At 47.6% G+C, this 285739-nt stretch overlaps 4 protein-coding genes and 2 long non-coding RNA genes across 33 annotated transcripts; 3 read left to right on the forward strand and 3 right to left on the reverse strand.

The window, feature by feature from the left end:
* Nucleotides 1-2065: 2065 nt before the first annotated feature.
* LOC147358476 (uncharacterized) lies at nt 2066-2602 on the reverse strand. The gene is made up of 2 exons (XR_015142330.1): nt 2467-2602; nt 2066-2244 (listed from the first exon to the last, which is right to left on the reverse strand). It is a non-coding gene; the product is annotated as an uncharacterized LOC147358476 (long non-coding RNA).
* A 1238-nt stretch (nt 2603-3840) lies between these two features.
* On the forward strand, nt 3841-23394 carry ACCSL (1-aminocyclopropane-1-carboxylate synthase homolog (inactive) like). Its single transcript, XM_086341219.1, is given in 16 exon segments — nt 3841-3992; nt 11306-11862; nt 13234-13293; nt 13752-13822; nt 14197-14266; nt 14475-14541; nt 15978-16075; nt 16328-16405; nt 16748-16848; nt 18030-18119; nt 18877-18922; nt 19022-19163; nt 21308-21450; nt 21537-21690; nt 22971-23060; nt 23063-23394. Coding segments are annotated over 16 exon segments (1917 nt in total). The 5' UTR covers nt 3841-3970; the 3' UTR covers nt 23191-23394.
* Nucleotides 23395-25905: 2511 nt separating this feature from the next.
* On the forward strand, nt 25906-46997 carry ACCS (1-aminocyclopropane-1-carboxylate synthase homolog (inactive)). Of its 9 annotated transcripts, none has more exons than XR_015142336.1 (15): nt 25906-26432; nt 27680-27970; nt 33328-33387; nt 35915-35985; nt 37183-37252; nt 37950-38016; nt 39932-40029; nt 40567-40644; nt 41375-41475; nt 42329-42418; nt 44110-44155; nt 44271-44439; nt 46156-46298; nt 46403-46556; nt 46699-46997. XR_015142336.1 is itself a non-coding variant. In XM_086341238.1 (15 exons), the coding sequence occupies exons 1-15, from the start codon at nt 26103-26105 to the stop codon at nt 46794-46796; spliced, it is 1839 nt and encodes a 612-aa protein (XP_086197364.1). In that variant the 5' UTR covers nt 25906-26102; the 3' UTR covers nt 46797-46997. The 9 variants fall into 9 exon arrangements, 7 of the variants coding, with proteins under 7 accessions (XP_086197364.1, XP_086197366.1, XP_086197365.1 ...); XR_015142337.1 differs by having other exon boundaries at nt 25906-26214; XM_086341238.1 differs by having other exon boundaries at nt 44271-44412.
* On the reverse strand, nt 31151-37846 carry LOC147358479 (uncharacterized). Its single transcript, XR_015142339.1, has 3 exons — nt 37539-37846; nt 31711-31789; nt 31151-31442 (listed from the first exon to the last, which is right to left on the reverse strand). It is a non-coding gene; the product is annotated as an uncharacterized LOC147358479 (long non-coding RNA).
* A 6971-nt stretch (nt 46998-53968) lies between the features above and the next one.
* On the forward strand, nt 53969-203388 carry EXT2 (exostosin glycosyltransferase 2). Of its 20 annotated transcripts, none has more exons than XR_015142331.1 (16): nt 53969-54142; nt 71684-72249; nt 74047-74136; nt 79301-79417; nt 85340-85535; nt 87744-87883; nt 88685-88778; nt 89047-89088; nt 123065-123196; nt 149540-149729; nt 159284-159450; nt 191988-192131; nt 193956-194021; nt 194344-194472; nt 196150-196232; nt 202716-203388. XR_015142331.1 is itself a non-coding variant. In XM_086341228.1 (16 exons), the coding sequence occupies exons 3-16, from the start codon at nt 71714-71716 to the stop codon at nt 202852-202854; spliced, it is 2199 nt and encodes a 732-aa protein (XP_086197354.1). In that variant the 5' UTR covers nt 53969-54142; nt 71097-71190; nt 71684-71713; the 3' UTR covers nt 202855-203388. The 20 variants fall into 20 exon arrangements, 16 of the variants coding, with proteins under 16 accessions (XP_086197354.1, XP_086197355.1, XP_086197346.1 ...); XM_086341228.1 differs by lacking the exon at nt 193956-194021 and adding an exon at nt 71097-71190; XR_015142332.1 differs by lacking the exon at nt 89047-89088.
* A 16141-nt stretch (nt 203389-219529) lies between these two features.
* On the reverse strand, nt 219530-269387 carry ALX4 (ALX homeobox 4). Its single transcript, XM_086341245.1, has 4 exons — nt 268838-269387; nt 236537-236847; nt 226228-226356; nt 219530-223798 (listed from the first exon to the last, which is right to left on the reverse strand). Exons 1-4 carry the CDS (start codon nt 269259-269261, stop codon nt 223469-223471), a joined length of 1194 nt encoding a protein of 397 aa, XP_086197371.1. The 5' UTR covers nt 269262-269387; the 3' UTR covers nt 219530-223468.
* Nucleotides 269388-285739: the final 16352 nt, after the last annotated feature.

Genomic DNA, 285739 nt, shown 5'->3' on the forward strand with positions numbered 1-285739 from the left:
CCCCCTTGCTTTAAGCCCCACCAGAAAGAAGACCCAAGGGCCTTCTTTCTACAGGAGGCCCAGACACTGGGCTTGCAATCTTGCTCTGCTTTTGCAAGGGAGACGCCCAAAAGAGCTGGGGGAAAGGGGCGGGGGGAGGGTCGGGGAGGGGGTGGAGGGTGGGAACGACAGGGTTCAGCAGATCTGAATCTCTGATCCTACCAGGAGGTCTTCTAGTGGTGCCACGCTGGCAAGGCGCCCAGCCTTTTTGAGCCTGGGGTCCTATCTGAAAAAACCGATCCTAGAGGACCCTGAGTCCAGGGGTCATAGGCTTAGGCGGAGATCATACTGCCCGCCCCTAGCGCAGTGCTTGGCTCGTCTGGGTCTACCTAGGGGCGCGCACCCTGCGGCTGGCCGGAGAGGGTGGGGCCTTCGCCCATCTTTCCTCCCATCCTCCCATCCCGGCTTTCTCTGCGTCTGCACAGGCCGCCACCCTGAGTTCTCTGCGCCTGGAGGGAAAATAAGAGTTTAGCGACCCCTCTTGGCGAATCCATGCTACACTTGTGTTTTCCACAGGGTCCCAGGGGCAGATGGTGGGAAACCGAGGAGGTTGGGGCGGGGAAGAAGGGTTTTCCTCTGGGCACGTCTTCGCTCCACCGTCAGCAGTCACCCGGTGAATACAATTGCTTGACTGGTTCCTTCATTGCTGTCCTCGGTCCCTCATCAAATAGTTACCAATAATAGTCAACAAACACTAACTAGAGAACCCCCTCTGTGCCTACAAAACTAAGAAGCCTGACTGTCCAGAAGGGGACCCAGACATTAGATACTTGTATTAATATTAGGGTATTCGTTCATTTGTTCCTTTGTCCATTCATCCACTCATTCATCCATCCACTCTCTCATTCATTCGTAAATATTGTGGAGCTCCCCTATGGGTCAAGTACCTGTTCTTTACATTTGAGAAACAGTTAAAAAAAAAAAAGCAATCAAAGACACTTGCTCTCGTGAACTTCATGTTTTAGAAGGGGGGTACTGAAAATAGTGCCCCTAACAAATAAGTATACAGCACATTTGAAGGAGAAAAGTACTATAAAACGTGAAAGATAGAATGGGGGGGAGTCGCTGCAGTGTGGTGGGAACAGGTGGCAGAATGAGGTAGGTGATCACAGTTGGCCTCCGAGAGAAGGTGATATTTGAGCAAAGATGTGTAGGAGGTGAGGCGCAGGGCAGGCATCTCCGGGGAACAGAGGTCCAGGTATTGGAAACCAGCTAGAGCAAAGGCTAGGAGGCACTGCTGTGTTTTGTTCAGTTCAGTTCAGTTCAGTCGCTTAGTCGTGTCCGACTCTTTGCGATCCCATGGACTGCAGCACGCCCGGCCTCCCTGTCCATCACCAACTCCCAGAGTTTACCCAAACTCACGTCCATCGAGTTGGTGATGCCATCCAACCATCTCATCCTGTTTTGTACTGTAGGCATAAGCAGAGAGGATGAGGATGCAGGCTGGGGCCCCTAAACCTGCCTAAGTCAGGGAGGAAGTGTCCTTAGAGGAGGTGACACGCAGGTGTTGCTGGCCAAAATCTTGGCTTTCTCTGCCCATCGAAACTGAATAAAAACTGTGGAGACAGAGTTTGGAGGAAACTGAAAGGTGGCTTTAATTCTCAGCCGGTGGAGAGGAGAACCCAGTAGGCTCATGCCTCAAGAACTGTGCCCCCCGCCTCCACCAGCCATGAGGAGTCTAGGGGCTTATATAAGGCAAGGGCTCGAAGTCATGAGTCGGTGATGAGGAACAGAGGTGATAGGATCTTGATTTCTTCATCTTGCATTGTTTCAAAGACAGTCGTAGCCTGGCGTCAGTAACCCAATAATTGAGTCTGGTATTTTGGTGGCTCTGTGGCCTTCTTTCTGATACATAACTACAAGGGGAAGGATGTTGAAAGGGTAAGCACCAGATACAGGATATATTTAGCATAGACTCAAGAGAAAAAATGTGAATTGTAGCTCTTGCAGAGTTACGGAGCAGAAAAGCAAGCTTCGTTCCAGACATGCAGAGTTCAGAGCAATTAAAGTAAAAGAACTAGGAATGTTCAAACCTGCTCACTGTTCTATTTTCTTTGTTCTCTGGAAAGGGAAAGAGAAAAACTCATTCCTCTTTTTTCATTTTCACTGTAACACAGGCACAGACTTGAAGGAGAAGCAGAAGTCTGCCAAATGGGCGGGTCTGTGAAACGCTTTCTGAGCGGAGGGAACAGCATGTGCGAGGGCCTAGAGGAATGAGAGATGGTGGTGAGTGGGCCGGGAGAGTTACAGGAGGCTGAGCTTTCAGCTTGCCTTCTGTTGCTGACCCTCAGGGAAGGCAGACCAGGAGCTCCAAATGTGTGGCGCTCATTCAAGTACACCATTCCCACCCAGCACCCTTCGTGAGGTTGGTTTCCTCTCCCTTCATCAAAGAGAAACCAAAGACCAGAAAGGCTTCGGTGGGTTTACCAAGGACACACAGGCGGGTAGGGCTGAGAAGACTGGAACCAGCAACCCCCCACCCCTGGTCATCACTCCAGTGCTTCCTCATCAAGCTGCCTGTCCTGCCCTCGGTTAACCCACTGCAGCCTGCTCGCAATTGTGGCCTCAAAGGTTAGTAGCTCACTTGTGCTTTAATTGAGATTTGCTTGCTGATGTTGCCAAGTATTCAAATCACCTGACAGTCCTGAGGGTCTACCCAGGCTCAGACCCTCGCCCACTTCCCAGAGCCCCCTCCTCCTTGTGAGTTCTCCAGGTGACGCCGATGCCTCCAGAGACTGAGAGCCACAGCTCCAAAGTGTGGTTCTTGCAGGCGTGGGGGCTGCTGAGCCCCACTCCGTAATAGTTCAAAGAAAGGCCATGTTATTCTCAATTTTTGGAGGAATCTGCATACTGTTTTTCATTGTGGCTGTGCCAATTTACATTCCACCTCTGGGTTTATTCAAAGAAAATGAAAACACTAGTTTGTAAAGATACACGAATGTTCATTGCAGGATTACATATAATAGGCAAGATATGGAAGCAACCCAAGTTCCATCAGTGGATGAATAGGTAAAGAAAATGTGGTACACACACACACACACACACACACACACCACACACACACACAACGGAACACTACTCAGCCATTAAAAAGATGAAACCTGTCCATTTTCGATAACATGGATGGACCTTAGGGGCTTCCTAGGTGCCGCGGTGGTGAAGAATCTGTCTGCTAATGCAGAAAACACAAGAGATGTGCGTTCGATCCCTGGGTCAGGAGTGTCCCCTGGAGGAGGAAATGGCAACCCACTCCAGTATTCTTGCCTGGAAAATCCCATGGACAGAGGAGCCTGGCTGTCTGCAGTCCAAGGGGGTCACAAACCAGTCAGACTCAACTTAGCAGCAGAGCACACATGCACTTGGATGGACCTTGAGGGTATCATGTGAAGTGAACTAGATGGAAAAAGACAAATACTATATGATTTCACTCATAGGTGGAATATAAGAAACAAAAAACAAAAGAGATGGACAAGACCAAACCAAATGAAACAAACATGTAGATACAGAGATCAGAGTAAAGGTTATTAGACGGGAAGGATGGCAGTGGGGTGTGAGTAAAGGGTATCAAGTGTGTGGGGATGGATGGAAACTAAATTTTTGGTGGAGAGCACACAGTAAGTGTATACAGAAGTTGAAATATAATGTTTTACATGTGAAACTTATATAATGTTATAAACCAATGTTACCTTAATTTAAAGTAAATAAATAATTTTAAAAATTTTGTAAAAAGAAAGGCCATTTAGGTAATTAAGAGCACCTGAGGGAGATCCCCTTGGAAAGGACAAGGTGGAGGTTGTTGCCCTTGAAACCATCTGCATGCTTAAAAGCAGAGCGCGCAGGCCCAAAGCAGTAAGCAGGCTTACTGAGAGGAGCACGCGGTGGAGAGGTCTCTGAGGCCCCCAATGATTAAAGGACTTTGACCAGAGCAGAAATGAGTGGAAACAAGGAGAGCGGTAAGAGCATGGTGGTTGGGTTGAGAGCTACGGATGTGGACTGAGACGGGGCCTTACGGGGACCCCCCAGTGGGGTGTGGCCAATGATGGACTTTGGGGCTTATGGATTCCTGATAGTGAGTGCCAGGCTTTGAGGGTGTGTGTACCCTTCCAGCAAGCAGCCTTGGGAAGGGATGGTTAAGAGGGAAGTGGAGCCTGGGGTTTGCAGACTTGAATTTCAAGCCCCCCTTTCCCATCCTGCTGCTGCTAAGTCGCTTCAGTCATGTCCGACTCTGTGCGACCCTATAGACGGCAGCCCACCAGGCTCCCCCGTCTCTGGGATTCTCCAGGCAAGAACACTGGAGTGGGTTGCCATTTCCTTCTCCAATGCATGACAGTGAAGACGCTCAGTCGTGTCCGACTCTTAGTGACCCCATGGACTGCAGCCTACCAGGCTCCTCCATCCATGGGATTTTCCAGGCAAGAGTACTTTCCCATCCTACTTGTTTTAATTAACCTCCTGCCTTTGAGCCTCCTGTTTTTAAGCCTCCTCCTTTAAGCCTTACCTGTAAAGTGAGCCTAATGGTGGTACCCTCATTTGTTATTTTTGTTACTCAGTTGTGTCCAAGTCTTTGTGACCCCATGGATTGTAGCACACCAGGCTTCTCTGTCCATGGAATTCTCCAGGCAGGAATACTGGAGTGGGTTGCCATGCTCTTCTCCAGAGGATCTTCCAGATCCAGGGATTGAACCCAGGTCTCCTGCATTGTAGGTAGATTTTTTACCCTCCTCATAGAGCCACTTTGAGGATTAAATCGGGCGGTGTATACAAAGAACCCAGACAATAGCCTGGCTCAAGGCAGTACCCAGTGTAAACTGTGGTTGATAATGTTGTGGTTTCAAAGGGCCTGTGACCCCCAAAAGCTTACACCATTCATACTCAGGCTGGGTATATTAGGGGACTGTGTTAAATTCAACAGGCTATGATAAATTATGTCCTTATTCACCCAATCTGCAAATTGTGGATAACTCTTACCTCCTAGCAGCCAGGATTAAGTGAAAATAAAGCTGCATGTGGTTGGGGCTTCTGGGCAGTCACTGAGCGCTCTCATTAGGTAAGTGGCCTGGGTTGAAAATGCTGGTCTAAGTTCATCTTATTTTGGTGCATGCGCTTTCTCTTTTTTTCCTTGACTAAGTTAGCTATGCTTGCATCTCTCAAGAACTGTCTCTTCATTTTCTTCTAGTGTAGTCTGCCAAAGTCTAGCCAGTGTGTGTGTGCCACGTGGGTGTAGCTGTGTTCCAATAAAACTTTATTTACAGAAAGATGAACTGAGGGTACTTCCCTGGTTCAATGGTTAAGACATCACTCTTCCAATGCAGGGGTCATGGGTTCAATCCCTGGTTGGGGAATTAAGATCCCTGCATGCTAAACAGCCAAAGGGAAAAAAAAAAAGATGAAATGGGGTCCTAGTCTATAACTCTACTAAATTCTCTTGGGAAAAAAAAAGATGAAATGGGGTCCTAGTCTATAACTCTACTAAATTCTCTTGTAAAGCATCTGTTAATTCTTTTGTGTCTTCCAAGTAGATGTTAGTAATCTGTAGATAGTGTTAACTCAAATTTCCTATTTTTAACTCTAATTTCTTTCCTTGCCTGATATTTTTGGCTGAGACCTCTGGTGAAATGTTGGGTATTTTACAGTGACCATGGGCAACCTTATCTCTTGTTCAGGATTTCAAACCCTTTGGTTTCTCAGCTAAGTTGGAGGCTGGCTTTTTGCCTGAGAGATGTCTTATGTTAAAGAGGTGGCCATTCATTGTATTGTTTAAATCAAGAATGGGTGTCTAATTTTGTCAGATGTCTTTATAGCATCTATAGATCAAGTGACTTTTATTCCCTTAGGATCTACTAATGAAAAGTTAATAGAAGTCATAGAATTGAACTTCCTTTCTCAATGTGACCCCACATGGTCGAAAGGTTATTTTATTATGCGGCTGGATTCTGTTTGCTAGGTGCTATTCAGTTTTAAGTATTGATAATCTAATCATTTGTCCATAGATTTGTCCATAGTTCTTCATATAAAATTCATCAAGTCTAAATATCATTGTTTATTTGATTATGAAATGCAGATTTTCCTTTTCTCTAGTTTAATAGCACTGGAATAATATACTCCTTTATATATATGATGAAATTTCCTTATGAGACCCACTGGGCCAGATATTCTTCAAGAGACCTAACTCTTTGATAATGTCTATGGAAACTGATTTGCTTAAGATTTTATTTCTTATCTGGGACTATGAATAATTAATTACATTTTTAAACTAGATTATCTATTTTTTCCAGACTTAATCATACCCATTAGAATAGTGCAAAATAGTCTCTAGTTCATCTTATTTCAGTGCATGTGCTTTCTCTTATTTTTCTTGACTAATTTAGCTATGCTTGTGTCTCAAGAACTGTCGCTTTGTTTTTTTCCACTATAAATTAATCATGCAAATATCCCTCTGCATAGTTGGGGCCTGTTCCCATAGTGGTCTTTACACTGGAAGGGCTCACATTGGAGATAAACTTATTTAGCTATTTATAATCTAATAGAGCCTTAAATTGGGCTTCCCAGATGACTCAGTGGTAAAGAAACTGCCTGTAATGCAGGAGACTTGGATTTGATCCCTGAGTTGGGAAGATTCCCTGGAGAAGGAAATGGTCACCCACTCCAGTATTCTTGCCTGGGCAATCCCATGGACAGAGGAATCTGATGGACTATAGTCCATGGAGTTGCTGGAGTCAGACACAGCTTAGTGACTGAACAGCAACAATAAAGCCTTAAATTAGCTATACCTGCATTTTAAAAACCTACTTAAATATAGCAAAATTCATAAGCGTACACCTTGAGCTTTGACATGTGGTTACAGCCATGTAACCATCACCCTATTAAGATATGTTAATATCATCTCCCCAGAAAGTTTCCTGCATCCCATTACAGTCAATTTCCCAACCTCCTCTCCAGGGAGCTGCTGTTCTGACTTCTGTCATTACTGGTTACTTTTAGTTGCCCTATAAGTAGAACTGTGCGGTATGGACCTTGTCTGGTTCCTTTCACTCAGTTGGCTTTAGCTTTTAAAGGTGAACCTACTTCCTCTGATTAGTAGTGTCTGTCCTCTTCCACCTGTCACTACTTGCTCTGATTAGCAGGTCCTCTGCAGTAAATCCAGCCCCTCTAGCGGGAGAAATTGGTACTGCCTGTCGAAGTGGAGATGTGTGATGGCTACAGGATTCCAGACTGGGAGTTATTTCCTTTCAGTATATTGACAATAGCATATCACTAACTCCAGGTTGCCGCTGTTGCTAATACCAGCTTTTGATCTGTGATTCCTTTTAAGATAACTTTTTTCTTGGCTGCTTTTGAAATGTTTCTTTGTCTTGTATTTTTTTGTTGCTTCACAAAGAAGCTACATATATATATATAAAATCATATAATTTATCCTAATTTGCATTTTTAACCTTCTTGATGCCATGCTTTGGTGCCTGGTTATTTGGCACTGATGAAACATCTTATTCAAGTGCTTCTCTTCTGCCCCATTTTCTCTTCCTTTGGGACCCCAAATGAGTATGTATATGTGTATGTATACTTTAGATTTTATATCTTTTATGTTTCTTCTGTGTCTTCATGCCACATTCTAGAAAGTTTCTCCAGCCTCTCTTTCCAGGTCACTAACTTTCTCTTTAGTTGTATCTAATGCCATTAAGCCTTTTCCATTGAGGCTTTAAATTTTCAAAAATTGTATTTTAACAACAGGCGATCTAGAATCTCCTGTTTCCTTTAGATCTATCATTTTAACTTCTAATTTTTGTCAAGTTTCAGGCTTGGGTTTTATCTCCTTGAACAGAAAGGCAATGTTTTTACAGTTGACTCCTAGCACCTCAAATCTAGTTGGTCTTCGCTGTCTCTGCTGGTTTTAGCTCATGCTGCTGATTCATGTATCTAGATTTTCTGTGTGCTGGATGCTGTATTTGAAAAGTCATCCTCTTGAGAAACCTAAAACCTCAGGTATACTGCTCCCAAAGCGTTTCTTTTCTTCTGTCCAGGGACTTTGAGTCACCAGTACTTCAGGATGACAGTGCTGTTGGATGAAGTTAATCCAGCTTCAGAATTTGAGACTTCTAGGGCACATTATGTGATGTGAATGTGCACAGACCAGGCTGGAGTCTGCTAGCGCTGGTTTTCTGCCAGTTCACTCTCTTCCCAGGAGTTCTGGGCTACCATCAGAGGGCTGAAGTTTAAATCTTGGTTTTACTATGGGACACTAGAAGTTCCTTGCCTTCATGGAGTTTCAATTTTACTTCCATTTGAGGTAAGTGTTAGGATTCCCTGGTAGCTCAGCTGGTAAAGAATCTGCCTGCAATGTGGGAGACCTGGGTTCGATCCCTGGGTTGGGAAAAACCTCTGGAGAAGGGAACGGCTACCCACTCCAGTATTCTGGCCTGGAGAGTTCCATGGACTGCATAGACCATGGGGTTGCAGAGTCGGACACAACGAACGACTTTCTCACCTGGTATGAGTAACTGGTGCCCAGACAGGAGAGAGAATTCTTCCAACATCCTACAGTTGGTGAGTGGTAACAGAATCTAGACTTCTCAAGGCTGCTTTTACCTGAGTTTTCAGTGTTGCCACTTGTATTTAGGGATCTATACCCCGATACACCTTGCTTCCCATGCACATAAGGAAGACTTGACAATCTTTATCATTATGTACTAGTTATTATGTAGTAATCTTAATTAGTACATTGAAAAGGAAGAATCTCAACTAGGTTAGGGTACTGAGACACCAGGGAACGCTGGTGCATGGCGAGGGGAAGGAAGGCCAGATGGCAGATCGAACTAAAAGGGCTTGTAGGGTACTAGAGAAAGAGGCGGAAGTATCCTCGTATGAATGGTATACCCATGTACTGGCATCCCGAATGAACAGGAGACTAGCTTCCTAGTTCATTCCCCATATTCATTCCCCATTCTCGATTTTTACTGTTTAAGATCTGTCTTTCAGCTCTTATCAGAGGGCACCAGCTGGGCTGGTTCTGAGATTCTGCTTTTATAGAAGTCCCCTGTGTATGCTTTGGGAGGAAAATGGTTTAAAGGTGAGAAATACTGAAACTACGGGTGTACCCAAGACATGACAGTGTGTGTATCACGACACCAGACAATTTAGGGCTGAGATTTAGGGACATTATGGCCTTTGTGGAACAATGTCAGTCACAATAGACTTTTCTTATAGAAAAGACCAGTCTTGGTGGAGGTCTGACTTCTTGGTTTTCCCTCAGCCTTGCTGCATACTCACTACCTTATCAGAAAATACATTTGCCAGGAAAATGTACTTTTTGCAGTTACTTGCCTTTGCCCCTGCCTGAGAGCTCTAATTCCAGCCAGTCTCCCTCCTTCAGTGCCTGTTGGCCACACTGACCTCCAGTTTCTGCCCCAGGCTGATCCCTGTTTCCTGTGAGCCTGAGGTCCCCAACTGAGGGCTGGAAGGACGCTGAGGGCCACCCACGTTCCTGGAGGACAGTGTGACCTTCTCACCTCCAGAATTGAGACCCACTGCAATGGCCCTGTTACTTCTAGGGGATGGAGCTTGGGCCAGAGCAAAGCTTTTGCTTGTGAAACAAGTGTTAGTCCAGGAATAAGAAAAATGTGTTCAATTTCTATCTAAACATTATGTTTCTAATAGCGGTGAGAGAAGTTCTCTGTATTACTGATGAAAGGTTGGCTTCCTAAGTCAAGACTCGGTACCTGTTTGTCCCATGGCTTCATCCGACTGTTGCTCCATCTTCCATAGCTTACAGTCTCCGGTCATGGCTGATCTCTTCACTGAGTCAGCCGCATCCCTGGGGTTGTGCCTCTCCTGCTAGGTACCTGTATGCCAGGCGGTGTGCTAAGGACATGATGATGAAGGCTGACTGGGGCAGATACTGAGCAAGTAACAAAATTAAGTGTCATCACAGAGAAGCACAGGTTGTCATGGGAATATCACAAGCAGATTAAAGACAGTTTAGAGAGGTTGGGCAGAGTGTCCAGTATTTTGAAGTGCTGGTCCCACAAACTGTAAAAGAAGTAACAAGGTTTTGCATATGTTGGGGGATGTAATGTAGAAAAACTTAGAAGATGGCATTTGGTGGAAGGTGTGCAAGTCTAGATTCTTAGAAAAAGGGATCTCAGTGACTCAGGATATGAGGATTATTTTACAATGAATGAGAGGCAGTGGTCAGCCTCACATTTTCATACCTCCTGGCTTCTTAATATCTGATTTTTTTTTTTTATTCTTCGACGCTTTACAAAGGTGTACAAGGTCTTATCCAGTATTTGGACTTCTTTTCAGACAGAAGGTTGGGCTGAATAGTTAGAGGTTCAGAACGTATAGTCTGAGGAACTTTGTTAGAACTGCAATTACTCAGGCTCCACCCCCAAACCTCTGAAAGAAAGTCCAGTGATGAGGACTATCATCGCATCCTTATAAACCCTCTAAGTGATTCTGGTGGACTTTAAAACTCGAACCACGTATCTTGCCCATGGTTTCTGGTGATGGATGTCCAAGGCAGCTGTCACTGTGAGCAGGTCGAAGGTGTTTACAGGAGGGATACAGAGTAGGAGGATGAAAGAACTGAGTTCTGAGCATCTGGCATGACCGACGTGGGGGGAAAATGGAAAAATAAAAGGAATGATGTTCTAGAACAAGCCTTGGCAAATTTTTTCTGTAACAGGCCAGATAGTAGCTATATTAGGCCTTATGAGCCATACGGTCTGTGTTACAACCATTCAGCTCTGCTGTTGTACAAAGGCAGATATAGATAACACATGAACAAGTGACCATGACTGTGCTCCAATAAAACTTTATTTACAAAGACAAATGGAAGGCTGGTTTGGTCCCTGGGCAGTAGTTTACTTTCCCCTAGTCTAGCAGAATGACTTAAGGTTTTGGTTTGTTGTTTTTATTTTTGGTTTTTGTGTTTAGCAGCAGAATCCCTTTTCTTCCTTAGAACTGTATAAAGCAGGAGTCACTCTGATTGAAGAATCCACAGCCTACCTCTTCAATTTCTCCTTTTTCTTGAAGTGGACCCTAAGGTTCTTCCTAAGAACACATATTAGTGACACTTAAGTCCAGTGCTCCAACGTCTGAGCTTGGGCCACTTCGGCATTGCCCTTGAGTGAGCAGATAGCCCTTCCTCAGCCAGTTTGGGCCTGTAAGAGGTGTGGCGGTAGAAGGAACTGGGGGCCAGCCTGAGATCATGCCTGGGCCTGAGGTTCAGGAAGTCTCCTTTGCTGCAGTGCGTGGTTTCTCCCTGCAGGTTCCAGGCAGCCTGCTGAGGCCAGTGGGAATACCCAGACTACAAGTGGCCCATCAGACACCCCCCACACGCCCTGTGTCCAGATGAGGCACCAGGCCCTCAGATACCGCAGCATCCACACCCAGCTGATGGAGATGGTGCTGACCTTGCAACAGACTGTGGAGGATCACATCGTGCGGCTGACGTCCAGACCTCAGCAGCAGGACCTGGCGCTGGAGGAGCAGTGGCACAGTCAGGCCATCAGGGAGCAGGAGGCGCTCCTGGGTCGCTTATTGTTCCAGATCGTCAGCTTCCTGCCGGCTGGGGCCCCAGGCGACCAGAGCGTCCAACCGCCTTGCACGTCCACGGACTCCAGGGGTGATGTCGGTGGTGGGCAGCCGGTCCAAGCAAACAGGCAGACTGGCCAGATGTTCTACCAAGAGAGCGATTTTGAAAATACAGTTATCAGCTATGACCTGTCCAACCGTGGGATTGATATCTCTGCCTTATACCACTTGAGCTTCCGGGACTATGACACCTACCAAGGAAACAAATACCACAAGGACAAGAACACCTTGGTGAGGATGGGGGACAGGCTCGAGGGCCCCCATCACAGGGATTTACTGAGTCCTGTGCCAAGAACTGTGCGTCCTCATTGATTCTTCCCAGCCCCATGGAGTAGGTGCTATTGTCCCCTGTAGGTGAGGGGGTGGGCACAGGAAAGTTGACAAGCTGGGTCTGGTTTCCCCTCCTGTCCTAGCTCTTATCTACGTGCAGTCACTGTGGTCACTGTGGTAAGTGAACCTACCCTTGTGGAACTCAAGTCTAGTAACAGATCTCAGCCATTGGGGAAACAGATGTGAATAACGTTCCCAAGAGCACCAAGGGGCTGCCTGCTTTGGGAACCAACAGGGAAGATGGTTTAAAGGTTGAGTCCGTCAGTCAGGTGATGCGGGTAAGGGAAGGGTCCTCCAGGAAGGAGGAACGGCATGGATGGAAGCTTCAGGGTGAGAAGAGCTTGGAGTGATTGGGAAAGGAGGCCTGTGTGGCTTGAGCAGAGACGGTGAGCGCCCTAACAGAGGTGTGGATGGGATCGGGCCATTGTAAGATGTTGGGATGTTATCCCAATGGTGATGGGATCAAGAAAAGGCTTCCAGCAAGGGAGGGTCCCAACAGTTTTCCAGCCAGGGGGCAGGGGACCATAGTAGCCTCCCCTTTCCTTCTGTTCCCACCCAAGGGATGTGTGGCCAATGGCCATCTGCTTTTCTGGGGCCCAAATGAGTCGGGTATCCTGATCGGCCTCTGAGGGGCTGTGCCCCTTCCAGGAACTTGAAGGGGCCCTTCCATGGATGTGGAGATGGCAGAGGTGATAGTGGCAGGGACTGGTTAAGGAGCCAGGCTCTGGGGCCAGATGCTGCTCATCACCAAGGGCATGTGGCTAGTGTAGTTTGTTCAACCTTTCTGAGCTTTACTCTCTTTCAGCGGGAGAGCAGAGGATTTTCTCAGGAGTTGTGAGAATTAAGGCAATTGACATGCACCACTTGGTCTAATGTCTAGAAAGTAGGTGCTCAGTGAATGATGGCTGGTACATAATATAACTATTACTACTTATGTTGTGGGTTGGCCAAAAAGTTCATTCAGTTTTGAATAAAAATAAGACACTTTTCATTTTCACTGAGAACTTTATTGGAACAAGGTACTCACTAACTGAATGGACTTTCTGGCCAACCCAATATATGGCTCTAAAGAGGGAAGTTTGCAAGCTGTTAAGATTTGGGAGAATTTGTGGAATATTTTCTGATATTAAGGTTGTCAAACACGGATTTCATTGCCTCATGGAGCAGGGAGACCTCCATTTGGGTTCATCCAGATGAGTAATTATGACCTGTTTAAAGGGGTCCACGGTGGACAGGGGAGGAGGACTGACCTTAGATTCCATCTATCTCCAGGGCTACATCAACCTTGGTACCAGTGAGAACAAGCTCTGTACTGATCTTCTGGCTGAGAGGGTAAGCCACGTTCCAGCCTGTGCTGCGACCCACCTTCAGGCCCAGGTCCCCCAAGAATGGGTCTCTTAGCACGTGGTAGACACAGGAATAAGACTTAGAAGTTTGAGGAAGGGAGTAGGGAAATAGCTTCTAGAATAGCACCTCTAACCTGCTGACTGGCCTCGCTGTGTTGGGAAGTTTTCTCTGGATGGGTGTGTGGTGGGTAAGCTGCCAAGGGAGCGTCTAGATCAAATGTAGGGTTGGGGAGGTTGTCAGACACTTCCTGGGGGAGATCTAGTGGTATAATCTTTGACACGAAGACTGAAGCCTCCATTCATCAGGGAGCATGTAGCATATATGCCCATTTCCCTCTGGGAGGCCCTGTGTTGTAGGGGAAACGCCCATGGGCATCCTAGGAGTAGGATGAAGCCTCTTGGGCATCCCTGGTCTGGCCATGCTCACACTCTATTTGTCCACAGTTGAGTCAGAGTGACATGACCTACGTTGATGAAGATCTACTGCAGTACACTGATTGGAGAGGGCAACCATTGTAAGTAGCCCCTGGACCTGGGGTCTTCTGGTCTACAGGCACCTGTCCGCATCCAGGGAAAGACTTCCAGGTTCTCTGCTGGGTGCCTCCCTATTGTGGGGGTAATGACTTCTAGAAAATGCCTAGTGTAGACTATCGGAGCAGGCAAGCTGGTGTAGTACAAACAGCACCGCTCTGTCATTCAGGAGACCTGAGTTTTTGTCCGTACTCTTCACGTCTGTGTCTCCTGGGGGGTTGACAGCCTCGGTCCCCTGTTCACCCTGTAAGGACCCTGAGGTTGCATGCTCTGCTCTTGTGAAAAGACTGAAGTCTAGGCTGTGGGGAAAGCCCAGGGCCGATCCTGGAACGAACGGTCTGTCCGGGTCTGTCCACAGCCTGCGGAAAGAAGTGGCCCGGTTCCTGACCTTCTACTGTAAGACACCTAAGCCCCTTGACCCAGAAAATGTGAGTTTCTTCCCAGCCTTCCTGACACCCTGGTGGAGGACCATATTCTTGGGGACCTCTGCATTTCCAGAAGAGCCTCTCAGAGTCGGGGCAGGGTGGAGGCCAGTGGGTCCTTGCTGAGGAGACTCCCCGTGGGGAGGGAGACAGGGGACCGATCTCTTTTACGAGGATTGGTTTTCAACTTCTGCCTTCTGTGTATCTTCTCCAGGTGGTCATTCTAAATGGCTGCTCCGCTGTCTTCTCTGCTCTGGCCATGGTTCTGTGTGATCCAGGTGGTAAGTCAGTGGGCTCTGCGCTCCCTCAGGGACACAGCCCCACGTGGGCAGGTGCGCATGGGCCCTGGGTCCTGAGGGAGAAGAGGGTCTTGACTGAAGACCTTTCCCCTGAAGTGCTGGGGTGCCTCCTGCACCGATTAGAGCATCTTCCTACTTTTTCTGCAGGAGTGAGGGATTTGAATTCCCATTTAATATGGGCATGTTACAGGCCTCCAGTCTGCCCTAGGAATGGTGACATCTGGAGCCAACTCTGTCTAGTATTAGTTGGACTTTTGGTCTCAACCCCAATACAAAGAGCCCTAGTCAACTGGCTTAGGCAATACAGATGTTCTATCTCTTCGACACACAGCAAGTTGTGTGTCTCTGGAGATTCCCAGGTGGCGCTAGTGGTAAAGAACCTGCCTGCCAATGCAGGAGACTTCAGAGACTCGGGTTCAATCCCTGGGTTGGGAAGATCCCCTGGAGGAGGGCATGGTAACCCACTCCAGTATTCTTCCTGGAGGGTCCCATGGACAGAGGAGTCTGGTGGGCTATAGTCCATAGGGTCACAAAGAGTTGGACATGACTGAAGCAACTTCAACAAACAAACAAAAACACCGAAATAAAACTAGGTTCTAGATCAAGTAAAGCTTGAGAGATCTGTTCTTGGTCTCCTTAACGATGCCTCTGAACAATGTGAAATAAGAATCTCAGATTTCTTGATGAGCCTACTGTATGGGGCACTTGTTACCAAGATGACCAGTTTCACTGGAAGGAGTGGGTCCTTGATTAGCTCATCAAGGAGGCCAAATAGATGGAAAGAAAATAACACATGAAGTCACCAAGCCTGGGAGACCTGAGCCACGTAGAGAGATGAGAGCCCTCTCTGTGTGAGCCCTCTCTGCCTCCAGTGTTGGCCTGGAGCTGACAAGACTTGCTGATGATTCATGCTCTACCTGTTGCAAGCCTAGCTTGAGTCCCTGGATTCCAAGTAACTTGCAGCAGTATTCTCCCCTTTTCTCTTCTAGTGTACCCACAAAGAAGAAACTTAAGGGTTTTGTTTTCCTAAGTAACATTTTTAAGAGTGGATTGTATATAGAGCACTGGCTTATCATAGCTCAGATGGTAAGAAATCTGGCTGCAATGCAAGAGATCTGGGTTCAATCCCTGGGTCAGGAAGATCCCCTGGAGAAGGAAATGGCAACCCACTCCAGTCGTCTTGTATGGAGAATTCCATGGACAGAGGAGCCTGGCTGGCTACAGTCCATGGGGTTGCAGAGTTGGACACGACTGATCGACTAACACTTACACTTATATATACAGAGCCTGTGCTGCAAAGCACTCACCCCCACGTAGGAGGGATTACACAGGAACCTTCTCTGAGGGGTGTGTTGCTGCTGATCTAGGGGACTTCACTGGGAGACCCTGAACTAACAGCACTGTCTCTCTGCTTCCAGAGGCCTTTCTAGTCCCCACCCCCTCCTATGGGGGCTTCGCCTTTAGTACCCACCTGTATGCGAAAGTCAAGCTGGTTCCTGTCCACCTGGAGAGTCAGGTCAGTGTGGGCCTCCTTCCCCTGTTCAACCGACCCAGGCAAGGGAATGGTCTAGGCATTGCCGAGGTGGAGGTTGGTCTTGCTTTTCTCCCGTATAAGTTATGGGAGAAGGATGGAGAAATTGGGCCAAAAGGGCACGTGGGACTAGTCCCTAGGTATGAAGGGAAAGGATTGTTCAGGGTTTCTAGGAATGAGGAATCCAGGCCTGGAAGCTTCCAGATATGTGGTTCTCAGGCTGGATCTGTTTTCCAGGTCACTGAGGCAAATGGCTACCCCTTCCAGCTCACTGTGGATAAGCTGGAGCACGCCCTGCTCAGGGCTAAGATTGAGGTGAGGTGGGAACCGGGTCTTCAGAGTGGGCACTGCTGCTCTGGAAAGGGGCTGAATATGGAGACAGTGGGATAACTTGTTCACCAAGACAGTGTGGGTGCCTTCTTCAAAAGAGGCAGTGTCCCAGGGCACATCTCCCGAGGAGCCCTGAGCCTGGCTGTGGGCCCCCAGAGCTCCTTCCTGTTCCCCTCTGTGGGCTCCATGATAGCTGCTCCTCCAATTGCCCACTGAGGCCTTGATGAGGGGTCCGATCCTACTCGGTGCCCTGGCCTTGACCTTCAGCAGAACTTGATGTGGAGGTGAAGGATTTGTGTTCACTTGGTTATGCTTGGTTCTTTTCAGGGGAAAAAGGTCAGAGGTCTTGTGCTAATCAACCCTCAGAATCCTCTGGGAGATGTCTACTCCCAAGACTCCATGATGGAATATCTGGAATTTGCCAAGAAGTATGACTCCCACCCCCTTGAGATGAAGTCCGTAAGAAGGGTTCCCATCACTCACAGTCAAGGAGTCAGAACCGGAAATAATATACCCTGTGTTCTCACTGTGTAGTACACTTTGTGCAGTCATGGACAACTAACTGAAATGGACGTGAAGGAAAAGGCACCCACGTGCTCACTGCTTCAGTCTTTGCCACTTCCCTTCTCGCCTTTGCCTGTGTGCACATATCCACGTAACAGTCATGAACCCTGTTACTTCCCACCCCTCGTAGCATAAGCTCTTCCTGCATCCATTTCCCAAACTCCTTGGCTTGAGGTGCCGAGGAAGGTGAGTCCCTCTAGAATTTTCCTGTCCCTGTTTCTAAGAACATGTTAACATCAGTTATTAATATCTCTGAAGTCTGGAAATAGCCTTCTTAGGGTAGATGATCTTCCATGGTCTAGAAGAAATGTGTATTTGAACTTCATAACGAATCCAGACCACTTAACGGCGGCACATGGGGACCAGAGAAACAGTGCTGGGGGTGCTCCCCATGCTGGCTCTAGCACGGACTAGGGAGGGATTAGCTTTCTAGCTCAGAAACCAGTTTCTTCCTGTGAGATAGAGGTAACAGTACAGCTTCAGAGCACTGCTGGGAGAATAAAGGAGACGAGGCAGGTGTGCACTTAGCCCACTTCATATCCCTGTTTGAACCAGACCCTAGGTGGGAGCTCTTTTTTAAAAAATGTTTTTGATTGTTTTATTAATTGTACTGGGTCTTAGTCGTAGCACACAGGATCTAGTTTTCTGACCAGGGATTGAATCTGAGCCCCTTGCATTGGAAACATGGAGTCTTAGCCACTGAACTACTGGGAAGTCCTGGGAGTGCAGGACCACACCAGAGGAGATGTCTCTGGGACGCCCAGCCCCTACCACTAGTCTCTACTTGATGGTTGAAGCGTGGGGCCAGATATTCTCATGCATGTCTCTCAGGTCCTGTTCCTTTCTAGTACCCCAAAGTCAGGACAGAAGGTCCCCTCTGGTGAAGGAGAGACCCCCTTCTACCTTACCACACCTCTTGGAAAGTTTGAATGGGCTTCTGGGGCCTTAGGAGTGTCTGATCTGTGTTCAGAAAAACCTAACAAATAAAGTGTGAGTTATGATTAGAGAGAGCCTAGATAATCGTTCTCTTTCACCCAACCTGCAGGTACAACCTCCACGTGATTGTAGATGAGATGTACATGCTGTCTGTGTTTGATGAAGCCATCACATTCCACAGTGTTCTGAGCATGAAGAGGTGAGTTGGTCTCGGCGGGAGTTGGGAACGAGAACCTTGAAGCCGCTGCTTTTGCAGGGTGAGTCCATGGGCAGTGCACTCCTTTGGCTATGAGCGAAGGACTGAGCCTAGAGCCTCCAGGAGTGTGAGAGTGAGCAAAGCATCATCTGTCCTCCAAAACGCCTTCTCTAAATGCCACTTTGTACACGAGATAGTTTAAGAAGAGGGTAGAATGAGCGTGGTCAAGTCAAGATGAAGCCCTACAGAAGGTCAGGGCTTCTTGATAAGTAGTGCACAGGGAAAGAAGAGAAATAGAGGAGAACCTTCTTAAGGGTTGGTATTTGGCCCTAGGACAGGATCCAGCAGGCAAAGCAAGAGAAGAGCATGCCTGGTGGAAGGAACAGTTTCACCAAAGGTGGGGCAGAAAGAAATAGGTGAACACATTTTAGAAATGTTTGGAAAGTCTAGAAATGGTGGCCCACTTGTATGAGGAGCCAACTGCCAAGAAGGTGGCTTTGGACTCACTGTAGGAAGACCCCGAGCCAGGCTGAGAGTCCTTGAGTACCTTCAGGGGGCACTTGAGAGGTCTCCCATCTGGTTCTGCAAGGATACCTTTTGTTGACTTCCTGGCTTAACTGGGGTAACTGTGTCTTGAACTTTGGGTCCCTAGGCCCTTCTGTCTAGGAAGGCCCTCAAGGCCACTTTCATCTTCCCTTCATAGACTGCATGCCATCATCCTTCAAGTATTTCTCCATCATCTTGACTCTTTCCTTTCTAGTTTGCCTGATCCCAACAAGACCCACGTGATCTGGGGCGCCAGTAAGGTGAGCCCCAGCCATCTGTCCTTGGGTGGGAAAGGAAGTGGAGCCAGGAGAAGAAGGCAGACCAACCAGGTATTCCCTTCCCTTCTTCTCTTCCTCTAGGATTTCTGCATCTCTGGCTTCCGCTTTGGCGCTCTGTATACCCACAACAGGGAGGTGGCCTCTGCCATGAGCTGCTTTGGCTACCTCCATAGCATCTCTGGCATCGCCCAGTACAAGCTGCGTCAGCTGCTTCAGGACAGAGGTACTGAGCCCCATCCCAGGCTGGACCTCATGGCCACCGGGAATTTCTGGGTCTGCATGGGCCTCTGACATGCCTTCAGTACACTGAGACCCTGTTCACTGTCTCGGGTTTAACAGTGGCAGGATGGGATGTTTATAGGAGGGCAGATGCAGCCGGGTATAGAAAGAAGACAGAGGTGCTGGTCTAAAACATTGACCATCTGAAAGCTTGTGCTCTGCCTGCAAAAGGGATAGTCAATTGTACTCTAGGACTTGAAGGTGGGAACTTCAGAGATTGGTCTTTACATGAAGGCCAATTTTTCCTCCCATTCAGGTGGCACAGTTGGTGAAGAATTCACCTGCCAATGAAGGAGATGCAGGTTGGATTCTGTGTCTGGAAGGTCCCCTGGAGGAAGAAATAGCAACCCACTCCTGTATTCTTGCCTGGAAAATTCCATGGACAGAGGAGCATGGCGGGCTACAGTCCATGGGGTCGCAAAGAGTTGGATATGACTGAGCACTGAGCGCAAACCTGGCTTATTTCAGGCAAAGATTACCAAAGAACAGCCTGACTCTTCAAATGTGATTTAACTTCATCTTCCAGGGTGCCAAAGGAGAGGCCGTTTGGGCAGGCTGGTGCTGCTATATCTATGGCACCTGAATTTACCTTCCCTCTTAGATCTTAAGTGAATGCTGGCTTCAGAGAGAATTTCCCACCTTTAATGCCATGGTTCAAACTTAGATAAGAGCTCCTTTTAAAAAATTCCCTGTCATTGAGCAGATGTCAGGCCCAAGGATTTAAATTGAGAGCAGGGATACATGAAACAAAGTTATCAGATAATCTGATTTAGAAAACAATCTGCTTTCAGCTTTGGGTGGAGAAACTGGTAGACAGGAGAAATCCAACTGGATGCCTCCCTGCAAGGTGCCAGGCCCTTTGATATTTGGTGGAAACCAGATTCCCAGCTTCTTGAACACTGGTTCTCAATCTTGAATGCACGTGGGAATTACCTCATGAAGTTGCTCAGTCGTGTCCGACTCTTTGCGACTCCATGGACTGTAGCCCACCAGGCTCCTCCATCCATGGGATTTTCTAGGCAAGAATACTAGAGTGGGTTGCCATTTCCTTCTCCAGGGGATCTTCCCGACCTGGGGATCGAACCCGGGTCTCCCGCATTGTGGGCAGATGCTTTACCATCTGAGCCACCAGGGAGTCCCTCCTGGAGAGTTTAAATACCGATTTGTAGGGAATTAGGGAATTTAGTCATTCAGTCGTGTCTGACTTTTTGCAACCCCATGGATTGTAGCCTGCTAGGCTCCTCTGTCCATGGAATTTTTCAGGCAAGGATACTGGAGTGGGTTGCCCTTTCCTTCTCCAGGGGATCTTCCCAATCCAGGGATCGAACCCGGGTCTCCCGCATTGCAGGCGGATGCTTTACCATCTGAGCTATTAGGGAAGCCCAATGTGTAGCTGAATCCACAAAGATTTTGAGTTAGCTGTCTGAGGATATAAGCTGGCCCATTAGGCCTTTTAAAAGCTCCCCAGGTGGTTCTAAAGTGCTGCCAGTGATGAGAATGGTTGTGCTAGGGTCATCCCCAAGCACACTGAGGTTCTTCACAGTCCATTTGTTAGGGTCTAAAGCAGAAGGTGAGGGAACTATGAGTAGCAGCTACTTGCCCGGTTGACAACAGCGGCATCAACTTTAGGGGACACCTCAACTTCTTGCTTCAAGGGTGTAAATTCAAACATAACCTTACTACACAACTATTGAGAAGCCCAGCATCCCCACCTCGCACAATGGAAGTGGTGTCGTGGGTGGTGGTGTTCAGTTGCTAATCGTGTCTGACTCTTTGTGACCCCATGGACTGTAGCCCTGGGATCCTCTGCCCATAGGATTCTCCAGGCAAGAATACTGGAGTGGGTAGCAATTCCCTTCTCCAGGGCATCTTCTCTACCCAGGAAACAAATCCACACCTCCTGCATTGGCAGGTGGGTTCTTTACCACTGAGCCACCAGGAAAGCCTACGTGTTAGGTATGATCAGTTCAAATACGAGTTGGACAGAATCAGCAGGCATGAAGCCCAGGGAGGAAGCATTTGGTCAGGAGCCCTCTGGCAGATCTCAGCCCTGAAGTATGTAACAGCTCTCTTCCTCCATCCACTCAGAATGGATTGACAATATATACCTGCCCAGTTATCACTTCCGGCTGCAGGAGGCTCACAGGTATGTCACTCGCAAGCTAAAGGCATCGAAGGTCCCTTTTCTCAATCGTGGCTCCGGCCTCTATGTCTGGATCAACTTGAAACAGGTGAGCTCTGGGAGTGAAGATGGAGGTTAAAGGGCATATCTGCCAGCTAGGTCTTGAGCTCAGGTCTGTCCGTCTCTCCTCCCCAGTACCTGGACCCGTGCACGTTTGAGGAAGAGCTGCTCCTCCATCGCCGCTTCCTGGACCACAAGCTGATCTTGTCCCCGGGCAAGACCTTCATGTGTAAGGAGCCTGGCTGGTTCCGCCTCGTCTTTGCAGCCAGGCCCCACCTGCTGAGAAACGGTGAGTGGAGCTGACCCGCCGGTCCTAGCATCCTTCACAGATGCCCCCGCCACTCCTCTGTAACCCAGGAGTGGAGTCGCCCCTTATCACCTTTTGCAGCCTACATAGCTCCAGTCCTTCTAGGCCCTCTGTTAGCACTTTCATACCTCTAAGTGAAAGTGAAATTCGCTCAGTCATGTCCGACTCTCTGCGACCCCATGCGCTGTAGTCCATGGAATTCTCCAGGCCAGAATACTGGGGTGGGTAGCCTTTCCGTTCTCCAGGGGATCTTCCCAACCCAGGGATTGAACCCAGGTCTCCCACATTGCAAGCAGATTATTTACCAGCTGAGCCACAAGGGAAGCCCATATCTTTCAGCTCCTTTGCAAACGAGGAAATGTTAGGCACTTGAAGTATATTATACTTTTGTTATGTCAGGTCTGTGTCTGTCATTGATGAGGCACTGGGACTGTAAGCTATCCAGAAATGGAGCTCTGCCCATGCAGAACTTGCCAGCTACTAGGTGAGGTAGGTAGCGCGGGATCTAGAAGTCCCTGTATGCTATACTGTGGGGTTGTGATTCTCCCCTGAAGGTTACAGAAACATGACAATCGTTTTATCTATTGCATCTCAACACATGCAGGTCACTGTTCTACCTGCGGGGCACATAGCAATGAATATTTATGTTACATATCTTTTGGGCTAATGTGGAAAATAGACCGAGGGAAGGGCCACTAGAGGCAGACAGAAAATAATGAGGCCAAGGCTATAAGCTGTTGCTGCTGCTAAGTTGCTTCAGTGGTGTCTGACTCTGTGCGACCCCATAGACGGCAGCCCACCAGGCTCCCCTGCCCCTGGGATTCTCCAGGCAAGAACACTGGAGTGGGTTGCCATTTCCTTCTCCAGTGCATGAAAGTGAAAAGTGAAAGGGAAGTCGCTCAGTTGTGTCCCACTCTCAGTGACCCCGTGGACCGCAGCCTATCAGGCTCCTCTGTCCATGGGATTTTCCAGGCGAGAGTACTGGAGTGGGGTGCCATTGCCTTCTCCAGGCTATAAGCTAGGTGACAGGATTTGATCTTGAGTCACAAAGGTAATCTAGCAGGCAGGGGCTGGGACAGTGAAGCCAAAAGAGCCATGGGGGATGTGGCAGGAAGACTTGGAAATCTATCCCCCAAAAGGGAAGGCTCAAGTTCAGCATCCCTGAACCAGAGGTTCTGCGGTGGTCTACCAGGACCTGCATGGATCTGGGGCCCATGTGCACTCCCGCTAAGTATTCCTCTGTCTTCGTTTGGACCCTCTAGCCATGCGTCGGTTCCAGCAGGTGCTAGTGGAGCAGGCGCAGGAGTGTACAGTGAAGCAACTGGAGGATGCAATGAAGGAGGAAGTGTCTACCCCCCAGCCAGAGGCTCCAGCCAGTCCCGCTCTCAGGAAGTCCTGATGTCAGCCTTGGATCTGGAAGGCTGGGCGCTCGCCTGGAGCCGTGACCAAACAGTGGGCTCCTCCAGGCATGAGTGCGTTTGACCCCACCATCAGCCCCCTTACGCGTCTGTCATTTTGGAAGCTTTACATCTTCTTAGTCTCTACGAGCCATTGCGTGTGTGCAGAATGTTTTTATGGGAATTCTGGTGGGAAAGCCTAGAGGAGGAATAAAGAGAGCTCTCTGGGTCCCTGTTTAGGTGGGTTAACTTTTATATTCTGTATCTAATAAATTCCATATTCTTTAAATTGCAGGCCTGTTTTATTTCACATTCTTCATGTGACCTTTTGGGAGCTAGATGATTTTTAAACTTAATTTTTAATTAAATTTAAATTAAATATTAAAGCAGGTAAAGCAGGTTATATGTGAAGAATACTTTCTAGGGCAGGCCAGAAAGGAAGGGAAATCATGATCCCCAATTGGCAGAGCATTTTCTAGGTATTGGATGCAGTGTCCCATAGGATCCTTACACGATCACACTCACCTTACACACGTGTGGCTACGTGGTAGAGTGAGAGTATAGTTTCAAATGTTTCTGCTTCCAAATATGAGTTCTCTCCATTTTTGCCTTTTTTAAAGGCTTTTAAAATGAGTCTCTGGTGATCAGCCTGAATGAAGTCTTCCGTTTTCATCTCTTCAACTGTTCAAATCATACCTCCTGAGCATTTCTCTGCAAAACCTTTGCACATCTGAGCTTTGGTCTGAGCATCGAAGCGGTGAAATGGGCAGAGCGGGGACTACCACCATTTTATAGATGTTGGAAGAACTATTAGCAGCCACTGATGGCTTTGATCAGTCACTTGGGTTTGGGATCATCCTCACTCTCTTGGGCAGCTTTGCGGCCCACCAACAAATCCTGATTCTTCAAGACTTTTTGACACCAGGCAAGTTTGTTTAGAAATAAACTTGATTAGTAGACATAGAAAGAGAATTCACTGGTTGCATGAATGAGTTCATGTGACCAGAAGAGATGACTTTCCTTCTCCTCAATATTTATGTCTCTTATTTTTCCGTTCTAATTTCATGGCCTAGAACCTCAAGTACAGAGTTGAATAAAAAACTAAGAACATTCTTGCCTTGTTCTCAATCTTAACAGGATTAAGTTCGGTCTCTCATTCATAAGTATAATGTTACTAGAAATATTTTTCATACTGCCTTTACCAGATAGAAGAATTTCCTTCAATTCCTAGTTTGCTGAAAGTTTTACCATAAATGTGTGTTCAGTTTTTACCAGATGTTTTTGCCTGTACCTTTAGAGATAATATAATTCTTTTAGTTATTAATGTGATGAAATTATATTGATTAAAACATGTTACAGCAACATCATAGCCCTGCAATAGCCCCATAGAGTCATGATACATCACCTTTTTATACATCGTTGGATTTGGCTTTGATGTTAAAATTTTTACATCTATTTTCATGAAGGATATTGTGTTATAATTTTCTTTCCTGGTATTGAAATGAATTTTTTGATCAGTTAATTTAAATGTTTATCAATTGTATTAATATTTTCCAAAGACCCAACTTTTTGTTTCATTGATTTTTTTTCCCCCATATGTTTCTCTTCTGTTTCATTTCTACTTTTTATTTCCTTTTTTAAACTTCGGGTTCAATTTGTTATTTTTCTAGCTTTTTAGTAGGGAAGATTAGACCAAAAGTTTTAAGCTGTTTTTTCTAAACGTAAGCATTTAAAAGTTACTGATTTCTCTCCAAGCATTGCTTTAGCAACATCGCATAAATTTTGATAAGCTGGGTTTTTATGATCATTCAGTTTTCTACTTTTCCTTGTGATTTCTTCAGTTCTGTCGCTCAGTTGTGTCCAACTCTATAATTTATTTAGCAAATATTTAGTTTCCAAATATTTGGGGTCCTTCAGCTATCTTTGTTAATGATTTCTAGTTTAATTCCTTTGTGATTAGAGAACAGAAACTACCAATTTCAATCCTTTGAAATTGAGACATTTTAGGGCCAAGTATACGGGGGCTTCCACCCATGGTGGCTCAAAGGTAAAGAGTCCACCTGCAGTGCAGGAGACTCGGGCTTGATCCCTGGGTTGGGAAGGTCCCCAGGAGAAGGGAATGGCAACCCACTCCAGTATTCTTGCCTGGAGAATCCCATGGACAGAGGAGCCTGGCCGGCTACAGTCTATGGGGTCACAAAGAGTTGGACACGATTGAGCCACTAACACTTCCATTCTTAGTTAATAACTTTTGACTTTTAAAAAACTGCTCTAGGTATTAATATATATACATGTATATATATGTATATATGTGTGTATGTATACATACATATGTATGTATATATGTGTATATGTATGTATATATATGTATACACACACACACACACACACACACATATACTGTACTGACGGATCCTGCTAGGTTTTTTTTTTCCATGGGAAAAGGAGACTTTTACTATTCAAGGCTCTGAGTGGGCCCGGGTCCTGGGAGGTCTAGTTCTTTTCCAAAGTCTCAGAATGTATAGGTCTAAGGTAGAGTTCAACAAGCGTTCTGTAGTACGAAAGGAGGAGGAGAAACGACAAAGTCAGGTCAATAGCTCTCTCAGTAGGATGTTTTAAGGATGCACACGCCTTAATTCCAAAAGGCTTTTCCATAGGCCCCAACAAGGCATATATTTGCCGAGTAACCCTGGTAACTGCCTTAAACTGGCTAAACTAAGGCCTGGAGCAGAGGGAGGCGCCCGCGTGTGTCGGGGCGGGGAGACCCGGTCTGGAAGGCGGTCAAGCGCGCCGAGGCCGTAGAGCGCCGCGGTGGCAGCAGGCGGCCCGCCTCTTCCTGGACCGGCTCAGGCCGCGGGCCGCCTCCCCTTCCCCGGCTTCCCCTCCGGCTTGGGCGGCCAAAGGTGGGAGCCGGTCTCGGGGAGAGAGGCTCTGGTGGGCCCCAGCCCCGCGGTGCGGCCCCTCGTGCGCCCCCTGCGCGGACGGGCCCTTGTGCGGATGCCTGGGCCCGGTTGCGCCCCGCTCAGCGGCGGTGGACGCGTCCGGGCGAGGACAGAGACCGCGCGTCCCCGGAGCCTCGGGTGCCGGCGCCTCCAGCTCCGCCGAGGAGGTGTGATACCCGCTTTGCAGAGCAGGGGGGCCCGCGGGGGCTCGGGCTCTAGGTCTCTCTGCGCAAGTCCCGGTCCTTCCGTCTCGAAGCCCTCGGCCCCAACTCTCACTTCCTCCCGGAGAGCGGGAGCCGGCTCGCGCGCGCTCGCCGTCCTGCAGGGGCCTTGCTCTCTGCCACCCGCCCTGGCCGCCCTCTCGCGGATCTCCGAGGCCGGCCACGTGGGTGTCCGGCTCTGAACTCTCCGCTGTCCAAGGCTGCGGGGAGGGGGATTAAGGGGGAGTGGGGGGTGGTGAACCGAGTTAAGGCTCAGGAGGCCCAGTCAGTTGGGGGAGGACCTAGAAATGACTTCATGGAGCAAAATTTAACCCGGGCAGCGCCCCCCCCCCCCCCCCCCCGCCGCGTTTCTGAGCCGCTGGTTGGTCCCCCATCATCAGGTGTTGTGAGGCTTGGGCATCAGGACTAGGGAAATTGGCAGGGAGTTTTATAATAACAGTTAATATAAATATAATTTACTGTACTTCGGCCATGAGTCAGGATTTATCCTAAGCCATTTACACCAACTCATATGTTTCTGTCCTCACCAGGGCTACCCTATGAGATAGTTACCGTTACACCCACGTTGCCCAAGAGGACACTGGCTTAGAAAGTGGAGTTCATACCAGAGCACAGGATCAGACCAGCCTCTCCCTGAGGCCAGAACTGCCCCAGTTTGGGATTGAAGATGGAATTCTAGGCGCTGCCCCGGGTCCCTGCACTTGCAGAGACCCCCATTTCCCTCCTCTCAGGCCTCATCCATTGTCTGCTCCAAGTCACCAAGTAATCTCATTCTGTCCTTTATTCCTGTTCACATCAGTCACCGCAAGACCCGTGGACTCCAGGCCCTTTCTGCCTGAAGTCAGAAAATTTTAACTTTTTTTTTTTTTTAATTGAGATCAGCAAGAAGGGAAAAAAGAAGCTGGTGACACGTTAGCCTGCAGAATCAAAGACTTCTCCAAACCTAAAGCAAGCAGAAGCGGCCATTAGTAGCAAATAAACCCTCTGCTTGTAAATCCTTTAGTAGCGTTGATGCCTTGAAGCGATTGCACACATGGTTACAACTAGTAGGGGACACAGGAAGTGATAACTATATAAACTTAAAGGAAGGGGAGATAGAGAGGGGGGAGGGCCCCATGCCTCCCAGTTCATTTTTTTAAAGATTTTTTTTGTATTTGATGTGGACCACTTTTTAAGCTTTTATTGAACTTTTATATTACTATTATTTTTTTTTAAGTTTTGGTTTCTTAAACCACACAGCATGTGGAATCTTAGCACCCCCACCAGAGATTGAACCCTCACCTCCCTGCTTTGGAAAGTGAAGTCTTCACTGCTGGACCTCCAGGGAAGCCCCCCCAATTCATTTTTGATGCTTGGTGCTATGAAAGGTCCTTGATCAGATCAGAGATTGAATGCTTTTGTTTTTCTGCAGATGTTCACCCTCCCTCAGAAGGAATTCAGGATGACTACCGCCTGTCCAGGTTCAGACTCCATACAGGGCCTGCCCAGTAACAAGGGAGATGGTCTGGAAAGAGAATGCTCCAGAAAACCCGACGAGAAGCTGCTGAAGTTCTATGGAGTGGGTGACCCCGCTGCCGAGCTCTCCTCCAGCAGCCCCTACCTGTCCTCTAGAGGCAGCGTCATTAAATGGTTCTGGGATTCAGCGGAGGAGGGCTACAGGACCTACCACATGGATGAATATGATGAGGACAAGAACCCCAGTGTGAGTGACACCCCCCTCCCCACTGGGACCCAAGAGAGAACTGGGGGAGGGTACCCCACCTTGAACGATAAGGCAGCACCCAGCTTGCTCTTGTCACCTTAGAGTTATGGACTTCTGACTTCCAGTGGGGTTTCCAGTGTTGCTTAGAGAGGTCCCAATATATTACCTGAATCAGAAAATGGCCCACTTATAATTAAGAGAAACTTGATTTGTGGGGGAGGAATTCAGAAACCATGGAGTGCTCTTATATGGCTTCTGATCCACAGCCCACCTATTCACCTTTAGAGCTGGGATAGAGCTAGGGTTCAGGCTGAAACTGTTTCACTTTAAAGTTGTATATTCTTAAGCTAACTACTTAAAGTCTTTGAACCTCAGTTCATTTCTATATTGGGGTAATAATACCTGCTATATTCTGTTCTGTCACAACTAAATGTTATCAGGTATATAAATTATTAGCACAGTGCTTCACATACAGCATTCGATAAGTGGTAGTTGATATTATTATTAATGTATTATTATAATAACATAATTGTTACACATTATAATAATGCAATTATTATAAATTATAATAATTATAAATGATAATCTAATCATTAAAATTATCAATAAAATTATTAATATTAAATATTATTTATAATAATTAAATTATGATAACTTATAATAATTGTATCATTATAATATGTAATAATTATGTTATTATAATATAATTAATTATAAATATTATAATAATTTATTATAACTGTTATAATTATATCAAATGATTATGATTTATTATTATAAATTATTACTAGCAATTAGTTATTATATGAATACTATAATATTATATATTATATTATATATAATTGTGTATATTATATATTATATATAATCATGTATATTATATAATAATTATATTTAATATATAATATAATTATATATTATTATATTATATTTATATAATATGATTTAATTATATAATATATATTATATTATATGTTATATTATATATAATAATATATAATTAAATGTAATCATACATTAAATATAATATTTATCTTATATAATATATAAATGATATATAATATATATATTATATATATTATAAGTTATAATGTCTCCTGCATTGCAGGCAGATGCTTTAACCTCTAAGCCACCAGGGAAGTAAGTTATAATAATTATATAATAATATATTATATATAACTATATAATATATTAATATACTATATATAATATAGTATATATAATTTATATATTATGTAAGAGAAATATTATATATTTAAGGTATGATTACATTTAATTATATATTATATATTTAATATAATATATCATATATCATTGTATATTGTATAATATAAATATCATATAATATATAATATAAATATATAATATATAATATAATATATAATATAATGCATATAATATATTATAATATATGATATACAATTTATAATATAATACATATATATTAATATATAACATAGTATATAATATATATTATGATATAATATAATATAATATAATTATGTTTATATAATTTATAATTATAATTTTGATTTATAATTATAAATATTATGATTTATTATTATTTTATAACATATATTATGATATATAATATGTAATACATATATTATGGGAGAAGGCAATGGCAACCCACTTCAGTACTCTTGCCTGGAAAATCCCATGGACGGAGGAGCCTGGTAGGCTACAGTCCATGGGGTCGCTAAGAGTTGGACACGACTGAGCGACTTCACTTTCACTTTTCACTTTCATGTATTGGAGAAGGAAATGGCAACCCACTCCTGCCTGGAGAATCCCAGGGACGGTGGAGCCTGGTGGGCTGCCATTTTTGGGGTTGCACAGAGTCAGACATGACTGAAGCAACTTAGCAGCAGCAGCAGCAGCAACATATATTATATATTAATATATTATGATTATATATAATAATTATATTATATAATATATTATTAATATATATTATACATTAATGTTATATATTTATGCAATTTATAGTTATATAATGATTGTAGTTTATTATTTATTATAGTTATATTACCATATATTATATAAGTATAACTTAATATAATATATTTATAATTATATTTATATAATTTCTAAGTATATAATTTATACTTATAATTATAATTCATAATTATATTTATATATTTTATATATTATTTATATATCATATACTATAAATATTGTATATTTAATATATGATTACATTTAATTATATAATGATTATATATTGTATTATATAATATATATAATATAGTTATATTATATAATCTATAATTATATTTATAATTTATAATTATAATTATATTTATTATATAATTATATACATTACATCATCGGAGAAGGCAATGGCACCCCACTCCAGTACTCTTGCGTGGAAAATCCCATGGATGGAGGAGCCTGGTAGGCTGCAGTCCATGGGGTTGCTAAGAGTCAGATACAACTGAGCGACTTCACTTTCACTTTTCACTTTCATGCAATGGAGAAGGAAATGGCAACCCACTCCAGTGTTCTTGGCTGGAGAATCCCAGGGACGGGGGAGCCTGGTAGGCTGCCCTCTATGGGGTCACACAGAGTCGGACACAACTGAAGTGACTTAGCAGCATATATTACATCATATAGATTATATTATATATAATACAGTATATAAAATAATACAATATTATATATTATTATATTATAATAATATATACTATATATAATACAATATATATGTAATATAATAATATATACTATATATAATACAATATATATGTAATATATATAATATATATAATAATATAATGTCTTATATTACAATATATAATATATATTACATATTATATATATGTATATGTATATATGTATGTATATGTATATATGCATGTGTATGTATATATGTATGTAATATATGTGTAATATATATTATATATAATAATTATAAATTATACATTATATATTATAATTATAAATAATAATGTATATTATATATTATATAATAAATGTATATAATATATATTATATGTTTACATATTATACAATATAGATATATATTTAATATATTAATTAATACAATTAATATTAATATATAATACACATATTAATTATATGCTACATTTTATAATATAATTATTTATGCTAATTTTTACTAGTTATTATAAATTATTACTAGTAGTACCTTCAGAGGTCAGAGAGCTGGCACAAATAAACCTTTAATAGTCTTTATTTATTGAGCATGTGCCAGGTGCTGGCACTCTTCTATATGCCAGAATTATAGCCATGAACGAAAATAAAGTTTGCCCTCATGGAGTGTATAAGTCTAATATGGGAGACGGGCAGTGAACAAACATAAATATATAAAATATGTTGTGGTTAGTGTTGTAGAGAAAAGTAAAGTAGGGTAATTAGATAGGGACTGGTGGGGTGGGCTGGGGATGTTGCTATTTAGGTGACGTGGTTGCAGAAGGCCACTTTAATATGGTGACATTGCGGCAGAGACCTGGAAAAAGAAAGAGATTGCATTGGTTATCTCTTGCTGTGTAACAAAGTGTTTCAGATCTTAGCAGTTTACAAGAAACAGATCACAGTTTCTGGAATTCAGGAATCAGGGTGGTGCTTCAGGCTGAAGATATTCTGGGAAGTTGCGATGAAGCTGGGGCTGTGGTCTCATCTGTAGACTTGGTGGGGCAGGGAAATCATCCATTTCCAGGCTCACTCACATGATTACAGAGTGGGCAGGAGGATGATCCCTTTCCAAGCTCACTCACGTGGTTATTGGCAGCCCTCAGTTCCTTCCCCCGTGGTATTCTCCATGGGGCTGCTTCATGACACAGCAGCTGGCTTCCCCTGGGTAAAGCGATCCAAGAGAGGAAGAGAGAATGAGAGATCAGGAGTGCCCAAGATGGGAGCCACTGACTGTAACCTAGTCTTGGAAGTGACATCCCATCACTTCTGCATGTTTGGTTTATTAGAAGCAGGTCACTAGGTCTACACACACTCCTACATGTTCCGCTCATTAGAAGCCAGTCACTAGGTCTATTCACACTCAAGGAGAAGGGATTATGCAAGGCCCTGCATACCAGGAGGTAGGGGGTCACTGAGGGCCATCTTGGAGGCTGCCTGTCACAGGGAGTGAGCTTTGTAGATATCTGGGGGAAAAGCATTCCAGGCAGAAGGAACAGCCAGTACAAAGTCCCCAGAGCAGTTCTAGGCACGGCAGAGGGGCTTACTGGCTGGAGGCTGGCATGAGGTCAGAAAGGAAATGGGGACAGGAATGGTACTAAATCTGTAGGGTCTCATGGGACATGGTGAGTCTTCTGATTTTAGACTAAATGGGATGGAAAGGGTTCAAAGGAAGAGCAGTGGGATCTGATTTTTCTTTTAAAAAGATGAGTTAGACTCAGACTGCTGGATGGAGGTTCAACTCAGGGAGAATGGGGATGAGGGAATGATCAGGAAAGGAAGGAGGGAAGCTATTGCAATAATGTAGACAAGAGAGACTGGTGGCTTAGCAGTGGAGGAGAACTGCTTGGACTGTGCCTGTATCTGCAGGTACAAGTGTCAGGATTCGGCGATGGATTGGTGGCAGGGAAGATCCTATAGGTTTTCTCCCTGGGGCGTGAAGAAACACTGCCTTTTATTTGTCATAAGCTGAGCCCAGTAAAGGTCTACTTTTTCATCCTTCCTCCTTCCCCATCCCCTCTAATACCTTAGGGGTCAGGAATTAGCTGTGCATGAGTTTTTTTTCAGGGAATGTATAAGGGGCAACTTGAGCTGTGCCTGCCCTCCTCCTTGTCCTATGAAAACAGTGCCTTATGGGTTTGGAATCTGGATGCTGTGTAATGTGGCATGGGTCCCCACCGCAGGGAGAATTTCCAGCAGCCCAGGGCCTCTGCTTGTTGTATATTCACCTTTCTTCCTGTTCCTGCCAGAGCACCAGTTTACTGCGTACACATTCTGGCAGCCTGTAAACTGAGCCTCTTGAGAGATTCAGGGTGTGCCTTGGGCATGTGGTGTCTTCAGGGACCTTCCCATCTTGTAGGGGAGAGAAAGCCTGTACATCAGTCTTTGTGACCTGGGATGGAAACTGACCAGTGCTCTCAAGGGGGGACAGCTAAAGCGCTTTGGGGTCCCGAAGAAGAAAAGATCCCTTGCAGGTGGGATTTTAAGGAGGGCTTCCTGGAGGAGAAGGCATTTGCACAGAGCTTTAGAAATGGGGAGATGCTATCAGGGAACCCTGTGGAGGGCAGCACTTGAGCAAAGACCAGGTGGGGTAGTGGGAAGGTCGAGACTGCAGAGCTCCACTTCGCTGCCTCGTGCGCTCCTGGAGCCTTCTGCTGGCACCCTCTGCTGTGCTTACGTGGCTCTGTACCTCTCACCTCCAGGGCATCATTAACTTGGGCACCAGTGAGAACAAACTCTGTTTTGACCTGCTATCCAGACGGGTAAGTCCCACTGCACCTCTGAGCGGCATCCCCAGCTCCGAGGGGCTGTCTTCTCTGGGATTCCCTGGAATGCTCCCCCCAGAGAGCCGGCTGCTTGCCTCAGTTGCCCCAGTCTTGGAGTCAGGAGACCCACCTCTGCCTTGGGGACCACGTTCTCTGCCATCTGGGGCGAGTTACTTCCTGACTCTGATTCTGCTGCTTCTCCTCTTCTGGCTCTTTCCCGCCTCAGCCCCTCCTGCTGGCTGGGTCCCTGCTCTCAGGGGGAGACACTCAGCGACGTGTGGTCAGTGTTTAATGACTGGCCCTGGGGCAGGAGAGGTCCTATCTGTGGCTTTTGCGGAGTCCCCCATAGTGTGCATACCCCCACTGTGGCTGATTCAGGGTCGTGCTGTGCTATCACTGCACGCAGAGCTGGGAAGAGAGGGGCACGGCACCACCACGTGGTGGCCCCCCATGCGGACACCTGGACAGGAAGAACCCCCGGAGCACAGATGGGAGCGAAGTGCAATAATGTCGACCATAAGCAGTATTGTCTGAGTACCTTTTCCCTTTTTTTTTTTTTTACTATGATTTGATTTACTATGATTTTTACTTATTTTTTTACTTTTGTTTTTACTATGATTGACTTACATAATTTCTATATAGTTTATATAATTTCAGTTTTGAAAATGACTGGTTTTTAGCACATGTTGAAAAATTGCTGAAAATGTAGTAAGCAGATTATTTTATTTATTTAAGTTGAAGTGTAATTGCTATACAGTATTATTTAAGTTATAGGTATATAACAGTGATGCACAATTAAAAAAATTTTTTTTAATTTAAAAAAAATTTTTAATTTTTTTAATTTTAGGAAAAATTTTAAAGATTATGTTCCATTTATAGCTACTATAAAATATTGACTATATTCCCCATATTGTACAGTATATCCTTGTAGCATATTTTATACCTAGTAGTTTGGACCTCTTAATCGCCTACCCTTATTTTGCCCCTTCCCCTTCACTCTCCCTACCCACGTATAGAGAGAATAATCAGATTTCTTGACTAGTGAGAGCCATCTCTAGCAAACCACGGGAACCACCTGTCTCTCGAGGCCTAGGAGTCAGAGTCTGGGGCTGTGGAGAGAGGGATACTTCACCCAAAGGAGCATGTTTCCAAAGGGGAACATCTGAGCCATGATGGGAGAGGGGTGTAGGGAGTGGACTTTAAAGCCTGTTCTACCCAAAGACATCTCCCCACCCTAAGGCAGCTCAGCGCCATCCAGTGGAAATAAAACGTGAGCCACATGTACAATTAAAATTTTTCTATTAAACAAGTACAAAGAAACTGGTAACATTCATTTTCATCATGTATTTTATGCAGTGCAACATATCTAAAATATGGCCACTTCAACATGTAATCGATATAAAAATTATTAATGAGTTGTTTTACATGTTGGTGTTGGTGTTGTTTAGTTGCTAAGTCGTGTCTGACTCTTTTGCGACCCCATGGACTGTAGCCCGCCAGGCTCCTCTGTCCATGGGATTTCCCAGGCAAGAATACTGGAGCGGGTTGCCATTTCCTTCTCCAGGGAATCTTCCCAATCCAGGGTTCAAACTCGAGAATTGGGGTGGGCCCTTTACCACAGAGCCACCTGGGTAGCCCCATATTTTACGTACTTATTTCATATAAGTCTTCAGAATCCAGTGTCTCACTTCAGGAGAGTCGCACATAAGGAGCCAGGAGCCACAGTGGCCAGTGGCCTCTGTACTGGCTAGCGTGGCTCTCAGGAGAGAGGGAGAAAGGGAGGAGGATGGAGTTATGGACACGTGGCTGATTCCCTCTATTCCATGTTGTTCCACCGCCCATGGCTCCTGCCTTTCCTCGACTTTGTGTGTGTGATGCCATGGAGTCCCTAACCCGGCACCGGGGCAGTGGAGGTGATCTGGAAATGGCCGCGTTTTCCCAAGTGTGAGGTTGAGCTGAGGCTGCAGGAGCACAGTGGCCTGAGTCCCTCCAGGACTCAGAACCAAGACCAAAATAGGGAACCCAATTCTGAGGCCTCTTCTGTCAGCCCACAGAGGAGCTGAGGGTCGAGGTCTCCTCCACCGCCTCCGCAAATCCACTGTCTGCTTTTGTTAGGTGGCGTATTGTATAAAGAGCACTGGACTAGGGCTCAGAAATTCGGTTTCATCTCAGCTCTTCCCCTTGCTAGTACTGTACCATTGCCTAGCCACCTGGCTGTTTTTGGCCACGCTGCATGGCTTGTAGGATCTTAGTTCCTGAATCAGGGATGGAATTTTGTGCCTGCTGCGTGAAAGCCAGGAGTCCTACCCACTGGACTGCCAGGGAACTCCCACACCTGACATTTTTAAGCCTCAGTTTCCTCATCTGCAGAATGGGCATGAGAATGCTGTTCCTGGCCTATCCCTGTCCCTGCCCCTGTTCTCTGGTGAGCAGCCCTTGGATTGAGAGGCCCCAGTGCTGCATGGATACGGGTGCCCGTGAGCATGTGCGGCCCTCAGCCCTGCTGTCCCCTCTCTGTCCCCAGCTGAGTCAGAGTGACATGCTGCAGGTGGAGCCGGCCCTGTTGCAGTACCCCGACTGGAGGGGACATCTGTTGTAAGTAGGACCTGTGGGCCAGTGGTTCTCACCTCCAGGGCGGTTTTGCTTCCCAGGAAACATGTGGCAACATCTGGAAACATTTTTGGTTTTTGTACCTTGGGGGAGGGGGTGCTGCTGGCTTTTACTGGGTAGAGGTCAGAGATGCTGCTAGACTTCCTACAATGCCCGGGATGGCCCCCACGGCAAAGAATGATCTGGCCCCAAACATCAACAGTGTTGGGTTGAAAAGCCTGCCCTGGGCTGAGGCCTGGTCCTGGAGAGCTGGCGGTCATGGGGTCTCATTGAGCATCTGCAGAGAACTGGTGCCTCCTGCCTGTCTCGCCCCCGCTCAGAGGCCCCCAGACTTGGTCTCTCTGAGTCTGAGGCACAGGGAGGGCCTTCATGCCAGAGGTCTTTGTTCCCAGTTTCTCAGTAGCTTTAGAGGAGCCAGAATCAGCTTGGGGACTCCTGTTGCTGTAAGATGGGAGATGATAAATGAAACTAATAAGCCTTTATATTTGTGGGGCACTTACTAGGGCCCAGATGCAGTCCTAAGGATTTAGTACTGGAGCAGGACTTGATTCCAAGGGTAATTCCAAGGCGCCCGCTCTTGTAATAATGAGGATGGTGGCCCTAGAGTCAGACCACTGGGCTTGAGCGTGGACTCTGCCGCTAATCGGCACATGACCTAATCCCTTCAAGCCTCGGTTTCTTTGTCTGTAAAATGGGAATAGTAGTAGTTGTGTTATAGATAAGAGTTTTATGAAGATTAAGGAAAATTCTCTAACACCTGCATAAGGTAAATGCTTGTAAATGTTAGCGATAACTATGATAATAGTTATTGTTATAATAATTATGTTGTTATACATTATATATTTTATTATGATAATGTGTTAGTATTATTATTATTACTATTAGCTAGATCTACATAGAGAGTGTTACTTGTGATATTCCTACAGTCTGCTGATTAGGTAGGTTGCGTGTCCTACAACTACTGGAATGAAAGTTTCCATGTATGTGGATAGTGTTGGGGCCAAGGAGGGAGGTGGGGGCCAAGGAATGGAGACAAATACTGATTGTATTCCCCTCATGGGAAGCAGAGAAGGGTGATGGCAGCTGCCTGAAGATGCGCCAGAGGAGCTTTGGGATGGAAGGGGTGGGGGAGGAGTTCAAGCCCCACTGACAATCACTGCTGTCTGTCTGTCTGATTTCCAGCCTCCGGGAGGAAGTGGCCAGGTTCCTGTCTTTCTACTGCAGAAGCCCCGCACCCCTTAAACCGGAGAATGTGAGTTACTCCCCTTCTCTGCTCTTTCCTCCTCTTCTGCTCCCTACCCAACTTCTGGCTGACCAGGGGTACGATGGGGTCACTTAGTTTTGATATGGAAATTAGGAAGACGCCCCTCCCTTCTTCCCCCTCACCCTAGATATTTAGAGTTTGGGTATAATTTCTGCAGGACTTCCCAGGTGGCTCAGTGGTCACGAACCTGCCTGCCAGGCAGGAGACGCTTCCAGATCCCTGGGTCAGGAGGATCCCCTGAGGAGGGCATGGCAACCCACTCCAGTGTTCTTACCTGGAGAACGCCATGGACAGAGAAGCTTGGTGGGCTGTAATCCATGGAGTCACAAAGAAGTCAGATGTGACTTAGCGACTAAACAGCGGCAACAGCGTAATTTCTGCCCTGCTCTGCTCTGTGGCCCCTCTTTGCCTCCACGCCTTCGGGCCGGGCTCTCTGAGTGACCAGCTCCCTCTTGCTTGCTCAGCGGATCTGGAACAGAGTCCCCACGAGTGAGCCACACAAATGGATTCGGCTGTTAGTCAGGAGGGGCCTGCGGGGACCCCCGTGGCTTTGCTGTGACAGTGCCCAGGTGGGCCCCCCGAGTTGCAGCCTGGCCCTGCCTCTGCGCCCCCCGGGATCCAGGCTGCAGGCCCGTGCTCCCTTCCGCACAGATTCATCTTGGTCCCGTGGACGTGTCGCCCTCAGGTGGTTGTTCTGAACGGCTGTGCCTCTCTCTTCTCTGCTCTGGCCACGGTGCTGTGTGAGGCGGGAGGTGAGTAGACCTTGGCCCTGGGCCTGCAGCTCCCCCACCCCAACCCTGCCCCCCGACCCCAGCTGCTGGGCCTGGAGGGCTGCATCAGATGCTTTTGCCCTAATAGACCGTTAGACCACCGCGGGGGGCTGAGCCCTGACAAGACAGCACAGGTTGGCAGTTCCAGGGGAAATCAAGGTGGTGCCAGGCTTCTGGGCTCTGCCTCTGTGACGACCTTGGCTTTTGCTCGTGCTCACTGATGGTACCCACAGCCTCACGTCACAGCGTGTCCTAAAGCAGGAAGAGAGGGAGGCTGGGCTTTGCCCATCTCTTTTTTGAGGGGAGGGAGGAAATGGGCCTGCTCTTTTCCAGGAGAGTCCCTTTCATCTTTCTGGCCAGAACGGACTCACAGACCCATTCCCAAAGCAGTCCCTGGCAAAGCGTAGGAGAACCCTGGTTGGTTTAAGCTAAACTTGCTTCATCCCAGGGGCTGGGGGAAGGTCCACTTTCCTTGGATTTCTTGCTGGTCATAGCTGAAAAATCTGTGTGCTCTCTTAGGAATGGATGTCTACTGGCTAGCCAGTGGCGCCTACTGCAAGAGCCATGGTCATTTCAAGGACACGTTGTCTGTAGTCGTGGTCAGGGTTGTTGGCTGCCAGGAACAGAGGCCCGCTCACACGAGCTTAACTTCTAAACTACTATTAGTAACTTTTATTGACCACATACTATGTTTTAGGCACTGGTCTAAGGCTAGGCAGTCTGTCATTTAATCCCCACTATAACTTCAATGAGATAGGTTCTGGGCTTATTCCCATTTAACAGATGAGGAGATTAAGTCCCAAGGGGTTGAGTTACTTCTCAGAATCACACACAGAGCTGTAATATTTTGAACCTAAAAGGAAGATTCATCGCAAGGATGTAACAGGCAGTTTCCTACCCATCCGAGAACGATCAAGAGTGGGAGAAGCACACACTCTCTGTCTGTCCCTGACGTGCGCGGTCCCCCTCCCTCCTCTTCTGGACCATCCTCAACTCTGTAGGGCCCCGGGTTGTTGACCCAGCTCTGACTCCATGACCTCTGCATTCAAGTGCTCATTCTCATCTCACAAGGGTCTTTGCTTTTTGGAGCAAAGTCTTGAGATTCAGAGAACGTGATGGGTGTCTGGCCAGCCGGTGCATTGGCTCCGGGGGTCATTTGTCTACCTTTGGTCCAATCCCTGTGGTCAGCAGAGGGGACATGTAGGACAAAGGCCACTCCTTCCAGACCTGGGAGTTGTGGGAGGGGGTTGTGCTGAAGGAAAGGCTGGGGAGCTCAGCCTGACCGATGTGACTGCTGCAGAACTGGGGCAGTGCCTTCACCTCTGCGTTAGAGCAGACCTTGGACATCATCTCATCAAGCCCCGTCCACAGCGAGAGTCTTCTGCGTGACACCCCTCCCACCTAGTGGTCTCAGCCTTTGGTTCAGTGTCCCCATTCCTCCAGAAGCAGCACGTCCTGTCTCTGGGCAGCTCTAGCCACTGTCAAGTTTTTCCGTTTGTCAAACCCAGATCATCGCCCTGCAGTTTCGACTCCTGGTTCCAAGTCTGTCCTCAGAGTGACCGAGCATGTCCTGTGCTTCTGAGGGACCTAAGCTTCAGTTTGCTCATCAGTAAAGTTAAGATAATAGCAGAGTGGCTGTGATGGTCAAACAAGATTAAAAAGTATTTAGCACAGATCCCCACACATAGTAAGTGCTCAATAAAGGTTAGCTACTAATTATTGGAAAAGGGACTGATCTCAGTGGATCCAAGCTTTAGGAAGAGTTTTGGGAGCTGAAAGAGAGGAAGCATACTCCCCGAGGACACTGAAGGCTTAGAGAGGCGTGGGGGGTCAGTGGATGGGGGCTCTGGGCATCCTGGCCAGAGGGTGACAGGCCCTGGCTCACTCCTGCCCCCAGAGGCTTTCCTGATCCCTGCCCCTTACTATGGAGCCATCACACAGCACGTGTATCTCTATGGCAACGTCCGACTGGTCTGTGTCTATCTGGACAGTGAGGTAAGAGTTTCTGGGACCCCCGGTGGGCCTGGACCTTCCTATAGGCCAGGATGTTCCTGCTTCTGAATTTGACAGTGGTCATGAGAGGAAGTCCATGCTGCAGGCTCTGGGATTATGGCCAGAAGGAGAATGGGGTCTCCCATTGGCCATGGCTGCCCTTGCCTGGGTGCCCTGGGGACATTTGATCTTTCAGCTCTGAGATCCCTAGGGTCTATGTAGAAGCCAAGGGCATCCCAGGGAGACCACACAGAAATGGTGGGGTGAGAACAGGGCAGAGCAGACCTCCACATGGAAGCTCAGGGACCCCAGTCAGAGGACCTCAGGGGGCTTTTCTCCAAACCTAAGAGCTGTGAGGCTGTCCCTGACCTGATGTGATGTGTGGGTAGCAGTTAGAAGGGAGTGACCCCTCACATCCTGTGTTTTCTGAGATTGTCCTAAGAGGAGGCTGGAGATGACAGTGGGGAGGTGAGACCCCAGCCTGCAGGTCCGGAGCGAGGTGACTGAATCTGGCTGGTGGTTTTTGTGGATCTTTTTCAGGTCACTGGGCTGGAAACACGCCCCTTCCAGCTCACAGTGGAGAAGCTGGAGATGGCCCTGCAAGGAGCTAATTCTGAGGTCTGGGGATCAAATTAAACCCAAGGCTGGAAGTGGGTGGCTCTGAGCAGGGCAGGGACCCCCTTCCTGTGGACCGATCTCCTAAGGAGAAGGGTTGAAACTCTATATTGGAGATGGGGATAGGGTGGTAGCATGGAACCATTCTGAGGGTCAAGAAGGAGCCTGCCCATAGAGGTCTTCCCACTAGAGAAAATCCCTGAGACTCTCAGTGTACAAAGAATCAACCAGGGAGCTTGATTAAAAACACTGCCCCCCACTCAGCCTGGGTCAAGCATGGAACTTGTAAGTCTGTGGTTCAACGATCTCTCTGGTGATTTGAATAGGTAGCCCCCTCGCTCTGAGGGGATCCTGAAGAATGGCAGAGACCAGTGGTTCCTGTCCAGTCCACTTTTCAGAAATCTATCAATCTATCTTTTTTTTTTTAACCTTGGTCATAGAAGTCATACATGACCACTGTGGGAATTTTAAAAGCACAACCTCCCACCCATATTTCTACCAACAAAGGCAACTTCTACTGGTGTTTGGACATATTTCCCTCTGAGCTTTGGTCTCTGCATTTGTTTTCTTTTATATCTGATACGATGCTGCAGATATGATTCTTTGCCCTTCTTCATTTCATGTTGAGTGGTGAACAGATTTCCCCGGGATCCTGCCCAGTGCCCGGCCTGTCCGGTGGGACTCTGTGGCCTTGGGGAGGAGCTGAGGGTCTCCTGCCCTACTGATGTTTCAGGGTGTGAAGGTCAAAGGCCTCATCCTCATCAACCCCCAGAATCCTCTGGGTGACATCTATTCCCCAGGGGAGCTGCAGGAGTACCTGGAGTTTGCCAAGAGGTGAGGTGCCCCACACTCATCCCACGAAGCCTGTGACAGGTTAGGGTTCTGATGTGAGCTTTGGTGTGGTGCCTGCTGCCCTCTTGGCCCCACTGTAAGTTTCTACCTGCTTCTACCCTTCCTGGCAGGAGAGTCGGGGGTGGGGGCGGGGAGCAGTGCTCTGGTGGGATGCTAGCTCTTTCTTTTTTGAAACAACAACGGTCGTTTGTTGCCCGTTCTAGGGGCCAGGCCCCTGCTAGCCCCTCACGCTCTCGCTTGTGTAATCCTTGCAGCAGTGCTAAGAGGTGCAGATATTGTCTTTATCCCAGTGACTGAGCCTCAGAGTGAGGGGCGGAGCCAGCTGTGAATCTGGGTCTGTCTGTACTTAACTAGGTGTGAGTGTTAGTCATTCAGTTGTTTCTGACTCTCTGCAATCCCATGGACTATAAGCGCCCCCGGCTCCTCTGTCCATGGAATTCTCCAGGCAAGAATACTGAAGTGGGTTGCCATTTCCTTCTCCAGGCGATCTTCCCAACCCGGGGATCGAACATGGGTCTCCTGCATTGCAGGCAGGTTCTTTACCGTCTGAGACACTTAACTGCCTCACACCTAACTGTGTCCCTTCTGTAGAGGTGCCTGAGGGCTCTGCCTTCCCCCACAGTGCTTCAAAAGCCCCAGTGTCATCTCTGTTTGAAAAAAAAAAAAAAGAAGAAGATGGATATTCTTGGAAAAAGCAAGTTCGGTAGCCCTGGGCTAGACTGTGGTCCTTCTGGATTTCTGACTCACTGCCATCCCACCCTGGGGGGGCGCATTTAACCAGCAAACCAAGCTCTCTCCCCGCCGCCCCCCCCCCTCACCCGCACCTGCCCTCCAGGCATGAGCTGCACGTGATGGTGGACGAGGTCTACATGCTGTCCGTGTTTGAGGAGTCCGCTGGGTACCGCAGTGTCCTGAGCCTGGAAAGGTGAGCTGACTCTTTCGGCCCCGCCCCCGCAGGGCAATTCCTCTGCCTTCCCCCTAATCCTGCAGTCCTCAGATCCCCCAGCGAGAAGGGAGGTGGGGCCAGTCGCTGGTTTTTAAACTGTTCTGTGGGGTTTCTGAAAGCTCCAAGGAAGAGTCTTAGGATTCCATGAGGGAGGGTTGGGAGGGTGGGAAATGGGCCTCTCTGCTGTTGCCTTCATCTCCAGAGTCCCTCCATTTTCATTCATTCCTTCAGCAAATACTCCTGGGGCCCCCTGCGTGTGCCAAGCCCTGCCAGCTATCCGAGCTTTTTTGTGTTAGATGCAGTTTGAGTCAAGTTAGACTTATTCTTGAGTCAGGCATGTGTAGGCAGAGCACCTGTGGGAATACTTGGAGCAGATCACCTGTCAAGCCTGCGCATCCGGCATTCAGGGATTCTGACGGCTCCATGTTTGTTTAGACTTTCAGCCCTGCTGAGTCCTTTTGTGTCTGGGAGAGGGACCCCTTCCAGGGCCCGAGAGCGGGCTCATGCCTAGCACTTGGAAGTGAATTGTCCGAGGAGACACGCACGCTGACAAAGCAAGAAACTTAATTGAGAAGGGGTGCCTGGGAGGAGAACAGCAGGGGATAGGGACCCAGGAGAACCGCTTTGCCACGTGGCTCGATATCTTGGGTTTTATGGTGATGGGGTTAGCTTTCTGGGTTCTCTCTGGCCAGTCATCTTGCTTGTGCCCGTTTTTGGTTCAATTCAAGGTCCTCCCTGGCAGCACGAGCATCTCTCAATCAAGATGATCTCCAGCGTGAGGGCTTCTGGGAGGCTGGAAGGACACATTATGGGCTGGTGTTTCCTCCCTCCTTTCAGCCGCTCCTGGATTCTTCTGGCAGGCAGTAGCTTGTCAGTTCCGTGTCCTTCATCAGGACCTCTCTCTTGCTGTGAGATAACTCACACCAGTGGCTATTATCCTGCCTGGCTAGGGTGGTTTCAGTCAATGGTCCCTTAACACTTTCCTTTGCTCTATTCAGCCAGTCCTCACAAGGCTCTGCCAAGCGGATGGCACATGGTTAGGAGACTGGGACTCGGAGAGACAGGGACTTGCTACCTACTGTGGGCCGGACACTGTGCTGTGCTGGAGATATGTCAGTGAACAAGAGAGACACAGGCCCTTCTTATGTGGATCTTATATTTCTACAAGCTTTAGCAACTAGATACACAGCTAATCATTTGATGATTACAAAGGAGGTGTCTGCGGAGACAGCAGAGGATCGGCTTGGGGTACCCAGTTGGCCTGGTCTACAGGGAGGTGGTCAGATGAGGTCTGTGAGGAAGTGATGCTTGAAGTATGCTCTGCATCAGAGGTTGGCAATATTTTTGGATCAGATGGCAAATATTTTAAGCTTTACGGGTCATATGGTTGTTCACTCAACTCTGGCATTATAGCGTAAAAACAGCCCTGGATGGTATGTACGTGAAAGAGTGTGGCTGTCCCCCATAAAGCTTCAATTCCAAGAACAGACAGCAGGATGGATTTGGCCTGTGGGTTGCAGTTGGCTGACTCCTGCTGTAAGGCATGTAGAGGAATTAGTGATTCAGGAGATGAAACCGGGTTTGTCCATCCATCTCGTCATTTGACCAACCCATCCTGTGAGTGCCCGCGGGTCTGTGTTGCCTCTGTTCTCACGCTGTGCTCTCTGCAGGCTGCCTGACCCCCAGAGGACCCACGTGATGTGGGCGACCAGCAAGGTGGGTTCCTGGCTGGCCTTGGGGGTGTCAGGGAGGTGGGAGGGCAGAGAGGTGGGTATAGCTGGCTTCCTCCAGGAGGGCTGGCCACACCACCCACGGTGCCTGTCTCCTGCAGGACTTCGGGATGTCTGGGCTCCGCTTCGGCACGCTGTACACGGAAAACCGGGCCGTGGCCACGGCGGTGGCCTCCCTGTGCCGCTATCACGGCCTCAGTGGCCTGGTCCAGTACCAGATGGCACAGCTGCTCCGGGACCGTGGTGACTGCCTGGGCCTGGCCCCTTGAGGTTGTGGGAGGGACTGGCCAGGGGTTGTGGATACTTCTCCCACGAGATGAATTTAGGGTGGTGTTTGAGAGTGCTGGCTCCGAGCCCAGACTGGGTTCATGCCCCACTCCGTCACTTCCTGACTACGTGGCCTATTCCTTCACCTCCCAGAGCCTCAGTTTCTTATCCGCAAAACAGGGATCATCATGGACTCTGTCTTGTAGGGATGGTGGAATTTGTCATTCAATTAGAATGGCACCTGGCATATAGCAGGCACTTAATCAATGTGGATTCATTATTCTTAGCTGTGAGCCCTGGGAAAAGAGCAGACACTATGATGGGAAAATTGTTATAATGGAAGTATCTCTCTCTATGCAGATCGGTTCTGTTCCTGGGTTCAGAGAGTGAGTTTAGATAGAAAGGTTACCTGTAATCGCCACCACTCACTGAGCCCTGCAAGATGCTCTCGATGCATCATCTCATTTGCCCCTCCCCAGAATCCTCGGAAGCAGGTGTACCTGTAATTTCCTCATTGGTTTATAGATGAGGAAAATGAGGACCAGGTACTACACACCTGTGGTAGTAGCTAAATTTAAAAAGATAGTGAGAGTATCAAGTATTGGTGAGGACGCAGAGCAGCTGGAACTCACATGCTGTTGCGGGAATGTAAGATGGAACGGTCACCTTGGAAAACAGCTGGGCAGTTCTTTATAAAGTTCGCACACGCTTACCAAATGGCCCAGCAACCCCACTCTGAGATATTTGCCCTTGCGTGTGTGCTAAGTCGCTTTGGTCGTGCCCAGCTCTTTGTAACCCCATGGACTGTAGCCCGCCAGGCTCCTCTGTTCATGGGGTTCTCCAGGCAAGAGTAGTGGAGTGGGTTGCCATGCCCTCTCCAGGGGATCTTCCCGGCCCAGGGAGATCTTTGCCCTCATGGTCACACAAAAACCTCTCCATGAACGTGAACAGCTGCTTTATTCATCATCACCCCGAACTGGAAACAACCCGAGCGTCCTTCTGCAGATGAATGGAGAAGCAAACTGTGGTTCACCCACACGGTGGGATACTGTGCTGCTCTAATGCCCATGATGACCCAGCACAAGGGCATTGTGCTGAGTGAAAGGAACCGGTCTCAAAAAATTACATTACTGTATGATTCCACTTACGTAATGTTCTGGAAAAGGCAAAAACTACAGTGATGGAGAATAGACCAGCAGTTGTAGGAAAGGGGGTGATGTGACTTCAGACAGCATGAGGGTGTTCTCTGGGGTCAGGGAACTGTTCAGTAGCCTGCCTGTGTGTGTGTGTGGAGGGGGTTTGGTTTACACAAATATACGTATATATTACAGTTCATTGAATTGGACACCGAAAACAAAGGTCAGTTAAAAAATGGGGAGGATCAGGGAGGTGAAGTTGTCCAAGGCCCTATAACTCGTCAGTGGCCACACTGAGATCTGGGCCTCGGCTGGGTGACTCGGAAGTGTCACTGTAATGGGTGCACCTCTGGTGAGAGTCTGGGTCCTGAGGGACTTTGTGTCTGGGGGCTCCTGAACGGCCGAGTACCTGGATTTAAGGTGCTTTTCACTGACTGTTCCTATCACCCCCAATCAGCCAGCGGAGTGGGGCTCACCCAGTCTGGGCAGCTCAGGGCCTTTTTCCCTTCAGTGCTCCGGCTCTCGGGACACAGTGGAGGGTTGATGGGAGGTTGATCTTCTGGCTTCTGTTTCACCCACGCAGACTGGATCAACCAAGTGTATCTGCCGGAAAACCACGCCCGGCTCAAGGCTGCCCACACCTATGTCTCTGAGGACCTCCGGGCCCTGGGTATCCCCTTTGTGAGCCGTGGGGCCGGCTTCTTCATCTGGGTCGACTTGAGGAAGGTGATGCAGGTGGAAATGCAGGTTGTGGGGTGGTGGGGGGGGGGCGGTGGTGAGAAAGCTCCCTCCAGCAGGCGAGCATCCCGAGTTCCTTTCACCCCTCCCAGTACCTGCCCAAGGCCACCTTTGAGGAGGAGGTGCTGCTCTGGCGTCGGTTTTTGGAGAACAAGGTGCTGCTGTCCTTTGGCAAAGCCTTTGAGTGCAAAGAGCCCGGCTGGTTCCGCTTGGTCTTCTCGGACAAGACCCACCGGCTTCGCCTGGGTTAGTGGTCTCGGCTCCTGACCGCGCCCTTCAGCCCACCCTCCTGCTTCTGGCCCCGCTGGGGCCCCAGCAGCCTGAGCTGGTTGGTCCGCACCCACCCAGCATCCATGCTGACCCTCACTTGCCCCTTCCCACCTCCCAGGGATGCAGAGGGTCCGACAGGTACTTGAGGGCCAACCCCAGCTGGCAGACGGCGCCCCTCCCCACCAGATCCAGGAGCCACGAGGCCCCCACAGGTGAGCTGGTCACTGCCTCTTGGCCACAGGGCCCCGCAGCCACTGTGAAGACTGATGCTGGACAAGCCATTTGCCAGGCAGATACCCTTCTCGGCCTTGCCCTTGAAGAAGATTCCTTGCTCCTTGCTCTCCCGGGGGCAGCAAGATGCGCCTTAAGTTGTGGTCCACCCCCTCTCTCCTGCTATTAAAACAGAACAGTGAGAAACCAGAAGCCTCTGCTGTGAGTCATTTACGGAACGGCGGAGGAGTCGTGACTGCTCCTCACGCAGCCCTCGGCACCCCCAGGACCTGAAAACAAACAACCTGTGCCTCCTTCTGATGGCGCCTTCAGTCTTCCGTCTTTATTGCCAGGGAAACAAATCAAAGGAACAGCACGTGTCAGGGAGAGCACGCCCCCCAAGAGAGAAAAGAGTGATAATTTCCAAAGTACAAGGAGAAAGGAATTAAATTGTTATGTTCAGTTCTCCTCCCCGCACGTAGGATGTGGGCGGCCAGCACACCTGGGACCCGGGGCGTGGGACCAGCCTCCACGTGGGATGAAGTGCACCAGCCCCTGGTGGGAGCCGGGCAGGGCGTCTCTGTCTCCAGGGTTCGGTCTTCCTGGCAAGGAGCTCCCTTTACTCTTGATCCTGCGCCAGAGTGACCTTGCCGTGACTGCAGGGAGATCAGGGGCCCTGAACTGCTCAGGGGACAAGCTGTCCCAGGCTGGCCTTTCCCCTCTAACCATGAAAGGGCCACCCACCCCATCCCCAGGGATGCTTTTGTTCAGAGCCCAAAGGAGCTTTCTGAACTGGCCTTAAAGCTGTATGCTTCAGGCCCCTTCTCTGGTGCTGGCGCTCCTGTTTGGAAAAGCTGTGTCTTTCCTTGTTCCTCTGTAAAGAGCATGTTGGTGAAATCAGCGTTTACTTTCTATAAACCGTGCTCTGTGGGTTAGGATTTTTCCTCTTTCTGCCTTTCACTGATCGATTCCTCTGCCCTGTCTTTTTGTGAATGCCTTGTATGCCTGGGATACCACGTGGGGTGATTTACAGGCAGCATTCCTAACTCTAACCACACTGGTAAGCTGGCATTATCACCCCCCATTTTAGAGATGAGGAAAGTGAAGTCGCTCAGTTGTGTCTGACTCTTTGCAATCCCATGGACTATAGCCTGCAAGGCTCCTCTGTCCATGGGATTTTCCCAGGCAACTGGAGTGGGTTGCCATTTCCTTCTCCAGGGGATCTTCCTGACCCAGGGATCAAACCCAGGTCTCCTGCATTACAGGCACTCTTTACCATCTGAGCCACCAGGGAAGCTGGAGATGAGGAAACCGAGCCCTAAATAGATGAAATGATGTTCCCAAAGTCACATACGGACAAAAACAGCAGAACCAGGATTCCAAGTCAGGTTGTGTGTGTGCTAAGGTGCTTCAGTTGTGTCTGACTCTGTGATCCTTCCTATAGACTGTAGCCCATCTGGCTCCTCTGTCCATGGGATTCTCCAGGCAGGAATACTGAAGTGGGCTGCCATTTCATCCTCCAGGGGATCTTCCCAACCCAGGGATGGAACTTGAGTCTCTTACATCTCCTGCATTGGCAGGCAGGTTCTTTACCCCTGGAAACTGTGTTTTGAAAAGTCATGACAACCCCAGTTTGGATGAAGGCCAGGTCAAACAGAATTTCCAGTTCTGATGTGAACATTTCTAACAACATTTCTAAGCCTACATGACTCTCATCAGGATATTTAAGGTTTGACATCATGTTTTCTCAGACTCCACCACCCTAAGTCAAAATGTAGGGCCTTCGTTTTTGCTTAGAGAGTCTGAAAAAGAATTCAAAAGAAACTAAGACTGGTAATTGCCTATAGGGTAGGGGAATTGGGAGGATGGGAAAAAAAAACAGTGAGAAGCTTTTTTTCTTTCACTTGGTTTGGTTTTCCTGGGTTTGTCTTTAATGCTTTTTGTTTTTAAAACCATATGAAAGTTGTACACAGTAAACAAAACAAAACAAAACTTAAAAATTCTACTTAGGGAAACCCCTAGGAGAGTTAAAAATACCATCTAGGTCTAGTACTGCTCTCAGATGTCTTTGGAGCTTCAGCTTAAACATTGCATTCTATTAATTTTTAAAACCTGTGGTAAAGTTTACCTACAGTGAACTGGACAGATATTCATTGTAAGACCCAATGGCCTTAAAAAATATGTACATCTGTGTAACCAATCGCCCCATCATGATGTGAAACACTTCCATCACTGCATAAGGTTCCTTTAAGCTCTTACTGAAGTCTCTCAGTCCCCTGCTGCTGTTGTTCAGTCACTAAGTCATGTTCGATTCTTTGTGACCTCCTGGACTGCCAGTCCCCTACAGGCTAATGCTATTCTGATTTCTACCTCCATGCTTAAGGTTTCCAGGTCAAAGGAATTCTATAGTTGTTCACTTTTGTGTCTGGGTTGTATCACTCAGCTTGATGTTTTGAGGTCTATACGTTTGTATGTGTCAGTAGTACATTCTTTTCTTTTTTGTCTATATAGTAATATCCCCCCTTCTACTCCTGATATTGGTGACTTCTGTTCTACATTTATTTTTATCACAAACAGTCTTATAATGGTTTTTGAAAATCCGTTTTACTAGTTTATGAGTTTTTCATGAGGAATTATTACTTTTGTTCATTCTTTCCGTTGCATACTTGTTTCCTAACTTAATTTCTTTTTTTTAGATGTTTATATGGCAAGTATAATTTCTGTATGAAGGAAAAATCATTAATTTTTCTCCTTTCTTCTGCCATTACTTTTCCCCCTTCATCTGCCAAAGCTCTTGTTATTCCCTAATTTAAAGAAAAAGTACAAAATATGTGCATGTTATTGTACATAAATTTTATCTCATAAGAAATAAGAACTGCAAAATACTGATCTCTAGTTCATTATATACTTTAAATAAAATATTCAGATGTAACTGCTGATACCTGCAACTTATTTTGAAATGCAACAGAAAAATGATGGATCAGGAAATAGACATGTGACAAGCACTGTAAAATAGAAATGGCGTAATATAGGTGGTGGGTATAAGGGTATTTGCTGCAAAATTCTTTCCATTTTTTTCATTTTGCCTTTCACCCCTTCACCCATCTCTTCCTCCCCCCACCCCCACCTCTGGCAACCACCATTCTCTTTGCTGTGTCTAGAAGCCGAGTTTTTTGTGTGTTTGTTTTGTTTTTAAGATTCCGTGTAAAATAACAGGGCTTCCCAGGGGCACTAGTGGCAAAGAACCCACCTGCCAACGCAGGAGACACAGGAGACACGGGTTCGATTCCCTGGGTCAGGAAGACCCCCTGGAGAAGGAAAGGGCAACCCACTCCAGTGTTCTTGCCTGGAGAATCCTATGGACAGAGGAGCCTGGGGGGCTACAGTCCATAGGGTAGCAAAGAGTTGGACACAACTGAGTGACTCACACACTCCTCTAAGAAAGATCATATAGTATTTATATTTGTATTTCTTTCACTTAGCAAAATGCCCTTGAGGTTCATTCATGTTGTCATAAATGGCAGGATTTACTTCTTTTTCATGGCTGAATACTATTTCATTGCATGAATATACCCCAATTTCTTTATGCATTCTTTGTCCATAGACAGGTTGTTTCTGTATCTCGACTAGTGGGAATAATGCTTCAGTGAACATGGGGGTGAATGCCTCGTTTTTAATTTCCAATTTGTTATTGTTATAGTTTTATACAAGGACTATTTGTTTTGATTTACCCACGAGTTTGTCAATTTCATGACCTCTTTACTTCATCTCTTTACTTCTTTATTTCATCTCTTTTATCTTGGTGGCTCAGACGGTAAAGAATCTGCCTGCAATGTGAGAGACCCAGGTTTGATCCCTTGGGTTGGGAAGATCCCCTGGAGAAGGGCATGGTAACCCACTTCAGTATTCTTGTCTGGAGAATCCCATGGACAGAGGAGCCTGACGGGCTACAGTCCATGGGGTCGCAAAGAGTCAGACATGATTGAGTGACTAACACATTTGCTTTCACTTCACTTTACTTCATCTCAGTTCTTTCTTCTGGTTTTAATATTCTTTTTCCTGAAATACATCTTTTAAGATACTCTGTTAGGAAGGATTTGCTGATGGTAAATTCTTCCTATTAGTATTTGTCTGAAAATGTATTTCTTTCTTATTCTTTTTGTAAAAACGATTTATGTATTTATTTATTCTGGCTGTGCTGGGTCTTCCTTGCATGCATGGGCTTGCTGTAGGTGCAGGAAGTGGAGACTGCTCTCTTGTGGTGCTTGGGCTTCTCATTGCAGTGGCTTCTCTTGTTGGCTAGCACAGGCTCCAGGGTGCATAGTCTTCAATAGTTGCCCCTTCTGGGCTCTAGAGCACTGGCTCAGTAGCTGTGGTGCACGGACCTGTCGCTCCGTGGCATGTGGGAATCTTCCCAGATCAGGGATCAAACCCACATCTGCATTGGTGGGCAGATTCTTTACCACTGAGCCCTACATCTAAGAGAACATTTGCTTTGCTCCCCAAACCCAATTGGATGTCATCACTTTCTCTTTTGAACTCTGTGGCATTTTGTTTATATTTTCCTTTGTCACTCTCCCTGCTCTGCTTTGACGAATCTTACTTGCGTCTTTGTTTTCTTTTTATTGAGCTCCTCCCAGCATCTGGGCACCCTTTAATTCATTCGAAAAGTATTTATTTAGCACTTTCTATGTGCCAGGCACTGTGCTTGTTTAGGGTTATAAAAAGTGATTAAGATAGGCAGGTTCTTCAAAGGTGATGCCTAACACTGGTCTTTAACACAGAAAGTCTTCATTTAATGAAAATATGAATAAGTAATTTAAAACATATATATATACAGAAAAAGAGAAAAAGAAGAAAGTGAACATGCTTTCCACTTATCCATATCTCAAATGTGGTGTATGTGTGCTAAATGTCTTATCATTTTTAAGGGGGATGTGGGTTTGGGGAGCAGAGCAAATGTTCTCTTAGATGTAGGGATGCAGAACGTGGGTTTCCTGTCTCCAGAATAGTCTCGTCCCAGTCTCTCTGGATCTGTGACAAGCAGGCATTACCTCACAGGAATATTCTTGGAATCTCTGTTGCTGCTGGAAGCCCCAATGTATATCTAGCTTCAGAATTATCCCCATGAATATTTAAGCTCTAAATGATGGCTTCCACCAGATGGTGCTGAGGTACAGCTGGGACCAGATGGATATGGATTCTGCAGCCAGTGTCTGTAGACTGCACAGGCTCAGTGGGGTCATTTCATTTACTTCTCAGTAACATCACTCTGCATTTTGATTGAATTTTTAAGAGTCCACTGACTGTCTTACACAGGGGTTTTGCTGTGCATGAAGGCTAGATCATGTAAATAATACAGAAAGAAACAAAATTAAAGTGAAAGTTTTTCCTCCTCTCATTTCCACCTCCACAATTAATTCCTCTAAAACTGTTTATTGCTTCTTGGCTTCTTTACATAAAAAATGATATATATATATGTGTGTGTGTGTTTATGTATGTAAATCCTTTATATATATAAAACATATATATATGCCTGAATCTAAGCATCTACCTATCTATATATTTTGTTCTCTGTTTCTGAATATATATATATATATGTATATTTTATTATATAAAGAGAGTCATAGTTGTCTACTGTTTTATTTTTTTAATTTATTTTGTTTCGGCCATACTGGGTGGCATGTGGGATCTTAGTTCCCCAATCAGGGATCCAACCATGACCCCTAAAGTGGAAGTGGGGAGTCTTAACCACTGGACTGCCAAGGAAGTCCCTTGTCTACTGTTTTAAACCATGTTTTCATATTAACATGTTTGCGATTTTTCTATACCAACATACATATGCATTCTCTCATTATTACATTCTCATAATTTATTTTGATTAATAACAAGCTTTCCATAGTGTATTTTGGTTGTGTTTGGGTTTTTGATATTATTAGACACAGTACTGTAATGAATATTTTTGAGAAAAGGTCTGTTGAGAGTATCCATAGGATAAACTCCATACAGAGGGATTGTTGGGGAAAGTTACTGGCATTTTATGTTTGATGAGTTCAGTTCAGTTCAGTTGCTCAGTCGTGTCCAACTCTTTGCGACCCCATGGGCTGCAGCATGCCAGGCTTCCCTGTGCTTCACCATCTCCCTGAACTTGCTAAAACCCATGTCTACTGAGTTGGTAATGCCATCCAACCATCTTGCCCTCTGTCATCCCCTTCTCCTCCTGCCTTTAATCTTTCCCAGCATCAGGGTCTTTTCTAATGAGTTGGCTCTGTGCATCAGGTGGCCATAGTATTGGAGCTTCAGCTTCAGCATCAGTCCTCCCAATGAATATTCAGGGTTGATTTCCTTTAGGATGGACTGGTTGGATTTCCTTGCAGTCCAAGGGACTCTCAAGAGTCTTCTCTAACACCACAATTGGAAAGCATCAATCCTTCGGTGCTCAGCTTTCTTTATGGTCCAACTCTCACACCCATACATGACTACTGGAAAAACCATAGCTTTAACTAGACAGACTTTTGTTAGCAAAGTGATGTCTTTGCTTTTTAATAAGCTGTTTACTGCCGCTGCTGCTGCTGCTAAGTCGCTTCAGTTGTGTCCGACTCTGTGCGACCCCATGGACTGCAGCCTACCAGGCCTCTCCGTCCATGGGATTCTCCAGGCAAGAACACTGGAGTGGGTTGCCATTTCCTTCTCCAATGCATCAAAGTGAAAAGTGAAAGTGAAGTCGCTCAGTTGTGTCCGACCCTTCGAGACCCCATGGACTGCAGCCTACCAGGCTCCTCCGTCCATGGAATTTGCCAGGCAAGAGTACCGGAGTGGGTTGCCATTGTCTTCTCCAATAAGCTGTTTAGCCATAGCTTTTCCTTCAAGGAGCAAGTGCCTTTTAATTTTTTTGCGTTTGATGGATACTAGCAAATTACTCTTCAGGAATGTTGCACCTTCAATACTGATTATACTCAGACTGTTACATTTCTGTCAGTTCTACATTTTTACAAGTGAACCGTTGTTCAGTTTGCAGTTTCTTTCGTCGTGGAGGAGGCTGCCGGTCCTCTGAATTTCCCTGGGAGCCTGAGCCGCACCCACCTGCCTGGGAGAAGCCCTGAGTGGTGCCCTGACTCCTCCCGTCCAGCAGGAGGCGCGGCCCCGGCCGCTCCCGCATGCGCGGTGCGCTGGGTGTCAGACCGCCGAGCCCAGTGGCCTGCCCGGGGCTCCCCCCGCTCGTTCCCGCACTCCCGGCCCAGCGGTGGCGGCCTGGAGCTCCGCGCCATCCCACCCGGGCGGCTGTGGCCCGCGCCCCGCGGCATGAGCCGGTGACCAAGCGCGGGGCCCAGCCGGAGGCAGCCGTGGCCGAGGTAAGCGCGGCGCGGAAGGGCCGGGCGGGCCCCCGATGCGGACTCGGGCCTGCCGGGGCCGCGGGATCTCCGGGCAAGCGCGGGCCGCGCGGAGGTCCGAGGGCTGCGGGAAACGACCTCCACCCCTTCCCGGCCGGGGCCACTCCTGGTGCTCTCCCGCTTGGGGGGCGCTTTGACTCCCGCCCCGCCTTCTCCTTCGTCACCCGGCCCCTCCCCGCACTTTGGTTGCTCACCTGTCTCCCTCGCTCGCTTCCTGCACCTTTCCTTTCTCCCCGGATCCTGTGGCTTCCTTTCCCGAAGGGCCCACCCTCTGCCGTGAACTTTGCCCACTGCCAGCTCCTCCCCGCGAGCTCCAGGGTTCTACTTCCTCCCGCGGGGGTGTTTGAGTTCTGGGCCCTGCCTTGGGCAGTGGCGTTCCGTGCGGTACCCGATGCCTCGGGCAGGACTGGATGCTCAGGTGAGCCGTGGCCAGCGGTGTTTGGGGCTCTGGGCAGCTACTTGAAACTCAGAGGTTATTTGGCGTTTTACATACCGGCGGTGGGAACTAGATAAGATGTATACAATTTTGAGGTTAAAGTTGCTCGGTGTAACTTAACTGGGAAGCGCTCATCTAGCCGTGTCCTTGATGTATTTGTCTGAAGATGTCTTGAAACAGAAATATGTCCATTTAAGTCCCTTTTCTCTGTCAGTTGCATGCCCTGAGAACTTAAACTGGACTTAGTCTGTAAATTTCAGAGCTCAAAGGCTATTTAGAGTAATAAATATATGACTCACTTTCCATCACTCCTCACTTGCAATGACTTTAAGCCATCTGGTTGCAAATGCTGGTATAAAACGGATAGATTTGCATCTGTCTAGTTATGCTGGTTAATTGAGAAATGAAAAAGGTGTATCTAATTCAGGCTTTTAAGGGTCACTGGAGGAGGCAGCTTCACCTGGGTGTTAAGAGCTCGGGCTCCAGAGCCAGACTGCCAGCCTCCAAATCCTAGCATTGGCATTTTCTAGTTGTATGAAGATGTAGCCTTCCTTGTTACACTTTGCCTGTTTGTAAAATGAGGATAATATAGCTTGTCACTTGAGACTGTTAGAAAGTCTGTGCTATGCTTAGTCACTCAGTTGTGTCCAACTCTTTGTGACCCAATGGACTGTAGATCGCCAGGCTCCTCTGTCCATGGGATTCTCCAGGCAAGAATACTGGAGTGGGTTGCCATGCCCTCCTCCAGGGGATTTTCCCAACCCAGGGATGGAACACAGATCACCCGAATTGCGGGTGGATTCTTTACCAGGTCAACTGCCAGGAAAGCCCGTTAGGAAGACTAAGTTAACACCAAGTTAACAAAGTACTTAAAACAGATCCTGGCATGTAGTAGGTCTGCAGTAAAGTTTAGTTATTAGTTCCTTAATTATATGCTTTGTATTAATTATAGTATAATTCTCACCAAGGGACACAGGGTTTTTTTGTTTTTATCATTTGAAATCATTTTTAGGGGTAATTAGTTTTAACAGAACTTTAATTATAAAGGACCCTATCAGGTAAGGCAGTGAATTGGAGATTTTCCTGTTTGGGCCAATATTTAGTTCCTTTGTTTTCAGGAACAGGTGGGTTGAGTTCCACCGTAGCAGGGACTCCAAGAGTTCAGCTTCTACAGAGTTTAAGAAGATGAGAGTCTGTGGCTGAAAACTTTGGACTAAGCACCGAGGAAAGGTTTTTCAGGCAGAGTTTAGGAATAAATAATTCCAGGAACAGAAAACGCGTCTCATCTTGACAGTCGAGTTGGAAGATTTTTCCAGTGATTCAGTGCCTGACCTCCAGCCAGATGATACAGTGTTTAGCAGGGACAAGCTTGGTGTGCTTCGAGAAGGCTATTGTTTGTAGGACTTTGCTCTGAAATTCTTATTTTGACCCATGTTGTGGTATTATATGGAACAAACATTCATAATTAGAAGATTCCTCTTGGTTCTTCCTCTTTGGGGAAACTCAGTGTTAGGGGAGAAGAGGACAGTCAGGGGTAAGTATGGAAAATTCTGTCTGTGGAATTACCTGGCCATTTTTCTCTTCTTTGGAAACTCTAATTCAAGAAAGAAGATAATCGAAGTTCATCACCATGTAATTACTCAAAACTTGGACCTTGAACAGTGTGTGCATTGACGGAGCCGGGAGGGATAGAGACACTCCCTTCATTCAGCAAAGATTTCTGTTTATGTGAAGTGTGTTCTAGACATGGTATTATTAGGTTGGTGCAAAAGTAATTGCGGTTTTGCATCGTTGAGCTTTGCCTTTTGGTTTTGGAATGCATTCTTAAATGTATTTAGCTATACATCATTTTAATGCTCATTTCTTGCTTTTTTTGGCTAATAAATTATTACTTGCTGTTTATTTTATATGTATTTTAGACTATGGAAAGGTTGTTAGACAAAAAGCAAATTCGAGTGATTTTCTTATTTGAGTTCAAAATGGGTCATAAAGAACCGGAGGTAACTTGTAACATCAACAGTGTATTTGGCCCAGGAACTGCTACTGAATGTACAGTGGAGTGGTGGTTCAAGAAGTTTTGCAAAGGAGACAAGCGCCTGGAAGATGAGGAGTGCAGTGGGGGCCATTGGAAGTTGACAGCGACCAACTGAGAGGATCACTGAAACTGATCCTCTGACAACTGCACCAGAAATTGCCCAGGAACTCAACATTGACCATTCTATGGTCATTCAGCATTTGAAGCAAATTGGAAAGGTGAAAAAGCTCGTTAAGTGGGTGCCTCACGAGTTGATCAAAAATAAAAAAAATCATCATTTTGAAATGTCATCTTTTATTCTGTGCAGCAACAACAAACTATTTCTCTGCTGGATTGTGAAGTGCGACAAAAAGTGGATTTTATACAACAACTACTGATGACCAGCTCAGTGGTTGGACTGAGAAGAAGCTCCAAAGCACTTCCCAAAGCCAAACTTGCACCAAAAAAAAACGGTCACGGTCACTGCTTGGTGGTCTGCTGCCTGTCTGATCCACTGCAGCTTTCTGAATCCTGGCAAAACCATTACATCTGAGAAGTGTGCTCAGCCAGTTGACGAGATGCACCAAAAACTGCGGTGCCTGCAGCCAGCACTGGTCAACAGAAAGGGCCGGGTTCTCCACCTGCCAGTGCCCAGCTGCACACTGCACAGCCAGTGCTTCCAAAGTTGCACAAATTGGGCTGCCAAGTTTTGCCTCATCTGCCATATTCACCTGACCTCTCGCCAACTGATTACCTCTTCTTCAAGCATCTCTACAACTTTTTGCAGGGACAATGCTTCTATAACCAGCAGAACACAGAAATTGCTTTCCAAGAGTTTGCTGAATCCCAAAGCACAGATTTTTATGCTACAAGAATAAACAACCTTATTTCTCATTGGCAAAAATATGTTGATTGTAATGGTTCCTGTTTTGATTAATATAGATGTTTTTGAGCCTAGTTATAATGATTTAAAGTTCAGGATCTGAAACCGTAATACTTTTGCACCAACCTAGTAGATGCTGGGAATATTTAGCAGAGATGAAGACTCTGACTACGAGAAAATGATGACCAGTAGAAGGGAGACTTACAGTTATATAACCAGTTAATACAGTCTGGCGAGTGCTGTAATGAAGCCTGTAAAAGCTATGAGGATGCTCACTGAGAGCTCTCTGTCCCTAAAGCTCCACTTGGTGAGGGGCTGTTTTTTTGTGTAAGGCTCTTCCTCTCATTTCTTCCATTAGGAGTTTTTATTCCACCTTCAGGACTTGTCATCTCTCTCAGCTGTTTTTCTAAGTGCTCACTTAACCAGGGCAGGTAAACCTCAGAAACATGAGTCTGTATCCCGGGGAACAGCTCTCAGTGGAGGTGGGGGGGAAGGAGAACGGGGTTGGATGGACTTTCGTGGATGATGCCCTTGCATGGAACGGTTCTCAGGTGCGTTTTTCAGAGGGACACCAGTAGGGGAGCCCCATCCGCCCAGCTCAGTATGGCAGCCAGCTCAGTAGCGTCCTCCTGGCTTCCCATTCTTCCCTGCCTCCGCTCCTTACTCCCTCTCTCTGGCTTTCTGGATTCGTCTTCTGCAAGCTACCTGCAGCCTTAGTTTGGCGGAACAAGGCAATGGCACCCCACTCCAGCACTCTTGCCTGGAAAATCCCATGGATGGAGGAGCCTGGTAGGCTGCAGTCCATGGGGTCGCTAAGAGTCGGGCACGACTGAGCGACTTCACTTTCACTTTTCACTTTGATGCATTGGAGAAGGAAATGGCAACCCACTCCAGTATTCTTGCCTGGAGAATCCCAGGGACAGGGAAGTCTGGTGGGCTGCCGTCTATGGGGTCACACAGAGTCGGACACAACTGATGCGACTTAGCAGCAGCAGCAGCAGCAAACTAAGGCTGCTACTGGAAGCGGCTATAGAAAGCAGGCCCTGAGAACAGTGTTGTGAGACTGGAGTCACTCACCCTAAGGTGGCACCCAGGACCCCTTTGGTGGGGGTAAGCGAGGTGTTGAGGACCCCCGGTGCCCTCTAGCATCGCTGAGCAGACTGACCAGTGGTGGGGTGAGGTTCAGGTCGAAAGGAAAGCATTGGCTAGGGCAGGAGCTCTTAAGTGCTCGAGCAGTGTGTGGACCAGGGTCAGGATAAGGCTGGTGGAGTTGGTTGGCCCTTGTTAGCTCCCTTGGAGGCCTTGAGGTGTGATCTGGCTCAGATTAGCCAGGTATCAACTCTGGAGGCACTGTGAAAGATGTGGTTCTGTGGCGGCATTTCCTGAAGCTGGAGGTGGGGAGGGCGGGGAGCACATTCTGTGTTGAAAACCAGGCCCAGAATTTAATCACAGTTGTGGCAGAGCTGCAGAGGAAGCTGAGTGCACAGCCTTGATGCGCCGCCTCTGCTAATGTCGGAGCCATGATAGGGAAGAGGTGGGACCCAGGGTCTTAGGATGGAGACTTTGGGTGGATGCACTGAAGAACTCTCAGTTTTCCTAGAGTCCCTGGATCGGCCAAAGTATTTCTCATTGAACAGAAGCTCTTCCTGCCTGACGCCCTGCAAAGCCCTCTCCGGAGCAGGATACCTTGCAAGGTGGTGCTTCTCCCCCCTTGGTGTTGCCCGCCCCTCCCTCAGATCTCAGCACCAGCTAAGTGGGGGAGTACAGCCCCTGCTGCTGGGGTGGTAGCTGTTGCATTGGAAGAGCTGTAGGACCTGGCTCCTGTGGACCAGTGGGAACTGGAGGAACACGTGGGCAAGAATCTTGACAGTGTCAGGCCAAGCGTGGGGTAGCGGGGACTGTGAAGCTGAATGGAGGAGACTTTTGGAAGTGTACTCCCCAGATTCAGAATGTAATGGCCTGGCAACGACAAGCTGGTTCTGATATGCTGCTGGGCAGGCTCTTGGAAGCTTGGACATGACAGTGATACAGTTGGTTCTCAACTGCAAGCGATTTTGCCTCCACAGGGGACATTTGGCAGTATCTGGGCATATTTTTAGTTGTCGTAACTGGTGGTTGCTTCTGGCTTCTCTTGAATAGAGACCAAGGTTGCTAACTAAACCCTCTACAGAACAGCTCCTCACAGACATGAACCACCTGGCCCAAAATGTCAGTAGTACTGAGGTTGAGACACCCTAGTCTGGAGTACATGAGATAAAGGTGCGGGAGCTGTGTTGGCAGAATATTGAGAAAGGGCTTAGAAGGTTCAGAGAGGTGGAGATTCAGAATAGATTTATTACCTGAGGCCAGAGGCTCAGCTCCTGCCTGTGTTCCCAGGAGGGTGGTCTCCCTTCCCTCTGGTGATATGAACTCCGATGAAGGGACCAGCATGTTTGAGAGGCTCAGTGTTGGTTCTCTTCTGTAGACCAGGATTGACTTTATGAGGTTTGACCATGGAACTGGGTTCCCAACTATCGTGAGGATGACAGGATTCTGAAATGGCAGAGGCTGGGTGTTGGCACTAACCGTCAGAGGCAAGGTAGACACGATATCCATAATAAGCAATGAGGCCCAACTCAAAACCAGTGTTTCTGGACCTGCTGTGATGCTAAGAGAGCCTGGCTTTCCTATAGACAGTGTAGACGGGTGGCCAACTAGGGTATTGCTCCACTGTATAACCTGAAAAAAAACCACAAAAGGCAAGAGCTGGCAGGTGGAAGGCTGGTGTCAGCTGCTGCAGTGGAAGAGGCACCTGGTTTCAGGTGTGAGCGGCACCCAGACCTGTATCCCATGGATCGAGGGGGAGGCTGGATCTCTTGGAAGAAAAACTTTGCCGCATCCCAGAAAATATAGACAGATACCCCCCAGTTCTTCCTCAAGGGAACTGCAGGTTCTTGTCAGACCTGTGGTACATCAAGGAAAGGATAATAATATCCAGATCTTTTGAGGGCTGTTAAGTACAGGGTGTGACCTGATGCTAACACCTGACAACTGGTAAGCAATAGTGGATAGGAGTCGGCAGATAAATGCCTTGGCCTCTCCTCCGTCTGAGGGACACGTGAGGTCTGCATGGTTCTGCAGAGGGCTCCTAACAAGCCCCCTGTTACCCAGCTTAATGACACACTCCTAGTGGCTTTCCCTGGTTCCCTCTCTCCCCTTGCTCTGTACTCTAGCTCCTGGGTAAAACAATCTGCACCCCCATTTTGGTCTCTGGTTCTTTTTGGGGGGGATTATGGGGAGACCCAAACTGTGACAGGTAGGAAGCAAGATGTGATGCCCAGGAGTCTAGCATGATAGGTGTCAGGCTCTTCTCTCCAGCTCTCCTGCTCCCCTCATGGGACCCTGGAGGTCATACTCCTCCTCTTGGAGTCCTGTGGCTGCAGGTCCCTGCCAGCACTTGGTGATATTTGACGCTGACTTTTTCCCATGCTCGTGTGTAGATGTCTCATTGTGGTTTTGCTTTCCCTGCCCATTAATTCGGAGAAGGCAATGGCACCCCACTCCAGTGTTCTTGCCTGGAAAATCCCAAGGACGGAGGAGCCTGGTGGGCTGCCGTCTATGGCGTCGCACAGAGTCGGACACGACTGAAGCGACTTAGCAGCAGCAGCAGCAGCCCATTAATTAGACTAAACATCTTTCCAGATGTTTCTGTGCCATTTTGTTGCCTCTTTTGTGACATTCCTGTTTAAATCTTTTGTCTAAGTTTTGTTTATTTTGGATCTTTTGTTTCTTATTACTTTGTAGGAGTTCTTTATTCTGTTTGCTATTAATAGCCTTTATTGGTTATGCATATTACAGATATCTTCTAGTTTGTAGCTTATCTTTTTATTTCCTTATGATGTTTTTTGATGAGCAACATTTCGTAATTGAAAGGCTGAATTTAATCTTATGATTTGCACTTTCTGCATTTCACTTTGGAAATCATTCTCTGCCTGCCATAGATATTCTCTTTAGTGTTCTAAATATCTTTAGCCTGTCACATATAGCTTTTAATCTCGAGTAGATTTCCTCCCCTCGGGCTGCTTTTAATATTTGTCTTTGGCTTTCTTTTCAGTGGTTTTATTTTGACATATCTAGTTGGGGTTTTGGTTTTTGTTTGTGTGTGTGTGTGTTTTGTTTGGTACATATTGTAATTGGAGTTGAGTATCTTGAATCTATGAGTTGATATCTTACATTATGCTTGGAAAAACCTAGCAGAAGACGGGTGGATTCTCATATCTACTTCCGCCTTCAGTCTTTGCTTTATCACACATCATGTCATCTCTGGCAAATGAAGGTGAAAAAATAACATCAGCATTGTTATAAAAAATAGTTTAGATCGTTTGAAAGAATCTTGGGGACCCTCTGGAGTCCCTAGACCAAATTTTGAGAACCTCTGACCTAAGATTTTTGGTATTAATATTATACTAGACTCCTAAAATAGGTTGGGGGAATAGTTCTTCTTTTTTCTGAACTTTGGAGTAATTGGTGTAAAATTGGAATTATTGTTTCTTGAATGTTTGGTAGAACTTGGAAAATCTTTTGGGCCTGGAATTTTCTTTATTGGAAAAGATTGTCTTAATTTTCGATTCAGTTTCTTTAGTGTTATGGAGCTGTCAAGGACGGCTATTTCTGCTTCCTGTTTTGATGTGGGATAGGTTAAAAGAATTTCCCCGTTTCATTCAAGTTTTTAAGCGTATTGGCACAAGTTCATTAATACCATCTCTTTTAAATACATGCAGTATTTAGAGTTATGGTCCCCTTTTCAGTCTAGGTATTGTGCTTTATTTTCTCTTTATCTTGATTAATCTTACCTGAATTCTGTCAAATGTCAATTTCTTTCTTTCTTTTTTTTTTTTACGTTTCACATGTTTCAATGCCATTCTCCCAAATCTTCCCACCCTCTCCCTTTCCCACAGAGTCCATAAGACTGTTCTATACATCAGTGTCTCTTTTGCTGTCTCGTATACAGGGTTATTGTTACCATCTTTCTAAATTCCATATATATGCGTTAGTATACTGTATTGGTGTTTTTCCTTCTGGCTTACTTCACTCTGTATAATAGGCTCCAGTTTCATCCACCTCATTAGAACTGATTCAAATGTATTCTTTTTAATGGCTGAGTAATACTCCATTGTGTATATGTACCACAGCTTTCTTATCCATTCATCTGCTGATGGACATCTAGGTTGCTTCCATGTCCTGGCTATTATAAACAGTGCTGCGATGAACATTGGGGTACACGTGTCTCTTTCCCTTCTGGTTTCCTCAGTGTGTATGCCCAGCAGTAGGATTGTTGGATCATAAGGCAGTTCTATTTCCAGTTTTTTAAGGAATCTCCACACTGTTCTCCATAGTGGCTGTACTAGTTTGCATTCCCACCAACAGTGTAAGAGGGTTCCGTTTTCTCCACACCCTCTCCAGCATTTATTATTTGTAGACTTTTGGATCGCAGCCATTCTGACTGGTGTGAAATGGTACCTCATAGTGGTTTTGATTTGCATTTCTCTGATAATGAGTGATGTTGAGCATCTTTTCATGTGTTTGTTAGCCATCTGTATGTCTTCTTTGGAGAAATGTCTATTTAGATCTTTGGCCCATTTTTTGATTGGGTCATTTATTTTTCTGGAGTTGAGCTGTAGGAGTTGCTTGTATATTTTTGAGATTAGTTGTTTGTCAGTTGCTTCATTTGCTATTATTTTCTCCCATTCTGAAGGCTGTCTTTTCACCTTGCTAGTAGTTTCCTTTGATGTGCAGAAGCTTTTAAGTTTAATTAGGTCCCATTTGTTTATTTTTACTTTTATTTCCAATATTCTGGGAGGTGGATCATAGAGGATCCTGCTGTGATGTATGTCAAAGAGTGTTTTGCCTATGTTCTCCTCTAGGAGTTTTATAGTTTCTGGTCTTATGTTGAGATTTTTAATCCATTTTGAGTTTATTTTTGTATATGGTGTTAGAAAGTGTTCTAGTTTCATTCTTTTACAAGTGGTTGACCAGATTTCCCAGCACCACTTGTTAAAGAGATTGTCTTTAATCCATTGTATATTCTTGCCTCCTTTGTCAAAGATAAGGTGTCCATATGTGCGTGGATTTATCTCTGGGCTTTCTATTTTGTTCCATTGATCTATATTTCTGTCTTTGTGCCAGTACCATACTGTCTTGATAACTGTGGCTTTGTAGTAGAGCCTGAAGTCAGGTAGGTTGATTCCTCCAGTTCCATTTTTCTTTCTCAAGGTCGCTTTGGCTATTCGAGGTTTTTTGTATTTCCATACAAATTGTGAAATTATTTGTTCTAGCTCTGTGAAGAATACCGTTGGTAGCTTGATAGGGATTGCATTGAATCTATAAATTGCTTTGGGTAGTATACTCATTTTCACTATATTGATTCTTCCAATCCATGAATATGGTATATTTCTCCATCTATTAGTGTCCTCTGATTTCTTTCACCAGTGTTTTATAGTTTTCTATATATAGGTCTTTAGTTTCTTTAGGTAGATATATTCCTAAGTATTTTATTCTTTTCGTTGCAATGGTGAATGGAATTGTTTCCTTAATTTCTCTTTCAGTTTTCTCATTATTAGTGTATAGGAATGCAAGGGATTTCTGTGTGTTGATTTTATATCCTGCAACTTTACTATAATCATTGATTAGTTCTAGTAATTTTCTGGTGGAGTCTTTAGGGTTTTCTATGTAGAGGATCATGTCATCTGCAAATAGTGAGAGTTTTACTTCTTCTTTTCCAATTTGGATTCCTTTTATTTCTTTTTCTGCTCTGATTGCTGTGGCCAAAACTTCCAAAACTATGTTGAATAGTAATGGTGAAAGTGGGCACCCTTGTCTTGTTCCTGACTTTAGAGGAAATGCTTTCAATTTTTCACCATTGAGGATAATGTTTGCTGTGGGTTTGTCATATATAGCTTTTATTATGTTGAGGTATGTTCCTTCTATTCCTGCTTTCTGGAGAGTTTTTATCATAAATGGGTGTTGAATTTTGTCAAAGGCTTTCTCTGCATCTATTGAGATAATCATATGGTTTTTGTTTTTCAATTTGTTAATGTGGTGTATTACATTGATTGATTTGCGGCTATTGAAGAATCCTTGCATCCCTGGGATAAAGCCCACTTGGTCATGGTGTATGATCTTTTTAATGTGTTGTTGGATTCTGATTGCTAGAATTTTGTTTAGGATTTTTGCATCTATGTTCATCAGTGATATTGGCCTGTAGTTTTCTTTTTTTTGTGGGATCTTTGTCAGGTTTTGGTATTAGGGTGATGGTGGCCTCATAGAATGAGTTTGGAAGTTTACCTTCCTCTGCAATTTTCTGGAAGAGTTTGAGCAGGATAGGTGTTAGCTCTTCTCTAAATTTTTGGTAGAATTCAGCTGTGAAGCCTTCTGGACCTGGGCTTTTGTTTGCTGGAAGATTTTTGATTACAGTTTCAATTTCCGTGCTTGTGATGGGTCTGTTAAGGTTTTCTATTTCTTCCTGGTCGAGTTTTGGAAAGTTGTACTTTTCTAAGAATTTGTCCATTTCTTCCTCGTTGTCCATTTTATTGGCATATAATTGTTGATAATAGTCTCTTATGATCCTTTGTATTTCTGTGTTGTCTGTTGTGATCTCTCCATTTTCGTTTCTAATTTTATTGATTTGATTTTTCTCCCTTTGTTTCTTGATGAGTCTGGCTAATGGTTTGTCAATTTTATTTATCCTTTCAAAGAACCAGCTTTTGGCTTTGTTGATTTTTGCTATGGTCTCTTTTGTTTCTTTTGCATTTATTTCTGCTCTAATTTTTAAGATTTCTTTCCTTCTACTAACCCTGGGGTTCTTCATTTCTTCCTTTTCTAGTTGCTTTAGGTGTAGAGTTAGGTTATTTATTTGACTTTTTTCTTGTTTCTTGAGGTGTGCCTGTATTGCTATGAACTTTCCCCTTAGGACTGCTTTTACCGTGTCCCACAGGTTTTGGGTTGTTGTGTTTTCATTTTCATTCGTTTCTATGCAAATTTTGATTTCTTTTTTGATTTCTTCTGTGATTTGTTGGTTATTCAGCAGCGTGTTGTTCAGCCTCCATATGTTGGAATTTTTAATAGTTTTTCTCCTGTAATTGAGATCTAATCTTACTGCATTGTGGTCAGAAAAGATGCTTGGAATGATTTCTATTTTTTTGAATTTACCAAGGCTAGCTTTATGGCCCAGGATGTGATCTATCCTGGAGAAGGTTCCATGTGCGCTTGAGAAAAAGGTGAAATTCATTGTTTTGGGATGAAATGTCCTATAGATATCAATTAGGTCTAACTGGTCTATTGTATCGTTTAAAGTTTGTGTTTCCTTGTTAATTTTCTGTTTAGTTGATCTATCCATAGGTGTGAGTGGGGTATTAAAGTCTCCCACTATTATTGTGTTATTGTTAATGTCTCCTTTCATACTTGTTAGCATTTGTCTTACATACTGCGGTGCTCCCGTGTTGGGTGCATATATATTTATAATTGTTATATCTTCTTCTTGGATTGATCCTTTGATCATTATGTAGTGACCTTCTTTGTCTCTTTCCACAGCCTTTGTTTTAAAGTCTATTTTATCTGATATGAGTATTGCTACTCCTGCTTTCTTTTGGTCCCTATTTGCATGGAAAATCTTTTTCCAGCCCTTCACTTTCAGTCTGTACGTGTCCCCTGTTTTGAGGTGGGTCTCCTGTAGACAACATATGTAGGGGTCTTGTTTTTGTATCCATTCAGCCAGTCTTTGTCTTTTGGTTGGGGCATTCAACCCATTTATGTTTAAGGTAATTACTGATAAGTATGATCCCGTTGCCATTTACTTTATTGTTTGGGGTTCGAATTTATACACCATTTTTGTGTTTTCTATCTAGAGAATATCCTTTAGTATTTGTTGGAGAGCTGGTTTGGTGGTGCAGAATTCTCTCAGCTTTTGCTTGTCTGAGAAGCTTTTGATTTCTCCTTCATACTTGAATGAAATCCTTGCTGGGTACAATAATCTGGGCTGTAGGTTATTTTCTTTCATCATTTTAAGTATGTCTTGCCATTCCCTCCTGGCTTGAAGAGTTTCTATTGAAAGATCAGCTGTTATCCTTATGGGAATTCCCTTGTGTGTTATTTGTTGTTTTTCCCTTGCTGCTTTTAATATTTGTTCTTTGTGTTTGATCTTTGTTAATTTGATTAATATGTGTCTTGGGGTGTTTCGCCTTGGGTTTATCCTGTTTGGGATTCTCTGGGTTTCTTGGACTTGGGTGATTATTTCCTTCCCCAGTTTAGGGAAGTTTTCAACTATTATCTCCTCAAGTATTTTCTCATGGTCTTTCTTTTTGTCTTCTTCTTCTGGAACCCCTATGATTCGAATGTTGTAGCTTTTAATATTGTCCTGGAGGTCTCTGAGATTGTCCTCATTTCTTTTAATTCGTTTTTCTTTTATTTTCTCTGATTCGTTTATTTCTAACATTCTATCTTCTAATTCACTAATCCTATCTTCTGCCTCTGTTATTCTACTATTTGTTGCCTCCAGAGTGTTTTTAATTTCATTTATTGCATTATTCATTATATATTGACTCTTTTTTATTTCTTCTAGGTCCTTGTTAAACCTTTCTTGCATCTTCTCAATCCTTGTCTCCAAGCTATTTATCTGTGATTCCATTTTAATCTCAAGATTTTGGATCAATTTCACTATCATTATTCGGAATTCTTTATCAGGTAGATTCCCTATCTCTTCCTCTTTTGTTTGGTTTGGTGGGCATTTATCCTGTTCCTTTATCTGCTGGCTATTCCTCTGTCTCTTCATCTTGTTTAAATTGCGGAGTTTGGGGTGTCCTTTCTGTATTCTGGCAGTTTGTGGAGTTCTCTTTATTGTGGCTTTTCCTCGCTGTGTGTGGGTTTGTACAGGTGGCTTGTCAAGGTTTCCTGGTTAGGGAAGCTTGTGTCGGTGTTCTGATGGGTGGAGCTGTATTTCTTCTCTTTGTTCAGTCGCGCTGTGGGGAGGGAGGGAGGGATGCTGCAAACAAATAACACTGGCGTGCGCTCGCAGTGCCTCAGCCACACTGGGTCTGCCCCCGCTCACGGCGCGTGTAGCCTCCCTGCCCACACTGCTCGGGCTCTAGGTTGTTCTGCCGGGAACAATCCGAGGCTGGCCCTGGGTTGCATGTACCTCCCAGGTCCAAGCCGCTCAGGTTCAGGCAGTTGGGTAGTCCTCAGAGGCGCAGACTCAGTTGGGCCTGAGTTTTGTGCTCTTCCCAGGTCCGAGCAGCTCAAGTGATGAGGTGTTTGGCGAGCGCCAATGCTGCGACTTATCGCCTCCCCACCACTCGGTTATCTGGGTGTAAAACCGGCACACCTTCTCAGGCAGATGTTAACCGTCCAGACCCCCAAGAAGTTTTAGTTAGCAAAGAAGCCTGCTTACAGTTTTATAGATAATGTCTCTCTGGGGCTGCGATTGCCCCCTTCCGGTTCTGGCTGCCTGTCACCGGAGGGGGAAGGTCTGCAGCCGGCTATCTCTGTTCAGTCCTTTGTTCTGTGAGTGGGCCTGGCGGTGTCTTAGGTTGGGGCTGGCTTTTCGCGTGGTAGATATCCCACAGTCTGGTTTGCTAGCCCAAATTATTTCGCTGAGATAGCACTCAGGGTATTCAGGCCAGACTCTTACTCTAAGCGATGCAGCCCGCGCCGCGCCTCCCTGCCCAGCCCCCGCTTGCTAATGGCGCGTGCAGGCGTCTGCGCTGCTTCTCCGCTGAGGGAGTTACCGTAGGACTCGCAATCTTCGAGTTTTAATTGTTTATTTATTTTTTCTTCCTGTTATGTTGCCCTCTGTGCTTCCAAAGCTCGGCACAGATTCGGCAGTGAGAAGGTTTCCTGGTGTTTGGAAACTTCTCTCTTTTTAAGACTCCCTTCCCGGGACGGAACTCCGTCCCTCCGTCTTTTGTCTCTTTTTTTGTCTTTTATATTTTTTCCTACCTCCTTTCGAAGAGTTGGATTGCTTTTCTAGGTGCCTGATGTCCTCTGCCGGCATTCAGAAGTTGTTTTGTGGAATTTACTCGACGTTTAAATGCTCTTTTGATGAATTTGTGGGGGAGAAAGTGTTCTCCCTGTCCTACTCCTCCGCCATCTTGGCTCCTCCCAAATGTCAATTTCTTTAGTCTTTTTCTCTTTTAAAAATTTAGCTTTACAGATCCTGTTTGGTTTTTAATTTGTGTTTTTTTTAATTACTTAATTACTTCTATGTTTGAATTTATTTTGTTGTGATAATATCTTTTTTTATGATATGTAACTCATTAAAATTTGTAAAGCTCATATTTGGATACAGCTTTTGTTCCCTTAGCCCCAGTTTTGTTATATATGAAAACAGTATGTTTTCACACTGTGGGTAATAGACAATTGGGTGGTATAATCATTGTAGTAGGTTATGGCCAGTATTTTAAAAAACAGTGATAGGATAATACAAGAATACAGTGTTCATCACATATTCTATGGCAAATACTGTGTACTAAGGTTAAATAAGCGTCGTTTTGTGAAACTTATTTCAAATGCATCTGTGTCTATGTTAGATCACAATACAGAATGTTGTTTTATTATAGGTTTTAGTAAAAAAAAAAAAAAAGAGTTTAAACCACTGTATTAAAAGGCAGTTTGTCTAACATTTAGTAAAGATTTCAAACCTGGCTGCCTAAAATAAACATGTGAGGGGCTTGCTATTTTGACACATTCTCTTTTTTTTTGACACATTCTGTGACCTTATTTTAGGCCTGCTGATACAGCCCTCCAGTGCTGGGACCAAGGACTCTGTTTTAACAAACTCTACCTGTGTGATTCTTACAGTTCGGGTTTTTGAGAACCACTGATTCAGGATATAGATAGACCTTGAGAGCCTGTTGGGCTGTTGTGACACGGGGCTTGTGGAGAGTACGGCTCCTTGCATGCATCTGTCCCAAGGCCGCCTCTTTTCTAGCTCCGGGGGGGACATGGGGAAGGAAGGAAAGCGATCAGATGGGTCCGGTGGTAGTAGGGGTCGGGGACCGCCTGGAAACATCTTGTTCGTTGTTAGGATGACAGAAAACATGAAATAGCTCTCGTGCCTGCATTTCTGTCATGGAATCGATTAGTGTATATTGAATGGCTAATGTATATACCCCAAAGATGATTATCTTTAAGCTTAAAATGTATAAACTTTCATACACTAGTCCATGACAATCATGTTTTTTTGATACATCCCAGACCATGGTCTCAGATACAGCAGATACAAGTTGAAATCATTAATGATCATTCAGCACATTTTACCCCCAAAGCTGATAATGATTGCAACATTCAGGGCTTGACAGGACCCTACTAAGCTAGGCAGGAAGCAGTTTTACCATGTAGGCATGATTGGAGAGAACTCCATTTAGCAACGTGAAAATGGTTCATAAACCCTAAGATGGTCTATGAGCTTTTCAATTGTTTTCCTTTATATTAACGTGTGCTCGGTCACTCAGTTGTGTCTGACTCTGCAACCCCATTGACTGTAGCCCACCAGGCTCCTCTGTCCATGGAATTTCCCAGGCAAGAATACTGGAGTGGGTTGCCATTTCCTACTCCAGGGGATCTTCCCAACCCAGGGATCAAACTCGTGTTGCTTGCATCTCCTGCATTGGCAGGTGGATTCTTTACCACTAGCGCCACCTGGGGTTTGAATAACTTTTCTGAAAGATCAGAGACTAGAATGAGACCATTTTGAAGATTGGAATCTTGACACAAGGAATGCCGAAGTCACTTGTTGCAGTGACGTGTCTGTGATAGATGAAGGAATCACGCTCAGGTGTGGGTAGGCATCAGGTGTTGGGGGGCTTGTTTGGTAAGGATCTTAATTTGTGGTCTACAGGGGCACTTTGCATTTTCAGCTGAGGGCTAAAGATTTCTTTTTATGTCTCTGTCCATGATGCATTGGCTGTTTCACTTTTTTCTTGCTATGTAGCAAACCACCACAAACCTTACAAACAGCAGCAACAATCGTGTGCTTGCTCAGGATTCTGCCGTCTCTGCAGAGCTCGTTGGGGATGGTTCCTCTTGGCTCCACGTAGTCTCTGCAGTCTTCCTGAGCTTCCTCACAGTGTGGCCCCTGGTCAATGGCTACAGGGTCTTTTAAAGCCTGGTCTCAAAACCCCCAGAATCTTCCCTTTGCCACTTTCTCTTGGTCAAAGCAAGTCCCAAGTCTAGCCCGGATTCGGGTGGAAGGGAAAGAGATTCCATGCTGTGAATGGACAAGGGGCATGCACATTCATCAGTGGGAAGAATTTTTGGCATCTGTCTTTAGAGACAGATCTACCTCGCTGGACTTGCTTTTCCTCCACCTGTCCTTTCCTCCTTCCCTGTTTCTTTCTTCATTTCTCCCTTCCATCAAAATGTGCCAACTATCCCCTTATTATAAAACATCAATATATATTTATTTAAAGATTAGTCTTTTTTTCTCTAATACCCTTTTCCCCTTTCTTGATATTTTCCTAGTGGTATTTTTACATTATACATTTTGTTATAGTTTTGTGTATCTCATTAGTATCTAAATTCCTCTAAGGTAGATCTTTGCTTTCTTCTTTAGGTTCTCTATGAGGTTTGAATGAATGAATGAATGAAAACTTTAGTATATCAAACAAAAGGCCAGTTTGTCCAGATGAAGCATCAGTTTTTGTTAGGCAAGTATTTAAAAAACAAAATGAAACTGTCCTTTGGCTGTTCCACTTCTAATTTTCCTTGCTTGGTCAGCGCTCTTCTTCTTAGGCCTGATATTAACCAGCTTATGCTTTCAGAGAATTTGTATTTATAGAATATATTCTATAGTAAATATATAGCATATTTTCACATGTACAAATATTTGTTTACTTTATCAGTTCAGTTCAGTCATTCAGTTGTGTCCAACTCTTTGTGACCCCATGGACTACAGCACACCAGGCTTCCCTGTCCATCACCAATTCCCAGAGCTTACTCAAACTCATGTCCATCGAATCAGTGATGCCATCCAACCATCTCATCCTCTGTCATTCCCTTCTCCTCCCACCTTCAACCTTTCCCAGCATCAGGGTCTTTTCAAATGAGTCAGTTCTTCGCAGGGTCAAATGTACTGGTCCTTTCGGGGGTCATCTGTCACCCTGAAGGCTTCATTTTTCTCTCTTCTCCGCTGGTAACCAGGAGTGTGAGGAGGAGGCTGTCGGGGTCATTATGTGCGCGTCGGTCAAGTACAACATCCGGGGTCCCGCCCTCATCCCGAGAATGAAGACCAAGCATCGCATCTACTACATCACCCTCTTCTCCATCGTCCTGCTGGGTCTGATCGCCACGGGCATGTTTCAGTTCTGGCCGCACTCCATCGAGTCCTCCGGCGACTGGAGCGTGGAGAAGCGCAGCGTCCGAGACGTGCCGCTGGTCAGGCTGCCGGCCGACAGCCCGGTGCCCGAGCGCGGCGACCTCAGCTGCAGGATGCACACGTGTTTCGACGTCTACCGCTGCGGCTTCAACCCCAAGAACAAGATCAAGGTGTACATCTACCCGCTGAAGAAGTACGTGGGCGAGGCGGGTGTCCCGGTGAGCAGCACCATCTCCCGGGAGTACAACGAGCTGCTCACGGCCATCTCAGACAGCGACTACTACACCGACGACGTCACCCGCGCCTGCCTGTTCGTCCCGTCCATCGACCTGCTCAACCAGAACTCGCTCCGCGTGAAGGAGACGGCGCAGGCGCTGGCCCAGCTCTCCAGGTATCCGCAGGTCTCCCAGAAACTAGGGGCAGGGGAGGGCAGAGCCGGTTTCCAGCCGCCGGCTCATCTCCTGTCTCAGGTGGGCACGTGGGTGAGCCACTGACTTGTAGGAGGACCCGCGCTGCGGGCAGGCAGCCGGTCTCTGCACCACCCTCTTGGGCCACTGCTGTGGGTTCCCAACTTCTTCTTCTTTTTTTTTTTTTTTAATTTTATTTTATTTTTAAACTTTACAAAATTGTATTAGTTTTGGCAAATATCGAAATGAATCCGCCACAGGTTCCCAACTTCTTAACATTTAGAAGCTAAGGAGGGCTCATCTTCCCAATCCTTCCTTTTAAATGTAAATGCCTTTCCCCACCTCCCCTCTTTATTACTCACATATACATATTCACTATAAAAAGCTTGAAAATACAGTTAGGCAAAAAGAAGAAAGTTAGAGTCATCCCATAAGCCTGCTTTTGACATAACCATTAATATTTTGATGTTGCTTCTCAGTCGTTTCTGTATAAAACATGTACAGGGGCACGCATATATGCATTTTAGTATGTATATGCACATGTATATACACATATCGGAGAAGGCAATGGCACCCCACTCCAGTACTCTTGCCTGGAAAATCCCATGGATGGAGGAGCCTGGTAGGCTGCAGTCCATGGGGTCTCGAAGGGTCGGACACGACTGAGCAACTTCACTTTCACTTTTCACTTTCATGCCCTGGAGAAGGAAATGGCAGCCCACTCCAGTGTTCTTGCCTGGAGAATCCCAGGGACGGGGGAGCCTGGTGGGCTGCCGTCTCTGGGGTCGCACAGAGTCGGACACGACTGATGCGACTTAGAAGTAGTATATACACATGTGTAGTTCCCTGGTGGCTCAGACAGCAAAGCGTCTGCCTACAATGTGGGAGACCTGGGTTCAATCCCTGGATAGGGAAGATCTCCTGGAGAAGGAAATGGCAACCCACTCCAGTATTCTTGCCTGGAAAGTCCCATGGACAGAGAAGCCTGGTGGGCTACAGTCCATGAAGTCGCAAAAAGTCGGACACGACTGAACGACTTCACTTTCACTTTCATACACATATGTGTATGTATAACATTTTGCTCACACAGCAAAGCGTATTCATTTTGCTGCCTTTTCCCCTTCATTTACCATGCATGTGTTTCCAAATAATTTCATCTTTGTATGTCAGTGCTGTATGACATATACACAGAATGTATATGTATTCGTTTTTACAGTTCTGTATGGGACTCCATTTTGCACACATTCCCTAATGTCCTTAATTAGCCTTCTGTGTTTCTTTGTGTTTTTGTAACCAAATGGTGAACACTGCAGTAGCGTTCAGATTTTCATCAGCGTAAGCAGTTCTGCAGTGCACCAGCTTGGAGGACACATGCCCTGGCTTTCCTTTGGAGGAGCCAAGCCAGTGCCCGGAGCGCTGTTGCGATCTCCAGGCATGCAGTTTGCCTTCCTGAGAAGTGACCCTGTTACAGGTCAGGGATGCTTGCTACTTGTTGTCCAGCTTCCTTTGTGGCTCATATGGTGAAGAAGTTGCCTAATGCAGGAGGCCCGGGTTTGATCCCTGAGTCTGGAAGATCCCCTGCAGAAGAGAATGGCAACCCACTCCAGTATTCTTGCCTGGAGAATCCCCATGGCCAGAGGAGCCTGGTGGGCTGCAGTCCGTGGGGTCGCACAGAGTCAGACATGGCTGAGCAACTAACATTTTGACTTGTCATCCAGAAACTGACTTGCCTGTTTCTTCATAGTTGATGCGTGAATTCTACATGTTTACTCTCTTATTAGGTGGGATAGAGGTACCAATCACCTCCTGTTCAACATGTTGCCTGGAGGCCCTCCAGATTATAACACGGCCCTGGATGTCCCCAGAGACAGGTAGGTGTATTTGGGGTTGTCCACCTGATGGGTTTCTGAGGATTAAGTCAATGTAGGACCCTTTTGTTCATGTGAAATCATATTTCTAAGCCCACTAAGACATAACTTTGTAATCAGAATTGTTTGTTCAAGTGTAAAATTGTCCTCGGTCTTTTCCTCCCTGAGACCTGGAAGCATTGAAACCTGCCAGAATCTGTCCTGAGAAACTAATGGAGGGTTAGGTTCCAGTGGAGCATCTTAGAGGTCTGTCTTGTCTTCTTAGTCCGGGTTATGTGCTCCTGAGCACACGGTCTTTCCCCTAAAAGGCCTGGTTCATATCACTGGCTTGTGTCAGCTCTCTCTACATTTGGGAGCATTAAGTAGAGTCTCAGCTCCTGAGGGGAGCAGGCGTGGACGTGTCATTGGAGCCTGTAACGTCCGGGAAGTGAGGCACTCTAAGTACCGCTTACTCTCTTCTTTCCTTCCTTCCTAATGAAACTTCCAAACAGGCAGAAGCGGCACGGGGTGGCCACGATGGCGGTTCAAGTTCAGGTACTGTGTATTTGGCCTTGTTGTACCAACTGTGTGGCTTCCTGGAAACCTCAGAAGGGAGGTGCCCCTAAGGTTCCTCTCCTAGTGCTTGGCCTGAGGCTCCGAAGAGAGCGGGAAGTGTGGGCCCAGCATGAGGGTCCTGGGCAGCAGCCACGGGAGGGGATTACTGCAAGTTCAGATATGAACTCATTTATAACCAGCTTTGTTGCAGTTGATGTTTAATTCTTGAAATCATTGTTACTGAAAGAGGTAAGAACAGCCTTAGGCCCGCTGTGGTCTCTGCTTACTTGAGGCCAACATCGTCATTTGTGAAAATCTACACGTAGTACTGCTTTTCCCCAGAAGATTAAGTCTAAGCCCTCTTTGCTTTTAAGTGTTTATCTAGAGTCAGTATTGAGTTTCTATCTGGAAAGATGATTATCTCTAGAAAAGACCCTAGCGCCATCCCTCAGCTTTGGTGTAGAAACCGTTTTGGACGGTAGAGGGCAGTCAGGCCACACAAGTTCTGTAGAAACCCGCTGAACACAAGGCGGTCTCTGGTTTGGCTCTTCGCCCCAGCGTTCCGGAGTGCGTTACTGTCTATGCGTTTGCTTGTTCTGGGAAAGTGAAATGTGTTAGGGGACAGAAAAGGGAAGGCAGAGAGGTGCTGGGAATGCAGTGTCTTCACCTGCTGTTCTGGGTTTAGTTTGAGGAGGGTTCATTTCTGTTTGGGACATGTCGGTTCTTGCTGACACTTTGGTATTTGTATCTGACTGGGAGAAAGATTTCATTTTTATCGAGTGCACATGTTACAAGGAGTTTCATTTCTCTGCAGGAGTGTCAAGTAATCAGGAGAGAGTTGAAGTTCTTGCTGGTGCTTAGGTGTTAAGGATCAGGAAGGTTAAATCATTTTCCCTGTGCGTGTATTTTTGGAAGTGATTATAGGCAGTCCTGTAGCAAGTAATGAATCATCAAATAGTCCTCGTTTATCTTTCCACGTGGGAAATTTCATTTTGAAGTCGAGGTGGTCTTCGGCTGGTTGGAGTAAGGAATAGTAGATTTGTTTGTTAATTTTTCTGATCCTTTGTCCTTGCTCCTGGATTCAGAGGAGGTAAGAACCATGCGTGTAGGATGGTTTTAGCAGCAGCTGCATATCTGGTTATTCAGAAATTAGAAAACAGGCTAGATTTAGACCGTTTCTAAGATGCCCCTGAAATCTAAAGTCATAAGTGTGATTTTTTTTTTTTAAGAATTATCTGACTCAGAAAAATGCAAGGACCAGGACTAAAGCAGATGTCAGCTCAGCAAATACATCTTTCATGCTGTGTGAATCTGTGTTTCTCTTTCAGTTTTTGAAAATCCTATGTGTGGTACACATATACCTTCTGGGTACAAGATTGAAACAGTGTGCAAGTATACAAAGAGTAAAGTGTAAAAATATGTTTTCAAATTTTCCTCTGGTTTTACTCTTTTACTGCGAGGTAATCATTGTTCTCAAATACTGTGTGTTTTTTGAGTCTTTGATGGATTTCTAGTCAAACACACACATATATTCACCTATCCATTTTAAGTCAAATGATAGCAAATTATACCTCTTCAATGCCTGACTTTACTGATCTTTGTTTTCTCAGCTATATTCTGTAATTTTATTACTACTTTAGATTTTTATTATCCTTTCTTTGCAAGTATCTCTCTCAAATTTCTACTTTTGTATAGGTGTATATTTATTTAAACTTCTTAGGGAAAATTTTAAAACCTGTATAAAAGAAGTGAGCCCCACATAACCACTGTCCAGCTTTGTTAATTGTCAACTTGATTCATCTGTGCTCCTACCTTCTTCCCACCAGATTATCTAGAAACAAATCTCAGATGTTGTATCATTATGTCCGTAAATCTTTCCATTTGAGACTGCAGAAGAAGTTTTTGTGTGTAACTCAGTGGCTCAGTCGGTAAAGAATCTGCCTGCAATGAAGGAGACCCCTGGTTCTATCCCTGGGTTGGAAAGATCCCCTGGAGAAGGGAATGGCTACCCACTCCAGTATTCTTGCCTGGAAAATCCCATGGACAGAGGATCTTGGCGGGCTGTAGTCCATGGGGTCACAAGGAGTTGGACACGATTGAGTGACTGATACTTTCAACTTTTTTCAAGGGCTTTTTAAAAAATATAACTACAGCACTAATATCATACCTACAGCAATTAACACTTAGTTCTTTAACATCACTAGATATTCACCAAATATCTAGCCGTTGCTCAGATATATATGTCTCATTTTCTTTTTTTACAGTTTGAATCTGTAAACAAATGAGGATAGCCAGTAGAGTTGGTCGGTTTTTTTTTTTGCAAAACCTAAAACTTGAATCTTTGTATTTGAGGGATTCGCAGGCCTGATTAAAAGGAAGCAAAAGATACACTTGCAGACAAACCGTGTTTAGCTCTGTGGATACTCAGATGGGAGGAGGCGAGCTGTGAGAGCATCTGGGGCAGACCCAGCGTAGGGACGAGGGTCCACAAGACAGGGAGGAAGAGGGCTCAGTGATGTCCCTGGGTCTTCGAGTCCCGGGAAGTGCTGAAGATGCTGGCGGACACTCCCAGCGACGGAGCACCTGGCCTGGGGTGAGTCGTGGTGCTCACAGCTATGCTTTCTTAGGTGCACCGTTCCCATTCAGTCTCTCTCAGCTTTGGAACAGATCTCCGATTTGGGAAAACAGAACGCGCTTCTCAGCAATTCACTTTTCAGTCAATGTAAAACACATGTGCTGTAAAGCAAGGGAGGCTTACACTATTTTCTCCTTGGTAATGTTCAGGAAAGCTTGGCAGAAGAAGATGCGGTGATTTGGAGTGGAGGTCTTGTCAGCAGCAGGGCCGGTGTGAGGCTTGTTTGACTAATTGCAGCGGTGGCTCCTCCTGAGAGCTCCAGCAAGATTGCATGTGCGTGATCTGTGACATGAGGCATGCTTCCGGTTACCTGCTTGCCTCCTCCCAGGGCTTAACCCCCTCCCTCAGCCCCGGAGCTCCAGGGAGAGAGTAACAGTGAAAGTTGGTGTCATGTACACCTGCTTCCTCACCACAGATGCTCGCCCCTTCCTCTGGGGCGTGGGTGTAATTACATCACCCACCACGCCGCTTACCTGGGCCGCCTGATGCTGGTATATTGGATCTGTGTTTCCTCCTCTGCACATCGATCGTGGGGGCCCTTGCAGTCTGCTTGCCATCATGGTCATGGAACCCACCCAAATTCATGTTGGACGGAGTCACTGCCGAATGCTAATCAGGAAAAATGAGACCGTATGTTGGTACTACGGCTAGTCATTAAGTTTTACAGAGCGGACTGGCAGCTGGAGAGGTGTTCCAGCCTGCACATTACCTCCCTAACCAGTTCTTGGTTTCATAAAGCTTAAACAAACAGATTGGGATTTCCAGGGGTGGTTTGGAAATCTTTGAACTTAAACTGGTCATGTAAGAAGGGAATGTAGGCTGTCATCAGGGCAGGGAGGGGATTGGTAGCAATCAAGATTGCAAAAAATGTGGCTTTGCAGTTCATACATTTTGGCTCAGACTGTGCCGCGCATGGACCTGGCAGCACTCTGCCCCAGTAAGTGATTTGATGGGCTCGGGGGCCCCCCGGGACACAATAACCATAAACGTTGGTGTGATGTACACCTGCTTCCTTTCTAATGAAGTGTCACTGTATTACTTGCTGGATCTAGTTAAAGCAGCGTGTTCATGGTTTTCTAATTAAGGAGAATAAAAGCTCGTGTGGGTGGACTTGCAGGAGAAGCACTCGAGGTCAAGTTCTGGATTCTGCTTCCTGTGGAAGCAGTGGGGTTGATAAGACTGAGTAGCTGGAATGGGTGGTGAAAGCTGGTAGAGGCTACACAGTGCACACGAAGCTTTGGGACGGCAGTGAAAAGAACTGATCTGGTGGGAACTGGAGCGGGCTGGGGCGCAGGCAGCGTGAGATGGGGTACTTTGCCGTCACCGTGGCTTTTTTTTTTTTTTAGCTCATTGTCCCCTGAGCTTCCGTCAGTGGGACGGTAAGTGACTGCCCCAGCCAGTCCTGTTGTTATTCGTATTACTGTAAATGTGTTTAAGAGTCAGGGCCTCCTCGGTGGCTCAGATGGTAAAGATTCTACCCGCAATGCGGGAGACCCTGGTTTGATCGCTAGGTCGGGAAGATCCCCTGGAGAAGGGAATGGTAACCCACTTCAGCGTCCTTGCCTGGACAACTCCGTGGACAGAGGAGCCTTGAGGGCTGCAGCTCATGGGGTTGCAAAGAGTTGGACGTGACGGAGCGACTAACACCACCACGTTCACCGTCTGTGACTTCTGGGAGAGGTGAATGGGATCCAAACAAGGTAGCAGAGGGGCCGTTCGCAGGCTGTCCTCCTGGCTGTGCTGTATTTTAAAATAGGGAAAGTAAGGACAGACTGCTTAGGACCCCAGAGGAAGGCGGGTGACTCCGGACGAGGATGCAGCGAGTGCCCCTGAGATGCTGTACAACGTTTAGCACTGTGTCTTTCTAGAAAAGTGACTTGGTAAACATCAGCTGTGGCTGATACTGTTATGAACATCCAGCTGCCCCTTTCCACAGAGCTTATCAGAACGAAGACTGTCTTTCTTTCTCACCGTTTGACAAAACCGTTTGTTTTTCAGGGCTCTGTTGGCTGGTGGTGGCTTCTCTACGTGGACTTATCGGCAAGGCTACGATGTCAGCATTCCTGTCTATAGTCCGCTGTCAGCCGAGGTGGACCTTCCGGAGAAGGGACCCGGGTAAGGCGCCTCGGGCACAGCCAGCGGTGCTGAGAGATGCCAGTGAGGGCCAGGGGGGCGGGTTGCACTGCAGTCGAACCATCAGTGACAGGCCGGGGTCCTTGAGGGTCCGTCATTCCTGTCCCACACCAACCTTATTTATCCTTCAGTTCTCTCTCTGTCTGTCTCTCTCTCAGTCAGTTTGCAGCGCTGTCTACCAAGCTCCCCAAATCAGAAATCTAGTTGCTGTCCATAAGTCTTTCCTCTCCCTTACTTCCTGTGCGGAATTCCAGGCTTCCAGAAGGAAAGCAAGTGTTCAGCATCAGTTCAGTTCAGTTCAGTCACTCAGTTGCGTCCGACTCTTTGTGACCCCATGAATCGCAGCACGCCAGACCTCCCTGTCCATCACCAACTCCCGGAGTTCACTCAGACTCACGGCCATAGAGTCAGTGATGCCATCCAGCCATCTCATCCTCTGTCGTCCCCTTCTCCTCCTGCCCCCAATCCCTCCCAGCATCAGAGTCTTTTCCATTGAGTCAACTCTTCGCATGAGGTGGCCAAAGTACTGGAGTTTCAGCTTTAGCATCATTCCTTCCAAAGAAATCCCAGGGCTGATGTCCTTCAGAATGGACTGGTTGGATCTCCTTGCAGTCCAAGGGACTCTCAAGAGTCTTCTCCAACACCACAGTTCAAAAGCATCAATTCTTCGGTGCTTAGCCTTCTTAACGGTCCAACTCTCACATCCATACATGACCACTGGAAAAACCATAGCCTTGACTAGACGAACCTTTGTTGGCAAAGTAATGTCTCTGCTTTTGAATATACTGTCTAGGTTGGTCATAACTTTCCTTCCAAGGAGTAAGCGTCTTTTAATTTCATGGCTGCAGTCACCATCTGCAGTGATTTTGGAGCCCCCAAAAATAAAGTCTGACACTGTTTCCACTGTTTCCCCATCTATTTCCCATGAAGTGATGAGACCAGATGTCATGATCTTCATTTTCTGAATGTTGAGCTTTAAGCCAACTTTTTCACTCTCCTCTTTCACTTTCATCAAGAGGCTTTTGAGTTCCTCTTCACTTTCTGCCATAAGGGTGGTGTCATCTGTATATCTGAGATTATTGATATTTCTCCCGGCAATCTTGATTCCAGCTTGTGTTTCTTCCAGCCCAGCGTTTCTCATGATGTACTCTGCATAGAAGTTAAATAAGCAGGGTGACAATATACAGCCTTCATAAATCCTGTCATTTGTACTGTTTTCCCCTGAAATTGAAGTTCCCACGCACCAGCCAAGGGCCAGCCTTTCAAAGAAGAGAGCTGCCAGGCCCACTGAGTTAAGTCTGTTCTGCACGGGGCACTGTGGGCAGCTAACAGGCGGAGGTTGGTGATGCCCTAAACTTCTGCCATGCCCAGGGCGGCCCCTCACCACAAAGCATCATTGGGTCCAAATGTCAGCAGTGCTGTGGCTGGAGAAAGCCTGGGGGACACAGGGTGAGCAGTCTTAAGATGGCTCAGACTAAACTCTCTTTATCATCTACTCTCCCGAGTGTAATCTAGGTCTCTAATGTTGGTTGAGGACTGGCACGTCCCTTAAGATTTAATCCAGGGAAGAAAACAGGCTGAAAGGAAAAGACTGAGAGAGATTGAAACGGAGAGCAAACCACTCTGAACAGTACAAATTACCTTCAAATAAGTTTCCAAGAATTACAAGCTTGCTCTGTTGGTGGTATTTTCTTGGTAACTTGATCTCTAATTTTTATGTGTAACTAGACTGAAATGACTATCCTTAGATGGTTTAAGGTTGCTGTTGATCTTTAGAGTCCTGAGACTCTAGAAACTAGAGAATCTTAAGCAGTCTGTCTTCCAGAGCAGCAGCAGGATGCTCAAGACACAGGGGGATGGTCCTCCCTGTGCTGGACAAGCGGTGGATTTCTGTGGCCCGATGCGGACACACCCCACTCCGTTTCCCCTCCAGGGTTTGCAGTTGGGCCCTGTAGTTGTGCTGTTTCCTTTACAAATAACACTCCTCTGCCTCAGGAGAGAAAAAAGAAAAGCAAAGACAGGCTCTAGGCTCATCACACTTTCCAGGGATCTGGGAGGAGGCAGTCTGGGTGACCTCACGGCAGCATTTGGAATCTGTTGCTCTTTGTGAGAGTTGCTTTTTAAGGGAATTCCCACATCTCTTGAGGGCTGCGTAGAGTAGCAAGGGCTTTGTTTTTATTTTTATTTTAAATCTCTCTCAATATTGTCCAATGGGAAGCTGAGGATTGTTGCTATTGATAGCTTCTTCTCACAGATGTGTTGGCCTCAGCTGGAATTCTCGTCATTTCTCTCTCTAAAAGGAACTAAATTGGGAGTTTACAACGGTTACTATGGAGGGAAACTTGGAGTTCTCAGCATGATTTTGCTGAACGTTCGATATCAGCCCTGCTGGGAAGAAACATGAAAGTCATAGCTGGTCATTTTAGTCCTCGAAAGAAAAACAAATCCACCTTAAGATTCTGTTTGCTTAAAACTAAAATGGGCCTACTCCACCAGCTCACCATCTGCCAGGTCAGAGCGAGCCAGCATGCAGGCAGGGGAACATTTTTAGACTCTTGTTCACATCTGCACATTTATGTAGAAAATGGTGGTGTTGGGTGGGGACCCACTGAGCGTGGTGACTAAGTGTCTACAATAGAACTGTGTTTCGTAACAACAAAATCAGCCCAGAGTCTTTCTTTACTCCGGAGTTTCTTTGAGCACCACGTGTTAGCATCTGTACTTGTTTCTCCGTCTTACGTAGATGGCTCCCTCTCTCTCTGTCTATGTGTATTGAAAACCATGCCTTCCCGTCGCTCTCTCCTATTCCATCCAGTGCTGCAGGGGATTCTGGCTCTCTCTCTTTCCGTAGCTGTAATTTCCTTCTCGGACAGTGAGGAGTCTAGCTCCCGTTATCCCCTGTATCTTGCTTGATCAACCCTGTCGTGCATGACCAGAGCCCTGTGGTTGCCTCTGCCCCTCACCGCGCAGGTGTCTCTGCACCCCACTTGGGCTCTGACCCCCTGTGCCGAGCTCCTGCTTCCCGTCGTCACCCCGGGGCAGGCCCTCTCCTCACCTTTCCTGGGCTCTGACCCCCCTACACTGGAGGGGTGCCGCCCGTGCCATCACCCTCCCCGTGCGCCTTCAGCCTAGGCTGCCCTCCTGCCCTGACTTGGCCTCCACATCGCAGGTGGGGAGGCCATGACTCCCTCTGTCCCGTCCCCGCTCCCTCTTTCAGGGATCTCACAGTCTGGGCCAGGCCACCTCCCTGCTCTTCCCCCAAGAAGTTCTCCCCCAGACGAGGACTAGAGCACTCCCAGTGGGCCAGCCCCACCGCACGGAAACGCTGTCTCCCCTCCAGGACGCCAGCACTCCACACCCGCCTGCAGGGACCCCCTCGGACACCAGCACGGCTGCTCCTGTTCGAGGCAGCCTGGAGTGCCAGTTTTGTGTTAGCGGCTCTACTTAAATAGGAAGTCTCCAGGGACCCAGCAAGTCCCAGCGCTCTGTGGCAGCTGCCGTAGAGCCAGCGTCTTGGGGACTGGAAAGGCCTTTAGAGGCCGTTTAGCTCTCACTTTGGAGAAGGAAATGGCAACCCACTCCAGTATTCTTGCCTGGAAAATCCCACAGATGGAGAAGCCTGGAGGGCTACGGTCCATGGGGTTGCAAAGAGTCTGACACGACTGAGCAACTAACACTAGTTCTAACTTAATGTATACCTTGTTACTGTGATTTCTTCCTGAAAAGTTTTCTGATTTGTGGTGAAAAAGACTCACCACCTCACAAGACAGCTCATCTTCAAATGGCGTGAGTTGTTGAGGTGGTTTCCGTGCTTGTGTTGAGAGTTTGACTGTCCATCTTCCTCCTGTTTTAAGCAGATGAGCTTGATCACAGAAGTCCTCCCTTTGGGATGACTGAAGAAGACTCCCTATATGTGATCTTCCCATCATACCTCTCCCCTCTGAAAACTGATGATTTTACAAAAGAAAAATGATTGAGGCTGAGGGCTGGGGGTAGAATTCAAGAGTCTGTTTCAGTGGCTAGCAGGTATGGGGTCACACAGAGTCGGACACGACTGAAGTGACTTAGCAGCAGCAGCAACAGCAGCAGCAGCCAATGTATTGTTCAGCAAAATGCAATTGAAGGAGAAGTTGTCCAGGATGAGAGAAGCCAGTCTGTACGGCTGATCCAAACTGTCTCCCGACGGGCTGCTGTTCGGTGTCTTTTTTACGTCTGCTCGCCTTTGCCCTGGGCTCCGGGTCTGCACTGCCGTCTGGGGCAGCTCTCTCAAGCAGGACTTTCAGTGAGGAAACGATCTGTGTTTAGTGGGGTGCCCACTTCCACATATAGCTGTTGAGCCCTTGAAATGGGGCTAAGGTGACCGAGGAACTGGATTTTAAAACTTTAATAGATTTAAGTGGTCTCATGTGGCTAATTGCTATTGAACAGTGACGTTCTAGGGGGTCTGCTTGTCCCTGTTTTCCCTGCCTGCCTTTGCTTTCAGTTCGACTGTAGAGAGAAATGACCGGAAGAGATGGTTCCGGGGACTTGAGGGCCATCAGCTGTGGTGTGCGCTGCTCCATTTGCTGGAGTCGAACTGATCTGCAGCTGGGAGAGTGTTCATTTCCTCACTCCCTGCTTGCTCTGTGTCTTTTGGGTGTGACGCTTAAAGCTTGGGAAAGATAGCACTCTCTCAGAGAGTGATTTCTTTTTGGCCACGGGTAGATGTGTAAGGTGTTCTCCAGCTGGACCCTCCAATTAAGCCTGAGAAACGAAAGGAAAATAAAGCAATTTCCCTTTCTTTCTCTCCAAAGCAAGAAGAAAAGAAGGTATGGGGTTGGGTTCAGACTAGAGGGTTTGAGTCCTTTCTTTCTCACTGCTTCTTGTTAGCTCCCCTGGTGGCGTTGCCTAGAGATGGCTGTCTTGGGTGTTTTCCTTGGTCTGTACAGTTTGAGGAAGATTTGAGTCCTGCTTCTGGGTTTGATGGGGGTTTCATTTCTTCTGGAGCCTGCTTTCTATCATTCCTTTCTTCTTCAGTGATCCCTGCTGGTTCCTTTGCTGAGGTCGTGTTTATTGCCCCTGTAACCTCTCTGCCTTGTGGGAATCTTGCCTTCTCGGAGAGAATTACTTACCTTCTGGTCTCCCCAGTGAGTTCACATTTTGTTTCTCGTGGAGATCTGAATGGTGCCAGACCCTTGGAAATCCTTTCTTCAGTCCGTTCTCTCTCACGCATCCTTGCTATCCGATGTTAAGACTGGTTCCATCCATTGACAAAGCCAGTTTTTTCCACTTGTTCTCCACAACCAAGTTTGGTCTTCCTGAATCCATCTGGCCTTGAGGATGGGGGCTGCCTTTCCCTGGAGCTCCCCCATAGCATAGGGTGCCCGTCAGCAGCCGGAAGTAGGCTGCTTTCACGGTCAGTGCTGTCTGTTACGACCCCTTGTTTTCCTCTTTGAAGGTTGCAGCCTGCTCTCAGCTGCTTTTCAGAGCAGAGAACTCAGATCAAACTAATGCTAACATTGGATGTTCTTCCAAATAATCAACCAGTCAGTCAGTTTCTCTCTTTACACACACACACACACACACACACACACACACACACACACTCTCACACTCTTAAAGCACGCTCCCTAAGCTTGGCCTATTATAAGCATTTCCTCAAAACGTTAAGAACTTTTCCTAAATGAACCCTTTAACAACGGCATGATGCTTCAGCATGTGAATGAGTCATTGCTTGCCTTCTCAGCATGTATAATAGTTTAAATATTCAGCAGTGCTGAGTGTAGTTTCCCCAGAAGTCAAGGACGTGAGTGAAGATGGGTGAGAAAGCACTCGTAGCCCTAAGCTCTAGACCCGAAGTTGGCCTCACCGTGACTCATGCAGCGGCGGCCAGGGTCCCAGTGCCCCCCGTTTTCTGCTTCGCAGGCCGCGGCGGTACTTCCTGCTGTCGTCCCAGGTGGCCCTGCATCCAGAGTACAGAGAGGACCTGGCCGCCCTCCAGGCCAGACACGGCGAGGCGGTGCTGGTGCTGGACAAGTGCAGCAACCTCTCCGAGGGCGTCCCCGCCGCCCGGAGGCGCTGCCACCAGCAGCAGGCCTTTGACTACCCGCAGGTGCTGCAGGTGAGTGCTCCGCCTGCCCCTCTCAGGGCCCGGGCTGGGGCTGAGCCCAGCCAGTAGGCGCTCTGCTCCAAGCTGCACTCGTCGAGCTCCCTGAGTGGAGAGCAAAACCGGACTGCTCTCCACTGCTGCCCCGTGGACTTCCGGGAGCTTCAGGGTCTGCGTGCCGTTAGTGCAAAGCCGCTTGGCCCATGAGCGTTCCGGCTCCTTCCACGAACTCATCTTACTGCAAAAAGACACACCCCGTAGATGTACAGAGGAGCCGTGTAGTCAAAGCAGGCACGTGTATTTTGCTTTTATTCCTATATTCCTTATCCAGCCCAGAGGAGCTTGCTTCTTTAAGCTGCAGCTTGTATCCTCCAACTGAGCCAGCTCGCCACGGCCACAGTAGTTCTTCCTGGGAGTGGGAGGTCTTTATTTTTTGTTACCGTTTTTTCTCTTGGTGTTTTTGCCTCCCTACATGTGTCCTCCTGGTGTCGTGGGAGTGCCAGCACTTTGTAACTGCAGGCAGAGTAGTCCTGTATTATACTTCTGTATTATAAGCAGGCTGTTTGATACTCCAAGAGCCAGGGGGCCGGGAAAGCAGAAATTGAGTTTTGTTCACTCTGCTGTTGTCCAGTCACTCAGTCATATCTGACTGTCTGCGATCCCATGGACTGCAGCACGCAAGGCTTCCCTGTCCTTCATCATCTCCTAGAGTTTACTCAAACTCATTGCTATCCAACCATCTCATCCTCTGTCGTCCCCTTCTCCTCCCACCTTCAATCTTTCCCAACATCAGGGACTTTTCAAATGAGTCAGTTCTTCACATCAGGTGGCCAAAGTATTGGAGCTTCAGCTTCTGCATCAGCCCTTCCAATGAATATTCAAGACTGGTTTCCTTTAGGATTGACTGGTTTGATCTCTTTGCAGTCCAAGGGACTCTCGAGAGCCCCAACAGTTCAAAAGCATCAGGTCTTTGGCACTCAGCTTTCCTTATATTTTAAATCTTTTGTTCGCTTAAGTATTTAAAACACAAATAGTTCAGTTCAAGGAGAGATCTTAAGGAGCTGGTGTGATTGTGTGTGATTTTTATTTTTTCAAAGTCTCCGAAGAGAACCGGCCTGTGCTGGGATTGTTAAAATACCTTCAAAAAGTGCTGCATCTCCTCTGGAATGTCTGACTGATAACAGTGGTGATGTGAGCAGGAGTATTTATAGTAACCTTTGTCTAGACAGGAAAAATGGTTATCAGCACACATGCCCACATCTGGACGCTGACTCTTCGGGGCCGGCTGAGCGTCCACCTGCCCCTCTGGGCGCCATGACCGGTGCCCCTTCTCCACCCCCTGCCCTTTCTCATCGCTTTCTCCTTTATCCCCAGAGGAATTTGGCGTATTGAGTTACTTCATATTTCTTCTGAACTCTCCTTTTCTCTAGCTTTAAAGATTAAGTATTTTTGCTTTAAAATTTTTTTTTCTGTTTTTCTCCTGGAGAGGCAAAAACTGGAAGAAACTTGAGTATTAGAGACGGGAGCTTTCCTTATTTTTTTCGGTTGACCTATTACAACCACCTTTTTTTCTTGTGCATCTCTCCTTTTCCCAAACAGGCCCACATCCAGTGGGTTCGAGGGAGTGAATGAGGAAGACCTTTAGTGAGGTCTTGCTTTTTGTTCAGTTGTATCTAAATAGAGCCTATCTGCCTTAATGTGTTTTCGAAGGCATAGCATTCATGAGATGAATGTCTTCTGTATACAAAGCACACTGCTGGATGCTGTGGGGGTAGGAAGATGAAAGGAGATTTGATGCTTTCTGTGTAGGGGGTCCTCTCAAGAGCCCGATATGCCCAGTCCAAATAATTCTAGTACAAGGCAGGCAGAAGTAAGTATTCTGAGCCCTGGGAAGCCACGGTGGATATACACAGCACCGCAGGGCTGAAAGAATCCAGTCCGTGGGAAGTCATGCCGTTGAGTTTCCAGAGGAAGACCTGGAGGTGGGTTGTGAACATTTTCAGAATCCAAGCAGCGGAGGCATTGCAGTGACACTCAAGAGTGGAAATCCAGAGCATTGCAACCTCTTCAGCTTTTCAGTCTCACCCTGGTGAGCTGTTGTCTTTTAGCATTTTCTGTGTTGCCTGGCTTCAGCCCTTGAGAGAACTTTGTGGTCTGCCAGGATCAGAGTAAGTGGATCAGCGGAACCGGTTTGTAATCCCCTCCTCTGCCTGTGTTCTGCAGGAGGCTACTTTCTGCATGGTCCTTCGTGGAGCTCGGCTGGGCCAGGCGGTACTGAGTGATGTGTTACGGGCCGGCTGCGTCCCAGTGATCATCGCAGACTCCTACGTTTTGCCTTTCTCTGAAGTCCTTGACTGGAAGAGGTGAGTGTTACCTTCTGATGAACCTTTATCCCAGGGTTCCTGCATGGATTATTTTTAAAGTCCCCCAGCAGTTGTAATGCATAGCTAGGTCTGAGAACTGCTCCTTCAGATTTTTTTTGCTCCATTTTCCATCAGGAGAGTTTGTCCGTGAACCTGCAGCAGAGGTTGGTCACCCAAGGCCTTTGGGCCGCATGTGGCATGCTGCCAGTGTCTGTAAATAAAGTGTTATTGCATCACAGCACACCCATTCATTGACACATAATCTTTGGCGGTTTTTGAGCTCCAGTGGCAGTTGAGTCCTGCAGTTTAAAATGACAGAGATTGTGTGGCCTTGCATATAGTAGGGCCTCCATAAGTACATGCTAAATAAATGAATGGATTGGGGAATACAGCCGAAGGAGAAGTCATTGTTGATTTAGAGTGGACAGTGATGAGTGAAGACGAGTGTACCTGGCAGGCAGAACTGGACACACAGAGGCCCTGTGGTCGGGCAGAGTGTGGTGTATTCAGGAGGCTGAGAGGGTACCTGTGTGGCCGGAGCACAGTGGGGAGTGGACGGAGGACAGGAGAGGCATGGAGTGGTGACGGGGAGGTGAGAGACGGAGCTCGGGGGAGCTCCTTTGCGCTGGTCGGTCCCGAGGAAGGGAGAGGAAAGAGGGACTGCTCACTGTGAGGACCGTGGGGCTGAGGGAGGCGCGGGGCATTGTTGCTTCTGCTCGTGAGACCTGAGCGGGACACACATGCAGCCGTGCTTTGTATGCAGGGCTGTCCATACATCCGCTGTCTCCCTCTCATCTCTAGAGCATCTGTAGTTGTGCCAGAAGAAAAGATGTCAGATGTCTACAGTATTCTGCAGAGCATCCCCCGAAGACAGATTGAAGAAATGCAGAGACAGGTAAGGGGCCAGGCAGCCCTGCGGGGGAGGGGGCGAGGGGGAGGTGAAAGGTGGCCTTGACTGCTTGGACGCAGAGCAGTATCCATGCCGCTGAGAGCGGGCATGGGATTGATATCCTCCACTGAGTCGGTCAGCCAGACTTAAAAGAGGAAAACAGCGTTAGGGAGTTGCATCAGAGAGGCTTGGAATAATAACTGTCAAAGATTCAGAAACACTCCTGAAGCAAGCCTGCTGTGACACTAATGTCACACCTCTGCTATGTGTTCAGGATGCAGAGCTGCCCATCTCTGGAAGGCCGTTTACACAGCAGGTGAGGGCTCTGGTGACTGAGACGGACATGGAAGCTGGTGTGTTTCAGGGTGATGCTTCTCAGGAGCTTTGACCTTGAGTGTTGTGTATCAGCTAGCCAGGGTCCCCACAGAGTACTGAGCAGAGTTTCCTGTGCTATGCAGTAGGGCCTTATTAATTGTCTATTTTATGTATAGTAGTGTGTATACATCAGTCCCAATCTCCCAGTTTATTCCTCTCTCCCTTCCACCCTGGTAACCCTGAGTTTGTCTTCTACATCTGTGACTCTGCTTCTGTTTTGTAAATAGGTTCATTTGTACTATCATTTTAGATTCCACATATAAGCAACATCATCTGGTATTTGTCTTTCTCTGTCTGACCTCACTCACCTCTAGGTCTGTCACGGTGCTTCCAATGGTACTATTTCATTTGTGTGGCTAAAACCCCATCGTATATGTGTACGGCGTCTTCTTTACCCGTTCCTCTGTCCGTGGGCATTTAGGTTGCTTCCTTGTCTTGGCTGATGTAAACAGTGCTACTGCGAACATTGAGGCGGTGCCTGCGTCCTTTCAGATCATGGTTTTCTCCAGTTCTTTTTCTTCTTTTAATGGATTTTTACAAGTTTTTATTCTCATCAAAATTATCTGTGTAGGTGATGAGCCGGAGAAGAGGTTTGGAGGGTTAGGGTTAGGCTGTAGCCGCCTCCACACACCCCTGTGTCTAACTTGATCGCAGGAATGAGCCTCAGGTCTCTGGGAGAGGGCAGGGCTGTCACCCGGCGGTGTGGAAGTGGGGAGGGACTCTGGCTTCTGACAGCTGCTTACACACGTCGTCCGTCTGTCCTCCTGCCCTGAGCTCCGCCTCTCCCCCCGAGTGTGCGCAGCGGAACGCAGGGGTTTCTCGGCTCCTCTCGGGTGCTGTCTTGGGCCTGTCGCGTCAGCCACCACCTGCTTTCCTGCTTCCACACTTTGGTGGTGTTAGCTCCTTCCCCGTTCTCTTTATCTTTGATTATGCCTTCATTTTAGGGTTTTAGGAGGGAGTTAGTGGATGTGTTCAGTCCACCTCTTTATTTTGGACCCAGCTCCTTAGACCAAACAGATGGTACATCACATAGTGGTTGAGTCTGTAGGTTCTGACCCTAGACTGCCTGTGGCGAATGCCGCCTTGGCCGGTTACTGACTCTGTGCCCTTGGCCAAGGCTCTGCCTTCTGTGGATCCCCATGACCTCATCTGTCAAGCATTTTGACATTCCGATTTGAAAACAAATCACATGTTAAGTTTAGCCTCCCCGTAGTCTATTTCCTAGCACACCCATGTTCAAGTTTCTGGGCTTCCCCATTTGTTGCTTAACTGCTGACCTCATCTGAGTTGTAGTGAATTAGAAAATCAGCCTAGAGATCTCTATAGTCTTGATCTGAACTTGGGGTTCTTACAACTCATGGGAAGAAAAAGTACTCCTTGAAGGGACCTGGTGTTTATGCTCTTTGTGTTTCATTTTATGGCATCTTGATTTGTTAACATAGTAAATAGGGAATCATCTGCTAAATCAGATATCATCTTTTATAGATTTATAAAAGGCTAAGAAAACACCAGGGAGGTGAAAAGGAGCAAATTCTGCCCGGTTATCTTCCCCACTACCTTCCTGTTGGGAAGAGAATCACTTAGTTTTTAGAGCAGAGCACCCAGGGCCAGCTCACAGAATGCACTTTTTCCCTGGGAACTTGGCTTAGGAACCACAGATCTGAGACAAGCCTTGCCAGTCTTTTCAAATGACAGGTTCAGAATCAGAACCATTGAAGCAGAGTGACTAAGGTTACTTAAAACAGTGTACTTTTAGGTTATTTGGGCTCTGAGAGACACATGTGGGGTCTTTAAAAGACTCTGGCTTGAGCCCTGTGTCGGTCTCTGTTAATTGTGTGACTGTGACACATCTGTGACCAAAGCTCCTCAGACTTCCTCATTTATGGAATCAAGGGTGGGCTAGATCAGCTTTCATGTTCCATTCAGCTGTTAAAAAACACTGTGAAACTCCTGTCCTTGACAGCATTAATAACTGAGTGATCATCTCTTTCCCATGACCACCTCCTGTCATGAGGGCCTGTTACTGTCTCTGGTGGTGAATAACCTGTATTATGTCCACTGGCAGAATAAAGGGGATCTCAGTACTTTCCTGGGCTTCCCTGGTGGCTTAGATGGCAAAGAATCCGCCTGCCATGCAGGAGACCCGGGTTCGATCCATGAGTTGAGAAGATCTCCCAGAGAAGGGACTAGCAACCCACTCCAGTGTTCTTGCCTGGAGAATTCCATGGACACACGAGTCTGGTGGGCTACAGTCCATGGGGTCGCAAAGAGTCGGATACGACTGAGCGACTCGCACTTGCAGTACTTTCTTCCCTCCCCTAAATCCCCCTTCTGCTTGCTGGTGCTCTTCTCTCTGCTACTTTCAGATGTTCTGAGATGCTTCGCTGCCGTGGCCCATTTAGTCCTGCTCCCTTTCTCTGAATAGTCTGCATCCCCAAAATGACCTCTTTTCTTCTCCCAATGTCAGATTTCTAGACTGAACTGATCTCAGCCAGAGGTGAGATTATCCGGTTGAAGCACTTCCCAGAGAGTTCGAAAGGATGACTAGGTTCCACTCCCAGATTCCAGTGGCACACCTGACTCCCAGATTGTGACACCTTGAAACGTCTGCACATGTTGCCAGACGCCTCCCAAGGGAGCAGAAGTGCTGTGCTTGGGAGCCGCCTTCCTGTTGATACCGTGGCCATCTCTCTAAGATTAGAGACAGCTCTTTTGTTCTTTCCAGAATGTGCTTGTCCTTTATCTCCTGTATCCCCTCCATTGATTCAGTCAGACCTTGGCAGGAGTGACTGAAAAAATAGCACACGCTTGGTTCTTGGAAGTTATTACACCTCAGTGAATTCTCTTTAGGGAGGTCCAATTTGAGTCTTTGTAAGACAGGGATAAACTTTTAGGGGAAAACCTGTTACATCAGTAGTTGATACCTTAGAACCCTGGGTTGCTTATGTTAGAATGAGCTGAGACTGAGGAGCAGAGGGTCGGATTTTCTTGCTCAGCAACTCAGGACCAGCCCGAGGGGCTGCACGCACAGTTGTAACCAGCAGAGGGCTCCATCCACTTTGAAGTGACTCATTTTCCTTCTGAGTAGCCGTGTCCAAGGAGTCCTGAGTGCCATGAGCTATGCTGACACCGTTCCTCAGAGCCGCTCTCTAGAGAGACCCGCTCCTTCCTGTGCTTTTTAGCACAGGATTCTGCTCTCCTGTGATGGATCAGAGCCAGACTTTCTGAATTTGACCCCTGAGATACGGGTGGGATCTTGGTGAGGACGGTGATGCAGCTTCGAGTTCAGGGGCTATAATCTGATCGATGGATACGTGGTGACAGCCCTTAACATGACCCAGGAGTTAGGACGCACCCAGAGAGGAGGGTGTTCTGCCTGACAAGGAAGCGTAACTTTTCCTCCTCACCTGAGATGCGACAGTGAAGCAGCCGTTAAAGTCATATGCAGGGCTAGAACCTGAAGTAAGAGCTGGACATAAGCTAAGACTTCTGAAGTACAGCCCGCATCTGTGTTATCTACCCCTGAAGACCAACAGCTGGCTGTGTTGGCATAGGTGGCATTGGAAGAGCTGGGGTGGCCTATAGGGCTTTCTGTGGTTTAGTTAGAAATCAGTTCCTTTCATTAATAGAAATTAATAGTTGCTTTTGTTGTTGTCCAGTCGGTAAGTCATGTCCGACTCTTTGCAACCCCTTAGACTGTAGCACGCCAGGCTTCCCTGTCCTTCAGTGTCTCCCAGAGTCTGCTCAAACTCCTGTCCATTGAGTCAGTGATGCCGTCCAACCATCTCATCCTCTGCTGCCTCCTTCTCCTGCCCTCAATCTTTCCCAGCATCAGGGTCTTTTCCAATGAGTCTGCTCTTTGCATCAGGTGGCCAAAGTGTTGGAGCTTCAGCTTCAGCATCAGTCAGAATATTCAGAATATTCAGGGTTGATTTCCTTCAGGATTGACTGGTTTGATTTTCTTGCTATCCAAGGGACTCTCAAGAATCTTCTCCCACATTACTGTTCAGAAACACCAATTCTTCGGTGCTCAGCCTTCTTTATGGTCCACCTCTCACATCTGTACATGACTACTGTGACCCCTACCCACACATGCCTAATAGCCATCCTGGGGATATGTGGGTATAAGGCCAAAGAAAGCTGAGAAGATGGTGCAGATTTTCCAAAGCATGTTAGTGGTCTGAAATGGGAGGAAGTCTGGGTTAAAGCTGTTAGGGACAGATTTATTGGGGAGGTAGTACTTGATGGCAGCCTTAAAGATGGAGGGTTCCATCCACTATCTTTCTTGTGTTGGAAGCCAGGAAGAAGTATGCAACTAAGTATTTTCCTATAGTCTCATGGAACATTCACGTCCCCAGTCTCCTTTGGAATCACAATGAAAAAGAGGGCAACCCAGGATATTGAAAGGCTGACTAGACACTGGACTGTATGGTTGGCAGTGTTTGTGTGGATAGGGAGGAAGGTGTAAATGGATCCTCAGTTTATCTGTTGAGTGGAGTTTCCAAACATTCTTTTATTGGTCAGTGGCTCCGCCAGCAGTGACCTCTAACCTCAGCCACACTAGGAGGTGGAAGTCAGGAGCCTGCCTTGCCTTTGAACTCTTCTTTGTACTCATTTGACTGGGAGCCTTTGAGGTGGCAGAAACATTCAGCATCTTCTTTGCTCTCTCTCCTTGAACGCTTGGCCAACTTAAAATACCAGTTTCTTTTCTATTACTGACCCATCTCAGCCTGCCTTCATATTTTTCCTATTATACTAAGCATACCAATTATTTGTTCTCCAAAGGAGTACGTGAAGATATAATGGGCTGATTGGGAAAAAGAACATGTCTGTCGAAGAATATGTGGTCCCCTCACCTGGCAGGACTGTTGTCAGGCCTGGCTGTGGTCGAGGAGAGAGCAGAAGAGACCACAGAACAGGAAGTGTGTGTGTCCACCAGTTCATGCACTTTATTCAGGGCAGAGACCCCACAGGAGGCTGCTCTTTTATCTTGCATGTGATTTCAGCACATCCAACTGTTTGCTTTCCATAGACATGGTAGTTTCGAAGTTACATCTTTGAAGGACAGAAAGACTGTAAGTGAGGGGCTGTGACATGGGGCATCTGCCAGTCAGGCATGAATAGAGAAGACAGAAAGGCTGTTTTAAAAATAGAACTTGGATGGAATGCTCTGTGAATAATAAATCCTGGAGAGGGTGTGGAGAGAAGGGAATCCTCCTGCACTGTTGGTGGGAATGTAAATCGGTATAGCCGTTATGAGAGCAGTATGGGGGTTCCTTAAAAAATTAAAGATAGAGCTGCAGTATGACCTGGCAGTCCCACTCCTGGGCATATATTTGGAGGGAAACATGATCCAAAAGGATACATGTGCCCCAGTGTTCACTGCAGCACTGTTTACTATAGCCAAGACAACCTAAATGTCTGTCGACAGAGGAGTGGATAAAGGTGTACAGATATACAATGGAATATTACTCAACCGTTACAAAGAATGAAATAATGCCATCTGCAGCAACATGGATTGACCTAGAGATTGTCATACTGAGTGACATAAGTCAGAGAAGGAGAAGTATCGTATGATATCCCTTGTATATGGAATCTAAAGAGAACTGGTACCAATGAACTTATGAAACAGAAAAGGACCCGCAGACTCGGAGGGTAAACCTAGGGTTGCCAAGATGAGAGATGCGGGAAAGAATAGCTGGAGAGTTTGGGATGGACCTGTACACGCTGCTGTGATTAGAATGGTTAGCCAAGGATGGCCAGCGAGGACCTACTGTTCGCAGGAACTCTGCTCAGTGTTGTGTGGTGGCCTGGATGGGAGGGGAGTTTAAGGGAGAATGGATGCGTGTGTATGTATGGCCAGGTCCCTGTGCTGTTCACCTGAAACTGCCCTAACATTGTGTGTTGATTGGCTATACCCCAACACAAGATAAAAGGTTAAAAAAAATAGAACTTGGGGCTTCTTGGCACTCCAGTGGTTAGCACTTCACCTTCCAGTGCAGGCTGTGTGGGTTTGATCCTCTGACTGAGGAACTAAGGTCTCGCATGCGTCATGGCCAAAAATCCAGAACATAAACAACAGAAGCACCATTGTAACAAATTCAGTAAAGACTTTTAAAAAATGGTCCACATCAAAAAAAACACAAAACTTAAAAAATGAAAACAGAACTCTCAGCACTCTGGATACATGGCAGACAGCAGAACGTGCTTCTCGATATCCTGGGTGTGTCCTCGTAAGACGGTAGAATTCCTTGGTTCAAAGAAATATGTACGTGTTTGTTTTGCATATTTGGGGTTTCTGGCATCCAAATGAGTCCTACCAGCACTTTGATTGTTGAATATAGTTTCTGTTTTGTCGCCTTGAAGCTGTTTCTGACGGAGCATCTTAAAATCGTGGAAATACAGAGATGGCTGTCCTGAGAACGCCCTGCAGTCTTTTCAGGGAAGGTTTACGTTTCGCGTATATAAACGTGTTTTTAAAATACTGGCTTTCGCGTAAAATATTTTCGAAAGTTTTCTATCTAAAATAATTTGCTTTTATTTTTTTAAAAGTGTTTTGTGATCCGCCTAAAGGCGTCGGCCCTCGGATGTCTAGGACCCCCAGGAACCTGGATGGATGTGTTCTCTGAGGGTCCCCTGCGCTTGGCTGTTGTGTCCGTTGACGGCTAGGTAGCAGTCTGTGTCCATTTCTCCCTCCCTCCCTGCCCCCAAACACACACAATTTACAAAGCAAACTTGTTAAACAGAGCAGTGAGACTAGGCAGTGAGAGGAGCGATCTGAATTTTTTTTAACGTGAGGAAACGGAAGAAGAGCCGTGAAGCGATGCTCCGGAGATCGCACGACCTGAGAGGGACAGACGGGGAACATACTGTTTTGCTGCCCACAGCTTTATTCAAATCCTAGAGCTCTGTGGCCTGGATTGAGGTTAAACGTCAGGATGAGCTTCCCAGCAATTCAGGTTAGCTGCTTATTGGATCGTCTCTCCTAAAAAGTGGTTGCCTGAGACCCTGGAGACTGGACACGTCTCTGGAAATATGAAGAACGTGGAAAAGACTTCACTTCTGATTTCCAAGATTTGACATTGTAACGTCTGTCACTCTTTCCCACTGCCCGCCCCCCCATACTGTGGAAATTGAAAAAAACTTTAATATGCATAAACTGAATTCTCAGGGCTTTGAAAAAAATGCCAAGTATTCCCTTCCTCCCCCTGCTCTCTAGTCCCAGCATGCCACTCCAAGCTCTGTTTGCCGATCTCTGCTTTCATACTCGCCCTTAAAAAAGCTACTGGATCACTTACCCGTCTACAAAACACGTTGACCTTGATCCTTGGCGTTCTCCTGGTGAAACAGACAACCGTGGTTCTGATACAAAGCCAGGCTCTTTGGCCAGTGGGAGAGCCTTGGGGAAGAGTGTGATTATGGGATATTTTGAGTTTCATAATTTTATTTCAATTTTGTTACTCTGTTGGAGTTTTCCTGAATGTATAAATCCATATTGTGAAGGAGATCAGTCAACTTATGTTTAAAGCAGGATAAAATAAGGGCTCATTTAATTGGAACTCTTAAGGAAGAGCATTTTTATGTGTTTAACTTTTTTTTTTTCAAGTTTAGCATTAAGAACCTTATTGGAAAAAGACTTTTGCCAAGTATCTGATGGGAAGCCAAGAAAAGCATTTTAATAGAACGGTCTCAAATTTATAGTACACCAGGGCCTGTAAATAAATTTCCCTGTCTTTAAGGTTGGGGCTGATTTGCAGTTATTTTGTATAGCTTCTGAGATTTAAATCCTCACAGTCCAGATGGGGAGACCATAAAGCTGCTTTCCTTGGCAACCCTGGCATACATTGTCCACGGCGAGCTCTGTCTGTAAATGCTCACTTACTGTATTGTGATGCCAGTTTGAATTGGTTTAGCGACTTTTCCTAGAGCAGCTCCCCCCACCCCAAATGTTCTCAAAATCTTGGAGAATTAAGAGTCCTTGATTTCATAATGCAGACTTGTCAAATAAGTATGTTTTAAGTACCGGCTTTTTTGCTAGAATTGTATAGGTATATTAAAGGAGATTTTTACAAAGGGGGAGGGGAAGAACACAGATCCTGTCCTCAGGGTGCTAGGGAGAGCACTTTCAGCAATAGTGAACGAAGAGGGCGGAAGTGCTGGCCCTCAGTCGTGCTGCGGAATGGATCAGGAGGCGAGAGCAGGCTTCGTGACCGGGTGGCCTCGAATAGGGTGAGAGGATGCTCTGAGAGGTGCTGAGCTCCGCCCAGAGGTTGGCTTCTGTGGGAAGGACTCGGTAGGTGAGGTGGAACAGCCTACCAGCCTGAGGGGGAACTTGAAATACCAGCAAGAGAGAACTTTCTAGGAAGCTGGAAGGACGGGAAAGTCAGTGACAAGTGGAGAGTAATGAAAAAATGCGCGAGGAAAGGGGAAAGCAGTATCAATTAAGGAGACAGGGGTAAAAAAAAAAAATCAAAGAGCTGGAAGGAACCTTAGAAATTATTCAGCCCTTTCTTCATATTTTGTAAATGAGGTGGAAGCCCTAGCGTTCAAGTGATCTTGAGGATGAATTGTTAGGGCCCGAGCCTCGCCTCGCCTGGAACCCAGGTCTGCTGACTCCAGCTGATGGATTCTGGGTGGAAGGGGGACCTTGTGTACTACAGTATTTTTCAATTTAGGGAGTCTTGAGTGGCATTTTATTTTTTAAAAAATGAAGGATAATAGGAAGGCATCAGAGTATTACCTAGCAAGGGTAAATCTTTCCTGAACTCTTTTTTTTGATATGTATATGTGCAGTGAGTGTCATTATTTAATGTATTTGTATGTTTCTTGGTGTGGGCCCCAGTCCAGAAAGTTTGAGGGATGTTGATAGTGAGTGGCAAGCACACAGGCTTTTGAGTTGAGGAGACCTGAATTTGCATCCCAGGCTGTGCCTTCTGTCTGCCAGCTTTGTGAGCATGGGCAAGTCACTTTGCCAAGCGTCAATTTTCTTATCTTAGACCTGGGGATAATAGTCCGACTCTTTGTGAGCCCACGGACTAGAACCTGCCAGGCTCCTCTGTTCATGGAATTCTCCAGGCAATAATACTGGAGTGGGTTGCCATTCCCTTCTGGGGATCTTCCTGACCCAGGGATCGAACCCAGGTCTCCTGCACTGCAAGCAGATTCTTTACCATCTGAGCTACAGGGACGCCCCCAATAATGCAATAGAGCAGTTGTGTTGTTTAAATGAAATCCTTGACTTAAAGCATCTAGAGGCCGGTCTGCCTGCTCTGTGTTGGCTGTCGTCTGGGAGTGCTCCGCCTGGGTCTAGGTTTGAACACTGGCAGGAGCCTCCTGGTTTGGAGCTTGGACTTCAGGAACCACAGTAAGTTACCAACGCGGATGTATTATGCATTTGCTTCTGGGCTTGGAAACTTGAAACAGAACTTATTCCTGTGGGCCTGGTGTGCTTTCTACATCTTGGAATAGAGGGAGGTTCCCCTCTCTGGTTTTCAGAATGGCTTATGAAAATCAGTGGTTCTTTAGCTGGCCTTAAAAAAAATTCATTGGCACGTTTGAGTGCCAGAATTCATAAAGCAACGTTTGGGTCAAGTACTATTACTTTTTCCCCTTTCCAGTGAGAACGATTTTCATACTGAGTCTTTTTACCCCGTCTTTTAATGTATCCTCTGCTGGATCTTGATTTTACTCATTTTTTTTGAGCCAGAAGATTAAAAAATAAGCATAAAGAGAAAAGTCAAAATCAGAATTGACATTTGGGTGGTGAACACTTGGAGAGTTGGCATTTTACTAGGTATGTACTAAAAATAAAGCAACTTTTTATGTGAATTTAAGAGGGCTGGTGAGATACCTCTTAGGAATAGCTGTTGTTCGCCTCCTACTGAAAGGGTAATGAGTTGTATCATCTGGTTTTCCTGGTTCTCTGCTGTTCCCCTAACCCCTGCTGCCCTTCCCCCCACCCCTGCTGCCCTTCCCCCACCCCTGTCCAGCCAGCTCCATCCCATGTTTGAAATCCCACTGGAGAGCGAGTCGAGCGCTTCATCCCTAGATGATTTGGGCCAGGGGCTAAAACACTGCCATAAATCTGCAGCTCATTTTAATGCCACGTTAAAACAGTGTGAGCGGCTGGTTTCCGTGGCCCCTGCCCTCTTTCTTTATGGGCTTCTTTGGCTCTTCTTTATAAAGAGGCCCTGTGGAGTCATTTTAAAGTTCTTATCAGTTTGCTGACAGCTATATGGGCCTTTCTGCTGAGTCCAGGAGCTCAGGCAGGCGTGTGAAACTTCTGATATTAAAATTGAAGAAAAATGCCAGGCAGAAGGGATTGGGGAGCGCAGCGGTGATTTGGAGGTGAAAGACTAGCGAGGTAATTAACCTCTGCAGGTCCGGAACTGCGCCCTTGGCCGGATAAGTTGCTCCTGGTTGGTGGGGGCAGGACAGCAAGGGTTAGGCCAGGGAGGGCTTTCCAAGGGCTTTTATTTTTATCCCCGATGAGAAATGCCGTTCAGCTGGCAGCCTGTGCTTTCAGGCTTCAGCAAGTGCGTTGGGCAGTCCTGAAAGGCTAAGGGAGCCAGGTTTACAATGCAGTTTTTTTTTCTTTTTCCTAAAGGCCGTCTGACTGGCTAGACCTCGGCTTGTGAGTCTCTGGCAGCTCCAGCTCACTGTCTCTGTCCACAGCATCGCTGTTATCGAATTTAAAGGGGCTTTCATCAGTCTGCTCCGCAGCCCCTTTTAGACCAGCTTGCTAACTCCCAGTGATCCTCGCAGAGTGCTTCGTGGAAGCGCCAGGCCCTCTATAAATGTCAGCCTGCAGCTTAGCCCTTCTTACCCTCTCAGTTACGGAGAGGTAGCCTGGAAGCCGCTCCTCCCTCTCCTCCACCGCTTTTCCTTTCTCTCTTTGCTGGAAAACTCTAGCAGCAGACAGCTGAGGGGAAGGAAAAACCATTACCTGGATCAAGGCCAGGGGCTTGATGGAGCCTCAAAATCTCTGGCATCTCCTGACCAGAGTGTTTTTCCAGGCATTTCAAAAAGTACACCCTCACCCTCCGCCAGCTTTCAGCTTTCCAGCCTTGATTCCAGGTGGGCTGGCTTGGGGGCATCATGCCCTCAGAATCTGTATCTGTCTGCTCCTCTTCTCCTAACTAAAGCGTTTAGGAAAAGGATAGTAGAGATAAGCAAAATCCGGTGGACATGTATTTTTAACTGCCTTGCACCCTTTTGGCGCAAACACATTATTTTTCCTTTTTCAAATAGTTTTGGACATGAGTACTTTTGCAAGTGTATTCAATTTAAAATAGTCATTTAACTTGAGGTTGAAGCAAAAGCAAAGAATTTTTGTAGTTAGTCAAATTATATAGCTGTTGATCTAGGATCAATGATTTTCATTGAGCAAACAATAAAAAATACCGGTTCGTTTTACTACTTGTGTGGAAGTAGCTCCTGTGGGGAGAGTAATTAGGTATGAAAACTGACCAAGTTATAAATCAAAATAAAATACCCCAACCTCCAAAGCAATCAAGCTACTTTTTTGAACATTTCTGACAATATCAATAGATATTTTGGTATTCTGAACAATATCAGTAGAATAAATTGATATTCTATAATTAGTTAAGTTTACTGAATCAGAAGTTTTTGCTTGTGGTATAATTTTAATAAATTTACTAAAAATATTTTACAAATAATGTACTGAAAGTTCTCAGTAAGTATATGATTATGAGCAGTCTTCATTGTACAGCCTTTGCAAGGGGTGTGGTTATATCATATGACCAGTTTCCTCTTTGGGCATTGGTTGCAGAGCTGGCTCTAGAGTTAGCCATGGGTTAATCCCTTGTAACAAGTCCCCAATATGGGGCATTGCTTTAGGAAATGGCCTCTCTAATAAAAGTGTTAAACATTAATTTGCAGCCTATATAAGGATTGTCTGACTCTTTGGGGCTGGTTTCCTACAGAGTGGAACTATTTGTGAAGCATTTCTGAGAAATAATTGCTCATTACAGGAAGTGTAGTGCAGGCTTTGTGAATTCATTATATATCTACTTAGAAAAATATCTAGGTTTGTTTACAAAAGAATAACTTATAAATTACCAAGTGTCGATACAAGCATTTGGTAAAGAATTCACTATTGTCAGGTCTTCAGTAAGAGTCAGACTGATCCATTAGATTTCTGTCTATATTTATGATTATTTTGTATTTGAATGTATTTTTCTGTCTCCCTCAGCATTGAAGAGGCTGAGAGAGTTTGGAGTTGCCTGACTACTTTGTAATAACACCATCTTGTAATTCCATGCTACTGTTCTTGGGAATGTAAGACAACAATTGTGTATTTATTTCATTTTATTTGACTAGATGACCTTTAATACTGAATCAGACCAGAATTGGTACAGAAATAGCTTCATATAAGTCATTTCTGGCAATGTAGTTCTCTCTCTCTCTCTCCTTATAGTTTAAAGGTTAATTTGTATTTAAATGTGCACTTATTTCCCATTTTGATAAGATTTCAGTAGTAAGCAAGCAGGTCATTTGTTATCTTTCAGAATTCAGTACTTTTTATTAAAAGGAGCAAGTGGTTTGTCTTCAAGTGTTTGAAGCCCATATATGTATATATATATATTGAAGTGTTCTGAATTCTCTGAATATATATTGGCCAGGTCTTGATGATTTTATATATATATATATATATATATATAAAATTTGTATTTTAGAGAGATCTTTGAGTTTTTGTTTGAAGCTACAGACTGAGGGTTGAATTCTCTCAACTCTCTTGCTCTCACTCAGATTCTTAGATGCTTTCTGGAGTGGGGAATGGGGACATAAATTTCTCTTGAGAATCCTTGCCGTGATGAACCTCTGCTATGCTTACTCATAGGTAAGAAAGGGCGCGGGGTAAAGATGAGAACCACTCACAGAGCAAGCGTAGCTCTTTCAAACTTCTCCCTCTGTTCAGAGTCCCAATTTAGGGAACGCACATTGGGGTTTCCACTCAGGATCAACAGGAGAGCGTGTCTTAATACCTGCCACATGATCAGACCAAGGCACTTCCCAGCTGCAAGCGGCTTAGGGAGGGCTCCCGTGGCTCCGGTCAGCTGGAACCGGCATTGGACCCACACTATTCTCAACTTCTCTGTTTCTGGGAATGTGTGGGGACAGTGGAGAGGGCTCCCATGCGACCTGACTGTGTCTGTATAATATCCACAGCCAGAAAAAAATAAATAAATAACCTGCTAAAGAATAGCTCCCCAGCCTTCTTTAGAATTGTTACTACCTGGGAAGCAGATGGAGGGGGGAACATGGTCCTGATGTGGCAGGATGTGGGATGAAACGAGCCCTCAAGTTCTGTCCTCAGTCCCTTCGCACATGCCGTCTGCGTGTGTGTCTTAATTAAAAGGGGTCGGCCTTTCAAGTGTGCCCGCTGCAGTGAGACTTGTTTTATATTTACCTTTTCTGATCAAACAAGCATACAGCTCTCTCCCTGTTTTGGTATCGCAAACATTGGGAATCTCACCCCAGGCGGATTCCTTTACAACGAACTGACCCAAGTTGTGCTCTTATTTATTTATTTTTGATGACAGATCCTGATTAAAGGTTTCCAGTCCAAACCTTTTAGCTGGTCCATGAACCCAGCCAGGAGAGAGGGCTGGTCAGCTGCTGATCGCCAAAGAAGCTCCCCGACCTGACCGAGGGAACAGTGTAATTCAGAGGTGTGGGTAACTGGGGAACCGGGTACAGCAGAAATGAATCTCTCGTCTCTTTGCTGAGAAGGTTTGACCAAACACAGTTTTATTGGTCAGTGGCTCCTGCTTTAGTAACCTCTCACCCCCATGGCTCTTGGAGGTGTAAGCCACTGGCCGGCCTTGCCTTTGAACTCCTCATGGCTCCTGCCACCTCAAAGACTCACAGTCGGAGCTTGTGTTTTGCTTGGGATCTCTCCTCACAGCAGGGCATCAGCAGTTGGGAAAACTGATCCACCCTTAGAGCCTTGACATATTTGAAGGTGATACCCCTGAGACTTGAAACCTATGGCTTTCTATTTCAGGAGCTGCCTGTCACATGTCAAGAAACACGACACAGGCTGCCCACTTTGCTCCTCTGTCCCTCCTGGCTTCCCATAGGACGGGAGATAGTAACATCTGAGCACACCCTGCAAGTATTCACCGAGTCCTCCCCTCATCTTCAAGCTCTTTTACCCATTTTTCTTCTGACTTGTCCCAAGTAGAGTCTATTTTGAAATAAGTTTTCTTTTAAATAAGGCTAAAACGTGCAAATCTAGCCCTCTTTGGTGTCTGGGAACTTGATGCAGGTGAAGATGATGCAGTGAAAGTGTCACAGGGCTTACATTGACATGTTCAGTCCCAGTGCGTCCAGGTCAGATGAGCCCTACCTTTAAGATGGCCCAGCTTCCTTTTAAGATGGGACACTCTCCCCTGTCTTCTTGAGTCATTCTACGTTCTGAAAAAACTAGATCTTGCAAGAAGAGAGAGAAATAGCATGGATTGCTTTCCCACATCTGCTTGGCTTCCAGCCTACGGAACAAGAGTGCGAGCTTTAGTGTTGAGAGGCGAACCAGGGACCCGTGGTTATTGGGTGACTTCAGTAAAGCTTCTTTGGCAAGAAATCAAACCTCATATTCAAAGAATATTGAGTTGAAAAATGCCTTCTACTTATGATGCCGTTAGCTTAGCAAAGGAGTAAATGATCTCCATTGAGTTCCTCTGCTTTCCTAGAATTCAGGTAGAACATTACTGATAATCCTTAGCAGAAAGAATACTCTGGCAGGGTCTTTTTCTGCTTCAGAGTAAAGGTTGAGTTTTTAGCAGGTACCCAGGTGTCAGAAATGGTAGCCCACTCCAGTATTCTTACCTGGAAAATCCCATGGACGGCAGAGCCTGGTAGGCTACCGTCCATGGGGTCGCAAAGAGTCAGACACGACTGAGGGACTTCACTTTTCTCTTCAGGTGTCAGAAGAGGCAGGCCTGGTTTTTCTGCTGTCTTATTCTGTGGTCGTGAGTGTGGTCATGAGCTTGCGCTCGACAAAGGGAAGGTTGACAAAGGGATGAGAAGTAGCATTTATGTTAACTCCCATGTCTGATAACTGACCTCATGAAAATCTGATGAGGCAGTTGTAGTTCTTCTCATTTTTACGAAGAGGGAAGGTGAACTTAGAGGCTAATGGCTGGTCTGTAGTTACAAAACTTTAGTGGCAGGCTTGGGACTGGGAAGAATTTGTAGCACATGATTAAAAAGTTCACTTTTCTCACCTTTCCTCTGGGGGCATTTGCCTTTTACACTGAGGTAAGTATGTCTTTGAGATGAGTATAAACCATCATCAATACATTAATTGCTGTATTGATGATGGTTTATAGGTTGCTTCTCCTTGCCACTATTTTCTGTTTTTTTCCACCTACTGGGAAATTTAGTTCTCCCATTTCTAAATCCTATTGCATGACTTAGAGGAAGGAATTTGAAATCCCCTTTCTTCACTTGCCTCTCTTTGTCCCATGTTCCAGTTCTTTCTCTGTATCCTTGCCCTGATGATAACTCAGATTTTTCAACTCTTTATGGGAATCAGCCGTGTTATATGATGTTATATGATGCCATGTAAGCTGATAAGGAACCTGTACATATTTGATTAGCCTTTGGGGAAAAAACCCACGTCGTCTAATTAAGCACTGGGAACTTAACTGAGCACACCGCCTTGCTGTCAGAAAGTATCGCTCTGGGCCTCACCCTCCTGACCTCTTCCTTACATTTTTGTCATTCTTCTTCTAAAAACATGTTTACTTCTCTATCTGGCTTTGCTGGGCCTTGGTTGCAGCACGTGGGCTCTCCTAGTTGAGGCATCTGAGCTCGCAGTCATGCCTTGTGGGATCCAGTTCCATTTGAACATGGGCCCCCTTCACGGGGAACCACTGGCCTACCAGGGAAGTCCCTCGTGATTCTTAACAAATATATGCTGGAACCGTTTTCTCTGGTAACTATAGGCGGAACTAACTGCATGTCCATTCTTTAATCACTCCCCATAAATATAAATATGGAGGCTGGAGATGAACAGAAGGACATCTTTGGTTCTAAATGGATGACATGTGCTTACGTATAGGCATTTTTTGAATTTTCTATGCAACTCTGTATCAAAATAGGATTTGAATGCTGGTCCACATACTTGCTTGTTTTCTAACCTTTGAATGACTCAGGGTTTTATGTGTAAGAGCAAGGTCTAGAACTCCTAGAAATAAGCACAAGTGGGTGTGCTCAGCTCTTCCTACGAGGCTTGGGCTGCGGCTGGTGTTGAGAAGCCTTTAGCGGTTGGTGGGAGCAGGCTAGGGGTGAGCTTGGCCTGGAAGACTGTGTAAAGACCTCTTCCTCTCAGCACCAGGAAAAGGGGATTACATTGAGGGAAGTTAAGGGATGGTTAACAAAAATGGTACGCGGGGAGAGAGAGAAAACTAGATTTAAAGGCTGAGTACTCTGCAGCCAGCCAAGGGGAAAGGCTGTGAGCAAGTTCTCAGAGTCTTCACCGAAGGGTGAGAAGGGGAAGAAAGGGCACCTTTTGCATGGCAGAGGTTCATAACCATTTGTCATTGTTTATTTGCTAAGTCGTGTATGACTCTTGCGACTCCATGGACTGTAGCCCGCTAGGCTCCTCTGTCTATGGGTTTTCCCAGGCAGGAGTACGGGCAGGAAGGGATTGCCATTTGCTTCTCCAGGGGATCTCCCCAGTCCAGGGATTGAACCCATATCTCCTGCTTTGACAGGTAGATTCTTTACCACTGAGCCACCAGGGAAGCGTTCATAATGATAGTCGCTATTATTAAGGTGATTTTATTTTTCTCTTCACTACCTATGTGCCAACTGGGTAGAGATTATTTTAAACAAGACACAACTACAACAAACCTACTGTGGATTCTGAATTCTGATATGTTTTTAGAAGGCTGGGAATGCGGAAGAATGTAAAAATAAAAATAAAATAGAGATTAAATCCTAGGAGAGATTAAAGTCCTAACAAGAATCATCAGGTTCTATATGAGATCCGAGGAGAAGAGCAAAAATGTGTTCATTAGGTGTGATACATTAGATCTCGCACTGGGTAGGGGCTGCATTTCACATTTAATATGGTTCTCAGCTGTTCCCCTGCAATGACACAGCTGAAAATAGAGGCCTTGCTGGTTAAGCCAAGTCTAGTCAGTCCTGCTTGCTGCTGCTGCAGGGGAAAATGAGACATTGAGAATGGCGCTCAGTCCCCTTAGTCTGCTCCAGTTTCTCGACACTCGGGCATGACTCTAGAGGAACTGTAGGATACCAGCGTAAAGAAGCCACGAGAACCCACGGAAACCTACTGCCCCAAATCTGGAGTACTTATGGGCCAAGTTTTCAAATCCTTGCCCTTGAGTGGGGCCCAGCAGATTTTGGTTTTTACTGAGGGCCACCAGAGAGTTTTCAGTCTAACTAGGAAGATAAGTATTTTCACCCCATGAGATAACAGTAGGGCAGAGAATAGATGCTGACTCTTGTGTAGAAATTGTCAGATGAATTGGAAAAGGGCCTCAGTATGCTTTCAAGGAGATAAAACTTGAAGCCCAGGTAGGATTTTTTGTTTTTTAATTACTAAATTTAAAAAAGGTATTTATTTAATTTATTTAGTTGCCCCTCGTCTTGGCTGCAGCTCGTGGAATCTTTAGTTGTAACTCAGATCGTAATGCAAGCTCGGTTCACGTTACTAAGAGTCACAGCATGTGAGCTCTTAGTTTCAGCACGTGGGATCTAGTTCACTGGCCAGGGATCGAACCCAGGCGCCCTGCACTGGAAGCTCGGAGGCTTAGCCACTGGACCACCAGGGAAGGCCCTTAATCACCAAGTTTTATTTTTCAGAGCAGTTTTAGGTTCACAGCAAAATCGAGCAGGAGGTAGGGAGAGTTCCCATACACCCTGTGTCCCCACAGACGCATAGCCTCCCACACTAACAGTGAGCCACAGTGGTTCATTGTTAGAGTGGAGCCTACACTGACACAGCCTTCTCTCTCAGAGTCTGTAGTCCTTGTTAGGGTTTGCTCTTGGGGTTGTCTATTCTGTGGGTTTTTAACAAACGTATAATGTTTCCTCCATGTCACTATTTCTAATTTAATTCCATTGCGGTCTGGGAGCAGACATCATATGACTTCTTTTCATGGTTGTTCAAGTATGCTTTATGGCCCAGAATGTAGTCTGTCTCGGTGAATGTTACATGTGAGCTTGAGAAGAATGTGTCCAATCTGCCGCTGTTGGATGAAATAGTCTACAGATGTCAATTATTTGGTGCTGTGAATACATTCAACTATGTCCCTTACTGATTTTCTGCCTTCTGGATCTGTGTGCTTCTGACAGAGGGCAGCTCTGGGAGAGGATTCATCTGTTTCTCCTTGAATTTCTACCAGTTCTTGCCTCATGTGTTTTGATGTTCTTTTGTCGGTTGCCTTGAGGAGTGTTATGTTTTCTTGGAGTATTGACCTCTTTATCATTGTGTATGCTACTGTTTATGTGTTGTGATTTTCCTCGTTCTGAAGTCTTCTTTGTCTGAAATTAACATAGCTACCTATACTGTCTTCAGATTAGTGTTAGCATGCTCTATCTTTCTCCGTCTCGTTTAATTTATGTGTATCTGTTTATTTAAAGTGGGTTTCTCATAGACAAGATATAGTTGGGTCTTGTTTTTTCATCCACCCTGACAAGCTTTTAATTGTAGTATTTAGGCCATTAGCATTTAAAGTAATGATTGAGATACTTGAATTGACATTGACCATGTTTGTCACTGTTTTCTATTTGTTGGCTTTGTTCTTTTTTCCTGTTAATATTTTTGTCTTCTACACATTTTATGTCTTTTGTGGTTTTAATTAGTAGTTTATATGATTTTATTCTCTGTGTTAGCATACCAATTACACTCCTTTTTAAATACTTTTTTTAGTGGTTGCCCTAGAGTTTGCACTTTACATCTATATCAAATCCAAATCCATTTTCAAATATTCCTGCTTCAGTGATAGTGCAAGTACCTTCCTTATGTTAACACAGTAATCCTGGTTCTCTTGTCCCTTGTATCGTTGCTGTCACTCATTTCACATATACATATATATATATATATATATATATATACACACACACACACACATAATCAAATTTGTTGCTTTTATAGATTATTATATGTTAGATCAATTAAGAATAAGGAAAATGACAATTTTAATTTTACCTTCACTTAGTCCCTCTCTGATGCTTTTCCTTTCTTTATGTACATCTGTTTCTGACTACATCATTTTCCTTCTCTCTGAAGAACTTCTTTTAACATTTCCTGTAAGCAGAAATACTGGCAACAAATTTTCTCGATTTTTGCTTGAGAAATTATTTATTTCTCCTTTACTTCTGAAGGGTTTTCCAGGGTGTAAAATTCTGTGTTGGTGCGTTTTTTCTCTTAACCCTTTATAGCTGTCATTCCACTTTCTTCTTGCTTGTGTGGTTTCTGAGAAGTCAGATGTAATTGTTACCTTTGCTCCTCTATAGCTAAGGTGTTTTTTTTCCCCCTGTGGCTTCTTTCAGAAAATTTTTAAATATTTGCTTTTCTAAAGTTTCACTATGATATGCACAGGTGTAGTGTTTTTGGTATTTATCCTACCCAGTGTTCTCTGAGCTTCCTGGATCTGTGGTTTGGTGTTTGGTATTAATTTGAGGAAATTCTCAGTCATTAAGTTTCCTCCCCCATTATATTTTTTCTTTTGGTGTTTGTATTATGTGTATGTTACCCCTTTTATAGTAGTCCCATGGCCCTTGGATATTTTGTTCTTTCCCTGCCTTTTCTCTCTTTGCAATTTTGGAAGTTTCTGTTGCAATATTGCCAAGCTCAGATTTTATCTTTTTAGTTATGAAAACTCACAAATCCAGGGACTGCACCCAAACTGTGTCACATAGTGTCCGTTGTCACATAGCCTCCGTTGCTACAAGAGGCTGGGTAATATAGTATTTTAAGTTGATTTTGTTAGTAAAGATGAACGAGATACCAGATACTGGGGAGGCAGCTTAATGTCTGTCTGGAGGACTAAGAATAATCTGGATGTGAGAAGTTAGGGTAGTGAGATGAGCTTTGTCTTTTTTTGATTGTGCTGGGTCTTCCTTGCTTTGCGAGGGTTTTCTCTAGTGGCAGTGAGTGGGGGCTACTCTTAGGATGCAGGAGCTCCTCACTGTGACGGCTTCTCTTGCTGCAGAGCACGGGCTCTAGGCACATGGGCTTCAGTAATTGCAGTGCTTGAGCTCAGTAGTTGTGGCTCGTGGACCCTAGAGCACACGGCTCCAGGAGTTGGGGCACAAGGCATGGGGAATCTTGCCCAACCAGGGATCGAACCCACGTCCCCTGCATTGGCAGGGGGATTCTTTTCCACTGTACAACCAGGGAAGTCCAGTAGAACGAGCTTTGCCACTAACTGTGTGTGTGTGTGTGTGTGTGTGTGTGTGTGTATTTGTGTGTAAAATCTCACTGGGAATTGCTGGCATAGAAGAGTCTTGTTCTTTGTTTTATTTATTTTACAAATTATTTTGTAGCTGGCCACTTTATTAAACTTCCTTATTAGCTTTGATGGATTTTTAGTTGATTTTCTAGGATTTTCTTAATAGAAAATCAATGGAAAGCTCTTGGATTTCTTTTCAAATACTCTTCCTTTGTCTGTTTTCTTATTAATTACTGCTACTAGATTCCTTAGGTTTTTTTTCCTTTCTTTCCCAAATTATCAGATTGGGGTGCTTACTTTATTTTTGGATGATAATTCTGTGTATATATCAGAGTAAAATTAAAGTATGAGATTAGAAGCAGTTGAAATTTAGAAATATTTGCGGTCTCAGTAGATTTCATCTCTAAGATTTTTAGTAAAAACTGGCTACATGCTTTTCTCTTTTCAGTAGCGAGGATATGTTATCAGGCTTCAACTTAACATTTAAGGCAAATGTCAGATTTTTTTGTTTAGTGGAATTATTCAAGAAAGAAAATGTTTTATACTTCCCTAAGCCACAAATACTTAGAGGCTTAAGGATTTTAATAGAATCCTGTTCTGTATATACGTAGACTAGCTGTGTGTGTGTGTATGCACACATGCGTGCACGCTACTCAGTGAATGGAATTTCATAGTTTTTAATTCTTTTAAACAACACTAAAAACAGTATGCTATTTCTCTGATACTACCTCCTCCGGGATGTAAAGCTTAATTATCTTCTCTTTGAATATGGTCTGAACATAGTGACTTGGTTCTAATGCATAGGCTATGAGATGGGGATGGTAACTTTACCATGGAGAAACCTGGAAGACCTCACCTTTAACTAGGTGATTAAGGTGAACTTCCCCTGTAATAAGTCACGTTGATACCCACCATGTGTCCCAGTTATGAAGGAAAGAGAAAGGCACGTCATCTGTGTAGTATTCTCCAAAATCCATAACCTCAGTCTTAACAGTTAAAGAACCTCAGACCAACCAGACAGAGGGACATTCGACAAAATTCCTGACCACATTTGGCAAGGTGTTAAGGTCATGAACTATAGGGAAAGATTGAAACTAAGGAGCCATGACAGCCAGAAGCAATGCAGTGTCCAGGATAAGATGCCGGATCAGAAAAATGACCTTAGAAAAAAACTAGGAAAATCCAAAAAGAAAACAAAAGTCTTTAGCTGAGTTAATACAATTAACCTAACATTAACATCTTAGTTTTGATCATTGCACCATGGAGATGAAAGAGACTAACATTAGGAGAACTAGTGAGGGTATTCAGAGCTCTCTGTTCTACTGTTGCAACTATTCTCTAAGTCAAAAACTGTTTCAAAATGAAAAGTTCAAAAGAAAGCGATTACAAGTCGGCCTGGTAAATAAAAACATTTTTTATATTTATCAAAAATTGTAAAGTGAAGTCTGCTACTGTTACCAGAACAGATGTCTGTGGCTTTGTGGAAGGGTCAGTGAATGGTGGGTGTGGGCGCCTCAGGTGCCAGGATCAAGTAATTGAGATAACGGGACTGGGAAGACCGTGGTAGGTGCCGGAGAAGTGCTTCCGGGGGCACCAGGGACAGGTCCTGGTGCAGGATGCTGGTGTGGCGAGGGCGAGTGAAGTCACTTTGTGAGTACAGAAGTGAAGAAAAGCACTCTCATGTTTTACGGAGGAAGGCATTTCAGTTCAGTTCACTCACTCAATTATGTCCGACTCTTTGTAACCCCATGAACCGCAGTACGCCAGGCCTCCCTGTCCATCACCAACTCCCGGAGTTTACTCAAACTTACCTCCATCGAGTTGGTGATGCCATCCAACCATCTCATCCTCTGTCGTCCCCTTCTCCTCCAGCCTTCAGTCTTTCCCAGGATCAGGGTCTTTACTAATGAGTCAGTTCTTCACATCAGGTGGCCAAAGTATTGCAACTTCAGCTTCAACATCACTCCTTCCAATGAACACCCAGGACTGATCTCCTTTAGGATGGACTGGTTGGATCTCCTTGCAGTCCAAGGGACTCTCAAGAGTCTTCTCCAACACCACAGTTCAAAAGCATCAATTCTTTGGTGCTCAGCTTTCCTTATAGTCCAACTCTCACGTTCAAACATGACCACTGGAAAAACCATAGCCTTGACAAGATGGACCTTTGTTGACAAAGTAATGTCTCTGCTTTTTAATATGCTGTCTAGGTTGGTCATAACTTTCCTTCCAAGGAGTAAGTGTCTTTTAATTTCATGGCTGCAGTCACTATCTGCGGTGATTTTGGAGCCCCAAAAAATAAAGTCAGCCACTGTTTCCCCATCTATTTGCCATGAAGTGATGGGACCGGATGCCATGAGCTTAGTTTTCTGAATGTTGAGCTTTAAGCCAACTTTTTCACTCTCTTCTTTCACCTTCATCAAGAGGCTTTTGAGTTCCTCTTCACTTTCTGTCATAAGGGTGGTGTCATCTGCATATCTGAGGTTATTGATATTTCTCCGGGCAATCTTGATTCCAGCTTGTGCTTCTTCCAGCCCAGCGTTTCTCATGATGTACTCTGCACAGAAGTTAAATAAGCAGGGTGACAATATACAGCCTTGACGTACTCCTTTTCCTATTTGGAACCAGTCTGTTGTTCCATGTCCAGTTCTAACTGTTGCTTCCTGACCTGCATAGAGATTTCTCAAGAGGTAGGTCAGGTGGTCTGGTATTCCCATCTCTTGAAGAATTTTCCACAGTTTATTGTGATCCACACAGTCAAAGGCTTTGGCATAGTCAGTAAAGCAGAAATAGATGTTTTTCTGGAACTCTCTTGCTTTTTGATGATCCAGCAGCACTTAAATTTAATTAAATTAACAAATGATTTAAGTAAAGAAAAAAATGGTGTGCTGATAAATCCTCAATATGTTGACCTCTTTTGCTTCAGAAATCTCTTATTTTAAAGCAGATAAACCCTATGGACCACTGAGTAAAAGTATCAAATGTCAGTGAGCTTCTCCTTTAGAAAAGCTGACAGCCTGGGGCTAGTACATTTTTATAAAACCTTCAGTCCTTGAGGATTGCCCCGAGGGGATGTTGTTGATTTTTGTTTTTTTTCCTCTCCCTGTTTCTGTTGTCAGTTAACCCTCTGGTTTATAAAAATGGAGTCAGCGAAAGAATAAACAAGAAGCCAGTCTTGCAGTAATGCTTCACTGGGAATCAGGACACCCTGATTATCCCTCGACCTCACCATTGTGTGTGTTTTCAGCTGCCAGGCGGAGGCTGTCCATGCCTGTCTCCATTGCCTCCAGGCTGGCCATGGGGTTAGCCACACCCCGGAAGTGAGGTCAGCAAGAAGGGCACTCGGCTCCCTGCTCAGGCCCTGTCACCTGCCCAGGAAGGTGGCCGGGAAGAGAGCCTGTGTGACCCTGCAGAGCTTGCCGTGTACGAGGCTCAGGGGCCGTCACAGGAATGCTCACTGGCTCCATTTGTCACAGCAAAGAAACGAAAAGGAGCTCGTCTGCCGGTGGTACGTTAAGTGCTTGGAAAGCCTCGGAATCCCTTTGGAAGTTTTCAGATTCACCTTCAGACACAGCTTTGAAAAATTAATCCATGAGGCGTGGAAATATTTTCCAGCCCTTCACCTGAGATAAATGTTCTGTCAGTGCAGTGAGCTGAGAGAAAATCTCCTGGCCTCAGATCCCCTGGAATCTCCCAGGTTGCTGCTCAGAGGCAGAAGGGCTTCTGCGGCCCGAACAGTGCAGCTGTTTCTCAAACTTCCTGAGGGAGAAGGCAAATGCTTTATTTAATCTGCCTTGGTTCTCTGTGCTTATTCAGTCCGTTTTATTGTTTTTCATTAATTTGGGAAAACTCTTAGCCACTATTTCTCTAAATGTATCTGTTGCCTTGTTTCTGAACCCCCTCTCTGGAACTCTGGCTCCAGGTACTGTTAGGACATTTCCATGTGGTTCTACAGTTCTTGGACGCTCTATTTTCTTGTACTCTCTTTCTCTTTGCATTTCGGTTTGGATCATTTCTTTTTTATTTCCAAGTTTACTACCGTATTTCTTTCCTCTGCTCTGTTGTGATAAGCACACTTGAAGAAATTCTATGATGGTACGCTTTTTATTTCTAGCATTTTCATTTGGTTCTTTGTTTACAGATAGTTTTCATCTCTCTACTGAATAAGCCCATCTGTTCATGCGGGTTGTCCACTTTTTCACTAGATTCTTTCACATGTTAATTATAGTTATTTTGAAGTCTCCATCTGGTAGTTCCAAACATCTTGGTCATCTTTCAGCCTGGTTCTATCAACAGGTTTATGTTATGACAGTGGATTGTTTTCTCTCGTATTTTGTTTCTGATAAACTTTGACTGAGTGATGGACTGTGTTAGAAAAACAGGAGACCTAAAGTAAATGTCGTGTCCAGCAGTGGGCAGACCTTCTGTGAGCCATTCGCATGGGAGGTTGACTCAACCTAGCATGTAACTGGGATGGGTCTGAGTTTTTCTGTCGCTGGACTTACCTTCAGCACCGCTGACTCCAGATGCTGCCAGTGGTCTCCTCGTTCTTGTGTGGGGCACAGGGTACTGGGGCTTTTCTCAGAGTTCCAGCTCCACCCTCCGCTTCCAGCAGGCCCTGCCCCCCTGCACTACACAGGGAGCCGTGCTCCCGTCGGCGGGTAGGTAGACTTCTGTTGCTTGTATGTGGTGCCAGACCTGTGGTGGGCCAGGAGGGTTCCATTCCCCTGGTCCGGCCTCAGTCTTGCAGGCTTGTTTGCTGGGGCCGTGGAGGGGGTGCTTTCTCAGTGTTCCTGGGGCAGCTGGAGTCTGCCCTTTGTCTGTGGGGGTCTGGGGTTGGAGGGAGTCTCCTACCCCTCCCTTGGGAGCAGAGGCTTTTGCTTCGACCCCAGCCACAGCTGAGCCTTCTAGGAGCTGGAAGGGTTCCTGCCCTCCCAGTGCGGGGCAGGCTGCCTGTCTCCCCCTCTCCCAGAAGCCGAGGATCTGCATCCGCCTTTGGGGGTGAGGGCTTTTCCTGCTAACCCCCCAGCAGGTAGAGATTTGGCTTTGGATGAAAAAAAAAGATTCGAGAAAGGGACAGGGCTTTCTCCCTGTGTGCCATTGAAGGAAATCTCTCTGGTTTCTTCTCCTGCCCCCATCTTTCTCCAGAACATCCAGCAGAAAAGGGCTCGAAAGTGAGTGCAGATTCTGCTTGTGTCCAGAACTCCCAAACTGCCCTACTAGCCCACACTCAGTTTGAAGAATTTGTTAAAATGTTAGCTGGTTTTGGTGACTGCCTTTATAGCAGCCACCCCTGCCTTCTCTGCTCTTCCCGAGCTGGAGTTGAGTGTCCCATGGCTCCTGGATGGCGCTCTTAGAAATTGGGTGTCCCTGATTGCCTTCTGACCGCAGCTCTCCCACGCGTCCAGGGCAAGTTACAGTGTTGGTGGTGTATCTGGTGGCTTTTTCTCATGTTTACTGTAGATTCCATGTTTCTTTGCGACTTTCTACATCCCAAGGAGAGGCAGATCTTTTATTTTGTGGCCAACCAGTGGGTGGGGGTGGGGAAGTAGAGTAATATTGGGGTACCTACTGATCCACCGTTACGTGTTTGGACAGCGTTGCCAGATGAGGTTTGACACAGAGGCATCGCCGGCTGGTGTATTTTTTAATTTTGTGGTTTTGATTAGAAATGTCCTTTTAATATATTAAAACGAAGTCTGTTGGCATGGGTCACATTCAGGAGATTCTGTTGGAAAGGGCAGTGCGCAGCTGGTTGCCAATGAAAGGGTGTTGGAGACTCGTCACTGTGCTTGGGATGCAGTCGCCCTTGGACTACTTTGGGGTCCTGGGGTTCTTCTGTGTAATTTATTCATGGTTAGATATCCTGGACACTTCCAGGTCAGACTTGCAAGGCATAGTTCTAACCACTGATTCTCTCTCTCGTGGTCTATACACACACAATATAAGGGACACCCATGGTCCCATTTCTGCTTTGCCATTCACCTAGAAACACGTTTTCCTTTTTTTTCCCCACTCAAATCCACTCCCCGCCCCATCTTTTCCCTTATAAAATTCTGCATGCAAGAGGTGATCCTTTTTATGAACTAACGGTTTTCCTCCTTTAAGGTCATGGGCTGGTGCTTAGAAGATCCAGAGAGTTCTGTGAGATGCCTGTGGTGCCTGTGAGGGAGATGGATTTGTTCTTTCAACAAACATTCGAATGTCCAGTCCTTGACAGGCGCTGTGCTAGGGGCTGCAAGACCAGTGATGAGCAAAACCAGATGCGTCCCCACTCTCACGGTCTGCAGAGAAGTGCTGGCCTCTGCCTTGGAAGCTTAGAGATTCAGGTAGAAGAGACATGTTAGTGGGTGAGATATTTTCCAGTATTAAGGTCTGTCATCCTTGTATTTATTTTTATTATACCTACCTCCCTTCTCTGACCAGTTGGATTCTTTTCCTGGCTTCAAGAATTGAAATGAATGGAGTGTAACCTTAGAATCCCTTCTGTCTCTCCTCTTCCCCCGTCTCCCTCCCTGCCCCCAAATCACGCGGAATGTAGTATATACTGTAAGTGACCTCGAGGGGCAGGATGGGTGCAGGTGTGGAGGAGATGTTCTGATTATCTGCTCTGCACAGGGCGAGGAGCTTTACAAACCTCATCTCATGGAACCTGCAGCTCCAAGAGAAAGGTAGTGTGATGTCCATCCCCTAGATTCAAAAAATAGAGAGGGTTAAGCTACTTAACAGAGAAGGCAATGGCACCCCACTCCAGTACTCTTTCCTGGAAAATCCCATGGATGGAGGAGCCTGGTGGGCTGCAGTCCATGGGGTCGCTAAGAGTCGGACACGACTGAGCGACTTCACTTTCACTTTTCACTTTCATGCATTGGAGAAGGAAGTGCCAATCCACTCCAGTGTTCTTGGCTGGAGAATCCCGGGGACGGGGGAGCCTGGTGGGCTGCCGTCTATGGGGTTGCACAGAGTCGGACGTGACTGAAGCGACTTAGCAGCAGCAGCAGCAAGCTGCTTAAAATCATGCAAGACACTCATCACCATGACTCTTTCTCCCATATTGTACTTGCTTCCTTTAAACACTTGTTATTGCTAGTCCTGTTGGCTTTATGTTACTGAAAATCAAAGAAATTAAACCACAGTAGCAGTTTTAGTTTGAAGTTTGTGTTTGCTTGAGATAGTTTTAAGTTGGCCCAATCCTTGCCTTTTGCTTCATGATTCTAATGCTTGAAAGTGTCATAGGAACTTTAGTTCCTGTGCTTTGAAATCTGCTTTTACAAAATTACTGTGGTATCAGTTTCATGAAGAAAAGTTAAATGCTTTGTCGGAGGTTGTTGGTATGACCTTTTCATATGACTTAGCTTTCAGCTGTGTAGATGCATAGAGTAGAGCATGTGGGGAATCCACAGGTTTGTGGAAGAATCCCTCATTTCAAATTTTCAGATAGAGATAAGTGTGGCCCATTTGATGGGGGGAAAAATCTCAAAACAAAATAAGTGTTTGCATGTAGCTCACTGGATGGGAATGGTGGTGCTTTCATGTATATCACAACAGAGCTGAAAACTCCTTCCTCTCTGCCAAAAAGTGGCCTATGCTGAGTCCTGGGGGGGCTGTAAAATATGCCTTCTAAATGCTGCAAGGTGTTAAAGAGGTCCTGCAGAAATAATTAAGCCTGTGAAGTTCACTTATCCTCAGGCCGAGACACTTGAGCTGTGATTATTGGCAAGGCTTGCTTCCTTTCCAGGAGAACTGCAATTTGGTGGACAGGATGAGATGATTTGAGACATCTTAAATCAGAGTCTCTGTCCTACACTTGTGCCTCTGGCTGGTATTCTAGGTGGATTTGTTCCCAGTCATTGTTTCATGTAAATCCCAAACGCTGCTGTCTCCACTGTGATTAAATGTGAACGCAAAGCTTTGGAATGCTCGAGTTTGAGTGTGGTGTGATTTGAAATTAAACAAACAAACAAACATATGACGATGAACCCATTTGGGTAGAAAAGGAGGTAAATATTTAAGCTGTGTTTATGTGTGGGCTCATGCATCTTGGTGCCTTGGTAGAGGACCATTTCCTTACTCTGTGCTGGTACTCTTCATATTCTAGAAGGAGGTAGAAGGTCTGACTTTAGAGTTAGGATTCACGGGTTGGATTGGTGACTTTGCCACTTAATAGCTCAGTTTCTCACATATAAAATGAAATTTGTATCTGCCACCCGACCCCCAAAAGTTAACAAACTTGGTTATAAAGAGCAGATGAAATCATGGGTACAGTAGTGCTTTGCAGCAGGCAAAACATTGTAACGTTTGTAAGGATACTAATGAGGAAAAAAAAAATGCCAGTTTCCACAGCCAAGAAATTCACAGTGTAGCTGGAGAGAGAAAAGTGGTCATCTGAAATGCCAGTAAAGCAGTGTTAGAACGGTGTATCAGAGAACTAAGCCATAAGGTAAAGGTTGTGAATGCGGTGGGATGTCTTAGTAAGGGAAGATTGTTGATGTTGGGGGTGCTCAGTAAAGGTTTCACAGAGAAGGTAGGTTCTCTTAGGCCTCATGAACTGTAGATGCTTTGGCTGGACGATGGGAGGGGAAGCAGCAGCATGGCTGAGCAGGAAGGAGACTAGAGTGAGTGGAGTGTATCTACGAAGCAGCAGCAGGCAGCCAAGAGGCCCCCCCTGGCTGTACCCAGATGGCAAACCGCAGGACGGCTCAAGTCAGATGCCCCTGGAAGCTAAATCTGTTTTTGATTTTCTCTGAATAGGAGAAATTCTCATTGTGATGCTTTGCCTTCTCCTTATTGTTAGTGGAAACAATAGTCGTCATATAACTCAGAAGTTATCCAAGGCTTTAACTAATAGAGGACTTGTCCAGGAAACAGACCCAAAGTCAGTAAGTCTAGACTAGAAAGTATCTTTTTTTCCTCTCCCTATTTTGGTTATGCTTCCAGTTTCTCATGCTAAACTTGGATATGTTTGGCCCCCTTGCATAAATGCAAACAGCCTCTGATTTTGAGTGGGATCGTAGGCTGAATGAAGCTGGAGAGGTCAGCGGCGTCAGCATCCTGCTTTCTTTAGGAACCGAGTTTAAACTCTGCTTGGATAAGAAACCGTCTTCTTTCAGAAGACTCTGACAGAGTGGCTGGTTTGGGAGTAACCCTCCTGTCAATAAAAGAAAAAAAAGTACAGAAGCTCATTATAATAGATGAAACAACAGTTCAGAGAGCAGCCAGGACTTGAGGGATAATTCCTGAGAGACAGGAGCACCCTGAGAATAGCTGCCTGTTCACTCTGATGCCATCCCCCGAGGACTTCTAATTCACAGTCATGGGTATGGGGACTTCACAGGAAACAGCAGCCCCACAGGGCTGACAGGCTGGGGTTAGGGGGTTCCCAGAGTATCTGGGATTTGAAGGACAAAAGTCTCAGGAGAAAGGGAATCATGGGGAAATAAACAAAAAACGAGCATGCAGTCTTCCATTAAGGTCTTTGCCAACTCCCAAGGTGCACACGATCAGAGCAAGACTCCTGGAGTCCCTGCAGAAAGAAGCGGCTGGGAGCCTAAGGAGCTGTGCAGCTATTTCAGTAACCATATATAGTGCTAATGAGACAAAGGTCCATGTTCAGGGCTGGCCAGGATGGAGGGGTCCTGGGAAATACCCCAGGCTTTAGTTGAAGGCCCAGAAGGCCACACCTTCAGACTATGGGCAAGCTGAAAAAAGTCCTGACAAAAGTTGAAGCTGATAGGATTAAAGTGGTCTGACTGCATTCTCTGTGCCTGCAAGCAGAATGTGTTATATTCTTAAGAGAAAGATAATATGGATTGTCCAGAATCTCTATAATTTTTAATGCAGAATATTGGTATCTAATAAAAAATTAAGATGCAAGTTAGAAATTGAAACCAAATGACCAAAATGAAGAATAAAAAGAGATGGCAGAAAGAGACTTAAAGTTTATTCAGATATTGGAGTTATCAGTCAGGAACTAACAATACTCAATAATACAGAAGTGAAGGAGGATTTCAACAAGATACAAAATCTTCTTAGCCAAGTGGAATTCTGGAAATGAAAAATATAAGAAGTGAAATTAACAGTTCAATACATGGATTTAATAGCAGTTTATAGACTTACACACACAAAGGATAAAGGATTATTGGAAAAGGATAAAGGATTATTGGACCAGAAGGAATATTAGTAGAAAAATACACAGATTGAAGCACAGAGAGGAAAAATACAGAAAAGAGAATAAGAGACATACAGGACATGGTGAAAACATTTTACATACATGTGTGTCTGGAGTTGTAGAAGAGGAGAGTGTGATAGAACCAACATTTTAAAAAATACTGACAGAGTTTTCTAGAAGCATCAGGAGACATAAAGTCACAGATTAGAGAAGCTATACAGTTCTCAGTAGGATAAATACAAAGAGCTACACTGAGGTACATCTGTGGACCTCTGTGGACAAATAGAATGAGCAAACACTGAAACTCAACTGTATCAGAAATTACATTAAGTATAAGTGGACTGTATGTACAACTGAAAGCCAAAGGTTTTTAAATGGGATAAAATATTAAAATCCATTTATATCTTTTTATGAGAGATAATCTTTAGACAAACTTTAAGGGCAGAAATTTGAAAGTAAAAATTTTGGAAATAAACACACATACACACATGCATACAGGCAGAGAGCAATCAATAAAGGTATAGAATATTTAGATAGTACTAAATAATCAACTTACTCTGCTTGACAAGTGTAAAACATTACACTCATCAACAGCAAGATACTCTTTTTAAAGTGCACGTAGATCATTGACAAAAATAAATAATGTGCCTGGCCATAAATCAAGTTTAAATAAATTGCAAGGTTTTGAAATAACTTGTATGTTCCCTGACTACAGTGCAAAGTAGAAATCAGTAACAGATAAATATAAAATCTGAGAGTGTTTGGAAATTAAACAGTATACTTCTATTAATAAATGCCCTTTGGGCCAAAGAAAGTGTTACAATGGAAATTAATTTTTTTTACTTAAATTATAATGAAAATGATATGTAAATGTGTGGGATGCATTTAAAATAGTGCATAGAAATAAATTTACAGCTTTGTATTTAGGTATTAAGAAAGAAGAAAGATTGAAATATCTAAACTTCAATCTCAAGAATCTAAATGCAGTATGGATTAAAGTCCCCCAAAACCAAAGAAAGTAAAAATAAGAGCAGAAAGGAGCAAAATAGAAAAAAAGTTAGGTGAAGAATTAAGTAAGTAAGATACCACATAGTTGCACTCATCTCACATGCCAGCAAAGCAGTGCTCAAAATTCTTCAAGCGGGGCTTCAACAGTATGTGAACTGAGAACTTACAGATATTCAAGCTGTATTTAGAAAAGGCAGAGGAACCAGAAATCAAATTGCCAACATCTGTTGCAGAGAGTTCCAGAAGAACATCTACTTCTGCTTCATTGACTATGCTAAGCCTTTGACTGTGTGGATCACAGCAAACTGGAAAATTCTTAAAGAGATGGGAATACCAGACCACCTTGCCTGCCTCATGAGAAATCTGTATGCAGGTCAAGAAGCAGCAGTTAGAACTGGACATGGAACGATGGACTGGTTCCAAATTGGGAAAGGAGTACGTCAACGCTGTATTTTGTCACCCTGCCTGTTTAACTTATATGCAGAGTACATCATGCAAAATACCATACTGGATGAAGCACAAGCTGGAATCAAGATTGCCGGGAGAAATATCAATAACTTCAGATATGCAGATGACACCACCCTTATGACAGAAAGCGAAGAGGAACTAAAGAGCCTCTTGATGAAGGTGAAAGAGGAGAGTGAAAAAGCTGGCTCAAAACTTAACATTCAAAAAATTAAAATCATGCCATCTGGTCCCATCACTTCATGGCAAATAGATGGGGAGACAATGGAAACAGTGACAGACTTTATTTTCTTGGGCTCCAAAATCACTTTAGATGGTAAATGCAGCCATGAAATTAAAAGATGTTTGCTCCTTGGAAGAAAAGCTGTGACAAACTTAGCATATTAAAAAGTAGAGACATTACTTTGTAAACAAAGGTCCATCTAGTCAAGGCTGTGGTTTTTCCAGTGGTCATGTATGGATGTGAGAGTTGGACCATGAAGAAAGCTGAGCGCCAAAGAATTGATGCTTTTGAACTGTGTTGTTGGAGAAGACTCTTGAGAGTTAGTCAGTCCTAAAGGAAATCAGTCCTGAATATTCATGGGAAAGACTGATACTGCAGCTGAAACTCCAATACTTTGTCCACCTGATGCGAAGAGCCAACTCATTAGAAAAGACCCTGATGCTGGGAAAGATTGAAGGCAGGAGGAGAAGGGGACGACAGAGGATGAGATGATTGGATGACATGGCTGACTCGATGGATGAGTTTGAGTAAGCTCTGGGAGTCAGTGATGCACAGGGATGCCTGCCTGCTGTAGTCCATGGCGTCGCAAAGAGTCAGACACGACTGAGCGACTGAACTGAACTGGAGATGAAGAAAATCAACAAAATGAAATGGAAAAGATTAATAAAATTGATAAACATCAGTAAGACTGATCAAGTACAAAGGGAAAACACAGATGATCAATATCAGGAATGAAAAGAGAGATATTACTACAGATTTTATAGGCATTAAATAGACATACATTTAGTCCAAACATTTAACAGTTTAAAGTGAACATATTCGTTGAAAAATACCACCTACAAAACTGACATGAAAATATGCAGAATCTTATGTCTATGGAAGAAAATCCATGATTTAAAATCGTTACCCACCCCACCCTCCCAAAAAAACACAAAACCTTAGATGGCTTTTTTGATGACTTCTCAGTCTTTCAAGGCAGAAATAATGCCAAACTTGGCTAACATTTGTCAAAGAATAGAACTTTTTCTACTCACTTTTCAACTCCTTTTATGAGGCCAGCATAACCTGACACTGAAATCCAATTTTAACATTACAGTGTTCAGCAAAAGAGGTCCGACACAAAAGAGTAAATACTATTTGGTTCCATTAATATGAAATTCCTTAGTGGGCTAACAGAAATCAGAGTAGGGATTACTCTTGGAGGGGTGAGATACTGGCTGGGTGCAGCAGAGAGGACTCTCCTGGGGTGCTGGAATGTTCTGTATCTTTATCTGGATAGTGATTATAGGAGTACTGAATGTACTTTATGTGCACTTTAGTAGTAATATTAAAAAAAAAAGACCATAAACTTGATACTTCATTCCCATGTAGTTTCTTTTCTGTCTAAATTGGATTCCATGTGCATTGCCTGCGCTCATGTCCTGTTTGACTGCCTTGGATGAATGCCCATTCTGATGGAGTTGCCTTGCACAGCAGGCAGGCTTTTGCCTTGGGCTTGCTCTTCTTTGAGAATAAGGAAATGACCCCGACGCAGAGGTGCCTGTGATGGAGCCTCTAGTTCTTCCCTCACTGCTCATTTCACGCAGTGTGGTTTTCTTCACAGGCACGGTGGTTTTGGGAAGCATACTTCCAGTCAATCAAGGCCATCGCCCTGGCCACCCTGCAGATCATCAATGATCGGATCTATCCATACGCTGCCATCTCCTATGAAGACTGGAACGACCCTCCTGCTGTGGTGAGTAAATGCTGGGGTGAGCCACGTCAGGCATAGGCCAGAGGCCAGGACGATGGAACATGTACTGGATTTGTAAAGGTGATTTAAGTTTGAGCTTTCTAAGATATAGGAGTGTGCTAGAATATGTGGGACCCAATAGGACCAGTTTTGGTCTTCCCTGTTGGCTCAGATGGTAAGGAATCTACCTGCAGTGCGGGAGACCTAGGTTCAATCCTTGGGTTGGGAGGATTCCCTGGAAGAGGGCATGGCCACCCACTCCAGTATTTTTGCCTGGAGAATCCCCATGGACAGAGGAGCCTGGTGGGCTACAGTCCACGGGGTAAGGAAAGAGTAGGACACAAATGAAGCGACTTAGCACACACGTACGCAGGACCAGTTTAATTTTGAAATGACCAAAGTAACAAATACTGAAGCAGCAGTTTGTTTTAAATGTGCTTAGGAAGGCAGTGTGTTTGTTTATTGCAGAAATAAATTGGGAGGCCTGGGTCTTGTTGGAAATGGAAGACTTCCTGATGACTTTTGCAATGGTGGTGCTTTGAACTCTTGAAAAGATTCTCTAAGCAATTAGTGATGGCTTATATTTTGAGCCCTGCCTCTTGTGCTTTATGCTAACTAAGTGCTTTGCATGGATGTCAATTAACATTCAGGCCCCTGCTAGGGGACATCATCAGCAAAAATGATAGAGAGGCATTAGGGATTGCTCAGGGTGACCGAGACCCCTCGGTCCTTCCAGCAGCAAGATGGGGTGGGCAGATGCTGCTCCCAGAGCTTCGTCCTTAATTGCAGGAGTCATGAGGTACCTGTGGCCTGGGAGGGACAAGTACCTGAAGCTGTGGGGGGCACAGTCTCTGCTCTGGGGCACACCTGCTCTCTGGCTCACAGACCCCAAGGCCTCTGCGTGAGAGAGCTAGACTCCTCTCCGCTGAATCATTGCTCTTCTCTTTGTGGCCAGCCGTCCTTGTCTCCTGACTCTACCCGCTCTTAACAGTGCTGTATGCTGCCACCTGGTCGGTCTTCTTTTTCCCTCCCCATCTCCCTCCTGCCTTTCTTAAGGGCTTATTGTGTGCCAGTGCTCCACCAGGTGCTGAGAAAGCAGAGGAAACCAGGCCCTGCCCTCAGAGGAACTCAGTGCTAACTTGGGAAGCCCGGAAGGAAGGGTATTGTATGAGTTGCCCTGCAGTGGAGCTGCGGATGGAATTCCCAGGGAGCCCCGGGCGAGGGCGGGCAGTGCTCCTGAACCGGGAGTGCCCAAGAGGAAGTAAAACCGTCAAGGCAAGTCAAACAGTAGCAAACACCTCCTTTCTGTTTTCCTTGAAGGAAGGTTTCCTTCTGTCCATCTCTTCCCTTGACTTCCTTGCCAAAGGTAACCTTCCAGAATGTTTGTGTTCCTGTATAGACATACTGTGTAATTTTAGAATACAAATGGGGTCACACTATGCATATTATTCTCAACCTTGCCTTTTTTACTTTAAAACTAGATCATGGGCTTACTTCCATTTCATTCTGTATAGGGATATTTCAGTTTTAAGGACTGCTGTAATCATGTTTTGGCCTTTTGGCTAAGATCACGTGTTGGACTGCTGTATGTGATCCCATCGCTTAGGTCTGTCTTACAGGCAGATCTGTTTTCAACAGTAATAGGGGGGATGCATATTATTGCATCCACACAGCCTTTCAGGTGTGTATGCACATAAATGTGTGAATGTATCTGTAGAATTAGTAATAGCAGAGAAATAACTAGAAGAATAGGCACACTTTAAGTGTTGATCAGTCAGTCTGTTCAATTGCTCAGCCCCATCTGACTCTTTTCAACCCCATCAACTTGAGTGTTGATAGATTTTAACAAATTGCTCTTTCAAAAGACTACACCAGTTTATAATTCCACCAATAACATTTTGGTTATTCTGCTTCTTCATGCCTTCAGTAACCCTGAGTACTTGAATTTTTGCTTACTTGGAAGGTTGATATCTCTCTCTGTTGCTCCCAGAATACAAATATAAATCCTATTTGAACTGTGATTGATAACCCTGACTTTTTAGATTGTTTTTGGCATGTATTCATTCAGTGGGTATTTCCTGAGTGCCTATTTTGTTCCAGGCAGTGTTCTTGGTACTTGAGATATGTCAGTCAACAAAGCAGAGAAAAATCCACGCCACTGGGGAGTTTACATTGCAGTAGGTCTTGCTATCTGGAAGCAAGGTTTGTCTTTCTAGTAAAATTTTAAAGCTTTCTTTATACTGGTCCTTTACAAGTCTTGCAAAATTTTTTCTTAGGTGTTTTATCATTCTTACACTCCGATAAAGGAATTCATGCTTTCTGACATTTTAGTTCCTAACTGATTACTTTTGTATGAAGACATATTGTTGGCTTTTATGTATAAACTTGTAATACTCTGATTGAGTTCTGTAATTGTTTGACTTTTTTCAAGTTGATTCTCTTGTGTCTTCTAGATGTACAGTGATACCTGCAAATGCTAATTATTCTTTTTTCCAACACTTGAACCTTTTGTTATCTTTTATCTAATTGCCTTGGCTGCTGCTTCCAGAACAATGTTAAATGACCATCATTTAATGTTGTTAAGTGTTAAAAGAGAAGGGCGGGTGTTGTGTGAGAAAGGGGGAAGTTAGATTTCCCCCTCCCCCAGCTTACCTGGTTCTCTGGAGGACAGAGATTCAGGCAAGTGAGCGTTAGATACAGGGAGGGGGTGGGCCAAGAATGATGAATTTTGGGGTTTCTGGTTCCATCCAGAAGGAGCAGCAAATTCAGGGGTCAGAGGGACAAGAGAGCACGGCGGCTTCAGGAACTTTGAGGGGGTCAGTGTAGCAGGAGTGAAGGGTTTGTGAGGGAGACGCAGAAGGTGGAGCCTTCTGAGGGCCCAGATTGCCAAACCCCTGGCATCTTAAGGGAGGTGCTGGAATGTTTCCGGTGGGTGATGGGAGATCAGCAGAGCACCTCCACAGAAGTCATGTGCTGAGATTGCATTTCGGGTCATTCTGACATCAGTGTGGAGGGTGCTTCTGTTGTAGGAGGACAAGGCCAAAGGCAGGAGACTGTTTCAGGAACCAGGTGAGAATTAATGGAGGATAAATGTGAGTGATGGGGCTTCCCTGGTGGCTCAGTCGGTAAAGAATCTGCCTGCAATCCTGGAGACTGCCTGCAAGACAGGTGACCTGGGTTTGATCCCTGGGTCAGGAAGTTCCCCCGGAGAAGGAAATGGCAACCCAGTCCAGTATTCTTGCCTGGAAAATCCCATGGACAGAGGAGCCTGGCAGACAACAGTCCACAGGGTCGCAAAGAGTTGGACACAACTTAGCGACTAGACCACCACCCAAATGTGAGTGATACCAGGGACCACCTGCCGTGCTAACTGGGAAGGCGTTTAGGAAGAGTGAGGAGGATGGTGTTGTCTATTGAGTGCGAGTACATGGGCATCGCGGGCCAGGTGGTGTTGGAGTCCAGGCATGGTCTGGCAGCAGGGCCTTCCACCGTCCAGCGCCAGGCCTCCTTTCCAGCCTTATTTCCTTCTGTTCCCTTTTGGGGAGCACTAGGTTTCTGGCTCCACAATGTTGTCCTTCCTGTGTTTGCTCTCTGCTTTTCCTTCCTGTGCCCTTGTGACCGTTGCTTCTTTCCCTGGACGCCGTTCTTCACCATCACCTCTGGTCTTATGCATTTTATTCAGGGGCCCTGGCCATGTACCCCTTTCTCCATGAGATTTTTCCTGGACCCCTTACAAAAAGTAATCTTTCCTTCTTGTAAATCTTAAAGCGTATTATCTATTTCTTTCCTGTCATTTAACATACATAGAAGTACAATTTCCTGTAAAATTTTAAGTTTCTTAAGGGAATTTCTGAGTTATCTTGGTATTCCTTATAATATTTAGAGCAATTTAATTCAGGTAGGAAGCCCTTTATACATAAAGAAGGAAGGAGGGATTGAGGAGGGTGGAATTTCCAGGACTTGAACCATCCAAAGCTCAGTCGCATGCTGACGTGACAGCCTTTATTTTATTTGACTTTCACCCTATTGGGAAGGTGAGAAAAGTGAAAGATTCCCTCTCATCTCTAAAGCAGACCTAATGAGGCTCACAGAGCCTGATGACTCGTCCAAGGTCGCATAATGGGCAAGTTGTGTAAACAAGCAGGAACCCAGGTCTTCTACCCACAGAGTGTCTTGACTGGCTTATGCAGTATTATGGGAGCCATTGAGCCTCCTCCAGGCTGAAACATTTCCACTCTTCTGAGCATATGGTACAAGCTTGAGACAAAGAAGATCACATCTGTTGCTCTGCGGGAGAATTCATACAGGTGGGATAATCATGACCCAGCTAGAGAATGTGGAGACAGTGGGCGCTTTCCTGTACTTTTATCTAAAGCTCCAAGAAAAGTGTTTGAGGATAAATGGTTGGGATTCTGGTCTCTGTCTTTCATAAGAATACAGACTAGGAGAAAATAGTATATGAAGTTTTATAGTTTTGAAATAGGCATATTTTAATTGAGGACAAAGCAGATTGCTGGACTCAATTTGGGAAAGAAGATGAGTATAAAAAGCATAGATCTGAATAAGCAACTGGAAACTATATTATTTATTTATTTATTTATTTTTCTTTCTTAAGGGGAATTTAGTGTTTAAGTTCTAGGAGCTCAGGTGATGAGAGCCCTGATTTAAAGCTGTAGGTTGTACATTTCTGCTTCTTCAGTGAAAGCAACTGACAGAAAGCCTGAATAGCATTGATTTATTTATAGTTAACTTCCCCCCCCCCCGCCCCTTCAGAAATACTTAACCTGTCCTAGATGTGGTTACTATGAGCCCAGCCTGCAGGGGAGTCTCCCCTCTAGATTCCATCAAATTTACCATTTCAGGCACCCCGAGGTGGGAGTTGGTGTGGATCTCAGTCAGTAAATCAAGGGTTGGCCTGGCTTTTTCAAAGATCTGCAGTCAGGGCCTCCAGCCATGGCTCTGAGCTTGCTCAGCTGGAGAGGAGGGCCGAGAGCAGAGAGCCCTTTTTTGGCCAGATGCCACTGCCTGAGTTTAACGTAAAAAAAAAGAAGAGGCTTGTGTGTGGATGGTGAAAACAGGGAGGGGTGGTGGCCGGCCGCGCAGAAACCCGGTGCCTGGGCCACCAGATGCTCTGCCGTCCTCATTTGTAACTGGAGTGGGGCCGATTGCATTATCCACCTTTTGCTACACTCTCAAGACGGTGAAAGCGTGTGAGTAGGTCATTCTGGAGCACAACTTTAAAGTGGCACAGTGGTCCAGTCTGGAGAGATGGGCCCTTTGTCTTGAATCTTCTCTTTGGAAGGAATTTCTTACCAAATGGAAGTTTCTTTGTGAGAGATGACACATTTGTTCTTAATCATTAAATTTTTTAGCTCCTCTTGTCAAGGATGCCTGCATTTTACGGTCTCTTGAGGTTTTCATTTCTCCCCCGCTGTTTTTTTTTTTTGCAAGTCTCAGCAAAACTTTACCATCTCCCCAAACACTCCCCGCCTGTGTCGCTTCTCAGGCGTGTGCCATTTCTGGTCTCCCCCTTGGCGGGCCTGGTGCCTGGATCTGGGCCTGGCCTGGGTGGCTGGGGGTCTCTTCAGACACCCTCCCCCAGCTTACCTCTGGTCGCCTGCAGGGCACGAGCTTGTCGGGAGGACACAGACTGAGGCCCGGGAGCATTGAGGATGCGGATATGGAGCGGGCCAAGAGCCGTGAGGTTCTGGATTTCTGGCCTGTGCCAACACAGCCATATCCTCTCGGTAAAATCACGTAGAGTGGAGTATTTTCCCATATTATTTTTGTACAGCGTGATTAGAAGGATCATCTCCACCTTATCACGCGCTAACGTGATTGAGTAGTGGTGGTGGTGTCAGTCGCTCAGTCGAGTCCGTCTCTGTGGACTGCAGCCCGCCAGGCTCTTCCATCCATGGGACTCTCCGGGAAAGAACACTGGAGTGGGTTGCCATGGCCTTCTCCAGGGGGTCTTCTCAACCCGGGGGTCAAACCCAGGTCTCCTGCATTTAAGGTGGAGTCTTTACCATTTGAGCTACCCAAGAAGGTAAGTTTTATTTACCTAGTTCCTTCTGGCAGTGTTTTTCACATTTGTTGTCATAGATAACACTAGTATAGATAACCCAGGCTTTTTTTTTTTTTTAACACGGACTATACTGGACCTAGAACAACAGAAAAGGGAGACAGCAGGGGTCCCATAGCTATTGACAAAAAACCTGACAAACTGACGAGGAAAGCGGGGAAGTGACTTAAAACGGATTGTTGCGCCCAGCATAAGAATAAGGCTGACAGCAAAAACTTGTTCCTATGAAATCTAGCCCGTGTGGCAGCTTCGCTGCAAGCCAGGCCTCAGGCGCGGGTTATATGCACTCACCTAGGCATCCTGTGGAGAAGGCAATGGCACCCACTCCAGCACTCTTGCCTGGAATATCCCACAGATGGAGGAGCCTGGTGGGCTGCAGTCCATGGGGTCGCTAAGAGTTGGACACGACTGAGCAACTTCACTTTCACTTTTCACTTTCATGCATTGGAGAAGGAAATGGCAACCTGCTCCAGTGTTCTTGCCTGGAGAATCCCAGGGATGGGGAAGCCTGGTGCGCTCCCGTCTCCAGGGTCGCATAGAGTCGGACACGACTGAAGCCACTTAGCAGCAGCAGCAGCAGGCATCCTGTAAGCCTGAGTCCAGCTTTTGAAGATAGAGGGGGAAGGCTCAGCAGGTGGGAGGCCTGTAGAAGAGCACTTGCTTGCATGGCAGTCCTCACCCACGAGGGGCAGGGTCAGAGCTGTGGACTCGGTGCAGCAGAGCCTGCTGCTGTCCCTAGTTCTTGGGGAAGCGGTTCTCCAATGTCAGGAGGTTCTCCAATGTCAGGATGTGTCAGAAGCTCCTGAAAGGCTTGTGAAAATGCAGATTGCTGCCACTCCATCCCTAGTCTCAGATGGTGTTGGTCTGGGTGAGGTCCTCGGATTTGCATTTCTAGCAAGTTCCCAAGTAGTGTCAATGCAGCTAGTCCAGGGGCTGTGCTTTGATGTGGGATTGGTTCACTGTGTGTGTCCTGACTCACTGCCTGGAGAAGGCACTCCCTCTCCCCCCATCCAGTGCCTCTTCTGCATCCCTGGAACTTGATTAGAAGCTTCCAGAGCCTGGGCTAAGCCCACATCTGTCTCAGCTACAAGAAGAACTCAGGGCTACCGGTACTTAGATGTCCAGACGGCAGCCCTTCTCATTCACAGAGGTTGTGGTTGTATAAGCTGCTGAAAATATCACTCAGCTGTAAATACTAACAAGCTATAAATCACTCTGCAGGCCGAAGGAGCGCCAGCTCAGATGCATGGAGCAGAACCCTGAGTCTGTTTAACTCCACTCCCTGCCCTTTAACATCCAGGTTGTGGAATGTGTCTCTGGAATTTGAACGCCTCCCCTGCTCACCCCCCTCCCCCAGGAGGCCTTTTTGGCTTATTTTCTCCCCTTTTTCCTCCCACTGCCCAGATATGGCTGAAGTATGTATGGAATTCAGAAATTTTAGCTTGAATTTTAAGTAAGTTTAAGCGTTTTGGAGTCTTTTGTTTTTAGAGGTGCCACATTTACAGGGTCACAGTTGCACAGAAGGTCCGCCTTCCTGCCCCCAATGCCAGGCCTTTCCTTGAGTTGCCTTCGCCATTGAACTGTTTCGTAGCTGTACTTGCTTCTGTGGAAACAAGCCGGACAGTCTCAGGTCATGGAGTACAGAAAGCCGAGTTGGGTTTGTGGAGCGAGAGACGCAGGAAGATCCTAGGAGCTTGACCCGGGGCCCCATGCCAAGAATTCTGATGGTCAGATAGTAACGTGGGAAAGACAAGGTCGCAGGTCAGATCCAGGTGGGGAGGATAAGTAAAGCACAGGAAGGGCCAAACTCAGGGGGGTGCTGTGGAGGGGGTCCTGTCAATCAGAGCATCCTTCCTGGAGAGGGAGACTCGTGTACCCAGGTTGCCACGTGTGCATGGCGACTCCAGTGGTGGCGGAGGTCGAGCCGCACATGCAGTTTCTCTGGATGCAGACCTTCCCCACCCACCCGGGCTTTTGTAGAGTTCACATTTATGACTCTGGCATTTATGAGGCAACACCTGTCTGCTTCCTTACGTCCCAGAGAGGAGGGCAGCGAGTGGAGTAGGTCCTCGGGGTCCATGGAGCTTGGTCTGGCAGCGGATGAATTGAGGACACCTTGGGTATTTTGGCAAAGCCATCCTTCACACACCAGCTGTCACTCACCGGCACATCCGATTCCCTTTCCCCTTGCTTCAGGGCCCACTTTCTTTCTCCCGCGAGTCAGTTTAAGAGGTTCAGTAGCAGAGGTTACTGGGAAAATGAGTTGTCGGGTATCCCAACATCAGGGGTAATGAATTCTATTTCTCGTATCCTATACTGTTTACATAGACATATCAATTAATATTTGAGTGTAATTTTTCTAATGAGAGGGTCATTACAGCTGCAGAGTAGCAATTTCCACATTGCTCCAGCTGGAGTTTGAGTCTTGATTTTTGGTTCTGTTTTATCTTTCAGCTATATTTCTTAATTTCATGTTTAAGAAAAAAATAGAATGGCTTAACACATGAATGGTTTAAAAAGTAAAATCATAAAATAACGCCTGTAAATTAAGGCCCATTCCCAAGGGGCAGCTGCTCTCAGCTCTCCTCTGATATTTATTTTCCTATCTTCTCATAAAATGCTGATAGTGCTGTTTTTTTTTTATTTCTCTATCTCAGACATTGTCTCTTTACTTCCATAGAGTTAGTGCTTTGTTTCCTGTTCCTGCCTCTTCCTCTGCACGTTTCTCTTCCCTCTCATCTTACCAGTGGGGCAGTGGCATCATTTTTCATTAGAGCAATGTTTATTGTTGCGTCATTAGGACTATATAAATGTTGGTGTCAGTGGGACCAAGTAGTGAAACATGGTTATGTTTCCTTTCTTGCATAACTTTTTTTCTTTTCCAGGGAGTAAATGCGTAGCTGTCTTAAAAACAAAACAAAACAAAAACACTCTCTTAGCTTTCCATGTTCCTATCACTGCTTTTTACTAACTTCTCCAACGAAGAGTGAAATGGTCAAGCGCAAGTGAACTATGGGCTGTCCCCCGCCTTCGCTCTCTTTCCCTCCCTCCCACCCTTCTCTTGCATAGCCCGCACCTGCAGCTCCAGTGTGGATTGACTGCTCTCTAGGTCTCCTGTACAGAGGTCAGCCTCAATTCTCTGTTCACCATGATTCTTGCACTTCTCTTCTTTTCTCTTCTTTGTTGGATTTTTGTTTTCAAGTTCTAACATCCTCTTTCTTTTTGTTTTTTTGTTTTTTTTTTAATCCAATAGCTTCCCCAGAAAAGGGACTGTTGGGGGGTAAATTTGCTGTCACCTTGCGTCTCTGAAAATGCATCTATTCTCTTTCACCTTGATGAATAGCTGTGTGCAGTGCTGTGCTTGGGCTGGTATAAAATTCTGGTCCACGTGGCTTTTCTTCAAAATTTCAAAGGCATTGCTTCATTGTCTGCTGATCTTCCCGTTTTAATCTCAAAAACCTGAGATGTCATTCTAATTCCTGATCCTTTTGTGTGAAACTGTTAATCTTCCTGGAAAACCCTGTGTTCTGAAACTAATGACGATACACCCTGGTATGAGTGTTTTTTGTTCACTGGATACTGATTTGGGCCCTTTATAAGGGAATTTTCACATTTTCTATCTCCCCCGCCCCGCCTCGTTTTCTCTATTTTTCGCTTGGTGGAACTTGGGTTACCTTGATGATGAATGTGCTAGACTGACCCTTGTTTTTCTTATCTTTTCTTTCTGTCTTAATGGACTTTTTGTTTTAATTTCTTAGATATTTTCTCAATTTTATCTTCTAATTTTTCATTTTAAAATTTTTGTTCACTTTTAATTTCTAAGAGTTTTTTCTTGTCTTCTACCTAATCTTTTTTATAGCTTCCTATTCTTGTTTTAAGGATACAGTACTTTCTCTCTCTGAAGATATTTGTGGTTTTGTTTTTATTTTTTATTGTTTTTATATAAATTTATTTTAATTGGAGGCTAATTACTTTACAATATTGTATTGGTTTTGCCATACAGAAACATGAATCCGCCACGGGTGTACACGTGTTCCCCATCCTGAACCCCCCTCCCACCTCCCTCCCTGTACCATCCCTCTGGGTCATCCCAGTGCACCAGCCCCAAGCATCCTGTATCCTGCATCAAACCTGGACTGGTGATTCGTTTCATATATGATATTATACATGTTTCAATGCCATTCTCCCAAATCATCCCACCCTCGCCCTCTCCCACAGAGTCCAAAAGACTGTTCTATACATCTGTGTCTCTTTTGCTGTCTCGCATACAGGGTTATCGTTACCCTCTTTCTAAATTCCATATATATGCATTAGTATACTGTATTGGTGTTTTTCTTTCTGTTTTTATTTGTCTTAAGCTCCGTGTATTGTTTGTTTCCTTTGAATTCCATCATCAGGGCTTTATTTTCTGTCTTTCACATTGGAAACTTTCTTCAAATACCTGATGTTTTTCAGCAGTCTATTCTTATTTGGGTGAGGCACTGAAAACTGATGGGAAGCCCTGTGTGCATGGTTTGGCTTGTCAACTTTTGGGCTTTACTGAGGTTTATGGATGGGGACTCAACTGTTTACCCCGTTGTTGGTACTCTTCAGTTCAGTTCAGTCGCTCAGTCGTGTCCGACTCTTTGCGACCCCATGAACTGCAGCACGCCAGGCCTCCCTGTTCATCACCATTTCCCGGAGTTCACTCAAACTCACGTCCATCGAGTCAGTGATGCCATCCAGCCATCTCATCCTCTGTCGTCCCCTTCTCCTCCTGCCCCCAATCACTCCCGGCATCAGAGTCTTTTCCAATGAGTCCACTCTTCGCATGAGGTGGCCAAAGTACTTTTAGGTTATTTCTGTTGGATTGGTTCACTGACCCAAAGGATAATCTTTCTGCCCTTGGGAGTAGGGCGAGGATGGATAGTAAGTCTGGGCTGCAAGTCTTTGGGGAGGAGAACGGGGGAAGGAGACCGGTTCTTATCCTTCATACAGTAGATGATCACTGAATCTGCCGTATTTGGTGTGGCGCCTCATCCTGCTGGCCGTCCGTTGTGTCTCTGGAGTGTGGGGTCTCTCTAGTTCATTTTCTCCAGAGAATAAACCTCCTGCTAAGATGCAGTGGGTGGAGAGGACAGGGAGGGCATTGACCTGCCTGTGCACGTAGGTTTAAGGGATCTCAGAACCAACTTTTCTTATTCCTGTTTTCAGAGTCCGTCCTCCCTAGACACCTAGGCCTTCCCATTTCTCAGTCTGCTAACCATCATCCTTGGAAGGATTAGCTTCCCATGCTTTGCTAGGCAGTTTATGTTCCTTTATCTGCCTTTTGTTTGTTTGCTTAAACAGACCTACAATTCTGTATATTTTTTAATTCTCTATTTTGACATAATTTTAGACTTAAATTTCCAAAACCAGTGCGTCGTTTCTGCACACCCTTCACTCATAGTCATCAAACACTAATATTTTGCCACCTTTCTTTTATTCTTTTCTGTGTGTGTGTAAGCACACACACACATATACATTCATATTTAGGTATTTTTTTCCTGAACCATTTGCAAGTTACAGATATGAGGCACCTTTACTCCTAGATCTTTCTCAGAAAATCACCCAAATTATCGCTAGTGGTAAAGAACCCACTTGCCAGTTTAGGAGACATAAGGGATGCAGGTTCAATCTCTAGGTCGGGAAGATGCCCTGGAGGAGGGCATGGCAACCCATTCCAGTATTCTTGCCTGGAGGATCCCCATGGACAGAGGAGCCTGGCCGGCTACAGTCCATGGGGTCACAAAGAGCTGGACACCGCTGAAGCAGCTGAGCGCACACATACAGACCTTATTTAGATTTTGTCAGTTATCTTCATTATGTCCATTACAGCAGAAGATTGCAGGCAGTCATTGTGTTCAGTTGTCATGTCTCTGTAGCTTCTACTAGAACAGTTTCTCGGGTCCTTCTTTGTCTGGCATGACAGTGGCCTTTTTGAAGAGAACATGTCAGTTATTTTGGAAGGTATCCTTTGATTTGGATTTGTCTGGTGCTTTTGTGTTAAATTATGCATTCCATTTCAAATTATTGAAATTCAGGTTAAGTATTTTTGGCAGGAATGTCACAAAAGTAATGTTGGTTCTTGGTGTATCACGTTGGAGGACACGTGATGTCGGTCTGTCCCATTGGTCGTGACGATAACTTCACTCAGAGCTTTCTCCAGTGGGAGGTTACTTCTTTCTTTTAGTGTGTCTTATTAGGACGTACTTTGAGACCGTGTAAATATCCTGTTACTCCTCAAACCTTTACTAGGGTTAGCATCCACCAATGATTTCTTGTCTGAATCAATTGTTATAATGGTTGCCAAATGGTAATTTTAATTCCCATGCTCTATCTGCTTTTGAGAGTGATTTTTATTCTTTAACCTGAGGGTTCATGTCTTTTAATCAGTGTTGGAATATTCTGCGTCATTTTCTTTTTGAATATTATGTATCTGTCATTCTCACTGATCTTGGAATCCTATTAAATGCGTGTTAGACCTCTTTAATTCTGTTGTTGTGTCTCTCAAGTTTGGTTTTTTTTCCCCTTATGTTTTACACATTTTTAACTCTTTGTGCTGCATGTTGGAAAATTTTTTCTCATCTATTTTGCTCTTTTCTTTGGCCATGTCCAATGTGTTTTTACCCATCCAGTGGGATTAAAATTTCAGTAGTTATTTCTATAAGCTCTGATTATTTTTCAAATCTGTCTGCCTGATCTTTTTTCATAGTATCTTTTTTTCCCTATATATTTTCACTTCCCTCTTTTGTATGTTAATTATTTGAGATACTCACTTTATATTCTCCAGTAATTCAATTTTAAAATTTCTCATAGCTTCTAATCCTGTCGTTTGCCTCCTGCCTGTTGCTCTTCTTGCATTATTTCCTTATATGTTTTGTAGTCTTGGAATGTGAGTTTCATCTCTGGTGAGGTTCTCTGTAGAGATCTTTGCCACCTGAGTGTAAGAAGGTATTTCTCCAGAGAGTTTGTTCTTGTTTTGTGGCTTCTGCCAGATGTTCCAGGAGGTATTGCAGAGATAAATCACTTTTTAACATTAGTTTCTCGGTCAGAGGTTTCCATACTGCACAGGGAGGGTCCATTTAAACCCCACACCAGTACGAGGGCTAGCCTCTGTTGGAAGCATCCCCCGTCCAAACTCAGGTTGAAAGGGACAGATGATTTTCTGTATGTCCATGTTCTAGGAGTGGCTTTCGGGACCACCTTTTTACTGATTGTACAGGCCTTCAAGGGTTCAGGCTTGGTATGTAAGTCCCACTGCCTGCCCCCTCTACCCCCGTGCCCAAAGCTGTGCTCCTCGCCAACGTGGGTGTGAGTGTCCACGCCCTGCGCCGCTGGGCCCAGTGACAGCCTCCCCGCGGCGCCTTCAGTTCTTTGCAGTTTGCTCATCGATTTGGGTTCCTGGCAACTTTCCATTTCCTGAATATTTTTTTTAAATTTTGTTATATTTTATCCTACGTTTCTGTCTGTTGTCCAGCAAGAGACGCTGTCTTTTTCGCCTCCCCAGATACGTTGAGCTCCTGTCCACTGTTGTTTCCTTGCCTGTTCTTTGTGCCCTGTGGGTTCATGCTCCCCCTCTTCTCCCCCCAGGAGGAAGCAGGGCTAAAACACAGTAGACAAAACATACACCTTATTGGAATTCCGGAGAAGTTAAGAAATGATTGCATTTTAGAGGCTGTTCTTTCCACTTTGTTTTGACCTTAATACTCCTGTCAGCTCACAACTGTACAAAAGCTTTGATTTTCTTGGTCATAACTGTGTAGGTACTTTGAGCTTGGAGGCCACAAGCTATAACTTAATCTTTCCCAAGAGTGTCTGTTTACCAAGCTAGTGATGTCTTCCTTCATACCATAGCTGACCTCTGAAATATAGTCAGCGGGCCACCAGCAAACATTTTTATGCCCAGGCCAAAGAAGGAGCCTGTCTTTCGAACTGAGTATTTCAGGTGTGGGATAGCCAGATGAAACTATAAATTTGTTTCACCTCTCATGAGAAGTAGTGCTTTGAGCCACCATTAGCATTCTTGAACACTTTGGATTATAGATCAGCCTGTTTGCTTGAATCAGAGAAATTACTAGCTTTTTCACTGAAGTTTTTTTTGTTTTGTTTTTGTTTTTAAGTGTTTTCAGTATACTTTTTAAGTAACAGATCCAGGGATGAGGATGGTGAATTTGAAGACTGTGTCTTAAGAATAATCCACATTTTTTACTATCAAACGACTGAACTGTTATTTTTAACATACAAAGTTAAGAACCAGTAAAATCAACAACATGTTGTATGTGCTCCTACTTTATTGTATTCACCCATTTAATTGATTAGACAGTATCTTAAACCATTTTACCACAGATGTATTTAGTGAAATTTATTACTTGCAGACTGATATAACTCATGAATTATTAAAAGCATCAGCATATGGAACCTTCTCTTTCTCATCTAGATTCTTTGAATACGGCTTAGGTTGAGCCATTTAACTGGCTTCTGTCCATCCCACTGATGGAAGCCACAGTCAGATGAGGGTTCTTATAAATGATTGGCTTCCTTTCCGAGCAAGAAGAGGATAAAATGTCAGCTTTTTCCTCTACTACCTGAAAAGCAATCAGGAGCAGCCCTCCCACTCTTCTTGACAGTAGTTTGGCTTTATAGAAGAAGGGCAGGCATTGAGCCAAATGTGAATGTCAGTGCTATATAAAGAAAAAAGTTAAGTAGCTAAAACTCCGATAGTAACTGGAATTTTTAGAGCAGTATTCAGATGGGTTTACCCTGTAAGCTTTCAGAAAGCTAATAATAACTCAGCCTGAACTGCAAGGTTTAATCCCTTCTTTCCTGGTGATGATCCCAGTAAATTGAAGTTACTTACCAAATGTCTCTTCACAGCGATTTGCTCATGTGTAGGACTGGGTTTAGGGGGTAATAATAGTTTCAGAAGAATAGGGTAGTGGTTAGTGACTGATTACCAATTACTAATCAAAGCCATTGAAAAGGACATTTTGGAATCAACCGGAGTTCCAGACCATTTAGGAGCCTGACATTGTGCTTTCTTATCTCTTTAAAATTTGTTATCCTTACCTGTAAAATGAACTATTACTTATTTCATAGGATTATTATGAGATAGTAGTGAAGTAATGTATGTAGGAGCATTTTGTAAGTGGTATTGATAAGGCTGCTAGTGTAACGTTCTATCACATGGAAACATACACTCTAGAATTGGGTGGGACTCTGGAGAACAAAACTGAAATTTACAGAGGGCACAGTTTTAGACCCAGATAGGCTCTGTTGTGTATTTTCTGTTGTTGAATCCTTGCATCCCCAAAGTCGCATTCTGCTAGCTCCATTCCTACAGATGAAGAAGGGGAGTCTTGTTTATTTTTAAGATCTGCGTCTCCATCATCCCATTTCATACATGAGGAAATGGAGGTCTGCAGAAGTGTGGTGACTTGTCTGACGCAGAGATTCTTAGTCCATCATTCCATCTGTTATAATAGGTTATGATGTTGTCGCAGTAATTGTTTTTGTATTGCACACAGACTTGGCCCTGAAATTAATCAGGAAATACAATAGCACCTAATTCAATTATTAGTGTAAATATAGAAAGACTTGTGTCACTGGCTTCTTGGTGGATTAGGTATGCTAAATGACCTTCCCAACTGAACAACAAAAATACTGAATGAAGTATGATAAAGCCTGTTGCTAAGTTGGGTGAAAAGTAAGATACTTGTTGACCCTAAACAAAGTGAAGCCAGGTGTCCTGGGAGGTGCTTTCACTGCAGACATTTGCAGCGTTCGGTGGCGTAGAGCCTCAGCCTGGTTGACTGTCTGAAGCAGGGAGCAGGGGAGCGGGAGAGAAAGTGTGTGGCCTGAGCAAGTTGGAGAATCTATCGGGAGCTTCCTGGGTGAAGCCAGGGAGCTAAAAGAGCCTCTTGAGTGAAGGGGTGAAGAAGCGCAAGTCTGTATTGACCCTGCTGTTGAGCACTGCATTCATAAGCCAGCTTCACATGGTTTGTGGTCCATGTTCGTACTACAGGTATAGTCCAAACAAACCGTGAGAGGAGAATTTCCTCGGAGGTGGCCCTGAGTTGGTGGGGCCAGCAGAAGTAGACACGGACCCTCTCTGTAGGGGTTCGTTTTCAGTCCAGCTCTCAAATGATGAACGTGTCTGTGGAAAATGAGCAGCTCACTGTAAAAAACAAAACAAAAACCCCACGATCAGAAATAAGGCAAACCCTATCAAGAAATAAGGCAGTATCACGAGCGAGAACCAGCAGAAACACAGCTGCAAGGCTTGGGCAAGCTCCAGAAGATAGTGGAGGACAGCGAGGCCTGGCATGCTGCAGTCCGTGGGGTTGCAAAGAGTTAGACGTGACATAGAGACTGAATGACACTTTAGATGATTAAATTCAAAGAAATGGTTTGGAATGCAGCCCAAAGAGACAGAAAATATTAATGAATTGAAGTTACATGGAGAACAGAGGGACAAGGTCCAACATATGTCTAATCAGAGTTCCAGGAGGAAGAGAGAGACAATGGAAAAGAGGCCCATTTTTGAAAGAATAATAGCTGACAATTCTCCAGAGCTGTTGAATGATAGTAGATCTCAGAGCTAGGAAGACCAGCAAACCGCAAGCAGGACAGTCGGAGTGAAACTGCAGTGCACTGAAGAAAAAGGAGCTTTTAAACACATCTAGATGTTCAAGCTCGTTTTAGAAAAGGCAGAGGAACCAGAGATCAAATTGCCAACATCCTCTGGGTCATGGAAAAAGCAAGAGAGTTCCAGAAAAACATCTATTTCTGCTTTATTGACTATGCCAAAGCCTTTGACTGTGTGGATCACAATAAACTGTGGAAAATTCTTCAAGAGATGGGAATACCAGACCACCTGACCTGCCTCTTAAGAAACCTGTATGCAGGTCAGGAAGCAACATTAGAATTGGACATGGAACAACAGACTGGTTCCAAATAGGAAAAGGAATACATCAAAGATGTATATTGTCACCCTGCTTATTTAACTTATATGCATAGTACATCATGAGAAATGCTGGGCTGGAAGAAGCCCAAGCTGGAATCAAGATTGCCGGGAGAAATATCAATAACCTCAGATATGCAGATGATACCACCCTTATGGCAGAAAGTGAAGAGGAACTAAAGCGCCTTTTGATGAAAGTGAAAGAGGAAAGTGAAAAAGTTGGCTTGAAGCTCAACATTCAGAAAACTAAGATCATAGCATCTGGTCCCATCACTTCATGGCAAATAGATGGAGAAACAGTGGAAACAGTGTCAGACTTTATTTTTTTTGGTTCCAGAATCACTGCAGATGGTGATTGCAGCCATGAAATTAAAAGACGGTTACTCCTTGGAAGGAAAGTTATGACCAACCTAGATAGCATATTCAAAAGTAGAGACATTACTTTGTCAACAAAGGTCCGTCTAGTCAAGGCTATGGTTTTTCCGGTGGTCATGTATGGATGTCAGAGTTGGACTGTGAAGAAAGCTGAGTGCCGAAAAATTGATGCTTTTGAACTGTGTGTTGGAGAAGACTCTTGAGTCCCTTGGACTGAAAGGAGATCCAACCAGTCCATCCTAAAGGAGATCAGTCCTGGGTGTTCATTGGAAGGACTGATTTTGAAGCTGAAACTCCAATACTTTGGCCACCTGATGCAAAGAGCTGACTTATTTGAAAAGACCCTGATGCTGGGAAAGATTGAAGGCTGGAGGAGAAGGGGATGACAGAGGATGAGATGGTTGGATGGCATCACCAACTCGATGGACATGGGTTTGGGTGGACTCCAGGAGTTGGTGATGGACAGGGAGGCCTGGTGTGCTGCAGTTCATGGGGTCGCAGAGTTGGACACAACTGAGCGGCTGAACTGAACTGAAACACATCTAGAGGAAAAAGAGGCTAACAGTGAAAAGGTCTGGCTTGCTCCTGTGACCCTCAGTTAGTCTCAGTGGCTCAGTTTCTTTGGATATTAAAGAGTCACAGTACCTGTTTACTCCAGTCCACCCAGATGTGGTTAGACCCCTTCCAAGACCAACATACAGAAAACTGATTTGTGAGGACATTACTGTAAGTAAATTGTAGGAATTCTAAGTTGATAATTTAACTATCTTAGTTTTGTCTACAGCACTGAAAGGGATTTCTGGCCTTCGATTTTCATCTCTCATGTGTCTGTTTAATGTCAAGTCAGGGAGATTTAGCCATCAGCATTCTCCTTATTTTTCAGAGCCGTCAGGTATTTTTTAATGGGTGGGATGAGGCAAAGACGCAGTGCAACAAATAGACTTCAGGCTTGTCCCTGAATCTTTTCCCTCTCAGTGTTAAGAGAGCCCGCTGGCACACATTCTTTAGGTCTCTCATCCTCCAGCTTCCCAAGTCAGCGCACACCCAGGGCAGTGCTGTGCTGCAGAGAGAAGCTGCAGAGGGTTAATGATTAAGGCAACGTGGGCCGCGTTACTGATTGCCCCTTTCAGATCTCCCAGCACCCATTAACATAAATATCATCTCACCATTTTGGACAGGGGACACCACCCTTATGCACGTTAGTAATGCGATGCTAATGCTTAACCCTTTCATTGCCCTCTCTGCTTCAAAGGCCTTGCCCTATGTCCATTGATAGGGAGGCTGTTTGAACCTCAAGGCAAAAATGAAAGGGTTAACTCCTTTTGGTTTTGCCCTTTGACCACTTCAGGATGAGAGGCATGATGAAATACTTTTCAAAGTCTTCAGTGGAAACACATCATGCATAATTGGAGCAAAAAAGAATAAATCAAAGCTTCCCCCCCCCTTTTAGTCTGGTAATTCATAATTGAAACCACATTGAGGTAAGGGTTGATAACTTCAAAACAACCATGAAAACTGCCCTTTCGATCAAGGTAGGGATAGGTAAGGCTGCTCGTAACCAGGGGCTTGAAAGCTTCTGTATAACAAGCCTGTCCTCTCCTTTTCCTTTCTCCTCTGACTTCTCACTTTTCTGTTCTGGCAAAATACCTTCATTTAAATCAAATGTGGGTTGACTCAAATATCTGCTTAATTCTCTTCTTGTCACAGGACGTTATACATAGTGACATAAAAAAAAAAAAAAACTCTGCTATAATAGGGGTTAAATTTTGGATCATCCTGCTTTGAATGTGATTCCTTCTGTGTGGGTTTTGCCTAGTGTAGGTTGAGAGAGTCCTTTCGTTGATATTAGAATGTGTATTTTATAATCCTCCTGTAGTTCCAGCAAGACCCTTTCAGAATGGCTCTAGCAGTTTGCCCACCAGCTTCCTCCACTTTCTGTAGGTAGGTAACTTTGGCCAGGATGGTTTTGGTTAAGGCTCGCGTAGGACTCCCATGACCTTTCAACCAAGGAAGTAAAACAGGATTGCAGGAAGGGCCCAGACAACTTCCCTGTGTGTGAGCCTGCCCAAGGCACACCTAGTTAATTGAGTTGGAATCCCCTGCTTGAAGGAGAAGACCCCTTTGAACTGGTGGTGGGCTTTAAGCCTGATCTCCCAAGGCTTCTCTTTCAAGAGATCCTGCCACCCGAACCCACAAGTCCGTCTCGCTGGCTGGTCTGTTCGCTGTTAATTCATTCACCAGGCTGCTCCAGGATAAGAGATGCGATAGAACTTCTCGAAAGTGGGCGTGGTGATGTGACAGTTGTCATGGCTGTCGTGGATTAAGTTAACAGTCTGAGTTTCTCAGCTTCCCTGAAGAATGTTTGTTCTGAGTGAGGAGTGCAGTGGGGGGAGGGTGAGTGGTGGAGGAAGGAGGTATTTGGCCTCAACGCGCCGTGCACACACTCCTCCTCTGGTATCGCCTCCCATCTTGGAGTGAAGAGTTTCACCGAGCATACCGGAAAGTTCCTTGAGAGCCAGGGTTCCGGGCTGCAGCTGCGGTAGCGGGGCTCAGCCTTCTCCTCTGGCCCCTCTTTTGCTGGGTGCCTGGTTTCGTGCCCCATCGTGCCGTGACTGAGATTTAATCAGGCCGCCGAGTTAATTGCCAGTGCTGTTTGCCTTTTCCCTGGCAGAAGTCAGAGTCTTGAGTAAATTATGGAGGTTTAAATTTGCTTGATTTCCTGCAGAAAGTGGGGTCAGGAGGTCCCAGACTGTAGACACTCTCTTTGGTCAGCCAGCAGGGGGTCAGTCCTTAACGGTATTTCAGAGGTGACTAAACGCTGTTTTTGAAATGTCCTTCTCCAGTAAGTTTTTTTTTCCTCTGGGGGTTGGTCTGTTGACCTTACCCTGGCGGACTGGAGTGTCTGTATGAAGGCACGCACCCCGTTAAAGCTGCCTTTCTCCTCCCCATCACCGGGCTCCAAAGGCAAATGGAATCATGTTTGCGGACAGAGAGGCACCCAGCACAGAAGCCCAGCTGCAGATCAGCATTTCCTGTTTCTGACCTTTTGAGACACAATGTGAAGGTAGCCGTTGTTAATTTATCAGTAAAACAATACTCTGGACAAGAAAGCTTCAAAACAAATCAACAGAAAACCAATCATGAGACTTAAAAAGAAACTTCTGTCGAATGGGCTTTTCATGATGTGGCTTTAGTCTTGAGTCTGAGGTCCCTTGTCCGTGCTCCCCTCCCTCCCTCCTCCCGACCTTGGCCCTGGCAGAGTCTGCCCCTGGCCAGCGAGGAAGCAGGTCTCAGCACTTGCCACTCAGCTTGCCCTGTAGCTGTTTGATTAGCTCCGTCCCCTTCTCACCTCCTCCAGGAAGATGGAGGTGATTCTGTGGATCTTCTGGGCCCACGGGACTTGAGGACCTTGTTGTTTGCGTTATAATTTGTCTTTTTACCTAGCTGTCTTCCCTACCAGATTCTGAACTGTTTGAGGAGAAGGAATTTGTCTTTGCGTCTTTAACCCTATTCTTGGCTTATAGTTTATGCTCAGGAAATGTTGACTGAATGAATGAGCACCAAAAATCATACTGATGGAAAGATTGCTGAGCTGCTAATACTGTTGTTTTGGCAGATGAGAATATGAATTGGAGAGAGCTAGTTTTTTGTGTTTGCTTTCAACTACCATTCCTAGTTTCCCTGATAGCTCAGTTCATTCAGGGCTTCTCGGATAGCTCAGTTGGTAGAATCCGCCTGCAATGCAGGAGACCTTGGTTCAATTCCTGGGTCAGGAAGATTCCCTGGAGAAGGGACAGGCTGCCCACTCCAGTATTCTTGGGCTTCCCTTGTGGCTCAGCTGGTAAAGAATCTGCCCGCAATGCGGGAGACCTGAGTTCGATCCCTGGGTTGGGAAGATCCCCTGGAGCAGGGAAAGGCTACCCACTCCAGTGTTCTGGCCTGGAGAGTTCCGTGGACTGTATAGTCCACAGGGTCGCAGAGCCAGACACGACTGAGCGCCTTTGACTGTCACTTCACTTTCCGCATCCCTGGAGCTCTGTGTTGAGCCCTGGGCTGAGGGCGCATGTGCATCATCTGGAGGGAGGTGCTGTCAGGCTCTCCATTTTACAGGTGAGGAAGCTGAGAGTCACAGAGGAGGTTTTCCACACCACAGTAAATGTCAGCATCCAGGGTCACACTGTTTATTAAATATCCTAATACACTTCTTCAGAATACTTAGCACGATAAGATTGTGGATGCGTATTTTAAAATGAATGAACTAAGTTGGAAACCATTTCAGAGCTTTGATGTCACTCATTTGAATGTACATTAGCTGTTCACACCCATGCACAGAGAACAGAAAGAACACAATTTAGGCTTCATCATTTTTAACAAGTTTTTGTTGAGTCGCACCAAGCACTGTGCTAAGCGCTGAGTGTTAATAGCGGTTATGACTCTGGTTTTCATGACGCTTTCAGGATAGCTAAAATATAATGAATAGGACAGAAAAGAGAAAAACTTTGAAAATAAAAAGTGTATTTGGAGAGGAAGAAGAATCCAGGAGAATCCAGGTGAACCAGGACCCCAGAGCATGGTCAGGTGAAGGTAGAGAGGAAGAAGGGATTCATTTAAGATCCTAGTGCCTGGAAGATAGCTCATGATCACTTAGCCACCTCCCACCTGTTTTTGAGACCTGCGGAAAGTGAATCCCAGGGAAATTGCTGTTCCCATAAGACCATCTGTTGGCTTCCTTTATCGAGTGTTTCTATGTGTCAGGCACTTTACATTTATTAGCTTGTTACTGTTATTAACAGCATCTAGATTGTTAAGAAATAATAAGTAAGACATGTTAATAATTTAGTTATTGTGTTAAGTAACACTACCTAGAAAAGAGCCTCCCTCATAGCTCAGTGGTAAAGAATCTGCCTGTAGGGCGGAAGACCCGGGTTCGATTCCTGGGTCGGGAATAGCCCCTGGAGAAGGGAATGGCTACCCACTCCAGTATTCGTGCCTGGGAAATCCCATGGACAGAGGAGCCTGGTGCCCATGGTGTCACAAAGAGTATGACACAACTGAGCGACTAGCACTTGTACTTGTGCCTAGAAAAGTTGTAGTTTTAACGTGATCTTATAGATTCAGAAACTGAGGTGCAAGAGAGGTTAAGCGCTTTGCCCAGGCCACACAGCTGGTAAGTGAAGATCCTGGGTTCTGATTAAGGACATGTGATTCTAAAACTGACCTCCAATGTGCTGGCTCACTTTTTGAAGGCATTTGCGTCAATGTTGGTGGCATGTCCTATAGTAAAGCGTCAGGCTCGTAACACGGTAGACCCATGCTCAGCGGTTTCTGTGTCGCCTCCATGTTCATCTCAGCGCCTGCGTTTTATGGGAAAGCGTTGGCAAGATTTCAGAGCTTGTTGCGCTTCTTTACGTGCCCTGTCTCCCCCAGTATGCTGCCGTTTCTGCTTCTCCAGTCTTCAAGCCCTGTTGGCACACAAGTGAGCGGTGTGGAAAAATTGAGAGCCAAGACAAGTTACTGTCCGTTTCCCACCCATCCTTCATCTCCTCCCACATCCCATAACCATCCGCTTCCCGAAGGGAGCTGGCATACCGGATGAGACAGGATCTGCTGTCTTGCCAGAGACTTCGTTTCTTCTCCTGGCAGTGCTGTGAAACCAGAGCTGTGATGCCTTTCGGGGGGTTTAAATTCCAAGGGATTCATTTTCTGAAACCAAGCTTTGCATCTCTCAGGGAATTTTCCCCCTCTTTTGAATGTCATAGAGGCATGCGAGTGTGCTGGCGTTCCCCACTTCTCCCGAAGAACAGACCTCATTTTGTTGGAGGTTTAATAGTTTTTCCTCCTGTGTTAGAGGTGTATTTACCTTTTTAAATTTATGTGCTCCCTTTGTGTCAGTGTTATGTATTTGGTGTGTTTTTATTCCATGTACCCTGTGAAATCATAGTGTTTAGGTGGGCTCTTACTTATTGGCCCAGATTTGATCATCAAGAATCAAGAAAACCTTCAGCATTTCTCTTCTCTTCTCTTCTCAGAAAAGAGCTACAAGTAATAAGCTCTGGAGTTTCCCACAGTTCCAGAGTCTGTAAATGGTGATGCTTACCTCAAACTGGGGAAGGACCATGAAACACCACATCCTGGTGTTCTGGAGTCAGACAGCCTGGGCGCTTTCCTGCTCTGTCATGTATACGTTATATGACCATGAACATCATTCACTATTTCTTCTTTCCTTTCTGGTCTGGTAAAGCAAATGAATAGACATCATTCACTATTTGTAATCCCACAGTTTCATCATCTGTAAAATGAGAGTGGTAGCCATCTATTTTGGGGTTGTCATGAGGCTCAAATGAGATAATATATGTACAGCACAGTGCCTCACAGTAAAGTCATTCAGTCTTTACTGAACTCTTTGGAACCCCATGGACTATACAGTCCATGGAATTCTCCAGGCCAGGATACTGGAGCAAGCAGGGATTGAACCCAGGTCTCCCACATTTCAGGCAGATTCTTTACCAGCTGAGCCAGAAGGGAAGCCCAAGAATACTGGAGTGGGTAGCCTATCCCTTCTCCATCAGATCTTCCTGACCCAGGAATCGAACTGGTGTCTCCTGCATTGCAAGCAGATTCTTAACCAACTGAGCTGTCAGGGAAACCAAAGTACTTAGTAAATCTTGACTATTTTGATATCACATATTAAATTATTTTACATACTTCTTTAAAAACATTTTTTGCTTTTCCATTTAAAATGGTGATTTTCAAGCACACGAGTTTTGTGTTGGGAGGGGTTGATGAGTGGGCTGGGTTGGTGAGGGCAGAGAGACCACGAACCTTGGTGATTAACTGTGACTTAGTAGCACAGGGCTACTTCCTGACTTCCGTTTCCATACAAGTCAGGAAACCGATGAGTAAGATAGGAGTAGAAAATGAAAAGGTGTTCCTGCAAAGGTGATCGGATGCAGGGTGGAAACACGAAGATCCAGGCCCCGTCCTAAAACCACAGCTTAATGCCCAAGAGTGATATTGTGGAAACAAAAAGTCAGCCTTAGGAGGATAGTCTTTCCTGTGGTGTCTCTTGGTTGTGAAATCTTAATTATGGCCTGTTGTGGACATTTTGGCGTTAATATCCTGATGACATTAGGACTCCAGGAATCCCATTCGGTCTCCTGGAGTTCCCATCCATGTGCATTCCATGTGCGTGTGTGCCTTTCCTGCCCCACACTGTCACATCTGGCAAACAGCTGCTGTCATATACGTGGTGATGGCTGTCCGTCAGTGATATGGATGGGGTTGATGGGGGAAACCTTGGAGATCCCAGAGTATGAAAAGACTAAGGAGCGTGAGCAGCCAGAATAACAGGCCATTTCATATTCAGCCTCCTCCTGGTGAAGCTGAAGTTAGGTCCTAAAGTTAGGCTTTTCATGTAAAAGCACGTGAATGTAAATGTAACTCATGCCACTGAAATGTACACTTAAGTTTGAAATGGCAGGTTTTGTGTTATATTTTACCAGTTTTTAAAATTTAGCAGTGTAATATACCAAAGCCATTGCATACCTTAAATAGATGCATTGTTTAGTACATAAATTATTGGGCTTCCCCTGTGGCTCAGCTGGTAAAGAATCTGCCTGCAATGTGGAAGACCTGGTTCAGTCCCTGGGTTGGGAAGATCCCCTGGAGAAGGGATAGCTTACCCAATCTAGTATCCTGGCCTGGAGAATTCCATGGACTGTAGAGTCCATGGGGTCGCAAAGAGTTGGACACAGCTGAGCAACTAAACCACCACCCCTCTGCTTCTTCTATTGTCTCTGTTTTCTCTGACTTCTTGTGTTTCTTTTTGTTCATTTGTTTTCTATTGTTCATGCTGAAGATGTTCTTGAAATGTCTGATTCTAGGATCTGTGGAAGCTCTAAAAAGCTGATCAAAAGCTTTTTGTTTAAGAGAAGCTTGTTACCTGGAGGGCTTTGCTGTGAGGTGATGGGGCCTCGCTGTAAGGTGATGCGGCCTCCCTGTGAGGTGATGGGGCCTCCCTGTAAGGTGATGCGGCCTCCCTGTAAGGTGGTGGAGTGGCAAGTAAACCACATGGCTGCTAGTGTTTGGGTCGCTAGAAGGGGAGGAAGCTGTAGAGCTCATCATTCAAAATTTAGGCTCTAACTGCATTTTCCTCTCTTCAGTACCTATGTTTCCATGTCTAGAGCTTTAGGTTTTTCAGAGAATCAACCTCCCTTCTGTAGCGTGGGTAAGGAAGAAGCGTGGTTTTCTGGCTGAGTGGGCAGGTGGTGGGAACGCTTGTGCCCTGAGCCTGTTGCTGCTCCTTGCACGTATTTCAGCTGTTCCTCCTGTGTTCGCCCTCCTCCTCTTACCTCGTGAGGCCCGCCGAGCACAGCCCCTGGGCCGTTGTGGGGCTGACAGTGGGACTTGGTTGCCTTGTTGTCTCGCCACCGCCTTTGTAGCACTTGGGTTGCAGCTCTCAGCCTTCTGCTCCGTCACCACTTCTCCAGCCCCTTTCAGTCTTTCAGAAGCATGTTGCTGCTGCTCATCAGCTGCTGTCTCTGTTCCCATTTCATCGTCTGGGTAGATTTATATTTTTTAATCTATTAATTGCCGTTTTAGTGGGTTTGGGGAGGGAATGGAGATAAACGCATGTGTTTAATCTGCCATGTTTAACTAGACATCTCCTCTTAGCTGCAAAGATTCTCTGGTTCTTTTTTTAAGGGTATCAGAGCCAAACTCAGTTAAAGAGCATCAGTGCAGATTTTGAGGTGGGGAAGACTTTGAACAGTTGCTTGCCTCTTGGATTGGTCATGGTAGAAACTACATCGAGTCTCCCGTGTTGCGGTTTATTGGTCATGCTGAGAAGGAGACCAGCACCATTGTTACTAGATCCTTCTCTGACCCACATTAATCTGTTCTCTTGCAGAAGTGGGGCAGTGTGAGCAACCCTCTCTTCCTCCCCCTCATCCCCCCACAATCTCAAGGTTTCACGGCCATCGTCCTCACCTACGACCGAGTGGAGAGCCTCTTCCGGGTCATCACCGAAGTGTCCAAGGTGCCCAGCCTATCCAAGCTGCTGGTCGTCTGGAACAATCAGAATAAAAACCCTCCTGAAGGTAAGACGAGCGGAGAGACGGTGTGTCCAGGAAAGGCCCGGTTTGGACGTTTTGTGTTCGTCTCAATGGGATCGAGTTTTTTTGATGGACAAATGATTTGCAGCCTTTGTCTTAAATGAACTTTCCTGCTTTGTCAACAGTAATGCCATTCCTGAGGCAGCATGACCCTGGTTTTCTCAGTCATCTTGTTCTTGTTCTAGGGTGGCCGGTTTAACTCTTAGCCCATGGCATGCTCTGTAGCCACAAGTGTTTGAGGGCTTAGGAATCAATAGGATCAAAGGCCATCAGCCTTGGGAAAACAGATCTCAGCTTCCCTCAACCCTCTCAGCTGATTTGTTTACATGAAAAGTCAGTTTAAAAGGCATTAGTTTTCTCCTTCCTTATCTCAGCTCTGATACTGTGCTCTTCTTCAAAAAGGACGGCCTCACCTCTGATGGGCAGAGTCAGCAAAGTGCGCCCTCCCAGGCTTGAATCAGCTCCTTAAAGTGACCCCTCACTGGAAGTTCCCACCAGCTCATCCGTAATCACTCTGTCCCTTGCCTTGGCCACCCCTGTAATCTGCTGACTGGCAGCTCGGGCTGAGCCTGTTTGATTCATTGGATTTGTTTTTAATTCAGGACGCATAATGTACGTTCCACCTGCATTTCGTTTCTCATTCAGTCCGTCTATTATGGATCCTAATCCCAGGGACTTCAAAGCCCCTGCCCTTTATAGCCTATTAAAGCCAGGAAGTTTCTGATGGATTAGAGCAAGGAATGAGTTTGAAGTTTGTAATGTGCACCACTATCACCGATAAGGTCTAGTTTATTGCCTGACAGTAGTATCTGCACTTTTTATGGCTGTTCCCGTTTAATTGGTTATCCTGAAGTCGGGATAGTCAACCTTGGAAAACCCAGTAGTAGATCCCTAGTCTAGGCTGGGAGAAGAATATACTTCTGTCTGTGAGGCAAATCAGGATTTAAATGCCCTCTTGAGACTTTAAAATTTTTTCCTTGGTGGGACTTTTGTTCTCTGCATCAGTACTTGCTTTTTAGATTCAGGGGGCCACAGTTTAGTAAACAAAGTAGCTCTTTTACGTGAAGGCCCATAGTACGCCCTGAGGCACACGGCGTTTATCGTTGTTGCTATTCTCATCTTTTGTGCCGGGTTGTTTTCCTCCCAACATTCTTGGATTTTTTTTTGTTTGTTTGACTCTCAATAAAGGGGACAGAAAAGGGTAGAAGAAAAAGAGGATGTTGGCACCTTCTCAGAGGGAGAGAGGATGAAACTGACGGGAAGGGGGAGGAGGAGGAGGCCGAGGGGACAGAACGGGACAGCAGGGAGGCTCTTCAGAGCCCCAGGTCCACCCAGAGTGAGTGGATCGGAGGCACTGGATTGCTCATCTGAGTCTTCATTCATAAAGGATGGGTTGTGTTTCAGAAGGAAGGCTGTGTGTCCCTTGTTGGAGCTGGAACAGCTGTGTGTCGTATCTGCAGTCACCCTGCTGCATGCCGAGGCCACCAGCTTCCAGGGCGGGAGCACCCCAGCTGCACCCCACCCTCCTGCCCAGACAGGCAGTGCTGCTGCTAAATGCAGAAGAGACGTCTCCTTAGAAACCCGGGTTAGCCACTTTGGGCATAAGGTGACTTATTTAATGTGACTTTGAGTCACTTCTTTGGAGCAAGTATCACTGCAAACTGTGAGAAAAGAGAAATAGTTTTCTTCCTTCTTGGTCTAAGGTCCTGCCTACATTGCTGTCACTAAAAGCAAGAGCACAAACCTAGGTTCTGGAGTTGGGTGTTTAGTTTTAATTTTTGGTACACCCTACCAAAGTGTAGTGGTGAATGTCATGACCAAGAGTGTAGTTTATTTTTGAAATATTTTGGCTCTAGAGAGGAAAGAGCCCTCAACTGATGAGGCCCAAATTTTGACACATTCAAGGGCCGGACCAGCTTTTTTTCTAACAGTGGTTTTTAGGTCAGGGCTCTGGTTCTGGCGTTGTGGTTGTTTGGGGAGAACATGAACTGTGTTTAATCTTCTGTGGGGTGTTTGTTCAGTTGGTAAATGGGGCTGTCAGCTCTGGCCCTCGTGCCAGCAAAGGCATCTGATTTTTCATGTACGGCATTAGTAACATATATATTTTTTAAAAGACAAGTCCAAGGCTTTGAAATATTAGAGGCAAAAGTGATGTTTTTCACTTTCTCTACATTTACTAAAATAAATATTGTGGTTAACATGTCTGCTGCTGGGAGGATTAGTGTAGGCAGAAATCCCTCCCCTCTACTTTTTTTTTTTTTCACTCTCCAACCCAACCAAATAGTATTTTCTTTTTGGTTACATTTAAGTCTAAATTGCTGGGTTTGAAGTTTAAGTAAATACTTAGACTAGGCAATAGAAATTTCCAGCGAGCTTTCGTCACGTTGGTTTTGAGCTCTGTCAGACGAAAGAGGCGAGCCACTGCCCTCCTCCGACCTCAGCTTTTCAGTTTCCCGGCTTGATGGATATAGAGGTTGTTAGGCTTGGCCCCTGGCCTCAGCCTGAAGGAAGCTGTTACATCGTACATTTCAGATAGGTTTAACTCAGCCTTCTGTTTTAACTGATTTCAGTTTTTAAATTTGAATTGATCTCAGGGAACTCCCCTATGGCCACCCCAGCTTCGGGTTGCTACTTCCACAGTTCTTAATAGGCAGGATGGGATTGGCTGAGCGTTGCAGGGCGGTCTGTCGGGATGGAGGCCATCGAGAAGCAGAAGCAGGAGTGCCCTTCCTTCCAGCTGAATTCAGGGACCGTGGGGAGTGAGGGTCTGGGGACCCGCTGTTCACCAGGCAGGTTGAGGACTTCTGGAGGGAGCTCAAGATTTGTACAGAGATAACCTGATGGTTGATTTTGTGAATCTGTGGTTGTGTTTGACAGTGATCCCCAGGATGGACTTGGGGTCATCGTCGGACAACCTGAACATTTCGTAGTACCTTTGCCAAGTTGGAGAATTCTCCTAGCTCACATGGCTCCTGGCATCCAACTTGGAGAAAACTGTTAATCAATACATGTTTTTTAAAAAATCCTTAACACAAGGAGTTCTTTTTCTCCAAGTTGGACTAAAGCTCAGAACTGTAAAGTTATCAGGTCAGCTGGCTCAGCTGTTTGTTTTTCATAAATTTGGCAATGTTTTTGAGAAATCTTATTTTTCAGACTACTTTGTGTGAATGGAAGGTGACATTTCTGTTTTGCCGGCTATAGATTTGCAGGATGAGACACAAGCTGCAATTCATGCAGTTCCATTTAGAGGTTAAAAGAATAAGGAAAAGACCCCACCTGGGCCAAGCAGTGGTGGAAGGACCCGAGGTTTCTAGCTGTGACACTGTTTCCTTCTGCTTGCTAAGGAGTCACCCCCTGTTCTTCTGTCTACACCGCTTCAAAATGTCAGAGGCAAAGTGAAGTTTGTAAGACTTTACAAGAATCCATTTGTGAAGATGCCTGGGTAAGGAAGATCTCCTGGAGGAAGAAAATAGCAGCCTATTCCCGTATTCTTTCCTGAAAAATCTCATGGACAGAGGAGCCTGGCGGGCAACAGTCCAAAGGACTGCAAAGAGTCAGACATGACTGAACCACTACGCACATCTGTGAAAATGAGAATGATACAGTGTTGTTACAACATGTATCGTGTACCTTTTATATCCAAGGAATGGGAACCGTGCTGAGTGCTTTACACGTATTGTCTCTACTGCTTATAACAAAACTGAAAGAAGCTGATATTATCCCCATTTACAAAAGTGAAACTCAGATTAACTGAGTAATTTGCCCTAGGGCTCCCCTGGTGGCTCTAACAGTAAAGAATTCGCCGGCAATGCAAAGACCCGGGTTCAATCCCTGGGTTCGGAAGATCCACTGGAGAAGTGCATGGCAGCCCACTCCAATATTGTTGCCTGGAGCATTCCATGGACAGAGGAGCCTGGTGGGCTACAGCCCATAGCATCACACAGAGCCGGACACGACTCAACGACTAACACGCACACGTCAGAGGTCTGCAGAAATGAACACAAGTCTCTCTGGATCCAAGCTCATGCTCTATGCCCCGAGCCCCACTGTGTCTATTCAGATTGCTGTTTAGCAGCAAGGAGATCATGCTTTGTCAGGTCTCTGATTTGGGATTATGCAGATCAACCAGGTTCTTATCAGGGTCTCGAAGAGAGGCAGAAAAATAAATCTTATTCTTTTGAAAGTACTAACGGAAAGAAAAATACAAGTCTTCTGTTCTTTCTCACTTATGTTTTTCTTTCCTACCTTGTATTCCTGTCCTTTTTTTTTTTTTTTCCAAACTGTATCAAAATCCTATATCAGAATTATCTTCTTTAAGGCAGGGAGTAATTATAATGCTTCTTTGGCTAGCCACTTTCTTGTTCCCGTGTTCCACAGAAGGGATACAAAAGCCCAAGGAAGTTGGATCCCCTCCTTAGAGGCCTGTTCTATTTGAAGCTGTGAAAACAAGCAACTGGGAGTTCTACTTGGAGTCCTTCCTTGTGGTCACAGTGGTTCATAGGGAGCTGGACCGTTGAGATGGAGACTTCTTTTACCAAAGCTGCCTTTGGCTCTCCAGGCCCAACTCAGGACAGGAAAAGGTAATCACCTTTCCAAGAAAGCCACGATTCATTCTACATTTCCATCTGTACCCATTTAGCTTTCCTCACTTGCTGAAACTTCCCTATCAAAGACCTTATCAAGGAAGGTTGTTTTTAGACATTGTCTTGAGTAATTTTCTGGCTACACATAGGAAAAGAATGTGGAAAACTCTCTGTTGAAGATGTGGTGCACACTCCCTGGGTGAGAGGGACTCTCATCCAGGGTCGAGAACATTGACACGTCACGCAAGCAGCTCACCTGTTTTCTAGCCTCTTTCTGTATTGCAGAAAGAGAGGCTGTTTGCTGCCTTGTGAAATTTCCTTGGCAAGAGTTCCATGTTTCTTGCCAACGGAACTGTTGGCAAGTTAGGTTTTTTCAGTTCTAGAGGATTAATGGCAGGGTTTCCGCTAGTCTCAAAGTGAACTTTGAAGATAAAAGCTGAGGACATGCCACTAGACTGTTGGAGTGATGTACGAGATCTAACGTGTGCCTCTTTGCCACCACTACCTAGGGTTCATCCTTTGGTCTGTAAATAGGCACAGACTTGCAAGGGAAAGCACAGCCAACGTTTGGTGGACGTTCTGCCACGTGCTGGGCACTGAGCTGCTAAACGCATTCCTGTTCCTCCTCACGCCTTGCCACAGGTGGAGATGGTGTCACTATCCCATCTTCATAGTCAAAGAAACAGGTACAGAATCACGGACTTGTTCAAGATCACATAGCTGATAAGGAATACAAACACCTGAGATTTGAAGCTCTTTCCAAAGACTGTTCTCTCTGTGAAACGTGACTGGCCATACAGCCCTCAGAGGTGTCTTGTTTGGTCCCTGAAGTTGGTACATTTCACGTGGAAGAGCACATAGCGTTGCTGAAGGCATTTCGTTCCATCAGAACATTCTTACCGACTTTGAGCCTGAATCGGTTTCCCTGTAACTTTCACCCAGGCGTTGGTCACGCTTCTAGCTTCAGAAGCCATAGAGAAGCCATTCAGAAGCCTTTCATCTGGGAACCCTTCTGATAGCCCTAGTGTGTTAGTCAAGGTCCAGGTGGGAGACAGAAACCACACAGCAACTTGACCAGGAAAAGTTCAAGTTTTAACTAGGAATTGTTAACGAGGACTAGGAGATTGGTGGCTAAAGGGTGAAGAGAGCTCCCGAGATATAGGAAATCAGCTTGGGGATTGAGAGCGCCTCCCCCAGCTCGGTCTGAGATTCAGACCCACTGCATGGTGAAGCTGCTCAGGTGCCACAGGCTGAGTCTGGCAAACAGGAAACCAGCAGCCCCTTTGGATACCCACGGAATTCAACGGGAAGCCATCCGGGGGGTGTTATTGGACTCAGAGGGGTACTGGCGAGGGCTTCAGTTCCTGAGGAACCACCTGAGGGCAGAACCTCAGCTGAGTTGCTGCTGAAGGTATCACAGAACTTGCCAGGAAACTGCCTGCAGAGGAGCTGCCAGACTCCTTCGGGAGCCTGTTGGGGTGTCTGTAGAACCTGCTGGGAGCCTCCCTTGGGGGTGCCGTCTACATGTGCTGGAGAGGGGTGCTGCTGCCTACCTGCTGGCCAAATACCGAAGGAGCAAGTGAAAAAGGCACACCGGAACCAGGAAGCAAAGCCCTCACCTCCCAGCGTCCCTCCAGCACCTGCTGCTGACGTGTTAACGTCACGTCAGCGGGCAAAGGGGAAATGGTGATGGGGCTGGCTGCCAGTATCACCCCCAGGGCAGTGAAGGGTGAATTTGGAGCTGAGAGGCAGTGCATGGCATATTCAGTTTAAAGAGATCCTGGATCCGAGGACCTGTACTGTCCTCGTCAACTCCGCCTATCTCCCAGTTTGTTGGTTCTTCTGTAAGTGTTTGTGTGCTGGTCGCTCAGTCATGTCTGACTCTTTGCGCCCCCACGGCCTGTAGTCCTCCAGGCTCCTCTGCCAATGGAATTCCCCAGGCAAGGATTCTGGAGTGGGTTGCCATTCCCTTCTCCAGGGAATCTTCCCGACCCAGGGATTGAACCCTGGTCTCCTACATTGCAGGCAGATTCTTTATCGTCTGAGCCATGCTGGGCAGCTCTATTGCAGTACCCAAATCTAAATACAAGGTCTCATACAGAGGTTCTCAAAGTGCAGTCCGGGGACTGCTGAGCATCCCTGAGGTCCTTTCACAGGGTTGGTGAGGTTGAAATTCTTTCTCTGAGAATGCTGAGTCACCCTGCGTTCCCACGCTTATATTTTTCACGTGTGCATAGTGGGGTTTTCCAGGGGCTGCCCAACATGGGATGACATCACCACTCTACTGGCTGATGGAGGGTGTGCTCGTGTGTCCTGGGTTTTAAAGTTTCCTTGGTTTTCATTCAGAATATAATAAATTGTGTGTGTGTGTCCCACATAAATAAAACCTCTTTGGGGATCTCAACAGTTTTTAAGAGCACGAAGGAATCCTGACACCATTTGAGAACCACTGATCTAAAGATAACCACTGATCTAGTTAGAGCTATAACTTCCTTCACTTTTAGGTATTACAATTTATTCATGTTTTCTAAGGATTTGGATTTATGACAGGGATTTCTTTTACTTAACTGGAAGAGGGAATGGGAAGCAGAGAAGAATAAGGATGATTGTTTTTGTTCCAGATTCAGAGAAACATGACATTTTCAAGCTGCAGTAAACGGTGCAGGTCCTATTTGGTCTTTGATGCTAAACAGACTTAGATTCAAATGCTAGCTGTATCATTTAGCCCTAACCCCAGCCAATGTACTTAACCTCTCTGAGCCTTGTGAATCCTACTCTGTAAATAATTTCTGCTCCATAGACTTGTCAGGAGGATGAATGACAGTGCACCTGTAAAGTATCTGGCATATACTGGTTGCTTAATGAAGGTTCCCTTCTCTCTCTCCACTTACTCTTACCCTGAGAAGAAGGGACCTGCCTAAGAACCCCATGGGAAATGCAGAACTCAGGTCTCCAGTCTCTTAGTCCTGTGCCTATCCATTTATTCTGAAGACAGTTTTTGATTATGTCATTCTGGACCAGGTTAAGTATTGATTAAAAGGGACTGACCCATTGGATCATTTCTTTGGTCTCCAGTCCTTTCTCAAACATGCTTTTTTTTGGAGTTGAACACATTTTTAGACCCTGAGCTTTTTCAGGCTGTGAAAGTATTAGTCGCTCAGTTGTGTCTGACTTTTTGTGACCCCATGGACTATAGCCTGTCAGGCTCCTCTGTCCATGGAATTCTCCAGGCAAGAATACTGGAATGGGTAGCCATTCCCTTCTCCAGGGGATCTTTCTGACCCAGGGATCGAACCTAGGTCTCCTGCATTGCAGGAAAACTCTTTACAATCTGTGTCACCAGGCGTTTTAGGCCCTAGGCTTATTTAGAACTTAAGGACTATCTTCTTCATATATATATATATATATGTATAGGAATATCTTCTTTAATTACAGGGCCTCGCACTTTCACAGGCCTCTTCCAAGAACCTAGGAGCACCTTACCTGGACACATTGTAAATTATGCAGAAGTAAGATATTTAATATGATGTCTGTTAGAGCAACCTTTTTTCCTCCTGATTTTCCCTCAGTCATACTTATCCTTCGGTATGATAACTTCGGAGTGGCCACAGGCATTTTGGGGCTTCAAGACTCACAAAACTAGACCATCCCACAATTATGTGTTGGGTTTCTGGAAGCAATATGATACCTTTCCGTGCTCATCTGACAAATGTTGTGTGAAGAACAAACTGCCCTCTGTAAAGAACCCTGAGGTCTGTGGACATAGGTCCTGTACCAAAGAAGTGTTAATTTTATTCTGTGCTAAATGCATCACTTTAAAATGAGGAACCTGAGGTTGAATTGCTTCAAAGTAGAATGGGAAAAATGTAAGGCGAGTCACAAGTTCGTGGGTCTTCAGTATACCAGAAAATCCCATGTAATCGGACCTAGAAATTTGATATTTACTCTGTAAATTGGTCATGATGAGAACCCAAATCCAGTGAGTCAGGAGAGAGCGGCTGTTGAGCGGTGAGGTGCTGAGTTAGGAAAGCTGAACTCATTCAGGGCAATGGTTTTGTGAGGGTGGCTTCGGCGGCCTTGGGAGCCATTGGTGGTGGAAGTGGGCACTCTCATCTTCTTTCAGCAAATGTTTCCCAGAGGGGCTGCAGGCAAGTTTGGGGCTGGGTGTACACACCCGGAAGGATTATGCAGAGGTGGCCAGGTGGTCGAGTCCTGGTGTTCAAACCATGGGCCTGAGAATGAGGCAGACAGGGCCCATGCCTGCTCCTGCCCTGTCCCTGTGACCTTCATCAAGTCGTTTGGCACCCCCCACCCCCACCCCCAGCCTCTCAGTTGTGCCTTGGAGCCTGTTTGTGGATTCTGGTTAAGACAGCATTGAGCAGCAGCAGTGTTGTAAGGATGTAGAGAGAAGAGAAGTATTTATGATATATTATAAAAATTCATCTTTAAGAATGCCCTCCTGTAGTTGTGCATGCGGTTATTGTTTTTTCCCCATATTCTTATTTATTTTTGGCTGTGCTGGGTCTTCGTTGCTGTACGGCCTTTTTCTCCAGTTACGGAGAGTGGGGGCTGCTCTCTAGTTGCAGTGCGAGGGCCCCTCCTTCCAGTGGCTTCCCTTGTTTCCTAGCGTGGGCTCCAGGGCGCACTGGACTTCAGTAGTTGGGGCTCCCGGGCTCTAGAGCAGCGGCTCAGTAGTTGTGGCACACAGGTCAGTTGCTCTGTGGCATGTGGGATCTTCCTGGATCAGGGATTGAACCCACATCTTGTGTATTGGCAGGCTGATTCTTTACCACTGAGCCACCGGGGAAGCCCTACGCCTGTGGATTTCATGAGAGTCACAGCTTTGAGTTGCTTCTTCTGTCTTATTTGTGAGACACGGCTTTTACCAGTTTATCTTTTCAAAGAAGTTAGAAGAGTCATAAATACCTTGGTTTTTTTTTTTTTTTCTTTTTCCAGATTCTCTGTGGCCCAAAATCCGGGTTCCATTAAAAGTTGTGAGAACAGCTGAAAACAAGTTGAGTAACCGCTTCTTCCCTTACGATGAAATCGAGACAGAGGCCGTCCTGGCTATTGATGATGATATCATCATGCTGACCTCTGATGAACTGCAGTTCGGTTATGAGGTAAGGAGGTCTCAAACAGTGTGTTTTCATATTTAATATTTATTGCCCATTATTGCTTGTCTTGCCTAATACAGAGGGTTATATTTCATTCTCTGAAGTTGTGATTTGTAATAGCACCCAAAAACCGTGCTTGGGAGTGTGGGTCACGAAGCTGTTCTTTAGAGCTTCGTGGAACCCCTATTCCAAAATGACAGTTGTGCTGACTGCCAGTTTGGGGAACTCCCAAGGAGGGTCCCAGGGGACGTCTTCAAAAGAGCATCTATGAGATTTAACAAGCGCTTTACTGATGTCTCCATGAAGAGCACTGCCCAGACTCAGGCAGCTGGGCATGGCCACAATAAAAACATCAGTAAGTGAAGAAGCTGGCGACACTGACAAACAGAAAGCAGACCCGCTGCTGGCTTGCCTTCTGAGTTTGAAGTGCAGAGGCTGGCTGCCTGTCTTTGGGGAGGAGCATTCTCTATCACCGTTCATTCAGGGAGGCTGATGGATTAGGCCGGGTTCAAGGGTTAAGTATGGAGACCAGGAAAGGTCTCCCCAGGGGAAAGTGCCAGAGCTGAGGCCTGGTGAAAAGCACTAGGAATTGATGCGTCCTGTCAGGGGGATGTCCGCGAGACGCGTGATGGCGACAGGCGGAGGCCCGGGGCTGCGGGGGCGAGTCGGGGGTATCAGAGCCAAGCAGAACAGTGTGCACATCAATTAACCACAGCCGGCACCAGGGAAAGTGGGGGCATTTATCCCCAAGACTCATCCTGCTTTGGGGAGAGAGGTAACCATCTTCTTTAGTTGACTCAGGATCTGTTAAATTTGAGGTTCTAAGAAATCATGAAACTTTATTTAATGAAGCCATATTTGGTACATGTGTTATAGAAATTTATTTTCTAAGCCTTAAAAGTGGATTTTTATTTCTTATTTTTTAAATTATTAAAGTAAGATAACACGTTTATAGGAGACTTAGAAAATACAGAACAAAGTTACATATAGTTCTGCTATATATTACAGTTCTTTTTTTAAAGTAGGTAAATTAAGATTTTTAGTTGGAGTTTCAATATCAGACTTTCAAAAATTAATAGAATGAATATACAGAACAGTAGAAAGATATAGTAGACCTGAAAGGCACCATGAACCAATTCAGCATAATTAAGATTCATACAACTTTCACACAATAATAGGATACAAATTCTGTTCAAGTTCCCATAGACTGTAAACTAGGAGGCATTGGAACATAGCCAGGGACATAAAACAAGGTGCAAAAATCTCATGGTCTAAAGGTATTGAAATCATAGAGTCTGTTCTCTTACCACTGTGGAATTATGTTAGAAATCATATTTTTGAAGATATGAAAATAACACCTATTTTCCACTGCAGCATGACATTTACCAAGAGATATCTTTGATTTAGCCATTAAAAGCCTCAATAAAGTTAGAAGACTGAAAAACAATACAGTTATTGCAGAGAAGAAAGCATTTAAATAAGAACTTAATATCAAAGATACTTTAGAAAACCTCATGTATTTGGAAATTCAATGTCCACTGAAAGTGGATTTTAAAGGGAAGAAATAGGAATCCCCCCTGTGACCACCAGCACCAAAAATTAGAAGCTCATATTCCCCCAGGTGTAATCCCATGGACTGTAGCTTACCAGGCTCCTACGTCCATGGAATTTTCCAGGCAAGAATACTGGAATGGATTGCCATTTCCATCTCCAGGGGATTTTCCCAACCGAGGGATTGAACCCAGGTCTTCCACATTGCAGGCAAACGCTTTACCCTCTGAGCCACCAGGGAAGTCCTTTTTATATATAGACATAAATAATTTAACATATATGGAAATATATATAAATAATTATATATAATGCATATTATATATAAATAACTATATATCAGTTCAGCGCTTAGTCGTGTCTGACTCTTTGCGACCCCATGGATTGCAACATGCCAGGCCTCCCTGTCCATCACCAACTCCTGGAGCTTACTCAAACTCATTTCCATTGAGTTGGTAATGCCATCCAACCATCTCATCCTCTGTCATCACCTCCTCCTCCCACCCTCAGTCTTCCCAGCATCAGAGTCTTTTCAAAGGAGTCAGCTCTTCACATCAGGTGGCCAAAGTATTGGAGTTTCAGCTTCAAAATCAGTCCTTCCAATGAACACCCAGGACTGATCTCCTTTAGGATAGACTGGTTGGATCTCCTTGCAGTCCAAGGGACTCTCAAGAGTCTTCTCCAACACCACAGTTCAAAAGCATCAATTCTTTGGCACTCAGGTTTCTTTGTAGTCCAACTCTCACATCCACACATGACTACTGGAAAAATCATAGCTTTGACTAGACGGACCTTTGTTGGCAAAGTAATATCTCTGCTTTTTAATATGCTATCTAGGTTAGTCTTAACTTTTTTTTCAAGGAGCAAGCGTCTTATAATTTCATGGCAGCAATCACCATCTGCAGTGATTTTGGAGCCCAAAACCATAAAGTCTGCCACTGTTTCCACTGTTTCTCCATCTATTTGCCATGAATTGATGGGACCAGATGCCATGATCTTTGTTTTCGGAATGTTGAGCTTTAAGCTCAACATTTTATAATTATATATAATGTATATTATATATAAAATGTATTTATATATCCATTGAGTATAAAAGAAATTGTTGTGAAACAGGCTGGTATGTGAATACCCTGGTCGACATCATTACTGGCCAGTGAAAGGCATGAATGTAGCTAGTACATAGACTCACCTTCCTGGGTTTATTTCCATTCATAGAGATGTGTTTCCTATCATCACACCTAAGGTGTTGGGGATTTTTCATACACTATCTTTCCCTTTTTTTAAAAAAAGCAAATTACTTATTTCTATAGCCAACTCATGGCAAACAGACCTGGTTTTTTTCTTGCCAATGTTTTCTCTCTCCATTATATATAATGGCTTCAAACTATATCCTTGTGTTTGTTTTTGTGGTAAAAGGAAGGTGGGAAATAGGAACATTTCAATGAGGAAAGGTAGCCAAGATGGACAGAGCGCTGCCTCTTTGCTATTTGCAGTCAGTCTAAATGAAGTCTGATAAAAGAAAGGTACCCTGGAAGAATTCCTTTCAACCATGGCTTAAAATCTTGGGATCTCAGGAATATTGCAGCCTGAAATCTCTTTCAACCTTGAGTTCATTTAGAGCGACAAAAAGTGTATTGATGAGAGGAAGTGCAAAACCCAGAGGAACTGAGCTTAAATCTTCATCTCTTCCCTCTGAGGCCCTGTGCTTACTCCACGTGACCTCTGAAGCAGTCAACTGTGGATCAAGAGGTAGGGGCAGGGACACCCTTCATCTCTAGTAACGGGGGTCTTCTCCAGATGCTAAGACAGGAGTAACTTCCCTAACCACCATCTACGTGCTGCTTACTGTGTTGCTACCGGTTTGCTGGCTGTTTACATACACCAGTGGAGACCAGTCCTGGGTGTTCACTGGAAGGACTGATGCTGAAGCCGAAACTCCAATACTTTGGCCACCTGATGAGAATAGCTGACTCATTTGAAAAGACCCTGATGCTGGGAAAGATTGAGGGCAGGAGGAGAAGGGGACGACAGAGGATGAGACGGTTGGTTAGCATTACTGACTCAGTAGCCATGAGTTTGGGTAAACTCCGGGAGTTGGTGATGGTCAGGGACGCCTGGCGTGCTGTGGTTCATGGGGTTGCAAAGAGTCAGACATGACCGAGTGACTGAACTGAACTGAACGATCTTTTCCCAAACCTCCTAGGCAGTTATTGGGTTTTGTTGGGTTTTTGTTTTTGTTTTTGTTTTCCCCTTTCTTTACTGAGACTAAGCAAGATTAGATGACTTCCCTACAGTCACACAGCTAAATAAGTGGGAGAGTTGAGATCTGAATCCAAGTTTGGGTGACACTATATTGTCTTCCTTGAGGATTTTACCATGTCAGAGACTACTGGTCCTCAAAAGTAGTCCTCAGAACCATCTTCTATCACTTGTCCATCACTAAATTACCTTGGTACTAAAGAAAACAAATTTATTTCTCAGGCATCCCTACCACTGGTGCTCTAGGGTGCTGTTGTAAAGTTACCTCTTGCATAATAATTAATACTATGAAAAAAGTTAGTGCTGGACCCAAGTTTCTGTTCTGTCACCGTGGATGACTTATGTAATCTCTCTGGGTTGTAGTTTATTCTTGCACAGAATGGTGCTGACAGTGTCTGCTTCGCTGGGTTCTTATGTGCATTAGATAAGATTGTGTAGCGGAGAAGGCAATGGCACCCCACTCCAGTACTCTTGCCTGGAAAATCCCATGGATGGAGGGGCCTAGTGGGCTGCAGTCCATGGGGTCGCGAAGAGTCGGACACGACTGAGCGACTTCACTTTCACTTTTCCTTTCATGCATTGGAGAAGGAAATGGCAACCCACTCCAGTGTTCTCGCCTGGAGAATCCCAGAGACGGGGGAGCCTGGTAGGCTGCCGTCTCTGGGGTAGCACAGAGTCGGACACGACTGAAGCGACTTAGCAGCAGCAGCAGCAGCGCCAGTGCACGGGCAGCGCTTAGAAAGTGCATGTTCTGGCTGGTGGGCTGCGTGCTCTGCTCTTTATGAGATGCTTCATCAGCTGCTCTACCATGACTGCTGCCGTCCTTCTCGTGATCCAGTGATTCATGGGGAGGGTTTGTGGTTGTTTTCATCATTCAGAAGGGATAGTGCTCTTCTGGGGAGGGTACCCAGTTTTGTGTTAAAATCAGAAGACAGAAGAGGATGGTACTCCTAAATCCTGTTTTTTTATGCCAAAGCCTGGGATTATTTTCATGTAGACTTGATGGATTAAGAGAATAAACAAATCAGTTAATAAAAATTTATGTCCTAGGGGGGTTATGTTGGAGCCCAGAATTACTTCTTTGTCACAGTTACCACTGTGTGTTAGGATTATATCTATCTTGTTGACTGTTTTTCGTCCTTCAGCACTCAGATCAAAAGAAGCTTTCAGAAAGTCTCCAGATTGGAGCACTCAACCTCTTTGTAAGCAAATAATTGTGAAGTGTGTTGTTTAGTGTCTGCTTTTCTTCTAGAATGGAAGCCCCATAGGGACAGAAATATGGCCGTCTTATTCATTGCTGTATCCTCTGTGCCTAACCCAGCTCAGTCCATTCAGCAGTTAGTAATATTTGATAAATGAACAAATTTTCATTACCAGCATGCACATGAAAGATAGGAGACAGATGATTCTGGCCCGCATGCCTTTCCACTTTACTGGGATCCATAACCTAGATGCAGCCGTTTCAGCAAACAGTTTGGTGTTTAAAATGTTGAATGTAAATCTACAATGTGACCCCACCATTCTTCCCATAGAGATTTACCCTAGAGAAATGAGAGCATATGTATACATAAATACTTGTACGCTAATGTAAGTTTTAGTGTTTGTATTTGCAGTGTTTATTTGTAAAAGCAAAAAACTGGAGGAAAAAAATCTTATCAGAAGTTGAATGAATGAACTAATTGTAGTGTCTCCATACAGTAGAGCACTAATTAGTAATAAGTAGATGAGCTATTGATATGTACAATATAGACGTATTTAAACATGATTATGCTGAGTGAATGAAGCAAGGTGAAAAAGAGAACATATTTTATGATTTCATTTATAGGAAACACAAACTAAATCTTCAGTGATTGAAAGATCAGTGGCTGCCTGGAGAAGGGTGGGGCAAGTCAACTTGATAACTTTAGTAAAATGTGTGCCCCATCGGTTCAATGAAAACTAGGAAACATTGCTCAAAGAAATTGAACAGCTTCATAAATGGAAAGATGTATCATACATTTGAATCCGAAGGTTCACAATTATTAAGGGGTAAGTTCTCCCCAAACTGATTTATAGATTCAAAGCACGCACAGTCAAAATCCCAGAAGGCTTTTTTAAAAAGTTGAAGTTGACAGCAGTTCTAATTGAAATGGAAACACAACGGACCTGAAAAAGCCACAAGCCAAAGTTTTAAGAAAGAAGGACAAAATTATAAGACGGCCTTATTTAAGACATATAAAGCTAACGTAATCAAGACTCTGTGGTGTTGGTGTAAACTTAGACGTGTAGATCAATGAAACAGAGTATAAAGAGTCTAGAAATAGGCTACATGTGTGGTCAGTCAGTTTTCTGCAAAAGACCCGAGTCAATTCAGTAGAGGTGGAATAGGCTTTTCACTACATAGTGCTGGAGCAATTTGATATCCATATGTCAGTTCAGAATAGATCTTGTCCTAAATACAAGAACTAAAACTATAAAAACTTCTTCAAGGTAACAGTGAAAAAAGTTCTAGTGTGCCTGAGCTAAGCAATGGTTTTTTTTTTTAAAGTAGGAGACAAATAACATAATTTGTAAAAGAAATCATTGCTGCTGCTAAGTCACTTCAGTCGTGTCCGACTCTGTGCGACCCCATCGACAGCAGCCCACCAGGCTCCGCGTCCCTGGGATTCTCCAGGCAAGAACAATGGAGCGGGTTACCATTTCCTTTTCCAGTGCTTGAGAGTGAAAGGTGAAGTGAAGTCGCTCAGTCGTGTCCAACTCTTCGCGATCCCATGGACTGCAGCCTACCAGGCTCCTCCGTCCATGGGATTTTCCAAGCAAGCATACTGGAGTGGGGTGCCATTGCCTTCTCTGAAAAGAAATCACTGGATTTCATCAGAATTAGCAACACTTAAAAAGACACTTATAAGAGAATAAAAAGGCAACTTATAGACTGGGAAAAATATTTTCAGTATATATAAAGAACTATTCACACCTCTCTAATGAGAAAACAAGTCAATTAAAGATTTGAGCAGTTACTTCATAAAATAAAATATACAGGTATAGACTAACATGGAAAAACTCTCCACCTCATCGTCATTAGGGCAGTTCTACAGTAAAAGCACAGAGGGTCATCACCATACACCCACTGCTGTGACTAAAGATAACTGCAAATGCTGACAGTGCTGCATGCTGGGGGGATGTGGAGCAGCTTAGAACTCTCGTACGTTGTTGGTAAAAATGAGAAGTGGTACAGCCAGTTTGGGAAAATGTTTAGCAGATTCTCATAAAGTTTAAGAAAAAAAAGTTTCACTTTTCTATGACCCAGATTCCAAAAGAAATTCATAGCGTCACTCATAATATAGAAAACCTAGATGAATCAACTTGCAAATAGAGAAACAGTATGGAATACCTGTGCTGTGAAATATCATTCAGCAATAAAAAGAAATAAACTCCTGATATATCCAGCAACATGGATAAATCTCAGAATTGTTATACTGAGAGAATGAAGCTGTGTGCAAAAGACCACTTACTGACATGTTCTGTGCATAAAATTCTAGGAGAAACTATGTTGCCACGGGCGAGGGCAGACCTGAGAACAAAAGAGCAGAAGGAACTTTTCACAGAATGGAAATGTTCTGCTCTGATTGGGATGGTGGTTATAGGACTGTGTACTTTTATCAACACAGACTTTGAACTGGTGATTTTTATTGTAAGTAAATTATTTTCCCAACCTGAAGAAAAATTGTGGAAAGCAGTTCTTAGGAGAAATTTATAACAAGTAAATGCATATAATAGGAGAGAAGAAAAGGTTAAATGCAGTCACCTAAATTTTGTTCTATTTTAAGGAGCTAAAAAAGAAGAGTAAGTTAAACTCAGAGCAAGTAGAAGGAAAGAATAAAGATAAATGCTAATAAAATCTAGGAAACAGAACAGAAAATTAATAGACCCCAAAACTGACTTTTTGAAAAAAATTAACAAAATTGATAAATCCCTAGCCAAACCACTCAAAACAAAGGAACACAACTTATCATCATTAGGAATGAAAAGGAATTAAGGAAAGGTTGTCATAGATCCTACAGGCATTTAAAGAGTATTATAACAAAGAAGGGCTTCCCTGGTGGCTCAGATGGTTAAGAATCTGCCTACAACACAGGAGACCTGGGTTCAATCCCTGGGTGGAGAAAATCCCCTGGAGAAGGAAATGGCTACCCACTCCAGTATTCTTGCCTGGAGAATTCTGAAAGATGACTGCCAGAAAAGTAGAGCTCATCAATGAATTTGGTAAAGTTGCAGGATACAAAATTAATGCACAGAAATCTCTTGAATTCCTATGCACTAACAACAGAAGATCAGAAAGAGAAATTAAGGAAACAATCCCATTTACCATCACATCAAAAAGAATAAAATGCCTCAGAATAAACCCACCAAAGGAGGGAAAGACCTGTACTTAGAAAACAATAAGATACACTTGAAAGAAATCAAAGGTGACACCAACAGATGGAGAGAGAGACCATGTTCTTGGATTGGAAGAATATTGTGAAAATGACTATACTACTGAAAGCAGTCAACAGAGTCAGTGTGATTCCTATCAAATTGCCAGTAGTATTTTTCACAGAATTAGAACAAAAATTCTTACAATTTGTATGGAGACACAAAAGATCCCAAATAGCCAACGCAATCTTAAGGAAGAAGAATGGAGCTGGAAGAATCGAGCTCCCTGACTTCAGACTATACCACAAAGAGATGGTCATCACAACAATATGGTACTGGCACAAAAACAAATATGGATCAGTTGAACAGAACAGAAAGTCCAGAGATGATCCAGGTACCTATGGTCACCTGATCTATGACAAAGAAGGCAAAATATACCGTGGAGGAAAGACAAGCTCTTCAGTAAGTGGAGCTGGGAAAACTGGCCTGCTTCATGTAAAAGACTGAAATTAGAACATTCCCTAACACCATACACAAAAATAAGCTCAAAAGGATTAAAGACCTAAATTTAAGGCTGGATACTACAAAGCTCTTAGAGGAAGACATAGGCAGAACTCTCTCTGACATAAATCACTGCAAGATCTTTTTCAATCCACTGCCTCGAGTAATGAAAATAAAAATAAACAAATTGGACTTAATTAAATTTAAAAGCTTTTGCACAGCAAAGGAAACCATAAACAAAACAAAAAGACAGTCCACAGAATGAGAGAAAATATTTGCAAACCAAGTGACCAACAAGGGATTAATCTCCAGAATATACAAACAGCTCATGCACTTCGATGTCAGAAAAACAAACAACTCAATCAAAAAAGTGGGCAGAAGATCTAATCAGACATTTCTCCAGAGAAGATGTACAGATGATCGAGAGGCACATAAAAACATGCTCAACATAACTAAGTAATCCAAACATCACTAGAAAAATCCAAATCAAAACTACGATGAGCTATCACTTCACATTGGTCAGAATGGCCATCATGAAAAAATTCAGCAAACAGTAAGTGCTGGGGAAGATGTGGAGAAAAGGAAACCTCTTGCACTGTTGGTGGGAATGTAAATTGGTACAACCATTATGGAGAACAGCATAGAGGTTCCTTAAAAAACTAAAAATAGAGTTACCCATGATCCAGCAGTCCGACTCCTGGGCATGTATCTGGAGAAAAACATGATCTGAAAGGATCGCACCCCAGCATTCATTGCTGCACTGTTTACAGTAGCCAAGACATGGAAGCAACCTAAATGCCTATCGTCGGAGGAGTGGATAAAGATGTGGAGAGATATATATACACACACACATATATATTTTTTTTCCCACATATTTATGTGGAGGCAGAGGATGGGATGGTTAAATAGCATCACAGACTCAATGGACATAAGTTTGAGCAAACTCTGGGAGATAGTGGAGGACAGAGGAGCCTGGCCTGCTACAGTCCCTGGGGTCTCCAAGAGTTGGACACAACACAGTGATTAAACAGCAAAGTATCACTGAGTTAGTGAGTCACACCAATAAGGACATGTAGTTCGTATCAGTGCAGTTTTCCCCATACCAGGCCAGCTGTAAAGATCATGTAGTTCGTATCAGTGCAGTTTTCCCCATACCAGGCCAGCTGTAAAGATCATGTAGTTCGTATCAGGGCAGTTTTCCCCATACCAGGCCAGCTGTAAAGATCATGTAGTTCGTATCAGTGCAGTTTTCCCCATACCAGGCCAGCTGTAAAGATCATGTAGTTCGTATCAGGGCAGTTTTCCCCATACCAGGCCAGCTGTAAAGATCATGTAATTCGTATCAGTGCAGTTTTCCCCATACCAGGCCAGCTGTAAAGATTTCATTGTGTAACTATTCCATTTTTGCCTCTGTGCCACTCAAACCCATTTGTTCGGAACCTCTTTTTGGTGAAGGTAAAAACACCTGAACATTTTGTTTCATATTTTAATATTCACAAATAATCCATATAGTCAGGAAAACAGAATCTATACTAATGGTTTCAATAGAATGGATTTAATGTATGAAAATTTCTAATACATGGTATTAGAGAGTTGAGAGGGCAAAAAGCGAATACTGAAAATACAAAGAGTTAACAATTCCAGAGTGTACCCACCACCCCTAGGATGGGAGAAGCAAAGGAAGAGAGGGAAGAGGTTGGGGTTGTTAGAACCTGGAAGCATGGAGGAGACGCCCCATCCCACTCCCTTCCTGCCAGAGCTGGGCCTTAGACCTCTGAGGGGGGTGGGGCCACTGGCTGCCATTGCTGGTAATTCCACGGGGTCAAGATGAAGTTGGTTCTGCCAGAAGAGGTTAGAACCACCTGCCGACATGGGTGAAATGCCACACTGTCGGGGGAAAGCAGGCAAAACAGAAGTAGTTTCCTTCTCCTTTGCTCCAGTTTTCTAACTTCTATCTGGTGCCCCTATTGACAGAACCTAACAGGAACTCACCTAGCAAAGGTGAGATGTTTGCTGAGTCTCAGCCCCCACATCACAAGGCAGAATCTAGGGTCTAGGAGCTGCAAGTCCACCACCCCTTTGGCTACTCCACAGCCCCGTGCACACCTTTCTGCGCATATCGCTACCTCCACGCAGCAGCAACTTTGTTCTTTCACTGAGAAGATGTAACTATCCTTTATGCAGAGAGAGGCCTCACGTTCAAGTCCCGATGGTCATAATTATCAACGTCTGTGTAATTCCTTCAATGAAAAGTCTATGAATTCCTTCTGTAATTTAGTCACAGGTCTCCTTAACATTTTATAACTTAATTAATACATTCCAGGCTTCCAATTCTGGACATGATTGAGCAAGCACATCCCACCCTGTTTCTGGAAAAGAAAGACAGACTGGTTAGGGTCCTCAGGACTTAAGAGATGTTCCAGCAGTTCCCTTGGATTTTTTTTCCCCTTCCTTTCTTCCTCCATTTCTCCCTGCCTCTCATATACCTCAGCCTCAGAGCTAGAGATGGCTATGGCACAGGGACAGGTAACATGCTAAACAAACATACAGACAACCATCCTCCACTTTCTCTTGTAAGGGCTGGGAAGAACCCAGAGATGCAGATGGAACCCTTCTGACCATACCCGCTTGACGCCAGGCAAACGCCACCAAAGAAGCCAAATGTACCCCTGCCAGCTAGAGGCTGTGGTTATGGAGATTGTCTACAGAGCCCTGCCATCCATCCCCATCCTGCACTAACCGGAGACAGGAGCAGAGACGGTGCTCCTGGCCTGCCCCTGTCCACTCTGGGGACTGTGAATGGAGCCCACCTGACCATCCATGTCCTCCATGAAGCGAATGTCAGTGAAGAGGCAGCTGCAGAGACTGTTGCGGGGTGGGGAGGGAAATCCAGCCTGCACCAGACAAGCAGGCAGCAAGAGGCAGCATCGCATCCCCTCCCAGCTAGAGTGGAGGGAAGGTCGCGTTAGGGAGGGGTTCTTTAAATCTGTGTGTGAAGTTCCGAGCACACTGGTGCTCCTCTCCCTTCAAAGCAGCCCCTGCATGAAACTGACTCGAACCAACACAAGAAAAGCTATGAGAACTAAACTGTGGTGTAGAATACTGCCCAGGCTCCAGAGTGGCCGCTGGGTGGCATACAAGCTGGGTAGACCAGAATAGCCCCAATATAGTCTTTGGAAATTAAATTGATATTCAGCCCACAGCCCACAGAAGTGGATCAGGACATGCATTCTGAACCTAAACTCCGTGCTAAAATTGAACACATGCAAGGCATCAGCATTGCATAGTAACACTCAACATGTTCAGTAAAAAATCCAACATTACTCTTCATACCAAGAACCAGGGAAATTGCAACCTTACTGAGAAAAGATAATCAATAGTTGCCAACACCAAGATGACACAGATGTTGGAATTCTTGACCAGGATATTAAAACCGCTATTTAAAAAAGAATCCTCTAATAAGCAATTATGAGCACTGTTAAGTGGAAAAATAGAAAGTTTCCACTTTCAGCAAAGAAACAGAAGATATAAAGAAAAACCAGATGGTAATTTCAGTACTGAAAATTTCAGTAACCAAAATTTAAAACTTGATGAGCTCAGTCAGTGAATGAAAATAACAGGAAAGAATTGGTGAACTTGAGGATGAAACAATAGGAAGTATCCAGTCTAAATAGCACAGAGAAAATAGATTGGGAAAAAAAAAAAAGTGAACAGACACTCAGGGACTGTTGGGACAGTCACAAAGGATATGACATTCATGTCATCAGAGTTGCAGGAGAGGAGAAAAAATGTGGGGCAGAAAAAATATTTGGCGAAATAATGGCTGAAAGCTTGCAAAATTTGTCTGTAAGGTCATTAAACTTATAGACTCAAGAAGCTGAGGAAACCACAAATATCCAAAGAATAAGTTGTATAAAGTATGTACCTTGTATGTACCGAGTAAATCCTGGCAGTAATTCTTGTATCAAATAGTCATCGGAAGAGAAAAGGAGACAAATAAATTGGGATGTATATGCATAAGGAAAGAAGAAAGGTTCATGGCTGCTACTTTCTTGCTTCTGCAGCTTGGTCCTGAGCAGCTACCCATCTCCTCTCCCTTTGTTCTCAGCCAGCACTCTAGCAGGTGCTGGAAACTGGGTTTACAGACCCAGTTTCTTCAATGGCTCTGGTACTATTCAGACTCTCTATTTCTTCTTGTGTTAGTTTTTTTGATAAGTTGTGTTTTCCAAGGACTCCGTTCATTTCATCTAAATTGTAAAATGCATTGCTATAAAATCATCCATAACATTATCTTGTTATTGTTTATAAATTCTATAGATTTTGAAATGATGTGTTCTTTTTCATTCTTGATAATTTTCATTTTCTCTCCTTTTCTTGATCAGCCTTGGTGAAGGAATGTCAATGTCATATTCTTTGCAAAGAATCAACTTTTGATTTTGTTATACACTTTTCTTTAGTGTTTACTTGTTTTATATTTAGTAACTATTCTTTTCTTGATTAATCTCTTCCTCAGTTTCAGGAGTTTAAGTTGCTGTTACTTTTCTAACTTTTTGACTTGATAGTTTAGTGATCTCAATATTCAGTTTTCTAATATATGCATTTCAAGCTGTAAATTTCTCCTTAATTAGGGCTTTAGGTACCGTTCCAGGTTTTGACTTGTTCTATTTTTATTATCAAGTTTAAAATATTTTCTAATTTCTGTTGTAATATCTTCTTTGACCCATAAAAGCATTAATATATTGCATACTTTTGTCAGTTTTTAAAATTATGTTCTTCTTATTGATTTCTGATTTGGTTCCACTGTGGTCAGAAAATGTACTGCATATGATTTCATTGTTTTGAAATTTATTGAGTCTCTATGGCTCAGTAAAAGGTCTATTTTGGTAAGTGTTCCATAGGCCCCTAAAAAGAGTAGATATTCTGCAGCTGAAGATTTAATGACCTTAGTAGGTCAGTTAGGTAAGGTTAGGTACATTGGCACCTTGAATATAATCAAAATTTTTTATTTGATTATTTTTATTCTTCTCTAGAATAGGCAACTTCGTTTCTTCTGATTTGGTTTGGGTGTGTGTGTGTGTGTGTTTCTTCTGATTTGGTTTGGGTGTGTGTGTGTGTGTGTTTCTTCTGATTTGGTTTGGGTGTGTGTGTGTGTGTGTTTCTTCTGATTTGGTTTGGGTGTGTGTGTGTGTGTGTTTCTTCTGATTTGGTTTGGGTGTGTGTGTGTGTGTGTTTCTTCTGATTTGGTTTGGGTGTGTGTGTGTGTGTGTTTCTTCTGATTTGGTTTGGGTGTGTGTGTGTGTGTGTGTGTGTGTGTAGCTTTTGTCATTTCTGTAGCAGTTACAATCACAATCTTCTTTTAAATGAAAAATGGTTTAAACAGTACTGAATATGTGGGAATCAAAGGGGAACCATGCGGCAGACCTTTCTTACTGTGACTCCAGAGACAGAGGCGCCTCCCACTTGGGAATTTTTCCGAAAGGGGCAGCCAGCGGCCCTCCAGCATCCAAGGTGGTTTTACTAGTCCTGCCTGGAGCCGAAAAACAGGCCAGATGACTTCCCCCAATCCCTCAGCTGTAATGAATCTAAGAGATCAGAAGTCAGGCAGATGTGTAAGGTGGGGTTTCATGTGAAATAGTATCCAATGCTATGCGTAGGAAGTGTCAGACTCCCTCTGAGGACCCAGGGGTATTTGGAGGTGGTGCCAGCAGCGCGTTAGGAGTGGAAGGGAGAACTGGCCGCTGCCTTAGCGGAGGAGAGTGTGGTGACCGGGGCCTGTTTGGATCATGGTTCTGCTGTCCCTCTTGAGACCTAACACGCAGGCTCAGGCCCCAGAGTCTCTCACAAACCACAGGGCAATCTCACCAACAGGCATGTCTCTCACCAACTGGAGGGCATTTTAAAGCAGAGCTGCTATTGGAGGGTTGGAAGCATCACTCCACAGAGATGGTTTTAAAGCACCAGGCTCCACGGGTTGCTTAAGGGGCTTGGAGCAGAGGCTGAAGGCAGCTCTGTGATGGCACACTCCCTGCCTGAGCTATGAGAAAGGAAGGCGGCCCCATGCAGGGATGAAAGAGCAGTGATGGGGGAAGATCTCTGCTACCTGGGCTGTTAGCTTGAAACCGGTCAGGACCTCTGGAATCCCTTTTCTGGAGGCAGTTGTTGGAGCCACAGCAGCTCAGCCAGCCTCTGTGAAACCGTAGCTCACGAAGGGAATGTTGAGGCTGTCCCAGGATCCGCCAACAAGGCTGCTGCACCAACCTGGTTCGGAGGGGATCCAAACCTCCGTGCAGCAGGCTCCATTCATAGCGCCCCAGGCAGAAAGCTCTCTGTCTTGGTATCAGAACGGGAAGGGAACCTTGGAGACCATTCTGTCACTTCATGCTTTATTGCTGAGAAAACTGAGATGTGAAGAGGTTAAGTTACTTCTGTAAGCTGTTAAAAGTACGTTGAATATAACCCTTTAAGGGACACCCTAGAACGTTCTTGGGACTGAAAGGCCAGATCCTGTAAGAAAGGCTTTTTTTTTTTTTTCCTTCCAGTGTCTGTGACTTGAGTACACAGACATTTGGATTAGGCAATGGCACCCCACTCCAGTACTCTTGCCTGGAAAATCCCATGGGCGGAGGAGCCTGTTGGGCCGCAGTCCATGGGGTCGCTAAGAGTTGGACATGACTGAGCGACTTCACTTTCACTTTTCACTTTCCTGCATTGGAGAAGGAAATAGCAACCCACTCCAGTGTTCTTGCCTGGAGAATCCCAGGGACAGGGGAGCCTGGTGGGTTGCCGTCTATGGGGTCTCACAGAGTCGGACACAACTGAAGTGACTTAGCAGCAGCAGCAGCAGCAGCCTGGGTATCATTATTCATTTAATTGGAAGAAAACACAGGGGTCATTTGCCTGTTTAAATGGGTCGTATTCCCTGTTGGAAGGCAAAGAGCTTTGGGAAATGTCACATTCTCTAGCCAGCCCCGAAATCAGAAGCAAAAGAGTGATCTTCTCTGGCCCTGCATGTTTCTGACTTGTTTGACAAGCTCTAGTGAGCTACCAGATGTGGAAATTCTTTTCAGCCTGGGATAATTTATTTATCTGTTTATGTATTTTACCAGGAAAGTATCTATTGAGTATCTTGATACTCATTTGCAAGGAGCTCCTGGGGGAACAGTAGCAGTGTATAGTGTTACTCGAATGTTTGATTCCCCCCACCCCCCGCCACGTCCGTCTGCTTTTATTTCAAACCTAAAGAGCTGAGAAATAAAATGCAACTTGTTCCTCCTCCCCTCCCCCGCCTTTCAGAGAGGCCGTTTAAAACATGTGGCAGAAAATGAGCCATGCAGACTTGGCTGGCTGTATGAACCCGGGAATTTATTTTTCCTTTCGTACTTTGATCCTCATTTCCAACCATAAAAATTATTAGTAGCACTTAAGTGTTGAACATTTTTCACCTGAGAGATGTGAAACACTCCTGGCCAATAACACTGGTTATAAAGTCAGTCGTTCACGTGGGGCTGAGAATTGACTATGAGCAGCCATGTGCTGTTTTGTGCACAAAGTGCTGATCCCTTCCTCTGCTCCTCTGCATCCCATAGGTGGCAGCCGCTGGGTAAACAGCTTGGGCGCTAATAAATTATAAGAATTTATCTGTGTTATTTTGTCCACAACTCCACAAGGTGATGGCAAGTAAAGAATCAGGAGAAGATAGCAAAATAGTGTGGAAGGCCCCACTTTTTTTTTTTTCTTGAGGACACGAAACCATCCCGAGTGGGTTTTCCTGCTGTAGAAGCACCAAGAGGGAAAGCACCTAAGTTAGAACACGCTGGGTGAGTGTGGGCGCATGGGGGACTTGAATGTCGATTGACGTGGTGGGGACGGAGCTTGCGTTTGGGTTGATGTCGGAAGCTGGGTTGGTTCACTCATGTAGGGCCAGGTGATGGACAGGCTAAGAGGTCAGCTGAAAAGTCGAAGGCAGTAAAGAGGTGTTGTAGGTTTGCAAAGAGGTATCTGGTCCAGGCAGTGAGATCACAGGATGAATTAGAGGTGACAGGTTGAGACAGGAAAAGGCAGTTAGATAATGGTCGTGGTAGCTTAACGTTCATCTGGGTTGAAGAACGAAGGGAGAAGGGAAAGACGGGCGCCGCCAGGGCTCGAATTTGATTGCTGATGAGGGAGCTTGGCTAGTTAGAGAATTCCAGAGCTGAGCCTCTAGTACCTAACAGTTACATTTTAAATAGAATCAGTTAACTTTAAAGGTCTCTATATATTCATCCAGGGAAAGATGGTATATTCTGGGATTCTAAGTAAACTATCCCACTTTTTCTCTTCTCACTAGAAGAACAGAAAGATGGAAACAACCTATCATAGACTTCATAATAACCTTTCTAAAAAGCTGGTGGGTAACTTCTAAGGAGGAAGAAAGTGTCACTGTCCTCCTGTGTGCCCCCGCTGAGCCGCCTGCAGCGTCAGGACCGCAGACACCGCGTCTTGGGCTGGGTCTCACAGACCTGTGGCTGTGGTCCTTCCGACGGAATTAACTGCTGTCCTTGCTAGACTTCAGCCCTAGAGTCCTAAATCTGAAACTGTGCTCAAGGGTTGTTGGGAATCCAAGGAGGGTTTTCTTTACGGTACTTGGAGCCACCTGTCTCATCCTGCCGTGGGCCCTACAGCAGGCCCCACCGCACCCTGTGGTCTCACCTAGGGCACCAAGAAGCTGGGTTCTTACAGCCCGCACGGATGAAAACAAGGCCTCCCTGAAGGAGAGCCCAGATGCAGATAACAGCGCGCAGTGGGAGCCAGCGCCACGGGTTCCCATCCCTTGGCACGTGGTCTGACCCAGTGGCTGCCTGGAAGGACTGGGGGCTCGGGTGTTCCTTCTCCTCTCCGGATGATGGGCTGTAGCAGCAGCGCCCCGTGGAGCCAGTGCAGGAGTCGGTCCACACGGCTGCTCAGGCGTCCCAGCGAGCCAGGCCTGTCCCTGTCTGGGACATGGGCAAAATCGAATCTTGCTAGAGCGGTTCTGGATCAGCATTCATTTGTACTGGGTCTACACTAAAGCTTTACAATAGCTAGATCCATTTTGCCAAAACTGAGCTTTTTTTTTTGGAATGTAATTGCTCTACAGTGTTGTGATACTTTACAGTGTTGTGTTAGTTTCTGCTATACCACAACATGAACCAGCCATACACACACACACACACACACACACACCCTCCTAAGAGCCTCCCTCCCACCCACCCCGTCCCACCCCTCTGGGTCCTCATGGAGCAAGAAGCTGAGCTCCCTGTGCTATTCAGCAGCTTCCTGCAGAAAGCTGAGCTTTTTGAAAACCAGAAGCTGTCTGGGACTTGCAGTGACTTCTCTATTTAGGGTCTGAAGAAGCTGGTAACTGGAAGCTGTCTGTGAGCCTTGTGTGTTACATCCGAGTGGGGGACAGTTCTCCCCGGAGTGCCTTTCTTGGGCCTGGCCGCCCTGCAGGTCAATAGAATGCGGACTGTTGAAAGGACATCTGTCTGTCCTTTTCCTTCCTTTTATTCACATGAAGCGTTGCCTTTATAGAGACTGTTGTCTCGAGACAAGAGAACGGGGTGGAATGGAAGGACCCACTGGTGAGGGAATGACTCGTTCTGTGAGGGTCCCTGCCCACCAGGTTCAGTCAGGAGACCCAAGGAAGACTGGGGTTGGAGGGAGTCGTCCTCCCTAGAGCATGACCTCCCTGGGGTCCTCGCCACATCGCTTCAGGCTCCTGGTCTCCAGCCTGTAGGAGCCCTGAATCCTCTGTTAGGCCTATGCTGTCTCCAGCCTGCACTGATTTGCACCCAGACTCGCGGGGCCTGGAGAGAGGCTAGTTCTCAAGTGCTGCGCTGTGCACGAGCTGCTGAAAGCAGACCCCAAGCAGCGGGCCCGAGCCCACGGAGGTGCTGAGAGAAGCTGCCATGAGGTTTGACCTCTCGGAGCTTTCCTAAAGCACCCAGTCCCCATCGGAGAGTAAGTCAAACAAATATTAAGGGAAGGAAATCGAATATGTCTGCTGAACTTTGAAATAACATCTGATGGTTTAAAAAAAAAAAAAGAAAAGCACCCAGTTGGGAATTACAATAGAGTGACACTTTTTCCTTCCCCACTGAGCAGAGTAAAACAGCAGGCCCAGAATTTGTTTGCCTAGCCGTTAATGAAACAGTAAATGGAGGACTCGGGCCCCTTATCCCGAAGAGGAGGGCGGTGCTGCCCACTGGCACGTCCGACCACCGAAGGGCGTCTCCTCGCAGTCTCCCATCCCACAGAGGTGATTTCGCGGTTGTCCGTGGAGCTTTGTGCCGGTGAGGGAAGAGCTCGCTGACCTGCCCACTCCCTGCCCTCTGTGCCCCCCGCGCGCCCCCCCAACCCCCACCTCACCATCTTTTCTGTCCGCAGCACTGGCAGGCCCACCTGGCTCTGCAGTTCTCTGCCTCAAAAACGAATGCTTGTAATGTGGAATCGTTATTTTAAAGAGGTGTTGGTCCACTTGATGGTTTAAAGAATCCTTTCCCTCCCCTTATTCTAAAGGAGATAACTGTCATGATATTCCAGCCCTGAGAGGATCCATATGTTTGCGGGTTATTGTTCCAAAACCTGCCTGTTGTTTCTTTGGGATTGATTACAGACCTTGGCTGCCCCAGGAATCCAGAGCTTCAGAATTTGGTTTATGATTTGGGGATAGGGGGAATTTGTCTTGCATGGGCTGCTTCTCTGCCTTGATTTTGATGGAGATGCTTAGAGGAGGTGTGTGGGCAGGACTTGGCATGGGACCAGGGGAAATGAAACCCACCACAGCTCTCTCAGGAGGGCAGTGCCCGCAGCCTCCGAGCAGGATTCTGTGGTGTGGTTCCTGAGTGTGAAGCTACACCATTCATCGCCAGTTATAAAGCTGCTTGCAAAGTCAGGACTTGGAAACAGTGGTTGGTGGGTGTCATTGCATTAGACAGAGCAATTCCTGGTTTTGAAAGAATAGAAAGAAAGAAAACTTTAAAGGAATGGAATACTCCCCTAATCTTAAACATGTCACACCTGGGAGAAGGAATCTCAAGAAAGCAAGGTGGCCAGTGGGTGTGATATATACAGGTCACTTCTCAGATCAGATTTATTTCTCGGTGCTCCAGAACTGGTGTGTACGGTTCACGTATGGTTCACACACGTATAATCGTGATTATAACTGCTACTGTCTGTTGGCTGCTTTAGAGTAAGAGTTGGCAGCCTTTAAAAGTAAGATTTCTAGGATCCCATCTAGACCTTTGGGTTGGGCTGTAGATTTGAGAAGTGGGGCAGAGGTCCTGATCACATGTGGACACTACCCCTAGAGAAGGAAGGAAGGGGCTAACTTCTTATAACCAAGGTCACTAATTACATCCACAATATAGATCTGGGGCTGGACTGACAAATTTCCCTTGAGCACGGCCCAACCAGACAGGCCTGTCCGCCTGCTTTGCTGGTGTCTGCCTAGAGCTTGACACATAGCGGGTGCTCAGGAAATACTTATTGACCGAGTGGACTTAATGTGATTGGACATTGAATTTTCTTTTATATAGTTTCTGTGAGTGAAATTATAAGGTGTTTTTCAAAGTTAAGTGATTCCATATTTTGTATTCAGGGGGAGATATCTGGTCTTCTCTGTGTTAACCTGCTAAATAGCAAAGAGTAAAACTTTGTACTAATTATTTATCTGATTGAGGGAAGTGGAGATCTCAGCTGAACTTCGTAATTTAATAACTTTCTTTTCCTTTCTCCCCTTAAAATTCATGAAGCTTTTTCCTTCTTCCCGCTTTACCACCCCCGACTTAACTCTTTTTTTTGTTGTTTTTTGTACTTTTTCCTGCATGCTTACCTTATTTCATCTTCAGTTTTTTAATGTATATGTCATTAGTTTTTCTAAATAGTAAGCTCCTTAGTAGCAAGATATATGCGTTATTTTTGTATTCACTCTTTGAAGTGTAATTCAGTCCCTAAAAATAGTTGGGGGCAGCTGATTTTTGCCCAAAGGTGCAAATGCAATTTGGTGGAGGAAAGACAGCTCTGTTACGTGATGCTGGACAAACTAGTCATCCGTAGGTAAGACTTTAACCTTGACCTAAGCCTCACATGAAATTAAAAGACGCTTACTCCTCGGAACGAAAGTTATGACCAACCTAGATAGCATTTTCAAAAGCAGAGACATTACTTTGCCAACAAAGGTCCATCTAGTCAAGGCTATGGTTTTTCTAGTAGTCATGTATGGATGTGAGAGTTGGACTATGAAGAAAGCTAAGCACCAAAGAATTGATGCCTTTGAACTGTGGTGTTGGAGAAGACTCCTGAGAGTCCCTTGGACTGCAAGGAGATCCAACCAGTCCATTCTAAAGGAGATCAGTCCTGGGTGTTCTTTGGAAGAAATGATGCTAAAGCTGAAACTCCAGTACTTTCTTTGGCTACCTCATGCAAAGAGTTGACTCATTGGAAAAGACCCTGATGCTGGGAGGGATTGGGGGCAGGAGGAGAAGGGGATGATAGAGGATGAGATGGCTGGATGGCATCACTGACTGGATGGACATGAGTCTGAGTGAACTCCGGGAGATGGTGATGGACAGGGAGGCCTGGTGTGCTGCGATTCATGGGGTCGCAAAGAGTCGGACATGATTGAGCGACTGAACTGAAGCCTCACACCTTATAGAAAAATTAACTGGAAGTGAATCATGGACTTAAATGTAAAACATAAAATTATGTAATGTTCGGGAAAAAAGTTGAGAAAAATCTTTAGGATCTAGGACTAAACAAAGAGAAACATGATTCATAAAAGGAAGAGTTGGTAAATTAGACCTCATCAGATTTTAAAACTTTTGGGCTATGAAAGGCCTTGTGAAGAGGATTAAAAGAGAAGCTGCAGATTGAGACAAAATATTTGCAAATGATATATCTAACAAAAGACTAAGCATCTAGGATATATAACTCTCAAAATTCAGTAGAAGAATTCAGTAGATTAACAGTAGAAGACGAACAGTCCAGGTGGAAAATGGACAAAGGACAGGAGCAGTGATTTCACTGAAGAGGATATGCAGATAGCAAATAAGCCCATGAAAAGAGGTTTGGCATCCTTAACCATTAAGGAAATGCAGATTAAAATGAGAATTATGTAACACCTATCAGAATGGCTAAAATTTTGTTTTAAATAGTGACTACAGATAAAGATGCAGAGAAACCTATTGAAGACGCTGAGAAACTGGATCTCTCGTACATTACTGGTATGAATGTAAAATGGTACAGCCACTGGAAAAATAATTTGTTCCACTTCTTATAAAACCAAGCATGCAACTACCATACGACTCTGCAGTTGCACTCTTGGGCATTTATCCCAGAGGCAGTAAAATTTATGCCTACAGAGTGGGCACAATGAATCTTCATCATAACTTCATTTGTAGTGCCAAAAAATGAATCAGCCCAGGTATCTTTCATGAATGAATGGTAAACCAACTGTGGTACACCCACACCGTGGCATACCACTCACCAGTGAGAAGGCACAAACCGCTGACATGGTACATCCACACCGTGGCATACCACTCACCAGTGAGAAGGCACAAACCGCTGACATGGTACATCCACACTGTGGCATACCACTCACCAGTGAAAAGGCACAAACCGCTGACATGGTACATCCACACTGTGGCATACCACTCACCGATGAAAAGGCACAAACTGCTGACATGGTACACCCACACCGTGGCATACCACTCACCAGTGAAAAGGCACAAACCGCTGACATGGTACATCCACACTGTGGCATACCACTCACCGATGAAAAGGCACAAACTGCTGACATGGTACACCCACACCGTGGCATACCACTCACCAGTGAAAAGGCACAAACCGCTGACATGGTACATCCACACCGTGGCATACCACTCACCAGTGAAAAGGCACAAACCGCTGACACACAGCCACTTAATCCCGAAAGGGCATATGCTGTGTGGCTCCACTGATACACAGCCTTCTTGAAATTATGAAATTGTAGAGACAGAGAACAGATTAGCAATTGTCAGAGGGAATCTGGATGGGGAGGATCTATAAAAGGTCAATAGGAGGGACCCTCGGTGATGGCAGTGCTCTGTATCCTGACTGTATCAGTGTCAATATCATGTGGTTAAGTCACACTGTAGTTTTGCAAGATGTTACCATTGGGGGAAACTAGGGAAAGATCCAGAGAAGGCAATGGCACCCCACTCCAGTACTCTTGCCTGGAAAATCCCATGGGCGGAGGAGCCTGGTAGGCTGCAGTCCATGGGGTCGCTAAGAGTCAGACACAACTGAGCGACTTCACCCCCACTTTTCACTTTCATGCATTGGAGAAGGAAATGGCAACCCACTCCAGTGTTCTTGCCTGGAGAATCCCAGGGACGGGGGAGCCTGATGGGCTGCCGTCTATGGGGTCACACAGAGTCGGACACGACTGAAGCAACTTAGCAGCAGCAGCAGCAGGGAAAGATCATACAGGATCTCTCTGCATTATTTCTTACAGCTACTTTTGAATCTACAGTTATCTCAAAACAAAATGTTGAATTAAAAAATCGTGAAAACTCAGTAAGTATCCAAGGGTTAAATGTGTAAATGAATTAATAAATAGGAACACTCAAATCTCTTCATCCCTATACTATGACTTGACTTTGCTGTGGGATTGCCTTTCTAGCACTTCATAGCAGGATTAATATCTCTAAGATGGGTGGAATACCATCTTACAATTCTTGAATTTTTAAAGAAAAGCTGTTGAGGGCATCATCTGTTTTGATGGTTTGGACTTTATTCTAGTTTTTGCCTTTTGTAGTAAACTGTCCCAAATCATTTTGGGGGATGTAGATGGGGTCGAAATAAATAAGGAATTTAAAAGAGTTCTTCGGCTTCTTGATTCTCCACCAAGATATTACGGAGTTTAGGCACATAAGGAGGGGACTATGGTGGATTAAAGAATCAGTTCAGAACCACATTTATACTTCAGAGTCAGCCAGGATTATAGTTTGTGGTCAATGCCGTTTCCTTCCTTTGCACAAGAAGAAGACAACAAGCCTGGCCAGTTCCACCGTGTCTTCTGTGACAGGAGAGTGATCTGAGTCCCCAGGGCAGTGGCTTGAAGTCACGAGAGTTTCTTTCTCTTGCTGGATGGAGCTGGTGTCTTTAGTCCCCAGTCAGTCAAAGCAAGCCTCACCAAGATCAACTTGAAATTTTGAAGGCTGGGTAATGGTTATTTACATTAGAAATAGAAGCTGGAGTGTCTGTTTATACCTCTTACAGGATTTAAAGAGAATAGCCATTTGGCTTATGATCATTGTTCTCCTTTTAGCTTCATTCAGTAATCCCCTGGGACTAGACTTAGAAACAGTATGACCCCCACTGGAGTTGAGGTTATGGAAATAAAAATGATTTCACGTTTAGTAGGTCTTAAGGAGCGCAAAATTTGAAAGCCCATGACCCAACGCTGACCCATGTCTTCCTCCTCCCATCCCCTCAAACTCACGTCACATCTCCCCTGCCTTTCTGTATTCTTTCTCAAGAGATTCATTGCCTCATGAAAAATACGCATTAAGTTTAATCTTCCGTTCAGCTGCTCTTTGCTTGTCCTTCCCTCCCGGCCCCAGAGTCTCTGGGTCCCAGGGTTCCAGTAGGTGCTCAGGGGTCCTGCGTGGCATCTCACTCACTTGCTCTGCAGGCTCATGCGAGTTCCTTCTCTCAGTGGGTGAGCCTCTGGCTTTCTCTGCTGAATGGAAACCGCGTTTGCGACGAGCCTCAGGCTATCAGAAGACAGCGCTGAGGGGAGCAGAAGGTCTTGTTGTTTTCCCCGCCACCTCTCTCTCCCTGTTCTGTTCCCTCCCTGCTCATTCCGCATGCATGTGGGACCCGTGACCATCTCTGCCCCCAGCTGAGCACATTGACACTGGTGTGACCTCAGACGCTGTCACCTGGCTTCCTTGACAAGTGAGGGTCTGAGCTGGGGAAGAGGAGGTGCTTTTTAGAACCACGAGAGCAGGCGACCACAAGACTTTAAGAGCAGAGGCCGGACGGGAAGTTAGGTGGGACCATGTGGTGTGACCTCGGGACCGCCGCCTCCTCTCCAGCCCTCATTTCCCATCTGTCCAGGGAGGGGATACCGGACCAAGTGACCTCTGCCGTCCTGGTGACCCGCGAGTTAGTGTGGACGGGGCTCCACAGCTTAGACTGCTGGAGCATGAGTCTCTCCTTAGCATCCACCAAAGGCCTGTGGGCCCTCCGTCCGGGGAGAGAGTGACTGTTGGAGCCCCCTCCTCAGTGTGTATGCATGAGACTCACTCAGTCACGTCTGACTCTTTGCAACCCTGTGAACCGTGTGTGTGTGTGTGTGTGTGTGTGTGTGTGTGTGTGTGTGTGTATCACTCAGTCGTGTCCGACTCTTTGCGACGCTATGGACTGTAGCCCACCAGGCTCCTCTGTCCATGGGATTCTCCAGGCAACGATACTGGAGTGGGTTGCTGTTTCCTCCTCTGCCTCTCCAGTGATGCCCTCCTAACAGTGGTAGTGGTGAAAGGTTTACTGGCACACAGTCCTCTTACCAGCTGTGGCCAGCCCTGGTCTGTCTCCTTAGCTTCGCCACTGCCCCAGGCCTGATGGAAGGGCTTGAGAGGAATGGTGATCATGTACCCCAGTGCCAGAGCACTGCGTCCAGCCAGACTGGGGTGAATAGGGCTGCTGCCAAAACCCAGAAGCCTCATGGTGCTGCTCTTGCTTTGGCTTATTTTAAGCAGAACCCCACCTTGGGTTGGAAAGGTCTCTGGGGCAGACTGAAGTGATCTGTCTAATAACAGGTAAAGCTTAATACACAACGCAGCATGTACATGAGTTTGTCAAAACCCATCAGCATTAGGGCACTCCAGATGACAGCTTCAGGGCTCACCGGCTCTAGGTGCCCAGCATGAACATTTAATGGTGTTGGTGATGGACAGGGAGGCCTGGCGTGCTGTGATTCATGGGGTCGCAAAGAGTCGGACACAACTGAGCGACTGAACTGAACCGAACAACCACCCTTGACGAAAAGTACCATCCACCATTGTAATTAAAAGCATGAACTGAAAACAAGGCCAGTCAGTCCCTCCATTCCACTTCATCTCAGGAAATTCCAAATATAAAAGGTGAGCTTTGTTCCCAGAGGGCCGAGAGTGAGTCCAATAACCAGCTCCTCTGTGGAAACCAGCTAGAAATTGGAACCCCGGCAACCTCCCCCTCTCCCACCTGGGGAGCACGCAAGACAAGCCCGACGGGAAGGATGGCCACTAACTCCGAGGTGTTCGCACGTCGGGTTCCTCGCAGCGCTGCCCTGACTCGCCTGTGCACGTGGCCACAGGGTGTGGGCTGGGTCATAGCGTTCTGTTCCGCTTTGCTGGTCAGGGACTGACACAATCAAGGGGATGTGTGCAAGGAGAGGAATGAATCCTAGCCCCGCTTGGGGTACCTTGGGCCCACCGTCCCCCATTTCCCTCACCACTTCTTAGTCCGTCTCTTGGTTCACGAGTCCCAGTACACGTGGCGTTCTTCTCACGCAGTGGCAGTATCCCTGTGGAGCTCTGCCTTTGAAAGTGTGATGACTGCAGCGGCCACTTCAGAGAGTCCCTTTCCCCCTGGAGCTAACCCGTGAGCTCCTCATCAGACATCCCAGATGGGCGCCACCTGTTGTTATACCTTCCCCACCCCCCCACCCCCCGACCCCTGGGCTGTTTCCTGAATCTGACTGTGGTTAGCACACACCCTGAGTTTAAAATGCACTCGCTTAGCTGGCTTAGAATATAGTGCATTATCCTCTTTTCAGGAACATTTGTTGGGTACCTGTATGTGTATGGCATTTTAAAAACAAAGTTAAATAATGCAGACCAGCAACTGATCACTGTTGCTGAATTAGTTTCCTTGGAAATAGGTTAGTGGGAAAGAAGATATAAGAATTTAGGCCTGAAAGTGCATTAGAGGTCATTTAATCCAACCCCTCATTTTGCAGAGGGCAGAAAGGAATCAGGACAACTTGAATAGGTCTGGGGCACAACTCATCCATGGCAGAACTGTTCCTAGGTATACACTAACCATGTCCTGCGGTGCGTTTTCTATAGGCAGTAGTCAGGGCTGCCTCCTTTGCCTTTTCAACAAAGGTAGAAGATCTTAGTTTTATCCTCTAGGAGTGGGAAGCCACAAAAGACCTCAGGAAGCTTACAAAAGAAAAAAAATATATAAGTAGGTAACTCTGAAAACAGACACATGAGCACAGCTGGCAGTCCAGAGAGGAGAGGAGATTTCCATAATCCAGGTAAGAAGTGGTTGGGACCAAGATTATAAAAATTGGAACGGAAGGACATAGGATGGCATTCTGTTGTTACCATCTTTGTTGGAATAGTGATATTGAAAGTAAAAAGTGAAAGTGAAGTCGCTCAGTCGTGTCTGACTCTTTGCGACCCCATGGACTGCAGCCTACCAGGCTCCTCTGTCCATGGGATTTTCCAGGCAAGAGTACTGGAGTGGGTTGCCATTGCCTTCTCCAGGAGATCTCTCCAACCCAGGGATTGAACCCGGGTCTCCCGCATTGTAGGCAGACGCTTTACTGTCTGAGCCACCAGGGAAGCCCTCTTTGTTGGAAGAGCGATATGGAATAGGCCTCAAATGTAAGGACTGTTTGGATTTCCCTAGTGGCTCAGATGGTAAAGAATCTGTCTGCAGTGCACAAGACCCAGGTTCAATCCCTAGGTCGGAAAGATCCCCTGGAGAAGGAAATGGCAACCCACTCCAGTATTCTTGCCTGGGGAATCCCATGGACAGTGGAGCCTGGAAGACTGCAGTCTGTGAGTCGCAAAGAGTAACACACGACTGAGCAACACACACACACACACACATGCACGCACGCACGCACACACACACACGCATGCACGCACAAGGACTGTTCAGATTACTGCCAAGCCCCTGATCAAGGTGTGGGGTTTGTTTTAACAGACATGGGCCTCTGTCTTCAAAGATGTGTGCAATTTAAAATAGATGACACTTTATACAAAAGATGTTGATAGGACAGGCAAGCAGTTGAATGATGGCTTTGTGACTTGAACATATTAATAGCTCTGGGAGCACTATTACTCCAGCTATCGGGATGTAATGTGAAGTTTCAAATGCCTGCACTACAATATATAAAGGCATCTGTTAGTAATGACAAAAGGCTGACCCCAGAGCATTTCCCCGAAGTAAAAAGAAAAAAAGTGGAATTAGGGCGGGAGGTGGGGAGCGATGAGGGAAAGGGGGTCGAAGTCGGGTTCCCGCTCTCTGGCTGGGAAAATGCTTTACTGTATACCTAATCGGGCTTCGTACTACACCCGGGCTCTGGGAGAGAGGGCCCGTCCCCTTCCGTTCCGCTCCGTTTTGATCCTGCAGTCAGCTGCAGAGTTATAGATGAAGTGACAAGGATGGTATCTTGATTGCATCCAGCTGCCTGGAGTAAGTCAAGGGCAGAGAGGCCCCGCCTGAGGAGCCGCGCTTGCCGAAGCCTCCAAAGGCGTCTGAGAGCCAGGACACCGTGGTGCTTTCAGAGCGGTGACATTCAGCGTTCTGTGACCCAGTGTCACCAAATTAAGTGTCCCCAGAGAGAAGCCTGGTAAGTGGCTTGAGCTCACAGGAAGAGAACTGAAATCAAAACAGCCTTTGACCCTAAAACTGAGCCTGTGTTGTTATCATTGCTGTCAACTAGGGGCTTGAAAAGAAGAACCCCTTGGGAAGGTGATTTCACCTTCCTTCACATGGATTAGAGAGCCGTGCTGTGCTGTGCTTAATCGCTCAGTCGTGTCCAACTCTTGCGACCCCATGGACTGTAGCCTGCCAGCCTCCTCTCTCCATGGGGATTCTCCAGGCAAGAATGCTGGAGTGGGTAGCCTTTCCCTTCTCCAGGGGATCTTCCCAACCCAAGGATCAAACCCAGGTCTCCTGAATTGCAGGCTGATTCTTTACCATCCAAGCCACCAGGGAAGCCCAGGAATACCAGAGTGGGTAGCCTGTCCCTTCCCCAGGAGGTCTTCCCAACCCAGGAATTGAACCGGGGTCTCCTGCATTGCAGTTGGATTCTTTACCAACTGAGCTACCAGAAAGCCCCAGATTAGAGAGTTGACTCAAATACATGTGGGTGGGGGGAGATGGGATTCAGCTTCTATCCAGCAGAGGTGCCAACTGAATGGATGCCCCCCACCCTGCCCCTTCTCCTCTACCTTGCCTGTTGCTGGTGCTGAGTGCAGTTGCTTGTGCTCGTAGCCCTCCAGAAACCTCTTTCATCCCATTGAGACGAATTGATGATGGTGGTTGTGATGTGGCTTGAACAGGCAGGTGCTTGGTGCCAAGCAGAGAAACCTGGCTGTGCACTTTGGTGGGGTCTACCCCAGTCTGCAGGCCAGATAGAAGTTAGGACCCACAGCCTGTGTTGTGGCTCCATAATAGTATTATATTAATCTGCTGAAATACAAACCCCAGAGTAGAGAGAACACAGCCGCAGCATTATACATCTGAGGAAATGTTTGACACTGATTCATTTGTCTGCAGCTATTATGATGACGCCTGTGGCCGATTAGCTCAGTTGATTACAACATGGTGTTCATGAGGCCAAGGCTGTGGGTTGGAGGCCTGTTAGGTGAGCTGGTTCCACACAAAGGAAACCTCTTTCCGCCATTCCAGACCACGTTCAAGATCCCAGTCAGACATCCCATGAAAGCAGATAGACGATCACAAAGACTGGGCAAGAGAGTGTAATGACTCAGCAAATGTCCCTTACCTGCTCCTGGAAAAGCGATTTAAAACACGTGCTTTAGCGATGGTGAGTTGTTACTGTGGTCTTCTCACACAAAGGCTATCACGTTATTACGAACGATGACTGGTGATCAGTACTGTTGCAGGCCTCCTTTCTGAATGAAGAAGTGTACTAGCTCTGGCTGTGAAGAAAACAGGAAGGGGCTTTGGTCCCCTTCTTTCCTGCTCAGCTTTTTCCTGCTGAGGTTTTGCCTGTCCGTCCGTGCCTTCAGCAGGTGTGCGTGGAAGGCTGTCATGCGCTCTGTACTTGGAATGCCACCGTGAACCTCTGTCCTCATGGAGTTTAAACTCTGCAGGAGGAAAAGAGATAATAAAAAAAATAGATGATAAATAACCAGTGCAGTTTCATGAAATGGAAGTTTGATGCAGAAGAGCATGGAGTGAGGGGTCTAATGAAGAATGGCTGGTCTGGGATGGCGTTTACCTTGGATGGGAGGGTCTGGAAAGGCCTGTCAGAGTAGGTGATAGTTAACTAGAGACGTGACTGATGGGCAGGAACCAGCCTTTTGAAGAGCTAGGGGAACAGCCCATCTGAGAAATAGCAGGTGCAGAGGCCTTAAGGTCTAGTCACGGTTGAAGGACAGGGAAGCCCCTGACTCGTCGAGAACGTGGTAAGAGAGAGGCTGGAGGGAGGAAGGCTGTTTAGAACATGCGGAGGAGTTAGCGTATTATTCTTAAGAGGAAGCCATCTTTTGTTTTGTTTTATGGGTGGAGCATTTTTTAACGCTCTTGTCGAAGGGGATGTTATGGATTGAACATGCCTAAAAAAGGTATTCCCTTTACCTTTCACCAAAAGTCTTCCCTGGTGGCTCAGACAGTAAAGCATCTGCCTACACTGTGGGAGACCCAGGTTCAATCCCTGGGTGGGGAAGATCCTCTGGAGAAAACAGTGGCACCCCACTCCAGTACTCTTGCCTGGAAAACCCCATGGACGGAGGAGCCTGGTAGGCTGCAGTCCAGGGGGTCGCTAAGAGTTGGACATGACTGAGCAACTTCACTTCTTCACTTCAAAAAGCTGAAATCCTAATCCTTAGTAACCTTACTGGAAATAGGGTCTTTTCAGAGGTAATCAAGTTAAAGTGAGATTGTTAGGGTGGGCCCTAATCCAGTTTATCTGGAATCCTTATAAAAAGGAGAAATTCGGACACAGAGGCACACACTCAGAGAAGAAGTCCCTGTGAAGACAGAGGTTTGGAGTGGTGCGTCTACAAGCCAAGGAATGCCGGAGATTGACAGCCACCCGCCAGGAGCCGGGGGGAGGCAGGCAGGATCCTTTCCCCGGGTGAGATGGCCCCACCAGCACTTTGACTTCTGATTTCTAGATTTCTGTTGTTTTAAGCCACCCACTTTATGTTTTAAAGCAGCCCTGTGCTCGGTTGCTCAGTCATGTCTGACTCTTTGCGACCCCAAGGACTGTAGCTCACCAGGCTCCTCTGTCCATGGATTTTTCCAGGCAAGAATACTGGAGTGGGTTGCCATTTCCTACTTCAGGGGATCTTCCTGACTCAGGAATCAAACCTGCATCTCTTGCGTCTCCTGCATTGGCAGGTGGATTCTTTACCACTGTACCACCTGAAAGGTGTGGGCAGGCGGGGGGTCCTAGCATGCTGACTTTGGGAAAGCAGTGACGCATCCTCCCTGGTGGGGCAAGCCTCTGGGTGCTGTAGCATGCATGACCATAAGACTTAGATACATGTGGGTAGATAGATAATGAATATATATATAAATTAATAGGATGGCACCGCTGGTTGAATTACCCTGTAAAGCATACCCTACTCTTCTTTTAGAAATAGTCCTTTTGGGGAGGCTCTGTAAATGATGGTTTGGAAGGGCGGGGGTGGAAGCACACAGACTGGAAGCCTGCTGCAGTGACCCGGGAATCCACAGTGACCCGGGAATGACGGTGGTTTGAGCTGGGGACAGTGTAGCAGAAGCAGTAGGAGGGCGTCAGAAGTAGAGTCAGCAGCAGCTGCTAGAGGACTGGGTGTGGAGAGAGAGGAAAGAAGGAGGAAAGGCTGGCCCAGATAGTTTACTGAGGCAGGAAAGACTGAGAGGATGGCTTTTCCCAGGCTGTGGAATCAAGAGTCATGCTTCGGACATATTAAGTCTGAGGTGCCTGTTGTTAATCCAGCTGAAGGTATTAAGTAAGTAGTTGGTTGTATCAGAAACATTCAGGGCCAGACCTGCATTTAGAGGTCTTCAGAGTCTAGATGGTATTTAAAAAGACTGAAGCTAGATGTTGCTTGTGGGGAGAGTTTAAGAGGAAACTCTCCGGGACTAGGCCCTCAGGAACTCCACTGTGTAGAGGTCTGGGCGAGGATGAGGACTCCGTGGTGCTGAGCAGAGGCTCCAGGACAGCTGGTAAATTGTCAGTATTCACTAATGGTTAGTAGTTTAAAGGCTAAGGAAATTGTATGGAAATACATGGAGGAAAGTACTGGATGTACCCCACCCTTGTATACCAATTCTGTTTAACAAAACTATATCTCAGAGCCTTTCCAAATGTGGAAATAAAATTTTTGTTTTCAGTAAAATCAGGCAACATCTCTATGCCTAAGGCTTCCAAAAGATCGTAAAAAATGTCTTTGTGCTCCAGATAGGTTTTTTTTCTTTTTCAGAAGCAGAGACTTTGTAAGTTTCCACAATCATCAAAATTTACCATAAATCATGGTTTCATTTATACTTCATTTGTGCGTTCATTAAGAGTGGAACCTATTTCACTAATCGCCTGTTGAGAGATTACATACCTTGGCGCAATTCAAGAAACTGTTAGTCTACATTACTTGAAATTTCCAAATACAAACCCGAAAGTTTTAGAGGAAATTAGAATCAACATTTATCTTTGAATGTTGGCAGAAGAACTAGCACCTGTTGGATCGAATTTCTTCAGAAGCCCATTCTGCTCTTAGTTTGTGAAGATTTGAATGCAGGGATTCTGTCATTTAAAGAGCTGAGCACTGTACTTGCTTATTGTCTGAACTGGGGATTGATTGCTGATGTGTTTCTGTCCTCAGGTCTGGCGAGAATTTCCTGACCGGTTGGTGGGTTACCCGGGTCGCCTGCATCTCTGGGACCATGAGATGAATAAGTGGAAGTATGAGTCTGAGTGGACCAATGAGGTGTCCATGGTGCTCACGGGGGCAGCCTTTTACCACAAGGTAAGGTGGGGACGAGCCTGAAGCAAGTGGGGCCGAGCTGACGAACATGAGAGCATGATACTCATTTTGTTTCGCCGAAACTAAATTTCGCCAAGTTTAGGGAAAATGTTCTGTTCAGAGAGCTTAGGAAGGCCATGCTGTGTGATTTAAAAAAAATAATAAAGTTATTTTTCTAATTATTAAAGTATTACATGCTCAAATATGGAACAAATTTATTGTATAAGAAAAATCACTTAAAGTTCTATCATAGGATTGCTGCTGCTACTGCTGCTAAGTCGCTTCAGTCGTGTCCAACTCTGTGCGACCCCATAGACAGCAGCCCACCAGACTCCCCTGTCCCTGGGATTCTCCAGGCAAGAACACTGGAGTGGGTTGCCATTTCCTTCTCCAATGCATGAAAGGAAAAGTGAAAGTGAAGTCGCTCAGTCGTGTCCGACTCTTAGCGACCCCATGGACTGCAGCCTACCAGGCTCCTCTATCCATGGGATTTTCCAGGCAAGAGTACTGGAGTGGGGTGCCATTGCCTTCTTGATCATAGAACTAATGGTAGAGAAACTACTGGGTTGGCCAAAAAGTCCATTCATATTTTTCTGTAAATCTTATGGAAAATAATGAATGAACTTTTTGGCCAACACAGTATTATTATTTAGGTGTTTTTTCCAATTTGTCTTTTTTATTTATTGATTCACACATACAGTCATAAATATTCTCATTAGCTTTTTTGCATGTATTATGAGTTTTTTCCTTATGTCATTAACATTTCTTTATAAACAACCTCTACTTAACATAATTGCTAATATACCATTATATTAATATTCCATAGATCATATACAGCTGTTTCTCTGTTATTGGATATTTCAGTTCAGTTCAGTCGCTCAGTTGTGTCTGACTCTTTGTGACTCCATGAATCACAGCGTGCCAGGCCTCCCTGTCCATCACCAACTCCCAGATATTTAGGTTATATCTAATTTTTTTTTGCTAGATAATGCTTTGTATCAAATCCTTAAATAATGATCAGTATCCATTTTCATAACTGCCTATACTTATGATCTTTATGATAGATTCCTAGAAGAATTATAAACATTTTGGGGAGGCTTTGTTGTATATATTTGTAGGTTCTCAGTATCGTTTGTGCCAGTTTACATTCTCACCATACTCTTTCTTGCATGAAATACATTTTTTAAAAAAATCAAACTTAGCTATTTTGCTAAGTGAAAATTGATTTTATTGATTTCACTTTGATCACGTGGGGTTTGCGATTCCTTTTGTGTATTTAGCCTTTTGTATTCCTTCTGAGAATTGTTGCTTTATGTTTTTGACTCTTTTTTATTAAAGGGAGAGATTGAAGGGTATACATTGGGCTTTAGAATATTATGTTTGGTGGTGGAGTGCTCCCTGGGAGTGTGTGGCTTAATTGAACAGTAATGACTCGTCATTTGTCAGCAGTGGCATAAGGAATTGATGTCAGGAGAAAGATGGGTTCAGCCCAGTGCAGTTAAGTTGACTTCACTGTATTTATATCGGCTGCATGTTGTGATCTCAGCACTGCTGCCCTCATATTTTTCAGGGCTCTCGATCCAGAAATGAGTTTTTTTTCCTTAGCAAAGCATAAATAAATATATAAGGTTTATAATTCTTGGGGCTATGATAGACTGATAAATGCCTTTTTGGCAGATGTATTTCTGTATTTACCACAAATTTCTGTATTATTTCATACATGTAGGTTATGGTAGTTTTGGAATTGCCTCATTTTTGTTTTACTTTAACAAAGAACATGTCTGCAATGTCAGTCCACCATCAATATATCTCTGTTGCTATCTGCAGTCCATGGGAAGAAGATGAAAAACGGCGGAGCACTGTGACTCAGAGGGAAGGATTCAGTAAAGCTCAGTATGTAGTGTGTCTCTGAACGATGTTTATTAAACACATCTGTTAATCAGTCCAAAGGGCCTGCATCTTACAGGGACTTCATACTGTACCGTATGTTCCTCTGCTTACAATAGGTGATTTTTTAAAGAATGACAGTGTTAAAGACAGTTGGTCACCTGACCAAAAGCATTCTAATACTTCCCTTGGCCTTTGTATTGATCCAACATTGTGACTCATCTTATGAGGGAAAGCTTGTCCCCCTGTCATGGCTCAGTTGCTCTTTGTATATCAGCCATAGGGAACTGCTATTTGAATATGTCTCCTCTTTTGTCTCACCTGGCAGTATTTTAATTACCTGTATACCTACAAGATGCCTGGGGACATCAAGAACTGGGTGGATGCTCATATGAACTGTGAAGACATTGCCATGAATTTCCTGGTGGCTAACGTCACAGGGAAAGCTGTCATCAAGGTAGGAGGCATCTATGGCCAGCTCTGGGGCACATCTTGGGCACCTTTCTGAGTCTCCAAAGTGTTCATAGCTATAAATGAAACTTGGAATAGATGAACTTTCAGCTGCCTTTTAGCTTTAATATTCTATGATGGATATTTCACATTGTGAAATTGAAGCTCAACGTATTTTCTTTTGTTATATAAAATTTCTTTAGTTATAGTTTTTTAAGTACCAGGATCAGAAAGTAAGTCTATAATGGTTAATCTACAAATTGTGTTTGTTTCAAAAATGTAATTTTATTCTCAACACTGATTTGGAATCTAGTTCTTGTAAAGAATGCAATTATGTCTTTCTTAAGGTAGCTGATTTTTTTAAAATAAATGTTGAAAAGATAGTATACTTTGTCCAATTATACTGGTAGTTGTCCTAAACACTGTTTTAAGACAGTGATTATCAATTTTTAAAAGAACCTTTCCCATAGCATATTAAAAGCAGAGAGTATGTAAAGATCATGTGGGGATCTTTGTTTCTATAATAGATGTCTATTCCTAAAATGTAGGTCTTGCCCAAATCAGGGCCCTATAAATGTAGAAAAAGTATACTTCTTTATATCAGTGGAGTCATCTTGACCTTTTTTTCTTTCTGGATTAGATTCCACATGTAAAAATGGCCAATGCTTCTAGGCCAGAATCCTATACTGGAAGCTTATATTGGAAACGTGGTATGACATTCCAGAATGATTGCTCATGCTATTAATATTAATTGATGAGAGAAGCCAGATTAAAGCAGTGACTGAGAACAGAGGAAAAGTCACTGTCCAGACTTGATCCAGTCTTTACACTATCCCTCGGCTCTCTAAATAGCTCAGTGAACAGCTCACTGCAGGGACAATTAAAGAATGTAAATTGCAAGACGAGTTTTAAAAGAACTCCTCTTATCTCCAAATTCATTTTTTGACATTCTTCAAGACATTCTTTAGCTGTGCCTTTACTCTGGACAGTAATTCCTCGAGTCTGTATACTTCTTAGCCGAGTCTCAGCTTAGCCGGGTCTTAGCTTTCTTCCCCGCCCACCCTCTACTGTTTACTTATCTTCGCTGGGTTACGATAGCAGCCTTCCCTGAGTTTGCTAGAAAAATATTCGAAGTTTGAGGTGTGGGGAAGGTGGTGGGGAGAGTCAGGGAAAAGGATTCAGAGGGCAAAGGACCCCTGGATTTTTTTCCTGACTTAAAGGGGTTGCAAAATAACCTGACATCTTCAAGAGTATGGTGCCGCCCGTAGCTTTTGCCATTAGCTGGAAGGAGAAAGAGCGCCTGTTGGAACTAAGGTTACGGTGAAAGTTATGGGAAGCTGTATTTCATCGCCCTTATGGCTGCAAGAACAAATGGTGTTTATACAAGGACCTTGGCAGTGAGAAAACAGTCATTAAACAGGAATTAAGGAGCTTGTCATCACCACTTCTTTTCAGTTACAGAAGGCAAAAGCCCTCCAAGCCTCTTTTATTGGGCCCTTGTGAGTTCTGCCTTGGCCGAGCCAGACAGAATTGAACGGAGGAGCGGTGAGGGGTGTGTGTGTGCGCCTGGAGAGGGAGCAGGCATCTCAGCTTACAGAACAGAAGCATGCAGAGTGGCATCACAAGCATGGTTTTATTGTCCTTAGCACTGACCGCCGGGTATATTTTTGTGCTCCTCTGGTAGGTAACACCACGAAAGAAATTCAAGTGTCCTGAATGCACAGCCATTGATGGGCTTTCGCTCGACCAGACGCACATGGTGGAGAGGTGAGTGGGCCTCTAGACAAAAGTCTGCCCTGGCCTCTGATCCCCATTTCCTGCTTTGGGCCTGTTTATGGGACTTTGTTGCAGATATAAGGACAGCAGCTGGTAGCCATAGTCACCTCCTTTTGCACGTGGGAATTGGGTTAGTTCAAGCCCAGGTCACCCAAAGAATTAATTTGGAATGCTATTCACTCAATTTGTAATGGCTGGAAGGGTCTTAAAAATATAGCTGGCCTTAAGCTCCAGAAGCCAGATTCTCCATGTGGACTAAGCAGTTAACCATCCACAGTCACTCAAGTGGAAGTGAGCTAATTCCAAGGAAATCCTGGGTTGTTTTTCAGGGTAGTATCTCTGTGCTACAGTAAAAGTTCGATTAGAGACAATTATTAAACCAAACCCACCAGAGGCCAGATTACCTTTGTGGACACACTAAAACACCTACCAAGAGCAGAATTGAAAGCACAGCTCTTTACATTTCAGAGAGCGAAGCAGGGCTGCTCTGAAATACCTGCTTTATATTGATTCGGTCACTTAGCCAATGAGCACCCATTTCTGTGGATGTAATACAGGGCCTTGTAGGTGAGCATGAAGGAAGTGGGAGATGTCTGTCTGCCCTCAAGACCGTCTCACTTGTGTCCCAAAGGCCCCAAGCTTCAAATCTCCTGAATCAAACCTAATTCTTCCAAAAGGCAGCCTCTTACATAAGACAGCGAGCTCTGGCAACCAATGGCATTTTTGTCAAGGGACCAGAATGCATTCAGAGAATGTTGTGATAGCTGTCAGAGTGAGATATCTAGTTCGGGTCTCCCTGGGTCTCATGCGTCTGCGTGCAGCACTCATTTCTGAACCCTACCAGCTGCATCAGGGTCCTTCAAGCCTGGAGGACGTTGTACAGGGGGCTGTTTCAGTTGGCCTGGACCCTTCTATAATGCTTTACTCCTTCTTACACATTCTCTCTAAATAATCTCTTTCATATGTAAATATCTTACCCAAATGACTTGACTTTTACCAACTGTCAATATGAAATTATAGACATTATCGATATTATTATATATCACAATATATATTATATATATTATCACAATATATATATATAATTATATATCACAATAATATTGATACAATTATCGATATTATTGTGACTTTGAAATATCTGTCACTGGTATCAAGTAATCACCTAGTCAAGGACAGTGACATTCCTGACACAGCTCATTTGGAAGAGACCCCAATTATAGTTCTGTGGCTGCTGCTGCTAAGTCGCTTCAGTTGTGTCCGACTCTATGCAACCCCATAGACAGCAGCCCACCAGGCTCCCCTGTCCCTGGGATTCTCCAGGGAAGAACACTGGAGTGGGTTGCCATTTCCTCCTCCAATGCGTGAAAGTGAAGTCGCTCAGTCGTGTCCGACTCTTCGCGACCCCATGGACTGCAGCCTACCAGGCTTCTCTGTCCATGGGATTTTCCAGGCAAGAGTACTGGAGTGGGGTGCCATGTTAGAGCACATGAAATTGTTACTTAAACCTACCCCCATTCTGTGTTGAGAATTTCATAGCATTAAGCAATTAGTTTGATTGGGCTGAGTTACATGGTGGGGTTTTATGGTCTAAGAAGAATTGTATTTAGAAAATTTCACCCAATACTGGCCTTAAAGTTCATGCTAAAGCTGAAAAACTGAGATAACAAATGCAATGAGAAAGATTTAAGTTAGGTATAATTATTATTTAACACTGAAGTAAGTAACTAAGGGAAGTGTGGAAGCTTCCTCTCGGGAAAAGGGTTTTGAAAATAGACTAGGCACTGCCCAGATGTTGGTAGGCTTGATTTTATCAGATTTTTATAATTAACAACAGTAGATAACACACATGTGTATGTGTGTATCGAACCTAATCCGAAGCTATATGTGATAAGTCAAAGGAAGGCTCAGAATGTTGTAACTGGTCAGAGGAAAGAAAAGTGACTTCTTACTAGGTTAGTCATTATGAATGATTTTGTAAGAGGTGGCACTTGAAGTGAGCCTTCCAAGATTGCTAGGATTCCAGCTCCAGGCAGGAAGAGGAGATCCTCGGCAGGGGAAACCGGATGGTCCAAGGTGCATTTGGCAAGCAGTCAAGATAGCCAGTTTTGTTAGAGCAGAACATCCTGGCCTGTCAGTGCCAAAGGGCTTTTTTCTCTAGGTAAGCCATGGAAGGTTTTTGAATAGGGAAGTAGTTTGATTAGAGTATTGTTTTAAGATTGATTTGGAAGGAGTACATAGAATGAAATAAGGGTGAGATTGAAGAAAGAAGAACAGTTAGAAGGCTTGAACTAAGTTGAGTGTGGAGAGGAAGGGTTGAAGTAAATTACACGGTTTTTTCCTTTTTTCTCCCAAAGGAGACTGTGCTAGCATTTGATGTCCAGCTGAATGGTGTGGGGAGGTCTTGGAGGAGTTGACTGAGATAGGAAGAATGGTAGTACCTTTAACGGTGGAAATAATATGATTAGGAGGGATGCTAAGTAGGGGAGGGGAGGACATGGATGTTGTAGCTTTCACAGTGTAATTAATGAGGCCAGGAGATTTTAATGGTGTGTCAAGTTGGAGAGCAATAAGGCAGGTGCGTTTGCGCTCTTACCCTCTGTATATGCAGATATAGATATAGAGCAAGCAGTTGGAAATATAGAACGAGGACTTAAGAAAAAGATTAAAACAAAGATGGAGATTTGGAAGGCATCCGTCCAGAGATGACAACTGATTGAAGAAAAGCTATGGGTAGAATCTTGAGAAATTCAGACAGTTAGGAGACAGAGTAATTGAAAAGAGAGAAGCAGGCACTAGAGAGAGGCCAGGAGAGAACCAGGGTCTCCAGTGCCAGCAGCATTGGAGACTTTGGAAAAAGTAATGCGTAGGGTGAGGGGCTGAAGGGCGGTAGCATGGGAGCTGACAGTGAGGACGCAGGGTCAGTGACAGCAGGCTCCCCTTTGGAGAAATGCGATGGAGAACAGAAGGAAATCGGTCTTGAATTAATTGGAAACTGCGAGCAAAACTATTTGGATTAAGGTTAAATGACTGAATTATTAAATAAGACACTTAGGTTGGGTGGGAGGGGGGTATGATTTAAGCCCTACTGGATAGGCCAAGAGATGGAGTTACAACTGCAGAATTGTTCACTTGTTTCGAAATAGTTCCCTTTGCGGAATCTGCATTTTTGCACAAAACGGTGAGAAGAGTTAACCGCTCTGTACGTTCTGATCTTGTGTTGAGTTGTGTGCTTCAGTAAGCTTATTTATTCTTATGTTTGGGGTCTGGGATCAGAAATCTCAGCTGTGGAGGAGAGTACTTTAACTGCCCTTCCTCCATTTCCAGGTCCTGCTATTAGTTAATTTAAGAAAAAGAAGATTTTGTAACTTCTTTTTGCCCAGTAGCTTTACCCACGTCGAGACAATATGGCAGACAAACAATGCCGATTTAAGAAACAAACGTTGTATTTTGATTCAGGTCAGTCTTTGTTCAAATTATGAATTAGCCATTTATTAGCTGTCTGACTTAAGGAAATTGACTTACCTTATCCTGAACTTCCAATCATTTCATCTCTGAAAATAGATACATTAACTGTCATATTACTGTATCCATTCAGGAATTCAACAAATATTTATTGAGCATTTTTGTATCAGTGCTAGGAAAGTCTGTACCCTGGGGCCTGGCAAGGTTAGTTCACTTCCCAATTTCCCCAGCACTGACCCTCAAGCTCCTTGTTACTTTAGGTAATAGTATGAGTTTGAAAGGAAAACAGAAAGCCATTAGTCTTTTCTCCCCAGCCCTTGCAGCACTTCAGAGATAGACATTGGCTGTTCTTAGCCTATCTGTTGGTTAGAAAACCAAGCTAGGGGAACAGTTACTGACACAGTAGCTGGACCCCCAAGAGAACAACTCAGGTAGACCCACCAGCAACCAGCCTGACTCATAATCTACCCTAACTTGTTCCCCACCCCAGGTCCCCTGCATGAAATGACGGTAGGAGACACTGTCGGTACCTGGCAGTCGAGGACTTGTACCATTCAGCATGGCAGTCGCTTCTCCAGGGTGGGCTGCGTGGAGAGAAAGGAGGACTCAGTAGCCTAGGTCAGCCAGGGGCAGCTGTCAGCAAGCCGAGCTGGCCTGAGCCCCAGCGGCCTCTCGCCTGTGGCCCGGCCCGGCCGGCCGGTCTAGTTACAGAGGAGATGTTGTCCTCGGTGCTCCCCAGGAGCCCGTAGAGCCACCAGCCCCTGCCAGGAGCCGTGAGTCTTCTTTCATCCATCCTCGCTGGCACCCTATGCTGGGCACGGCTGGGCTTTGCTGGCCGGAGTCCACAAGCAGAATCACTGGAAACTACAAGAATCTGTCCGTGTTTACAGGCAGAACAACTGTCAAAAGTGAGACCTTGGGGAGATTTGACTTAGTCTGCCGCTGTCTTGACCCCATAATTTAAGGTGAGAAGAGCTGTTGGCCGGTGCTTGCTTCCTATCATTTTATTAAAACCTCTCTCAGTCTTTTCCCCAGTCTCCTGTCATTTTGGAACCTGAGACTGCGACCTCCTGGGTCTCGAAAGACTGCCAACAGGAGGGGAGCTCAGTGATCTGTGGGCCATTGTAGAATGTGATAGAAAGACCCAGGCCTCTCTTAGCAACACAAGCCTGGGTTTGAACCCAGCTCCACCACCTTCCGGCTCAGGGTCCTTGGGAGAGTCCCTTAGCCTCTCTCAGCCCAAATCTCTCAAACCACACAAACCTTCGGGCTTATGGAGGGGGATACTTAAAGGAATCACTGGGTCGTGGATGTAAATTAGCTGGCACTTAATAGGAAATGGCAACCCATTCCAGTACTCTTGCCTGGAGAATTCCAAGTTCAGAGGAGCCAGAAGCCTGAAGGGCTACAGTCCATGGGATTGCAAAGAGTCGGATACGACTGTGCCACCAGCTTTCACTTTTTCAGTAGGTGCTTAACAGTTGTTAATTTCCAGCTTCTCTCTTTGGACCCTAGAATAATGATAATAAATAAATGTGTCTCCTCTCATAGTGAAGACTTCAGCCTCAGCAACCAGAGTGCCTGGATTTGGCTCTGCCCTTTCCGGTTATTTGGCTTTGGTCCTGTCTCTGAGTCTCCCTGTGGTGTGCCTCTGTCTCCCCAGTGTGCCGTGGGAAGGATAGGAGGCCTGCCTCGTGAGCTTGTTGTGAGGGGAGACGTGAGTAACTAGTGCACGCCAAGCACTTTTAACACAGCCCGGAACATAGCGTAAATGGTAGGTGCCGCTGCTCTGTGGCTGTGGGCACAGTGATGTTATTAGCTGGAAGAGCTCACAGTGAGATGGTAACACCTTCTGAGCAGCAGAATAAGTGCAAGAAAAGAATTGACAATAACTGGCTTCTTTATTAATTGGTTTCTTGCTGAAGCTCAAAGGACTCAAATAAAAGCTGTGGACTGAAATAGCTTGAAGCAAGGCTTATAGTCTCTCCGAGAACAGAAGAGCCTTGCTGTCTGTGTCTTGAAATTTGGCCCTTCCCCGGGAACCGGTTCTCAGGTGCCATGGGCCTGACTGAGGAGAGAGAATACTGACCTCGCTGAAATCCATCCTTGAGGTCCCCTTAACTTCAAAAGCGGTCTTTGCGGGCTCGTTTTCCCCCTTTGGTCTGACGCCGAAATGTCCTCATCACCCGCTGTCACACTCAGTTGGCCTGATTGACCAGAGCCCTTTCCTGCCCGTGTGTCTGAGCCGCTCCCCTCTGAGGGGGCTGCTCACGAGGTGGGGGTGAGGGGCTGCACCTTCCCCTCACCCTGTGGTGCTAAGTTGCTTGTTGCTGTTGATTCTAACACGAGAACAGCTACAATTATGAAAGCTGTCCAGTGTGAACTTCAGCTCTCACAGAGGAGCTTATGGAAGTGGACTGATAATTCCCAGAGATTGCCACTCTCAGCCCTCGATAGATGTTGGTTGAATGCCTGAAGTGTTGTTTGAAATTGAGGTTCACGGCCCCCGTTGTCTCCTCTGCCTTCCATCGCCCCACATGTAAGAGCCTTCCTTCTCCCTTTTAAGCTCAAGCGAGCTGAAGCCAAGATCCAACCCTTTGCCTCCTCCCTTTGCCTTCTCTTCAGCTGGCAGGGATGGGGTTAAGGCTTGTTGGCAACTAATCCACCTAGGTTAGAGGCCTGCTTGTAAGGAGCTGGAGGAATGACTGGAATTTGAGGGGGAGGGGAACGATACTCTGACCTCTGCAGGCCCATGGCCTTCGAACAGCTCAAACAGCATCCCTGGTTCCCTTTCTCCCTCTGAACTAATAGAGTACCCCCGATCACTTTGTTCCTCCACAGCCTCCCAGCCGTGGGAAGAACCCGGGAGCATGCTGGGGAACCTTGCGTTTCTCTGGCCAGTGTTGAATACGATATATTTTTGCTCTCAGCTCTCAGCCTCTTGAACGTTTTCTTTGTTCCCCACCCCTGTCCCTCTCATCTGCCCCACTGCCCTCCCCAATTCCCCAGGTCCGAGTGCATCAACAAGTTTGCTTCCGTCTTTGGGACAATGCCTCTTAAGGTGGTGGAGCACCGAGCCGACCCTGTCCTATACAAGGACGACTTCCCTGAGAAACTGAAGAGCTTCCCCAACATCGGCAGCTTATGAAGCAGGCCGCTGGTGGAGGTCTCAACACGAATGCCGGACAGAGGAAGAGAACTCGGCCCCCCAGCCCTCTGACCCCCGGATTTCAGAGTGGAAGACTGGCACCTCCTCGCCTGAAGAGCAGAGGCCCCAGGAGGACATCTGAGCACCTCTGGCATCCTCTGATGCTCTTAATGGGTTTTCTGAAAACTCTAGGTGGAAGCCTGTGGCAGGCTCCAGGGGAAGGCCAGATCAGGCTTTCTTTGTCTCCAGCTCCAGTACAATGATCTGAGAGGAACTGTCCCTGGCTCTAAGACTGCTGAGAAACCTCCAGCAGATCTGTGATATCATGTAAGAGCTACCTGACTCACTTTTTGTTATTTCACATCAGTGGGTTCTTCAGAGGAAGAGCCACACCCAGAATTTGGTGCACGATCCAAGCATCTTAGTGGCATTTGATGCCTTGGGAGCACCAGCTGCTGAGTTGGGACCCATAAATTCCATGAAACTCTGGTTTGGCTTTTGGATATGATTAAACTTATTTTTTATTCCGTTTCATACTACGTCTTAAATATTGACTGTGGAACTTCATGCGTATGTAACTTGCATCTTCTGACCTCAACTGCAGCCTCCTTCCCAGGTCTGGGAAGACAGTCGGCTGGGAGGCGTGTCTGGTGCCATGTGTATCCAGCAGAGAAGAACCTCCAACTACAAATATTCTTAGTGTCCCCAGACCTACAAAGGAGTCTCTGTGCTTGCTGATTAGATCTAGATATCCTTGGGGGAAAGCAGAGGGCCTCTCACAGCCATACGCTGAGTCGCTCTGCTGGTACCACATTGTAAAATTGAGCGAGTTGTGACCCTCGTCCCAAGGGGATGCCAAAATTTCCCTCATTCTTTTGGTATAAACCTAACGTTAGCCAGGGAGGCTCTGGCTAATGTTAAATGCTGCTATAACAACTGCTTTGCAATAGTTGCCGGTATATTTAAATCGTTACATTTCAGCATTTAGTAATACTGCACATGTGTGAATTATACCTCTTTAAGCTCAGTTGATGAACAAATCTACTCTGGCAAATGTTAGATGTTAAGGATTCGAAACAGATTTATCTGACTCTAATATTAAGATTAGCCACAGTTTGGGCTTTAGCCATAACATATGTCCCCAGAACACAAAATACATAACAATTTGCTTGGAATATGGATATAATTACTGAAACTTAGTTGTGTGCCCGGTCCAAGTCACTAAACCACCACTCATTGTTCTGTTGAGTGACACGGAGGTGAGCTGGTCTCATGCTGGTGTTTTCATACTTGCAGTTTTAAAAGAATCACTTCAAATGTGTTCCCATGGACTTTGAGAGGCCAAAGAAAATTTTCAGAAGTAGCACAATTGAAAGTGGAAATCTTGAGTCTGATCTTTCATATTTAGGCCTGGTGGGATGGCAGGCTGTTCTTGGCAGAAGGGATAAGATAACATCTCCAGGTCATTCATTTTGCAGTTGCAGACACTGGAGCAGTGATTTATTCATGTGTTGCTGCTGTGAACACTGGTGCTTAATCAATACTTTTGATTTGAATAATTATATCCTAGTCAGCAGGGGAGATGGGAAGGCATTTTGGCCTCGTAGTACTGGGGGTGATACGATAGAAACCAAGAGAAAGGGGTTTTCTCTTGTCACGCAGATACCAGTAGCTGACACGGCGAGTAGGAACCTCTGATCTTTCCAGGGGTTCCCTTGCTTGTTCTCCAAGGTTTGGGGCAAGTGGAAGGGGAGGAGGACCTCACAGTTAAATTCTAGCTAAAATCTAAGAACTGTGCTGACATTGTCTACTGTGTGATGTGTGTTGACGCACACCCTCGGCATGTGTTAATAGCGCTCTGCTCCTTTCAGACGACCGGCTGCACTGCATTAGTGGCTGCTTTCTAAGCCACCTCCCCCTCTCAAAAGGGCCACCTTTCCTCCTTCTCCTTCCTGCCCTCCTTCTCTCCCTCTCTATTATTCCTTTGATTCTGGAAGAGAAATGCTTCAGTAGCAGGTCATTGGGGGCCCAAGGGGACAGAGCCAGTGGACCTTTATCACCTTCTCAGAAGACATTGGTCTTCTAAGGGCATTAAAACTCCATTTCGAGTACCTAACTACCCCCAGAAATATTGGGGGTTAGATTTTGCACCATAGTGTACAATTTTCTTTTATTATTATTATAGAATAAATATTACATCCTAGGCACTGAAAGCAAACCTCAAAGCTTCTGTCCTAGGGAAAGAGAGAGGGTACAGGTCACAGGGAAAAATTCAGGACAGGAGTATAGCAAGTGCTCTGATTCATGGGTTCAGAGGGGACTAGGAGCTCCACCCCGTCCTGTGTGGGTGTATTTCTGAGCTGCTCACCAGCAAGCCTCACTCATAAGCTTGGGCCAGGATCATCTGCCCTTGGGATGCCATAGGTTCTGGTTTCAGAAGCGGAACAATAATGCTAATTAAAATGTCATGTTCTGGCCTACAACAGACAACAGCTGGTTTTAGATTAAGAAATCTTTTTTAAGGAATTGCATCGTACTGGCCTGCACCGACGATGAACCTGAGCTGGCCCTGGCCTTGCCACTCATGTATGTACTAAGTCGCTAGCCTTTGCCCTCAGGGACCTAACTGGGATGGGCCGGGCTGCGTGGAATGCCAGTGTTGACTGGTGCGTGCTCAGTTGTGTCCGACTCCGTGACCCCATGGACTGTGGCTCACTAGGCTCCTCTGTCCGTGGGATTACCCAGTGGGTTGCCATTTCCTTCTCCAAATGCCAAGGTTGGAAACCCTTTTTTGCTAGTTAAGTTTAGGTAGCTGTACATATTCTTATCTGATGTATTTTAGCAAGGCTCACACATGTTTAGGCAAAACCCTCCTTTTCTGGGAAAATTAAAGAGGAAAATATCCACTTTTGTCCTCAGACTCTCTGGTTCCTTCCTGCAAGTGATGCTATCCTGTCTCTTCTTACTTGGCATCGTGAAGGTCAGAACTCTGGCTTCTCTGCTGAACCTTCTATGCTTCCAGCTTGTGGGTTTTAGGAGTTTCTCTGCTGCCTCTGGAGAGAGTGGCCATCATCCTGGCCTGTGCTGACCAGGACCGGGAGCTGGAAGAGGCCACCAGCCTCTGTGCTCTCACTTGCCAAAGGGTGGCTGGTAGCTCTGTGATCCGGCTTCCTCCTGGGACAGTCCCTGAGGATCCTTGCCACTGAAGGGCCGCAGGCTCCTGGCCACGAATTCTCAAGGTGTGATTGCTGGACTCAAGTCCAAGACCCCTTGGTGGTCGAATTAAGAAGTCAATGAAGCAGAGTCTGGGTCAGGAAGTGGTTCACTCCTGGGGGGACTCTTCCTGGCTCTACAGTCACAGAACCCGGCCAAGAGGGTGGAGGTCTCGAAGGTTCCCCATCGTCTAGCTTCCCTGAGCCTGGTGGGTTTCCTCTGCTCTCCCAGTGGCGGCTCCGGGGTAAGCTGTTTTCTCCAGTTCTGTTGGTCATCTTCTGCTGCAGCAGCCGAAGCCGCAGTACGCCATTCCCCGAGGAGCCCTGGCTCGGGGAGGCAGAGGCAGAAAACACCCAAGTGGCCCCACGCCACTTCCTGAGGAGCCATCCTGGTGGAAGTGCCAACCGGATTGGCAGGCAGCGGCCGTCGAGGGAGGCTCTGGAAGAGACTTGAGCTTTCCACTGAGGGCCCGGAGGCGCGTGAACCCTGGAGGCTGGCTGCTCACCTCACCCCAGAGCTCTGTCCCAAGCCCCAGGGCTCCTGTGCTAGGCCAGTGTTTGCTTCTAAATGAAACGGGGGCAGCTTTTGGCCCCACTCTGCCAGCCAGGCCCGGTGAGATGATCTGAACCGGTTTCACTGAGCTGCTCCTGACAGGACAGTGAGGCAGGCCAGATTCTGCTCTCACTTATGAGGTTTTCCTCTCTCCTAAGCTAAGGGGTTCCCTGGTGGCTCAGTGGTAAAGAATCCACCTGCAATGAAGGAGGTCCAGGTTCAATCCTTGGGTCAGGAAGATCCCCTGGAGAAGGGAATTCCAACCCACTCCAGTATTCTTGCCTGGAGAATTGCATGGACAGAGGAGCCTGGCGAGCTACAGTCCGTGGGGTCGCAAAGAGTCGGACATGACTTAGCAACTAAACAACAGTGACATCATCCTAAACGAAGCTCACAGCCTCTCTCCCACCTCCATTAAATAGACTGTCAGGGCTCCCCAGCCTCAGGCGGGCTCCCCAGCCTCAGGCTTTGTGATGTCCAGGTTCTCTCCCACCTCCATTAAATAGACTGTCAGGCCTCCCCAGCCTCAGGCTTTGTGATGTCCAGGTTCTCTCCCACCTCCATTAAATAGACTGTCAGGGCTCCCCAGCCTCAGGCTTTGTGATGTCCAGGTTCTCTCCCACCTCCGTTAAATAGACTGTCAGGGCTCCCCAGCCTCAGGCTTTGTGATGTCCAGGTTCTCTCCCACCTCCATTAAATAGACTGTCAGGCCTCCCCAGCCTCAGGCTTTGTGATGTCCAAGTTCCCTGGGACAGGGTGTGGGCTGTCTAGGCAACATTGTGCTACAGCTTTTTCATGTCCAGCTCACCACTGCTTCCAACACAGGGCAGGTGATGGGGCAGCTTGCCCCCTCTCCCAGCTTTGCAGGCATCTTTCCTTTTCAAGAAATTGTTGAGTCACCCACCTCTGTGTCTGGCATCTCAAATTTAACAGCCTTTGTAGGGTAGAGTTTTTTCCTTTCTTCTGCTCCCAACTGGTTGGGCCCATGGTTACACTTCTTTGCAGCCTCCCTGAAGGGCAGAGCTGTCAGGCAGAGACGAGGAAAGGGAAGGATGTCTGGGTGCCACTCAAGAGGTACTAGGCAGCTATGTCTGATAAGAGGTTTTCCCAGCAAAGCACCTGCTCACCCATAGCATCTTGGGAGCTGCCTGTGGAGACAGCTGCCAACGGAGCTGGGACTGGAATCTGCGTGTCTTGGACCCAAGCCTCCAGCCACTCCATCCACCCTTCAGAGCCTTCCCTTCACAGAGTATCAATGTGAGCTCTTATTTATAGCCGCCAACTTCTATCATTAACTACTATGCCCAAAGAATGTCTGGTTTTCTGGTAATCACAGCTGAAGAACAACCAACTGGTTACTGACCAAGATGAGGGAATAATTCAGTCATTCGGTTTTCTAATTGTTCATTCACTCATTAAAATGTACTCTTTGCTAGAACCTGTGCTGCGTCTGAGACAGAGTGGAATAAAACACAGTCTTGACCTCCAGGAACTTGGGTTCCCCTGAGAGTTCTTGGCTCTGTAAGATGGTGTGAGTCCATCAGAGGCCTAGGGCTCCACACACGTACGTTTGAGTCCTGACTGCGCAGGAAGAGTCCATTACGTGAACACCATCTTCGCTGGTGCCCAGAGGACGCAAGCATTGTTTGTTTCCCGTTCTCATAGCGCCTTCCTTTGAGTTGAGCCCTGGGCCTTCCTCGGCCTTGAGGGATTCCACTCCCTTGCCTTACTTTCCTCAACCAGAAATTGAAGATGGCAAGAGTGCTTCGACCCGGGTGGGTGAGAGGCAGTGATGTATCAGATCTCTCCCCTCTCTTTACCCAGAGCCCTGGCCAGATTGTACCTGGTGGTGCTGGCAGCCAGCCCTCTTCCGGCCCCTATTTCTGCTCACCCTGTTACCAGAGAGCCTGGGGGTCTGGATCCTATCCGGCCCCGTCAGGGTAGATTACCAGATGAGTGGCTCTTTTGCCCCAGTGCCTTTCCTGTGCTATAAATAAGCCCCGTGTTTATTTTCTAATGTTATTGAAATGAGCACTTGGGACTGGGGCCTCTTGACTAGTCCGGAGAGCGTCCACCCGGTGCCTGGTGAGGGCCCTGTGTGGCTGGCTGCTGTCTGAAGCTATTTGGAGTCCTCCCCCTGTGTTGTGGATGTGGCTTCATTTCAATAGTAAGGGCTGTATGCAGCCCTGTATCTGCTGATTTTCAGGTTTCAGCTTTCTGCCAGCCTCACTGCCTGCTTAGAAGTAAAGCTGTGTTTCTCATTAAGGGGATAACAGCCACAATTGAGATAATTAACGAAAATTGTATATTGGTGGCAGCAGGTCCTATAGGATTTCCAATAGTCTACCTAGTAGATCCTGAGGGGCTTTACCTTCATCTCCTCCCTTCTGCCTACCCTGTGCCCAATCTCTGTTCTTGTTTTCTGGGTATAGTCCCAGTAATTTCTCTCCATACAGCCTTGTTCTTGTCAGCAGTTTGGTTTGATGTACTGACAACTTGACCCAATGAAGATTTCGTTAACTGCCTCTTCTCCAAGGCACAGAAGATGCAAGGATTTCCCCCCACCACCACCACCTTCGCAAAGTATCTCCCATTTGCTGGTTGTACCTTGGATATAAGATGAATATCCATTAATAACAGATAGACGTTCCCTTTAGTACTATGGCTGCACCATCTCAGTGGGACAGTGCTGAGACAGAATGGAAACGTAACAGCCCAGTGCAATGTCTTATATGCTATGTGGTTGTCTAGGAACTAGGAAGTGTTCCGAATTAGGATTTCCTCAGGAGTGGTTTCGGAGAAGGCAATGGCACCCCACTCCAGTACTCTTGCCTGGAGAATCCCAGGGGCGGGGGAGCCTGGTGGGCTGCCGTTTGTGGGGTCGCACAGAGTCGAACACGACTGAAGCGACTTAGCAGCAGCAGGAGTGGTTTCTAGCTCCTTCAGGCTTTGATGATGCATCAGACATATCCAGTGAGACTGAGCAGGACACAGCATTGTCTATCAGAACTTGAGCTAAAGATCGTTATCTACTGCTCAGGAGGGATTATTCTGATAAGTCACTCGGTAGAGAAATGTTTGCATGAACAAACCAGAACCTATAGCCTATTCATGAGCAGTTACATCTAACAACCAGATTTAATTCACTTTCAGACATGGAACCAGAAGAAAGTGAATTTTTACTCATGTGTTTTTAGTCTATTGACTCCTAAAGATCCTTTTCTCTTAAAAAGTAAAAAGTCTTTTGTGATGGATTCATATTTATTGAGCGCTTATTATGTGCCAGATACTGTTCACAATTATGAAGACGCTGCATTGAACAAAGTGCCTGCTCCTGCTAAGCTTACATTCTAAGAAGGAAGACAACCAAAAAAAGTAAATGAATACAATTTCAAATCGTAAAAAAATGCTATGAAAAGAACAAAGCAGAATAAGGGGAGATGGTTAGTGACTTGAGCATGCTGCTGCTGCTGCTGCTAAGTCACTTCAGTCATGTCTGACTCTGTGCAACTCCATAGACGGCAGCCCACCAGGCTCCCCCGTCCCTGGGATCCTCCAGGCAAGAACACTGGAGTGGGTTGCCATTTCCTTCTCCAATGCGTGAAAGTGAAAAGTGAAAGTGAAGTCGCTCAGTCGTGTCCGACTAGTAGCGACCCTGTGGACTGCAGCCTACCAGGCTCCTCCGTCCATGGGATTTTCTAGGCAAGAGTACTGGAGTGGCTTGGCATTGCCTTCTCCATGAGGAGATATTTAAGATGAGTTGGTCAGAAGTGGCATTTAAACACAGATCTCAGTGTTGAGGAGTGGAGACGGGGATGAGCTAGTATAACGCCCCTCAGATAGGAAAAACCTCAGCTTGCTTTAAGAACAGCAGGAACTCGTGTGTGGCTGCAGTGTACTGGGTGTGGACAGCAGGGTAGAGACGGTGCCAGGAAAAGTAAGTTAGGGCCAAATTGTGTTGGGATCATGCAGGACAGAGGGGTCCTGGGTTTTTATTGCGAGTGAGATGGGAAGACACTGGAAGGTTTTAAGCAGGGGATTGGCATCCGAATGGGATTTTTGTTTAAAGAGTCATTTCGGCTGTTATGTGAACAACAAGAATGGAAGAAAGGAAATAGGCGGCATTACAGAGAGAGACGGCGGAGGCTTAACTAGACTAGGGTGGGAGCAACAGAGAACGTGAGGCGTTCCACTGGGAACAGAATCTGTTGGGCTTACTCACGATTTGGTTATAGGAGATGAAAATAGGATTCACAGCTAAGTACTAGGTTTTTGTTGTAACCAAGTGACACAGTTCAGTGAAGTAGAGCCGACTGGGCAGGGTAAGGACAGACAAGTGTGAGAGGGGATATCAAGAGCTCCACTTTGGATGGGTTAAGTTTGAGATGTCTTTTGGTCATCTGGTGGTACTGCTATTTAAGCAGTTAGATATCTAGAGCTTAAGGGGAAAGTTAAAACTGAATATATAGGTGGGATGTAAAACCACAGGATAGATGAGACTACCCAGAGAGTCAGAATATGTAGAGACAAAGAGGACTGTGGCCTGATTTACGGGGAGAGAAGAAAAGAGGAACCAGAAAAGGAGATTGAGGCATTGCCAGTGAGTTAGGAAGAAAACCAGGAAGAGATCTGCATGACAGACTGTGATGAATTAGAGATACACATTGTAAACCCTGAAGCAATGGCTAAAAACAGTTTAAAAGGAAGCACAGCTAATAACACAATATTGGAGATAGAGTATGATAAAAAATATTCAGTCAGAAAGAATGGATTGAAGAAAAAAGTAAACTAAGAATAGACGGGACACAAAAAAGTAGGAGACTAGACTTAAACTCTAACATGTTAATAATGACATTAAATGTAAATGATCTAAACGTTATAATTAAAGGAAAGAGACTTTCATTCTGAATTAAACATCAAGGGCGTTCATATGCTATCTCTGAGTAAAGCACTATAAAATACAGTTGAAGTAAAAGAGTAGAAGAAATTATACCAGACAAATATGAATCACAAGGAACTGGAAGTGATTTTATCAGTAAAGGACAAAATAAACTTCAACACAGGAACATTTCCAGGGAGAAAGAGGAATAATTCATAATGTTAAAGGTGTCAGTTCATTAAGAAGACATAACAGGTAATTCTAAGTAAGGTAGGCACTAAATAACAACACTTAAAAATATATACAGCAAAATTGACAACTGAAAATAGAAAAATCCACAGTTATATTTGGATGTCTCAGCACTCCCCTCTTAGTAATTGATAGAACAAGTGGATGGAAAAATCAGAAAGAGAGAGATGACTGGATAATGCTGTCAACCGCTTTGGCCTAGTTGACAGCTCTGGAACACTTCACCCACCAATAACTAAGCAGATATTCTTCTCAGGTACACAGACAATATTCAGCACCTGTGTGTGGCACCATAAAAAGTCTCCGTTTTAGAGGAAATGAAAATACAAGTATGTTGTCTGATCACAATGGAATTAAATCAATAACTGATATCTGGGGGAAATCCCTAATAGAAATTAAATAACATATTTCTAAATGCATGGGTTAATAAAGACACAAAACAAATTAGAATGTAACTTTAGGTGAATGAAAATGTGTCTAAATGTGTCAGGTGGAGTGCTCAGAGATCTGTTCTTGAAGGGCTAGTGTTAAGCAGAAAAAACTAAAACTAATTATGTAAGCTGCTACTATAAAAAAATTGAAAACAGCAAATTAAATACAAAGTAAGTGGAAGAAAGAATAAAGACAAGCTTGGAAATAAACAGAAGATGGACAAACAATGGAGAAGAATCAACTAAACAAAACCTGGTTCTTTGAAAAGACCAACAAATACTTTAGACTGTTCCATGGGGAAAAAAAAGAGTATATAAATTTACCAGTATCATAAATCAAACGGGGAGCTTTGGTACAGATTCTAAAAATATTAGAAGTGAAATACATGAGAAAACTTTATACTGATAAAATCTACAACATAGATGAAATAGTTGCAAACTTTGAAAGACACAGAGTGATAAAAACTACCTCAAGAAGAAATAGAAAAATCTAAATAGCCATATCCACTAAAGCAGTCAAATTTGTAATTTAAAACTTCACACAAAGAAAAACCTAAGTCCACATAGTCTACTGACATATCAAATAATTAAGAAACGACACCAATCTTACACAAACTCTTTTCAGAAAATAGAAGAGAAAGAGATGGGTCCCAGCTCATTTTATGTGGCCATTATTACCCTGTTATCAAAACCAGACAAAAATCTTACAAGAAAAGAAAACTGCAGACTTAAAGCCCTGCTGAGCATAGACACAAAGGTCTTTTTAAAAATTAGCAAGCCAAATCAACATACAAAAAAGATAATACATGGCTAAAGAATATGGAAGGAAAGTTATGACCAACCTAGATAGTATATTCAAAAGCAGAGACATTACTTTGCCAACAAAGGTCCGTCTAGTCAAGGCTATGGTTTTTCCTGTGGTCATGTATGGATGTGAGAGTTGGACTGTGAAGAAGGCTGAGTGCCAAAGAATTGATGCTTTTGAACTGTGGTGTTGGAGAAGACTCTTGAGAGTCCCTTGGACTGCAAGGAGATCCAACCAGTCCATTCTGAAGGACATCAGCCCTGGGATTTCTTTGGAAGGAATGATGCTGAAGCTGAAACTCCAGTACTTTGGCCACCTCATGCGAAGAGTTGACTCATTGGAAAAGACTCTGATGCTGGGAGGGATTGGGGGCAGGAGGAGAAGGGGACGACAGAGGATGAGATGGCTGGATGGCATCACTGACTCAATGGACGTGAGTCTGAGTGAACTCTGGGAGTTGGTGATGGACAGGGAGGCCTGGCATGCTGCGATTCATGGGGTCGCAAAGAGTCGGACACGACTGAGTGACTGATCTGATCTGATCTGATCTGAAAGTATATGAAGTTTGAAAATGTATTTTATATTTGAAAATGTAATTCACAATAGCAATAGAATAAAGGAGAATAGTCATATGATTATCTCAGTAGTTTTTAAAAAAAAAAAAAAACAGAAAACATATATCCACACAAAGACTTGTATACAGATGCTCTTGGCAGGTTTGTTCATGATAGCCAAAACCTGGAAAAAACTCAAAGGTTAAACAGCAGATGAGTGCATAGATAAATTGTGGTATATCCATACAATGGAATACATCTAGGCAATAAAGATAATAAACTACTGAGACACACACAAGGATGTGTTTCCAAAATAGGTGAGCAAATAAGCCGGACGTGAAAGAGTGCATACTTCACATACATAGCTTCTATACATACAGGGATTCCCTGGTGGTCCAGGGAAGGGTGAGGTTCACCCTCAACTGTTCAGTCTTACGCAGTAGACAGGACCCTTAAGGGCTTCTCTCCTGTATTAGTTTGCCTGGGATGAGGCTCAAGGGAACTTTTGGGAGTGAGGAGAAGGTTTTATATTTTGATCCTGGTGATGGTTACATATATATATATATTTGTCTAAACTCATCCAACTCTACATGTAAAGTTGGTGCGTTCTTATCTAAGTAATACCTCAATAAAGATGATTATTTTTTCAGTGATAGTTAAAAACTGTCATCTTTCACAGTTCCTTTGCTTTGTCATGGACCAGCGTCCCTTTTCCCTCCTTTACCTGGAGGTTTGCTTAGGGCCTCAGGGTCCAAGCTGCCTCCAGTTCTGTTTAGTGTTTTCTATCGTGTTTTGACATGGAATGCAGATTTGCCAGCCATCCAGCTGATATTTATCAAGTGCTTGCTGTAATACTCTACCAAATATTGCAGATAAACAATGAAGCCGTTTCTGCCTTATAATCAAACTAACACAGGAGATAAGTCCCTAATAGTCCTGTCTACTCTGTAAGACTGAACAGTGGAGGGTGAATGCACGCATTCCCTGCTGTGGAAGGAGCATGCGATCGCTTCTGACTTGGTGAAGGGGTGAGACTTGAGGTGTACTTTGGAGAATTCATTGGTAGAGACAGGCACTGTGTGGATAGGGGTGTGCTGGGAGGTTGGGCAGTCACTTTGACCTGAGGGAGGTGAAAGGAAACAAGAAGATGAGGAAGTGTACTGATACCCTAGATTTGTAGGAGCACTAACTCGAGGTTGGGACTTTACAAATTATGGCGCTGGATAGGGGTTTAGGGCTAGACAAAAGAGCTAAAATGTTTGTGGGCAGTGTGAAGGCTTTGCAGATGATTGTTCTGGTTGGGAGCGTGATCAGAGCTAGTCTTAGGCACTCCCACTTTGGCATCAGCACAGATGAGCGGGTGGAGCAGAGAGGGACCAGGAATGGGACGTGACCACTTAGCAGTAGCCTAGGTGATAAGTGACAAGGAACTGAGCCCAGTGGCTGCTGGACTCATGTGGGAGCTTGCTGGACCTGTTGAGATGCTTTGGGATATGAAGTTGAGAAGAGCAGTCACTTCACCCATTTAACACATACCAGCCAGTCTTCTTGTTACAGACTAAATTATATCCTCTGTAAAACTCATATATAGAAGCCCCAACCCCCAGTGTGACGGGATGAGGAGATAGGGCCTATGTAGAGGTAGTCAAGTTTAAGTGAGATCATAAGGGTGAGGTCTTAATTCATTAGGACTGATATCCTCAGAAGAAAAGGAAGAAATAGCAGAGCTCTGTCTCTGCATGAGCAAAGACCACGTAAGGACACAGTGGGAAGGTGGCCGTCTACAAGCTAGGGAGAGAGGCCTCACCAGAAACCAGGTCTGCAGACACACTGGTCGGAGCTTCTAGCTTCCTGCAGCTGTGAGACAATAAATGTCTGTAATTTAAGCCACCCAGTGTGTGCTCTTCTGTTACAACAGCCCAGACAGACCAATGCACTGCTCACCACCAGATTCCTCACCACCTGCCTTCCCAATTCCCATAAATAGAATATTGAGGGTTCCTGGTGCTTTATATTCTGATGACATACTTTTGTGAAACAGTACCCCAATCTCTGGCTTCCTTCTCTTAGCCGTTCAGGTACAAGTCAACCCTGCTGGCCCTTCCCAACCGTCAGCGTGTGTAATTCCTCCTGTCTCTACAGCTCTTAATTATTTCCAAGTATTTTAACTCGTTTGGATTTCATAACCACTTGTCTCACTTCCTATGACATAAGCAGGCAAGAGTTGGTTTGACCCCATTTTACAGATGAAGAAATTGAAAATCGGGATTTTCGTGGCTTGTCTAAGATAACCAAGAGGAGTTGCAAAGTCAGCCCATTAAATCCAGCTCTCTCACTTCACCACACAGCTTCCTGGCCTGTGCTTTTCTATGACTTTGTCTGGAGAGAGCTTTCTGTTCAAACCTGTCTTGGAGTGGAGATGTGGGCTGCCTTTGGGCTTCCTTCTTCCCTACCTTCCTTTGTCCTCCCAGCATGCACACACACACACACATAAACACACACATTTATTTTCGTTCTCTCTCCATAGTGTAGCTTGGCCTTAATGTCATAGGAACAAGGAGCTCCTCCTTTTCCCGCAGAGCCTAAACATGACAGATCCCCTGTGGGTAGAGGACAAAGAAGGGATGGGCAAGGGGCTTACGATGCAACCAAAAGAGAAACCTCGGAAGGCGTAGCAAGAACACTGTAGCCCCTGGGCTGTCTGAACCGCATCCTGGCCAGGGCTCTGGGGGGCATCTCCTGCGGGCCCCACAGTGGGTTTGCTCCCAGCTAACAGTTAAGGCAGCACCTTAACACATGGTATGCACATGGTCATAAACCGAAGCTCCTTTCGGAAGTTTGCCCTTCCTCAAGGCTGTTGGTCTGTGTTGGGCTAAAAAAAGAAAATCTGTTTGGAATCACAGAATTCCTGGGAAAATGTCAACTCTCACACCCCATTGTCTTTGGAGCTGGCATGCATCTTCTCACTTCTGAGCCCTGTTTTGAGGGGCGGGGCTGTTTGCGGAGGGCCTATTGTTCCTGAGCAGCTAAGCATGCAAGTCTGGGCCTGTGTGTGTGTGTGGAGAAAGACCACCACTACCGTATCACCCCCCACCAGCCGAATCAAGGATTTCTGCTGAATCACAGAGCAGCCCGCTTGTGGCGCCCTGAGGTTGGCAAGTGTTCTTGTAGCAAGACCTGGGACAATGGGATTGGTGAGAAAGATTCACTGGTGGTTGAGGCAGAGCAGAGGTGGGGAAGGAAGGTTTAGAGCATGAGGGTTGTCGAGGGATGACAGGGGGAAAAACAGGCTTTGAGCCCAAGGATAAATGGGAAAACCTCTGAGATGAGCACTCTCAGATTACAACAGCTAGCCATCTCGAGGAGCTGGCCTCATGCCACCCAAACCCCAAGAACACTGAAGAAGTTAGGCTTCCTGTCCTGACCTTGGCTCATTGGGGATGCATATGACCCCTGGAGGAACAGGATGGACAAAGTCCACAGACAAGCGGAGGCTGTGAGTTCACACCAGGCTCATCTCTAGCCTTCCTCTTCCTATCCTGAACCAAAAACAGAGCCTCTCCGCATTCCTACCTTCCCATTCATTCTCCCAGTGAATTGCAGTTACTCAGTGTACTAATCTTCTGAAGGATTCATTCACAAACAGAATTGGCCTGTCTTTTCTTGGCACTTGGAAGGCAGCTGGGGCAGTCAGACAGATACATAAGATACTATTATAAACAGTTCTGTGGGAGCATGGAGCCGCAACCACTGGCCTGGGGGTGGAAGTTGGGACGGGGCATAGAGTTAAGAACTTCACGTAGCACATTCTTATTAGGAGGAAGCCACAGAGGATGACCAGGAGTCCTCCTGGTAGAGTGGGCTGGTGACAGGGCGCAGGCATTCTAAGGAAACAGATGGCAAGTCTACCACTGTAGCCAAGTGAAAGGCCCCAGATGGTTTGGGGAAGCAATGAGTGGTCCTGGCACCCAGACAGGGAAGGGCTGAGCCACAGCTGATGTTCAAGGAAGCCCTGCTGACAGGGGAGTGTCCTCCCCAGCGATGCTTCTTGGAGGCACACATCCCAGGAATGGGTTACTTGAGTCCCCAGGGAAGACCAGATGACCCGGCAGCCATCCTGCCCTTTGGTGGGAGCACTCATCTGGACTCCAGATACTGTTGGGGTTGCTAAGCAAGGATTTCAGGCAGGTGGCTTCCCATGCACAAGAAATTTCTCCCTCTGCTTCCATTCCCACCTTGGGACTTGGCAGCGACTTGGTGTGGAGAGTCCAAGAGCTGCCATGACCCTGTCAGATGGCAAGGGTAACTTTTAAAAACAAGTTCCTAGTTAAAGTCAACCTAAAGCCATCTGGGTCTATAGTGAATGAAAACTTACCCTAGAGGTACGGTTGCAGAAAAGGGGACCCCTTCCAGGGCCCAAGAGTGGGCTCTTGTCTAACACTCGGAAATGAATTGTCCAAGGAGACACATGTGCTACCAAAGCAAGAGACTTGGGACGGGGCACCCAGGTGGAGAATAGCAGGGTAAGGGAACCCAGGAGAACGGCTCTGCCATGCAGCTCAGTCTCGGGTTTTATGGTGACGGGGTTAGTTTCCAGGTTGTCTTTGGCCAATCGTTCTGACTCAGGTCCTTCCTGGTGGCACCTGCATTGCTCAGCCAAGCTGGATGCCAGTGAGAAGGACTCTGGGCGGTGGCGGGACAGGTGGCAGCTCCTTTTGGCCTTTCCAGAACTCTTGCAGTTGGTGATGGCTTGTTAGTTCCATGTTCCTTACTACGACCTCCTGTCGTAACATAACTCTCACAGATGATTCCTAGCCAGGATGGGTGGTTTCAGTCAGAGTGCTTCCCCTAACGGAACCAAATCTGAGATGTGGCTCCAGGAAAGCAGCATTTACATAGTCAGAGAAGATGAAAAAGAGTTTCATGTCGGACTCAGAGCTGGTAGCCGGAGGGTGATGTCTTTCTCTCGGGAATAATCATAGCCCTTCATGTATTGCCACATCAGCTTACAAAGCCCAGGCATGGGCCATCTCACGCATACCTCCCCACGAACTGGTAAACTGGGCAGAGACAGGCTTCTTCCCCTCCTTCAGATGTGAGAGTTGATGGTCAGGCAAACAAGGATGCCTCCCCTTCAGCATACAGAGGGGTCCCTGGGAGACTAACTGCTTGAGTCACCTTTAGGCTGGAAAGCAAGGAAGCACCTCTTGCATAGCAAAATCCAGGCCTCCAGCTTGGCTTTATAATTAGTATATTAGTGCTTTGCTTTAAAAAATCCCCAGGCCTTACCTCCTGCAAGCTGTCTCAGCCACTAAGCGTTAGAGCTGGGACAGAGACCTGCCTCTCCTGGAAGCCTATCCTGCACCATTTGTCCCAAGCAGCCAGGTCTCCCTACCCTGACCTCCATGCCCTAGCTGGCCCCTCGCTTTCAGAACAGACCCCGGAAACCCAGATGGTACCAGTGATATCGAGGGGCCGTGATGAGCGCGCTGGAGACGCAGGGGCGGCCCCTGATTTCCCTCCGCTGCTTGTCTGCCATGGAGGCAGGTCCTCTGGGATGACTGGGGGGGGGGTGCTCCAGCCCCTCGCAGGCCATGCGCCCCTCTTTGTGCAGGAGCCCTGGCCGGCCACCTGTTGTTAATCTAGCCCTGGTAATCCATTCTGTACTGTGTCAGCAGTTCAAAAGGGCATTGTTAGTATTTTTTGCCGACTTCAATTAACGTGAGATTTCAGAGGCCCCTCTGATCACATTTCATCTGTCACAAGTTAGGAACAAAACAGACAGGTTCCAGTTGAGGGGAGGAAGGAGAAGGAGTTTATTGCAAACAACAACCAAGCGGACAGTGTGGGCCGTGCCCAGCCAAGGGTGCTCTGCGAACGCGCAGCAGCGCCCACGCTCCACGCGGCCCCACGCCTGGACCCCGACGCCCCCTCCTCATCAACAGTCCAGCAGTCCTCCCCTCCCCCCAAAGATGTAAGTGCAATAACTTACTTTAAAAGGCAAGAACTTTTTTTTTTAATATTTTGCTATAATGTAGTTACATGGTGGTATAGGCAGTAAAACTTTATGGAACCGACTTCCTTTTTTTATACATTTTTTTTTCTGAATTTTTAATGTCTTTTTCATATATACTTTTAATATTCCACCCCAGGCCATTAAGCTAAAGGAAAAGTTGCATTTATACAGGGTTACAATATCTTACAAGGAGAACAGTCATTATTGATTGAGGTTCATGTTCCTTCCAGCACTCAGCTCTCTTTTCAACCCACTGCACACCAAACAGACTATTAGACATTGAAAACTGTCCTTCAAAATCAGTAGTATAAAGGCCTAGCTCTGTGTGTGTAAGTGCAGGGGAAGAAGGGACAGGGCAGGGCAGGTTAATGTTTGGTTGACTGGGACACCTTTCCTCCCCCCCAGCATCTTTACAGACATCACGTGGGCTCCCGGGAATTTGAGGAGTGGAGTTTTCCTTGTCTTCCCAGTTTTCTCTTTTGTGGTCATGGATTATTATCCTGGGGGCCCGTTTGCCCAGCCATCCTCAGTCCCCAACAGGCCGTCAAGCAGACCGGAAGCCCCAGAACTGTCCAGCCCAGGGGGAGAAAAGCCGCAGAAGCAGGATTCATGGTCGTTTGCATGGAGGAGTTCCTCTCGTCGACCCAGCCGAAAGACGGCAGAGGGGACACTGGCGCTGGGCCCGATGTGGCCGCGGCCACGTGTACTGGGGACCCACCTCACGCTTGCTACCGCCACCCTCTGGCAGTGTCTTTGAACCAACCTGGCCGCCATGCTTCCCCACGCTGGGGGCATGGTAGTGAGAGCCGAGAATCAAGTATAGTGGAAAGAATTCAAGGAAAGTTCCAAAGCCCGTGTCCTCCAAGTGCCGTCGAAGACTCGGGGACAAGCCTCTCCGTGCGTCCCCGGAGCCCCCTCTCCCCACGCTGCCCTGGGAGCAGCGACGGCATCTGAGGGTGGTAGCAGCACCGTACTGTCAAGCCTTGGCCGCCGAGACTGGTTCCCAGCAGGATTCGGGGGGCTGGCAGCGTGAGGAGGCTGCCCGGGGGCCTGCCAGCCACCCATTATTTCCGGTTTTGTGTGGCCATCTCTGTTGAGATTTTAGGCAAAGAGCAAAGGAAACCCCACCTCTTTTAGCTTATTGGCTTAACAGTGACCACCGGAGCCATCCACTCTCCCCTGTACCTGCCTTCATGAGACCGCGCTCCTGAGGATGCCGCCAGCCCAGAGAGTCACACCCAAGCTTGCTTTAGTCATCACAGGAGAGGCTGCGGGGTACCTCCCACCCCAGCAGCTGAGAAGGCAGAAGGCCTAGGCCCAGCCCCCCACCCTGGGGAGCTCCACGCAGCATCAGTCATCAGAGCCCCTCTCTTAGCTCTGCCTCAAGTGAAATGTGGCTCAGGATGATGACCTTCCCCACTGGGGACTGGGGTCATCTCCGTTGTGAAGGGATTGGGCAGGCTAGAAGTTTTCTGATCCCTTCCCGCTCGGCGATTCTGTGATTGTTGGAGTGTCAGGCAGGCCCTAGGGTCTGGGACAGGCCAAGGGCAGGCCTAGGGGCAGGCAGCTGCCCGTAGGGAGATGCAGAGGTGTTTCAGGCTGACATTTTAATCCTAAATACTTAGCTGCGTTGGTGGGACGGGCGGTCAGTGCCAAAGAGCCTTCTTCTATCGGAAGATTTTTCTTCTCAAGGTTTGGGGTGGAATTTGCCTGACTGAGGTCTGGCCCAGGTGGAAAGCAGACACACAGCGGAACTGATCGCCAGAAGTCCCTTCCAGAAGGTTCCACTTAAGAGCCGTGTCTCTCCCTTCCCTCCCCCTCGGTGTCTATCCTGGTTCTCTCTCTCTGTCTGATTCTCACCCAGGTGAGAACATACCTCCCAGGTCTTTCCAGCCATGATGGCATTTAAGGAGGAACTGGGGGGACTGTCTCCATCCTGAAGCCATTTCTTCCTTCCTTTTCCTAGATTTTGGGAGTCTTGAGTTGTTTCAGCCAAGCTTAGAACTAGAAAAGGCTTCCTAAGAGTTATTCCCAGATCCTCAAACATAGAAAACACTTAAAGCTAAGTCTCCAAGAACATTCAATTCAGTGTCCAAGATGCTTTTCACTTCGAGAAGATCAACTTTAGAGCTACGATTCCCAAAGAGGTCTGACTCTTACTAGGGGGAGGTTGAGGCCAGCTCCTTCCATAGTCCTGTTTCTGGAGCACATGAGGACTTGAGACACAGCTGGAGATGGCCACGTCCCCAAAAACCTAAGCAGGTCAAAGGGGGAGGGTCTCACCCCTCCCCACCCACCCAAGAGGCTGTGCTGAGTCCAGGCCCCTGGGCCTGGTAGACCTAGCTCTCCTCACTGACAGGATTGGGGTAGAAGGGATAAAAAGCAGACCCTTCTCCTCGGGGATACCTGCAAGGGGGGCCTCCCAGTGCTCAAAAGGCCGGCCTTGGAGGATGGGTACCCCATGCCCCGAGCTTAGCTGACCCCTGGGCCCTGGAGCTGAAACTCAAGCTGCAGGCTGCATGTCAGACGGAAATGCAGCCCCCCTGAGAAGGAGGCCCCTTCCTGCAGGCAGGGAGATTGGCTTCCAGAAAGCACTGTGTCCAGAACAGAGCAAGTGACCCCAAGGAGCTCAGCCCCACATGAGCCCTCTGGAGGCCAGAACAAGGGACTGGGGTCACCCATGCCACAGGGCAGAATTGCCAGGGCAGGCGCTCTCTGCCCTACGCCCAGAGGACTGCACAGAAGGCTCTGGGCAGGTGTGATGCAGGAGGCCGCTAACCGGGAAGGCCGTCTGAGGCCGCGTGGGGGCCGACCTGGTGCCCGGAGGCCGGGTGAGTGTGCCCTCGTCGTCTGCCAGACCCCACAACCCGCTCTGGACCCTCTGGCACCGTGCCCCCAGGCCCTAGCGGCTGTGTCAAGGTGCGAGTCCTTCTGCACCAGGACACTGGCCCAACAGCCCCAGCAAGTGACCAGGATCTTCAGATTCTACCTGGAGGGGCCAGACTGGACAGGGAACAAAGCTACCCAGACCTGCCCCCTGCCACCATCATCCTGCCTGAGGTGGGGCGTCAAGGTGGCCGGAGAGCCGACGTGTGTGCACGAGCCCCTGCCTCCCCAGGACGCCTCCCTGCAGCCCTCTCGGCTCCTAAAAGCGTGCTTCCAGCACCGTGGGGGCCGTGGGCGGCGGGTCTCCTTCCCTGCACTGTTCACCCAGATCCAGAGCCTCAGGGTCCAAGGGGGCCAGTGTGGCTGGGTGACGGCGGGCTCCTTCGGCTCCAGCTCCTCTCTCTCTGCCCTGTCCCTCCAGGTGCGTCCAGCACAGGGGACAGTCAGCAGGACGGGGGCTCCTCACGTCCAGGGTAAAGGCGAGGTGGGTGCCTTGGGTCTAGGAGGTTGGAGTCCATGGGCTTTGAGGGAGAGCACAGGAGATGGGATGGCAGAGGCTGACTGGGCAGGGCATCTGTTCTCCAGACACGGTCACCGGGCTGGTGATCGGGGACCACACAGCAGAGGGAAGGACGGACTTTGACGGCACCGTAGCCACAGCTGGTCCGGGTGGGAATCTAGCCTCAACTCAATGGTCAAACCGGGCAGGGCGGAGGAGCAGGAGTGGGGAGAAAGGGTCTTCAGCTTATAATGGATGCAAAGCTGCAAAACTCGTGCCACCTGGCTGCCTCCACTGCCTCTGGCCGGGAGCAGGGGCGCCTGGCCTCAGTGCCCGCTGCCCCCTTCCCTCCCCACAGTCCCCGGGGGCCTCAGACTTGGGGCGGCTGAAAGTGCTGAGGGTCAGGCTCCTGGGCCCAGGCCAGGTGCCTAAGAGGGGAGTTGAGTGGGGGGCCCGGGGGCCTGGGGAGCATGGGCATGGCCAGTGCCACAGGGCAGGGGAGGGCGCAGGGATGGGGCGGGGTGGCCCTGTCATGTGGCCCAAGAGATGGCCGCGCTGTGCTCCTTGGCCTTCATGCGGAGGGCCGCGATGCTCGAAGTCTTGCGGTCCGGCTCCCCGTTGAGCTCATAGCCGTTGAGGCCCGGGCTGAGGCCTGCAGCTCCAAACAGGCTGCCCATGTGCGTCTGGCCCACGTGGCTGCCAGCCCCCGAGACGCTCAGGAAGTCGGTGACGCCACTGGCCCCGGAGCCGGGGGGGTGGGCGTGAGGGGACATGCAGGCGGGCACCGGGTCACAGGGCACCACACAGGCCGGCACGGGCGAGGCGGCCCCATTGTTGCCGATCCAGGACGGGTTCTGAATCTGGGGAGAGGGGAGGGAGACGCGTCACAGGCTGGCTGGACACAGGGGTGCTTTCCTGTCCCACACGGGGGACCTCTCTTCACTTACAAACCCATCCTGATGATAAAACCATTCCTGAGTGTTTACCTGGGAGGCTCTCCAAACCTGCCTGGCCACCTAGCCCCCAGGAGCCTCGGGGTTTTATGCTCTGGTTCCTCCGTTCCCAGGTCCAGGAGAGCAGTGGACAGAAACTCCGTTTTAAGGACTGAACTCCGAATTCCATCAAGAGTCCAGTGAAAGGGTCGTCCTGGGGCACGGCTCACCAGCTGAGGGCAGCCCCTGATTCTGTTTATTTATTTGACCACACCACTTGCAGATCTTAGTTCCCTGACCAGGGATCGAAACTGTGCCCCCTGCGGTCAGAGTCCTCGTCATTGGACCGCCAGGGAATTCCTGGCAGCCCCGGATTTTAGACGCAGAGGCAGACTCTGTCTCTCCATCCATGGACCCATTTAGGGTCAGCACCTGGGCCTCACCCTGCTCCGGCTCCTCCCCAGGCCCAGCACGCCCTCGTGACTTGATCCATGGGAGGGGACACGAGCTCAGAGAGCTCTGGCATGGCAGGGCTCCGAGGCTGTCCACTCTGAGAGTGGACGTCGGGGGGGCCTCAATTCTCTCAGAAGCCAAGGTCAGTAGTGGAGGTCCTAGGGGCCGGTGCCCTTGAGGCTTCAGAAGTAACTCAGGGTCTGAAAGGGCTGCCTTGAGAGGTGGTAAGTGGACAGATAGAGCCAGGCGGGATGCCCACAGGCTCCAGGCTGGGGCAGAGACAGGTGGAGGAGGTGGAAGGTGCTCGGGCAGCGGGTGAAGGGTTGAACTGGACACTTTGTCTTCTATCTGCGTGGCTAAAATCCTTTCCCCCTCCCCAGCTTCCAGTTTAGACCCCACTTTGCCCCAGCATTTATGCGGAGGCAGAACTGGGGACTCAGCCAGAAATGCATCTCTCCTGGGTGATGGGAGGCAGGGGGGTTGGTGGGCAGGATGGGCTGTGAGGAGATGGTGCACCTCTCGGCCATGTGAAAGGGCTTCTCAGTGGTCCTGGAGCAGCTTCTGCCGGCCTGCCCCCTGCCCCCAGCGTTTGGAGTACATTCAGAGAAGTCTGTAATAATAGGAGTGACAAGGCGGCCATGCCCCCAGATGCCATGGTGACTGCAGTGACAACAAGAACTGCTTGCAGGTTCGGGTGATGGGGACCCCCTCTCTCGAGAGGCCTAGGGGATGTGGTGTGTGCTGCTGCATGGAAAGAATGAGCATGAGCCCCTCTGGTGTGTGAGCTCGGGCAGCAGAGGTCAAGGCCAGGGAGTCCGGGCTGGAGGTCCATCCTCCCAGGGACAGAGGGAGGCTGGCTGGGGGGACGGAGAGAGGAGAGAAAGATATGGGCGGGCCCAGGCTTGGAGCAGAAGGCGGAGGCCACAGCACAAGGAGGCCTGAGAGGGAGGAACCGGCTGCCTTTGCAGGGCAGGTTGAGGGGCGTCAGGATGGCACTCAGCCCCAAATGCACCTCTCCAAGGGTCCTGGCTGCCTGACTTCACCTACATCGCTTCCCGTCCCTTGACATCCCACTGAGGACCCAAGTGCCACCAGGAAGGGGACTGAAGGACAGCCGTGGAAGAAGATGCTCTGGAAGGGATGGGAAGAAATGGGCCAGATGCCTGGGAGAGCCACAGACATACGAAGCAACCTTCCTAAAACCATGTAATTCACAAAGCACTTTTGCACAATCTAACGTAGACCTTCCAACAACCTTGTGAAAGAGCTGAGGCAGGTGCTTTTTTTTTTTTTTGGCCACATCGTGTGGGATGTGGGATCTTAGTTCCCCGACTAGGGGTTGAACCTGAGGCCCCCCGCCCATGGAAGCACAGAGTCTTAACCACTGGCCAGGGAAGTCCTGAGGCAGGTTCTTTTAAAAGACCCAATTCCTAGGTGAAGAAACTTGAGGCTCAGACATGTGACTCGCCTGAAGGGAGAAAGCTCTGGAGCTGGGATGACAGCCTAAATCCTGGGTCTGAGAATCCCACGTTCATTCCAGCCTTGCCTCACTCACGTCCTCGAACTTCAGGAACCCCTTCTTCTAGGAAACACTCTGGGTGGCTCCCGGTGGCCTGGAGGGCCCCTGGCCTTCAGCATTCCTCGGTTCCGATGCCCGTCACCAAAGTGGCCGAAGGAAAAGTCATTCTCAAGCTTCTCCCCCAGTCTCCCCTTCCCTGAAGTCCAGCCAAGCCTGGGTCAACGCTTATGGGGGGCAGAGAGAATTCTGGGCCTCCCACATCCTGGAGACACAAGTGCACTCCTGGAACGGGCCTGAAGCGGGGACTTAGAGCCCCGAGCTCTCTCTCCAGGGAAGGTGTTCCTCCTAAGGGCCCCAGAGCAGGCAGCTGGGGGCAGGGACTCACCTGGGCATAGTTTTCCGCTCGGGTGAGGAGGGGCAGCTCGTAGGCTGTGGAGAAGTGGGTCCGAACCTGCTGCATTTGCCCGAAGCGTTCCCTCTTCCTCCACTTGGCCCTCCGGTTCTGGAACCAGACCTGCAGGACAGAGCAGTTGTCGCTGGGGTCAGGCCCGGAGCTGGGGCCCCCGTGTTCGAGGCAGCGCCAACCTTGCCCTCGAGCCCCTCTGGCTGTAGTTATAAGGTCAAGACTGTGGGGCTACAGATTACACATCTGCCTTGGTCTCTGTGCTCAAGAGCTGATAATCTGGAAGGATCGACGCTGAGAGCCGGGAAGGCAGTTCACACCCCAGTCGTAGGCGTGACTTCGGGCCAATAGGTTCCTTTTTCTGCGGTTCAGAACCCAGAGCAGGCAAGTGTCACAAGCACATGGAACACGTCACCAGTCATCTCAGCGGTCAAATAACCAGCCCTGACATGGGGCGGCCCAGTCCTCTGGGGCCACAGACTACGGCAGAATCTGATGACAGCCGTGAAAGCTTCACCAGAGAGTCATTCTCCTGGGTGGCCAAGTGGTAAAGAACCCGCCCGCCAGTGCAGGAGATATAATAAGATGCCAGTTCCATCCCTGGCCCAGGAAGATCCCCTGGAGGAGGGCATGGCAACCCACTCCAATGCTCTTGCCTGGAGAGTCCCATGGACAGAGGAGCCTGGTGGGCTACAGTCCACGGGGTCACAGAGAGTCGGACAAGACTGAGCGAGTAAGCACACACAGAGGATCACACACGTGTGGTTTTTCCATTGTTTTCCACTTCCTGAATCCCCCATGCAGCCTTTTGTGGAAAGAGTCTGGACCCCCTGGGTTACAGCTTCTCTGGGAGACAGGGCTTTAGCCAGGCTGTTGGAGGACAGTCAGGGACAGCTTTGTGGAGGGAAGGTGGGGGCTGGAGGAACAGAAGTCCAGGCTGAGTTTAGAAACGGCCCGGCCACGCCACCAGCTGGGAGAGTGATGGGAGGGGAAGGATGGTGGAGTCAGATGGTAGGGGCCCTCAAATGCCAGGTGGGAGGGTCACCTTGGTGTTGTGAAGAGAAGCTGCTGCAATCTCAGGCCCCCAAGAGCAGCGTGATGCCAGGGAGGAGGGGAGGCCCAGCTGTCACTCAGCACGGGGGTGGCACATTGGCTTGACCAGGGTGCTCTAGGGGAGTGTGGTCTCTGAGTCAGGTGTATGAGCCAGGGTCTTGTTTATTTTATCATACTTAGGAAAAAAATTGAGAACCTTCCAACAAAAGCTATTGGGCTTAATGGAAGCTTCCTTTGCAGGAGCGTTTCTGGCAGGCTGAAAACTTTCCCAAGGCTCGTGGGCAAGAGCTGGCTTTGGGGTCTGCCACCCCTGCAGGTGACTTGGGGTCTGGGGAGAGGGTGACGGGGACCAGGGAGGATGGGAGAGAGGGCGTGAGCAGGCTTGACTTCAGGCTGGCTCACAGGCAGGCTCCAGAGCTCCTCAGAGGGAGACTCCTGGCAGCTCGTCACACACCTGCCCGCTGACTCTGGTGCAGGGCACGCCCCTGGCACCACGGCCCAGGGCATGGAGCTTCCTGGGAGGAGGGGGGCGGAGCCGGGCCAGAGGGCTTGGCCCGCCCCCTGCAGGGCAGCACAGAGGCTGCTGGGCCCCTGGGCGCCTGCTGGACTGCCCCGCGTTTCCAAGGGCCTCAGTTTGTGCATCTGGAAACTGGGCCAGCATCCGTGTTGCCGGCTTCCCGGGGGCTGTGCCTCCGAGGGCCGCAGGCAGCTGGAGGGCAAGTGCTGTCTCTGAGTTTTCAGAGGACTTTGCCCTGGTTTATTTATAGCTCCCTTCCAGCTGTCTTTTTCAGAAGAAAGAAGTCAAAAAAGAAGCGGTAGGTGTGGCTCATGTTGGTGTGGGGAGGGAGGGGGGGGAGGGAGGGTGAGAATGCACCTTCCCAGCCAGTATACAAGCATCACACACACACACACACAACACACACACAACACACACACATACACATAAAACACACACACACAACATACACACACACAGCCCCCCAAGGGAGGGTGAGACTGCACCTCCCCAGCCAGTATACAAGCATCACACACACACAACACACACACATACACACAACACACACATACATACAACACACACACAACACACACACACAACATACACACACACAGGCCCCCAAGAGAGGGTGAGACTGCACCTCCCCAGCCTGTATACAAGCATCTCACACACACACACACACACACAAAACACACATATACACAACAAACACACACAACACACACACACACAACATACACATAACACACACACACCCAAACACCCCCAAGGGAGGGTGAACTGCACCTTACCAGCCAGTATACAAGCATCACACACAGACACACACAACACACACAACACATACCACACACATACATATACCACACACACCACACATACACAGCACACACACACAGCACACAAACACAGCACACACACACACACCACACACACACCACACATACACACAACATACACACAACACATACACACAACACACATACACATAACACACACACACACACCCAAACACCCCCAAGGGAGGGTGAGACTGCACCTTCCCAGTCAGTATACAAGCATTACATACACAGCACACACACACACAACACACATACACACAACACACACACAACACACACACACACACAACACACATACACATAACACACACACACACACCCAAACACCCCCAAGGGAGGGTGAGACTGCACCTTCTCAGCCAGTATACAAGCATTACATACACACACACACACACACACATACACACAACACACACACACACACCCAAGAGAGGGTGAGACTGCACCTTCCCAGCCAGTATACAAGCATCACACACACACACACACACCACACATACACACAACACACATACACACACCACACACATACCCAAATACCCCCAAGGGAGGGTGAGACTGCACCTTCCCAGCCAGTATACAAGCATCACACACACACACACACCACACATACACACAACACACACACACACCCCCAAGAGAGGGTGAGACTGCACCTTCCCAGCCAGTATACAAGCATCACACACACACACACACCACACATACACACAACACACATACACACAACACACACATACCCAAATACCCCCAAGGGAGGGTGAGACTGTGCCTTCCCAGCCAGTATACAAGCATCACACACACACAACACACACACATACACACAACACATGCATACATACAACACACACACAACATACACACACACAGCCCCCCGAGGGAGGGTGAGACTGCACCTCCCCAGCCAGTATACAAGCATCACACACACACAACACACACACATACACACAACACACACATACATACAACACACACACAACATACACACACACAGCCCCCCAAGAGAGGGTGAGACTGCACCTCCCCAGCCTGTATACAAGCATCTCACACACACACACACACACACACACACACACAAAACACACATATACACAACAAACACACACAACATACACACACACAACATACACATAACACACACACACACCCAAACACCCCCAAGGGAGGGTGAACTGCACCTTACCAGCCAGTATACAAGCATCACACACACACACACACACACCCCACACACAACACACACCACACACATACATACACCACACACACCACACATACACAGCACACACACACAACACACACACAACACACACACAACACATACACACAACACACATACACACACAACACACATACACATAACACACACACACACACCCAAACACCCCCAAGGGAGGGTGAGACTGCACCTTCTCAGCCAGTATACAAGCATTACATACACACACACACACACACACACACCACACATACACACAACACACACACACACACACACACCCAAGAGAGGGTGAGACTGCACCTTCCCAGCCAGTATACAAGCATTACATACACACACACACACCACACATACACACACCACACATACACACACCACACACATACCCAAATACCCCCAAGGGAGGGTGAGACTGCACCTTCCCAGCCAGTATACAAGCATCACACACACACACACACCACACATACACACAACACACATACACACACCACACACATACCCAAATACCCCCAAGGGAGGGTGAGACTGCACCTTCCCAGCCAGTATACAAGCATCACACACACACACACACCACACATACACACAACACACACACACACACACACACACACCCAAGAGAGGGTGAGACTGCACCTTCCCAGCCAGTATACAAGCATCACACACACACACACACCACACATACACACAACACACATACACACACATACATACACCACACACACCACACATACACAGCACACACACACGGCACACAAACACAGCACACACACACAACACACACACAACACATACACACAACACACACACAACACACATACACACAACACACACAACACACTTACACACACAACATACACACACACAACACACATACACATAACACACACACACACACCCAAACACCCCCAAGGGAGGGTGAGACTGCACCTTCTCAGCCAGTATACAAGCATTATATACACACACACACACACACACACACCACACATACACACACAACACACACACACACACCCACCCAAGAGAGGGTGAGACTGTACCTTCCCAGCCAGTATACAAGCATCACACACACACACACACACACCACACATACACACAACACACACAACACACACAACACACATACACACACCACACACATACCCAAACACCCCCAAGGGAGGGTGAGACTGCGCCTTCCCAGCCAGTACATAAGCACGAGCATCACACACACGCACACGCACACACACCCCCAAGCGGCCGGCATTTCTTTCAGCATCACTGTTCCCCATCTTGTGCGGGAGAATCAGCTCTCCTGTGTGCCCCCCCTCCCCGGAGCTGATCCCCTCCCGGGCTGGGGCCTCAGCCGCTGTCCCAGAGCCTCCCGGGGGGCCCCCCTTTCCTCCCAGGGCTCCTGGGGTCCAGGCCCAGGCCGCCCACTGGGAGCCAAGGGCGGATCGGGTCTCCTCTCCGGGACGCTGAAATGGGATCCCCCTTTATCAGTGGCCTGGAATGGGGGACTGGGGGCAGGATGAGAGAATGAATCAGAGGCGCTTGTTTTCATTTCATGTTTAATTTCCTGCAGGCTTAGCTCAGTCTTTCCGCTCCTTCCTCAGCCTCCCAGGGTTTTCTGGGCAGGAGGGGAGGCCAGGGGGAGGGGAGAAGCCCACTGGAAGCATCTAGATATACGACTGGACTGCTTTCTTCAGGGCTGAGGAGAAGCCTAGAAAAAAGTGAGGTTGCCACTGTGGTGGGGGCCGCCCCCTTGAGTCTCTGTAGACTCAGGTCCTACAGTGGGAGACACACAGGGCTGGCAAAGGGGGCCTGGGGGTGTGGGGAGGAGCAGAGCAGGGGTGGTGGGAAAGGGGGACGGGAGATGGAATGCCGGCGGGCGGGGCGGAGCGGGGTAGAGGGGCGACCTGGGTTATCTGGGAAGACAGATGAGCTGGGGGAGAGGCAGCTGAGAGCGCTCGGCCTTTGGGAAGGGAGTGAAGAGGGTCAGGCAGAGGGGTTTCTTTGCAGGTTAAGATGGAGATCGTGGGAGGCGGCACGGCTGTGGGGAGCAGGCTGGGGGGAACAGAACTGCCCACCTCCAGCCCCTTCCTCCCTGGGGCCTCACCCTGCAGACAAGGCTGGAGCTTTTCTGCCCAGATAAGGCTTAAGCTCCATTAGCTTCCTGGTCTTCACTCTCATCATGCATAAACTTGGGTGGTGGCAGGGGTATCCTCCCGGGCCCCATCTGTGCTCACATTCATGGGCCCCCGAGGCTTAGAGCATCCTCCCATTTCTGACCCTTGGAGCCTGGGGTGCTGACAGCTGCGCCCCTAGATGCCCTGGGCCTCAGGCTCTGCAGCCCGTAGGCTTGTCTCCACTGGGCAACCCTGGGCAAGAGAAGGGACCCAGAGGCCCCAGCCTTCCCTTCAGTGCGTCACAGCAGCCCAGGACCACCCCGCTCCTGGCCCACCCTGGCCTGGACCCGCTCAGCACGGGCCTCTCCCCAAGGAACCAACTGTCTTGGCGGAGGCCCCTGCTAACCGCAGCCCATCTGGGGCCAGGGCGGGGTGGCTCAGGGCGGGGAGGCCTCTGCCTTATTGTCTTCAGACACAGCTGCGTAGATTGGAATCCCAGACAGCACAGAAGAGGCCCCTGCAGCCCCCTGGAGCGGCTCCAAACTCCGGGTTTCTTCCCAGGAAAGGTCCATCTCGGGGGTGGGGGGGGCCCCCGTCCCTGTCCCCACCGTCACTCTGTGCCGGGCACCTGGCTTCCCATCAGCTGAGTATGGGCCCCCAACAAACTCATCAGAGGCAAGCAGGGGGTTCCATCCCCACCTCCCCCCATCTCCAGGGCACTGCCAGGCGCAACCCAGAGGTCTGACGCACCTGCCAATCCCACCAACCCTGCTGCCTTTATACAAAGTAAAGTCTCAGAACAATTAGGCACATGTTCCTGGTGAGGCAAACTACAGGAAAAGCACTGGAAAGGGCTGGAACTCAGGGTCCCTCATTCTATTCTCAGCACGGCCACCCCATCACCTTTCCTGAGTCACCTGGTCACAGGTGATGGTTTCCTGCCTCTGGGTCTCTTCCTCCTCGATAGCGAATGAGAGAACGAGGTGGTCCTCTCCAGCACTAGCCTTCTAGAATTCTGCCGTCTCCCCCTGAGATGATAAGACAGGCAGCACATCACAGTTCCCCTTTTCGCTTTGGCGGCTGGGAAGCTCAGCATTGAAATTTGCGCTCAGTGAAATCTAGGATCCTTAGCTTAGCCTAGGTCTTTGACATAATTACCTTCCCATTTCATGACACTGTTATTGTTCGAGGATGAAGATAAATCTTTTAAGTGTAAGCTGCCCCAGCTCCTTTTTGGAAGTAGGCATAAATGTGTGTGTGTGTAGAGAGAACACTCCTGAGCTGTATTGTGGTGCCTGAAGAATGTTAAACATGCTCTGGCGTCATTTCGTGTGTGGTACCAGAAGGATCATCCTATCAATGCTAAGCGAATTCTACTTCTGGGCACTCCTGTCCATTTGTTAGGGACACACATGTGTGCACACAGGTGTACATGTGTATACCTCACAGAAAACGGACAGTTCATTTTGCATCAACACAGCACCTACAGGAACATCCCATAGCCAGCTGCTCTCTCTCCACCGACTCCTTACGCTCCTCTCAAATCCACTGGCTAAGCTGAGGCCAGAGGCTGGGGTTCCTGTCCAGAGTCTGGGGTACCAGAAGTCTCAGGTGAGACAGTGGGTGTGAGAAGGTTTCTGGAACCACAGTGAGGCCTCAGCTGCCTGTCTTCCTTCCCCAAACACTCACTGTGAGCTGGAGAGGAATAAGGTGGGAAGCTTGCTTTGGGGAATTTATGAATAAATGAGCTGACCGTTCAGAGTCCCCTGGCGTTTCTGGATGGCTGTGTATTCACTGGCAACTACCAGTCTCTTTTACACTTTAGCCGTTTTAGATGATCTCGTTTCTGGACCATGCTATTAATACAAATGTCTCTGCCTTGTTAAACAAAGACTGGTGAGCCTTTTATTGACACCGTAGGGGTTCCCTGGTGGCTCAGATGATAACAACTTGGCCTGCAATGCGGAAGACTTGGGTTCGATCCCTGGGTTGGGAAGATCCCCTGGAGAAGGAAACTGACTACTCACTCCAGTATTCTTGCCTGGAAGAACCACAGACAGAGAAGCCTGGCAGGCTACAGTTCAAGGGGTCTCGAAGAGTCGGACACAACTGAGAGATTTTTCACTTTAGGAACTCTACTTTCCTGGTAGCTTAGGTGGTAACGAGTCCTCCTGCAGTGTGGGAAACCTGGGTTTGATCCCTGGGTTGAAACAATCCACTGGAGAAGGGAATGGCTACCCACTCTAGAATTCTTGCCTGGAGAATTCCACGGACAGAGGATCCTGGCAGGCTACAGTCCATGGTGTCACAAGAGTCAGGCGTAACTGAGCGACTTTCACTTCACTTCAGAATACTCTGCAGAAGATTCTTTAGTGAAAAAAGGCGAGAAGGGGCACCCTTGGGGTCTGCTGAGTAACAGGGCTCTCAGTCCTGGCACCGAAAGGACCCCAGCTGAGCTTGCTGCTTTTTTAAAAAGACTCCTCTTTGCTCTTAAGCTGTTGATTTCTATAGCCCACGGGAGAGGGAAACACTGTTATCTGCAAACACTTGATTTGCTATTTCAACATGATTTGGGCTGGGAAGGCAGGCCGAACGTGGCGTTCATTTAGTGTTACGCTGAAGCCTGAGCTTTATCTTGTCATCTATGGTTGGGGTGCTTAGAGGACTTTGCATCCTCTCTGGTTTTTCCTTTGTTACAATTTCATGCAGGGAGGGGAGACATACCTCTCTGGACAAAGGAGGTCAGTTGGTCCACATATATTTATTTTTTGCCTTTTCTGACCTTAGTTCAGCCTTCTCTAATTGGTGGGAATTATAGTGATGAAGAATCAGACCGTACCTGCCCTCATCATATTCTAGTGAGATGAGACAAACAGATGACATAATTTAAGCCAATCATAAATTCTAAGATAAAATAGCACAACTGGTAGAAGGTGACCTGGTTTGTTTGTGTTGTGTTAGGTTGAGTTGTGTTGGGTTGGGTTGAGCTGTATGGGGTTCCACTGTGGTGCACTGAATTGTTTTGGGTTGTGCTGAGTTCTATTGAGTTGAGCTGTGTTGGTTTGGGTTGTGATTGGCTGTGTTGAGTTGCACTGGGTTGGGTTCTGCTGGGTTCAGTTGAGCTGTGCTGGGTTCTGTTGTATTGTGTTGGGTTGAGCTGTTAGTTTGGGTTATGTTGGTTGTGTTGGGTTGTGTTGGGTTCTGTTGAGTCGAGCTGTGCTGATTTGGGTTATGTTGTGTTGTGTTGTGTTGTGTTGAGCTGTGTTGGGCTGTGTTGAACTCTGTTGAGTTATGTGTTGATTTTGGTTATGATGGGTTGTATGTGTTGTGTTGGGCTGTTTTGGGCTCTGTTGAGTCGAGCTGTGCTGATTTGGGTTATGTTGTGTTGTGTTGGGCTATGTTGGGCTGTGTTGAGCTGTGTTGGGTTGTATTGAAGTCTTTTGAGTTATGTGTTGATTTTGGTTATGATGGGTTGTATGTGTTGTGTTGGGCTGTGTTGGTTTAGACTATGTTGTGTTGTGTTGGGTTCTGCTGGCCTGTATTGAGCTGTGCTGGGTTCTGTTAAGCTGAGCTGTGTTGACTTGAGTTGTTTGTGTTGTGCTGAGCTGTGTTGGGTGTGCTGGACTCTGTTGAGTTGAGCTGTGTTGATTTAGGCTATGCTTGTCTGTGCTGGGCTGTGCTGGGCCGTGCTGAGCTGTGTTGGGTTAGGTTGCAGGGTGTTGTGTTGTACTGAGCTGTGTTGGGTTAGGTTATGGTGTGTTGTGTTGTGCTGAGCTGTGTTGGGTTAGGTTGCGGGGTGTTGTGTTGTGCTGAGCTGTGCTGGGTTAGGTTATGGTGTGTTGTGTTGTGCTGAGCTGTGTTGGGTTAGGTTGCGGGGTGTTGGGTTGTGCTGAGCTGTGCTGGGTTAGGTTATGGGGTGTTGTGTTGTGCTGAGCTGTGTTGGGTTAGGTTGCGGGGTGTTGTGTTGTGCTGAGCTGTGTCGGGTTAGGTTATGGTGTGTTGTGTTGTGCTGAGCTATGGTGGACTCTGCTGGCCTGTGCTGGGATTAGTGTTTTGGTTGTCGGGTGATGGTAGGGGGCAGTAGTCATGGTGATTGGGAAGACTTCTCAGAGGAGGCATACTGAGCTGGGACCTGAAAGATAGAGGAGGAGGCAGCCAGCTTGGGCAAAGAGAAGAGTTGGATTGTCTTGGTTTCTGCCCATGGGGTGCCATGGATGTCTTGTAAGTTCATCCTGTTTCCTTTCTAAGAGGTAGGCCTTCCAGAGCAGAGACCCCTCATCATCATCACCTCCTTCACGAGAGAGCCTGGACTCACACACCACACAGAACTCAGAAGCATAGCTGACGGGCTGCCTGCCCCTTCCCTGGGAGCCCCGCCCTAGCCCCTGCCAACCAGAGCATGAAGCAGGATGGGGAACGTGAACAAAAGCAGACCTGCTCTGGTTACAGCAGGGGCGTGAGGGGCGAGCTCCTTGAGCTGAGGTGAAGAAAGCCCTGGTGCGCCTGGGGATGGGCAAGCGGCCGTCTCGGGCCACCGGCGGAAGGGGCCAGCCCCGCTCTCCCCGCCTTCCCCGGCACCCTCACTGACCTGCACGCGGGCCTCGGTGAGGTCGGTCCTCATGGCCAGCTGCTCCCGCGCGTACACATCGGGGTAGTGGGTCTTCTGGAAGACCTTCTCCAGCTCCTCCAACTGGTAGCTGGTGAAGGTGGTTCTGTTCCGCCGCTTCTTGCCCTTGTTGCTCTCTGAGTCGGCCTTCTCCATTGGGCTGGGGAGGTCGGCGCTGGCCCGGTCCTGGGGCCCCTTCACCCCAGCTTCCTTCACACTGAGGTAGCTGCTGTCCATCCCCACCGTGTCAGAGTCGGGTGGCAACTCTGGCTCGCCCAGGGAGCTCTCTTTGGCTGAAGGGGGAGGAAACAAAGTCAAAAAAGCAACGGCTGAACCCAGCTCGAGAGGTAGGAGGGACGGGGGAGCCATTCCCTGCTTTTCCCTTCTCGGGGAAGCATGGGATGCAAGGTCTGGAGGCCTGGGTTCTAATGTCATTAACGTGCTTTGTGACCTTGGCTAAGTTTCTTTCCCTCTCTGAGCCTCTTCGCCGTTACGTCAGCATGGGCCCCTTTTAGCACCGTGTCCTGTGACTCTGGGCCAGCCAATCTGACCTCTATAACATTTACCCTCCACCCCCACTGACCCGGGGCTCCTCCCTCTAGGACTCCCCTTGCCAGAACTTCTCCTTTGGGTGTTGAGGATGTTGTCTCAGTCCTTCAGACTCAAAAGCTCAGCCAGCAGCCATGTCTGGCCCAACTGGCCTTAGGGTGAGAAGGAGAGGCTCCTCCTTGCCTGGCCTGATTCTGTTTGGGGTTCAGCACCCTGCCCCCTCCAGGTGGGGGCTGTGTTTACTAAGGAAATAGGGGGTCCTCCCCGTGACATGCCCAGGATGCTGAGCTGGGAGGCCCAGCAGATTTACACAAAGCTCATGGCCCCGGGGCCCACAGTCACCGCTGTCTAGCAGAACGGGACTCTGCCGGCTGATTCCTGGACGCTCAGAGCTGGCAAGGACCAGTTATCCAGTGCAGGTCAAGGTGAGGAGACAGAGGGAGGGCAGGGAGGGCGAGCTCATCCTCGTTCAGATAGCCCCATCAGTGCCCTGGGCAGACACACTCGCCCCAGGGCGGAGGTTAGGGGACAGGCCCTGCAACTGGCCTCAGGGTGTGAGTCCCCCCCGTGTCTGACTCCTGAGCTGTGTGCTTGGACCTTTCGCTGAGCCTCTCTGTGCCTCAGTTTCCCCCTCTATGAAATGAGGGCACAGATACTTGGATCTCCCTCACAGGGACTTCCCTGGTGGCTCAGACGGTAAAGCGTCTGCCTACAATGTGGGAGACCTGGGTTCAATCCCTGGGTCGGGAAGATCTCCTGGAGAAGGAAATGGCAACCCACTCCAGTATTCTTGCTTGGAGAATTCCCATGGACGGAGGAGCCTGGTGGGCTACAGTCCATGGGGTCGCAAAGAGTCGGACACGACTGAGCGACTTCACTTTCTTTCTTTCCTTCTTTTCTTTCAAAGGGTAGCTGTGGGATTAAAACGTCTTACAGGTAAAGTTGCTCCCTGTTCTGGTCTAGACTTGTGAGCAGCAGAAGAGTCTAGCCCTGGAAGAGTCCTCCCAGTGGGCAGGCCCTCCCTGGAGTCCCCCAGCCCAGGAGTGGGTGCGGATGGGGTGCGAGTCCCTCTCTGAGCCAAATTCCACTGGGGACTCTGACTTTTATAGAGTGAAATAACATACGGGATAATAAGACATGTGTGGGGAGCATTGGATAAAACTTTTCATGTGTGAAAGCTCTGATCATAACAAGCATTTGTGGTCTGTATGGGCTTCCACCATTCTGCCTTTTGGTCTCCTCCTCTGGGAATAGATCTGAGCCCCAGGTGTTAGGTGTCAGGACGGTGGCTCTAGCCCCGGTCCCTTGATCCTGACCAGATCCTGGGGCCGAAGCTTCGGATCCGTCCTCCTCCCTGGCACTCTGTGTTTACTAGGGGCTCTCTTATTGCTGGGGGCTGAGAGGGACAGGCTGCCCAAGGCGGTGAGGAAAGGGAGTGGAGGTGAATGCTCAGAGTGGGCCTGGAAGCAGCTTCAGGAGGCTGTTCCTGAGGGCCACTGGCAGCATGGGTGCCAGCAGGCTGGGGGGCCGGCCCTTGGGCACCACGGATGACACCCATGTGAGTCCAGGCACACGCAGACTGCCACGGCTTTGGTGACAGCGTCATGCAAACTGCAGCTGGCAGCTGGGCTGAGAGCTTTCAGCAAAGATATTTATCTTCCTGGCAGACAAATACGTTTTATGTTTTGGTTTTTTTTTTTTTTTAAAGAGAAGAAATCCCACCCAGTCTCACCAAAAATAAACATCTCTGTTATGCAACCTCCTGGAGGCCAGACTCGGGGAGCAGGCAGTGGCTGCAGCCCCTGCCCCTTCTGCCCAAGCCCTGCTGCCCAGACCCCATCCCATGACCCCAAGGACCCTTCCCGTATCCTCTGGCATCCAGCCTGGGCTCAGGACCACCCCACACAGCAAAAGGGGCTGGGCCGAGCAGGGGAAACTCCATGTTATAAATATCAAGGGACGGTAGGGACTAAACTCCTTGTGTTAATTCAGGGGAAACGGAAGCCAGACAGAGTAAGAAATGTGCCAATAGGGACAGGGTGCAGCCTCTCAGCTCTGGGTCAGTCCTTCTCTTCTACCCCGTGGTCTTGGGGCCTTTCCCAGGGAAAGAGGGAAAACCAGAAGGAATCCCCAGGGCCTCACGTAATCAAGAGGTGTGGTCTGCGCATCAAGGAGGCAGAGAACCAGTCCCCGAGGATGAGAGAGTGAGGATGTGGCCCCTGGGAGAAGCCCACCCCCGCTGAGCTGGTTCTAGGCTCACTGCGGGTGGAGCTGGCTGAACACCCAGTCGTCCAAGTAGAGAAGCTTCCCCACTTCCATCCACCCACTGAAAGGGTAGGCATGGGGGGACAGCATGGTGTGGGGCGCAGCATGGGAGACCCCAGGCCCAAGGTGCGGAGATCTGCTTCATCCCAGCTCTCCCAAAATCTGCCTGTGACCTCAGAGGACGCCTTCCAAGTGCCAGAGCCTCCCGTGCCGATGGGAGCAGGCAAGCCCTGTCCGCAGTGGGGAGAGCAGGCAGGAATGGCATCTCGGCCCTGTAGGGCAGCCCTCCCGCCTCAGTCTCCAGTGGGACCTTCCCCTTGGGACCTGGAGTGGGGAGAGGCTGGGGGCATATCTGTCCAGGCAAACGTCAGCTAACTAGAAAGGCTTCAAGATTTCAAGACGGAAGGGATTCTGGCAAACCGAGGCCTCTCTGGCCCTCGAAGAGGGACGAAACCTTCCAAATCTCAAGTCTTGATTATTCTTGCTTTAGGTGGCTTAGGCGGTAAAGCGTCTGTCTGTAATGCAGGAGACCCAGGTTCGATCCCTGGGTTGGGAAGATCCCTTGGAGAAGGAAATGGTAGCCCACTCTAGTACTCTTGCTTGGAAAATTTCATGGATAGAGCAGCCTGGTAGGCTATAGGCCATGGGGTTGCAAAGAGTCGGACACGACTGAGTGACTTCACTGACTTCACTTTAGGTTCTGAGGCTTGGCCCCTAACTGAGACAGCAAAGGAAAATTCCCCAAGGTTCTGACCCAACCCATTAGAATGACAAGCCAAGGTACTCATCCCTAAAGTGCCAGGCTTGGGGGCATCAGTTCCCACCTCCTGCCACCCTATAAGCATCTGCACCCAGTGCTGTCACTCAAGCTTTGGTGACGGAGCTCATCGCCCCCCAGGACCACTGGACCGTCTGTCCAAAGGTCCAGCCTGTGTCTGATTCCTGCGGTCTGGCTCATTGGCATGGGTTCCAAACCTCCATGGGCCTTCCCCAAGGCAGCCCTGCGGACATCTGGAGATGGCTACCATGCCTCTGAGTGTCCCATCCTCCTGAATAAATACAGCTCTCACTGCTGTTCTGTAGGAGGCCCTGAGTTTAACAGGCCCGTGTGAGACAGGTGAATGCCAGGGATGGGATGGGTGGTGGTGCTGGGCTCTGGGCAAAGCCAGCAGATCGCTCTCCAACTAGAGGATCCAGAGAGGCTGGGTAGAGACTTGGCACCATGGCCCGAGACCTGGGCCTGGTCAAGATCCAGCTTGCTCCGTAAGGCCCTCCTCAACAAGACGGCCGCTGAAAACAGAGGGCCTGAGACTCAGGCTGACTCACTCCTGAACAAAGGAAACCGCTGAGCTCCTTGCTCTCCCTCACCTCCTCCTCTGTCCACCTGCCTGGAACGCCCCTTTTTTCCAGCTGACCTCCAAGGTCCAGTCAAGCACCAGCTCCTCCAGGAAGCCTTCCCAGACTGCGGCAATCATACAGACCCCCTCCATCTAGTTGCTGCCTATGTTTTAATCAAACCCTGAAGGTCCAGCTTCTCCTCAGGGAACCAGTTCCCTGAGGGCTGGAACCTTGGGCCATTTGTCCCTGCTCAGCCCAGGATGGGGCAGGCAGGAGGTTACCGAGGAATCAATGGCCAATACAAACATTATCGAGCTCTCACCCTGTCCAGCTACCTCTGTGTACTCACTGGCAGGACCTACAGGGTACGTGCAGAGACGTCTGCTGAACAAACACATCCTCGGAGACAATGGAGAAAGCTGGTGAGGGTGCATGAAAGAGAGGCATGCAGTGGGTAGTGCCTCCATCGGAACTGACAGCTGAAACAGGAGGAGGAGGTGAGATCACCGAACGACAAGAGGGGAAGCGGGCAGACCGAAAGGAGGCAGGAGGAGGAAGGACAGGCAGACACAGATGATGTCTCCACGCAGTGAGCAAGGGGGACACGCTGGGGGAGGCCACGCAGGAGCACCAAATGGGGGCTCTGGAACTGACGTTTCCAGAAACCCAGTCCAGGATCTGCCAGGAACCAGCTCTGCATTTACTGCACTGCCACACCAGGAGACAGGAAAGGCCCCAGCTAACCCCTTTGCCGGGCGCGCCTTCTTGAGGCCACATGGCATCCGCTGCTGGCATGAAGCTGAACGACAGACCTCACTAGGACCAGGCCACCTGCCTGCCCGGCTGGCTTCCCCCCATCCTCCCTGGAGCAGCCCCTCATGGTCTCTGGCCCCGTCCAGAGCGGGAAGGGACCCCTGGGCGGGCTTTGTCCCAGGCTTTGGGGGCCCAAGACAATGTCCTCGCGAGCTGCAGCTTCCCCCGGAATGTCTTGATCTGGAAATACATCCCAGACTACCCAGAGGAATCATGTATTGTGCACAGAACGTCGAGAATCCAGAGTGCCTGCCCCCCGGGGAGGGATGCACACCCTTCAGAGACTCCCATGACCACTTCTGATGAGTGGGCGGCGTTTGGTTCAAGGCTTACTGTTCATCAGGAGTCACAGACACCCTTGAGCCTCTGCCTGTTCTCCTCCTGGGGAGGAGGCCTCGCCTCTTCTGAGGGCCAACTGGTCTGTGCCGGACAGCCTTGGCTGTTGGATTTTAAGAGCTACAAGAAACGGGGTACCTTTCTTCATTCTCTTGCGTGCATGCTTTGTCACTCAGTCATGTCTGACTCTTTGCAACCCCATGGACTGTAGCCCACCAGAGTCCTCTGTCCATGGAATTCCCTAGGCAAGAATACTGGAGTGGGTTGCCATTCCCTCCTCCAGGGACCTTCCCGACCCAAGGATCTAACCCAAGTCTCCTGCATTTCTGGTGGATTCTTTACTGTCCGAGCCACCAGGGAAGCCCCTTAGCTTCTATCTACTCATCCTGGTTGAATCCTAGGGTGTTGCTCCAACCTAGTCTAACCTTTTTTTTTTTTTTGACATGAAAGGCCTTGAAAGATTTCCAAAGTTCACCTTAATTTTTTTTTTTTTTTCATGACTGTGATTTCAAGAGAATTATTTCTGTGATTGTGATTTAAGGAGAATGAGCTTCTGAAGCCATTTGGGGAGAGGCTGCTGGAGCCCTTTCTGCGTGTATCCCTTTCTTGTGCACGGATGTGCGCCTTCGGGCATGTAGCACAAGCCTGCTGTTGTGAATGGGTGTGGGCAGCATATGTGTAGTTGCCTGCGGATAGGTCTGCGGAGCGTGCAGGCTTGTGTGGTCAAGGGCAGGCACACCAGTGGGCGTGTGTGCCAGTGGATGTGTGCTGCTGTGTGTGTCTGTGAGTGAGCGTGAGCCTGCAGACAGCCATGGGTGGGTCTGGACATGAGTTGTGTGTGTGTGTGTGTGTGTGTGTGTGTGTGTAGCTGTGCACACACTCTGACGTATGGAGCGTCTGTCTAAGGGGCTGGAGTAATTTTATCCTCCATGGTTTTGATTATATCTATTTTTCCTCCAAACATCTGCTTTGTGGGGGACACACCGCTCGCCCTGTTCTCGGGTGAGCCAGCCTCACACGCCCTGTGGCAGTGTGCACAGCGCCAATGCAATCTCCTTAAAGAAAACAGGCCAGCGTGAGGCCCTTTCCTGCTGTTTAAAGGGCACCAAGTAAACCCATCGCTGTCCAAACAGTTGTGCGGGGGTGGGAGCAGAGGTTAAAGGTGAGCCATCGATCACGTCCCCAGCCCACCTTATCTGCCACTGGGCTCTGTCCCGAGTTCAGCTTGGATGGCCCGAGTTTTAGGTCCAGGCCCAATAAAATACACCAAAGGGGGAGCCCATGCTGGGGCGACCTTTCAGCAAACACACGTGGAGCTTATCTGTGCGTACCGGGCCGAGATGGACTGTGTTCCTGTCCGGGAGGAACTGCCAGGCGGAAGAGGAGAGGTAAGCCAGGGACTCAGCCAGCCACCCACGAGGTGGGGTAGGCACTCCTGCCACCAACACACACCCACCCAAGGCCCAAACGTGCTTCTCCAAACAAGGCAAGTCTGAGAAACTGTCACACGTCACAGGAGGCTGAGACATGGAGGACTAAATGTGATGTGGTTTCCCGGACAGGGTCCTGGAACAACAGTAAAAAGCACATTAGCGGAAAACTAGTGAAATGGGAATAAAGCGTGGCACTTAGCAGGTAGATGGGTAAACTATTTGAATGGACATTTCACCCAAGAAGATATACATCTGGTGGTTCAGATGGTGAAGAATCCGCCTGCAATGCAGGGGACCCAGGTTCCATCCCTGGGTTGCGAAGATCCCCTAGAGAAGGGAATGGCTACCCCATTCCCTTGCCTGGAGAATTTCATGGACAGAGGAGCCTAGGGGGCTACAGTTCACAGGATCCCAAAGAGTCAGACAAGGCTGAGCAACTAACAAATATAATAACCAGCTCAATGTATTACCAATTAGAGATTATTTACTAGGGATATTCATGAGATATGGCTACACACCAACAGCGATGGAAATAAAACTGGATGATACCCAGAGATATCAAGGAACTGAAGGGCGTGGAACTTGCTTCCATCAGTGGTGGGAAAACAGCGCAGCAGTGCCTTATACCATGAAACACACTCTCATGGCTCGAGCCAGACATCCCACTGCTAGGCATTCGCCCTCAAGAGACAAACACTTCTTTTCAGGGCAAACCTGTATGCAAATATTTATAGTGGCTTTGTTCACAATCGCCTCAAACTGGAAACAGCCCAAATGTCCTTTAAACCATGGAACAGCCATGCAATGGGATACTACTCAGAGATAAAAGGAGCAAGCTAGTGATGTGAACTATGGCATGGATGACTCTCAAAGACAGCATTACTGTCTGTAAAAGAAGCCAGTCTCCAGAGGTATATGGTGCCTGGCTCCACTTGTTTATTGCATGCCATTCTGGGGAAGGTAACCGACTCAGTGGACGTGAATTTGAGCAAACTCCAGGAGACAGTGGAGGACCCAGGAGCCTGACGGGCTACAGTCCATGAGGTCACGAAGAGTTGGACACGACTTAGCAACTGAACAACAAACAAACAAACAGTCCAAGGACAGAGAGCAGATCGCTGGTGGCCTGGGGCTGGGCTGGGGTGGTTTTAACCCCAAAGGGCTGGTGTATGGGACTATCCGATCCTGTATCCCAGCTGTGATTGTGAGTACACGGATCTGTACAGGAACGTGTTCAAATTCATAAAATCATGCTCCTCAGTTTAAATTTTCAGCATGCTATTTAAAAAATAAAAAATATGCAAACTACAGGGCTTCCCTGGTGGCTCAGGGGTAAAGAATCTGCCTGCCAGTGCAGGAGACACGGGCTCGATCCCTGGTCTGGGAAGATCCCACATGCTGTGGAGCAGCTAAGCCCATCTGTCTGTCTGTCAGTTGCTCAGTCGTGTTCGACTCTGCAACCCCATGAACTGCAGCCAACCAGGCTCCTCGGCCCATGGGGTTTTCCAGGCAAGGACGCTGGAGTGGGTTGCCAAACTGCAACATAACTATTGAGCCCGCGCTCTTCGAGCCCGGGAACCTCAAACGCTGAGCCCACGTCCTGCAAGTACCGAAGCCAAGGTGCCCTGGAGCCTGGACTCCACGAGCAGAGGAGCCACCACGGTGAGAAGCCCGCACGCCGCAACAGAGAAAAGCTCGTGCAGCAAGGAAGATCCGGCACAGCCAAAAATAAATAAAAATCTTAAAAAAATAGAAAATATATAAAACTATAGAGAAAATACAAAATTGGGTTTAAATATAGTGAAGAAAAACTAAGCAGGTAAAATGTTTGTATGTCTTCACCCAAAAATCTCACCTCTAGGGATTTAAAGACAGAATTATGGATGGGCACAAAGACTAACTAGAGGGAAAGTTCCTCGTGGCATTATTATACGGGAAAATTGAAAATAAGCAAAATCTTTATTAATAGGAGATTGGCCAAATAAAGGATGATGTTTCCATTAATGGGAGATCCTTCCTGGCTTTCTTTATTCTACACACTGTTTCTCTCTTGGTATTTAACACCTATTATTTTGTATTTATTTGTTTTTTCCTTCATTTATTGTCTCTCTCTCCCTTCCGTAAAACAGGGAATATATCTGAATATATTTGTTTGGCTTAGCCTTTTGGTTTAATGCCTAGTATTGTGGCTGGTATGCAGAAGGGGTTCAATAAACACTGATGAAAGAAACTGATGTCCAAGAATAGCATTTATTACCTGAAAGTTGTTCATGTCACAGTAAGTAAAACTTATTTTGAAAAAAGGGGAGGGGAGGATGCGGTGTCTGTTCTTAGAAAATTCTAGCAGTTTCCAGAAGTAAAGAATATCAGTATCTGGGTTTAGTTGCTTTTTTGTTTCTAGTCTGACTTAATTTTCTTATTTGTCCTACCATAAACAGGAATTTCTTTCATCATTTTAAAATGCTATGTGAAAGCAGCAACTAGAATCCTGAATGGTGCCGGCTCGGTAGGTTTGGGACTGGGCTGTGTGATGGGAGGTGGAGGGAAGCGCTGCCGGGAAGCAGAGGAGGAACGGCAGTGATGCTTCAGAGAAAGGCCCCTTCAGCGGTGGGACTAGCTACAGTCCTCACAAACTGGGCACCGCCCCCCACGGCTCTGAGGCCTCGTGGGTGCTGGAGAGTCCCAGAGCTCTGGCTTATGTTCAGACCTCACCGGTTCTTCTGCCCTCAGATCACCACGCTCCACTACAACCGGAGACAGTGTCTAAGACGCACACTCCTGGTCTAGGGCCACCCTGTCTAACCCAGAGCTCTCCTTGTTGTTGTTCAGTCGCTAAATCGCGTCCGACTCTTTGCAGCTCCATGGACTGCAGCACACCAGGCTTCCCTGTCCTTCACTAGCTCCCGGAGTTTGCTCAAACTCATGTCCATTGAGTCAGGGATGCCACGTAACCATGTCATCTTCTGCCACCTCCTTTCCCTCCTGCCCTCAGTCTTTCCCAGCATCAGAGGCTTTTCCAATCAGGATGGTCAGATAGAGTACAGGGTGCTCAGTTAAATTAGAATTTCAGAGAAACAGGAGTCACTTTTTAAGTAAAAGCATGTCCCAAATGTTGCATGGGAAATACTTATGCAGTAAGTCCCCTACGAACAAACCTTCAAGTTGCAGACTTTCAAAGATGCGAACGTGCATTCCCTCAGTGTCAGACCCGAGTGAAACTGCAGCTTGGCCCCCCCCATCTCCTATAGCTGACGATCCTTCCGCTCTACCGTCTCCCACCTCCTGTCCCTCCTCCAGCCAGCAACTCTTCTTGCCTGTGTGCTGGAGGCCAGCTCCTCTATGCCAGCTGTTACACTGTGCTACTGCACTTTTCAAGGTACTGTACTGGAAGATGAAAAATGTTTTATTTTTTCTGTTTGTTTTTATGTATTGATATTATTTGTGTGAAAAGTATGATAAACCTATTTCCATACAGTACTGTATAGCCGATTGTGTTCGTTGGGTATCTAGGCTAACTTGCTTGGACTTACGAACCAAGTGAAGTTACGAACTCGCTCTCGGAATGGAACTCGTTTGTATGTAAGGGACACAATGTACTGAACATTATTCATTGTTTATTTGAACTTCAAATTAAATGGAACATACTGGTTTTGTTGTTAGATTTTTATTTTATGTATTTATTTTTTTTGCTAAAACCGCCAATGCTCGAGTCAGGCTGACTATGGCATTCAGGATTCCCCAGGCAGGACCGGCCACCGTCCCCCTCACAGACTTACGTCTTGCCACACCCGCCCCTCCACCTCGCTTCCGGTCCCGCTGACCTGCCCGCACGCCCCCAACACACTGCTCGAGCGGCTTCAGGCTTCCCCACCCTTGCATCCTTCTCGCTGGGACGCCCTCTGCCCTTCGTGCACCTGGCTAACTCCTACTCTCCCTGGGTATCTTCCTCTGTAAGCTTCGTGGCTTTCCTCCCCACCCCCACTACATACAGTTATCTATGTTCTATATGAAGACAAGCCCAAAGAAGAAAACTATAATACATAAACAGAAAAGGGAAACATAATTTTTTATAAAAGTCTTTTGTAAAACCTATCACTGCCCTGTACATCTTTCCATCCTATTCTATATTCTTCTGCTAATACATCACTTTTAATGGCTGCATAGTATTCCATTGCACTGACAAACTCTATTTCCTTTCCTCAGTCCTTACTGTTGGGTATACGGACGGTTGATTGTTTGAAATAGTAACAGGCCTGTGATGAATACCTTTATAGTTAAGTCCCTTGACATTTTTGTGGCAGTTACCTTTGCAAAAGTTCCAAGAACTAGAAATACTGAGTTTGGTCACAGTCACACCTTAAGAGCTCTGATAAGTGTGTCTGCTAGAAATGTGCCCATTTTTTCAGCATGCCTGCCTGCTTCAGGACAAGTACCAATCATTACACTGTTTATAAAAAGCTTTGCCAGTGTAATGGATAAAAGTGAAATCTCATTTGAATTTACATTAAAAAAAAAAACAAATTTGGGCTTCCCAGGAGGCTCCGGAGAAGGCAATGGCACCCCACTCCAGTGCTTTTGCCTAGAAAAATCCCATGGAAGGAGGAGCCTGGTAGGCTGCAGTCCATGGGGTCGCTAGAGTCAGACATGACTGAGTGACTTCACTTTCACTTTTCACTTTCATGCATTGGAGAAGGAAATGGCAACCCGATCCAGTGTTCTTGCCTGGAGAATCCCAGGGATGGGGAAGCCTGGTGGGCTGCCGTCTATGGGGTCGCATAGAGTCGGACACGACTGAAACGACTTAGCAGCAGCAGCAGGAGGCTCAGTGGTAAAGAGTCCACCTGCCAACGCAGGTGACATGAGTTCGATCCCTGGGTTGGGAAGATCTCCTGGAGGACGAAATGGCAACCCACTCCAGTACTCTAGCTGAAAAAAGTCCCACGGACAGAGGAACCTGGCAGTCTAGAGTTCATGAGGCCACAAAGAGCCGGACGTGACTGAGGCCGAGCATGCTCACACACACACAGGCACGTATTACTAGTGAAGTTAACCTTTAATGTGTTGCACTTCTTCTTTTGTGAATTCTTTCTACTGAGCTTCCAAGGTTCAGTGCAAAGGTGTCTCCTTCCTCTCTGACCCCAGGGTCGGGCTTCTCTCTTAAAGGCTGAATTCCCCACTCTGAAGCACAGCGGTGTGGTCTGGCCTCCCGTTCGACCGAGAGCTGTTGGGAATAGGGCTGCCCTGATGCACTTCGGGGTCCTGAACTGGGCCCCGGCTCCTTCTGCCTTGGTAGCACCAGGCAGCTCTGCATGCCCTGCTGAGGGCGACAAGGGCACCCAGAGGAAGGGGGCCCAGGACCATGAGGCTGGGCTCCAGAGCAGGGTGGGGGGCTGCGATCCCCCAGCACACACTGCTGTGGGGTGGCTGTGGCATGGGGGTGGACCTTGGTCCTTGTGGGGTGATGGGGCTCAGAGAAGCCGGCCACTGGGCAGGTCGTGTAGGACCAAAGCCTCATGTAGCTCCAGACACTGCTATGGCCTCAGGCAAGGGTTTTGGCTTTTCTGCTTCTTCACGTCAGCAAGCCCTGCCTGGTCTCCTGCCAGGGAGAGGAGAGGAGGGTTACAGAGGAGGTGCAGCCCTCTCCAGGAAGCCAAGACTGGGATGTTCTCCTCACCCACAGGGCAGGTTTGTGCGGGCCCCTGCGTGAAGGCTCTAAGCACCCCCATCCTGCCGGTCAGGATCAAGGCTGCAGTAGCTCACACTGGCCACCAGGAGGCACTGCAGTCCCAAGTACCTTCCTCGGGGCCAGAAGTGAGGCCCCAGGGCCCCCGCCGCAGATGCTTCTCCGTTTGGTTAAAGACCCAGGCCCCCTCCCGGAGGGTTGGCCAAACAAGTGGTGATTCAGCCCTACTATGTGTCTCTGATATCCCAGCCCTCCACACAGCGCTAGGTGAGGAGGGTCCCTGCCCTTCTCCACAGAGCTCTTTCCTCCTCCGGCTCTGAGGGTATTCACGTTCTTGACTTGTATCAGTCCCCGTCTTGAGCGTCCTCATTTTACAGATGGGCAAACTGAGGCTCAGAGAGAGGGAACCCACTAAACGTCACCAGCCACTGGGCAGCCGGCCTGACCCGAGTTGATTAGTTCCCCCCAATCTCTTCCCTTTGTGGAGACCTGAGGGGCATCGCTGGCCCTCCGGATACTGACAGGTGAGCCATGCCCAGGCTACCCGACCCTGGTTTTGCCCAGTCGGCTGTCCAGGCAGCTCGTGGATTTGTTGCTGGCTCCTCTGTGGGCTCTTCCCCAGGGAAGCTTCAGCAGTCGCGGGGACTGCAGGCCCTTCTTCCCATCACTCCACACTGAGGGGAGGGGTTTCCTGTGAGCCAGAGGATCGAGGGGGCTCCCCAGGATCAGGAAGGAAAAGGACTCAACCCTGGGCTCTCACTACACACCAGGAGCTTCATGGTTTACTAACATGCTCTCACTGCTGCTGTTTACAACAGCCATGTGAAATATGCCCATTTTACAGCTGCAGAGACTGAGGCCAGAGGGCGTAAAGGACTTGTCTAAGAATGCACAGCTGCTGAGAGGCAGGATTTGAACCCCAAGCCTGGGGCATCTTCCTCTGGGCCCTCCTGGAGTGGATACCCAGTGTGGGGCTGGGACAGGGCAGCCAGGAGACAGAGTCAGGGAAAAAGGGGGAAAAAAAGTGGGAGCCACAGGAAAATTCCTCCTCTCTGATGCCTCTAAATCTGCCCAATGTATCCAATCTTCAGTGCTGGCCCTGGTGAAACTGTCCTGATAGAACTTCATAGAACATCTGGGACCTCCAGTGTGCACCAAGGCCTTTTCTCGGGACCTTGCTTTCAGGGTCACTCCATCCCTCAGTTTACATTCAACTAATTTTTTCTTTTCCTCTTCCTGACACTGGGTCTGGATTTATATTCAATTCTCTGCTAAATACCGAAGTATTTAAAAGTAAAAAGGCTTATGTCTGTGACTTACCCCCAAACAGTTCTGAAAGAAATAATATGTATATGTGCATCTGAATATATATTAATATATACATACAGAAAGAACACAAAAGAGAGTGAGGGCAATAATGCAAATATGGTAAAACTTTAAGATATGGAGGATCAGTGTCAAAGGGATCTGGGAATCCTTTGTATTCTACATTTAACTTTTCCTGGTGTCTGAAAACATGTCAAATGAAAAGCTTTTAAAAAGAACAAGAATGCAGACAAATGAGAAGAAACCACTTTAACCAGGAATCCAAGTTCTGAAACCGGCATTTGTTACAGTTTGAAACAGGACCCAGACTAGAGTCTAGTAAGCAATCTCTCTGCCTCCCTCTCACCAGCACCATCCACAACTTCTACAAACGGGCTTGCACGCTGAAATCAAAATCACAAGGCAGATCAACTCAAGGGACAAACGTTTACTCCCTAGTCCTATGGAAACCCTCATTTCCATCCCCAGAAGCAACCGGAGACCCTATTAAAACATGCGGTTCTTCTAAGGCCGTAGGAGGCAGTATTTTGTTAGCTGAGGTCAAGCTATCCTTGGGACTTAAAAGTACTTGGTACTGTTTGAGCCTATTCTAATTTCAGCTCTCTTACAGTTAGTCCAAACGGGTACGGTTTCCTTGCATCCAAAGAGAAGTGGTTAAAAAGGAAGCCCACCGACAATAGCTGGCACATGCAAATGACCCGTGTTCATCGGTGATGAACCTCCACACAGAGGAGGATTATTCACCCTCAGAAAGGAGGGAAATTCTGGCACCTGCTACAGCACGGATGAGCCTTGAGGACATTGTGTTGAATGAAACAAAGCAGTCACAAAAAGGCAAATACTGCACGATTCCACGTACATGAGTCCCTGGAGCTGTCGAGTTCAGGGAGACAGAAAGTAGAACAATGGCTGCCAGCGGCCGGGGCCCAGGAGGGTGCGGAGTTGGTGTTTCATGGGGACAGGGTTTCGGTTTGACAAGATGAAAAGAGTTATGCGGCTGGATGGTGGTGATGGTTGCACAACATTATGAATGCTCTTCATACCACTGGACCGTACACTTAAAAACAGTCATAATGGTAAATTTTATTTTTACTTGTATTTTAAATTTTTTTTAAAAATTGGAGAGAAAGAAAAGAAAGTCCACTACTGGCTAGGGTCCCTGCGGGCCTTCATCCGGCCTTCCTTCAGTCCCCACGGTCCTCTCCGTACCCCAGCTTAGGCCCCAGATTCTTTTCTCTTCTCTTCTCCCTGACACTGTGGCTTGGGTTGCGTCTATTCATTGCACTCATTCCTTGGTTGACTTGTTTGTTCATTCACCAAGCACCTCCCCAGGGCCTCCCTTTAGACATGGCCTCACCAAAGGGACAGACGACACCACGGCCTGACGGCAAGAGCCCTGTGACCTGGGCAAGGCAGCCTCTATGGGAAGAGTGGCCGGTGCTGGCTGAAAAGGTCAGGAGAGGCTTTAGCAAGGATGTGAACTTGACCTGAGTACTGACATCTACAGAGGCCTTGACAAGGCCCGGTAACCACATTTTATGGCAAAACAGGACACCCAGCTTTCAGCTGAACTGGTCCTAAATTACTAAGTGAGAAGCCCCAGGGGCCCTCCCCCAGGGCTGGTGACAACAATGAGACAATCATACAATTGCTTGAGTTGCAGCAGTTCTGACCCACTCACTGTCTCATCTGATCTCCTCAGATCCCTAAGAGGTCCGTGATGAGGAAACTGAGGTCCAGAGAAGCTTGACTTGCTCAAGATCACAAAGCGAGGAGGGGCAGAGCTGGGATTTGAACCCAGATGGTCCGACTCCAAGCCTGGTGTCCCGTCCACGGCCTCTCACGTGTCTCCTGGACACAGGCAGGCAGTCTTGGGGGGTGGGGCGGGCACTGGCTGACTCGGTCTTGTCTTTGAGTGACACAGTTGAGCCTGAGGAGAAATTTCCATCTCAGAGGACTAACCTCAACAGAGCTCTGGGGTCACCGAGTGCTGGTTTTGGTGGTGTAGTTGCTCAGTCGTGTCCAACTCTTACGACCCCATGGACTGTAGCCTGCAGGGCTCCTCTGTCCATGGGATTCTCCAGGCAAGAATACTGGAGTGGGTTGCCATTTCCTTCTCCAGGGGATCTTCCCGACTCAGGAATCGAACCCAGATCTCCTGCACTGCAGGCAGATTCTCTACTAACTGAGCTACAAGGGAAGTCCATGGGTCACCATGAGAAGCCCCATTTATGATCTAACACTTGGACATCACCTGGTGCTGTTCTCTGGGGTGGGCTGGGGTCATGACCTCAGTCAGGGACTCTAACTACCCCTGTGAACAGCCCTCCTCATGGACACTGAGGTTTCCCAGCTCCCCGCTTCCTGGCCCAGCCCCCCGCTTCCTGGCCCAGCCCAGGTCTCATCCCCAAGCCCTGCCTCAAGAGGCTGGAGGGGATCCAGAGACCCAGCAGGGGAAGGGGCAGCGGCCCAGGCTGGGTCTACTCCCAGAGAAACGGAAGGAACCTCCCCCATTCTCCCTTCAGCCCAAAAAGAAGCCCCAAAGCTCAGGGGCCACCCTGGGCCACCCCTCCTCTTTCAGGCAGGATACGGAGACCCCCGAGTGATCACATCGCCTGTCAGTGGAAGGACTGTCTTCTGATTTCAGATCAGCTCAGTGGTCTGCCTGCCCCTTGTCCCCCTCTACCTTTACAGAACCATGTGGCCTTGGGCACGTCCTTATCTCCTTGATCCCTCAGAGCCTCCTTCTCTCCTCTGCTTCAGAAAATCTGCATTCCCAAGCATCCCCTTGGGGACACTGTAATACCACCGTTGTATCCAAGGGAGGCAAGATGGAGAAGCTCAGATCCTGCTCTAGGTGAAATGAATGAGGAGTCCTTGGAGCAGGACGGACTTGGGTTGACTCCTGAAACTGCCCCTGACTTGCTGCATGCATTCATTCAGCAGCATTTCTGGAGCGCTAGTTATGTGCAGGGCAAAGCTCCAGGAGATGGAAACAAAGTCCAAGAAAGCATGGCCCCTCCCTTACAAAAGCCCTGCTTCATGAAGGAGGCAGTGATTATGGCGGTGGAGGCGGAGAGGGCAGGGGCATCTCGGCCAGCCTGGCGCGGGAAGCAGTGTTTCTGGGGCCTCTCCAGATCTCTAGGCAGCGATCTGGTTGGAGGGGTCTGTCGAAGCTGTGTACAGCTAGCTCTGTGCATACGATGAAGAAATGTCAGCTCTCCCCATCAAAGAAATGGGGAAATTTCTCAGGGAAATTGTTTAGGAGGCTTCCAAGCCACTCATGCCTTAGCAAAGTGACTTTGGCCTCTGTGTGACTGGGTTTCCTCATCTGTAAAGTAAGGGGGAGGGGACCCACCTCCCAGCATGTTTGTGGGCTCTCAGTAAGGCCAAGGGCGAGAAGGCACACCTCTGCCTGACACCCAGCACGCTGTCTGTCAACGGGAATCCTCCACGGGAGATTAACACACTTATTATTTGGAGGGAAGTTAGGCCAGGGCGGGAGGAGACCGCAGAAGAGCCCCTCAAGCTGCAGTGTCTCATCCTCCCCCTGCCCCCGCCCCCGCCCCAGGTATATGCTCTTCAGCTCAAGTTTCCCCAGCTCCAGCTGCCCAGAACATTCCACAGACCTCCGTCCCAAGCAGCTCCCCCCACCCCAGTCCCCTTCCAATCAAGGCTCATTTCTACGTACATATAACAGAGAAATAAATGGGGTGAAACACTGAAACTATTTTGTTTGTCATTTGTTATAGATATTTAAAAGTGCTAGCTGATGTTCAAGAAAGCCCCTTCCATACATACATTTTGACCCAGGCTGCAACTTGTAGTAGAGGCATGAAAGGAGGACTCTAATTTTAAGCGCTGCATCGAAGACAGTGTGGCTTATGCGCCAGTTGACAAAGGTCAGAGAGGCTGTGAGCTCCTTCCAAAAACCTCGCTCCTGCTTAGACACTTGGTAACATCTGGACGACTCTCCTATGCAGGCACACCAATATTTAACGGCTCCAGAAGAATTTTGTCTGTGGGGGCCTTCGCTGTCCTCCACCCAGCATACCACCCAAAAGCTATCTGGGGGTGGGGAGTGTCGAGAGGGATCGTTCCAGAAATGAACCGCCACTCCCACTGGCGCTGCTGTCTGCTGTCATATAGAAACTAACCTTGGTGATTCAGGGCTATGTCAGGGCCCTTTCTGCCAGAGAAACCCAAATCACCTTTCCAGGCCCGAGTCTGTTACCACTTCCTCTTTGTAGATTTCCTGCCATGCCCTCCTCCAAACTCTCCTTCTTCTTCTGTGAAAGTCGCTTAGTCGTGTCCAACTCTTTGTGACCCCATGGACTATACAGTCCATGGAATTCTCCAGGCCAGAATACTGGAGTGGGTAGCCTTTCCCTTCTCCAGGAGATCTTCCCAACCCAGGGATCAAACCCAGGTCTCCTGCACTGCAGGCAGATTCTTTACTAGCTCTTCACGAGCCACAAGGGAAGCCCCCGAACTACTCCTAATAATTCAACTGCTTTTCACAAAGCATTGCCAAGTGTGGATGCATGGCACCCTCCACCATTAGACAGTGTCTTCATCACAGGCAGGGAAAAAGTCTTGTCAAACTCTGGTCCGCACATCTGGCACTCAAAAACTACCTGCTGAACAACCAACTCAACAGATACCTGAATTAAATGAATCTGGTTAAGTAACTAAATGTCTCAGTCTGTGGAACGACCACATCGGCCTAGAGAGAATGTTTTTCCCACCAAAATCAAGGGTTTTCTTCCTCCAGATGTGTTCATGGTAAACTAAACAATCATTTACAAGCCCCAAAAGCAAGAATATGTTTTCTCCCCTTGGACAAGAAGGGAAAAATTATGGCTGGATCAATTGTGAGGTTGCCAGTTAAAGTTTTCTGAGGTTGATAAAGATGGATAAGATTATTCAGGGTTTCCCAGGTGGTGGTAGTGGTAAAGAACCCACCTGCCAACACAGGAGACATAAGAGATTCGGGTTCATTCCCTGGGTCGGGAAGATCCTCTGGAAGAGAGTATAGCAACGCACTCCAGTATTCTTGCCTGGAGAATCCTATTGACAGAGCTGCCTGGCAGGCTACGGGTCCACAGAGTTGCAGAGTCAGACACGACTGAAGAGACAGCACAGTGCTTGTCAGGAAAATGACTCATCCCATGAAACAGTGAGAATGGACCTTATGGAGCACAAAAGTGGCTTCCTGTAATCTTATCCGAGGGGCTGAGTCCTGGGTAGCTCATTAGGTAAACCTGGCCCTGGATGTCCACTCAGGCAAGGCCTCTCCAAGGCAGCCCCTGATCCCTGGCACAGAACCAATGCCGACCCAACGAGGAGGCCGTTCCAGGAGCGGTCATTTCTTGCCAGTTTAAGGAAGGGAGCCTAAACTCCCCAGCAGACATGGCTTGAGGGGTCTGAGGAGCCTAGGACTACCCTTCTCCCCTCCTTGATCCCTCCAGCCCCCATGCTGGGCAGACAGCCAGCTTATACCCTTTTTTCATCACTCATCTGTATTTTAAAATGCTTTGTCAACCACACAATATAGACTCAGCAATAATTTGTTGATTTTTCAATTTTATGCATTCAAGTCAACCATAACTGTCTGTCAAAGTTTCCGGCCTCACCTACTCAAAGTTCCAGCAACATCCTATTATCAACAATAACAACTAACATTTATTGAGCACTTCTGCTGCCGTAAGCTCTTTACCTATATCACCCTCCTCAATCCTCACAACATTCCTTCATGGTAGATAGGATTCATATGCCCACTTTACAGACAAGGAAAATTGAGGCAAGGAGGCAAAGAGGTCAACTCATTTGCCGAGGGGCACTCAGCTGGACAGGCCCAAATCTGTTTCCAGGTCCTGGCTATACTGGCCTCACTGAACCAAAGGCACCTGAAGATTCAGGCAGCCGGTGCAGCCTGACTGTAGCATGAACACAGTTTCTATAAGATTTCAAGGCATTAGAAGCTGCGCCTGTTACTTGCCTTTGGGCTTCCCCGAAGGCTCAGAGGATAAAGAATCGTCTGCCACGCAAGAAACACAGGAGACATGGGAGATGCAAGTTCAATCGCTGGGCAGGGAAGATCCCCTGGAGGAGGAAATGGCAACCCACTCCACCTGGCCGGGAGACCAGGCCTGTGTTTAACCAACTGGGCTGAGGGGTCCCGAGGCAGGATATACTGGTCTCATGAGCGAGCCCCCTCTGGGGCTCTCACTGCTCCACTGGTAGCGGCAGCCACCTGTCCGTTGCCCCCTGCCCCTCTGGTTACCCACCAGGGGTGCCGAATCCTACCTGGTCCCTGGCTGAGCCACTCCCTGGGCAGAGCTTGGGATGACCAGGGTTGGGTACAGGGAGCAGCAGATGCCTCTGATGAGGAGGAAGCAGAAAATCTTCAGGACATTCACGGGCCCAGGAGTACAGAGCAGGGTGGGGTGCATGGACTTCCCTCCAGGGGCTCCTCCCAGCCCTGTGGGGAGAGGGCTCTGGGGTCATGTTATGGAAGGGAGTCCTCTCCGATCTGGTCCTCTTAGGGGGTAGTGTGAGGACCCTAAGAGCACATCTACCCCAAGGCCATATCCTCATGGGAGACTCAGCTGATGGACACGGGGGCTCCCAAGTATGGCCACAGGCCTAGTCAGAGGCCAGGGCTGGGGCGTGGGCACCCTTGCCACTAGCTCTGCCCTCCCCCACTTCTCATCCGCTCTGGCTCCTGAAAAACAAATGTGTCCCAGAGCCGAATCTCTTTGGCGGGTCAGTCGTTGGCCTGGAGGTGAGGAGTTGAGCAGGATGACTTAATGAAGTTCCTTATATTCTAGAACTCTGGACCTTCATCTCAGGAGGCCATGCCACACTGGGGACATTGACTAGTGGTACAGAATAGAGAGCCCAGAAATAAATTCTCAAATACATGGCCAATGGATTTTTGACAAGGCAGCCAAGACCATTCAATGGAGAAAGGGCAGTCTTTTCAACAAATGATACCGGGAAAAGTGGATATCCGCATATGAAAGAATAAAGATTGATCCTTATCCTATACCATCTACAAAAATTAACTCAGCGTGGTTCAAGACCTAAACTTAAGAGCTACAACTATAAAGCTCTTAGAAGAAGACATAAGGAAAATCTTCCTGCCACTGGAGTTAGCAATGATTTCTTGGCTATGACAATGAAAACACAAGCAACCAAGGAAAAAATTGATAAATTGGATTTTTTCAAAATTAAAAAATTTTGTGCATCAAAAGGACACTATCCGGAAAGTGAGAAGACAACAATAGAGAAAATGTTTGCAAATCAGATATCTGACAAGGGATTATCATATATATATATATATATATATATAGGGCTCCCTGGTGGCTCAGATGGTAAAGAATCCACCTATAATCTAGGAGACCAGAGTTCGACCCCTAGGTCAAAAAAATGCCCTGCAGAAGAGAACGGCAACCCAGTCCAGTATTCATGCCTGGGAAATTCCATGAACACAGGAGCCTGACGGGCTACAGTCCATGGGGTTGCAAAGAGTTAGACATGACTGAGCGACTAACACACATATATAGATATATCCAGAATATACATAAAACTCCTACAACTCAACAGCAAAAGCCAAGAATGCAATTCAAAAATGGGCAAATAAATAGATATTTATTTATTTATAAATATTTGCCCCAAAATGGGCAAATAAATCTTCTTTCTCCAAAGAAAGAAGTTGTCAGAATAAAGGTCAAAGATAAATAAATAAAGATTGTCAAAGAATAAAGGTCAACAATGGTTTGACAAAATGGTCAAACACAGAAGGACAAATATTGTGTAATTCGACATCTATGAGGTGCCTGGGGTAGGAAAATTCAGAGACAGAAAGTAGAACAGAGGTTTCCAGGGAATGGGAGGAGAGGGAGATGGGGAATTATTGTTTAATGGGCCCATTTGGGATGATGAAAGGGTTCTGGAAGTAGTGGTGATGGTCACACAACACCACGAATGTACTTGATGCCAATGAATTGTTCATTTTAAATCCTTAAAATGGTAAATTTTAAGTTACGTATATGTTACCACGGGCTTCCCAGGTGGCACTAGAGGTAAAGAACCTGCCTGCCAATGCAGGAGACGCAAGAGATGCGGGTTTAATCCCTGGGTGGGGAAGATCCCCTGGAGGAGGGCATGGCAACCCACTCCAGTACTCTTGCCTGGAGAATCCCATGGACAGAGGAGTCTGACGGGCTATGGTCCACAGGGTTCCAAAGATCCAGACATGACTTAGCACAGCACATATTTTACCACAATAAAAATTATCCCTAATTAAAATAAAGATTTGAATGTTGAAAGAGGCTGCACTGAGTCTGGGGACGCAGCCTCTCACTGCACTGCTCAGAGGCTTCCAGGGGGCTTCCCAAAGTCTGAACCCCTCGTCAGAAAGTGAATGGCCCCCTCTGCTTTGCCCACACCATTCTTCAGGCTGATTCTTGCCTCTACCCATCATGCCCTCGCAAGTCACACACCTGCTCTTTCCCAGGCATTCCACGCACTTTCCTGACCTAGTTCTCTCTGACTCTAGAGTGCTGTTTCCAGCTCTTCCAGCTGGAGAACTCCTATTCAACCTCCAAGGCCCACTTCCAAATGCCCCTACCCACTAAGTCCCAGTCCATTCGCACTTTTCCTGAGAACCACGATGTTTGCACATTTAGCTCCCCGTGGGCAGGAATCACCTGACTCGCTGCCCAGTGTTCCACACCCAACAACACAGGGCACAACCCGGCAGCAGCATGTGTCAGATGTGAAGGGGGAGCCTTTGGCAGCACACCTCTCACAGCTCCGTCTATGCCCAACTCCTTCTCTACAGAGAGACGGGGGGAGCCCTTCCATCAAGAGTCTCCTCCGCCTTTGTTGGCCGCCACCTGTGAGAGCTGACTCCAACCCAGGCTCAGGTCTCAGTGTTTCTTCTCATCTGGGCTGTGAGCTCAGGACGGCATATAGGCCCGAGCAGAGGGGGGCATCCCCTGGCGGGGGGAATCTCAGAACCCTGGGGAGGGGCAGGGCTGAGTGGAGAGGGGAGGACCCAGGGAAGAGCGTCATCAGAAGAACCAGGGGCCCCAAACTCACTGCAGGGAAGGGGGGAGCCCTGAGGAGAGGAGGGTGTGTATGGGTGGGTGAGGGGGAGACGGCCCAGGAGACTGCAGCCACGGTGCTCCTCTAACTGCAGGAGCCTGAGAGGACACCAGGCCTGTGCAGAACAGAGCAACTCAAGGTCTCCTTCTACCACGCTTCAGAGGGGTCCCCGCAGGAAATATTTTTCGCCAGGGTAGAAGAGAACTAGAAGTCGGGTTCTCACCCATGCCCACGCCTCCTTCAAAAGGAGGAGGAAGGGAAGGAGGATGGGAAGGTTCCCTCCCTCCTCCCTGCCTCCCTCCCTTCCTCCCTATGTTCCCAAAATTCACTGAGCACCTGCCCTGTACAGCAAGCCCTGCTCTAGGCTCTGGGAAAACAGTTTGAAACAAAACCGTTTTGTAAGACAAAAGCCTCACAAGGTCTCACAAACTCCCCAGGAGGCAGGTATTTCCTCATGTGGTCTTCAGCTCCACCCTGCCCTGATCAGAGGTTCTGGCACGATCCTGGAACCTCTGGGACTTAAGATGCAATCCCTCACAACAGTTATGAGGCACCGATGCCACACCTGACCCCAACACAGCAGGACACTTGAACAGGGAAGAAACTAGGCCCAAGGACACAGGGTCAGGTCTAGACTCGGACCTACCGGGGCTCCAAGCCCATCCTTGACCTCCTCCCCAGCCACCGCCACCCCACCCGCCACCACTGCACCTCCAGACAGGAGGATGGGAGGAGCTCTTTGGGGCCATGTTTGTAAACCCATGTCATCTGAGATAGGATGAGCTGTGTTTAGTCGCTCAGTCGTGTCCAACTCTTTGTGACCCCATAGACTTCAGCCTGCCAGGCTCCTCTGGCTCCTCTGTCCATGGGGATTCTCCAGACAAGAACACTGGAGTGGGTAGCCTTTCCCTCCTCCAAGGGGATCTTCCCAACCCAGGGATCGAACCCAGGTCTCCTGCATTGAGGGCGAATTCTTCACCATCTGAACCACCAGGGAAACCCCTGGATATCAGGGAGGCCCACAAACCCAGGAAGGCCCCAGTGTTTCCTTTCTTACCCTGAAACCTGATCAGAATACCCCCCCGGCCCCCAACTGCCACCACCATTCAACATACCTTCATCATCTGCAAGATGAAATGAGAAGGCAGCATCCCTTAGTCCAGACTTTGGCCACCTTGCAGGATAACCCTGCAGGCATATCAGCTCTCTGCATCCTCACATTTCCTCCCACAGAGGCGGGACTGCCCCACACAGCCCCCGTTTTGCAAACGAAGAAATAAACTAAAGAGATAAGCAGACCATTTCAAAAACACAGGCAATTTCCAGGGAAGAGCCAACACATGAACCCAGAGCTCTTGATGTCCAGAGAAGCCATGGAGTGGGGAAGGAGAAAGCAAAGAAGCAGCTACTCAGCCACCAGAGAAGATCCAGGTGGTCTGTGGCAACTCTGAGCCCTCCCCTTACGGGGTAAAGCTCCACCCACCTGGGAGCGGGCTGCCCTTCTCCGCCCAGCCTCTCCAGCACCAACCCATTAACTGCAGTGAACCAAGCTACTAGTCTGTCTCCCCATCCCGACCTGAAGGCAGAGGCTGTGTCCAGGGCCTCACAGAATCCCCCAGGAGGCCGGGAACAGGGACAGGCAAAGTCTGGTGAGGAGCTGGAATTAGGCATTTCAGTCCCCTTCTCTGTGAAAACTGGGCATTTGGGCCAGGAGGCGTCTGGCGTCTCTTCCAACACTGGGCGGGACACCCATCCCGACACCAGGACCCATCATGTTGGAGGGTTGACTTCCGGGCCTCAACCAAGGTCCCCGACCTGGCAGGTGGTCAGCCTCAGAGGAGGAAATAAGTCACGTGGCCTCAGCTAACACCCTTGGGCTCTCACTGCCGGGTTTCCACACACTTAGGAAACAAAACCTGGGTCAGGGAGCCCAGCAGAGAGCAGGAGTCCCTGCCCCACTGGGTCACATTTGGGGATGAGTTCCTGCAATCCCATCAGGTGCTCTTCTGTTGCCCTGGCAACCCCAGGAGCTCCCAGTGGAGCCCATCTCATTTCTGAAGGAGGGGGAAAGGGCAAGCATCTGCTGTGCATGAGACACAGAGTGTGTGGCCAACTGGATGGATTACAGTGAAAGGAGACGGTAGGAGAAGGGGCACAGGTACCCCAGCTCCTTCTTCCTTCTCCACCCTCTGCAGTCCTTCCTTCCTTCCCACTGACTTGCCTGTGGGGTTCCATTCCCCTTTAGGCCTCAGTTTGTTGTTGATTAGTGGCTAGGTCGTGTCCGACTCTTGCAACCCTGTGGACTGTAGCCTGCCTCTGTCCATGGGATTTTCCCAGGCAAGAATACTGGAGGGGGTTGCCATTTCCTTCTCCATGGGGGTCTTCCTGACCCAGGGATCGAGCCCCAGCCCGCGTCTCCTGCATCAGCAGGTGGGTTCTTTACCACTGAGCCACCAGAGAAGCCCAGGCCTCCGTTTGCCAAATAAGATCCGCAACTCGCATAAAGATGGTGCTCAGGCTGGTTTCTCTTCCTCAGAACTGAGGAAATGCTCAAGAGCTGGAGGTGGGAGGAGGCCCCACTGCGGTGTGGGTGGGCTGGGTGAGAGCTCTAGGAAGCCTCTGGGGCTTGTTCCACCCCCAAGGGCCCCAGGGAGACTCTGCCTCCCCGGGGAGCCACAACCAGCAATGGGGAAGGCCACAGGTTATGAAGCACAGGCTCTTAGTCACCGCCTCCTCGCCCAAGACTCTGGTGGTTGCACGGACCACAAGCATGGTCCATCCCCCGGGGAGGGGGTCGCACAGGATCCCATGCAGGTTCTCATTCTCACCTGCACGCTGCTGACTATACTAGGTGCATCCTTGCAAGTGCTAGGGGGCACGCAAGGCTTCCATATAGGCGTGCACATGAATTGGTACGCATGTATGGTCCCTGGAATCACCCTGGGACAGACACCCTGGTCCAGGACAGATGAGTGTGAGCCGGGAACACCACCCCACAGTCACGCGGGACTCGGGCTCACACCCACTCCCAGGCCTCCACCCGCACCAGTAAAGGTATTGGGATGTGCTCATAGCTTCCTTCCAGACAAAAGAAAAGTGAGGAGGGTGAGGAGGACCAGGAAATTGGGTGGGCGGGGGAGCGGGGAGAGTCCAAATTGGTACCAGCACAGTAACCCCTAGAGGGCCTTTGGAAACTGTCCAAACTCCTGGTTTCGTAGAAATAAAATCTGGATCCAGAAGGGGAAGGGGACCCAAGGCCGTGCGGGGAGTTAAGAACAGCGTGGTGGAGACCCGCCACCATCTCAACCTGGACCTTAGCGCCTGCCCCAAACCTTCCACAGCCTCTCCATCTTCTCTGCCATAGCCTTGCCCTAGGACAGCTTGGGAAACCTGCTGCTCTGCCCCGACCCGGGACCCCGGCAGTCCATCTTCGAGGTGCTTGGGGCTGATGCCCAGGTTCCTGAACCCCTAGTTTGGAAGGAAATCCGCTCTCCAGGACAATCTGCTTTAAGAATCCGATGAAATGCGCACTGACTCCCTCTCTTTCTAAAACGCACAGCTGCAACGCGCCCACGCCCAGCAGCCCCAATTCTGTGGTTCCCAGGACACGACCAACCGAGGTGCGGTCGTAGGGAAAGCAGGGTAGTTGGCAGGTGGTGGCACCTCCGTCAGTGACCCTCCACGCGGGAGGGCTATGATATCTCCCCGTAACCCTCCTCTCACACGCCGTGGTGACCCTGCTAGCTGCCCCCGGAGCTGAATTCCGAAACCGCCCGCTGCCCAGTCCCCAGCCTTTCGCAGCTCCGAGCCTCCTCTTTGCACGTCTCTTTTCCTCTCCACCAAGCCTCAGCTCCCCTTCCGCGGCTCCCTCTCTTCCTTGGAGCTGCTGGTTGGGGGTGGGACGGGGCAGAGAAGAGAGTCTTGGCTAAGGCAGCAGAATGTTTCAGGGAGGCGCGGGGTGCACGGCCGCTGGTGTGTCTGGGGTCTCGCGACCCCTCTGTGGACACACTGGAGGCTCCGGTCGCACTCCTGAGTCAGCTTTCCTGGAGAGAACAATGTCCAGGCAGCACGGCGTCGGCTGCCCGCGGCCACCCCAGGGAATGGAGGTGGGGGTGCTACCGTCCATCTGTAGGCGAAAGAAGAGGGCACAGGCTGCACCTCTGGGTGGGAGGCCCCTGGGAGACCACCAGGAACTCGGATGGCTGAGAAGCACCAGCTTATGGCTGGAAGGTTTGTTGGCCAGACAGAAGTGTTTCTCTAAAAAGGCCCTGTTTTGAAGGAAGGCCCTCTTCTCAACTCTCTAGTCTGGACCAGCCGTCTCGGCCAGTGGTGTCCACAGCCCCAGACCAAGGGGTGGGGAGCGGGATTGCGGGAGGGGGGGGGGGCCTTTCACTCTAAATTCGCTGGGTGGTATCATCCCGCAGCTGAGTACCCCCCTGTCTGGGTTTTCGAATCTGATGACCCGCCTTGTGACCGTAATACCTCCTGGGGAACCGGGTAGCGAGCGGGAGCATGTGGCCAGGTGGCACCTGGGTAAGCTGGGTCCAGATACAGGACCACGCTCCCACCGCCAGTGCCTCGGTCCTTCGGTTTCCTGGTGGGGAGTGGAGGGTCCTGGGAGCTGAGGACGCGGAGGTTGCCTCCAGCCAGGCATTCTCCCAGATCCGTCCCACCAACTCCCCTTTCCCGGCCGCGAAAGGCGCACCCGCTGCAGCTCGGGCTTCGCGGGTCTCCACCCCAAGCCCTCGGAGCCGCTGGGGATCCCGGCAGTTTTCCTATCCTTTCTCCTGCCGCCGCTTCGGGCACCCTGGACCAGAGGTGAACGGAAAAGTCCAAGCCCCTGACAAACGCCGGGACCCCTCCCTCCCTCCCCCCAGCCCCCGTCGACGCGAAGGTCGTTATATTTCCATTTTATATTTCAATTTGTCACCGAAACAAAGCCGCACGCAGATTTGCGGGAAGAGAGAAAAGGGCTGGGACCAAGGGATAAGGTATGATCACGGGGCAGCGTGCGCGCAACTGCTTTCTGAAACGAAAGTTCTCACGGAGCATGGCGACATTTTACGTTTGGTACTGTTAACTTGTTTTCCTGTTGTGGCCCCTCTCTGCAGCGCACCAAACTCGGGGCTTCAGCGACTTCGGGAGAGCCTTTGGCGGCAAGGTTGCTGGGGCAGCCGTCAGTTCCCAGCAACAGTGAGGACTGCGCAAATGCCCGACAGGCAAGGTTATTCTCTGGAGAAACGCCACTATCGGGAGAGGGGCAGGTTCTCTGGCTCCCCCGAAGCCTCTTCTGAAATTTCCTTGAAACAACTGAAAAAAAATCCCCCACCCTAGTTTTCGTTTAGGGATACAATATGTAAATGGTCTGTATCTCCATCCACGTGATAGTTATACCTGGAGCAAGTAATTAACAATTCTTCCAACGTTTCATTAACCGGATGCTTCACTGTATATAAATTATAATAAAGACACATCGACTGTTTTAAAATAATAGGAGACCTTTAATCCAGGTCTGTTTTTCTATTTAAGATGCTATGTGTTTAGGCTGAACTGTTTCAGCAGACTGAGGGCTATAGAAATTAACAAAGTAAAAAATTAAAAGCATCTTTCTTCTTCTCCTCCCCACCCGTAACTGACTGGGGATCCTGGACGTCACAGCTCCTACGCTTGAGTTTTCCCTTCATCATCCCACAATCATCCATGGGTTCTTAAGGCTAATGCGCGCCCCTCAGTTTCTCCCTGTCTTTTGGGGGGATCCCTCTTACACAAAGCACACCCTGGTTCTTTGGCTTAATTTGACTATGACCCACGTGGAGTTTACATATTTCGTGGTGTGTGGATTGTGTCGGTGCTGGTGGGGGGAATAAATATCTCTAGCATTCAATCACTGCGTCTAATTCGACAAATCAAGGCCAGCCCCTCGGTGGCGCCCCAGGGGTCTCCGGCCGGGCCCAGGTCTCCCAAGACCTCTGCGCGGAGAGCACTGCCTTCACGCGCCGGGATGGGAAGGTAGCAATCGGCTAGCAACGAAAACCTGCGTGCACCGAATAGAAAGCGAAAGAGAAGGAAGTAGCAAGACTGCTTTCGGAAGCGTCCCGGCGCGCCTGGCCGAGGCCTGGGGTGGCGAGCGCGGCTTGGAGAGTTGGCCCCCGTTGCGAGCGAGATGCCAGGGTCCCGACTCCTGCAGGGATGAGGCTCTTTGAGCAGCTGAAAAACATTGGGTCTCCAACCTGGCAGGTCTCCTGGGGTACAAGCCGCCAAGTATGGGCCAGGATGGGCGGGGACTTTGGAAGGGCGACGTGTGGCCCCAGGGAACCTGGTGGGGTTGGGATTGCAGAAGGCAGGATACGGTGGGGCTCTTGCATAAAATAGTGAATGTGTATGCCTGAAGGGAACCGTGACTCCACGGTTCGGGACCCTTTCAGTACCGACGGGGAAGCAGTGGAGGCGCAGTTAGGGGCAGGAACTTCTGCAGCCTGGATTCGTGTCTCCCCTCCAAGTTCCACATCTCCGAGCAGCACCCGCCCCCCAACTCCCCACAGGAGGCTGCAGGCGGCTTCCTGCTCCAGGCTCTCGGGCTGCGGCCCCAGTGCAGCCCCCGGACCCACAGCTCTCCCGTCAAGGAGCGCTTGTATCCAAGAACTGGCTCCCGGCGGAGGAGACCTCAGACCCTCACTTTTGCTCCGAGCAGTTACACAGATGGAGGAACTGGCCTCTGGCCCCCGGACCAACGGAGCTGGAAAGGTGGTTGCCAGGCCGAAGCCCCACTGGGTGGCGGCCCGAGCCACAGTCAGCCTGGCACCAAAGCTGAGTCTGCCTCTGCCTTTCCCAAGCTCCTGGGAACCTCCGAGGCTTTTTCCCTCCTACTCACTCACTTTCCCCCTTTGGGGTACACACTCTCACGAGTGTAGGGAGAGAACCATGTCGGTGTGTGCGTGCTTCAGAGTCCCTGCCTGCTGCCAGCTCCAAAGGTCTTCTGCGCAACCGCCTCTCTGGGCGGCAGAACCTCACCTCTTGGTGCCTCGGTTCCCTCCTTTTGGGCCTAATGTGCCTTTCTCCCCAACCCCCACCTACAAGAGCCAGAAATCTCCTCCTGGCCAGAGAGACAGCAGCTGCTGAGAGAAGGAAACGAATAAGCAGAGCTGTCCATAGTTTGCTGCCGCACCCTGAGCAGTGCCTCCATCTTGGACAGCCGGGGAGGGCAGTCCTGTTGGTGTTTTCCAAGCTGCCGTTTGTTCCAACCTGCGGCTTTGGGATTTTACCAGCGCAGGGTCAGCGCCCGCCCTGTCCTCACAAGCGGGTGCTTACAGGTTCCCAGTGCAGCACAGAGGCCGACGGAAGAAACGTGGAGGGGGCAGGCTAGACTCCTCTGTCTCTCTGGGCTGGGGGCCGTGGGGGTGTGTGTGTGAGACATTTACTACCCAGTGAGGCCTGACTGTCATCTCCCTGGGATGCAGGTGAGGAAATGGGGCTTTAGAGAAGCTCCTCACACGCAGGTCAGCAGGGAGCCCCATGGCCACTGCCTATCGAGGGTGCATTATGGAGACTGGCAGTGGGGGCCCAGCAGGGCTCAGAGGTGGTGCTCAGAGGGGTCTCACACTTTCCCCCTTTCCCTCCAAAGCCGAAAACATTTCCAAATGAGACATTGGGAGCCACGTAGAATCTCTCCTTACCTACTTTCTCAGACGCCTTGCTGGGGAATTTCTCTAAAACATGAAAAACCAGTGCAGAGGGAGGGAAAACTGTCCGTGGGGTGTTCCGTCTGGGATATACCCACACCTAACGTTCCCAAAGGACAGGAACCAGGAGAGGCCTGGCGGGGGAGGAAGCCTGAGTCCCAGGGGGCAGGGGGGGCGTGCAGGCAGGGGCACGTGGACAGGGTGAAAGCCCCTCGCTGCCTGAGTGTGGAAGAAGCATCTGTGCGGAGATGCGGCTGTGATTCACGCCGCCTGAACTCATTCCAACAGGAAGGTGGAGAGGCGAGGTAGAGGAAGTGGGGAGAGCCCCGGAGCTCTCAGCCTGCTGTTCTCTGGGTTTGAGAGGCCACACGAGTGTACTAGGTGTGTGTGTGAGCCTGCTGCTCCTAAGGAAGAGGTTGTGTGTGTGTGTGTGTGTCCGTGTAGAATCCAAGTGTAGACAAGAGTACGACCCTGTGAATGTTTGTGCGTGTCAACAACCACTTAGTGGACCCCTTCTGAGCCTGTGGGGAGCCAGCTCCAGGCAGAGGGTAAAAAAAAAAAAAAGCATCGGCAGAAGTTGTTTCCTAACGTTATTCCAGTCGCCAAGGCCTCCACCCCGTCTCACCTCTGTCCCCGGGGCCCGGTGTCTCATCCCGCCTGGATCAGCGCAGCCAAACCACTGTACTGTCAGAACCAGCTCGTTTCCAGGGCCCTTTGTGAGGGCCGTGGCCCAAGGGGGAGCGTGTGAACCCAGCGCTCCTAGCCCAGAGATTCTCCCATCCGTCTCAGTTTCTCTCCCTGCCAGACTGGAGCTCACCAGTGCCGATCCTGTAGCAGAAAAGGTTCTGGCCGCAGGCCTTCCTTGAGAAGCCCTCTCCTCCTCTTTGGTCGCGGCGCTCCGGGGCCCAGGCCTGTGTCCCGTGGCCGCGTTCAAGGGGGCTTGGAGGTCATTTAGGCCTCGAGTTCCCGTTGGGCCCAAATCAGGACCCAGAACCTTCCCTCTGGCCCAGCACCGCGCCGCCTGGAGCTCTGTGGCTTCCTGTTTTCCCAGCCGCTCGGTCCTAAAGCGTGGTTCAGAGGCCGGCCGCCTCCCGGGATCGCCCAAGGCGAAGCGCTTGGGAACTCCGATTCGCTCGCCTCGCCTGCTGCGAGCCACCCCGATTCGGGTCATCCGCGGCCTCGGGCGTCTTCGAACCCGCACCCGGCTGGCTCCCCTGCGCCACCGCATCCACGGCGCGCCCGGCCGGCTGCGCTTCAGGCTCCCGGCCGGGCTCCGCACCTGCGATGCTCCCACCTGCAGCGCCGCCCGAGGAGCCTTCTAGCCGGCCAGGAGTCAGGCCTCAGCGGCCCGGGAACCCGGAGCCCAAGCGTTGTGCTGCAACTGTTTCCCGCGTCACGCCGGGAGCCGGTGCTGCGAAGCATCCGCTTCGAAGCCGGCCCGGCAAGCAGCGCAAAGCAAGCGGTTTGCGGAAACGGCGAAAAGGAGGAGAAACGGACTCCGGGTTGAGTTTTAACAGCCAACGCTCCGTGCCCTTGGCCGAAGGATCCCAAGGGGGCTGGACGGATTCCCCCGGTCCCTTCGGAGCGGTCGATCCCCATTTTCCGACCCAAAGTCACAAACCGCTCGGCCCCACGCCTCCCCAGCCCGCCAACTCTCGCCTCCAGCAAGTTGATCGCGTTTCGAAGGTCCCGGAGCCCTGGGTCCAGGGGTCCCCAGCCCCGAGGGATTCGCACATGCACTCACCGTAGCAGGGGACCTGCAAGGCCGCGTTGTGGCCGCCGCCGCCTTCCTGGAGTTTGAGGCTGCCGTCCGGGGGCGTCTTGCAGGCGCCTCGTTGCAAGTAGAGATGCGGCTGCGGCGCGGGCGGCTGCGGCTGCGGCGCGGGCGGCTGCGGCTGGAACTTGCTGAAGGAGCCCCGCGCCCCGGCGCCGCTCTCCAGAGGTGCTGCCGGGTCCTGCTGCCCCGCGCCGTAGCGGGCCCGGCTCTTGGCGTCCCCGAATCCCTGCCCTTTGGCGGCGGCCGACAGAAAAGTTGTGCTGAACTTATCACCGCCGGGGTATGCCCTAAAAGGCGACGAGCCCTCCCGGCTCTGCGACACCGGGCTGTAGTAGGCGTCCATGGCAGCAGCCGGCGACTCGCAGTAAGAGACGCAAGTCTCAGCATTCATGCCTGGCTCGCGCGGGCGACGGGCGGGGGCGCGAGCGGGAGCGCGAGGACGCCACCGCGCGCCTTGGCCGGGAGTTAGGAGAGGCCAGGAGGCGGTGGCTGTGCGCTGCGCGCGGGCCTGCTCGCTCCCCCTCCTCCCCTCCACGCCTCTCTCTCTGGCTCCTCACCCCCTCCTTTCTCTCCCTTCTCCCTCCCCACAGCTGGCCAAGGGAAAGAACCGAGGACTGTAAAAAGATTCAGATGTTTCGGAAAGTTGACCAGATCTCCCAAACCCTCTTAAGGTTTTTGAACCGGAAAAAGAGAGTGCTTTCCCCCCCCCCCCCCGACTCTTTCTTTTTCCCTTCCGTCTCCCTCTCCTCCTCTCTGCCTACTCCCCTTCTCCCTCACCCTTACCCCTTCTCCCTTCCTTTCTTTTAAGGAGGTGCTACTAATTCGGTCGCCACTCCGAGGGGATTCTACGCGGAGCCGCCCGAAGGCCTTTTCAAGTCAAGGCGGGGCCAGGGAGGTCTCTGGAGTCCCTGGGCTCCCGAGGCTAGGTGGGTCCAAGCTTCGGCCTATGGGAGGGGGGCATGCACAACTTTAGTGATGGATTAAAAAAACAAAAACGAAAAACAATCCAAAAAATCTGACAGGGTTTGACATTTGGAGGCAGAGGGGCCGCTAACTTCTGGGTGCAGGCAAGTCGTTGGGGCACATCCCTGAGAATTTAGCGCGCAGCTGCTACGGTAAATGTAGCGCGCAACTTTCCTGTCTTCCCAACTGGTGCCTTTTGCTCTATTTCCAACCCCTTTTCCCTATTGTCGGTTCCTCCTTGAAAGTAACACAGTCACACACACACACACCCGCGCGCTGCAGTCACCCTGCGCACGGCCACTTTCTTGTTAACTGTTTTCCTCCCTTTAAGGGCACGGGCGAGGGTTGCGGAGGAATCCATGTTCACTCAGACACTGGAGAACCAGCAGGCTGCTCCAGTTTCTGAAGCTTTGCGCCCAGCCCAGGAGATTTTCTGGCTGGGTTAAGGGCGCTTTGAGAGTGGGGAGTTGGGAGACCCGCACCTCACCGCTGCGCAGTCACCTGCTCACTGCTCAGGTGGGGGTGAGACAGTCTAATCTCTGGCCTCACAGTCCCCACTAGAAAAGTAATGGCCTGGATTTGACGGGTTGTGTGCGCCTCAGGGCCCTGGAACGGGCCACAGCAAGGGAACAGGACTTCACTACAGTGAGCCGCGTCCCTTCTACACGGCTAATCACTGATTGCGCCTCACAGCAACCGTGCTTGGTGGAAATCGGGGTCCCCAAATTTTCCGATGAGCAAACCGAGGCTCAGAGAGGTATGAGCCCTTGACTGAGGTCACACAGCTGGGAAGCAGCAGCGCCTGCCTTGAAACCCACGCTGAGGCTCGTCCCTCCGCCGATCTGGGATGACGTTGCTGACAGTGAAAACGAAAACACGCAGAACGGAGGAAACGGAGCTCTGACTGTAGGATGACTCGGGTTTGGAGGAGCCCATTAAGAGCAGTCCTGGATAAACTGCAGAGAAAAGGACAGAAGACATATCTCAAGGGAGGCTGGGAGTGGGGTGAAAGGTGAAGGGGCAAAGTAAAATGAGAGAGGGCCTGAGCGCCCTGAACCCAGGAATGTAGGTCAGAAGTCAATCTTCTGCACCTAAAAGGTCTCCCTAAGAAGAAATATCGGGGGGGGGGGGGGCGTCATGCTTCTACCCCCAACCTTATCCTAGCTAATCCTCACCCCCACCCCTCTCCCTTGGTATCTCTGCTCCTTGCTCTGCCGCCGACTGCGGGATCCCACATCTGGTTTCCATCGCGGCTTACCTTGAAGTGCTCGTTAGTAAAGATATTCTGCAAACCGTGGCCAGGGGTGCGCAGGCCTGAACCCCTCCCCCACTGCCCATAGGGACCAGCACCTCTCTGGCTCACGGCCCAAGCCAAGTGAGGATCTCATATATACTGAGTCCTTGTTGTGCCAGAAGCCATCCACAGGTTGTCTCTTGGGGCTACCCCAACAATCTGGGGATGCTGGTCGTCTCCTCATACCCATTTTCCAGATGGGTAGACTGAAACTCAAAGACACCAACTAATTTTCCAACCTCAGTTAGCCAAAAGTGAGTGAGCCTGCATCATCCCAAATTCTCCTGTTCAGCCCTAGTTTCTTTTAGTTCTTAGACTCTGCCAAGTTCTGGAATTCCCGTCTCATCCCTGTGCTTTTTGTCTTGCTAATAACTTGGTATTCAGCAAAGAGTGTCTCCTCCAGGAAGTCTTCCCATCTTTCCCAGTCGAAGTGCATCTCTGTTTTGGACTTCAGGTTTGTCTGGTTGCCGGTTCAGTGTTCATCTCCATCGCACTAGTCTGAGGTTGCAAGAGGGCAGCTTCTGCGCTGCCTGGCGCCCCGCAAATATTTACAGAATAAAATATTAGAGCCTGGGTTCCTTCCACTGCTCAGCGAGGCAGTTCCCAGCGTATTTGGTTTCCTCTAGCCAAGGACGACCGGCTGCTCGCCCTCCCCCTCTTCATGAATCAAGCGACAAAATTAAGAGTACGCTGGCCTCTCCCTGGCCGCACAAGAACAGTGAGTTCTCTCAGAGAAGGGGCCAGGCCTGTCTTGTTCACTGCAGGGCTTGGCACATCCTAGGTGCTCATAAAATGCGCATTGAATGAATGAATGAAAACGCTGAGCGATCCAGTCTGAGATCTTAAAGGTGCATTTTCGCTAAGGCGTTCCAAGCTGAGAAGGCTACTCCGGTCCCCTGTGCCCCAAAACTGGCTACTAGAACCCAGATGATGTCTGCGATCCTTCTACTTCTCTCCCCTCATTTTCCAATTCCAGGAGTAGACACAAGGGGGAAACTAAGAGAAGTGAGCTATATGGGGTGGGGAATGGTGACTAGACAGGTAGAATGGCAATCACCATCTTCTCTAGTAACTTCTGAGCTGCTCTGGCTGTCAATGAAAAAAGACAAAACCAAAAAACAACCCTGCTTCGATCCAGAAAGCTTTCTTTGCGTTGGTGGTATAATGGTTAGCATAGCTGCCTTCCAGAAAGCTGTCTTTGAGTGCTGCCTCCTGCCACCTACCCACCCCACGATCTTATCACCAGTTTCATCACTACTCCATTATTTAACCTTTTCCTGGCCACCCCCCACCCCTCACCCCTCACCCAGGGAGGAATTTCAGCCTCCCAGCCCTCCAGGCACAGACTCTGGCGTCCTCAGTCAGAAGCCCTCCTGGTGCACTGAGGTCATGGTTCTTGGAACCAGCAGGGGGGCCTTCTACCTTTCATGGTACCTTAGAGGTGAACTCAGAAAGAGTGAGCATCTGCCTGGGCCTGAGAATGTGCATGTGGGTTTGCCTGTGACCAGTGAGAACATTCTGGGCATGTTGTTTTCCCCATGAAAACCTCCACAGACCCCCTGCCCAAGTCCCTTCAAACACGTCTTTTCTAGGAGAATGAGAAGCATAGCTGGTTATTTCTGTGTGCGTTAAGTCATTTGCAGGTTGATCAGCCCATGCCTCCCTATCTCCCTTTATCTCTCCCTCCATCTCTCCATCCATCAATCTATCCATCCATCCCTCTGCCATAGCTGAAAGCCAAGGCTCTCCCACCCAGTTCTCCTGCAAGGGTGCGGGGCATCTTTCCAGCCAGAAGTGAGGTGGATGACTCTGAAGCCTGGTTCTGGTCTTTGCTCTCCCCTTGCATTATTTCTTCCTCGGCTAAGGCTCCTCCGGCTTGCTGATTGTCCCTCCATCACTGATGTGTCTGGCAGTATCTCTACACTTCTGATCACTCTAATGTGCCAGGAATAGTGGGTGCAGCCAGTCCCTCTGCTTCAAGTCCTGATTCCTGTCCCCAGCCCTGGCAGACACACACCCCTTGGCCGTCCCTTCTCTCTCCCAGTGGCACTGTCCCACTTCACCCTCTTGGAAGCGGCTTCCCCCTTCGATGGGCTCCGCACACAGCCTGGGAAGGGGGAGTGGTGACAAAGTCTTTGTCAAGGCCAAGTGCTCAGTGTCACCTCCTCTTGGAGGCCTTCCTTCACCACCCTAGCATCTGCCTGGTTATTTCCTTGATCGTCTCTATTCTGACCTGACATTTTCTCCCACATTTATCAACCTACTTGTTTTATTGTCTGTCTTCCTACCAGAACGTGAGCGCATAGCTACACTCGCCCCAGGAGGAAAATACAGGGCTTGGCACATAGCACCACTCAGCACTCGATAAATATCTATTGAGCGAGTGACTAAATGAGTGAATGAACCAGTAAGTTGAATGAACAGATGAAGAATACTGGAGGAGAAATGCAGTAACTGCCCAGTCCCTATGGCTCAGGGCGGGAGCTCTTGAGGCTGGGGTGTAGAACTGAGTTGGAGAACGGGGAGGCATGGACTGGAAGTTCTTTCTTTTAAAGGGGAGGACGGATTCGGAGCCACCCCCTTTGGTCTGAGCTCCCTCCACTCCATCCGGCGCTGCAGTCTCCACCTCCTACAGACAGTGGAGCTGGGGAGGGGAGCAGCCCTGCTTATCTGCTACTTGACTTCTCCTGACAGTGCCCCAAGTCTTGGCCCCCCATGTGGGTAAAACCGGGACCATACACACCTCAGCAAGTCATGTACTACCTTGGCTTGCACTTGCCACTTTGTAAATGCCAGGAGGCAGCAAAGATTGCTCGAAAGGTTGGGGCTGCTGAATAGACATTTTGGACATCTGCAGAGGGGCGGGAAGAGTCAGGATATGAAGGGGGAAGGCCAGGGATCTTACAAATCTTGGGCAGAAATGCTTCTGCTCTGCAGACCCGGGCACACAGACCTCACATTCCCAGCAGGACATAAATTAGCAACTGTGTTTTGGACAACTGTTAAAAGTCAGCTCTTGCACACAGATCTTAGCAGTCCTTGAAACGGCCCGGTGATGGTACTATTATCCTCATTTTACAATGATTAAAAATATATATATCGAAGCACAGAGAAGTGAAGCGACTGCTTACAGTCACACAGCAAAGCAGACGACTTGGGATTCGAATTCAAGTGACTTGATCTCAGAACCCACGCTCTTAACCACTGCGCGTTCTCTGACATCTCTGCGGCGACGCGGGTGGAAAAGTTCCCGAGTCCTCTCGGCCTACCGGGCGCTCAGAGAAGCTCCCCCTTTGCCAGTGCCGCGGGCATAGGGGCAAGGGGCTGGGGGCGCTCGCCAGCCTCGGCCGCACGCGCGGACCCTGGTCCTGTGGCGGAGGACCAGGCTATCGCCCCGAGGTCTGTGCCAGCGTTCGCCACCGGCGTCCAGCCTTCCAGCGTCTGCCCGATCTCCCAGGAATGCAGACACCTAGTCACCTTCCTGCATTCGGCTCCAGCCCCCGCGCAGCCCCCGGGACAGCCGCGCCTGCTGTGGGATGGAGCCCGGGAGGGAGGCACTCCCCACCAACATTCTCTGAAGACTCCAAGGCCACGCGGCGTGGGCGGGCGCACCCCCGGCAGTCCGCACCCTAGTGCGCTAGGCTGCCCGGGGCAAGAAGCGAGGGTCTCTTAGGCGTTTTGAGCCGAGGGAGGACCTCGCGAGGGGCCACCACGCTCCGAGAGCGCCGGGTCGCCTGCGCTTCCTCCTGGTCCACGGCCCCTATCTCTCACCCGGACCGGTACTCCCCGTTTAGGTGTTTAGCGTTCGCGGAGTCTGGCCCCTGGTCGGCTCCCTGGTGGCGCACGATAGGGGATTCAGCGCGGGGAGAGGCCCCAGAGGGACCTCCTCTTCCCCATTCTCCGCTTTCTAAGGCCGGGGAGCGAGGGTCCAAAAGGAGGTCTGCATTCAGGGACGTATCTTCATTCACATGGAAAAAACACTAACTCCCGAAATGCGGGTAAACGGGGCGTTCTCGTGGGTTCTAGACGCTTGCACAACTGTTCGGTAGGGAGGGTCAATGAAATACAAAGCTGGAGGGATGAAGGTTTTTAAAATGACCAGGCGCGACGCCCCGACCCGCAGGAACGCATCCCTCCACCGCCCTTCCCCGCCCCCACGGTGCGTTTCTGGGACCTGCCTTCCCAGTCGCCCTGGTACTTTTCAGCGTGGGACTGGGGCTCCTGTCTGAACGCGCGGTCCAGGCGCACGACAGAGCCTGGTTCCCTGCTCCCCACTTATCCGCAGGGGCAGAGCAAAGAGCTCAGGGCAGGGAGAGAGAACTGAGAGGGCCACAGCTGGCGAAACTGGAGTCTGGCGAACCCCCCAGGAAAACCCGACTTGGCTGGAAAGCTCGTGAGGGGAGGCCTGGACATCGCCGGGGTGACAGCCTTAATCCTGGATCCGGAGAGGAAGTTGGAACCGGAAGTCCTCCTACGGGGGTCCTTGCACCCCTTGCATATCGGTTACAGCCCAGGAGAACACAGATCATTCACCTCCGCAGATAATTCCCAAACGTCATTAGCCAAAACCCCAGCCAGGTGTTGGGACTGGAGCCCCGTGTCCCCTCTTTGTCTTCTCCTCTGTCCCTTCTCTCCTGGAAGCCATTCCTCTAGGGTTTCAAAAAGATGGGCCGTGGGGAGGTGGAGGCCAGAACACACCAGCTCGGTTATACAGGAGTCCTGTGGCGCCTTGTGGGCAGAAATGAGGTCTTATTTCCTGGGGGTGCTTGCTGGGTGGAGAGGATCTGCCCTTGCCCGCTCAGCCTTAGTTCTAGGGAAGTATATTTCGAAACTTTCTACCCATTTCCCCGCTGGGGAGATGGAGGCTTCAGTGATGGAGGGAAGGGAGTGTGGATGGCCAGAGGGGCCTCTGTGCCGTGGGCGCTGGGACTGTTGAGCTGACAGCCCACAGGTCTCTTACTGTAAGGGGTGGTCTTCCCAATCTACCGCTCAGATAACTGAGCTGGAGCCAGGGAGGGGGAGAGGTGAATGGGACAGGCTAGGCTTCGGATTCTCCCTCTCTCTCTCTGGGATCCTTGGGGTGAGCCCTGGGGGGCCCTTTCCCTCCGCCCTCCCTTCTCCACTCCGCTCCTGCCCACCAATCCCTGGAGCCTGCTGGCACCACACCCTCTCAGTGCCCTGACCACACTCTGCTGCCATCACTGGGAAGGGGCGGGGAGCACGGCCCCTAATTCCCTTTTCTCCTCTCCCACAACCCCAGAGTCCTTCTCCTCTAAGGTTTCGTTTGTCCCTTTGTCCCCTCCCTCAGCCCCAAGAATTCGTGGGCAGCCAGCAGCAGTTGTGATGACTCTAATTCCTGCAGTGCCCCCAGCGCTGGTCTCATGGATGGTGGGAGGGGCTACTGGACTGGAGGACAGAGCTGGGCTCAGGAGCCGTCTGTGGCAGGCCTCTGGGGCTGGGAAGAAAGTGGGGGAGGGTGGTTCAGGGAGGAGGCAGAATTAGTGATTCCATTAGTGGTCAAGAGGCCAGCTGTAGATTCAAGTTTGAATCCCATTTCTGCCACTTTTTCGCTGTGTAACACAGGCTATGTGACTTCGCTCATGGGCCTCAGTTTCCTCTCCTGTAAAGTGGGGAGATTAGTAGCACCTATTTCATTGAACAGCTGCCAAGATGAAATAAGATCATGCTCACTTAAGGAGTTTTCTAGTATCAGCAATGGTAATCTCCTTTCTGTCTGGAACACTCTGCTCTTTTAAACTTCACAGCCCAGACTTAAGGAACCAGAAATGACCAGTTGGAGTTCCTGCCCTTCAACCATCGTGACGGCCGGTCATATTTATCTTTCAGACCACAGCTCCTCCCTGGTCAGGGTCTTTTAAAGCACCAGGAGTGAAAAGGCCAAAGGATTTTTCAGGCTCTGCGGTCCAGCCATTCCTGATAGTTGGTGCACATAAGATGGAGGCGGTGCGTTGTGTTTTGCGGAGGGGTAGCTGCGCCCAGGCTCAGCCCCACCTCAGCGCTTTCAGCAGCAGCGCCTTCACCTCTCTTGCTGCTGCTGCTGCTGCAAAGTCGCTTCAGTCGTGTCCGACTCTGTGCGACCCCATAGACGGAGCCCACCAGGCTCCCCCGTCCCTGGGATTCTCCAGGCAAGAACAATGGAGCGGGTTGCCATTTCCTTCTCCAATGCATGAAAGTGAAAAGTGAAAGTGAAGTTGCTCAGTCGTTTCTGACTCTTAGCGACCCCATGGACTGCAGCCTACCAGGCTCCTCCATCCATGGGATTTTCCAGGCAAGAGTACTGGAGTGGGGTGCCATTGCCTTCTCTTCCCTTGCTTCTCTGTAAACTCATGACTGTCCTGTGGTGGAGGGTTTATGTCATCGCTTTACAGGCAGGGAAATGGACGCCCCTTGCCTACAGCACACTTTGAGCAAGAGGTCAGGATGACCCTCAAATACGGGGCTCCTGGCTCCCAGGCCTGGTATGTTTGTCCCAGCGTCCAGAGCGCGCAGGGGCCTCAGAGACAGGGCCCCGGGGTCTGGCCACAGCGCCTCCTGCCTGTTCCTCCTCCCCCCACCGCCTGCCTCCAGGCGGTGAGGTCTGGGCCCCAGCACCTGTCGAAGGAGCCAGCCGGAGCGCACCAGCTGATCCGGGTAATCCGGGGCTTTGTGATTGGCAGGGAGGAGCCCTGGAGGCGGGAGGGTGGGGAGGAGGGGAGGGTGAAGGAGAATGCGGGAGACAAGCACTTGTTGAGCAACCCTGGATGCCCGAGACGAAAGGAGAGACTGATAACCAAGGGCGCTTGACTCAGTGCCTGGCACATAGTAGGTGCTTAGTAAATGATGATGGTTATTCTATTTCTATCGCCTCCTGGTCTTACTAGATGTCTGCCAACTTACCTAAACCCCTCCATCTGAGGATGTCATGCCGTAACTTTAACCCTCTCTCACCTACCCCACCAGGGGTCCTTCCCTCCTTGGGACCAGTGGCCGCACTCCCCGCTTGCCTGGAGCCCGGTCCAGAGCGCACAGCTGCGGCCAGGCTGTGAACACTTCTGGAGTCAACCTCTCAGCCCAGAGCCCAGGGGTGGGGGGTAGGGGTGGAGGTGGGAGTGGGGTCGGGGTGGGGTGGGGGTGGGGAGAGCGGCCTTGACCGAGGAGCGAAGGACGGAAAAGCAGTGCAGCCTTAAGTCTTCAGGGACGCTATGGCGAGTGCTGGCAGGTCGCCCCAGGCCGGAGCGAATTGACTTGGAAAACCAAAAAAAGGCAACTGATAAAAGAAACAACCAAATCTACTCCCCCCTCCAGGCTTGAGCAGCCGCCAGGGGCCAGAGGCGAGGCCCCAGGAACCCGCCCGCGGACATCCTTAGGAGGTGACGTTTTTGCTGCATTTATTCGGTGTCAATTCAGGGCCCCTCGCACCTCTGCTGATCCGCGCAACATCCCTCCCGCCATAGCCCTCACCCAGGGGCTGCGAGGCTGAAGGGGACACGGCCGAACACCCAGGGAAAGGGCAACCCGGCCGGAGTCGGCGGTGGAACGAACTTTGACGGGAGAGCCGGGCCCTGCGTTCTCAGGCCTCCGCGCCTTTACGCGCTGGGGGCTTGGACACCCAGGTTCTTGCCTCAGCCTCTTCTCCCCAGATGCCTTGCCATCCTCGGGAGCGCGGAAACGCCTAGCTGCTTTCTCCAAGTTGAATTCGTTTCCAGGTCGTAGTGGAATTTTTCAACGGGTAGTTGAGAACGGTCAGCTTCTGGAGGCAGGCATCTGGGCGCTAGCCCTGATCCGGGCTGGTGCAAGCTTGGGCGATCCATTCTCCTCCCTGTGCTTCAGTGTGCTTATCTGTGAAATGGCAGTGACTCTTCTCATCTCCTGGGAAAGCTGTGGGGAGCAGAGATCACCTGGGTAGGCGCTCCCTTAACTCCAGTTGTTAATCTTTTGGGGGATAGTTGCAGATTTTGGGGGACTTGGAGGAACACTCAGTTCTTGTGGCCACCCGACCTCCTGTCCAGTTCAGATCACCCCTCGCCAGGATTCCAGGATTCTGGGATTCCTGAGTGCTTCACCCGGGACCATGTGACTGGCTCTTTGATGGCCCATAGAGTCCTTTCTTGGTGGGTCTTCTTTAAAAAAAATTTCACTGGTCTTGCCCTCACCCTTGCCAAGCTAACTGGACTCACTTTCAGTTTCTTGGGGATGAAGGTAGCAGACAAAATGAGCATTGCCAAATAGCAATCGATGCATTTTTTTCTTTTCCTGTCTTAAGGTGAAATCCACATAACTTAAAATTAACCATTTAAGGCTTCCCTGGTGGCTCAGACAGTAAAAGAATATGCCTGCAATGCAAGAGACCCAAATTCAATCCCTGGGTTGGGAAGATCCCCTGGAGAAGAGAGTAGCTATGCGCTCTAGTGATCTTGTCTGGAGAATCCCATAGATAGAGGAGCCTGGCAGGTCCATGAGGTCACACAGTCAGACACGACTGAGCGACTAACACATAACCATCTAAAAGTGAGCGATTCAGTGGCATTTAGCACATTTGCAGTGTTGTACAACCACTGTCTCTGTCTAGCTCCAAAACATTTCCATCACCCCAAAAGGACCTATTTTTCTTTTTCAACACTTTCTCCAGAACTGAGCTGTGTGCTGGCGGAGAGCGAGAGGTCAGCACTTCATGCCCTTTCAACTTATCTTTTCAATGCCTTTAACAGGAGCTCTGTTTACAAATGACTTGCAAAGTTGAGCTCAGGAAACCAGGGAGCCCCGGAGATGGGAGTAGGGTGTTTATTCAGAATCCATGGGGGGACCAGTGTGTGTCTGAGAGTGTGGGCTGGGCCCAGGGAATTATTGGACAGGGAGCTGGAGAACCAGGTCCAGAGAGAGGGTCTTTAATGGCCCTGCCCATCTAAAAGCTATAGATAAAATTCTCATCCTGCAGGAGTGAGGACTCTATTTCACAGACATTTTAAATCACAGGCTCTCAGTCTCTTTAGGAAAGCTACTTCTTTGATCATCCGATGAAAGCTGAGGACCCTCTTCTTGGACAGATGCAGCGAAATGCTGCCTTAGTTTCCAAGGGTTTGTAACAAATGACTGCACACTTGGTGGTTTGCAAGAACAGACATTTATTCTGTCTCAGCTCTGGAGGCCAGAAGTCTGAAATCAAGGCGTTCCGGGGCCAAGTTCATAGGAGGGGACTTGCTTGTGATTCCCAGCTTCTGGTGGCTCCAGGCTTTCCCCTTGGCTTCACTTTTCCCATCACTACCTTCATCTTCATGAACTTCTGTCTTCTGCTCTCCCGCCTCTTATAAAGACGCTCATCATCAGAATTAGAGACTACCTGCTGGAGAGCCCAAGATCAGGTCTTCTTGAGGTCCTTTACTTAATTAAACTGTAAATATCCTTTCTGTAGGGCTTCCCAGGTGGTTCAGTGGTAAAGAGCCCTCCTGCCAATGCAAGAGACACAGGAGACCCGGCTTTGATGCCTGGGTCAGGAAGATCCCCTGGAGAAGGAAATGGCAACCCACTCCAGTATTCTTGCCTGGAGAGTCCCATGGCAGGCTAAAGAGTCAAACATGACTGTGTGACTGAGCACACATCTTTTCTGTAAATAAGCTCGGTCTCACAGGTACTGTGGAGAAGGCAGTGGCACCCCACTCCAGTACTCTTGCCTGGAAAACCCCATGGACGGAGGAGCCTGGTGGGCTGCAGTCCATGGGGTCGCTAAGAGTCAGACACGACTGAGCAACTTCACTTTCACTTTTCACTTTCAGGCATTGGAGAAGGAAATGGCAACCCACTCCAGTGTTCTTGCCTGGAGAATCCCAGGGACGGGGGAGCCTGGTGGGCTGCCGTCTATGGGGTCGCACAGAGTCGGACACAACTGAGGCGACTTGGCAGCAGCAGCAGCACGGGTACTGTGGCCACTGTCTTGGGGGACTACCTTTTAACCTCAGTACAGGTGCATACAGCCAGCTTCATACTCAACCTCAGGGGCTCTCAGGCTCCTGTCAAGTCAGAAATGTCTGATTGAATGTCACAAAGCGAAGTGAAGTCGCTCAGTCGTGTCCGATTCTTTGCGACCCCATGGACTGTAGCCTACTACACTCCTCCGTCCATGGGATTTTCCAGGCAAGAGTACTGGAGTGGGGTGCCATTTCCTTCTCCAGGGGATCTTCCTGACCCAGGGACTGAACCCAGGTCTCCCGCCCTGTAGGCAGGCGCTTTACTGTCTAGCCACCAGGCAAGTCCAGGAACGTTCCAAAGGAATCCTTAACTGCCACCTTCAGAAAGGTTGGAGAGAGTAGAAACCACCCTTCTCTTTAAGGAAGGACACTCCCACTTGCGGTTAAAAGGAGAAAATGAACCCACCATCCTGCCTCCGTGATACCATCTGCCCTCTTGAGGAAGGACATTCCAGAACATTCTAGAGGCAGAAACCAGTTGCCTTTTTACAAAGAAGCCCTTGAAAAATGCAAGCATCAGCCAGAATCTCAATTTGTGAAAATGGACCGACAGGAAATTTCTTCACCCTGTCAGACAAACTTCATAAAGGCTCTGTAGGGGCCCTACCGCTCTGAGAAGCCTTTTAAGAAAATTGCAACTTTTAGTCAGACCCTGAGGGAAGTCTCACAAAGGTCTTCACACCCCTTTGGCTCCTCTTTGTGGGGTGGTGAGGGAAGAGCAAGGGTTTTTTTTCCAGGGGAGGAGAGAGGTGAGGGATCAGGGCTGGGGAGAGGCTGCTCCGAGGCAGCGAACAGGATGGCTCCACAGATAGAGGTGACAGTTTCCTCAACTGAGTCCCCGGGTCGCCACCTGTGTCCTTCCTGCAGATTGGATTTATAGAGTGTAACATTTTAATAAAAAACACACACACCTTCCCATTTTGGTGCATTAAGAGATTTCTAACAAAACACTGTAATGTTGCTATAAATTTTTCTCCCAGCACCCTCACAAGTAATAACTCAGCCCCGGAATTTTGCATTTAATGTTTATTTTGATGGCTACATTCCAGTCAGAGTGGGGGCTCAGGGTGGGGAGGGAGAAAGCAAAAAAAAAAAAAAAAGGCTCCTCTTTCCTAGCCATTAACTGTGTGTTTTTAATTAAAAAAAAAAAAAAAAGGTCCCCACAAATTGGGGAGCCAACACTTGGAAAGGAAGGAGGGAAATCATGACACCCTATGAGGAAGCGCCAGTGGCCTCAGCTCTAGGAAGTTGACAGGGTGAGGCCCTGGCCGGGTCCTGCCAAGGTGGGTCTCCAGAGGGTTTCTGGAATGTCTTCTTTGCCCATGCCATGCATTCAGCCTGAGATGCCTTTTTCTCTTCCCTCAGAGCTTCTGAGCCTCAGAAGTCTCATCTTCTGGAATTTTCCCCACATCCTTTCTCCACGAGAGTTATGGGCCCTTCCCCTGAACAGTATTCATTCTATTCACTCAACACTTGTAGTGGAGTCTGTGGCTGGAACGGGCTCAGATGAAAGCGTATTGAGTGAATGAACAAGTGAACTGAGTAGGTTGGAGAATTCTATTTTATTCCATCTGAATTGCTTCCGCGAAGGCAGCTATTTTGGAATGGTTAATGATTTTCTCCCTAAAAAAGAATCTAAATAGTTCAAAATCATGTGGAGATCAGATCACAACCCCTTTTCCTTCAAAAGTGCTATATTTTAGTTGTCTTACCCCCCAGCGTCAGAAGGGAAGCTTCTAGTTTATTTTGCCTCCAGGTAGAAACAAAAGATGGGATGCTGGTCCAGACTGTCACAGATGGGTGGAGACCACTTCCTGGAGGCTGAGGCTGAAGAGTCCCACTGCCTGATAGCTGATTAATGCTCATCTTCCCTGTGCCTTGGCTGTGGGGCTGATACCCTTCTCACAACACCCTCTCCTTCTAAGAACATCACATTCCCCCAGCATGTCTTCCCATGGGGCCACTGATCAAAGCCTGGGTTCTGGGGTTGCCCTGTTCCCGAGGCAGGGGATAACACTCAAATTGTCGGTGGGGATAATGAATAGAGAAAAATGCTTGTAAACTATGGAATGCCTGGAACACAGAGGGTGGCCCCTAACAGCGTGTATGTCTCAGTGACTGTGAGGCACGTAAGTGGGGGGATCAGACCCCAAAGTCAGATGATTTGCGCTTATTGGTGTAAGACCTCAGTTTTCTCATCTGTAAGCTGGGGACAACTTCAGCAGTTGGATCCTGGGAGGTGGGAGAAGGGGAGGATTATTTGAGAAAGTTGTTCATGGCATGTGCCTGACTCACTGTTCAGGTTGGGAGGGGACCTGGCCCTACCCCTGCCACTCACTGACCTATGGGCACCGTCAGCTGGCTGGGTTGGAGCCCCTCGCTTTCCTTACCTCCACCGCACAGCCTTCCCCAGAAAGGAAGGACAGCCTGTTCCAAGCTGCTTTACTTTGCCTTCTCCATGGTGAAAAACTGTTTTTTCATGAAGGGTTTCAAATCCTGCCTCTTCCACTTATTTGCTGGTTGACCTCGGATCAATTGCTTAACCTCTCTGGGCCTCTTATTTGCTTATCTGATAAATGAGGATGATAATGCTGGCCTTGGTGCATTGCCCTGAGGATTGAAGACGATGAGGAAGCCTGGTACACAGCAGGCACTTGATAAATGTTCTCCCTTTCCCTAAGGAGATGAGAAGCAGATACTGGATGTGATGCTCCGGGTACCTGTCCTAGGACCTACGCACAAACAGTGCCTACTAACTGCTCTGGAGGTATGGACTGGCAGGAAGCTGCATTGCCCATAGTGGGGAGCTCTCAGGAAGACCCCCTCACTCATCCTGGCTCTGTGAGGACACCATACATTCTTCCCTTTTACAAACTCTCAGCCTGGCCCATTGCATTTTAAAGCTGAATAAATAGTTCCAGGGCAAAGCCAGGGATCAGGGCTGCTCTTGGCTCTTTCCAAAGTATTTCTGAGCCTTTCAGCAGGATCCGAGTCCCCACCCTGCAACCCCTCTAACTTTAATGGGTGCTGATCACTTTACACCCTGTGAAACCCTCAGCAAATGGTCCTGATCTCTGATGTGCCGTTCAGGCTGGCAGCAGGGCGCTGGCACTCAGACTCTGCCTGAGGAAATGAAAGCCTGATGGGGCTGGAGGGGGAGGTGGCGAAGGAGCTTCCAGGCCATCATGGCAGCTGGAGGAAGTTTTCCCCTAGCTGAGCCATCCTGCACCCTGCCATCTCTCCCTTCTCAAACACGGCAGCCAGGCCTGCTCCGTCTGGGGCCTCACAAAGGCCCTTCCTGAGCAAGCTGTGTAGATGTCTACCCTACAGAAGTAATAATCGACAGGACCATTTATCAAGCGCCTATTATGGGTCAGACCCAATTCTCGACTTATCCCATGAATACCCTCTTCTGCGGCCCCCTGGCCACCCCGCCAGTCAAAATTAGCTCCCTCTTCGGGGACTCACTGTCCCTCACCTGCTTTAATTCTTCAGAACATTTGTCACTAGCTGTAATGATCTGGTTCATTTATCTTTTTCCTTTGTCTACTATACATCTCTCCTATTACAATGACGGGAACCTTGTCTGTCTGTTCATACACCATGGCCCGGAGAAGCGCTCAGTGCAGAATAGGTGTTCGGAAAATATTTTATTTTTCATCTGAATGAATCTTCATTCATCTTCAGAGTGATCTTATGGGAGGGGACTATGATTATCCCCATGTTCCAGATAGGAAAACTGAGGCAGAGAAGGGGCCAGGAGTTTTGACAAAGGGCACACAGGAAGGGCAGAGCTGGGATTCTGACCCCGGAATGTTTCACTGAAATCTGTGCTGTTCTGCCCCACACAACCTAACCCCACCCACCTGGCTTCCGATAGAGTGAGTGCTCTGTTGGAAATAGAAGATCTTGTCAGAAATGGAAACTTGAGGCCCCTGTGTCTGAATAGATACTTCCCGAATATTTATACTCATGATCCTACAATATTTTATTTTCTGTAGTTTTCACAGAAACCCACTACATTGTTATCTTTCTATACCATTTTATAACGAAGAAGTCAAAACTCAGAGAGGTTGTGTGCTTGCCTAAAGACACACAGCGAGGAAGTGGCTGAGTGGCCTTGGGTCTGGACTGGGATGGAAAGGCTGTGCTCATCTCACTTCTCAGATGCATGGCCTCCTGGGGAATCCGAGTGACCCCTCTGGACTCACACAGTCGGGAAGTGACAAAGCAGATACAGGGCCAGGTCTTGTGATGCTCTGCCCAAATCTCCCCTATTTCAGTATTGCAGCCTGGAAACCAGGCACACAGAAGGAAGGCATGAGGGTCCTGACCGAGGGCATGATGTGGTTGCCTTGAGGGCTGGGAATTGGCAAGGAAACTCACAAGGTCATCTGCATGTGTGTGTGTGTGTAAAACACAAAGATCTGACCCTGCCCTACCCTACTGCGTGGATCAGTGACTGTGGAGGGAAGACAAGGGGCAGAGAAGCTGGACAAACTAGCCAGGTTTATATGGGAAAACCTGCAGAGACATAGGAAGTAGGAGAACATCGAGAAAGGGTGAAGCTGCAGCCTATGGAGGAGAGAGGGAGGTTTGGGGGGTCTGGAGTCAAAGAAGGGAGGCTTCGGAGGAAGCTGCCAGGTCTAG

Source organism: Bos grunniens, chromosome 15 (assembly GCF_055505025.1).
Source record: "Bos grunniens cultivar Pamir isolate PY7600 chromosome 15, Bosgru_T2T1.0, whole genome shotgun sequence".
Taxonomy (NCBI): domain Eukaryota; kingdom Metazoa; phylum Chordata; class Mammalia; order Artiodactyla; family Bovidae; genus Bos; species Bos grunniens.

Bases quoted from the DNA above. Each gene is read 5' to 3' on its own strand.
- ACCS (XM_086341238.1), top strand. From the start codon at position 26,103: ATGCCTGGGCCCGGTTGCGCCCCGCTCAGCGGCGGTGGACGCGTCCGG. The intron at 40,645-41,374 runs GTCTGGGGATCA...CTGATGTTTCAG, and splicing joins TGCAAGGAGCTAATTCTGAG to GGTGTGAAGGTCAAAGGCCT. The intron at 42,419-44,109 runs GTGAGCTGACTC...TGCTCTCTGCAG, and splicing joins AGTGTCCTGAGCCTGGAAAG to GCTGCCTGACCCCCAGAGGA.
- EXT2 (XM_086341224.1), top strand. From the start codon at position 54,573: ATGCCTCGGGCAGGACTGGATGCTCAG. The intron at 74,137-79,300 runs GTAGGTGTATTT...TTTGTTTTTCAG, and splicing joins CTGGATGTCCCCAGAGACAG to GGCTCTGTTGGCTGGTGGTG. The intron at 123,197-149,539 runs GTGAGTAAATGC...GTTCTCTTGCAG, and splicing joins GGAACGACCCTCCTGCTGTG to AAGTGGGGCAGTGTGAGCAA.
- ALX4 (XM_086341245.1), bottom strand. From the start codon at position 269,261: ATGAATGCTGAGACTTGCGTCTCTTACTGCGAGTCGCCGGCTGCTGCC. The intron at 236,848-268,837 runs GTGAGTGCATGT...CTCCCCCTTCAG, and splicing joins CTTGCAGGTCCCCTGCTACG to CCAAAGAGAGCTCCCTGGGC. The intron at 223,799-226,227 runs GTGAGTCCCTGC...CCCTCTCCCCAG, and splicing joins GAGCGGAAAACTATGCCCAG to ATTCAGAACCCGTCCTGGAT.